Source organism: Chionomys nivalis, chromosome 5, assembly GCF_950005125.1.
Source record: "Chionomys nivalis chromosome 5, mChiNiv1.1, whole genome shotgun sequence".
Taxonomy (NCBI): Eukaryota; Metazoa; Chordata; class Mammalia; order Rodentia; family Cricetidae; genus Chionomys; species Chionomys nivalis.
Window position 1 is genome coordinate 2514388 of NC_080090.1, and position 288358 is coordinate 2802745.

Consider the following 288358-nt stretch of genomic DNA (forward strand, 5'->3'; position numbering starts at 1 on the left):
CTCTCTACCTGTCTCCCCAGGCCAGCTGCCATCTCTGCTCTGGCTCTGCCCCCATTTCTATCTCTGGAGAGCAACCCTCAGGTCTTTTCCTGCCTTTGTGTGGGCCTCTGAGACATACAGTAGGTATGTGTATGTGTGTGTCTGTGTTTGTGTGTGTCTGTGTGTATATGTATGTATGGTATATATCTGCATGTATGTGTGTGCATGTTTACATCTGTATGAGTTTCTATATGTATGTTTGTGTCTGTATGTATATGTGTATGTCTGCGTATGTGTGAATGTATATGTCTGTGTATATGTCTATGTCTCTCTGCATGTCTATATGTATATGTTTATGTATGTATGTATATATCTACATGTATGCCAGTATTTTGTGTTTGTGTATGTCTGTGTATGTGTGTATTTACATGTGTGCTTGTGGTGTGTCTAATACCTGAGATGTCCTTCAGTAGTCACTGCCTTCTCTTTTGAAACTGGTTTCTCACTGGCCTGGAGTTTGCCACGTGATGCTAAGCTGGCTGGTGAGGAAGCTGGGGGAATCACCTGTGCCTGGGAAGATAAGCATCCCTCCAATGCTGGAATTTTAAGGGATTTTTTTTTAGATTTATTTATTTATCGTGTATACAACATTCTGCCTCGATGTATGCCCGCACACCAGAGGAGGGCACCAGATCTCAGTACAGATGGTTGTGAGCCACCATGTGGTTGCTGGGAATTGAACTCAGGACCTCTGGAAGAGCAGCCAGTGCTTTTAACCTCTGAGCCATCTCTCCAGCCCAAGGGTTTTTTGTTTGTTTGTTTGTTTGTTTGTTTTTTGTTTGTTTTTTTTTTCTGCATTTGAATTCAGGTCCTTCCTGAATTCAAGATCTCACTTCTTACAGCAAACCCTCTTCCTCTACACAGTTACCTTCTGTCTTGTAGACACCATTCCTGTAGGATCAGCCATGGGCCAGCCAAGGCCAACAGCAGGACAGCCTAGGCCCAAGTGGAAGTCATCTCTGAGGCGTCCAACCTGGACGGTAGCTCTCCTTTCTCTCCACAGGGTCCTGAGAAGATGGTGGGAAGGGCACAAGATGCACTGACCAGTACTGGATGAGGAGCCCGAGGCCTCTCCTCCCTCAGACAAGCATGGTTTTCCTCACCTGCAGCCCCTCAGTTATGCTCCCCACACTCACAGAGTGGCTCAGGATGAGGCCTACAGCCTATGCTCCTGTCAACAGCAGGAGACAGTTGTACTTGGCTATGAATCAGCTCACTATTGAGAGCCTGAGTGTGCATTTGTGGGTAATCAAATCACTCTCAGAAAGCTGAGAAGCCTGCAATGCAGGCAGAAGCTTGTGGCATGAGAAGTCGGCAGCCCACTCTATGCTGCTGGGGAAACAAGGGCATGGAGATGAAAATGGTTCTCTCAGGAAACCTGAGGGAGTAGAGCAAGGACTGAGGGCCACCACGCCTGGTCAGTTTCTGTTTCCAGTGCCCTGGGTGCTCACGGATCTCACAAACATGTTGGTGATGTGGACCAGACAGTGAGAGCAGGCCATGGGGCAGTCGTGTCGTGGAGAACCTGATTTCCAGGGTTTCTGCAGAAGAGGGGCAAGGGGGAAAACATCACTCATCAGTATCAACCCCATCCTTGTGGGCAAGCCAGATAGAAGCTGCTCAAGGAGTATCCTGAGCAGACCCTGTATGATGTTCAAGGTTGACACCTCCCAGCTAGGGAGGTGAGCAGTGTGGTCCCATCCAGTATGGATGCAGAGAGGAAATAGGACAGGCCTCTGTCCGCTCTGCCGCCGCCTGTGTCTAGAGCTATTTCCCCAGTCAACATCCCAGGATGGATTTCTCTTTGTTTCACCCCTCAGGGATAAGTCCAGCTGTTTCTGGCCCTCACTGCAGCTGGTCCAGTCCAGTTAACAGGACAGTTCATGTCCTGGCCCTTCCTCTGAGGGTCTGGAAAGATTCTTAGCAGGGACCACGCCACGGATCAATGTCAGGATATCCCTTTCTTCCAGTTAAAGAGAAACACGTTGTCTGGGAATTCCCAGGGTGAGCGGCCTCCTGTTTATCTTAGTGCAGCCTTGTTCTGGAAGACAGGAGGGAAAGAGTCACTGCCCAGTCCCCCACATGGCAGTGCACTTCCTGTCACCTTCTAGACTTGCTGCATGGTGGATTTTCCCCTAAGGGCGGAGGTTGGCACCACAGGCCTTCGGCTTCTGAGAAAAGGGAGTCCTAAGGAAGCATGAGAGGGAGGTGGGAGAAGGGACAGACCTGCTTGGGGAGCCATGCAAGAGTTTCCAGAAGATTCCAAGTTGTTCACAAAGAGCCGGCTGCTTCTTCCTGGCTGGGTTGGGTGGAACCCTGACCAACTGACGTTGAGTAGATCTGACTAAGGCAAGGATATGTAAGCCTGAGGACTCTTGTGTGTACCAAGACCTGGGGTCAAACTTGGGTACCAGAAGCAGACCTCACTGCCAGTCTCTTGCCTGTCCCAGGGAAGTGCCATGTCACCAGACAGGCTTTCAGGGTTTAAAGACTCTTAGTATTTCCAGATTTCTCTCTCTTTCTTGCTTGTGGTTCAGCTTCCTGGTCCTGCTCTGCCATGGCTGCTGCTCACTGCCTTTGCCCCACCACTATGGATTCTTATCCTTCTGGAACCAGAATCCAAAATAACCCTTCACTTCCTCTGGTCATGGTGCTTTCCCACAGCACCAGAGACGTGATTGATAGAGCGAGGACGTCACAGACATCAAAAGAGAACACACTGCTGTCCTACTGATGCTTCGGTAATGGACACAGAGCCAAACCGCAATCTAAATATCTGTGCTGATTCCATGTAAACTCCTCTCAGCCTGGGCCACTGATGCTTCTGTTTGCAGTGGAACAGTTAATGCTGTCATTAGTAACCGGCCCTAAAGGAGACATTTCTGTCACCCTTTCCAAGCTCCAGGGGAAGCCATGGAAAACTTGGCAGAAAGACTGAGACCTGGAAGATGGAGAGGAGTGCTGTGCGACGTGTCGTCTGCTGGAAATGGCACGACTCACAGCCATGAGCACACAGCCTGTGTGTACAAGGTCTATCAAAATCAAAGCCAAGCAACAACCAAGAGGCATGGGGGTCAGAGGGAGACTGGCTGGAAAGAAGGAAGCCAGCAAGAGTGGAAGAGGGATACGGGGAAGTAGTGCGCTGGGTGAGTACAGTCAGAGTACAGCTATGCAATGTGGGCAGAAGTTCCCAGAAAGAGATCTCACCTCCCCTTGAACTGTGTGAGCCGACAGATGAAAACATCAGTGACTTTGGAGGAGTTGGGGTGCTGCGTATCCAGAACCTAATGACAGTATTTCTTGTGCTATCTTTAGCTCCCCAAATAGCCATTCCTTGGCCACTTCTGTATCAGACCTAACACCCTGTGCCTAACAGAATTTATTATATTAACTTAACAAGACTCCAGTTTAACCAACCAAACGCCTAAGCGTCATTAGCTAGCATGAGACCTATAGCGGACGCTTCAACTTACCTGCTTAATGTTTCTACCAACATACTTGAAAAGAGCCTTGACTTGTGACTTTCTGTGTTCTCTTATTATTAAAGACTCAACTGTTTATCATGTTGGAATTTGAGGAAACCTACATCTCTGTTCCCTCATAGGAATTGCCAAATGCTAGAGGCTCTGTAAGAGCTGAAGACTCCTGTGCTAATGTTAGATTTAAGGAGATTCAAGGAAACAATATTCTCATATGGCATGCATTCACCTTTTGTGAAGCAAATGTTTAACTTGTAGTCAGTGTGTAACAGAATTATCCCTAAAGACTGGACAGATTTGGTTAAAGCTGTTTCAGAATCTGGTCCACAATTACAATGGAGAACCTGGTTCAGAGAAGAGGTTAAGACTATTAAACAAAGGAGTAAACCTAGAGGTATAGAAATCTCCCAAGATCAAATTCTTGGAGAAGACTATGCTACTGTAAAAAGGCAATCACTATATGATGGTCACATCCTGACTTTATTCTGTGCAGCAGTTTTGAATGCTTGTGATAAAAATGAAGAAGTAGGAAAGAAGATTGAATCATTTACTAAAGTCATACAGGGCCCAAAAGAAACTTTGGGGATTTCTTACAAAGACTGATGTCAGTAGTAAATAGAATGATACCAAATTGAGAAGCTAGACAAATAATACTATAAAACTAACAAATGCTTTTCGTTTGATCAGATATAACTTGCCAAAAGAGAATCTCCCCAAAATTAGTGTTGGAGAAGAGTTTCGTTTTTTGTCTTTTGAGGAGAATAAAGGTATCCAGCTAAGAAATCTGAAGACCACTGGACAAATGAGACATTTGAAGAAAAAGGACAGATCACCCAGAAGAGGTTATGGATATTTGTCATTGTTTAGGGGATTGATTACAAGTTGTTATTGGTAATGGTCAGGAAGAAATCTAAACAAAGGAAATTAGATTCAAGGTTCTTGGTTTGCAAAGAAAAAAAGGGGGATATAGATATAGTAGAATAAAAAGGGTAGATTATTGAATGTACTCTGAAAAGAAAAAAGAAGGATATAGCTATGATAAAATAAAAGGCAGATTACTGAATATACTTTAAAAAACTACTAGTTTTAAATATTTTACATTGGATTGATCTTTTATATATTGTATATAAATTTTGTATATTGATACAAATTTGAGATTAATTTTGTTAGAACATATTGTACATGCATTTATACTCTTTTTCAAGGTATTGTACCTATACAACTCATTTAACAATGTAATGCAAATTTCTAGTCCTTGAAAATTATCATTACCAACTGTTTAGGATAATAAGAAAATGTAGGTTAGTAGTTAATCACCTATTACAATCAACTTGTAGTCACATACATGTTTTCAAAGTCAAAGATATATTTTAGATAGACAGGTCATCTTCAAACATGCCAGAGATCTACAGAGTATGGCATTTAAGATGTTTTAATAACATAGGCTCTTTTTTTTTTTTTTTTACACGAAACAGTTCAGGATTATTAAGTAGGCTTCTATCCTCTGCTGGTATAAGGGGTTAACTACAATACACTCTACAGCAGGATTCTCAACGTCCCTGATGCCGTGGCCCTTTAGGTTCTTTGTGTTGTGGTGACCCCCAACATAAAATTATTTCATTGCTATTTCATAACTGTAACTTTGCTACTTTTATGAACTGTAATGTAAATATCTGATATGTAACCCACAGGTTGAGAACCACTGCCCTAAACGGCAAGATGTTTCCAAGGAACTTCAATCAGCCGTCATATCACCAGGGACTAGCTCATCCCTCAAAGCCTTTCCTCAGACCCCTATGCAAAAGGAAATTCAGCTGGAGAGAAAAGCTTGTTCCTCCAAGACCTCAGTGGCTGGTGTCAGGCGAGAGAACAGAAACCACCTGCAGACTGGGTGTGTCCCCAGTTGCGCTCCGGTGCCACAGGGAGTAGAGACCCCACTTAAGGCTACTTGAACACAGGTGTGCGCTCATTATTTTCACCCCGCACTTAAACCAACTTTGAGAGAAAACTCTAGTCGACCAGTTTTTAATAATGAGATTTTTAACACCCAGATCACATCGCAAAAGCAGGATTACAGGTTTTTCGTTTTTGTTCTTTAATTCTAGCCCAGGCAGGCTTTGTAATCTTGCTCAGATTATTGGTTTACTTAGTAAAATCCTTTTTCCGTTAACTGTCTCATTAGCCCCAGGCCCTAGGTTGAATTCCAAGCACGGCAAAACAAAACAACACACACACACACACAAATGGCTAATTGACACATAAAATGTGGGCAAATTTTACTCTGCTACTTTATCTTGAATTAAAACAAGTTCTTAAGACTCTTATTTGGTTCCAAAGACAAATATTTCTTTCAGAAAATAATCCGCCCTTTGCTCTTTAGGAAGGCAGATTCCATTACGCTGGAATTACAACACTGAGGCTGTTAGGTTAACATCCACGTTTAGCCGTCTCGGTGGATTCTAGAATGTGGAGTCTGGGTCTTATTTCAGGATGAGTCAGACTGAGTAGTCAAGAGATGTACCCCATCTGAGGGGTCTGGGGAGGAATGTGGAGGTGCTGACTGCCAGCTCGAGACTTGGCATGGATCCCCACTGTATTACCAGAGCACAGGCAGGGTAAGCTCTGGTTGGGCTACCAACTTAGAGACTAGAATATCCAAGCTGGAAAGAGCCCTTTCTGGGACAATGACTTCTGGAATGTCAGGGTTTTGTCCCATGCACCCCTCTGTAAGCCAGAACACTACCCCAACTTCTGAATCCCAGCTGGCATCTGTCCTCTTTATGTCCCACAGACAGCATGGCCAGCTGGAAGGCCTTTGGGCCCCCGGTGCTCTGAACTAATCTAGGGTATGCACCCTTTGGTTTAGGAAGCTAACACCAAGAAAAATGCCATCTTTTTCTTCCCTTACAAAATATAAAATGACAGCAGTTAAAATATTATTTGAACAACGGACAAAAGAGTCTATTGGCCCACCATGTTGCTTTCCCTGTATATACAGTGCAAAAATACAGGGCCTCTTAGCATAGAAAGCCAAGCACCCATTAAAATGGCTAACAAAAATGCCATTTAAAACCAACTGGAGACCAAACATGTGAAAAGCTACAATATGTACAAGCATTTAGACACAACAGCTGCCTTTGCATTTTAGAACAAAAAATCTCATGATTTCAGCAAATTCCTTTTCGCTGTGCTCCAACTTTATGAAAAATAAAATCAGTCCTTTCCTTTTAAAAAATACAGACCTGATTTTTTTTTCTAAAATGACTCTCCTCGTTAATATATGAAATGGTACAGCTGTTTTGGGAGTCACCAGGCCTCATTTTTTTCTCCTTTTCATTTAGAAATGATCCTAATTGCTGGTGGAGAGATGGCTTCCAGGTGAGGCAATGGGAACCAGGCACACTTCCTGATCTTAAGGCCACATCTGTGAAAACGCTCTACACACCATCCCTGCAAAAGCTTTTAAATTTACAGTGATTGAGGCTGACACACAGATTATTGAAATCAGAGTTTAATGACAGTTCAGCATCATCTCTGAAGAGCATGGTTTTAGAAGGATGTGTGCCTATAGCAATCACGTACCAGACATGAGCACACACTGATGAAGCTGTGAGATCAGTTCAAACAACAGGTTCTTCCTTGTGAAGAATGCCTTCCACTTGGCCAAGTTCACTTCTTAATCAAGTGGGGATTTAAAATGTGACATCGCAAGGGAAGAAGGAGGGACCCAATTTGGTGACAGGGACTCAGCAATCAAACCCCTCCAGGCTGCAAGTGTTTCAGTGTGCCTGGCTCTTTCCTCTGTGTGGAGGTTCTTCATGCATCACCTTTTGGAGTACAACATGGGAAGCTTCCCTGTGAAACAGAAGCAGAAGTAGAGAAGCCTTTCTGCACAGTAGTGAAGAGTTAAAAAGAAATATTTTTAAAGCTTTGGATCCCAGCAACCAAATTCTTAAAATAATATAAAGTAAAATAAAATGCTAAAAATCCAACTAATTAACCAAGCGAACCAAAGTAAACCTGTATGAAACCCAGGAAGCTCAAAGCTCCTCTGCCCTGAAGAAAATGTGCAAAGGGCCCACAGGTCCAGCAAGGTTCGCAGCTTTAAACAGACCTGAGGAGGGACAAAGGCCACTGGGCCTCCTTACCAGGACAGCTGGCAGAGCACAGTGTGGGAGCTTGGAGAACACAAGGGCTTTGGAACCCCTGGATTTTCATTAGCCAACTTGATGCTTACACATTTCAGAAAAAAAACAAACGCTTTCACCTGCCTTCTAGGTCTCCCATCCCCCCTCCCCTGTCACCTGATCTAAGAACCCAATGCAGTGGGGGTTGGGCAGATACTGCTGGAAAGAGCAGCTCAGCACCAGGCCCTATGCCAGAGGCACAGCTGGTTCCATTCACAGTTGGCTGTTAACGAGCCCAACAGTGTTTCTATCTCTAAGTGAGCTGTCAGGAGCACCACGCTGTCTCCTGGGGACCAAACATCATCAAGGTGTGTCAGCAGTCTGCTACAGGTACCGGGTACCCGTACCGCGCCTGGACCCAAGGACAATCAACTCCGCCATCTGATAAACAGAACAACTGAGTGAGCAGAGCAGGCCAGCGAGGACATGGTGACTATTTCAGCATCTGGAGGGACATCCGGTGGTTGAGATGTCGGAAATGTTTGCATTGCTTCAGAGACATGAAAGAAGCACTAATGAGTAACAGACTGGCTGGAGAGAGACAGACGTGGCAGGCACTTGTTACTCCAATATTCGCGCGAAAGCTGCAGAGACGCTTTGATGGAGGGGTTAGAGTCCATGACTCATAGGTCTCCTTTCAGCTCCTCACAGGTTTGTTTCTTTTCTTTTTTTTTTTTTTCAAATCCTAGGATTATGGAGATCAATTTTGGAAAACCATCCCTAGAAAAATAACCACTAAGACTTTCCAAAAGCGACTTTTCTATTTGGGAATATTCATACCAGGTTCTTTGGAGGAATAAACTGGACCTGAAGCAGCTCCAGGCGGAGCCAGGCTCTCCTTGAGCTGGGATGTCAGGTGACAGGGTGTGCTGGGGCTGTCACCTGATATACTACCCAGAAGCTACACACCATCAGTTCCCACCACAGACATAGTGTCTGCCACCAAAGACGCTGCCTAAAGGCTTCGCATTCCCAGGTGTCTGCAGCATGGTGGAGCTATCCTAAGATGTGTTGGAACACAGCAACAGAAACCTTATGAACACGGCCCCTTAGGATCAGAGATGGAGGCAAGACTCCAGATAACAAGATCCCTTACGCTGAAGGTTTTGGGAGGCCCAGACACATCTGACCTGGGTCTTCTTTGTCATCAATGTGCCCCCTGAAATACAGTGCTTCATGGATGATTACGGCTCTTCACACTTCTCTTTCTATGGCACTAACACAACCCCTGCCTGATGCAAGGTGATGCCCATGACTCCTAGGTTAGGAGATGTCATAGCAACTGTCCATCTAGTTGATGTGGAAAGATACCAACTGGGATATAAATGTGCCACAGGCCTCATGTAGGGCACCCATCAAGATAAATCAAATGTACTCTAAAGGTGCTTGGCATGAACTTTTAATTAACATATATTTTAATGCTGCCTAGTTGTTGGTTTTTAACTGAAGTAGCTCTGTTAATTAGAGTCCTAGTGTTTATGCTGAGCAATGAGAAGACTTAATTACCATCAGTCAAATGCACCACAATGAAGATGCCGGATAATTGACTGTCTGAGAGAACCGAACCTTCTAGGTAACTCACACCTTCAATCTGATTCACTGTTTCAGGAGGGGAGAAGAGATGTCAGTCAAGATGGGTAGGAATATACAAGAACTTATTGAAAAAAAAAAAAAGCAAAAACAAGACCCCAGTAACCTGAAAAATCCAGTAATCTTAATACACTCACTAGTCTGTGAGTGTGCCAACCATTCGGAGGGAACACAAAAATATTCTGGACTGTAAACACAGTGACACGTGAAACACGCCTCTGTTAGCCTCCCTTTGGAGGCTCCTAGATCTTACTCCTGATTCAAAAGAATGACGGAGGCAGTGCTTCTGGATGCAAGGCTAGGTTTATTATAGCGTTTTTATTAACAAACTTTCGCCAGACAGTTCTGAGTGTGTTGGTACCGCAGGCACGTTGGCTTCAAGGTTTGGCATCTGGCAGTCTGTGGAACTGCACTTCAATCTCACATTGCTTCTGCAGCTCTGTGGACTGTTTGGGCAGGACCTGTAGCCAGCCTCCCCTATTAAATGGCTGAATCTACATTTTGGTTCATTATGATTTAACTGCTCTGAGTTCACATTTTCATCCGTCTGCGGCAGGCTTGGCTCCACTGTCTCCTCCACGGTGTCAGTCTGGTTGGGTAAACTAGAGACCCCGGATTCAGTCCCCACACTGTCCTCTGTGTCCCCTGTGTCTCTACTTTTGCAGAGTCCCCTTTGGTTACTCTCAGGATGGCAACAAGCTCTTTGGAAAGACTCAGTGCTCCTGCTGACAGACAGCAATGGCTCTACTGTCCTGGGAAGACGTTCATCCATGCTCCGAAGACTGTGCATGCCAGAGTGATCAAGCTGTTCTTGGGTCTGAACGCACTGCACTGGGTGGAGAAAAAAATTCCTAGGCAGAGAATTCTGCATCCCCTGGGGCAGCATATGCCGGATGGGATGCAAAAGGACCTCAGCGGCCTGGTGTGTGGCCTTCAGAGGCGCCACCCCCTTCTGAATCTGGACGAGGCTGCTGGCGGTGGAAGCACACTGGTGGCATAAGGATTCACCCATCTGCTGGCAGCAGTGAGGACCATATTTTAAGTGCGTGTAGGCATTTGGGCAGTTACATCTCTGTTTGAGAGAGAAGCGACACATGGCATCCTGCTCCAGGCAGGGCTGTAACAAGGCTGAGCCTGGTTCATTCCTGGGGCTTCTGGTGAGGTCGCTGTTGTAGGCTGCGGGCATAGGCATCCCTAGATTCTTTGCTTGGCCATTGAAAAATTCGGGGCAGATGTGTGGCTCTTCGCAAATACTCTTCTCTGGGGCAGTGCAGCTGTGAGATGCCAGGGGCTGTAACTCGTAAAACTCGTGTTCCAGTTCGGGCTTTTGGCCCCTGGCGTCCACGCGGTAAGCACTGGCGCTTTGGGTTTTGCTCGGGTCCCTGTCACCAGGACTTGCAGACAAGGTGTGGGAAAAGGCACTGCACTGGAGCTTTTTCGGTAGAGGGATCTGGCCACAGGTGCCTTGTGGTCCCAGGCACCGACACATGCACTGGAAAAAGAAGGTGGCGAAGGCCCAGCTGATGCACATGACAAGCATCATGAAGGTGCCCAGCTGGGTGTAAGCCAGGACTGTGGAAGGCATCATCATGGCCCCAGCCACAAACGTGGTCAATGCAGCCATGGCAATCGCAGAGCCCATACGACTCAGAGAGAAGATGACCTTGCCTTCGCGATCGGGATCTGGAGCTAAGCGATAAGCCACCCCGTAATGGACGGCAAAGTCTACAGACAAGCCGACTGCAACCGAGATGGTGACAGACTCCAGCACATTCAGCTCCCAGCCCAGCAGGACGAGGGAGCCAACTGTGACGAATATGGTTCCAGCTATGGAAATGATAGCGTAAAGGCTTATGATGACATTCCACGTGGTCAGCAGCATCACACTAAACGCAACGGCCACCGAGAGCCCCATGGCAATGAGTGTGCCATCGGACAGGCTGTCCTGAAGGTCATAGAACTCCAGGTTGCTGATAAACCAGCCGTGGCTGAGGCCCTCGGGTGCCGAGCTCAGCTCGCTGGAAATCCACGAGTCCACCTCCTTGTAGAACTGCTGCATCTTCTCGTAAGCCAGCGTGAAGAGGAAGGTACTCTGGAACTCCAGCACCACGGCCCTGATGGTATCGTTGATATCGAACCTCGGCCCAGGGGTCTTATTATTCAGATGGTACCCTGTGCTCCTGTCCAGCTCCATGATGGCCTTCTTGATGCATAGTTCAAAAACCTCTTGCTTATAGGGGAAGCTGCAGTGGCTGCAGCATGGGTACAGGGTAGGCTCATCACAGTCCTGGTTCTCCATCCACTGTTTGAAGGTCTCAATGAAACAGCTGGTGAAGTCCTGCTGGTCAGTCTGGTAGAAGAATGTTTGGTTCCTCAGTTTTTGACAGAAGTGCAAAATCCAGGCCTGGGAGGCTGGGCTAGCAATGTTGAAAGTGCTATCCAGTGTCAGCTTCCCTTTGCTCTTGGGGTTTAGGGGGTTGCCGCTGTCTTCTGGGGACACGCCCCAGATTACCGTGATGGGCATATGGAGCTCCTCTCCATGGTGAACCCGCTCGAACATGAAAAGCTTCTTGAACTCAGCATCATAGCGCTCAAAAGGATGAGAGGATCTGAACACCTGGAACTCAGATAACTCTAACGAAGGCAGCTTCATCTTTGGGTTTATGCACACGATGTAGGCCCCACCTACAGTCAGGGCAAGGAACCAGATGAGCCAAAGGTAGCGAAACTTGATGACGATGCATGGTAACACTTTTTCAAAAAAAATCCGAGATGCCTCTGAAATGGCAAAAAGTACCTTGCGGCACTTCTGACAGACCACTGCCAAGCAGCTCTTGTCGTAGGCTTGTGGCTGAGGCTTTTTGAAGCAGCTGAATATATTGAGGAGGTACCGCTCATGCAGAACAATGACAGCTGGGAGCCAGGTGACCATCAAGACATAATTCACCAATATAGCGGTTCCTGCATACACCCCAAAGCACCTGATGGCGGTAATGTTGCTAACATAGTTAGCGTAAAAGGCAGCAGCTGTGGTGAAGCTGGTGACAAACATGGAGAGGGCAGCATGCTGCAGGGTGATGCTCACCGCTTCTGACGTCTCTGCACGAGGCTTGTCGAATTTGGTGTAGTTCCAGACATCACACAGGACAAAGGCATCGTCTGCGCCAATTCCGACCAAGATGATGAGTGCGGTGAGGTTCATAAAAGGAAAAAATTCAAAGTTGAACACAACTCGGTAGAGGAAGTAGGAGACGATCAAGGAGCTGATGATGGCGAACATGGTCATCAGAGTGATAAACATGGACCTGGTGTAGACACACATGATGAGGAGGACGATGACGATGGCTATGGCGGGGTACACGGTATCCATGAGGAGGTAATCCTGAAACAAGCTGTGCTTGATGCCGAATTCGATCCCCGTGACGGTGGTGATGCCGTCCGAAGAGTTCCAGTTTTCAAAGTTGTCCAGGTAGATGTTCATCATGCTCTCCCCCTTCTCCGTGGGGGAGAAGAGCATGCTGTATTTTAAAGCTGGCACGGCATAGTCAGCTGTCTTTGGGGTGATGAAGTCCTTGTCTACTAGATAGTGGAGGATCTGGTACACGGCGTTGTATTTGGTACACCTGCGCGGCACATTGGTGCACTTGAGCTGGCCCTTTCTCCTGGCCGCCTTGTCCCAGCAGTCGGGCCCCAGGGTGCCGTTTTGGTAGTGCTTGGCACAGGCTCGAAGCAGCTTCAGCGTGTGGGAGACATCTCGCTCGACAATCTTCTGGCAGGATGATCGGTTATTCAGAATGGCGATGTAATTCCCCAGGGTCCAGCTGGGACAACAGGAAACGGCAGTGGTCCTCTGGCAGAGGTCGCTGAACTGCGGGTGAGATCTGATCTGCAGAGACAGACACGCAGGACTGGAGTTTAAACAGACTTGCCACCCGCAGTTCACTCCTGCCTCTAGGGATGAGGAAGGCACAGAAGCTAAACCATCCTCTTTCACAGAGTGTGCTGGTGTGTACACAAGTGAGCACTCCCACCAGGATCTCACAGTACAGCTATTCTACATGTTGCTCGATTTGAACAGCCAACTCCTGTTTGGGAATGGCATATAAATACAATGCCATGCCAACCAGTACTGAGTTTGGCTTAAGAAGAGAGATATAATTGCTTAGCAAACAGCTTTCCAAAATCACCATGGAAGTAATGAAGTGGACATGTTTTCAAGTTCATGCACTCACAGGAGGAAGGAAACAGCTGTCCAATTGCTGTTTTCCTGAAAATTCTGGGTCTTGGCATAAAAGTTTTGGTGACAAATTCCCAAATTCCCAATAAGCACAGCTGAAGGCAAAGATGCTATCCCTAAATGTACTGCTATGGCTGCCGCACCTCCCCAGACCCACACCTCACCATCTGGTCCCCAGTGTGGCAGTCCTGACAGGCAGGCCTCTGGGAGGTGCGGTGGGTATGCGCCCTTATGGCAGCGGTTCAAGGGTGTTTGTGCTTTTTGGTGCTGTATCATGCCACACAGATGGCACCACTTAGGAGACAGGTTCAATGGACCCGGAATCTGCAGACCCTTTGATCTTAAAGTCTTCCAGTTCTTACAACTGTTAGGAACAAATCACTTGCTGACAAATTATCTAATCTAAGGTACTCTGTTCCTGAGTCTGAACAGACTAGGACAAAAAACTCTATTTGAAAAATCAAAAAGGGACTGGAGTCATGAAAAACTTAGACTAAAATTGTTTTTTTTTTTTCCTTCTTTTTTTTTTTTTTTCAAGACAGGGTTTCTCTGTAGCTTTGGAACCTGTCCTGGAACTTGCTCTGTAGACCAGGCTGACCTCAAACTCAAGGAGATTTGCCTGCCTCTGCCTCTCGAGTGCTGGAACTAAAGGCATGCACTACCACTGCCTGGCTTTAAAATGATTTTCTGAAATAAGGTGAGAAGGGTCAATATTTTAAGATTAAAACATTTTTATATCTGAATTTAAATACGTATAAGTTAACAAATATAAATAAACAAAAAAGTAGAATTTTAGTTCTTTTACATCCTTGTTTATTCAGGTTGGCTAGAACCCTTTCTGGGGAACTTTTCTATGTTGGTAAATGGTGGCTGGGGTCCTTAGGAACTGTGGTGACTCTGGGTTGGTGTGGCCAGTGCGTCATTTAGGATGCTGTCCCTGGGAAGGCTGGTCCTGTCACAGTGAGCGCCAGCCTCTTCTGTGGCCTGACTAGAGACCTCTGATCAGAGGGACCAGAGCCGAGGAGGTTAGCCTTATCACTTTCCCTCCTCTTTATTTACCAAAGGCTGTCCTAGGGAACCACTCCAAAGTTCAGAAAGGGTGTGGAGAGTTTTCCTAATGTGATTTTACACAGCCTGTACCTTGATTAAACAAGGCTTTGTCAACTGTTCATTAAAATCTCTTTCTAAAACAGAGAAGTTGGCTGACACGCACAATCATTTTGGAAGCCAGACTTATCTAAGACCCAAGTTACACATTATATGCATTATTAGCCTGGGTAAAGTGGGACTCGTGTGTGGAGAGGCGTGGGTGGCACAAGGAGGCTGTGGGCTGGAACTGCGTCTGGAGATCCAGTCTGATGTTTGAAGTTTTTCTAATAAAGGTTGCTCATTTTGGCTCAGCATGGTGGTATGCACCTTTAATCCCAGCACTCAGGAGGCAGAGACAGGTGGGATCTCTGTGAGTTCGAGGCCAGCCTGGTCTACATAGGAGATCTAGGACAGTCAGGGTTACACAATGAGATCCTGTCTTAACAAACCAAAACAAGACAGAGAAAAACAAAACAAAAACAAAATGACTTGCTTTGAACAATCCTTTACAGCTGTAAAGAAAAGTGGGTCAAAGAGTTATCATGCGAATGCAACAGAGTAAGCATGACTTTCACAAAACTTCAACTTAAAGCTTATTTCTGAAAACACATAATTAGCATTTATAAGACAGAGAAATTCCAGGTTTAAAAATTCATATATATTCACTTGAGAAAAATGGGCTAGTAAGTCGTGCCACCCTGAAACAGCATCTGCAGTTTCCAGGGCAGACAACAGTTCACCCCACAAAGAGATTACAGGGATCCCAGCTAGAAGGGGCACATGTGTTCTGCTGAAATGCCCAGGCAAAACTAAAGTTTCCAGCCACAAATGCAACAGGGGCATGGTATTGTATCCTTGAATAGCCTTTTTTTTCTAGTTAGAGTGAGGGTTTTATAAGTATATTTGACCAAAGATTAAAAACTTGAGCATCATAAATACTAACTATTATTTGCTGGCTATGATACAAAAACAAATGCTAGTTTGCCCCCAGGGAACTATGGTGCTGGCTGGGTACAACATTTGGAAAAACTGTTTTTAAGACTACACAGGGTAAGGAAAAGGGTCACAGAGAACAGTATCATGATGGGCACCCTCTAACTAGCCCTTTAGGATATCAGCATCCTCAAGGGAAAAACCACAGCACTGCCCATACTTCCAGTGAGCAAGGCCCTACATCCCTACCTCTCCATCCATTCAAAATGCTGTCTCTGGGCACAATGTGAGAGAGGCACTGTAGTCCTTGCCCTCAATTTACTTCAGAGTGGCAGAGAAATCAATAATCAGAATTTAATGCGACAAGTAGTGTATCAGTAGACATATAGGGACCGCAAAGCAAGTGCCCCAGTCTGAAAGTGCTGCATCGCATGGGCAATAACCAGTTCTTTGTGACTGGGATAAATACAGAATCCCGTATTACAGTCTGAGGCAAAGAGACTGGCAGGGAGACATCTCTTTAGATGGGGAACAGATGTATTCTTGTTATACGTTCGGAAAAGGGATCCTTTGGAATAACTCCAAGACCTGGGAGTTTATAAAAAATAAACTAGAGTTTACAGAAGCAAATCCCTCTTGAGGGAACACAGCCCTCTAATTGCAGCTACTAACCAACACGGGTCTTGGGGAATCATTCTGCTTATGTGGTTGTGACGTGTCTTTGCACAATTCCTTAGTTAGATAGTAGCAGGGGTGGAGCTGACTTAAAATAGAGGGTGAAAAGAGAGAAGAGAGAGAAAGGAGACACCAGTTGTGTTTAAATAATACCTTAGCTTTAAAAACTACTGGCTAAGCCGAAGGTATTTTAAGAAGCCAAGAAAGGGAAAAAAGGAAGATTAAGCCCTCCACAGCAGGCTCATCTGACTCCTGGACTGTCTGCCTGGCAACCAAGTCAGAGGACAGCGAGGGCAAAGGCCCCTTGAAAGGAGCGTCAGAAAATACATTCCAGGCCCCCCTAAGCTTCTGTGCGGTGGGTGGGGGGTCCTATAGCCCATGAAAGCTAATCTAGAAGACAGTCCCAGACACCAATTTTCAAATCCCTCTTATGGTCTGAGTCCTCAAAGTTCCAACGTCTCTAACTTGCAGAGACTAATACGGTGAAGTGTTTCCCGTGGGATGATGCTCAGAGACCCTTCCGGTTATGAGTGTGAGTGAGCCAGCAGGCCCTACAGGACAGAAGCAAGGACCAGAGAGGGTCAGGGAAATGGAGGCTAAGGGGCACCTCTGTGGGGAGGTGGACAGAGCTCGTCCACTCTTTCTGGAAGCCCCAGTCACTCTGAATTAGGAGCACAGGTGGCACGGAATTTCAGTGGAATCTGGAGAAAAGGGAACTTCTGGTCTCACTGAGGTATATGACATTCACTGCGAGGGTCAACCCACTGACAGCTAAGCTCTTCCTTTCTGGATCATTAACTTGGTCCCATTAGTTTGAGAGGTGTTTCTAACCGAGTGCTTAAACACAGTAACAAGGACTCAGAGGTAGGGAGGAAAGGTTGCCAAGGACTCAGAACACTGTAACACACACAAATTCCCAAAGCAGCTCCAACTGGGGACTGGAAAAAGCTAAGCAGTAATCTCAGAGCTGAGCTGTTCAACCAAGTTATACCTAACATGTCAATTGGCCATTTTATCATATTTTTCCAGAGTAGAATCTGAGACCAGAATGCAATCACATTTGCGACTGGTTTATAGACGGGGGTTAATTTAACAAGTTAAAATTATAACCATGTTTTCTAAAGAAGATCTTTAGGTTCCTGACTGCCTGTTTATTCATTTAATGTGATTCTGTAACTGCCCACACCAAAGATTCCTTTGGATGTGTGTTTTGGGGAACTGCCCCCAAATCCTCACCTTGAAAGCATTCTGTTAAAAACAGGGCTGGTGAGATGCCAGTAAAGGCCTGTGTGGCCAGGTTTGAAGACTGAGCTCAAGCCCTAGGACCCACATGGTAGAAGGAGAGAACGGACTCTTTGTCCTCTCACCTCCACCTGCGTACTATTACATGTGTGCCCACACACACACAACTATGGACAAGAGTATGATAGAGGGGCTGAGGAGATGGCTCAGTCTGTGAAGTGTGAGCATGAGGACCTGAGTTCGATTCCCAGAACCCACGTTAAAAAACGATCCAGGCATGATGGTAAGTGCTTGTAATTTCAGTGCTGGGGAAATGGCGACAGGTGGATCCCTGGGTGTGCTGGTCAGACAATCTAGTCAGCTCAGCAAGTTCCCGGTCACGTGAGACCTAAGGAAGGATATCTGAGGTTATCCTCTAGCTTCCTTTCACATGCATGCATACATGTGAATTCATACCCTTGCTTCACCTGGCGCCCAATCTCCCTCTCTCTCTTATACTGTCTCATCATCACCTTTATTTTCCTTTTAACTGTTTCCTCCTCATATAATTTTTTCACTTACTTATTTCCTGTTTAGGTGTGCCTTTTTTGTAAGCGACCTCACCAGGATCACTGGATACGTCCATGTTATAGATGAAGGAAGTGCTATGCTCCTTTCACTGTTGAAAGCTGCTGTGGCACAGTGTTCCTTACTGACTTTTTAAAGTCCTAGAGTCTAATGCATATTGAAAGAATAAATTGCTATCAAACTAATACTTATTTCAGGCCGTGTTGACTCTTTCATAGTCATTCAAGTAGGAAACAGCATAATACAGCAAAACAAACATAGGGCAAGGGTATAGTCTTCGTAAAGAAGCACAAAGTGCGGAGGGTAGGGACATGCTCTGGAGGCGAATTTGGCTGGGTTCAAGTCTGCTACTTACTATCTGTGCCAAGTGTCTCCATCTATACAACGGTATTTGGCTCAACTGCTGTTGTGGGGATTATACGACTCATGGAAATGTTTAGAATGCACACACACAGGGAGTAGTCCATGATTACATGGGGTCTCCAGGAAGGTAAGGTCTGAAGACCAGGGGCAGGCAGAACACTGAGGGGTAAGAGGCATCCAAATTCAGAGTTCTCATCCAGGTGTGATGACAAGTAATCAAACCAACTTCACTTCCCAAGCCTGCCTTCTCATCTGGTCTGTGGCGCTGATGCCCAGGCCATGGGCCCAAAGTGACACCTTACAAGCACCTAGCATGAACTACTGCTTGCATCAAGTGCCACTACAGGTTTACTACTTCAGAATTAACATCCTACCTAAGAGGTGTCACATGATGAGAAATACACAGATAGCTGCCAAGTAAGGTAGCATCTAGCAGCGAGTGGAGGAAACATGGCAAATAAAACCTGACCACCGCCGGGCGGTGGTGGCGCACGCCTTTAATCCCAGCACTTGGGAGGCAGAGGCAGGTGAATCTCTGTGAGTTCGAGACCAGCCTGGTCTACAAGAGCTAGTTCCAGGACAGGCTCCAAAGCCACAGAGAAACCCTGTCTCGAAAAACCAAAAAAAATAATAAATAAATAAAACCTGACCACCAACTAGAAACGCTGGTCTTTTTACAGCTCATTTGTGGGTTTGACTGGTTTGGAACCAAAGCCAAGGAAGGCGACATGGATAGAAAACTGGTGCCACAATCCCTGGTGAGGTCACCCCCAGGATGTCAAATAGCTTTTCCTGTTGGAGAATGGTGTAAGCCAGGGCATCTAGGAACCAACACAGGTGGACTGTGAGCTGCTAGTTCTTTGAAGGAATTCATCAACACAATGATATTGCTGGTCTAGGCAACTCTATGGTCCTTTCTACTCCATATTTCACTAAGATGCCCCATTGAGAGCAGAAGATGGGAATAAGGTTGTCGGCAGGTGCTTGGGTTTGGAACTAACCTCTGGTTTTATATTTTAGAATTATGCTAAGAACACATAGAGTTCCTTTCTGCCTGGCTATCATCCTTGGACAGGTCCACTAGTGATGTCAGACAGCAGTTCGGACCTGCTCAAACTGATAGCCCTTCCACACTCAGGGGTGACTGACTTCATGTCCTCTGAACCAGACATCTGTGTGGCTCCGGAGAAGTCCGGCAGGAAAGGCTTTTCCTGAATCCTAGCATCTTCCAAAGCAGCAAGCTGTTAGATCCTGGGGCTGTCTGGATTGGAGTACTGGGGGCCACTGAACTAGACACTGTATTAACGTCTTAGGTACTGCATTAATGTCTTAGGTACTGTATTAATGTCTTAGGTACTGCATTAATGTCTTAGGTACTGCATTAATGTCTTAGGTACTGCATTAATGTCTTAGGTACTGCATTAATGTCTTAGGTACTGCATTAAAGTCTTAGGTACTGTATTAATGTCTTAGGTACTGTATTAATGTCTTAGGTACTGCATTAATGTCTTAGGTACCATATTAATGTCTTAGGTACTGCATTAATGTCTTAGGTACTGTATTAATGTCTTAGGTACTGCATTAATGTCTTAGGTACTGCATTAATGTCTTAGGTACTGCATTAATGTCTTAGGTACTGCATTAAAGTCTTAGGTACTGTATTAATGTCTTAGGTACTGTATTAATGTCTTAGGTACTGCATTAATGTCTTAGGTACCATATTAATGTCTTAGGTACTGCATTAATGTCTTAGGTACTGCATTAATGTCTTAGGTACTGCATTAATGTGTTAGGTACTGCATTAATGTGTTAGGTACTGCATTAATGTGTTAGGTACTGCATTAATGTGTTAGGTACTGCATTAATGTGTTAGGTACTGTATTAATGTCTTAGGTACTGCATTAATGTCTTAGGTACTGCATTAATGTCTTAGGTACTGTATTAATGTCTTAGGTACTGCATTAATGTCTTAGGTACTGCATTAATGTCTTAGGTACTGCATTAATGTCTTAGGTACCGCATTAATGTCTTAGGTACCATATTAATGTCTTAGATACCGTATTAATGTCTTAGGTACTGCATTAATGTCTTAGGTACTGTATTAATGTCTTAGATACTGTATTAATGTCTTAGGTACTGCATTAATGTCTTAGGTACTGTATTAATGTCTTAGGTACTGCATTAATGTCTTAGGTACTGCATTAATGTCTTAGGTACCATATTAATGTCTTAGATACCGTATTAATGTCTTAGGTACTGCATTAATGTCTTAGGTACCGCATTAATGTCTTAGGTACTGTATTAATGTCTTAGGTACTGCATTAATGTCTTAGGTACCGCATTAATGTCTTAGGTACTGTATTAATGTCTTAGGTACTGTATTAATGTCTTAGGTATCGCATTAATGTCTTAGGTACTGTATTAATGTCTTAGGTACTGTATTAATGTCTTAGGTACTGCATTAATGTCTTAGGTACTGCATTAATGTCTTAGGTACTGCATTAATGTCTTTTGATACCCCCACCCCTTGCTTCCAAAGTTTATGTTTGAAATCACCACTGACTGCCAGACAGGCAGGCATATAACTGCACAGTGACAACACTGACAACTGACTCTGGGAGGGGCAGCGTGCAGAAGAGTGAAAGTAGAGAGGAGAGCACAGGGAGAGAAGGAAGAGACAGACTGAACCACTGTCATAAAAAGAACTGTTGTGAATTAACAGAAGACCATCAAGCTGAGAGGATGTGAGTGGCAAAGGAAGAGAGTTCTTTATTAAAGAAGGCAGCATGTTCTAAAGATGGGAAAACAAGGACACTTTGATGCCGGGATCCCGAGAGCAAAGCCTGCCTGCTGGGGCTTGCTTTGGGTGGTAAGCCTTGCAGGCATTTCATCGGTCAGACACCAGGGCAGCAGCAGAAGTTTTCATAACAACTTTATTATGTGGAACAGATTTCAGCTATGTTTTACATACCCTGGAATTATCCACATCACACATTGACTTAATTGCAGGTAAATTCCACAGCGTCTCCCCTCCTGCTGAAGCAAACACTACTCTGGAGTATCCATCACCTGGTAGGATGAGGGAAAGACAAATGTTTATAGGTTATTTATTTGATAAGAGTCAGAATACAGAAGCAATTAGAATGAGAACTGCACAGACAATATGTTATCAGGAGGGAATTCTTTCCTTTGATAAAGTCCCAGAGAAAATGTGTGTGTGTGTGTGTGTGTGTGTGTGTGTGTGTGTGTTGGGGGGCATGGGTGTGCATCAGTGCCACTTTCACTCAAAGCTTGTACACGCTCGCTACACAGGAACCTTGTAGTAAGTATGTAACAAATCTGCTTCTGATTAGATTATAATTAGGAAGAAAAGGCTGTAAACTCTCAGCAGAACAACTGAAGGTCTCTCTTCGTTTCCTTAACGGCATAAGCAATGGTAGATTGCCATACTAGGAATATACAAAAGGATCATGAGGTAGTCTCTCTGGCAGCTGGCTACAGAGAGATGGTGGGTGACTGAGTGCTGAAGCACTGTGCCAGCCAGGAGCACAGGAGCGCTGCATATCCTGGCTGTGCTCGGGGGCTACTCTCCCACCCTAGAGTCTAGAGGAAGAACCTGAAGTTAGACCAACACAAGCTGTCGGAACAAGATCTGGCTGTAACCAGGCCCTGCCACTAATCACCTGTGAGACTGCAGGCAAGCAGCTGCTAACCTCTCTGCGACTACTTCCTCATTTGTAAATGGTGACAAGATTGCTGTCAAATAATAGCATGGCTGAAACAGAAAGCAGGTATTCCATGGGACTGCTTATGTTTGGGTTATTAGAAAGGTTTAGTATGTATCCAAGTGAACAAAGTACATTAAATTTTACATTATCTAAACGTCTAATTGCATTAACAACATCATTGGCAAACCATCGTTACAAGTGCTTTTATTCACGATCATTCAGCTGTCTTCAGCAAACACGTGTGCTCACCACATAGCTGTTGCCTTATGTAGACTGAGTTCGAGTACAAAATCAGCCCCATGAAAACAAGTATTTCATTCCCGTGGAGCCCTTGAGGGTTTTAGACAAGCCAGAACTTACTGCTCAGAAGACAACCATTGGTGTGGACTACTGGGAATAAAAGCTAGACTTACTTCCTGAACTCACTGTTGTTCTTAGTAAGACATTAACAAATGCTGATTAAGTAATTATAATAATACTTTGAAAGGGAAACAAAACAAACAAACAAAACAACAGCCCAAACATTCAGTTTTTCTAATCTGTGTTTTTGTTTGAACTTGTATTGCTTCCTAGAATTAGTATAAAATCTGAATCTCCTCCTCTCCCGTCTATCTGTTATATCAGGATCTAGGTGGGTCCTCTGGTATCTAGTTAGGCAGGGAAATATACAAGGGGGGGTTTCAACAAATTAAAATCAAAACAATTTTACTATTAATATTTTCTTAGTCAGAAACTATGCCCCTCAATCCTCATTCTTAATCACTCTGACCATGGAACACCTAACATGTCATCTGCAGTTCCTTGCTATCTCCTGTACATTCTCCTCTGCAGCTGCCACATAACAAGCCGACTTTACATATAAGTGAATTTCTCTAGTGAGTTGGCTTCTAAAATTTGAATCTGGTTCCACATTGAAATCTGGATTCTTGCAACGCCTGGGGCTCAATTCTGTGAAGCCACATTCTGCGGCAGCTTCTTCAGAGGGAACAGGCGGTCCAGGGTTCTAGACACAGCACCATGCCCTCATGTCCTTTTCAGCCAGTTTGACCCACTTCCAAGCTCTGCACCTCTACACACCACACTTTGTTCACCTCTCTGTTTCCACTGTTAAGTGACGGAGCATGGTTCTTTCTGATCTGGGCCAGTTCACCCCTCTGGGAGGTCACCATATTGATATGAAACTTAGTGCAGACACCCAAGCAGCATAGGGTACTACAGTCAGTAGTACCTGAACACTACAGCTAAGAATTCCTGGACTCAAGTGATTCTCCTGCCTCAGCCTCAGAGTAGCTGGATCTGCAGGCATGTACCACAACACTTGGCATATGGATAGTTCTTAGTATGTTCTTTTACTTAAACAAAGCGACAAAACTTTTTTGACTAATAGATTATTTCAGGACTGAATGAAAATATGTACTTGTTAATTGATCCAGAAATAAATAGGAAAAAGGATTTGACATGGCTTTCAGTTCAGGCAAAGCAAAAAATTTTATTAATCTCTTCCTTTTATTTGAACAGAACCCTTTCCTTAATTTTGAATCATAGATAAATTCCGACTAGCAGATGACCACTCTAGCAGGAAAGTAGGTTATGTAGCTGACATCTCTATGACCACAGAACCTGGGAAGCTGCTGGGTTTTATCTCACTCCATCTTGCCCCCAGGAAGTTGTCAAGGACTTGGTCCTTCCAGACCTCACTCACTTGGAACGTCGCAGAAAAAGCTGTCTTTCTGGAAGTTCCAGTCTACCTCTCTTCTTTCTCTTTCATGATGATCGTCTGACCATCTGTCGTCCCGGTGGCTGAAAGCGAAAAACAATCTGATCTTTGATAAAGTTCTGGCTATTTCAAAGAGATAGGCAGAGTCTAACAGTCCAACTCTAAGACTCCAATCTATTTAGCATCCGGTACCAAGCTGGAAGGATCCATGTGAGCAGTGTCAGTTTTTCCATGTGTAAAGAAAACCTCACTTTTCATCTTAGTAAAGCCAAGACATTTTAATGACAAGCTAAACTTAATGGCAAAGGAATTGAGCCTTGTGTTTTAATCTAGCCTTTTTGCTCAGGCAATAAGAAGGATTCATTAAGTAACACTATATTTAAAAGTCATAAAAAGTACATGATTACCTTTTGGCTTGCTCTTCTGCATACTTATAAGGATAATTTGCTAATGTTGCTTTGTAGCCTGTATTTTTCATCATGTTATTCCACGTGACCAGCCTTTGGCCTATTGCAGTCCCTCTTGGTTCGAAACCCTAAGACAAAACATTACATGTTCCTATTAGTGTATTCTATTTCCCACTCGTTACAATACGTTAACGACTCAGGAAAGCAATATGAAAGCGACGCAGAGTTTTCAACAGAAAACACAGGCATTCCTCATGACTACAGAGGAGACCTGTGTTAACACACTGCCTTTTGGATAACACTCATCTCTTTGCTACGACAAAGCCATAAGGCTCTCTAGTTACATGCCTCCGGAAATGGGAAAAGCATATCAGAGTTACCTGTGCCCAAGTATTTAGCAAGAGCTTAATTCTAACTTGTAAAAATTATGGTCCAATTAAATTACCAATTAAATTATGTTATACATTTTCACAGTGTTTTACTAAGAGTATATCATATCCTTGATCATATTTTTCTCATTATTCCACCTCAGAGGAACATTTACTTAACAGATCCTGTTACATGAAAATGCCTTTACTTCTGGGAGGCGGGGAGAGATGCACAGTATTAAAGTCTTTATGGAAATACTTCCAAGAGTATGAACAGTATTCAATATGTTAATTATTTAATCCTTGATTAACATGGGGACAGAGATGTGGGGACATCTTGAGCTTGAGTGTGAACAAGTTCCTTGACCTTACTTAAGAGTATAAATAACACATCTGTTTGGGTTTTTGTTTTTGCTTCCAAGACAAGGTTTCTCTGTATAACATACCTAATTACCTTGGAAGCCCCTCTGTAGACCAGGATGGCCTCCAATTTACAGAGATCCACCTGCCTCTGCCTCTGGGATTAAAGAGTGTTGGGCATGCAGAGCCACCACACGTGGCTGATAACACCTCTTTACTTGTAGAAAGAGAGCTACATGGTTACTGGGGGCTGACTGCGATAGGCTTTTAAAGAAATGGGGAGCTGGGTGTAGTGGCTCAGACCTGTAATCCCAGTACTCATAAGGCTGAGGCAGGAGGATGACAAGTTCAAGGAGCTACCGTGTAAGATCTATCTCAGAAACAGAGAAAGAAAGAGCTGCTAACAGAATGTACCACACATTTAAGTACTTAATTCGCGGAGATGGTTTGAGGTCTAGGACAGGTCAAGTTCTCCTTACCAGCAGTGGATCAGAGAAGTCGGGAAGCTCCGGGACTAAGACTCCCACCAGGGCACAGACCACGATGAGCAGAGTACACATGCCCAGGACCACCACAGGCCAGTCGGCTAGCAGCGCTGCGTAACTACAAGGCACAAAGCAAGCAGAGAAAACCTCTGAGGAGCAGTGTGGAGGTAAGGCTGCACACAGAGCAGTGTGAGATCCCCATGTCTTAGACCAGCACGGATATCTACTAATATAATTAGAAGTATTTATATACATCGATGCAGACAATGCCAAGATCACTATCCCTTCGTTTCTCTGATAAAGTAGCACTGGTTAGTGGCCACAGGCTACTGGGCTAGTATAGGCAGGCTATATGACAAATAACAGTTTGGATTTGTATGGATGCCGGGGAAGAAGCAAACTAAAGAAAAAAACAAAATAAAAAACGGAGGCTCCATCTTGCAGAACCAGAACTTCTGCTTCTGTTCTTATTTTCTTCCTCCATACTTTTAATCATCTCTTTTAAAGGAAAAAGTCTATGAACAGGTACGTGTAGTGCAATCCAGAACACACCCTAGTTATACTCCCCAGAGCCACTTCCTTCCTAGAAATGACTAATGAAGATTTTCAGTGGATTGTGAGCTCCCAAGAGCAGAGAAATTTTCTCTGGTCAGTGTGGTATTCACTACCTAGAACAGGTGTTTGTAAGAGGGGCCCAATTAATTTTTATTGATTAGTAGAATGCTGCTCCAGGGTCCTACTGCCCCTTGGCACTCCAGCCCCCACAGGCTGGCTCTAGTCTCATCCTCCATGACTACCTCTGTCATGAGCCTGCTTCACACACATACCACCTCTGGCCGTGAGAGCCATTTCTGTGCCCTCCTGCACTGTGCTTGCTAGCCTCATGCTGACAGGGATGAACTATCAGAACCTTGTGAGACCGAAATTTTTCTAAGTGTCAGAGAGTATGTGGGAGGGGGCGTCTAGTTGCTCTAATCTTTATTAGAAGAAAACCCCAAAACACCCAGGGTGTGACTACTTTTCTCTGGGATTCTAAACAGCAGTGGTTCACCTGGCGACTGTGATGCCCAGTTCTGGTTCATGTGAAAGAGACTTCTTTATTAAGTATATGAGGCATTTCTTTGAGGACATGCTAGTGATTACAAATAAAGCTGGGGTTTACATGCCAGGAAGTACTGCTGTATAGACAGCCCTTCAATCTCCACACTCAGTGCTGACTGTGAAGTTCTCAGAACGGACTCTATGGGCATATTTACTTCCAATTACCACTCCGATGAAAGAATTAAGCCACAATAGAGTTATGCCTAAGGAGCTTGCCCTGGCATTTCCCACTGCTTGTTCTTTAAAATGACTTTACATGGTAACGGTCTGCACTCACTGCAGTGTCAGTGGCTTGTGTACCTTACACAGACGTCTACGTCGTTCTTATATCCACCCAGAGAGGCTAAGGAATTAGTTAAATCATAAAGCCTTAGGTAATCTGGGTCTAGAATCTGGCTTTTAACTCCTGTGTTACCATCTTTCTCTTCAAACACATGTGAAACTAAAGACACAAGGAAGCAGTAAACTTGCCAGATTCTTCTTCAAATTCACACTATAAATTGTCTATGGCTGGAGACATGGCTCAGCCGACAACAGCTGCTTACACCCCAAAGACAAGAGCTTTGTTCCCAGTGCCCACAGCTGTCTCTCCAGCTACCTTTGCCAAACCTTAACCTCAGCACTTGGGAGGCAGAGACAGGTGGATCTCTGCGAGCTGAAGACCAGCTTTGTCAGCATATTTGAGTTCCAGGTCAGCCAGAGTTACACAGTGAGATCCCGCTTCAGAAAGAAAGGAAGTCCTAGTCCCACTAACTCTTAGTTTCTCTCTGCAAAATCACACAGACCACGGGACACTGAGTTGATCATTATCCTTCTGATTGCATATTCTGGATTTAAGACTATTGCATGAACATTGTGTTAGGTGAGCTACAGCTGCCTTTAGGGATGACTAAGGATGGGACGGGAACCCACGAACCCCAACGTCCTCCGAGTGGCCCCCTGCCCCCCGCAAACATCCTCCACTACGGTGAGGAGATCACTGTTTTGTCTGAGGAGCACCCCTGAGCCATTCCATCCATCAGTCCATTCTTTAGAAAGGGCACTTTACACGAGACCTGAAAATACCAGCCGTGAAACGCGGATGCTCCAGACTCAAGTGCTTATTCATTGCATCCTAGAGGGATCCGCCCTTTCACATGAACCAGAAGTTGTTCATTCTTACAAACATGGTATCAAGAGAGGACAGTGTCTGCATTGCTTAGTTTTCATCTGTAGCTTAATTTATCCAGAAGGACTTTTTGCTTTGTGTTCTCGAGAAATATGCACACATACACAGAAACTCTAAAACTCTCTTCCAATAATTGTTTTCCTTGCCTTTGAAAACATTTGATTTTGATTCCACAGTCCTGCCACACGCTGCACACGTGCACCGGCGCCATGTGGACGCTTTACGGTTAGTTCTTACACGCATTCCTCTACACACATTTAACCTCACTATATCACAACTCCTTCCGCACACAGCAGATGCTTCCCACGCTGGCCTCTCTAGAGACAACTGTTCAGCACACCATCTGAGCAAGCTCAGCGCTGTGGGGAGATGCACAGCCGTTTAGACAATGCTTCTCCTGAACAGCACCGACTGCGGCAGGACTTCCGTCCCTAGTGCCAACTCGGCCCATGTGCGAAATGAAATCCAGACAACGATTACAATATCATGGTTAAAAAAACCTATAAAAGTGGGAGGAGTAAAGGGTATTTAAGATTGCCTATAAAATATACACAGACACACCTATAACATTTCACTTCTGACCAACACTAAAGCATGTACACATTATTTTGTTAAAGTGAACCATATGTACATTAGAACATTGTTTAAAAGGACTGGTCTTTTACACAAGCCGCCCAACACACCAGGTAACACTTATCCCGTACCCACCTGCTTAACTGGGAGACGTTTGGCTAGAACTCAGCACAACTGTGAATGCTTCCTCCTCTGTAACTTGTGGATTAGGATGGAGTGACCTTTCTGGGAGAGCTTGAGGAGAGGGCCTGAAGCTCTGTCCTAGCCACCACTGTATCAAGTTCATACCACCTCTCTGTTGGCTCTCAGATCCTCTTAGAAACAGGGTTTCTCAAACGTTTCCATGCACCATGACTCTAGTGAGTGGGCAGCCTGGCCCCCTGGTGAGGATGGCACTGTGCACTAGACTGGTATCCATTTGGAAGTCCCCTGAATATACTCACGGAAGCTCAACCTCATTGCCCGGATTACTCTGGAAGTAGACTGGAGGTAGCTGTGAAGGGTCTTACAGAGCCACCCTCTGCTCAGGTCACGGACCTCACAGGAAGCTCCACAGTCAATTATTTGCTTCTCTCCTGGCTTACCCTTTGTGGTCTCTGAGAAACCTGTTAAAGCCTCCCCGAAAGGGTGTAACTTGACTAGATGCTCCTTTCCTCTCCTGACTTTGGCACTGCCCAAATCAACTAAATGGTTATGGTTTCCACCTTTCAGATCTGAGCAAATTTTAAGATCTTGTGTTCTCTCTTCTTTTCTAAAGAAACATTCCTCCCCCACAGCTTATTGTTTTCCCCCCAAATCCTCACAATTTTTCTTGTCCCTTAAGGGCAGGCATTTCTAGTGGCATCAGTTGTTAACCTAATGGGAAGAACAACTCAGATTCGAGAAAATTGACACACACAAACAGGATAAACATCTCTCTCCTTTGTGTGAGGTTACAGAGTCATCTAACAGCACATCAATAGTAAGATGCAAGGCATTGTGGTAATGCAAAGACTGGAAGAAAGATCTGTGCTCGAGGAATTTATAGCTAGGTACAGAAAATCAGACAGACACAGATATCTACAAAAGTAGGCAAAAGTGTAGTCCTAAAAGAACAGAACTTATGCTTGGCCAATGAAAAAGAAGAGGTTATTTCCAGGTGAGGTGTGAACTGGAAAATCAGGGAAGGCTTTTTGGAGTAAGTTGTATTTATATGTACATATGCTAAAAAGAAAAAATTAAGATTCTTAAAAAAATCAATTTGGTAACAGAGGAAAACCCAAATCTTTTCAAAATGTTAAAATTTTAGTCTGCTGAGAAAACCATTATTTCCAGAAAAGTGAGATTATTTTTGTTAATAGGACATGTTTATTTGTATATCTTTCCCCATGTCTCTGTCTCTCTCTTTCAGGAAGAGGCAAAAGTGGAAGAACTAGAAAAAGTATGACATTTATACACAGCAAAACAGAATACGATTAGGCCTTGAAAACAAAGGAACTTATGACACGTGCTAAAATATGAATGGCCTGGAGGACAGCAGGTTAAATGGATGAGTCACTCAAAGTGACAAGAGGTGGATGGCTGTCCTCAATGAGACACCCAGAGCAGCCACATTTACAGAGACAAAAGAGTAGGACTGTGGTCGCCAAAACTATGACAGAAGGAAATGAGGAGAAAGTTATTGTATAGCATTTCAGTTTTATAAGATAAAAGTGTGTGTGTGTGTGTGTGTGTGTGTGTGTGTGTGTGTGTAGTCATAAAATGGAGGTCTTCAAACTGGCTAAAACTTGGCCTGGGGCGCTGGCTCAGTGGATAGTGTGCTTCTGGTGCAAGCACAAAGGCCTGAGCCTGGATCCTCAGCACTGGGGACTGAAACAGGCAGAGCCTGGGAACTGCTTCCTGGTTGGAACAGCAAGGTCCAGGGCCCATAAAACTGAGGTAGAGAGTGACAGAGGACGGGAGCTGACACTGAATTCCAGCCTCCATATCCCGCACACAGAAGAGACACCCCCTCCCCCCCGAAAATAGTTAAAATGCAGATGCTGCTCAGCTCAAGAGAGTGCCTGTTTAACAAATGCTGAGCCCTGGGCCCAGGTCCTCGTATCACCCAAGAAGGCTAAATGTAATTTATATTTTATTTTTTTTATCAAAATCTTAAATTACTTCAAACAGGAAAGTCTGCTATTGAAAATTTTATTTATTATTATTTAGACACTGTCTAATATTTAGACAGTGAGTGCTCCCCCCTTGGGAGACTGAGTTTTGCTTTAGACCAGTGGTTCTCAACCTTCTCAATGCTACAATCCTTTAATTCAGTTCCTCATATTGTGGTGGCCCCCAACAGTAAAATTATTTCATTTCTATTTCATGACTGTAATTTTGCTACTGTTATAAACTATAATGTAAATTTCTGATATGCAGGGTTATCTGATATAGGACCCTGTGAAAGGGTTGTTCAGCCCCCAAGGGGCTCCTGATCCACAGGTTGAGAACCGCTGCTCTAGACAGTGAGTGCTCCCACTGGGAAGGATGGATTCTGTTCTACCTGAGCTTCTGTGGCAGCTGAACCTCACAGGTCACTTCAAGTTTAAGTGTGACGACACTGTACATAGAGCCACACTGTCTAAGAGCACAGGACAGTGTCTTTGCTTTATTTTCAGGAGTTCTATCTAAGGGTTCTGTTGTAGTATCAGCGGCGGGCTATGTTCCTGGCACCCGGCCGCCTGCACAACTAGCTTTATACCCGAAATAATTACACGGAAACTGTATTCTTTTAAACACTGCTTGGCCCATTAGTTTTAACCTCTTATTGGCTAGCTCTTATTCTGTGTAGCACCACGAGCTGGCTTACCAGGAAAGATCTTAACCTGCGTCTGTCTGGAGTGGGAGAATCATGGCAACGACTGATTCAGCTTTCTTTCTCCCAGAATTCTGTTCTGTTTACTCCGCCTACCTAATTATCTGTCCTATCAAAGGCCAAGCAATTTCTTTATTAATTAACCAGTGAAAGCAACAGATTAGAAAGAAGCCACTCCCACATCAGGGTCCGGCAGTTAATAGTGAAATGGCCATATCCCCATTCCCACCACTTGCATCAAAAGTCTCACAACTGCTTGTTGCTATAGTTTCAAATTTGATACCATTGGCCTCCACAGGCACCCACACTCATGTGCACACCCCCCCAGACATATACATATATCTATACATAAACATATACACATATACATATGTATAATTAAAAAATTCCACATAAATGAATACCTTCATCTTTATACAATCATATTTTTTTTTAAAAAAAAGAAAAACATTTAATGCATTTGAAATAAACTACCATTAATTCAAATCACACTAGTTGGCAGAATGGTAGATACTGTCATTCAACAAATAAGATAATGGAGGTGCACGTGACCCTGGACCCTCCTGCCAACAAAAAGGATAGAAAAGCCAACTTGAATAGGAAAGAATGCAAAATAGCTAGACAAATATAAAAGCAGACCCCGAGAGAATTTAAAGGGTAAGAAAATCTGCTCTGTTTGAAAAGTACTTTTCTAGATATTGGGTTCTGAAAGCAGTTGCTGTATGAGAAAAGAAATGTATTTTTCCTTCATAAAATGTGAATGAAGAAGGGGAAAAGAGCAAAATGTAGAGAAAGCAGAGAAATAGAAACTGCAGAGAAATTTATTAGCAAACAAGATGATTTAAGTTACTCTACCTTCTCGGGAACTTGAAAGGTCTGGATGGCCTGAAAAAAAAAAAAAAAGGAAAAATCAAAAGAGAAGGATCAGAAAGAAAGCTGTGTACTGTAAGGGCACCCCCCCCACACACACACATACACACAGAGGCCTGGCTGAGCACTCCTCCGTGAAGACTCCCAGGAGGGTAAGTGAGACGGCCTGATGTCACACAGTGGGACACTAAACCTCCACCTCAGGGCCTTTGTGCTCCAGAAGACATACTCAGTGGCCCAGACGAGTCCTTGGAGGACTGCTGATGGACTCACAGCAGGACCCTCTCTGACAGCAGTCCTTGTCCCCAAGCCTCCAGTCCAAGCAGCCTCCTTTCACCCCCAACACGACACCAATACCTTCTTGTGCTAGAAACACTGTTTTCTTTCTGAGATACCAGCTGACGCTCCAGTTTTCAATTTCTTATGCTTACCTTCCAATGCACTTTAAGAAGGACAGGCTTGTGTTTCAGATCACCACCTTCCCAGTGTCTGTGACTATTACCTCGCATCACTGGTACCCTGCCCACCCAAACATACAACACTAAGCTTGCAAAAGAAATTCCAAACTCAGCCTCAACTTCTGAACTCTTTATCCCTACCAGATCCATTAATTTCTCATTTGCTGGCCCATGGTAACCTTTTAAATAAACATTTGGTGAACAAACAGAGCCCACTATTCATGTTTCACTGCTCTAAAGCACAGTGGTTCACAGTGTGGCCTGAAGACCACAGGGAGTTCCTGAGACCCTTTCATGAGGTCTGTGTGGCTCCAAATATGTATCTATGGAAGGACAAATTTTCTTTGTTTACTTCAAACAGACTGCAACACAATACACTGTCTCCAATCAAAACCCTGTTCTGTTCTGATGAGCACACATCAGAGAGACCCACAAGAAAAGGAGTACACACACCACAAGCTATATTGTTAAAGTATTCTTCGTAAAAATATAACTTTTATTATTATATAAAGGACTTATTATATATAGCTATTTTCCATATTGGAGATTGAACGGACTCACACATATGAAGCAAGTATTCCAACAGATTTATTAAAGACTGTCTATCTAAAACTTTTTTTTTTTTTTTGATTTTTCGAGACAGGGTTTCTCCGTAGCTTTTTTGGTTCCTGTCCTGGAACTAGCTCTTGTAGACCAGGCTGGCCTCGAATTCACAGAGATCCACCTGCCTCTGCCTCCCGAGTGCTGGGATTAAAGGCGTGCACCACCACCACCCGGCTTATCTAAAACTTTTGAGAGAGGATCTCACCAAGTTATTTGAGCTTGCAGTGACCTTGTTCTGCAGCTCAGGCTTGGTTTACTATTATTTATTTATTTGTCTGTCTGTCCGTCCATCCACACCCCCACCTAACCCTCCCTCCCATCCATCCATCCATCCATCCATCCATCCATTGATGGAGGAGTTACTTTCATTTAATAAAGAAACTGCCTTGGCCCATTTATAGGCCAGCCCTTAGGTGGGTGGAGTAAACAGACAGAATGCTGGGAGAAAGAAGCCGAGTAAGGAGTCGCCATGATTCTCCCACTCCAGACAGACGCAGGTTAAGATCTTTCCTGGTAAGCCAGCTCGTGGTACTACACAGAATATTAGAAATGGGTTAGATCAATATGTAAGAGCTAGCCAATAAGAGGCTGGAACTAATGGGCCAGGCAGTGATTAAAAGAATACAGTTTCCGTGTAATTATTTCGGGGCATAAGCTAGCCATGCGGGCGGCTGGGTGCCGGTGACGCAGCCCCGCTGCTCCTATTACAACAATCCATCATTTACTTTGAGACAGGATTTCTTTATGCAGCCCTGGCTGTACCGGAACACACTCTGTAAAACAGGCTGGCCTTGAACTTACAGAGTTCCACCTGTCTTTGCCTCCTGAGTGTTGGGATTAAAGATGTGCAACACCACCTCACCACCACCTGGATATTGTTGTTGTTATTATTACCGAGTTAAATAACTTTTCTAAGGTTCGATATCAATATGGTACATTTCAGCTATTACACATGAAATAAAACCCCTTTCCACTGTGTAAAGGGACCATGAGAAAAAAGTTTGAGAATGACTTCATTAATACAGACACTCCGTGAGACTATCTGCTGACCGAATGACTGTATTTCCTAGCTTCAGATGCTCCCAAAGTGAAATCTACTGCAACCCATCACAGTAGAAGAAAACAACCAGCAATGAATGCTATCTCTAATTCTCCACTCCAAGCACTGACTCCTCCCACTCCAGCACTGACTGCTCTCACCCCAACCTCTGACTCCTTCTACCCCAAGCTTTGACTCCTCCCACAGTTCCCAGCCTACTCTGGGATTCCTTGTGGAGCGAAATGTCTTTCTTATTTCCATCTGCCACTGAATTTCTTTAAGATCGATCTATCTAATTCCCAGCAAAGCCATGAATGACAGCCAGGCTCCCAAACTGCATGGACTTTGCACTGTGTGTGAACCCGTTTCTACAAAAGACTTGTGTTCTGCATTTATGTTTTCTTCACAAATCTATTAAAATGATCACAGTCAAGAGGTAAAAACTGCTCAGCCCAGAGGCCCAGGAATGGATCCTAGCGAGCATGTATGCTGATTCCACTCTAGCCCCAGTTTCGGAGACGACCTCCTCTGTCTTCTGGCCACTTGCGTTCTCAACAGCAGAGCTGTATGGAGAACTGGAGCTTGTTTAAGAAAAAATGTTTTTATTTGAAATGAAATTACATAGTGTTCCCAAATTCCTTCTCCTCCTCCAGTCTTCCCCATGTCTTCCTCCCACTCTCAAATTGAAAGCCCTTTTCTCTGATTAATATTGCTTTGTGCTTGTGTGCACATGCACACAAATATATAAACACACACTGCGGAGTCCATTTTTTCTTTTGTTAGCACTCTGTGCTGAACAAGCAGTAAGAGGGCACATATCTGGGAGAGGCTAATTTTCCTTCCCTCAGCAGTCATTACTTACACGGAATACTGTGTCTTGGGCTGGGACCTGCAGAACACCCCTTCCACATTTACGCTTCCACTGATATTGCCACCATTCTGTCTTGTTTGCGCAGCCCATGCTCTGAAGCTCCTCATCTGCTAATTTGCTGCTTTCTGGGCTGTGCTTGTGTGTGCCTCTGTGTGTGTGTGTGTGTGTGTGTGTGTAGAGACACGAAGAAGGGAACCCAGAGGGACAACTGTAAACTGCAAAGCGTTAATCGCTACATAAGAAGTTTCTTTCTTCTCTCTCTCTCTCTCTCTCTCTCTCTCTCTCTCTCTCTCTCTCTCCCTCCCTCCCTCCCTCCCTCCCTCCCTCCCTGTCTCTTTCTTTCTTTCTTTCTTTCTTTTTTGAGATATGTGGACTCCAAGTCTGTTCCTAGTAAGAACAATATATAAGAGGTTTGTGCTTTGCAATAAGGCAATATTATATATTATATAAGACAAAAGGTTTGTGCCTTATAATAAGACAATACTCATAGCATTCCTAAGAATACTTAATAATTCTTTCTCTGTTAGTAGAGATTATTTTTAAGCTCTAAAAGACTACATGCCTAGGAAGAAACATCTGTACCCTCACTGCTGTAACTCTTGGGAGATAGAAATCAATACTTGTTAGGTTAGTATGTGGGTGCGTGTTCTTACTCCATTCATGCTCAATGATGTAAAGTCAGTACTGCTAGGAATGAAGACAGCAAGAAACTAGGGATTCAAGGCTCAAACAACTCTCTCTCTCTCTGTCTCTGTCTCTGTCTCTGTCTCTCTCTCTCTCTCTCACACACACACACACACGCACACTCAATGTCAGAACCAGGCTACTTTATATTTTCCTGTATTTTCTTCCATTGCTTTGTGTCTCTGCTCCTACAGTAGGGGTTCTATGATTCAGTACCTCAGGAACTCTTACTTAAATGGTTAAAAAAAAAAATCTTTTTTTTTTTTTTTTTTTTTTTTGCATGCTACATGCACTCTGTGACTGTGGAATTGTAACTTACGCATACCAGTGCTCAACTGGCACCCTCTTTATCTACACCACGCAGAAGGTCACTGTCTTTTCTCTGGTTTAGGACCTGGGATATTTGAATATATCCTGGTAATGCTGACTGTGATACTATCTATGATGGTTTTCCCCAAACCCTTTATATTTGTTTCTTCATGTCTAATTCAATAGTAAGATTTTCTTGGTAGCAGTTACCTTTATCTAATTTTCCTAAGCAATATTTTTTTTTAAAAAAAACAGCTTTCTAGCCGGGCAGTGGTGGCGCACGCCTTTAAACCCAGCACTTGGGAGGAAGAGGCAGGCGGATCTCTGTGAGTTCGAGACCAGCCTGGTCTACAAGAGCTAGTTCCAGGACAGGCTCCAAAACCACAGAGAAACCCTGTCTCGAAAAAACCAAAAAAAAAAAACAAAAAAAAACAAACAAACAAAAAAAAAAACAGCTTTCTTTCAATGCCTACACACAAATGGAGTGGGGTAATTTTTTTAATTAAAAGACATAATTACAAAGACAAGACCACCTAGCACCCATATGTTTGGTAAGCACTTTTGTGTCAAGTGCCGCACACAAGGAAGGGTGCACTGGCACAGCTAGCAGGGAGAGAGCTTAGAAGCAAACATTGAGGCAAAGCACCCTTTCTGTAAAAATGTTCACTCCTGGAGAAATTATGAAGCAATTAACTTCTTTTGAATAAATCTATGAGAGAATCCATGAACCCATATTTTCAAATGCAATTACATATTACATATTACATTTTATTATAATAGCATTGAGATATAATTCACATACCGCATATACGTTCACTTAATGTACATGTGCATATATGTATTTTTTAGCACTTCCACTGGGCCAAGTAACTCAAATCACAACTACACACTGACATTTAAAGACTAAGCCACAGGAACTCCACGGATGGAGCTATTAACGAGCTATGAGAAACACTTATTTACATACAGTAAGATGAAGGCCCTGAGCAAGGATGTGAACCGCTGCACATCGTGCCTTCATCCCTTAGTCTTCTAGTCACACATGTCCTCGGGACCTATTGAAATACCACAAGCTAAGAGATGTTGTCATCCCCAGACCAAAAATAATCCATAGAGCTACAATTCTGGACTACATCACAGTAAGAATTTGCAAAGAAATGAGAATTTATGGCAGACATTTGGCTTGTAAAATACGTGAACATTCTTTCCTCCCACTCGACCCCATCACATTTTGTTTTTCAACTGAGAAATTCATTGTGGAATCTATGACCACTTTACTCCCTACAGAGAGGATTCTTTCTGCTTGAGCGCAGACTTCATTTTACTTTAAATTTGAGACAGTTTGTAGAAACTGTCAACATCAGCTGAAAAAGAAAAATTGAGGTTGTCATGAAGATACCCCCTCCTTGGGAAACATTCGATTCTTCTGAAGTTTCTGTACTAACAAGCATGACGAGCAGATGTTAGAGATGTTAGACACATTCCCCCTCCTCACCCCCCCTCCCCCCAGGTAGAACAGCCGAAAGCCCTCTGATTTGTAGGGCTGTTTCTTTAACATTCCCGAATGGTACTCACATGGAAACTAGGCCATGTGAAGGAAGTCTAACTTGGCTAGTGTTTCCTGGGTCCAATACAGCTTTCACGTTTGCCCTTTAATCCCCAGCTAATAAAAGCCCTGCTCAATGATCTTTCACCTGAGTTTTAGTATCCAGTGCTAATCAACAACTCCTTAAAAAAAAAAAAAAAGACAGATAATCTCTTTTTCATGGGGTTAATTCACCTTTTGGTATCATATAGTTAAAACATATGCCTGCTTCCAGACAGCCAAACCATCCAACCCAAGAAACAAGAGCCTTCAGCGTTAACATCTGCCTGTTCCTGGCTAGACTGGTCTTTCTTCCTGCAGAGAAGGCCTGAGGAAAGGTAGCAGTTGCATTCTCACACATGCTCACACTGTGGTGCAGCCAAGAAGGGGGTCTTGACAGTTCCCTAGCTGCAGACTGGCTACAGTACCATCCCCTCCCTCAAGAAAGCATCAAATAGGCTTTTAAAAGCACTCGGAAACTGGAGGACTCATAACTAGTTAACAGCCACTGGCACCCCACGCCAGAGAAGAGCAGCAGTTCTGGTCAGCTCAGTTGCAGTCCTCTCATGGCCGGTGACTGCCCACTGCATGTGCATGTACAAGGCGGCAACCAGTCTGTGGGGAGGACGGGGGGGACTGGAGCTTTCAAAGAGGTGACAGAAATAAAGGAGAGAAGAAGCCAAGTTCACAGGTGACTGGGGACAGGTGGAAAGCCACACAGGCTCTAGGTCTGCTTCCCTCAACTTCTTTCTTTTCATGAGCTTTGGAAAGAAAGAAGGTGAGGCTGTAGGACAAAGGAGTGAAGACACAGGTAAAGCAGCCTGCCCCAGCCAGGGTCTTCCTGGTGACTGCAGGATTACCATCACAGCCACCACAGGGACAGGACCAGCTTCATGCATGCCAAGTAGCTCCTCCTAGCATCTGGGAGAGCAAACCTATAAAAGATAGCCTTGAGTACTTCTGAGCTTTATGGTAGTCTCCAAATGAGAGCCAGAAAATGCCTCAAGCAGCACTTTGGGGCTCTGCAGTAACACTGCACCACACTGTGAAGTATCTGGAAGAGAATTTTCTGCAAGGAAAGACTCTGCTGGTGTTAGAAGAAGAATCTGAAAAGAGGAATCCACACTTTGATGAGCACTCTTTCAAAAATTTCCAACAAAAACACAACTATTCTTCACCATTAAGGATTTCCATGAATCATCACCGGCACACGGCTACACTGAAGATGAAACAGATACCCAGAGACAAGCTAGCCTGGGTTCCAGGGCATTTTTCACTCACTGCAGATGAATGTTTATGGCCTGTGTCAAGTGACTCAAAGGATAACAATAACCACAACTGCCTATGTAGTGCATTTCCTGCATGCTTAAGAGATGCAGGTGCAGACGTGCTCCTATCTGGATATCTAGAAACCAGAACAGAGGCTTGGCTACCACACAACATACACCAAGAAGTGAGAAAAAGGTGGGAGTGGGAGAGATTAGTATTTAAGGAGTACCCGATTAACACCAAGTACTTAATAAATGTTAAAAATAAATTTAGCATATGCTCAATAGCTATTTTAAATATGAGGAATCGATAAGAGAATAGTGAAACCAGAAGGTATGTGGGAAGAGCAGGGTTTATCTAAACTTCATGAACAACTCCCTGCATTACTCAAGGCTTGAGAGCTAGTACAGGGAACAGCTTTCTGAAAATCACTGATCATTATCCAACAGAAAAATATATTACTACTGTTCTTTTAGGAATGTGATCAAGTATGGTCAAGTAATATAGACAACTCATGAATAAACAAAAAGTTCTTCATCTTTAGGTTCTGAGAACCTTTACGGCTTACCTTACAGTTTTAATGACATTGGCCAATAGCTGAACAGAAAAAACTGGTGGGGAGTAACAGCAGGACTCAGCCAGAGCACCTGCTGGTCACGCACAGAACCTGGGTGGATTCGCAGACTGTTACAGAGAGGGCATAGCAAGCCTGGCTGGCACGAGGCCTTGAGATCTGTAAGGAACCTCAAGAGCCACCCATTCAAATGAGAAAAAGATCTCAAGCCACAGAGTAGTTAGTGGGAGAGTCAGGGCTACAATCCACATCCATCCCTGAAGAAAAAGAAGCTGCACATTGATGTAGGTTGGGCATTACTGCTTGTTAACTCAAAATGGACAGGAGGGTGAGTAGAAAAAGCATCTTTTCCATCAGCAATTGCTACAGGGAGACAAAAGGGTGTAAGTATGGATGCTCACTGAGGTGTGGGAGGTATATGCAGAGATGCTCACTGAGGTGTGGGGGGAATCAAGAGCATGCTGAGTGTCGGTCTAACAGCAAGGATGCCTAAACAAATGGTGGTGTGCCCATGCTGAGATACTGAACAGAACGTGTGCGCGCACACACTCCCACACCACACATACACACATAGACACACACACACACACAGAGTCTGATACGGAGAGGGCTGCTGGACAAAGTTAAGTCTCCCTCAAGTCATATGCTGGTTATATGAACTACATATAAACACACATTACATTTGCAAACAGGAGAGGGAAGGAGTCAAGCCTGTGTGCCTGTTTATCACAGTGACATGGGAGGGTTGAGAAGAATATCAGGAGTAGGCATTACCTTGTATGTTTTCAAGACTACCACATAGATGAAAAGAAGCAACATTATACCCCAATAAGACATTTTCAAAGAACTTAAAATAGATTGAATTCAAAAAACCATACTTAATTCTACCTAAGTCAAATATTTACTACACTTTAACTTTCACCAAGTACTCTTCCCATCATTGAAATCATCTGCGTGATTCAGTTTTTTAAATTATCACAAATCCTCCAGTCCCCCTCCTGGGATCTAGTACAGCAGGTCCTGGAGTACAGTCTCTACAGTTAGAGCTTGTGCCGCTCGCTGCCCTAGGCAATCTGCCAGGAAAATATGACCTGCAGGTAAGCACAGAGAGAGACCAACACAAGAAATACTCAAAATTTAATGGCACTCTCTAAATGAAACGAATGAGGCAGGAGAGCACCCAACTGTGTACTCCCAAAGGCATCTCCTGGGACTTGAACTAAGAAGCAGAATTTGAACTCGGTGCTCTGGGAAGGGCTCAGCAGGTAGACAGGAGGCAGGTCAAGGAAGTGAATGCTGGGTCAACACTGTATTGGACACTCTCAAAGCAGCACACACACAGCCACCAAGAACCTGAACAGGGAGGAGCGAGAAAGATTAGAATTTGGGGATCAAGAGATGAAGGTGGGGACAGAAACAGGAGGACACTGACGCTCCCAAAGCAAGAATTGACATGGTGAAAACAGCTGCTTTGGAGGACTGTTCTGATCGCCCTGGGACACTAAAGGCAAGGAGCCAGCTCGGGAGCTACTTCAGTGAGTGAAGGCGATATAAGACGGTGACCAAAAAACATATAAGATTTAATCTCAATGATGGAGGAAGCCTCTGAAAATCACTGTAAACACACGAATCAAGATTACAATACTGGCTTTCTAAGTGTTTATGGTGTTACAGGGAAAAGAATACCTGAGATAAATGAAGATTTGTACTTGGTAGGACTCCTGTAATATTTCCAGTTCACCTGTTGGATGTGTGTGTGTGTGTAATATTTGTGTATATATAAATATGGGAAGCATATTTTTAGTAAAGTGAACATGCCTACAGCTATTTTAACATGCTTGGCCTTCAGGTATGAACTTATTCTTTGCCTCCTTGAGTGAAGTCAGTGATAATCTGGGTACAAAGAGTTGTCTAAAAGATTAGCCTGGAAGTTGAGGGCAGTTTTGTGTTTAACAGGGTAGGTTTCACTAAGCTGAACTCAACAACTATACTTCATTAAGATAAGGCACACTGGAATCGTTACTTCCAAAATACTGGGTCCTATCCATAAGAACCCACTGTTAGGATTTCATCACAGGCTGCGTGTTACTCAGGTACGCCTCTGCACAGCAATTTCACCTCTGTGAAAGCATACACCTGCCTCTAATAAGGAAGTTCAAGTCAATTGTTTAATTCATATTCAATCTAAAATTGATTCCTTTACTAGCAAGCCAAGGCTTTCATTATTAGGGAGCAAAAGTATAAACAGGGCCTGGAGAGATGGCTCAGTGGCAAAGAGCACTTGTTGCTTTTCTGGAGGACCTGGGTTGGATTCCCAGCACCCACCTGATGGCTAACATCCACTTCTAACAGGGAATTTGATACTCTCTTCTGGCTTCTACTGGCACTTCATGTACATGGTGCATAGACATACATATAGGCAAAACAACCATACACACAGAATAATTACTAAATTCTTCAGTTATATAAAATATAAATTCTTCAGTTATAAAAATCTAACATTTGTTTAACTTTTAGTACACCTACATTCAAGGTTAAAAAAATTACAGAATCTCCTCAATATTACTAATCTTTCTTGAATTCAATTGAACCAGGTTGGGGGAAGGAGTTAAACATAATAAAAACCCAGTGCACACACCGAGTTACAACATGTAAGTGCTCCTTTACCTCTTCTCTTTCCAGTGAGGAGGCAGATCTGTGTCCTTAAACATCTACAGACATTCTTTAGGTACAAGTCTAAGAACAGTAAGTGGTGAAACTAATTTTCTCTTATGGTGTACATTTCTAACTAAAAAATTAAATTTATGGGGGTTGGGATATAGCTCAGTCACAGAGCACTTCGCTTGCCATGTATGGGACCCTGGGTTCAATTACCAGCATATTTCATGCCCACCCTCTGTCCCCAAAATTAACTCAATGACTGTCAAGAGCTTTATTTAAATAAAGGTCAAAGCAAAACTCTTAGCAGTTTTAGTAGAAATAATACTGACCCAGAAGGAAACTCTTTTCCATCAAAGTCTGATTAACAAAGAAAGAAAAACCAGTTGAGCCGGGCGGTGGTGGCGCACGCCTTTAATCCCAGCACTCGGGAGGCAGAGGCAGGCGGATCTCTGTGAGTTCGAGACCAGCCTGGTCTACAGAGCTAGTTCCAGGACAGGCTCCAAAGCCACAGAGAAACCCTGTCTCGAAAAACCAAAAAAAAAAAAAAAAAAGAAAAACCAGTTGAGCATGAGAGACTGTGACTAAGGACAATCGGAATGCGCTGTAGATGAGGCAGTCCCCTCTGCGCTAACACAGTGTCCTCAAGCTGCAGATGTCCCTGTTACCTTCGCCAGTGGTGCAGTCAAGCTAAATTGTGCTTCATTTTATATTTTTTGGTGCTGGGTATTGAACTCAGGACCTTTTACATGCTCAGCAGCACTGCACCACGGAATCTAACCCCCAGCCTGTTGAAATTATAAATTCATGTATTTTTCTCCCCGAGACAAGGTCTCTTGTAGGCTGTGCCTGGCCTCAAACTCCCTACGCAGTAAAGGCTGGCCTTGAGCTTCAGATCCTCCTGCCTCTGCCTCACAAGTCCTGAGATCCCAGATAAGCACCACCATGTTTAGCTTCATTTGCCAGCTCTGAAACCAACTGTATATACTAGCAATAGCCAGATAATGATGTCACAGTATTTAGAAGCATATCTCAAGGATGCTGTTTTTAATAAAAAAGACCACAGTGAAAAGTCAAAAGACCTGTTTCCAACTGGGCTTTAGCCTCTCTGGCTCCAATTTCCTCATCTGTAAAATAAAGAGTTGGATTAAATTGTTTCCAAGGTCCTTTCCTGCTGTGAAATTCTATTACATTCTGCTCTGGAATTTTAGACAATTCAGATCACTGTATCTTCTGTCTCCTGGGAAATATTTCAACATTGTTAGGATAAAAGCTGCTGAGCCAAGCACCAAGCAAATTCAAACCCTTGTGTTAAACATTTCATGTACATGTCAACAGAAACCCCCTGGGCTTACAATTTTAAGTATCTAAGTAAAGATTTAATGGAAGGGAAAAAAGATTTAGGGGGGAAATGCTTAAAACTGTGACAGGAGAGCAGGGCAGAGTCTCCAGGTGCGACCTTTGGATGAGCTCGGGAACTGGCGAGCAGAGACTCCTAACTCAGACGGAAACTGCGAGTGAGTGACGCCTAGCACATCTGGGCTGGTACTCGCCAGAGCTAGAGACACTGTGAGACCTAACGCCAGGTTATTAAGAACACCGGTGGGAGCAGCTGTCAGCCACCTCAGGGGTTTACTATAACAGCAAAACTCAGAGTGCTTGAAGCTGAAAGGGTATTTCAAATTCCCCAAGCATTTGTTCTGAGTTTCCCATTTAATGTCAGAAAGACCATATATAACCTTTCCCTTCTTAAAATTCTAAAAATGTACCTTTGATAGGTTTTTCATTAAGTGTTTTGTTCATTTTAAAATATGATACAGTGGTAGGATGCTGGCTCACTCCAGCGAGTGCAAGGCCCAGGCTGGGTTTCAGCCCCACAACTGTGAGAAGAAAATAGGAACTTAAACTTTTAAGGGAGGAGAAAAGTTTTTGCTCAAGGTATTTTTTGAATGTTGACTTTGTTGTCTGTTATAAAACACACAATTTTCATTTTCTTAAGTCTGAAAACAGAACACCCATCCACACTCTCATACAGATACAACCTGTGGTTTCTTCCCCCAAGCCTAGCACAGGCCCTGAACGTGTGTGTAGCCAGTGCCACCACTGAGGCATAGCATGGTAGCTCTCTGGGTTATTGTTTTCCATGTATTTCAATTCTTCTGGGAAGTAGCTGTACTAGATTTTCCATAATTTATTATAAATCACACAATTGCAATCACATTATTTGTCTATTAATTTACACATACTTTCCTTACTTAAAGAAATCTTAAGTTAATGAGTTAATGTTATGACATATTACAACTCTGACAAATATTTTTCCTAGTTAGTGATCTGAGCATTATATTTCTTTTATTTTATTAAAAAAACTTTTTTCATTCTACATACAAATCCCAGTTTCCTCTCCCTCCATCCTCCCATTCTCGCCACCTTCTTCCACAACCCCCATCCATTCCTCAGAGGGTAAGGCACATTGCTTTGGGGAAGGACCAAGGCTCTCCCTACTATATCTACACTGAGCAAGACCTTCCTCCAAAGAGAATGAGTTCCAAAATGCCAGTGCAAGCAGTAGGACAAATCCTGGTGGCCCCGCAGTTCTCCCCAGCCATACAGCTGTCACCCACACTCAGAGGGACTAGTTTGGTCCTACGCTGGTTCCTTCCCTGTCCGGCTGGAGTTGGTGAGCTCCCATTAGCTCAGGTAGACCGTTTCAGTGGGTGTCCCCAACATGGTCTTGACCTCTTTGTTCATATTCTTATTCCTCACAATCTTTGACAGTCTAGTGCTCCGCTGTGGCTCCCTGCCTCTGCTTCTATCAGTTGCTGAATGAAGGTTTTATGGTGACATTTAAGATAGTCAACAACCTGACTATATGGCAAGGCCAGTTCGGGCACCCTCTCCACTATTGCTTAGGGTCTTAGCTGGGCTCATCCTTGTGGAGTCCTGGGAATTTCCCTAATGCCATGTTTTGATGGCTCCTGCAATCAAGATATCTCTTTCCTTGCTCTCTGCCTCTGTCCTTCCCCCATCTTGACTATTCAGTTCCCTCAAGTTCTCCTCTCCATCCCCTTGTCCCCTCCTACTCTGCTTCTGCCCTCCCTTCTCCCCCCACCCCCATGCTCCCACCATTTATATGGTGGATTAAATCAATAGATTTCCATATGTTGAGCCATCCTGCATCTCTGGGATGAAGACGACTTAATCATGGTGGATGATTTTTTTTTATGTGTTCTTGGATTCAGTTTGCCAATATTTCACTGAGTATTTTTTGCACCAATGTTTATGATGGAGATTGGTCTATAATCCTCTTTCTTGGTTGAGTCTTTGTGTGGTTTTGGTATTAAGGTAACTGTAGCCTCATAAAAAGTTTGGCAATGTTCCTTCTGATTCTATTCCGTGGAATATGTTGAGAAGTATAGGTATTAGCGCTTCTTTGAAGTTCTGGTAGAATTCTGCACTGAAACCATCCAGCCCTGGGCTTTTTTTTTTTTTCTTTTTTTTTTGGTTTGGTGGCTTTTAATGACTACTTCTATTTCCTTGCAGGTTACAGGTCTATTTAAATTGTTCATCTAGTCTTAATTTAATTTTGGTATGTGGTACCTAACCAGTAAATTGTCCATTTCTTTTACATTTTTCAATTTTGTGAAGTACAGGCTTTTGTAGTATGACCCAATGATACTCTGGATTTCCTCAGTGTCTGTTGTTATGTCCCCCTTTTCAATTCTGATTTTGTTAATTTGGATGTTCTCTCTCTGCCTTTTGATTAGTTTGGATAAGGGTTTGTCTATCTTGCTGATTTTCTCAATCAGTCCTTTGTTTCCTTGATTCTTTGTATTGTTTTCTTTGTTTCTATTTTCTTAATCTCAGTTCTCAATCTGACTACTTCTCCGGGTGAGTCTGCTTCTCTTTGTTCTAGAGCTGCCAGGTGTGCGGCCACTAGTGTGCGATTTCTCCACTTCCTTTATATAGGCACTTAGTGCTACAGACACAAACCAAGGGAATTCTGGAAATGGAAAATTTGAGTAAATGAATGAGAACTAGAAATGCAGCATAACCAACAGAATACAAGAGATGGAAAAGAGAATCTCAAGTGTTGAAGAGATTATAGAGAAAACAGATTCATCAGTCAAAGAATGGCCCCCAACGTGTGGACAACTGAGTCCACAGAAAGCCTGAGAAAGCTTGGGAAAAAATAGAGTAAAGCATGTTTTCTTGGTAGCAGCAATTTCTTGGGTCTGCTCTGTTTGCTAGAAGCAAGCAAGCACTCTCATCTAAGAGAGGCTTCCTGACTCAGCTTTAGCTGCAAAACCCTGCAGCTCATTAAGAGGTCCTGCCACGAAACACTTAAATGGTATTGATAAAAGCTGACTGCATGCTTGTTTGTTTTCAGCTGTAGCAGGAAAAAAGTTGTGTTGTTTTATTTAAAATGCTGACTTTCTGGTCTGTCCTGCCAAGGCAACTCTGACTCTTTGAGGCAGGAGGTCAGCTACAGAGAGAGCATTTGAGTGTTGTAGCTTGTTTGCTGGCAAGGACCTTGAAATGCCACAGAGTTGTGGTGATAAACATGGCTACAGCTGGTACCTCAGCCATGAGGCTGGAAAGCTAAGGAATGGGCTGGATCTAGCTGGCAAAGCCACAGCTTTATTCCTCCCCATATTGCTCAGTAATTTAAAGGCTCGTGTGGTCAGAAAAAGAGAGATATACAGTAAAGAGAGATTCAAAGACAAAGAAAACCTTTAAATGATTTACAGTGTGTTTAAAAATACATGCAGGCTAAAAATTAAAGTTCTTAAAAGTAAAAAAAAAAAAGGAAGAAAGAAAGTAGTTGGGTGTGGTAGTACACACCTTTAATCCCAACACTTGTGAGGCAGAGGGAGATTGACCTCTGTGAGTTCAAGATGTGGTAGTATACACCTTTAATCCCAATGCCTGGGAGGCAGAGACAGAAGGATCTCTGAGAGTTCAAGGATAGCCTGGTCTACAGAGTTATTCAGGTCAAAGATATACAGAGAACCTGTCTCAAAAAGCAAAAAGTTAAAAGTAAAAATAAACGAAATAAAGGTTAAAATAAAGCCACACAAAGATGGAAAATACACAGAAAATCTTGATACTGTATGCTATTATGCTCTCTTTGAATTGTTTGAATGCTGAGAAAGGAGCAACAGATGCTAAAATATATTTGTTTATAAATGCTGCTGAACTAATCCAACATAGATATTTTCAAAATACCTTGACTTCAGAATTTGGATCTAAGGATATGATACTTTGGAAAAGAGTTTCTTCTTTTGTTTTCACAGAGGATGAAACCCTGTGGATTGCTTTTATCCCAATATGGTATGATAGACCACGCCTCCTGAAAGGTTGCTGTGAACACCCTCAAAAAATTACTTTGCTCAACTGCCGACTGAGAGGAACCTAGCACACAGGTTATACCATGAAAGACCTGATTAACAGCGCCCCCATTCAGCAGGAAGCAGTTTGGAGAGAAATAATTGCGCCCATGTTCCCATATATTGTTTATGAATGTTCTTTTGCATTTAAAGGGGGATATGATATAGATATGGATAATTTACATTAGTATAGATTTTGCTTTATTGATAGAGATTTAAGGTCAATTTTGTTATCTGTATATGTATTTTTGGTCTTGATATGTATTGTGATTGTGTAGCTCATGTAAAAATGTTATGTATATAAGCTGTTAATGAATAGTTTTCTATAATAGTCAAGTTTGTAGTCATGTTAGATTTTCTAGATGTACATAGATATATTTTAGATAGGCATTCTTCATATCTTTCAAAGATTATATAATATGGCATTTTAAATGTTTTAATAACTTAGGACTTTTCATGACAATGAGACACTCTGCTCCTGGCAGCACCAATCTACTTCAAGAAGAAGATGGGCATCGAAGAGGCTCCTTATGGAGTTTGATAGTCATTTGGGCAAGAAACTGCTCTCGCCTGGACTGTTGCATAAACTGGACACAAAGAACCCGCAGAGAGAGGACTGCTGAACTTGCCTAAAGGTGAGATGATCTTTCGGGGTTCCTGATTCATGAAAGAGTCTGCGAGACATTCTGCAGGACACAGCAGATAGTGACTGAACTGCCTTTGAAATTTCCTGCTTCATGGAAATGTCTGCTGGAAATATGGGCCTGTAAGCCGAAGATGGATGCCCCAACAGTACAGAGAAACTTTGGGTGACTGTCCAGGCAGCGAGATGTCTCTGTGATTTCTAGAGTTTTGTAAGTTGCTTACGTCTCATTTACTTAGGTAATATTATATCCTTCTGGAGTCTTTGATAGAGTTGAAGAATAGATAGTTATAGCTGTTTTCCTTAGTTATGATAAAGATAAAATAGATGTAAATATTGTAATTTTTACTTGATAACTGTTTTGTTATATGTAATTTTGCTATGTTAAAGTTAAAGCCTTCCCTTTTTTTTTGTTTAAACAGAAAAAGGGGAAATGATGGAGGAAGGTCATTGGTTAAATAATAAAGAAACTGCTTGGCCCTCATAGGTTAGAACATAGGTTGGTGGAGTAAACAGAACAGAATGCTGGGAGGAAGAGGAAGTGAGCTAAGATGCCATGCTCCCCTCTCCCGGGCAGACTCGACAGCTCTGCTCTCTGGAGCAGAGGCCATGCTCCCCTCTCCCGGGCAGACACCATGAAGCAAGCTGCCAGGTCAGACATGCTGAATCTTTCCCGGTAAGACTGATGCTACACAGATTATTAGAGATGGGTTGATCAGGATATGAGAATTAGCCTGTAAGGGCTAGAGTTAATGGGCCAAGCAGTGTTTAAATGAATACAATTTGTGTGTTGTTATTTTGGGGCATAAGCTAGCTAGGCAACCAGGAGCTGGGGCGGCAGGAACACAGCCCGCAGCTCCCCACTACAGGATATGCCTACGAAGGTGTAAGAAGCTTATAGAACACCAAATAGACTGGACCAAAAAAAAAAGTCCCTCATCAAATAATCAAAACACAAAATAATCAAAACACAAAACATACAGAATAAAGAAAGAATATTAAGATCTGCAAAGGGAAAAGGCCAAGTAACATATAAAGGCAGATCTATCAGAATTACACCCAACTTCTCAATGAAAACCATGAAAACCAGAAGGTCCTGGACAGATTGCTGCAGATACTAAGAGACCATGGATACAAGCCCAGACTACTATATTCAGCAAAACTTTCAATCACCATCAGTGGAGAAAACAAGATATTCCATGAAAAAACCAGATGTAAACAATCCTATCCACAAATCCAGCCCTATAGGAAGTACTAGAAGGAAAACTCCAGCCCAAGGAAGCTAACTGCACCCACAAAATCACAGGCAACAGATAACCTCACACTAGCAAACCTCAAAGAAGGGAAACACACAAACCCTACCACCAAAAAGTAACAGGAGTAACAATCACTGGTCATTAATATCTCTTAATATCAATAGACTCAATCCACCTATAAAAAGACACAGGCTAACAGATGGGCTACAAAAGCAGGATCCATCCTTTTGCTGTATACAAGAAATACACCTCAACCTCAAAGACAGACATTACTTCAGAGAAAAGTGTTGGGAAAAGATTTTCCAATCAAATGGACCTAAGAAACAAGCAGGTGTAGCTATTCCAATATCTAACAAAATAGACTTTAAACTAAAATCAATTAGAAGAAATGGAGAAGGACACTTCATATTCATCACAGGAACAATTCAAAAGATGAAGTCTCAACCCTGAAGATACACAAGAATAACATTTTGTGGCACACCCACGGACCCAGGGGACAGAACTTTCAAGGTATAACTGAACCATCCTGGTCCAGGCTATGATCTAGTGCCATCTGGTAATGGTTTTCAGTTGGGCTATATCACCAGTAGGGACACACACGACCCTGCAGCTAACTTCCAGATCTTAATAGGAGCCACCAAGCCTTGATGTGATTTGGTGATTTGAAGAAATGGACTTGGAATATGATGGGGACCAAGGATCTCTTTCTGTCTCCTGACTTCCTGAAGGGATGACCCATGATTTCTTCATGTATCAGAAGCAAAGAGCTTTAGCTTGGCCCATCACAGGCTAAGACTGGATGGATGTCAGAAGCCAGAGTTAGAAAGAGGTTTTACTTGGGTTAGGTCTTATAAACTCTAGGCCCAGTTTCACTTGTCCCAGTAAAGCCATCAGTCTGCCTACCAATTCCGTTTACAGAAAAACACTTGTTATATTTTGACCTCAAAATTGGGAAGTCCCAGGATAACTAGGTTTAGATTAGGAAACCCTAGTTCCTTTTAAAATTTACAGTGTTATTCTTACATCTATAATTTGAAAATAACTTCAGTTAAATTAATTTAGAAAATAGTATCAGACCAAAAGAGACTATTAAAGTCAGGTACACAACTTTGATCCCAGCACTCGGGAGGCAGAGGCAGGTGGATCTCTGTGAGTTTGAGGCCTGGTTTACAGAGTGAGTTCCAGAATAGACAGGGCAACACAGAGAAAACTTGTCTTAAAAAAAAACAAAGAAAGAAACAAAAACCCAAACAAATGGGGGGGGGGGGCGCTGTTAAACAGGCTAGACAATGGGACATTAGCTCTCCATGACACATGCATGTTAAATCACAATCCAGAACAAAGATTCTGAAGGAACTTTCAAAAGCCTATGGGTTCAATCCCTAACAGGACATGTGGGAACTCCCACATGCTTTCCTCATGAACAGACATTTCCCACAAAGAAGACTCATGCAGGATTCCCAGTCAACTGAGCATACCAAATTTTCCCAGACCCTTGTTATAGGATGAGGTATGAGGGGAAAAGGGGCTTATGAATCTGGACTCTAAAGCTTTCTTTTGTCTTAAATGTTCAAATCACCCTCCCGTGCCTTCTTCCCGACCCTAAATCCAACTTTCCCATCTGGAAAGTTTAAATCTTGCTACAGTCTTGGCGTGCTTCTCCCTACCATCTCAGACAGGGCGATGGGACCCTGAGAGGACGGCCGAGGACAGCCTTTTATCTCTCAGCAGTAGTAAATCGGTCTTCCTGTCGCCTCTTCTCCACCCGAAAATTCCAACTCGCTAAGCACTTGCTGAGCAAGAAAAAAGCAAGAGATATCATTTCTACCCTCAAGGACCAAAATAGGAAGATAAGAGGCTTGTGAAGGGGAGAGACACATTCCTGTGCTCATGCCACAAACTATATTCCCACCCTGTGAAATTCTAAAATCAAAATGCTACATTTTCACCATCTTGAAATCGGGGGGGGGGGTATAAGCAGTAAATTGAAAACTAAAAGTAGACCAGTTTTTCCAGAGAAGCCACTGAGAGTAGTGGGCCAGCTAAAACCAACCTCCCACCATCCTCCATCTTGTCTGACTCCAGCTAGCACAGCATAGTTCTAGCCTTCCCCCTGTTCTAGGGAAAGAGCAAGAGGGTGAAAAGAGATGTCAGGATACAGATGGAGCTCTCTCAAATCCCGCGTGTGTTTCTTCCACCACAGCAATGGAGTCTTCAGACAAAGGGACAGAATTCAAGGACAGTGTGATGGATGCTTATGTACACACATACCTAGGTAGCCACTGATTACAGCATGACATTTTGGCACCCAAAAGCTCCCTGTGCCTCTTCCTAATCAATAAACACGTTCTGCCCCCAGACAGAGTTAGTTTGCAATATTCAATCGTTGTAGATTTGTTTGCTTACTGGATTGTCTTTTATTAAGAGAAAGATAAAATTTTAAATAGAACCCCAGATCATTAAGCTTAGATTTAAGAAAATACATAAAAGTAATCCAGTAATATTTTCAATGTCTGACTATGAAGCAAGACTTCATCCATTTGTTCTCTTGCAGTTTTAAGAAATATCCAGTCAGATGACTTACAAGTTATAGATCTAAGATCTAACGAGCAATAAAATTTCACCTCACACATATAAAGCGCACTTATTATCACCAGCTCTCAAAACCCACTGTGTCCCCCACATCAACCAACATGTGTAAGCCTAACATGCATAAGAGACGCAGGGTGTAGAATCAGGCAGGATGAGGTGGTGCTGTCAGGATACTGTCTCCATGACCCAAATGCTGCCAGAGTGGCCTGAGCAATCAGGGCCATTTCAGCTTTGTGAACTCAAGAAGAACCTGCATGGTGCCCACAACAGAGCTGGATGTGACAACTAGCTCTTAAATACTGCTGGAAGTGAAGAAGGTCCAGCAGACGCTCTCTAGTGTATGTGACAGACGAAGGACTCCGGGTCTCTACCAAAGGCTGAGTCGCTTATCCATTGGATATCTTTTTAAAAGCATCATGTTCATTATGTCAAATTTTTAGGATTCAAGTAAGTATATCTAATTTTGTGTGTGTGTGTGTGGGGGGGGGAATTTCAAATCAAACAGACCAGAACTCTACCACATATTGTTAACTATTGAATTATAGTTAAAATATTATTCAATTTTCAGACCTCAATTTCTTCTATAAAGTGCAGGTGACAATAATAAAACTAAATTTCTTGGTTTGTTTTCAAACTGTAAAATATGATGTGATGCCCGGATGCAGTAATATCCCAATGAAGTCATTAGTAATGTCATTATATATTTTAATGGCAACCTTATGCCGTTAAAGCTCTCAATCATTTAACCAAGGACATAAATACAGTGCATGACCAAATCCTGTGTCTTAATTCTTACAAGTTTTAAATTCAGACTATTATATATAACTGTGGAATCTTTTAGAATATTTTTGGTAACAAATTTTATTATTAAAATTATTAGAAAGGCCATTTTATTATAAAAATCACAAATTAAATAAAGGAGACCATAGGATAATTGAAATGTTATGTAGGCTAAGTCACAATGCTGATGTGCACTCGCAGCAGCTTCTGTGACCAGCACATTTAATGTAGCCTTGATGCATAGCTGGTTCTTTTTATGTGAAACCTGTGTACCTGATGGTGAGTAGCAGACATTACATCATTTCACAATGCTCTCCTCACTCTGAGATCCTCATGACACACTTCCCATATGTCACTCAAGTGCATTCTGCAATAATTTATATCTTAGGGGAATTCATAAAAATGAAATTTGCTTTTCTTTTACATATGATTTTAAACAAAATATCTTAGGCCAATTATTTTTGAGTATGAATAAAATATTTAATCTCTAAACAATATGATCATAAAATCCTACTGATCTCTTTATTATCGATCTGGCCCCAGACTATGAACATGCCTTCAGCAGTCAAGGTCTGCACTTTAACACACAGATTTAGATTCTCTTTATAAAGCCCATGTTCCTGCTGAAGGGTCTGTGGTGACTCAACAGGACAGAACAGCCATCTCCTTGCAGGCTGGTCCTGCTGCCCTGCTTCCCCTTTACATTGCTTACTTTAAAGCTCACCTAAGCACCCAGCTGGGAGAGGGCTGTTCTCACCTCCAATTTAGTTGTTTCTTAGTCTGCAATTTCCAAGTTATTAAGAATATTACTGGGAAGATGTGCTTTAGGTTACAACAAATGAAGCCAAAATATAGTGAACATGTTAAGTATCAGATCCCCATGCCAACACAGCCAAAAATTAACACCTGAAACCAAGATGTCTGTCTGCTGAAGACATGGAGAGAAAACTGTGTTTACAGGGATGCTCCTACAGAAAAGATGTTTGTGTATAAGACACATGATGCTGGCTCATCTACATGGGCCCCTCACCCTACCCCCAAAACGTGTACTAGTCAGATGTATGGAACAGTTTCAGTCCAACTTAAGGTCACAAGAAGCTTTCTCTTGGGCTGGTGAGATGGCTTGGCAGGTTAAAAAAAAATGAGTTTGCTGCCAAGCCTGACAACCCAAATTTGATCCTCAGGACCCATAAGGTAGAAGAAGAGAATGGACTCCCACAAGTAGTCCTCTGACCTCCATGTTCATTGTGACATAAGTGCATGTGCATGCATACACACGCACACACACACGAAAGCAAACAAACATCCTCTTAGTTGAGTTTGGTCTCAAAGAGAAAGCAAGGAATGAAGCTACTTTGGCCAACAACAAAGAAATATTGCATACAAAATAGAGGGGAGGGGAATAACTAGGGGCCTTAAAGTATAACTTACTCTTACACTATTAACAAAATCCTTCTACTTAAAACAATCTTAGGCCTAGCATCTGTCTGAAAAGCCACTAATCTACAGCTAACTGAAGGGTGAGGGAAGCAAGTCATGGAATATTCATTTTCAGACACATTCAACCTCTGCATTCATCACAGAGACGGTGGAAGGCAGTATAATCAAATTACCACAGGGTTCTGTTCCTGGGCAATGCACATCCAAAAAGAATCTAGGAACATCTGCTTACCATCAAAGGGAAAGAACTAGTTCAAAACAATTAGAATTCTAAAAGGGACAACTGATGAATAAAAAAATACTTTTAAAGACAGTAGCTTTGACATTCTTTTTTAGGACATGCAAGTTAAATATAGATAATTTAGTTGGAGGTTAAGAAGCAAACGAGCCCTGCAAAGTTACACTGCATTGTAAAGCACTTTACCCTTAAACCCAAGCCTTTCTCTGTCAGACTGTTGCTGTGAACAGTGTGCAAAAAACCTTAATGAGCATACAATATGGCTTAATATGACATGAATAATACCATTAATAAGCGGCCTGAGAAACAATTGTAAGGAAGCCACGAAAGCCTTGTTAAACTTAAGTAACCGAAGAGTGCAGAATGTAGAATGAAGTCTACAATCCTCAGGTCAGAACACCCGCTAGACACTAATGCTGATCACTGGGAATTTCAGTTGGGTGAAAAGCAGTACAACTGGAGCTCAATGTGGAGTCTAACTACTAGAGAGAAGCCCTATCGCACATCTGAATAACTCTTTCCTGGGTATTCCTTCATAATGAAGCAGTTTTAGCTTCTAGTAACCTGTTAACAAATCACTATTTGCAGCAGAAAAACCAAAGATCCACACTAATGCCTCGAAACCCAGACTACACAGTATTCACTATGACCCCCACTGCATGCACAGGGAACACTGACAGTCAGTTTCTGACTACACTCTTATCCTGTAAGGACGTTCCCCTGCTGGAGGAATCTGCTCTCAGGCTGGCTCTCCCTGAGCCACAGTCCCCGTCTACACCCTCCCCCAGAACAACATTCAGTCGTCCAGAAGTACAGTTCCCCGTCTACACCCTCCCCCAGAACAGCATTCAGTCGTCCAGAAGTACAGTTCCCCGTCTACACCTTCCCCTAGAACAGCATTCAGTCGTCCAGAAGTACAGTTCCCCGTCTACACCCTCCCCCAGAACAGCATTCAGTCGTCCAGAAGTACAGTCCCCGTCTACACCCTCCCCCAGAACAGCATTCAGTCGTCCAGAAGTTGGAAGCAATGCACTGCACGTCTACCCTTGATTCCTTTTCTCCTCACTAATGAGGTTGGCGGGTTGGTTTTATTTTTCACTCATTAAAATGTTATCTTTTATGTGCACAATTGTTTTGCTTACATGTATGTCTGTGCACTGTATGTGGCTTGGTGCCTTTGGAGGCCAGGAGAGCGTGTAGGATCTTCTGGCACTGGAATGACAGGTGGCTGTGAGACACCACATAGGTGCTAAGAATCGAACCAAGGTCCTCTGGACCACTGAGCCATCTTTCCATCCTCTGGTTGGTTGTTTGCAAATGAGGAGCTCTAAAGAACAAGAATATATTCTCAAAGACAGGTAAGGCCTTCACACTTTCTCCCACTGCCGAGGAAGCTCTCATCACATGTGACAGACCAGCAGGGCCTACTTCTCAATATCGAAGTATCATACCCTATCACCAAGCTCTCTGCAGGAAGAACATGATTGGTGCCCTGTTATCTATTTAGTCCTTTCAACGATTGATTTCTGAATGTTTACCAAACGCCAGACACCTTGCTAGGTCCTAAAGAAACAGAAGGGTACAGAAAATTGTTTTAAAAACTTAGGACAATATCAACCACAAGTATTAGAAGTAAATAGTTACGGCATACAAAGTAGTTAGCAATAAATCTATGCTGTAACGATGGTTGCAGAACATCCAGAACCCACTGCATCCAGGGAGTAGTATCCTTGGACAGGTTGTTGTAGATGGCTTTTCAGAGTTGAACATGATGAACACCCTGTGACAGACTGCACAGTGGGCAGATCTCAACACAAGGGAATGGCTGAGTGAAACCTGTCCTGGCTTAGCTCCTACAGGTCTCTTCCACCTGTATTCAGGACCTGCACAACTGTCCATGTTTGAGAAACCCCCCCATTTACTATGATACTTTCAACAAACTCTCCTATGGTCCCAGCTTCTTCTTTAAGGCTCACGCACCCTCTAAGTCTTACTTTGTTCCATGAAGTCACTGAGTGATTTTTGCCTAAATCATTCCTTTTCAGAAGACCATAAGTTGTTTGATCACAGCTGACTATTTTAACCAAAGAGGTGTTGTAAAAATTTAAGTTTGGGGTTGCTTGAAAATTTTTTTCTAAAAAAAGTCTTGAGAAATCTTTTTCTTCTTTAATCTAGCACATATTTATTGAGCTCCAAATATGCCTCTGGTACAAAGCTATACTTCAAACTCCCAAGTGCCAAGCAATCAGTTGAATATCTGGTTTGTATTAAAAGTGTAATTTTGTACAGTTAATTTTACTGACAAGAGTGCCAGTACAGCAATCAAAATTCTTCTATAAATGTTAAATTCTATAAATTATTTTCACCTAGCAACACACTTACATTTGGGAAGAAGGTGTAGTCAAAAGCAGCTATCTCTTTCTTGGAGTCTAAGAAGTAACCAATCCTTAACAATGCCTTTTTATTAAGCATCACTGTTTAACAAGTATCTTACAACCCTTAAAAATCTCTGCGAAAACTTAAGCCAAACTCCCACTCACTTCTCTCTTTCCCTACAAACCAGCAGTAAGTAATGTGGAAAGAAATACAGAGTATATCTGCTTCATTTCCAAGAGCTATGTTAATTTTATGAAATAAAACTGATTTTGATTCTTAACATTTATTATTAAGGTAAAGGCTCACCAAGGCTCATATTCTGAAATGCAGTACATACTGTGCAATGCATTCCATGGGGCAAAACTCCATAAAATATGCTCATTTATAAAATAAAGAACTCTAAAAGAACTCCTAATAAAATAAGCCTTTGCTCAACCTGGTGCCAAACTGACTGACTTTGGCAAGCAAGCTTGGAACATTTTACATATTACAAACATTATCCCTTTTAAACAGTTAACTTGACTATGTTAAGGAATGTAAAAATAAACCCTGATTTTTGTAAAATCAAGACGAAGTCTTACCAGACTTCTAACATAATCTGTAGCTACCATAATAAGATTATGCAATTGGCAGAGAAACTCCGAGTCTGGGCTGGGGAGCCTTTTCAACAACCCCCTTTTTCAAAAATCACACTACTGTCCCTCTTTTTCCTATGTGGATGGAGAAAAGGAGGTAATTTATACTTAAGAAAGAAATGGGGTGCCCCATGTCTTTATTGAAACCAGGCTGCATGCAATATGGCTGTGTTTCTGAAACACCACCAACAGAAGGAAGCACAGACAGCAAAGAATGGCAATGGAACAAGAACGTGGACAGAACAAAACCAGGAAAAAGAAGAGAGATTGAAATCTGGTGCTAGGCCCTAAACAGTGTAACTCAGCTGTTACTCCTCACACAGTGCAGCAAGGAGAGGAGAGGGGCTGGGAAAGGGAACCACCGCCAGGCAGCAGCAACTGTTTCTACAGTCAGCAGTACCTACCTGTCTACTCTCCAGAGCTACACTTACATCAGATTCAACTAAAGAGCCCGGACAACTGTGAACTGTGTGAGCTGATGCTCTTGCTTTCAGAGCAACTGCAATGATGACGTGCAGTGGTTTTGGAGGGATCTGTGACTTCCAGAGTTTGAAGGATATTGTTTATCTGCTATACAGTTTTTTATTAATGTAGGAATTTGATCCTTGAGATTTTGAAGAACATTTTTATCATTTCTTTGATATACACTAAACAAAATTCAATCAATAAAATGCCAACTAAGTTGACAAAAAGGGGTCATCACTCGCAAATATAAATGCTTTTATGCCAGGGATATGATTCAGCTGGTAAATTGCTACGTAAGTATGAGGGCCTGAGTTCAATCCCCATCACACATGTGTGGAGCCAAGTGTGGTGGTGTGTGCTAGCCAGCGAGCTCTGCATTCTGAGAGAAACTGTTGCAAAAAAATAATAATCATGTGGAAAGCAACTGAGGATATATGATATGACTCCTGGCCACCACATGCGCACACACACACTCACTCACACACACACACACACACACACACACACACACACACACAAATGGCTGTTATTCTATACCATATAAGTTCAATTAGTTCCATTTGCTGCCACGATTGAAAAAGGATCTCAGCTCCTTCACAGAGCCAAGAAAGGGAACCTGGTCCAATAAGACTCTCTCTAATGACAGGAATCAACCTTCATCTGTGCTGTCTAGCAAAACCACTTGCCGTAAGGCCATGGAATACTTACAATGTCACTAGTGTTCCTGAAGAATCAAATTTCAGGTTTTATTGGATCTAAGCGAATGACGAAGGTCTAAAGACTAGACTTTACTCCTTCTTCTAAAAGCTACCTGCCCGGGAATCCTAAAGATATCATAGTTTACTTCAAGAAATGAGGACAGAGAACGCTTTCATGGTTAGTAACATTTTTCTGGCACAAAAGGAAACAGGATAGGAATCTGCACAAATTTCCATATAATATTAGCTTCTGTAGTGACACTGTTGCTTCACTTCTGTGCTCCAAGTAACATAACAAACACTCAGGAGGACAACAGCCTATCCATGCCAGCCCATGCTGAGATTATGCGTCTACCCAGTGTGCACCACGCTCCCATCTCTGAAAATGAGAACCAGGTTTACAGCTCTCACCTGTGCCTAGCACCAAACAGCAAGCCCTCAGCGTGTACCTGCTAACAGTGAGCAGCAACCTTTGATGTTCTCCACCTAGCATCTCAGAAAAATGTGTGGGTTGACTCTGAATGGCAGGGCAAAGCCAAGATGCTAGGTCTGTGTCAATGCCCGTGCTGATGAGGAGCGCAGCACACCTTTTATTTGTATTTCTTGGCTAAACTGAACAGCAGTATCACCAGGGCTGAGGACTGAGGAGAGGGTGGGTAATGCAGCCCAGCAGAGCTGTAATGGTACCTTGAGATGCTGTAATATACTTTATTCAAAAAAATGTGCACTAAAGGGGTGGCGCTTATCTCTTTTAATACAACACATGAATTCTCATTTTTTACTTTTTAGAAAAAGAAAAAGCAAGCACAGACAACAACTAATCTCTGATGGCAGAACAGGAAGCGTCTCAGGTGGTCAGAGACTGGCAAACCAGAAACTGAAGGAACAGAAAACACAGGAATCAAAATCATTCTGTTGCAAGGACACAATGGCAGCAACACTTGGTTAGCTTTTAAGGGGCCAGTGCCAGGTTCAAGGGTCCCCCTGTGGCAAGCATTGCTAACTTGACATAGCTCTTAAATCCTCTGGTGCACTACACAGAACACTCAGCAGTAACTGTCTGTCTGTAAAAGCACCTCCAAAGAGACAAAAATGTACTTGGCAGGTACCCCAAAATATAGGTTCATCATGATAATGAGCCTATGGCACGGCCAGGTATGGGGGGCTCTGTGATAGCAGGAACCCTTGCCTGCAATATCAAATTAAAAGACAAGTGATTGACATCAGAACGCTTGGCTGCTATTTTTGGATACAAAACTCCTTATTAATTGTACAGTAATATTATGGCTCTTTCACTTTAATATGACAGTACGACCGCAGAAAACGACTGTGTACTGCGAGGCATCTTCCAACTTCTGGATGATAATGAGCAATCATCACTGCACAGGCTTTACACAGCTGGGCTGCACTTAGGGTATAAAGGTAAGAAAATGCCTCAAGACCATCTCAAATGACTCCCCTCTCCCTAAATTCTGTTTCCTACCCCTCCTTAAATATATTTTTTAAACTAGAAAATAGATTTAAACCTCAAACTTATGGTACCTTTGCCTCAGCCTTCTGAGTTCTAGGATTACAGGCAGGTATATGCCCTACTCTGCCCAGATAATATGATTTTATTTTTAATTTATAACCAGCCTCCATGACCTTTCACCTCATCTCCCTTTATTAATTTCTAACCGTCCTTCAAAGGTCACACAAGTTCCATTCTCAGTCAGACCTAAAGTTCATTCACCTCATTAATTCCCACTATCTCTGAACTCCTAGAATTCTTTATTTTCATTGCAAAATTCTCTTATTTATAATATTCCACTTATTCTACTTTTGAACTCCCAAGTGAGCAGATGAACAAGCAGGTTTAAGACTTGCTGGCACAGGCTTTGTTCTATGACAGGGAGAGGCTATTTCCTGCCTTTCTGAATTCTCTCATGTCCCCTGCTAATCAGGTTAGCTAATGGCTGAAGAGTGGCTATGAGGACAGGAATCTACAAGTGAAACAGTCTGAAGTTTTAAAATGATACATTTTAAGCTATTTTATATTCAGTGATAAATGAAAGTAAAATAGGATATATCAGTTGTAACCTTTGAGCTGGGTGGTGGTGGTGCATGCCTTTAATCCCAGCACTCAGGAGGCAGAGGCAGGTGGATCTCTGGGTTCAAAGCTAGCCTGATCTACAAAGCAAGTTCTAGGGCAGTCAGAGTTTATACAGAGAAACCCTGTCTCAGAAGAACAAAATGAAAACTACATGTAACTTTTTCAATGATCTTGAAGAAAGAAACGACACACAGGTGACTGACACAAGAAGTCAATGAGGACCTGCACTGTGAAAGGAAGACATGGAAAGATGACACCTTAACATAGGCAGCAAACGCTGGGGTCAGCGTTAACATCGTCTGTTTGACCTTTGGAACCACTCTTATGGCTTACGTACTTTATGAATAAATAAGAATGCTAAGAAATAAAATATATAGCAGGCAGGCTGATTTGTAGCACAGATGCAAATAGTGTTATAATGATCAAGAGCATGTAGGAGCCTCTATCTTTGCACTTAACCATAGGCTGTCAATCTTTAAGGCATCCTTTATGGAAACGTTAAGTCACGAACACACCTTACATCAAGTACTGTTAATGTCAACATGCACTGTTGCGCAATGCATCCCAGAGCTTTAGAAATGTCCCGCACCTGGAAGAGATCAGCCTCCAGGAGCATCTCCAGGAGAACAGGATAGCAGAGCTGACAAAAGCCGTGCCATGTAGCATTCTCATTCCGGAATCCCCGTATCCTCTTCTTCCTCAGCTGAACTGCTCAAATCTATCACCCACAGGGGCTTTGCTGACATTTTACCGGTTGGGGAAGAGGAGGCTGCTGCTGGCTCAGTGCCTGGCCATGCCACAGTCAAAGTCTATGAATAAATACTCAGTGGCCTGAGGTCTTTTGAGACACCCCCTAACAACAATACTGTCCTCAATGTCACTGCCATGAACTACCCAGAATCATTATGCTTTCAAGAGAACTCAGGGGACAACAATCTTTTTCTCTTATTTATTAGTGTGTGTGTGTGTGTGTGTGTGTGTGTGTGTGTGTGTGTGTTGTACAGGTACTTATAGAGGGCTGGATTTCCTTGGGTTTCACGTAGCTGTGAGCTCCCCAACATGGGTACTGGAAACTAAACTTGGGTCCTCTGCAAGAGCAGCAAGCATTCTTAACCACTGAGCCCTCTCTCCAGCCCGACACCACTCTTCATGGCTCTTCATGGCTGTTCTAGCACTGTACCCTGCTTTAATAGCATGCAGCACCAAACCCCAGGCCCTCTGGACACTGTAGGCTCTGTTGTTCACTCAGGACCCCTTTTCTATCTTCTCCATCTCTATGACTAGCATTACCCTTCGCCTACCTCCTCGGAAAATAAAAATCAGCTGTTGATTCTTCTAGACTCTGCTCTAGTCACCAAATCCACTAGCATCTACTCCCTCTAGAATTGACTTCTTCCTAATTCTTAGTTCAAGTCACCATCCTTCCTATCTAATGTTGTCTTCCTGTCTACCATAGTCCTGGCCCAGTTCAATCTGTCTTCCACCAGGACAGTGAAATGTGTATCATACTCCTACCTAGGATACCACACTCAATGGATGTCTACTCCCAAAACAAAACAGGTACAGCAGCAGTGTTGGCAAGGATATAAAAAACCGAATTTTGTACACCGCTAGTGGGAATGTAAAGTGGTACAACCACTATGAGAAAACAGTATGTGAGTTATTCACAAAAGTCAAAAACACAACCACCATAGGATTCTGAAATCCCACCTCTGGTGTGGGTATATATACCCCAAACAACCGAAAGAGGGAATTCCAGTAGGTATTTGACACACCCAAGCTCACAGTAGCATCATGCACACAAAAGGCAGTGTCCATATGTCCATGTCCATCACGGATGAATATATTAACAAAATGCATCATTCCCATACTGTCACATGCTATGACTTTGTTGAGTCTTGTCAGCACACAAAGTGAAAAACCAGTCACAAATGAACAAACACTGCAATTTTACAAATATGAGGTACCCACAATACTCAAGTTTGTGAAGGAGAAGACAGAATGGTCAAGGCTGGAGGGGAGGAGAAAGGGACGCTAGTGTTTAATAGGTACAGATTTTCAGATTGGAAAGATGGGTCTTCTGGTTTGGGTGGCCATGACGCTTGTTCAGTAACATGAATGTGTTTAATAATATTTAACTGAACACTTACTCAAACATGGCTGAAAAGGTATTTTATGCAATTCATATCTGACACACACACACACACACACAAACACATGTGCACACATACAAGGAGAAACAGAGGCACACAGAGCAACAACAATGCCTCAGAATGAGTCTACAAAGCCTTGGTTTGCAATATCCTTCAGGACTTGGGCCCAGTTCACCTCTCCGCTTACTCCTCCTCTCTCTTCCACTACAGTCTAGGGATGCTCAGTTATATTGGAGCTGGGCTCATCCTACCTTGCAGCTCTTTGTATAAACATTGTCTATAAGACAACGGCTCTGCTCTCTCTCCACTTGTGTGATTCATCTTCAGCCCTGTGTGCTCCTTCTTGGTAGGATTTATCACAATACTGTAGCTGTTTATTTGATTTACCTTTCTAGTAGTTTAAAGACTTGATGAAGGCAAAAAAGATATTTCTATCTGCTTAGAATGACATTTTTGGTGTGGGCATATACGAGTATCCAATGCATATTGTTGACTATATATGCAAATAAATGCAAGAAGTGTGGGAATCATTCTTGAAGCAGAATAAAGTATACAATACATACAACATTTTCTGCCCAGGAAATCAGCTAACTTTGCATCCCTCTGTCTAGTTAAGATCTAGAGGAGAAGTCTAGGAACTCACTGTCCTACACAATTTGCAGTAAGTTCACTAGGTTGTAGAATCCCCAGTCCTAACCATGGGCAGGAGCGAGCTCAGCAAATTGCTATCAGTTTGAGTTTCAATGTTATTCCACTTAAAGTACACACGGGAGTCTCATTCATTTTGAATTAGGTCATAAACAAATGCTAAGTAAAATCCAGAAAATCTTGGCACAATCTGGCACATTGAAAGCACTGGTTATTTGCCCAGAGTTTTAATGCTTTACGACTTACTATATGAAGGTCAGCTTCAACAGCTTCAGTATGTATAACTAGCTGTCTCACCTCACACTCTACAAATATATATATATACATATATATATACATATATATCTGATGACTTAATCATATAAATACTTATGAGTATGTAATTTTAGAATCCACTAGTTACAGAGCTTAATTCAACATGGGAAGAGTCCAAACTTGATCCTGCAGCCCAGAGCTATTAGGACAAATCATCTAAGGCTAGCTTTGGGGGATTCCGTATACTTCTAGAACACAGAGGCTCTCAAATCATACTATGGAGACTGCTCCATTTCCTCCCCATGGTCTTTGCCCTTTTCTCGTATCTCTGTCACTTCTCCTGAAAGACCAAGAGTAGCCAATCTTGACAACTACAAAAGCTGACAAAAGTGAAGACTCTCTCCCCATACTGGACCTGGCTCTGAACCGACAAGAGCGCCTGCTGCATGTGCACAAGGGATTACCAGTCTGTAGTAAAAACAAACAGCAAACAATTAAGATGTCGCTGAGCAACACTTGTCAGGCACAAAAGAATAAATGCAGTGTGACTGTGTGCCCAGGAGCAGGTCAACAGCGCGGTCCTGGTGTGTGAATGCAGTGTGACTGTGTGCCCAGGAGCAGGTCAACAGCGCGGTCCTGGTGTGTGAATGCAGTGTGACTGTGTGTCCAGGAGCAGGTCAACAGCGCAGTCCTGGTGTGTGAATGCAGTGTGACTGTGTGCCCAGGAGCAGGTCAACAGCGCGGTCCTGGTGTGTGATGGAGTGAGAGGCAAAGACTGACAGGGGTGCAAGGAAGTTGTCTGGAGTGAGAGAAACGTTGTGTGTCATACTGAGATGTGGAAGACAACAAACATCAAAGTGCACCTTAAGCTCTAGTTGAGTGTGTGTGTGTGTGTGTGTGTGTGAATGTGTGAAGCACATTGATTGTAAAGGGAATGTTGTTCTTTTTCTAGTTCATAAAGACTTACTGCCTAAAATCACATAACAATACTTTGCTTATGAAGAACTCAGCACTCTATAAAACATGCCACCACTGCATACTTGCAGTGGCTATGACATCAAAGAAGTACTTCTAAAAACTACATATAAAAGAAAGAGGGATGATGCACAGAGAAGGAAGAACTAATAGTGATAGCAATTCTTATACCACCTTCAATCTACCAGATCTAAAAAAGTCTTAAAATCCCATGCTGCGGTTTATAGGCTCTGTGTGCTATGGAAGGATGTTACTTCCCTCTGATGTCAGTGTACCTACATAAGCACTCAAACCCTAAGAATAGAAACACACAGAATCATAAGGAAGCAAGTACTTTTAACTTATTTTTCATACAGGTTGGTCACTACTAATAACACATTAAGGAGGCCCCTAGTTGGGTAACCTCACCAAAATACATCCCTTATGCGAAGTAACAAAAGAAAAAAAAAAAAGCCATGGACTACACACAAGACCCCGTCACATCTACATATGCTCACCACACACACACACACACACACACACACACACACACACACACGTCAATGGATAACACAAATACATTATTTCAATTATATTTTAGTGGGCTTCGTACAATCCACAAAGTAAGTGTTTATATGGGTTTATTTCCTGACCATTTTTCTTTTCCCTCCTTCTTTGGGAGAAATAAATAGAAGCAGTCACGTTCATATGTGATCAGTTTAACGCTGAAAGCCAACATGACGTCTAGCACACTCACCTGATGATGGCCAGGTGCTGCGGTACAGGCTGATGTTGGAAATGGTCAGGCCACGGGTGATGAAGGCAGAAGGATGGTGAGGGCTGAAGGCAGTGTGCAGCCTGATATACAGGTGAATGGTTTGGACACAGAGATGCAGAGTATTCGGAATGTGGCTGCATGCAACACGAGGCCAGAGAGGAGGATGCTGTAGGACCAGCCTCGGGATGGCACTCTTGGTGACTGTTATGGCTGGTCACAGGGTGATGGTATGCACAAGGGTGGCAGCACTGAGCTGACATCTGAGGTGTTCTTTGGTTGTCTAAAGGCAGAAAGGATGACTTAACTGTGCCATTAAGTTGCAGGCATCCATTTGGGCTCGCTTTTGTTCTCGGGGTTTCTCTGGGTGTGAGCTGCTGGGCTGTGAGGTCTCCATCACTGGTGATAAGGGGACAGGGATTGGTAGTGCCGGTGGAGATGCTGCCATTGCTCAGAAGCACAGAATCACTCCCACTGATCACAGCCATGCTTCAATTTCTTGGCCCTAGAAACAAGAAAGATAGAAAGCCATTCAGTTCTAAGCAGGCAGGAAAATGGATAAATAAGGAAGACACTTAAAACATTTAAATGCTGCTCTTGGGAAATGAGGGTTGCTGCAGGAATCATGAGTCAGTGTCTGTGGAGGAGGGGGGGAAGCCACCACTGAGCCCCCTCCTCTACCTGTGTCTTCTTCTGTCCTCACTGGCTGCTTTCTTTACCCCACCTCTCCTCTCAGCTCTTGCTGTCTTTTCTTCCCACAGCAGAGAAGATACCAACAACACCTGTCAACTTCTAAGTTAGGATGGGCAAAATGAAGGGTGACACCAGAGGCAAGCAAGTGTGTGTTAAAATAATGTGCACAATCTTAGGGCTGGTTTATGGCTTAGAAAAATCTCAACAATTTAAGGTTTTTGTTTTTCTCTAAGTTACTCGGGTCTCAGTGTAACAGCAAGTCTATTGAAATAAAGATTAGTTAGTTGAAAATTCTTACAACACAAATTAAAAACACAACACAAAAAAGAGTTTTTCCTTTAGACACACTGTGAAAGCTGTCATTAATTTGCTAAGTTGTATACAATAGGTAACATTTGCATAAAAAGAATGATACTGTGAGATTTGTTATTTGTTTCACATTAAATTCTCACAGTACCAGGGACACTTCTGTGCAGTAAACATGCAACAGCAAAACTAGGCAACCTGACACCCCACCACACCCTGCAGCAACTGAACCACCCAGTCCATTCTGAGCAATATACACAGAAACAAAATACGGAGACTCATAGTAAGAATAGTCAGCAAACGCCACTCATCTATCCACCCTACACATGGACTCCTCTAGGTCCCTAAGCCTTCGTGTGGCTTCTAGAGTCACTTCTCTCCAGGCCCTCCCCACCTTGGACATATACAAATGTCAAGATGTGACCTCTCTTCTGTCTGCATGTGCACTCTCTCACCTATGCCATCAACTCAGCAGGGGCGGTCCTGAGCAGAACCTGCCAGTGGGCTGCACAGAGCCCCTCCTGGATACTGGTACCAGAGGATACTCAATGCACTCTGATGCAAATTCATTAGTGTAATCTTTATCTTTCAGATAAAAACTCTCACACAGTCAGGCGGTAGTGGCGCACGCTTTTAATCCCAGCACTCAGGTGGCAGAAGCAGACAGATCTTTATGAGTTTGAGGCCAGCCTGGTCTATAAGAGCTAATTCCAGGACAGCTAGGACTGTTACACAGAGAAGCCCTGTCTCGAAAAACCAAAAGTAAATAAATAAATAAACAAACAAACAAATCTCTCACACCTATGCATAAACTCAGCTAAATAAATACCACAAAGAATTAATTGCGCATTAAAATTGTCTTTACAAATTGTTTTAGTAGAAGATAAAATATGTTAAACCTTGTACATATTTTACATAGAAACTCAAAAGGTCTAAAAGGTCTTGCCATCACTTTCAAACTAGCCCCCAACTCCTTTTCCAAAGGCTACTGAGAAAATTTAAACTATGGTATATGAAGTAGCTTTCTGGGATAAAGGCACCCAGTCTAAGCACTCAGATAACATCCCCACCACAAGGCAATGTGAAGTCAGTGTATTATCTCAATCGTAGAAAGCAAGGCAGTTGGAGGCTAAGGTGATTTGCTAGAGTTAAGTGGTCAGCCACCACCAGTGCCTGCCATCCCACTGCTGCTCACTGACATTCCTGCTGAGGAAGAACAGAGTTCACACTGTTAACAGAAAGATGGGGTGTGTGGGAATACTCCCAAACCCACAAACATGAAGAACATTTCAAGAAGCTTAGCCTTTAAAAAAAAAAAAAAGCTAGCTAAGATTTAGCTTGTATAACTAGAGCAGTTGTAAGACAGGTTCTTGCAGGAACACTCACTAGAAGTCCTCACTTTCCCAGCTACCATCTGCACCCAGACTGCAAGCCTGCATCCAGGCCTGCAGAGCCACCCTAACAAAAGTATCTGCTGAACTGAGTGACAGATGTACGGAGGACAGAAGGCACTTCTGATTTGCACGTTGGTTAACCACATCAGCTGCTGAGAGAGCATTTGAAATAGTCTATTTTTTCATATTTAATGCAATCAATCCTACTGACTAATTGATCCTATTATCTACCAGCATAACTATTGGGTGGGTTCTGCTTGGAAGCATCTGAAATAAGTGGCTCTACGGTAGAGTTCTAAAGTGAATAGGACCCAAGACAGCTTGACACCAACTTACGATGCCTTCCAGACTACCCTAAAATTGTCCCTAGATTCTCTGTTTTCCATAGAGTTTTCTTCCTTCTAATTAAATCTCCTTGTCTTTAGGGGAAAATGTTATTTTCTTTATAACCAGAATCACAGCAATCCTTCTCCTTTATTCTTACTGTAACGCATGACCTGTTGTTCTGTAGGAGTTAAAAATGTTTGTATATGCCAAAAAAGACACTTAATTTTACCAAGTATCTTTTCCCCTCTATGATAAAATGCTGCTTTACAAATGCTGTTTAGAAACACAGCCTTGTAACCTGGAGAGTTCCTGGAACAAAGTAGGCCCTAGTAGGTAGCACAGAATGACGTGAACTCAGACTTCTCACTGCTGTTAGAGAAATGACAGGTGCCTTCTCTGATACAGCTCCTTTAATTATTATCATAGAATGGAAACAACCAATTGGATTCATAAGTAAATAAAATACAAAGAGACAAAAACAAACAATTGTTTTAAGAAATATCAATGACTTATTTAGGTTCGATAGCTGTATTGGTTTAGGGGTTCAGATGACCAAAATAGCAAAGCCTCAATCTGAAGTCAGGAGCTGACACTAAAGCCCATGCTGAGAGAAACCAGAGACAACGGAGGAAGAGAACTTGTCAGATCTAGGATGAAGGGGAACTAACAGCAAAGCATACGGAGCAGAGAAGAAATACAGGAAGTAGTAGTGCAGAAGGGGACTCTAGAACAGTGACCAATTTCACGCGTGACATCCCTGTGCTAAGTGTAAGGGTGGCAATATTTATTGTGGCATTTAAGTTTTGAGTCAAACATAAAGAATAACTAACAGAGACAGACGTGTTCAAGTCAGCACGTTCTCGAGAGCACACCCCAGGAAAGCTTTCTCAGCACCCAAGCCAGCGCGTTCTCGAGAGCACACCCAGGAAAGCTTTCTCAGCACCCAAGCCTAATGGGCTCTGGCCACACATTCAGTGTCCTACTTACTCGGCAGGAATCTGAGATGTCAATATCAATCCATTAAAAGCCACTGCTATCACCTCACCTCAGCCTCTCCGACAGTATTTGTCATGCACTGGGTGATCTAAATATGAAATGATGTTCCTAGTTTTAAAGCCTAAATTGTGTTTTAAGATGGAAACTGAGAGATGTGTAATTGAAAACAAATAGCATGGGTAGGTCTGAGTTTTCAAACTGATTCTACCAGTCACTAACTGAGATGATAGATCAAATTACCTACGTATCCCTGCCACAAAGTCTTTCTTCTTAAATTTGTTTGAAATGCAAAGTGATATGCCTCTCTAAGGCAGCGACAGGGCGCTACTTATCCACAGCTGAAATATCATTAGCCTCTGGTCTACTTGGGTAAAACTTCAGATATGTAAGAATGTGTATTCAGCTACATATATGAATGATATGCATATCATAAGGGACTGGGCTACAACACTTTAAGGGTGAAAAAGGCAAATTCTAATCAACAGAGAACTTAAATTCTGCCATATCTTGCTAAGTATTATATCAGCCTGGCATGATGGTTACATTTTTAGAATCCCAGAACTTGGGGGCTGAGTTTGATTCCACTGAAGCTACATAACCATAAGTGGATCCTGTAAGGAGAGAGAGAGACAGTGAGAGAGAGAGAGACAGAGAGAGAGAGACAGAGAGAGAGACAGAGAGAGAGAGACAGAGAGAGAGAGACAGAGAAAGAGAGAGACAGAGAGAGAGACAGAGACAGAGAGAGAGACAGAGACAGAGAGAAAGACAGAGAGAGAGACAGAGACAGAGAGAGAGACAGAGAGAGAGAGAGAAAGACAGAGAGAGAGAGAAAGACAGAGAGAGAGAGAGAGAGAGAGAGAGAGAAAAGAAAAAAAGAAAAACCACACCACACAGAACACAAAACAAAACTAAAATAAAAAAATGATTGAGGACTGGACCTAAAGGATGGGAGGAAGCAGGTGGACACCATTACGTACAAACAGAGCTATTTGTGGGAAACTCTACTGTTATGAATCAATGTGGTTAAGGTCAGGGGCTGTAGCTCAGTGGTAAAGAGCTTGCATGTGTGAAGCTACAGAACTGCCAGAAAGCAGTCTATGTGGTTAAAATAAAGACGTGTGTGTGTGTTCTGTGTGTACATGTGTGTGTGCAGGGTCACCACAGTTTGTATGCTTAGAATTATATCCTATAAAATACAAAGACGCACACTTCAGCGACAAAAAGAACACATAATTGAAAATCTTATCACATAATTATGATACAATCTGTCTGGATTTTGGAAATTTATCACTAACACAATATACACCAAACTATACTAACCACACACTCAAAGGATGCAATGATACTGAACAATGGCTTCAGAAGCACAAAGGTAGCTAAAGTCCATGAAGCCCATGAAGTCCCTGCTTGGAACTGGAAATCACAATTTCTATCTACCCAGAAAACTGCCAAGTTAAAATCTAAGTGTACTGTTGAAGAGGACACACAGACCTGATCCAGTTACCACAGTAACCACTTAGTGAAGACAACACTACCTTAACAAAGACAGGACTCCACCTGGAGGAACAGTGTCTCCCCTGCCATCAGAAGCACAACAGTTCCTCTCTGGGGTTTCCAAAGCACTTTCACATGCATCGTCTCACTCCAGTTGATCCCACTAAGAGCCTTCAGGACAACAGATGTGGAAGGCATTACCCAGTCTAGTTGGCAAAACAAAACTTGATATAGAGTCTAAGTAAGGTGCCCGGAGTCACAGCCCGATGATAAGTGGGGAAACTGGGAAGGCTAACGCCAGGCTAAGAGCTTCCTGCCCTCTAAGCTCAGGCAACAGGAGTTAGAACAGCACTGGCCCCAGACCCGTAGCACTAGAGTAAACGGTTAAGACTGCATTCCATTTTGTAACCAATCACACTTTCAGAAGAGTGATGCTCCCTAGAGCACATTCACAAGATTAAAATGCTGAATGTTTGTCCAGTGCCTCCAAACTTAGGGGTCTTCTGGGGATGTGGCTAAAAGACAGGTTCTGAACCATCTACCCGGAGGAGGCAACAAGCCTCCAGCAACATGTCTATGCTGTTAGTTCTTCACACACACACACACACACACACACACACACACACACACACTCCAGGAAGAGGAAAACCTCAAACAAGGCTACGAGGCCTAGGCAATGGCAAGAGGATGCACAATGCTAGGAGGTTGAACTGGAAGGCTCAAGAAACAAAGAAAGAAAGCATTTTTCTAATTAGGGCAGAGAACGCAGCACATTTTAACATAAGCTCTAATTACTTATTGAGCTTAATTATGGCTTATATCAATTATCCCAAACTAAGCTATGCCCAAATTTGATAAAATTTGACAGAATTTGAATCTCTTTGGTAAAACTTATACATACCTTGTCTCTTTTTCTCCAAATAGAAGATAAGTACATAAAAGGACTTCAAGTTTTTCTTTTCACAAAGGGTTAAAGGTAATTTGGGAGTATTTGTTTCTATTATTTATCAATTTTGTTTTAGTAGGAAATCGCTTCTCTGACACTGAGTGATACTCCCCTAAAATGATGGCCTTGGGTTCTGATCACGCTGGCTTCTCAGTGTTTAGAACTGTGGCAGGAGACCACAGCTTCTCTAAACGCTGTGAGAAGCAATGTATGTGGGCCCCGCATCTTCCGCATAGTGCTGTTCAGCTAGGGGAGGGGTTAGGAGGACATCAGCCAGGCTTTGTTTCTAGTATTTCTCCTCATAAAGCATTAGTAGAATTTTCAAAGTTACTCTGCTGTGTGAAGCACTTTCTCAATACTCCTATGAAGACAGTTTAACCCATTAGAGAGAAAACTAAGTGTCAACAATATGAAAGCCTCATCCAAATCACATGACTGGGATTCAATTCTACACCAAGACTCTAAGGGCAAGGCTTCCCACCACCTCAATATGACTCCAGAGAAATGCCAAGGTCAACCAGTATTTATAGGTTCATCAGAAACTGGCATAAATTCTGTCTGAAGACCCACATGAAATAGCCTCTAAATTCAGTATTTCCCAAGACAGTTTAAAAGGTTACAATTCAACTTTCAAGAGCATCAGAGACATCTCACTAAATTAGAGGTGCTATCCAGCCATTACTACATCACTAACTAGAAACAAACAAAAAACAAGCCAAAATATCCATCCTTATTCTCAGCTACTACACAGATAATATCAAAATAATGTAACTGTGACTTGAGCAAAGCTCATTTCTTTAGTTTAGAGACCTAAGGAGACAGTCTAGGACAGAAGTGTCTTCTTACCTTCTGAGACAAATTAACTTTATTTGAGTTCATAAACTTTCTGCCATCAAATTTTCTTTCAATAAGAATATTTATAAATATCTCCACCTAAGCACTGAAAAAATTTTACAGGTTGCCAAGAACCATACTAAAGTATTGTTGTTATTATTCCCCATAAGCGTGAGCTGCAGCATATTCGAAGCCATGTCTTTGGCCTAACCTCACAACCATCTACCTATTCCATGACCATCCCATCAGAGCTCGTAGGCAGCATGCTTTCCCACACTAGGAGCAGGCGAACTGACTTAGGTGCAGGAGCTCTGAAAGGATTAGATTTTTTTTCATGAGAACTTGCTGTCTGACTACTAAATTTGTGTATCAACTAGGTAGTTCAACTTACACAATAGCCACTATCACCTTTGAAAGTACCAAGCATTTTACCATTATATATCCACTCTGGATATGATTAAATATGTAATATATATTGATAAAGACATCAGAGAGAACAAACCATTAATGCTACATATCTTTATACAAAAGTACTGATAGTCTTTATAAAAACTTAATGACATAGGAGAAAATGGAGAGTCTTGGCCCACACTTATAATGGAACATGATAAAAGCTGAAAACTTTACAAAGATGGGAAATTCACCAGAGCAAATAAGAAAAACGCTGAACTTAGCTAGCTAGTGACGCACCATTGCCAAGACACAAATGCATACATGCAGGGATACATACACAAGGGAATTCGGGCTTACAGAAACATTTGTTTCATGTCCGTGTTCCTTCAGTGTCAGTTCTATCAGGAAAAGACAGGGGTGTAAAAATGAGAGCTCTTTCTTACAATCTGGGACAAAGGATGCTAACTGCTATTTTTATTTAGCAAGGACACCTACCTCCCTAAGTACGCACTTCAAGAGTTCTGTCACACACTGCAGCTATGAAGGTAGTACTTGGAGAAGCCACAGAAAGGATCACACTCACACTGTAAGTGAGCATCATGAGAGAGGTGAGACTCACTGTCTTTGAGTCTGTAGTTCAGAGGTTAAATTCCATTAGGTTGGATTATTTTTTATTATTATTACTTTTTAACTCTAAATCTGGAGTACTGTGTTAATCCATAAAATCAAAACTATACAAATTAAAGCAAAAGACGTTTTCTAACTCAGAAATGTCAAACAATGGTCACTGAAAAAAAAAAGGCAAAGTCCTTCTGAAGGTGGTTCCCTAACTCCCACCCCAGCCAAGGCAACATCTAGATCACAAGTGCTAATAGAAATGCAACATCTGCAAAGCTACACACGTGTTCCAACAGTCTCTACCTCGTCTGCACAGCAGAATCACTGTGGCAATGTATAGATCTTTTAATGACAGAAACAGACCCCTGGCCAGCAGTTCTAATTTCATTCATGATGCAATGGTATGGCCATCAGTGATTTTGTTAAAGCTCCCAAGTGAATCTAATATGCAGCCAAAGCTGCAATTCATAGTTGATGTAATTAATGCTCATCAGTTCTTAAAAGGATCCAACTGTCACTCAAAATATTCGACATTCGGAAGATAGTTCAGGAAATGTAAACAAAGCTCCACTTGTTTCCTTGGAGAGTTCTTGTACTGGAAGGGTGGAGGCAAGGACAGTACAGAAGAAGCCTTATTAAGACATCAGCATAAATGAGAGACAACTATAGAATTCCTGTGTACAATGTACAGAAACCTAAAACAAACAGTCACACAGTCTCGGTGACTTGGGGGTCTACTGAAGGCAGTTTAGAAAGTAACTAATTTGACGAATCAGTTTATTTCATTTACAGGAAAAGTACATCCATAATCATTGTCAGTTTCTAAAGACTCCAGCTCCTCCAACAGAAGAAAGTGTTCCCTGAAGTTCACACCAAGAAAGGGGAAATAATTCAGGTTATACTTGGAGCATCTTAAATTCCTAATGCTACAGCCACACAGCCTACAGATGACAAGGACACTTCCCAACTTCATATATAAGAATAAATAAGAAAAACGAAGTGTTCTGGAAATAAACAGGGTCCATGGAATGTAAGTCTTTGTCTTGAGGTCATCTGAACATCCTCTTTCCTCAAGAAAACTCAACCTGCAACAAGGCAACTGTCTTCTAGAAGTCAGCACTTCCCGACCATGCTGGATCACATCACTGAGCCAGCTAACAGAGAGCAGGCCACAGCCTCATCTGGAGACATCGCAAGGCATGACGCTTAACACTCCACACACTGCAAACCAAATCCTCAGAATTCATCAGCTTGGAGTAAACACCCATCACTGAGGTAAGCCAAGAGGAAAATCTTTCCATTTATTGCCACACTAAATGATGGGAAGATTTTTAAAAGTTATCTCATTCTGTCAAACTCTGGAATTGCTCACCAGAAAGTATTTAAAACTATTTGATTTAATGGTAATGTGTTTACTGAGAACTAAAGTTCCCCTACAAATACTGTGTCAGTCCCAAGCCCCCAACCCCTGCTGATCTATGAAGATTGAGAAGTAGCAAATCAAGTTTCCAGGGCAGTTTCCCAAATGGGTCCTTCCCTGCAAAGTCTGGCCCAGAATGTCCCAAGAGAGTCTTTTAGTTTATTGAGCAACTTGGGAAACATCCCCAAATCTGTATGAAACACTGATAAAGGCATCCTCCAAAAGAACTCTGAAACTCTGAAACTGTTTTAAGCTTAGAAAACACTGAATTTGTAAAGGCCTTTTCTTACTTCAATTTGATCAGTATATTTACTTTTAGTAAAACCAGGGTATAATTTTCATAATGATTTTTCTAGTCCTTACTTAAATTATCACTACAAATACTCTTGAATTCTGATACATGTTTTGTGTATGTATCACATGAACAGTACAGCATTTACTGTTGAGATGAGATTCTTGTTTGCTTGCAGAAGTAATTAACCCATATTTTTCAGTTCAACAGGTAAATATCCCTATTTAGTGACCCATATGAGAAGCACCTACTATGCGCCTTGTGAGTCTTCTTATAACTTAAATATGAACGCTGGCATTAAAGGATCCTATTTACCAGTAACTAAAGTGAGATAATAAAAAGTAAGGTGAAGAGAACAACCCACTCCATTTCTCATAGCTGGCATTTATATCTTTATGTGCTATATAAGAGATATATACATCTATACTTATCTATCTATATACTCAATCAGCTAAAAGTATATGCCCATTCCATATCACAAGCAGTTCGCTGTCTTGGTCTCATCTCCTGTGCTGGGGATGAGCACTCCTAGGACATGTTCAGTTCATGTCCGTGTGCGTCCCGCTCTCCAACATCTGTGTCCTAAGAGTCACATCGTGAGAATGCTCAGATCTGATCCCAAGACTTAGAGCAGGAAAGACAGAAGGAGAAGAATTGGGAATAATAACCATAGAAAAGGAGCTTTCTCAGAGGTACCAAAAAGGGCAACTGATTCAATATAAGCTATGAAGACAAGCGATTACAGCTGAAGCTTAGAGGAATCAGTCATATACAGATCACTTTTCAAGCTGAGACTAGGTTAGCATGTGTTTCTTAAATGTACTGTAGAGCAATCATTTCAAATTACATATTTTTTATAATCGCTACAAGTAATTTATGCTCACAATTCTTAATTTCAGGTGTATAATGTAAGCTACATAAAGCATGAGACAGTCCATATGACGTGTAATTCTGTTAAGTATTCTAATATTCAGTATTTGACAGTAAAAAACATCCCAGTTTCACCAATTAGACTGGCAAAACTAAAGAACAAACAAGATAACTTATTTTAGCACACTAAAGAGCAGAACATGCCATCAGAAGTTAGAGCCATGGAAGCAGAGTCCCTGACTCCTCCTAGTCCAGAGCTTATTTCTGGTCTAGTGATGGCCCAGTCGTCAGAACCAACTGAAGCTCCTGCCTACAAACGTTAGGCTCTAGAATCATCCTCTCTGGATAAAAGGAGTATATTTCATTCTTATGTCCACATGGATGCTTCTTGGTTAAAGATAACCCTTAGCAAATCACAAAGCACACTTTGCAAGCCTTGCACTGTCCCTGCTGAAGACATTTTTGCTCACCAGAGACCACAATGAGAAATGTTAGCTTTCGTTACCACACAAAAACATACTTTGTGAATTAAGATTAGTTTGAACTTTCTTTCTTTTTCCAGTTACATATAAATTATCCATTCTCACCTTAAAAGTCAATACAGAAAAACCTATTTTGCTGCTAAGAGAACATTGAGCAGCCATCACTGGTACAATTAAAGTACATATAAGGCGCAACATTTAATTAGATCAGATGCAGCTCGGAGGAGTACACCGGGCTGAACATCTGAATGATCCGGGGTAAAACTGAACTGGCTGTTGATGCTTAGCTCCCAAGGGGGCTCTGTTCACAGGCTGGAAGACTAATTTACCGCTCTCTAAAAAGACTAATTGGCAGAAGTGAGGAAAGTGATTCCTATGGTTCTTTACCTAGCTTTTTATCAGCTGCTCCTGGTAAGGGCACATTTTCAACCCTCCCCGCCCCCCAGCATTCAGGCAGAGATTAAACAAAACTCTAAAGGTACGAAACAATATACTCGCCTTTAGACCTTAGGTTTCCTTCCAGCCCCACAAAGAAAGCACACGTTAATAAACTTAGGAATAGCAGTCCTCCTTCTACTGCACCGCACTACAAACCCAAATGGATGCTGCAAGATTTTTAAAGTAGTAAAACACTACTTGGAATTTAAATTAGAAAAAAAGTATGCTGGCTTTTAAAATACAGCCTTAAAAAAACAGGTTCAGTTTAAAAAGAAATTCCTTAAAACAACAAACACCACCTAGAGAAGCAGAAATAAAGGTATTACCTTTGTTAGAAGAAGGGCTCCTGGGCTCAGTTTGATCTGCGAGGCGGCAGCAGGACTGACCAGGCTGCAGAGCCCAGCACCGAGAAAGCAGGCGCTCCCAGGAGCAGAGCGTCTGAAGGAGTGAGTGACAGGCACACTTGGGCTTTGAATCGGCATGTAAGGGGCTGGGACTTCTGTGTTTGCTCTGGGATAGGACACAGGAGTTTTTTCTCCTATTTAACCCCTTGGGGCAAAGTCTTAATAATGGTAACAGCTGGCATACAGAGGGACTTGATCTGAGCACGGAGGTCAGCCAGCCAGGATATGAAGGTGACATGTAATTTCTAGCCTTTTCCTGCTTCTACAGGGAAACTGCAACAAGGGCTGTTTTTAGTTATACCGTCCTTTGATCTTCTGGATTTAGAGTTACTTAGTGGAGCAAAGCCATGTTGGCTGATACCGTGCACTTGCTCAGTCTAGTTTAAGTACTAAAGACTCGATTTTCTGGCACATTAGCTACTACATCTAAACTAACACAAATAAACACCAATACACGTTTAGTTCCACGTTTGGGAGCTTGTTTTCTTTCACAAATGACTCTTGAGATCCTGCTTTCAAAGCAGAAAGTTCAGTCTTAAGAAAGGCAGAGTCTTCTTTTTAAAGAAGGAAGTATTAGCCAAAGCAGTGATAAGTGGGTTTTTGTTTTGTTTTGCCTCAGTTTTCCCAAACAAAAATGGCCATTGGCTAGATGGATTTACCATTGCTTTTTATAAATGGATGGCTAAGGATACCAGCATAAAATTCTACACTAAATCTGTATGAAACCCTGTAAACAAATACCATATATTTATAAATGATAGCCTTTTATTGAAACCATAAACTCCACCCTTCATGTCTTTAATAATAAAAATGTGTGAACAGTTTTCTGCCGGGAAATGCTGATTAGTTAAGCACATGAAGAGTGGATATTCAAGTTTCCAAAGCAAGAGCAGAGGAGAAATAGGTGAGACTGGGTTTCATCAAAACAATGTTTTATACATCAAAGGAATTCTCAAGAAAGTAATCAGAAAAATGTGTGCGTGTGTGTGTGTGTGTGTGTGTGTGTGTGTATAAAATGGGGAAATAGTCTCAAGTTGTATACTTAAGTGTCTGCATCCAGATACATGTTTAAAAACAAAAACCAGAAGTCATCCATAAAAAGAAAATCCACTTTAAAAGAGGCCAAGATTTTGAAAAGTTATCTCTCAAGACATTCAAGTCACTAATATGCATCAGTGATTTCAGGAAATAAAATTAAAACCACAAAGAACTGGATATTATTTCATATCCTTAAAGACGGTCATAACAAAGAAAGAATTCCAAACATCATGAAGATCAGAGAAGCCAAAATGCTTCCATGCTGCTGGTGCCGCTGTGACAAGCCTAACAGCCACAGGGACCCACTAAAATCAGAGTCATCACATGACCCGGCAGCTCCAAGTACAGCTGGTGCCTAGCATCACATACACTATTTCTGGGTTCATAGTCGGTGAAGCTGCCTTTTTCATATAACTTACTTGTCACCCTCCCTCCAAATAATCCTCGTGGTATTTTCACAACTACTGAGCCATGCTACTGCAGGGGTGGGAAATCTGACTCGCTGGTACACGTGTCCCGGGCAGACCAAACAGGTCACTGAATGCCACATTTTCACAGTGTTTGTGCTTTCTGTTTGTGACCTCACTGTTTAAAGGGCACTGCTGAAGAGTTACCTGGGATGCGCAAATCAGGGAAAATGTATATGTGAAATAAATGCTTTCAGGCATGATTGACATTGCTGTTAGACTTGAGTGTTAGTATTAGGGAACCAGCAATGTACATCAGGGGAGCTATCTCAAAGCAGAAACACACAAAGCCCGATTTGTACTGATTATCTGATGAGAATGTTGTGAGCATGGGTTCGCAGGAAAACAATCGTGAGTCTGAATGATTCCCTGTTCACTTGCTTCCATGACTTTCTGGACTTAACATTCACAGATGATAACTAACTCTATGTACCTAAGAGAACTGAAAACAAGTTCTTGCAAAATGTGGACATAAATACTCAGAGCACCAAAACAGTAGCAACAACCTGCATGAGTAACGGATAAACATGTTTCCAATGTATCTTTCCACCACAGTACAATTCAGCCATGGAAACAGAAGTGCATCAAACAGTATGAGTCAACCTTGAAACCTTGTTAAGTGAAAGGCAGAAACAAAAGCTCACATATTCCACGACTTTATTCATATAAAGCGTCCAGAATGGGCAAACCACGGAGACAAAAAGTGAACTGGTGGTCACCCTGTGCTAGGGGTTGGAGCTAGCAGTGGGGATTGGCTGTTTATAGGTATGGAGCTTCCTTCTGAGGGGTGAAATGTTTCAGAAGTAAAAAGTTGCACAATCTGGTGAAAATCTACTGGACCAGACACTGAAACAGCGAAGCCCTTGGTATGTTAATTATGTCTCAATAAAAATAAGGAAGGTATAAATTTCTAGCCATTAAGCCAGTGGCTTTCAACTTGAGTGTGCATCAAAATTTCCCAGAGGGCTTTGGATACACAGATTTACTGGGCCATGTCATATGGACTCTGATACAGAAGGTCTTGGGCAGGGATCAGGGCTGGAGGCAGGCTGGAAAATCTGGTTTTCTAGGAAGTCTGGGCCAGTAACCAGACCTGTATTTTAAGAAGCACTGCATTAAAGATAATGCCTAGGATCCTAAAGTTAACTTTTCACCTCTATGTCTCCTAGATTTACCTAAAATACAATCAATGTGAGGGTGGGGTTAGGGGGCATGAAGTCAAGGAGAGGAAGGAAGGAAGCATCTAGTTGAGCAAAAATAATAGTCTCTGCCTTAGTTGGGTGTCTACTGTTGTGGAGACACCATGACCATGGCAACTCTTATAAAGGAGCACATCTAGTTGGGGCTGGCTGCATGGCAGCATGCAGGGAGACCTGGTGATAGAGAAGGAGCTAAGAGTTCCGCACCTTGGACCTGCAGGCAATGGAAGGAGACTGTGTACTACAATGGGCATAGCTTGAGCATGTGAGACCTCAAAGCCTGCCCCTCAGTGGTATATTTCCTCCAAGGCCACACCTACTCCAACAAGGCCACACCTCCTAATAGTGCCACTCCCTATGGTCCAAGCCTTCAAACACGGGAGTTTATGGGGGCCCTACCTATTCAAACCACCACAGTCCCTAACGTCAAAGTCTGATGATCTGATGTTACACATACTCCAAATACTGTAACATCTAAAAATCCTCAAGAAAACTATATTAACTAATTTAAAAAGAAGGTTTTTTTTAACACTCTTTGGTCACCTGACAATATTTTGTTTATTAAAATGACTAATCCCATTTCTTTGTGCTTCTCCTTGCAAGAAATGAAAATGCTTTAGAGCTGGTTCCATATATGGCTTCAGGAAAGTCCATAAAACAGTAACAATGTCACAAAAACCAAAGGCCTATCTCCAGCTCCCAAACCTGTACATCTTCATTTGCTTTGTAGCAGTTACTGATTTCTATCTGACCTTTTTTCAAATTCAGACCATGTACAAACAGGCAAGAGAAAGTACTGTTGATATTATCACATGGTATTATATTTTATAAAAAGTATAAAGTACTATTTTATAAAAACAAACATGATTAATTTCAACCCCTTCAGTAGGTTTCTTAATATTATTCAGAACAAAAAGGGAAATACTTGGTGACCTTATGAAGTTCTAATACTATCTGAAAAGTGTTTTACTTTTTATTGTAGAATTTGGATAACTTTCTTCTCTGTGAAGTCCAGAGGAGCACAGAAGAGGGCTTAAGGGACAGGACGGCAGAAAAGGAACACTTGGTACTTTTTGAAAAGTGAAAGAAAGAGCTGTTCACCAACACACTCCTTCCTGGTTGAAGCTAGAGCAGAATGCGGCTTTGTTACTCGACACTTATCACCACTGACTACTGCCTGTTCTCCTTATTGTTCAGTGTCAGAATGGCAACGCCTGAGTAAGCTGGGAGGCAACAGAGCAATGTGCCAGAAGGTGTTCTTTCCGTTTGGTCAAGTCAATAGCTTAGTAATTTGTGGATATAAATTCAGAAAAGCAACCCAGGAAAGCAACAGACAGGATTGCATGCATGTGTATTTTAGTGTTTCCGGCACACAGATTATTAGATACCCACTAGAGATCCCGACCAGAAGCCACAGTTGCTCAAACTGCACCACAGTTCAGGAGGCAGGCGGTAAATACCCAGAAAACAGGCTCGGCTTTCTGAGCTCACCACCTAGGAGTAGTCACTCAATCCAGATGTTACGTTCTCTGTCTAGAACATTTAAATCTTAGCAAAGATGACACCACAGGATCTGAATTCAGTTTTGATAAATTTGGAGGCTACTCCAAAAAGATAAAATAGGCCCAGTTTTACCATTTAAGATTATATTCCACGTTATGTTGGTAGGCTGGGAACAAAGGCAGAGTAAAGGTAAACTAGCAAAATAGTCCCTGTGTACTTGGAAAATGTGCATCAATCTTCCGTGATCCTCTTATCTGACAACTGTCATCTGTTAATCTCCTTATCCCATTTCCTGCTGGAAATCCTATCTCCAGATCTGTAATTCTCACAAATGAAAACTGTGCGGCTTTATCTCCCACAGCTTGGCAGCTGAAGAATGTGCTCTTCCCCCTTCTCTTCACAGGGCCTCCAGCTCCAATCCACGATGCCCCTGGCCATCTTCACTTGTTTAACACTGATTTACTCAACCATCACACTGCAAAAACCTCCATTAAACCTGCTCTCTGAGGGCCCTCCTGCTTTGTTCGCCCAGATTTGAGGGTGTTAATGAAAACAGCCTCAGAAGCATGGGGACCATGTTTTCCCAGGGTAGGAGGGGAAGGGAGAGGATGGGAGGGAAGTAGGGAATATATATATCTCAAAATCAATTAAAAGAGAAAGAAAAAAAATAGCCTCCAAAAATCGCAGTCAAGGCCGGGCGGTGGTGGCGCACGCCTTTAATCCCAGCACTTGGGAGGCAGAGGCAGGCGGATCTCTGTGAGTTCGAGACCAGCCTGGTCTACAAGAGCTAGTTCCAGGACAGGCTCCAAAACCACAGAGAAACCCTGTCTCGAAAAACCAAAGAAAAACAAAACAAAACAAAAACAAACAAACAAAAAATCACAGTCACCTCTAGAAGGCTCTCTGCATTATTGTGATTCCCAACTGCCAGATTGTCCATGGAAAACCACAAAGATACTGAAGGCCCTCCCAAACCACCTGCTGGAAGCCTTCCGGCAAGTGATGCTGTATATTTTCATACAAGAAAAGGAAACTTAGATCCTGAGTTTCTTCAGCACTTCCACCTCTTCCTCAAATGTCTTCTAGAACTTGTCCATTATGGCTTGTAGCATCTGCTCCTCTTTCCTAACGTAACTATGCTATTTTGGGTACCATTAGAGGGAGCCACATGCCACACGGGCTATTTCATTTTAAATTAATTTAGATGTAGAGGAGCTAGAACTTCGATGCCCAAGTGCATCAGCACCGCCCTTTCGAGTGCTCAGCATCCACGCGGTCCAGACGGCTGCACTGAGAGTGCAGACAACCCCACCAGAGCGCACACCAGGCCAGCAGTGCTCTAGCTCTAGGACACACGGCTTTGCCTCACCCCCTCTCAAGTGCATCTTCATGGTTCCCTCTTGGTCAGCTCCTTCACTCACACAAACTGAAGAGCTTTCTTCCACCTAAGAACTCCCTTCTCTGACCTCCTTGTCCTTGGGCTACTCAGCCAACCTGTTCCTGTCTTTCAACTGCCAGAGGAGTGCAGGTTTCATCCCACACTCCTCTCCCCATACCGATACAACTGCTGCTTCCAAACTGAGATTCAGCAGTCGTTTTTCAATGCTGTTTTGTTTGCGCTTCTCGGCCTGCCCACCCTGCTGGCATTCCCTTTTCTCCTTACTCAGTTTCCAATCATCTTTGCCTTGTTAACCTCTACTGCACGTCCTTGCCTGACCCTCTAAAGTCTTACTCTAAACTTTGAGCTGTGCCGATAGTGTGTCTTTTGTTCTCTCTGCCATTCCTGCCTATATCATCACACTCAACTTCTGCTGCTTTATTTTGCAGCTTCTGTTGTCCAAGGACATTTCTTTTACATGTCCCATTGGCCATTCAAAGTCAACAACCTAAAACATAGATTGTCAGCATCAAAGAACTTCTTGAGTTTTCCTATTCTTTTTATACCAATTTTATTTTAAGAATATAAGTGTTTGTGCAGTGTGCACAGAGACCAGGAAAGAGCATCATGCCCTCTGAAACTGGGGTTATAGTTATGAGCCATCATAGAAATGCTGGGATTTGAACCCTACTCCCCCGGAAAAGCAGCCAGAGCTCTTAACTGCTGAGCCGTTTCTCCAGCCCAGAGTTTTCAGATCTACTCTCTCAACACTTGAGCCCACAATTTCCACTTCAATGGTTATCTATGGGCCACTAGATCTATGCTGCATCCTGAGGTATAGCAAGAGTCACCCGTGATCTTTAAGGAATTACCACTCCTTTGACTCCCTCCCAAGCCACTGTCACTCCTCACTCTCTCAGTCGCCTTAGCTGAATTTTCCCTTGGATAAATACTGGAGCCTAACAAAGACGATTAGTGCACAGTTTATAGTTTTTCCAACCTATGTAACATAGAATTTCTATATTCATCAGCAGAAGATACAGATCTGATCAAGTTACCCTCATTCAGAAAGCACTAATGGTTCCCCTCTCCCAATGCACAGTTCAGTCATTTTAGCTAGAATACAAGATCCATTATTGAGGTCCTTTCTTTCTCCCAGGCAGATGTCCTCCAAAACATGTTTTGCTTTCTTCCTTGTGCTGAGGGTGTGGTTCAGCATTAGTTAGAGGTTGCCTGGCATGCTGCAGGCCCTGGATTCAATCCCTAGCATGAGGGATGCAGAGTCGGGTCACATGGAACTTGCTTTGCCCTGAGCAAGTCTGCACACATTCTCTCCTTACTTACACTACGCCTTCTACAGCCATGCCCTTTAATTACATTTCCAACTTCTTCCCATAATCCCTTTCTTTGTAAAGCACATGCCCAACCATGTCTTCCATGAGACCTTTTCTGAGTGCCTGATGCAGAAATCCTGACACACTACTCTACGTCACATGACCCTAAGAGCTCTATTACACCACTTATCATAAGGCAATTTTATACATTTTTAAATCGGAGCCATTTATATCTCTCTTCTGCCTTCTCAATCTACATTTCAAGGCAAAGGCTCTACTATCTTTAGGACTCTAAGGAAGATATTTTAAAGCACACTGTGCTAAGTTAAATATTTACACTTAACAAATATTGACTAAACAAGTCACATTTCACAATTTGTTACTACTACATATATTGCATTATTATGTAGAGTGTAGTATTAAAATATAGTTTTCAAAATAAAAGTGAATCTACAAAGTTCTACTTTCCTGCTGATTGACATAGGTCCTAGGGACCACTCCCACCACAGCTGTGGGAAAGAAACAACAGTCAGGATTAAACTCGTGCCCAGTGGCTATTCACTTCTTCAAACCAGTAGCAGCCAGTTCCGGAGCTAATAGGCAAGCCCATTCTCAGAGAGTTTTCAACTCTCTTGGTTTTTGTGGAAGGGTTTTTGATGGAGGTGGGTCTTGTATTAATCTGTTGCTTTTATTGGTTAATTAATAAAGAAACTGCCTAGGCCCATTTGATAGGCCAACCCTTAGGTGGGTGGAGTAAACAGAAGAGAATGCTGGGAGAAAGAAGCCGAGTCAGTGAGTCGCCATGATTCTCCCACTCCAGACAAACGCAGGTTAAGATCTTTCCTGGTAAGCCAGCTCATGGTGCTATACAGAATATTAGAAATAGGTTAGATCAATATGTAAGAGCTAGCCAATAAGAGACTAGAACTAATGGGCTAGGCAGTGTTCAAAAGAATACAGTTTCCATGTAATTATTTTGGGGCATAAGCCATGCGGGCGGCCGGGTGCCGGGGACGCAGCCCCACCGCTCATATTACATGGCGCCCCATGTTCCCAAATATTGTTTATAAATGTTCTTTTACATTTAAAGGGGGATATGATATAGATATGAATAATTTGCATTGGTGTGGATTTGAAGGTCAATTTTGTTATATGTATATGCATATTTCTAATCTTGATTAAGGTATTGTGATTGTATAGTTCATTTAAAAATGTAATGTATATAGGTTGTTAATGGATAATCATCGATAATTGTCAAGCTTTTAGTCATGTTAGTTAGATTTTCTAGATATGTATAGATATATTTCAGCTAGATAGGCATTCTTCATATCTTTCAAAGACTGCAAAATATGGCATTTAATGTTTTAATAACTTAGGGCTTTTCATGATAATGAGACACGTCTGTTCCTGGCAGCACCAATCTACTTCAAGAGGAAGATGGGCACCGAAGAGGCTCCTTAAGGAGTTTGATAGCCATTTGGGCAAGAAACTGCTCTTGCCTGGACTGTTGCATAAACTGGACACAAAGAACCTGCAGAAAGAGGACTGCTGAACTTGCCTAAAGGTGAGATGGTCTTTCGGGGTTCCTGACTCATGAAAGAGTCTGCGAGACATTCTGCAGGACACAGCAAAAAGTGACTAAACTGTCTTTGGAATTTCCTGCTTGATAAAAATATCTGCTGGATACTATGGGCCTGTTGGCCAAAGATGGATGCCCCAACGGTACAAAAGAACTTTGGGTGACTGTCCAGACAGCGAGATGTCTCTGTCATTTCTAGAATTTTGGATTTCTTGTTTGCTTAGGTAATATTATATCCTTCTGGAGTCTTTGATGGAGTTGAAGAATGGTTAGTTATTATAGTTATAGTTTTCCTTAGTTATGATAAAAGATAAAATAGATATAAATATTGTAACTGTAATTCTTGCTTGATAACTGTTTTGCTATATGTAATCTTACTATGTTAAAGTAAAAGCCTTTCTTTTTTGTTTAAACAGAAAAAGGGGAAATGATGGAGGTGGGTCTTGTATCAATCTGTTGCTTTCATTGGTTAATTAATAAAGAAACTGCCTAGGCCCATTTGATAGGCCAACCCTTAGGTGGGTGGAGTAAACAGAAGAGAATGCTGGGAGAAAGAAGCCGAGTCAGTGAGTCGCCATGATTCTCCCACTCCAGACAGACGCAGGTTAAGATCTTTCCTGGTAAGCCAGCTCATGGTGCTACACAGAATATTAGAAATGGGTTAGATCAATATGTAAGAGCTAGCCAATAAGAGGCTGGAACTAATGGGCTAGGCAGTGTTCAAAAGAATACAGTTTCCATGTAATTATTTTGGGGCATAAGCCATGCGGGCGGCTGGGTGCCAGGGACGCAGCCCCGCCGCTCATATTACAGGTTTTCCTACACATTAATAAAAGTATTTTTAAACAACAACAAAAGAACTTGTCCTCCACAGTGAGCCACTACAAGCACTAGTCTGTGGACGTACTACTTAAATTCTGGCTAATCTTCCTATGGTGAATCTGATCTCTGTGACAAAGCATCATGGAAACATGTAAGTGTAGGAATTTTGGTTTTTATCTTATATATTCTTTGCCTGATTTGATTAAAATTAGAAAATCATATGCATCTTATCAATAATACAAGAAATATTTTGCTCATCCAGAATGACATTCATATAATATGAACCAATAAGCTACTAAAAACATTTTAAAGAGATCAGAAACTGGAACGTGTATTTTAGAAGAAGACGCACAGGCACCAGTGGGTTTCAGGGAAGAAGGACACAGGCACAGTGGGTCTCAGGGAAGAAAGGACATGGGCACAGTGGGTCTCAGGAGAGAAAGGACACAAGCACCAGTGGGTCTCAGGGAAGAAAAAGTCTTCCATTCTTCTGTAGAGGTTGGGAGACTACACAACATTGACTTTAACCTAGTCAAAAGAAATTATCATTAAAAACCCCAGGCACTTGGGAGGAGATAGTGGGAGGATCGGGAGTACAGGTCATCTTCACCATACAAACACTTCAGTGCCAGCTTTTCTCAAAACACCAATGGGAAAAACAAACCTTGCCTTTCTTAACACGAAAGTTAATTCACAGCCAGTCTATTGCAGGGTCCGTATTTGCCTACAAGATGAGCTTTCCTGTCATGAAAACCTCAGAGTCAAATCTCAGAGGAGAGAAGCCTCAGACTTGAGATATATATATATATATTAAGCCAAAGCATTCCATACAAAATAACAAGAGTGCAGACAGATGACCTAAGAATATAATCTTAAAATGCACAAAGATTTAAAAACAAAGAACAATATTAACAGTTCTGGGCAGCTTCCAAAATATGTCTGGTTTGCGTATAGGATTTCAAAATGTGATACTTTACTTTTACAATAAAAAGCTCTTGGCAGGAAATCTCCTGCTAAAATGAAGAACAATATATCTTAGCTTTAATCTAATTAGAACATTCTCTTAAGGGTTTCAGTTGTATTTTGTTACCAAGCTCTACCCTGAATAGAAACACAAGCAGTGTGATTGAGTATAGGATTATATCTAGGAAACTGAAATCTTCCAAAAGTTAGATTTTGTGTGTTTATGGGGAAAGCTACACTTGCCTGCTTTACAGTATGAAATAAGAATATGTGCAATTTAATTTCCTAAGTGTTAGATATGATAAGAAACTAAGTGCTACCTGAATATGAACTAGTGCCACCACTGCTAAAGATGTACACAGATACATCACACGGACACATCCCATGCTCTGGGGTCAAATGAAGTTCTACAGAAGGGTAAATAAAACTCATAACCCCTTTATTTATTTATACTTTTTATAATATATGATAATATTGGTTTTGGCAAGGAAAGAACCTGAAACCACCCAAACTTCAAGACTGAAGACACTGGAGTTAGGTATTTCATGAATGCGGAGGAAGCTACTTTTGCTGTTGAAAAGACATGCATTAACAATTTGAAAGTTCAAAGAGTTCAAAATTGTGAAAGTCATATTCAGGCTTGCTTCAGAAATTTGTTTATATAAGATAAAATTCTGTGAGATGACTATAAAATAGATAAGAAATAAATGAGAAAGGAGTAAGGATATTTACTTACATCAGAATTAAAGACTAAGAAAATACACAAAATATCCCAGTAAGGCAGTGTTGTTAAGACTCCTGGCTGAAAGCAAATGATTATATAGATGGGCTATATTGGAAAGTAGGTTTGAATCATGGACAGTAAAAAGGCCTTACTATCTTTAAGGGCAGCATCATTGGTCAGCTCAGCAGAACCACCTGTAAAAACACAGAGATGGAGTTGGGTCTGGGGATGGCCTAGCCTCCCAGCTACTGAACACTGATCTGAAGTTGGGTCTGGTGATGGCCTAGCCTCCCAGCAACTGAATACTGAGATGAAGTTGGGTCTGGTGATAGCCTAGCCTCCGAGCTACTGAAGAACACCAAGAAGAAGTTGGGCCTGGTAATTTCCTAGCAACCCAGTCACTGATGAAGATGAGGCAATAGGGTCATTCAAGTCTAGGAATTCAAAACTAGTTTGTGTAAGAAAGTGAGACCCCACTCCATTTTTAAAATAATCTCAAAACAACACCGAAATTAAAACCATCTCAATGTCTCTTCCATACTGCAGGGAGGCAGTGCTAGTCCCAGTCACCTGATGCAGTCCCTTTAGGCCTCGGTGCTGAAGGCCTCAGAAGCCACAGTGGTAGACTTTTCTAGTCTGTCAGTCGGAATGTTTCTCCTTAGGACTCAGTAGTAACTGCTCCAGTGCCAATGTTGTGACTTGTGGCTGTGGCACAGCCTAATCTGCTGGGCTTCCCGAAGACTGGGGCCAGACAAAGCCTAAAGAAGTCATCTGAGCCACTTCAGGAGAGAAAACAGGGTTCCTCGTTAGTCTGGGTTCTACTCACATAACCTAGGTTTGCAGTGCTTTTCTGATACAAGTATAGAAGGAAAATGTTTCACGAGCTTAAACTCTTTAATTATAAAACTTGCAACCTAGTCATATCATGAAAATGGCCTGACATGCAGGGAGCAAAGCACTGGTTTAGGTGCTGTGCAGTGGCATTTCACTTGTATGTTAATAAAGCTTGCCTGGGGATGAGGAAAGTAAAACAGCCCCACTGGTCAGCCTTACAGCCAAGCAGTGATAGCATACACCTTTAATCCCAGCAGCCACACTAGTTGCCATAAAAACTGGGTGTTGCAAGCCTTTAATCTCAGTGAAGCATGCTTTTAATCCCAGCTCTAGAGAAGATTACAAAAACAGGAGGAGACAGCTCTCAGACACAATCTCACCCTGAGATTCTTGGAGGCAGGATTGCCATTTTGGATTTAGGTCAAGGTAAGAGCCAGTGGCTGGCTGCTTTGCTTTTCGGGTCTTCAGATTGAACCCCAATTTCTCTCTGAGTTTTTATTAATCATGCTTCAGCACTGAATTGGTAAAGAAATGCCAAAAAAGACCTTACATAATTATTATTTTTAAACAAAAGTATGCGTGCTTGTGTGTGTGCGTGTGAACACGATCATGACATGTACGCAGTGCAACAATGTGCGAGAGTCAGTTCTCTCCTTCAACTGTGGGGTCCTGGAGACCAGACGCAGGCCACTGGGCTTGCCACCTTTATTAGCAAAACCATTTCATCAGTCCTTATAGAATTACCGAAAGCAAGAAAGGTTTTTATTTCCTAGGTAGGGCATTGCACTGGAGTTCCAAGTTAAGTTAGCAACAGAGTACTGCCAGGATGATCTTTGCCTTAAAACAAAACAGCAATACACTGAAAAGAGAAGTTCATACTACAATGTTAGGAATATTGGTCAATATCCAGACTTTGCAAAGACCTGTCATTGCCAGTACCTTACATGATAAGAGAACAGAAGAAGAGCTCTTAGGAGCCTCAAAAATTAAACTTGCAAATTCTTTGTTTTTTCCCTAAGTCATTAGAACTCTAGTCAATGTTCTGGAGATTCCTTTAGGATCACAGTCAGAGCAGTCCCCAACCTCAGTGAAGGACTATTATGCACTCCCTCTCCCATCCCTGCGGGACATTAGACAATGTCCCTTGCTCTGCCTTAAAGTTCATATCCACACCCTACAGGCTTTGCAAGGAATCAAGCCAGCACCAAGAATCAAGCTCAGAACCTTTATACAGAGAAGGATAATTGCCACAAACTTCTAAAAACAATTCTTATTCTTATACAAAATTAAAACACACCTTCTACTTTCATCAAAGAATTTAACTTTGGAGGTCAGCAAGATCATTTAGCAAGTCTGATGACCCATCTTGGATTTCTGAAACTCAAGAAAGAAGGAGAGAAGCAACTTATGAAGGTTCTCAGACCTATACACACTCTGGCACAAATACAAGGGCAGATGCACGTCGTGTGCGCGCACACACACACTTTGGTACATGTACAAAGGCAGATGCTCATCACGTATGCATGCACACATACACTCTGGAACATGTACAGAGGCAAAGCACATATGCACACACACATACATACACACACTCTCACACATGTACGAGGATAGACATATACACAAATAGATACACACAGGTAAATATACAAATGCATGCACACACACATAGGCAAATGTAAAAACACATGCGCATACATATATGCACTCATTCCCCACAGATTTTTTAAATTTTTTTTTAGAAAGAATTATACGTATTGAAAGCAAATGCTTTTCTCAATGCTAGCTTTTGTCATTTTGACAATACCTGCAATGATTTAATCAACTCTGTCACTGTAACAAATATCTGAGAAGCCAAGCAGAGACTAAAATCACAAAGAGAAAGACTTATTTGGCCATGGTTTGAAGGTTTTAATACAGGGTTGACAGTCCCATTGCTGTTGAGCCTGTGATTAGGCACGAAACTACTCGCCCCATGGCCAAGGAGTGGGAGAAAAGAAAGGGCCCAGCTCCCCTCCTGGGAACTGGGAATGAACTGCAGACCTCCCATTAGGGCCCACACCTTAAGGCTCACTACTTCTTGATGACATCAAACTAAGGACATGGCCTAAACAGATGGGACTTTGTGGAGACCATCAGCAAGCAGTCACTATGGACAACTGAGAAAAAGCACTGAAGGTGGCACTGAGGACAACTGGAGCTGAACTCAGATTTGAGAAAACCAGGAGTGGATGAAAACTCGGTCTTTGTTACTCTGTTCTTAATGACTCTGGGACTCTTGACACTGAAACACTGAGTCTTATCATGCTCCCCATTGCATTTCTAGATCTGAAGTGTCTGTTCTTACAGGGACAGGTGACTGTGCCTTTTCCTCCTTTTAGTTAAACATTTTTGTTTATTTATTATGTGTATATACCAGGGCATGCATGTTAGAGGGATCAGAGCACAACTCACAGAAATCTGTTCTCTCCTTCCACCATGTGGCACTTGGGGACTGAATTCAGGTGATAAGGCTTGGTGACAAGCACCTTTATTCACTGAGCCATCTAGTCTGCCTGCCTATGCCCATTCTGAGAGAGTAAGTGAACGAGAGGCACTAATGAGAAGACTGGAAAATAGGTAAGGGTCCAGGGTCCATTCTGTCTACCTGTTCCTGAGAGCAGAGACCTTTGAACTGTTTTAGAGAAAGGAAAGGATCCACTAATAATAATGTGTACAGCTCACAGGAATGGTTTTTTTCTGATCTCAACTTCAAAGCATAAAATTAACGTCCCTTTGGTACATGTTTTGAAGGCAATTACATCTGCATATAGTAATATATGTTTATTTCTGGATTCTGAGATGTTCGACTGAGCATTGCACGAGTCTGACTAATGAAAGACTTTAGTACTCCAAAATAACTTCTGAGGACTTATATCTTAATAGTTAATAAAGACTAACTCTAAGTAGGGGAGAGTGGTTCAGTGCCTGCCTCTGGCTCACCTGTAGGTGAGAAACGCACAGGTTATGCACAGACCACACCCATTCCATTTGCTCAGTGTGTACAAAGGTTATGCACACAGACCATACCCATCCTACTTGTTGAGTGTGTACTTGGAAACAGCACTCTCATTCTCACGTACAAAGTCGGGAGTAAACAAATAACCCCATGTGGATTTGTGCTGTACCAAGCAAGAAGCGTGAATTACAAGTAGTGAGGACGCCTTCCTCCCTTCCCCCATGTTAGGGGTTGACACAGGGCTTTGTGGGTGTTGGCAAATTCTCTCCTGCTGACTATATCCTCAGTCACCTCTTTTGTTTTTTTATTTACCTTCACTGAATGTTTAACACTAATAACTGGTGACTTTTTTGTAAAACAAAAGTATTACAAAAAAGCAAAAGGAAAGTGGAAGACAACTTCACAGGAAAAACAGCCCAAACACTAGGAATCAACTTCCTTTCCAAGACGCTCTCACAGGATGGTCACATCCCCAGAATGTGGTCAGACAGAACCCTCTCCACCCTCTGACACATTTAAGCTAATACTTGATATTATCTAGCCACCAATGAAAATAGATCTTAACTCATTAACAGCTTCATTACTATCTTAATTTTATATTTCACTTCTAACCATTTCATAGGAAAGCATTTAAAGAGTATAGCTAACTACCCAGTATTAGAAAGTCTGTGAGGTCACTCCTCACGTACTTGCCTAACACTCTTGGTTCCAGTCGCTGCTTTTCAAGACTTTGGAGCACAATCAGAAGCCACCTTAAGAGCAGGTCCTTTCTGTTCCATCCTCCCTGCTGTACCGGGCAGGCAGGCAGGCCGACCGCCATGCACACTGCCTCCAGGCCTCAGACCACAGCACTAGACAGACAGCTGTGCTTCCACATGGCCATGCCAGACCAGAGCCCACGTCCCTATCACTGCAGTGCGCCTACCACGGGTGTCTGCGGGGAACCTCAAATAATCATATAAGTTCAACAAAATTTTACTGAACCGTAAGAATATATTGTGATTTCCTTTTTTCTTCTGTTGTCTAATACGACAGAAGAATAATCACACTTAAAAAGGAAGACTTTGACTTCACAGCTCTTTGCTCTTGACAATCATGTTGACTCTACTACTTGAAGGCTCTCTTAGTTTCTCATTAATTTTTAATTGGCATAGTTATACATATTTATAAAATATGATGTGATACATGCATTAATTTATAAGGATCAAATCAGGGTAAGTGGCATTTCCTGTCTCCTTAAACTGCAAATTTTTATGCATCGTTATAGCATGTATCAACTACACACAATAATGGACTTCAGGAGTGGGAAAGAGTTCAGTCAGTAGAGTGCTTGCCTCACGGCATGAAGATGTGGGCACCACGGCACACCCACACACCCACCCCGCCCTGGGCAGGCAGAGACAAGAGGATCCCTGGGGCCTGCTGGCCAGCCGGCATAACTGGTGAGCTCTGGGCTCTCCTTAAGCTGCATATTTTAGTAAACTTTATAGCAGATACTAATTGTACAAAAGTGCAGCTTTTGTGACTGGGGAGATGGCTCAGTTGGTAACACTGCTGTGCTAAGTACTGTAAAAAGACAAATTAAATCCAAACTAACCTTAGCTGCAAACACATGGTAATTCTTGGAAATTAAACTGTTTAAACAAGAAAAATAAAGAGGCACCCCACCCCAACCAACAACCATACTAAAGAGACTTTTCCCAGGGTAGAAATGGACATGCAGAGAATCTACTTCTCTCTGGGGCCCTTTTCAAATGCAGTACGCATTTCAGAGTGCTCACGAGGTAAGGGTCTAACAAGGACACCACCATTACACTGCACAGATCTGCTCCATCAGATGCTGCAGGTTTTAGGAAGCAATTGCTGGTGATTACTAGTTGCACCTATTGCCTCTAAAAACAAAGGGAAGAAGGCATCTGTGGGCAGGAGGCGACCCTTGTGTCCTGGGGTCTGTGGAGTTGAGAAGAGTGCAACACACACACAAGTGTCTAAGAGTCAAACACGGTGACAGCACCCACAGCCTGCTAACTCAGGTAAGAAGGAGAGAAGGGAGGTGAGGCCCGCGCATGGGCAATGGCAACATTTTATTCACTCTTTCAAGTAAGATACTCTCTAAGTTCTGAAAGTCCTGGAAATAAATTCTAAATCTGTAGTTTTACTAATGCTTAGTTTTAAATATTTATATCCTAGTAGCAGCATGAATGAAGTCATACAATATTTCTAAAACTAATAGCCCCATGGATTAAATGAAATTTATTAATGATAAAGGAAGCTTTCACACAGACCAAATTAATTCAATTCTGTAACTCCAGTAAAGCACACCAAAAGAGCTCATGTAACTGCAATAAAGTTTGATGGATGCTCAGTTTGGTGCTAACACAGCAGGTAATAGATGCAATGAAGGCATAAATCACAAATATGAAGCAGTCTTAGCAAAAAGTCTAAATTTTCTTAGAAACTGGCCAACATACACTTATGAGCAAACTTACACATTCCGGTAGAGGCCGGCTAGTGATGCTGAGGACATGCAGGCAGCCTCTGAAGTTATTCTTTAATTAACTATTTCCAAGGCAGGGCTGATGACTGTTTGGAAATGAGGCTCGTTCCATGACTCTGTCCTGTATAACTGACATCAGCACACAGCTGCGTAAACAGATTTCCTATGACACACTCCTCTACCACAGGTGCAGGTTCCTACTCCCACCATTACTAATATGCTCTTCAGACTACTATGATTTAGAACTCAAAGGAATGAAAAAGCTTTTAAATTATTTAGCTATTTGTAAAATAAAATGTCAACCTGACAGAACATTTACCATCTCAGGATCCATCCTATTTTTATTTGTTTTTATGTTCCAACTTGTTTTAAAATGGAGTATGATAACTTTTTATTTTATATACAGAAGTAATAAAATCTCCATCAAAAGTCAATAGCATCAGTCTAAAATGATCTGATTTGCATTTACCAGTAAGCACAGTTAACAGCATGAAAATCTTGCTTTTCTAGGGACAACATACAGTTGAAATAAGTAAAATATTCCAATACTATAATTAAATAAAGAGAAACCACTTCCTTGGTGAAGACAGGGTCCCTGAGAAAGTGCAGGATAAAGACATATTGTATTTCTAGGTTTTATAGGGTTCTGGATTTTTACTAAGTATCATATTCTAAGGAACCATCTCAGAAAGGAGTTTTGAGATAATTTTAACACTGAATGCTAATGCATTCAAAAGAACTGGCAAAGCCAATAGTACTAATATGCAAGCAGTATCCTTAGTGAACTGTAAAACAAGGACCTTGGGAATGACTTCCCATGCTGGATGGTGACTTAAATCAGAGGCTTGGGAATCTTGTGCAAACCAGTTTTCTATCTACCAAGTCATTCAGACATCTAAACCTGGACTTTACTTTTTAGTTTTGAAAATACAAGGAAGGTTTAAACCTCACATTGACAAGTACTCAAACACCTTCCCTTCCTCAGTGGTCTTACTTCCAGCTGCTGCCCAACACCTGGGAGCTCCATCCTTCCCGATGGAGCCGTGTAAAGCAGACCACTTTTCCTAAAAGGGTTTGAACTCTAGGGGCACAGCTCAGGGGTCTGGTTAGTAGGACCTGAATGCTGCTGCCAAATACACACTGCAGACAGAGAGAACTAAAGTCAGTCTAAGCACCAGTTCTCGGTCTCTTACTGTGGCAGTGCCACATTAGCTCTTTAAACAAACAGGAATAATCTCTTCCCTAGACTGGCAGCCGCTATATCAAAGATGTGTAGTATTAATCTTTGGTATATTTGGAAGCCATTGTCAAAAACATGGAACCTTTAATTTTTCATAGTGTAGACTAAGGTCATATGATATCTGACGTTTCTAACCAGTGGCGACAAATGGGGCTCAAACAAGAGGAACATCTGAAAATCAGCTTGCAGCTTCATTGTCTATCCACTGTAAGGGGAAGAACACTACTAAAGCATTTGTTACAGAAAATATACAACCCAAGTTCACCAATATTTTAGTATATATACTTATGTAATATACTTACATTTTTACTGTGAAATACCTAACTGGACATATGAAAATACCTATTTCTTTGTTAATAAGGATTCTTTTAACTCATGTCCTCCATCTGATTCAACTGCCTTCCAGCTGGAATATATGGGTTTATAACTTTGGGTAAATAACTGAGTGATGTACAGTCTTAGTCTCAGAAGGTCCCTAAGCTCTCTTACTTTCGTAGTACCTTGTTCAGTGCTGTGAAAACATTATCTCACTGCCTGCTGCCATCCATTCCAACTGCTGTCAGCATCAACCTTCAGACCTGGTGTTTCCGTGTATCAGGGGGCAGTCTTCAATGCTTCAAGTTCATCTCAAGGCTACCACCTATGCCTCTGCCTCCTAAGTGCAGGGACCACAGGTGTCTTTTGTGAGGACTTACTCTTTTCCAGTCAGTTAACTATTTCACACCTCTCCCCGGTTCCCTAAACCTCTCATTCTCCTCTCTCCACCCTCACAGCTGACTACTTCTTACAGCCACACTAGTCCCACACTCGGAAGAGATCACCCACCACTTACCACCAGCATCTGGTCAGCTTTCTATAGACCCCGCCCGCCCTCGTTTCTCTCATCTCTATGTCTGTCTCTGTCTCTGTATGTCTGTATGTGTATGTCTGTGTCTTTAGAGCATACACATGCATGAATTTGAGCATGTAGGTATGAGCGCATGTGTACAGGTGTATGAACATACATGAATGTGGAGGGAGGCCCCAAGTTGACGTCTGGTGAGTTCCCTCAACTGCTCCACCCTTTTCTGAGGCAAGACCTCTGGCTAAACCTGATCTCACAGCCAGTCTGCCCAAAGGACTCTGTCTACGCCTCCCTGGTGGTGGGCATATAGGTGACTCCATATCTACCTGGCTTTTATGTGGTTTCTGGGGATCTGGCCGCAGATCCACATACTTTCAGAGCAAGTGCTGTACAGGTACTTTGTCTGCTGAGCCCTTCCCCCACTTGTCCTCGTCTCTCAGGCTAGCTAGCTCTTCCATGTGTGCCCCAGACCTATCTGCTCTCACCTACTTAAGATCACCTTGTCACCGAGTCCCCATCCATCCCCGCTGTATCCCCAAGTCCTCTACCAGACTACACATTAGCTTTCAAATGTGTCCTTGTTTTTCTCTTTTTAAAACAGCAAAAACAAGCAAGACTCTACCCTTGATCCTACAGAGTTCAGATGTCTCGACAAAGCCACAACCTCATCTTCTACTCACTACCCTGCGCATGAGATAGCAGCTAAGCGCAGTTTCTGAAAAAGTCTTCACAATGTATTTTCTAAAAACATATTTATTTTCCCTAGAAACATATTAAACATATCAAAGTTCAAATAGCCCAAGAAACAATTTCTCGCATCCTATCAGATCACACTGGAATAAAACCACCACTTCAGAATGGGACCTTATCTGGGAACAGAAGTTGTGGATGTCATTGATTGAGGTGGATTCACTCTAGAGCAGAATGCCCCCAAGCCAATAGGACCAATGTCCTTCTAAAAGAGGGAACCTGACACAGGAAGTACACAGGGAGAACACACTGGGAACAGACGGTGGAGATCAGGGTGACGTGTCCCTCCGCCAAGTAATACTAAAAACTGCAACAAACGCCCAGCAGACAGAGCGGAACCGACGGCCCCTCAGCCTTCAGAAGGACCAGCTGCACTGGCACTGTGACCTTAGATTTTCAGCCTGCACACCGACAAACCATAAATCCCTGTGGGTCAAGCTTCTCCATTTGCAGCACCTGTTACAGGAGCCAGCAAACACGTAGACACAGCTCCGCTCAGCACAAACTGTCCCTTCTTCCTGCATTCTCGCCTTGTCACTCCCACAACTAACTGTGTAGCCACGGCATCTTTACTGTCTCCTTAGGGCTGCTATGTTTACCTGTGATGAATTATACTCATTTTGATCTCCTCTACTGACCATAAAGTAGACCAAGCTAGGGTCTAACAGCTCTCCCATGTGTTGCTGTCTTTGAAGGTCTAATTCCTAGCTGTGATGTTATTCTTGCTTATCAACTTGACTACATCTAGAATTAATGAAAACCCAAGCAGCTGGGCACACCTGAGAGGGATATTTTCCTTAATTAAATCATTTGAAGTGGGAAGCCCCACTTCTAATCCAGATCTTTGAGGTGAACCAAACCTTCTGCTGGCAGCCTGTATGAAGGGCATGGAAGAAAGAAGCTTTTGCTCTTGCCTGCTTGCCCTCGCTCTCACTGGCAAGTCCATTCCTTCCCTGGCATTTCGGCCGACTTCTTCGGGATTCTGGCATGTACTGAAGACCAGCTGAGACACCCAGCCTCGTGGACGGAACAACTACTGGATTCTTGGACCTTCCATTGGTAGACAGCCATTTTTAGACTTAGCTGGACCACAACCTGTAAGCCATTCTACTAAATCTAAATAACTACCTATGAAGACTGAGGAAGAAGATAGATTCATTCTGTAAGCTCTTTTCCTCTAGAGAACCCTGACTAATACTCTATCTGAAATTACTTTAGTTCTTAAGTACTTATCCAGTGCTTCCTTCTCTACAGAGCATAACCCCAGGACTGCCTTTTGCGCCCAGCTTTCGGGGACAGCCTCTGAAAAGCCTCTTTTCAAACAGTCTTCAGAACTGCCGAAAGCACTTGCTGGGGCAAACAGTTTAGCTTCACCACCAATCAGTTCAAAGACAGCCCATCTACAGGCGCTAGACGCCAAACAGTTGGTGTTCAGAGGATTAAACACTAATTTATTTAACACTAGCTAGCTAAGATATTGGGAGTCTTTTCTTTCATTCTTAAATTTTCTTGACCACAAAAGGATCCCAATACCCTTTCCAAAAACTCCCATAGTGAGAAATAAGAAACTTGCCACTTGAGTGATAAATGGGACTGGAATCTCAAAAAAAAAAGGGGGGGTGGGGGGAAATTTCATAAGTAAATGTCTTTTACTTTTAAAAAACATTTACTTTATTTTCAAGATTAAAATACATATGCAAACACTAATAATTAATTTCTTACAACTCTTTGAAGTAGAAAAAACACACACCCCAAACTGACATGACTACTACTTGAGGTTGTCACTGAGCTATTACTCCAAGTCCCTATCATTTTTACTACCCAATCTTGAGCATTCTTTTGCTCAAGAATAAATTTACTTAAAGTATATACTTTTACTTTTTAAACCCAATACAAATAGTAAAGAAAATTTTACTTTAAGAGTTCCTTTCCTTCTCCTTAGTTTGTTCAACATATGAAAGAACATATAAGTGGAGTTTAATATACAGCACCCCCCCACACACACACAGGGGTTTGTTCTTCCTCGTTCACATCCATGTAATAAGTGCACAGTCCACTGTTAACACATGATGCTACGATTTTATGATTGCCCAGCATATCTAAAATTAAAATTTACTAGCCTCTCTCCATCATGCACCCACCACTTAAAAGTAAACTGAGGAAAACTCAAGTAGAGCCATGTTAGACTATTGCAAGAAATCCTAAAAAGCTAACTGGTCTTCAGTAGAAAAACATAAACCTGGTTTGAAATGCCAGCTTGGTTCTAAGTAGTTTCTATACAACTTATAGGCAGGTTCATTCTGTAGTTCTGCTCCAAACTCTGAACTGCAGAAAGTTCAACAATGTTTCAGGGCCTTGCAGGCACCTGAACCTGGTTTGATGTGAGCTAATCACACGACACTCACTCAGCAGGGTCACATCTCTAACAGGGTTATGACCCAAACCCTGTTCCAACCTGCCAAGTTATGAAAAATGATTGCCATTCTCAATGGCATCCACATTTTAAGCTCAAAAATATTAGAAACAGTAACAATGCAACATTTGGATTACTTAGTTCAGGAAGCCATTAAGCCAAATTGTGTATTTATTAAAACAGAAAGCGCCAACAAGTTGTGTTTTAAATCAAATCAACTGAACAATGTAGATATTCTAGTTATGACTGGAAGATGATAAGCAGGCAGGAAAAGAAGGGCCTGAACTTCAGGTCCTCAAGCAACTATTTCAGAAATGTGCCTGTCTTAACAAGCAGCATTTCAGGGTGTAAGAGGGTAACACATACCAGCTTTCAGTTCCCAACTCCCCATCAATTTGACACCAGAAAAGAAATGCTACCTTGGTATTCCTGAAACCAAACCTTCAGCTTCTGTGAGCATATTTTCCCTTTCTACCTAGCTTAAAAAAAAAAAAAGTTTCAAGACATATTTCAAGTTGTAAAGTTGTGCCATTTATCAGCAAACTGACCATCCCTCAAAACATCTGCAGTTAAATATGCCAGAGTCCAAAAGAATTCTGAGACACATCACACTGAACTGTAAATTCCATAAGGAATCATTTGAAACAAGGAACCCTTTACTTCTAAGCAAAGGAGACCAACTGCAAAGATCTCCCTTGAAGCTGTTTAAGTAAACATGAGGCTTCAATTCACTTGCAGTAACTCCCAACTCCCTCTCAGTAAAGGAATTTTCGTTCAAGGCTTTATAGGTCAGAGACCTAGCCCACTGGAAGGAAAGGTTCTTCAAGGGAAACACAAGAAGATGGCCTCACAACAGCTCTGCCATAAAGTACACTAAGGCTCCCTATGCCTTTGGGATTGGCAGGGCTAGTCTGTGGGAGCTAGCTTCAGTCTGTATTCACTTGCCCTCCATACCGCGTTCATCCCCTTTAAAAAGCAATGGAGGTTTTATTCACCAGGAAGACCTTGCCTCCTCACAGTCCGTGGCACTCTGACAGTGCACTCGAGATTGGTAGGGCTGCCCCCAAAGGGTGCCTGTGCTGAAGTGCCAGTGGGTGGCACTCACTAGTGAAGGTGACTGGATCATGAGAACACACTGATTAGTTCACAGTGGATGGGCTGTTAGGAGGTAAAGCTGACTGGAGGATAGAAGTCATTGGAAATGTGTCCTCACAGGTAAGCCTCGTGTCTCTGCCTGCTGTTTACAGGTGAACACCCTTCCTCCACCTTGGCGTACTGCCATACTCTACCTCATCACAGGTCCAGAAGCAAGAGTCACATGAAACCCCAGCCACGTAAATCTCTCTTCCCTTAAGTTGTTTACATCAAGAAAAGACAGCCTTGGATTTTCTTTTTCAAAGAAAATACAGTATAAGACAGTCTCTAACAACAGTTCAGTCATCCAAGTACATGAAAATTTCCTCCTCCACTGGACTGTGCCCTATCACTATTCTATTGCTGTGACGAGACCATGATCTTGAGCAACTCTTATAAAAGAAAGCATTTAATTGGGAATTTGCTTACAATTTCAGAGGGTTGGCCAATTCTAATCACGGTGGGGAGATGGTAGCACACATGGCCCTGGAGCAGTAGCCATGCCTGGGTCACAGACAAAGACAGAGATTCTGGGCTTGGCATGGGCTTTTGAGACCTCAAAGTCCACCTTCAATGACACACTAACTCCAACAAGGTCACACTTCCTAATCCTTCTAATCCTTTCAAATAGTGCCACTCCCTGTTGACTAAGCATTTGAAGGCATGAGCCTCTGGGGGCCACTCTGATTCAAACTACCACAAATTGGCAGGTTGGAATATTTAATGAAGGAAAAGCTAGTTTTTCCATCATACTCTAAAAGCATCTAGTAGATGTTTAATCAAAACATCTTGAGACATGAATTCCTGCATCTACAGCATATGAATACAAGCTAACAGACACAATAGATGAAGCCCTCATCTAATAAACATGTTACCACTCTATCCTTGCAATTCTCTAGGGACTCACCCTTCCTGCGCCCCAGAATTAAGTTCTCTGTCATTAGCATGAGAAAAACCCAAGGGTTCAGATGTGTCAGAGGCCTGTGTAAGTCAGGGAGGTTACCGAATGGGCCTCTCCCTCGTGTCCTCTCCCTGTGGCAGAGGGGCAAAGAATTGTATGCTGTACAAAGATGTCCTAATAGTTTAATGTCAATTTGACATAAGTTAGAGTAATTTGAAAGGAGGGAACCTCAATTGAGAAAATCCCTCCATAAGATCCAGCTTAAGGCATTTTCTTACTTAATGACTGATGGGGGAGGCCACTGTGGGCGGTGCCATCCCTGAGCTGGTGGTCCTAGGTTCTATAAGAAGGCAGGCTGAGCAAGCCATGAAGAGCAAACTAGTAAACAGTACCCTCCCTGGCCTCTGCATCAGCTCCTGCCTCCAGGTCCCTGCCCTGCTTGAGTTTCTGCCCTTGCTGCTTTGATAATCAACTGTTTTATGGACTGTGAGTGAAACAAACCCTTCCCCTCCCCGAGATGCTTTTGGTCATGGTGTTCCTCACATCAGTGGCGACCCTAAGACAAAAGGCAGCAATTTAAGCCCACATATTTGCACTATTAAGTATTTTCAAACTTGTTCATTTCATGTGACACAGCACCAAAAAATCAATTTGCACACTGTGTTCTCCAAGGGTGGCTGGTTAGCAATCTGTGTTACCATAGGTGATGGAACCTTTAGGTCACCAGGCTGAGCCTTGAAGAATGCATTGTTTGCTTTTGTGCTGCCATGACCAAAATACCTAATAGGAGCAATCTAGGAGAGAAAGGTCTATTTTGGCTCATGGTTCAGGTTCCTGTGCATCATGGTGGCAAAGGCACGACAGCATTTGTGATGTTCATGATGGCAGAATCATTCCCAGTGCAGCAGGAAACAGAGAGAACTTGGAATACCTTCAAAAGCCTTTCCCAATGAATTAGTTTTGCCATCTAGATCCCTCCTCCCCAGATATAGCCAGCTTCTGGGAACAAGTTTTTAAAACAAGAGCCCATGGGTCATTTCAGATACAAATCATAACAACGGGGAGAATGAAACCCTGGGGCCCTCCTCTCTTTTTGCTTTCTGGCTGCAACCAAGTAAATATGCCTCCTACAACACACGATCCCACTGCACTATAATGTGCCAGCATCGAGTACGAGGAAATGCCTGTGCTGAAATCTCCATAAGCCTTTCCTGCATTTAAGTTGTGTGCCTCAGGCATTCTATTGCAGTACCAGAAAGGGTCTTGTAGTATGATCTACTGAACATCAGACTGGTTCTTTGTGAGATACTATACTATAAAACAATATATATATAATTCTATATTACAAATTAGAAATTCCTTTGTTAGAAGAAAACAGTACCGTAGACATTTTGAAACAAAATTCAACCAAAGGTCTGGGTATCACAATAAAAGCATAAGCTTTCAACTTTAAATAATCAGTTCATATCTGTTATTAATACTATCAGCTAATTGTTCATTTATTTTGCTATCATGTTTACTAACAGAAAGGAACAATAGATTTGAACAATTTATAAGAAACAAACACTGAGCAGATTCCATCCCATTAGTTTATCATTTTCCACTAAACTGAAAACAGAAACAAAACAAAAGGCCTTCAGTAGACTTAGCAGGACAAAATGCAGGCGCCTACCTTAGAGGAAACCTGAGTGCTGCATCAGCTGGAGACTCCCACCTAAGGCCTAATCAGGGCAAACAAAGGCGACATGTGCCATGCCCCAAATCAGACCCTGGGCAACTCTCCCTGAGAAGAATACCCTTCTGAGGCTACAGCCAGGCAGAAGCACCTCTTTCTTTCTCAGCATAGGATTAAGGAAAATGCTAGGTGCCCCAGGGGCCTTTCTGCGGGGAGCTGCACTGCAAAAGGGCTCTCATAACATTACAAAGTCATAACAAACCCCTTACCCTCCTTCTTTCCAGAGCATCCAGAGATTTCCCTGGGCTCAGATGCTGCATGGTATTTCAACATGATACTGGAGCAGACAGGAAGCCCCGTGCTGCTCATTAAGTTACACATTAGAATGCCTCACAACAATGGAGAATAATTGGAAACTAGTTATTTCTCCTGAAATGTTACTTACACTGACATGCAATATATTTTATAACAAATCAGTGAATAGGCTCTGCAAAAGTTGTCTTAATTTCTGCTGAGGAACAGCTGGTAGTTTTAATTCAAAAATGGTTTGAGATCCTCAATTTTTAAGAATCTAAGGCACTGGTTCTCAACCCTTTGGGTTGTTATCCCTTTGGGGTCACATATCAGATATTTATATTATAATTCATAACAGCAGCAAAATTACAGTTATGAAGTAGCAGCAAAAAAAAATTATGGCTGGGGTTCCCCATGACAAAATTGTACTAAAGGGTTAAAGCATTAGGAAAGTTGAGAACCACTGCTCTAAGAGGCTCTGCAGACCACAAGGTTTCAAATACGCTGCTTAGGGGGATAAAGGTGGACCAGAAGAGGGAGAGGCAATGCTAAGGAAGCAGCACACAGTAGACTTGGTTGTGAGGCAGAAGCAGTCTGGACCGCCATGCAGGCTGGATGGGGATGATGCACGTAGACTCACAGCCATAACCCTAGAAGATGAGTGTGCCTGCCCCTGGTTCTGGCTGAACTACAGTGGTGATCATAAAAGATCTAAGCATCAGGCACCGTGGGAACATCCTGAGATTTGTATTTAGTCAAAGTGGCAGGACTATAACATCTGCTCTCGATATCTTATTTCAAAAGAAAGTCATGGGTGGATTATAAAAAGGAAGAGAACATGAAGTTGGGGGCAGACTGGGGTAATTGGAGGAGTGAAATGGGAGCAGGTATCATCACATTTCATGGGATACACGTATGAGACTTTAGAGAATCAAGAAAAATATTTTTAAAGGAAAGCCATCTTTTTTTGTGCTGTCCAATTATAGACTACAAATGTTTTCTGTTCCAGGGCATGCATGTATGCACATACACATACAAATTAAAATATTTAAAGAGGTTGACGAAGTACAAGTATTTTAAAGCATTCTAAATTATTAACCAGTAATTCAAAAATGATCACTAAATAATTTTATTAATTACTTCTTTGTTAATACAGTGAGAGCAGCACATGGCCCATGCTTTAACAAGACTTCATGTAGAGAAGCATCGTGATAGCACAGGCTGAGTTCTAGTGTCAGTTAATCTAAGTACTTGGTTTAGGGGCTTTTCCCACACACACAAAGCTCTCCTGACTAATGCATGGAGCCAAGGAGAGAAGGTACATCTTCAGCTGTTTCAAATTATGATATTTCTTGATTAATTCTATCCATTAACTGTTGCGGGTTGTCTTCAAGTACTAAGTATTAATTTAAAATGTTTTAACTGCTTGTCCCGTGTGGCTGTCCTCACTGCCAAGCAACTGCCATTTTGGGGACTTAAGCTGTACCCCCTGCAAAGATCATTCTGGTTGCACAGAGGTGCAACCCCACCAGCACAGAGGTGCAGGAGATTTCTCGCCTGCCTACCCAGCTGCTCCCGTCCTTGGAGCAGGGGCTCGAGAATACAGAGGCTGGAAAAGAGGAGAGGGATCTCCATCTATCTATGCAGCTATAGGTAAGCTCTCTTCCCTGATGGACAAGGCTTCGCAGGTGCAGCCTGTGTGAGGCGTGCCCACGCCCCTGTAAGTAACCCTCACTTAGGCTCTGGAAGGAAGCCCAAGCAACTCATTGATTCCCCAGAGTGAACTTTGATGGAAACTTTCTTGGGATCTTGGGAGGAGGGGCAGACATTATGTCTGCTGCTAGCAGTGACTTCACCAGCTAACATTTCAAGAAACAATATGCACAGTATGTGAGACTGATGGCTGGAACAGCCATGCATCTCCTAAGTGGGAGAACGGGATCCACAGACAGGAAGCAGGGCTAGGACGCTGGTCCCACAAAGGCTCATCACAGTGTGAATGCCATTCTCAGGCCCCGCTTCAGATCTGCTCACCCTGAATCTGCTTCCAGAAATGACCTCAGAGAATTCTCATGCACATTCGGATTCGATGGTGCTGCTGTAGACAGACATGTGAGCATTTCCATCACATGAATGCCCAGGATCTGAGAATCTAAACACCTACCCACCGGCTGTTCAATATCAAATGGGTAGATAATCCTTACTTTGAAAAACCTGAATTTCTAATAATTTTTTTTACACATGTACACCTAGGGAGATGGAGGTTCTAAGTTATTTTCTCAGGGTAAAGTTTTATGCTTACAATGACTGGGAAAGAGATTATGGATACTTTTGATACAGAATATATAATACTCAACTGTAAAATGCTTTAATACTTTCATTATTTTGGCAATTCCATGGAAAATGAGGCAGAAAAATGAGAAGTGGACAAAATACATTGAATAGGCCCCTTCAACAGGATTAGGTCAGAGGGAGCACAGAGCACACCCTTCTCTGCCACGTTCAAGGCAAACCGTCAGTCACTTCAGGGTGATCTACAGATTTGCCATGCCTCTTCTTCCTTTAGGCAGAGATATTCTGAAATCTAATGCAGGCAGGAGAGGCGCCCATGCATGTCTCCTTCTGCCACTCTGCTGCCGCGCTTCTACAGACTTCATTCCTGGGTCCCACCCAGGCAGGGAGAAGGCATGCTCCTCTTGCCGTGCAGCTGACAGTGACCCAGGAGCCCAGCAGCGTTCTCAGCCCAGGCAGTCAAACTATGAGACTGGACCTGAACACTGGCACACAGTGGGAGTAGTTTTTGATGGAGAATTCCTTTATTCTTGGTTAGTTCACAACTTATAATTGCCTGTGGTAAACAGGCACAAAGAGAAAGTGACAAAACCTAAGGGGCGTCCATGCCCACCTCCCACAGGAAGCAGACAGTTCTTTGTATGTTCACGGATACTTCTTAAAGACTTATGAAAACTTCAATCCTACAGGAAAGGAAATACCTGCTATTTTTCCAAATGTTAACTGCTCAAGTCTACATACCCATCTCCACTTCAGGCATCCCCGCTTGTGAGCCCTTTGTAAATGTCTACATGTTAGATGCATAGGCACAGACAGGCTCGTGAACACATATGAAGTATCCACTCACTAATGTGTCTCACTGTGTTGATTTTTAAAGTAAGAATATAATGTATGTCTACTCCAAAGTCTAGAACTAAATATTAAGAAGACAGTTGTTTTCCTTTAAACCACAACCAAGGACATTAATGTTCTGTAGAAACCTTCAAGGAATCAAAACAACTGAAAATACTGTGTTGATGACTTTACAACCACAAGTTATGGTAAAGACCAATAGACTTTTGCCAACAAATATACTATAAAGCCGAGAGCATAGCTACAGAGCAAGGCTGCAAAGGGAACAGAGGAAGCAGAAAGCCAACCCTTATCTGAAAAACCCATTAACGTCAGCAGTTGAAACGCTACTTAATTAGGAATATTGACAAATCCTACTGTAGTGATAAATACTAACCTAAAAGTTTCCTCAAACCAATTAAAACTCGTTTTCTTGTAGACAGAACATTTCCTAACACTCTTTTAGACATTGTATTTTAGGGGACTCTCTGCACAAAGGAAAGCCACATTTTCCACAGAACCATCTTAGTAAGTTCCATTAAACAGGAAAACATTATCCTCCCTTTAAGAAAACCAAAATTGTTCCCTGTGATAAACAGCCTTCCCACAAAACAAAAACAAAACAAACAAAAACCTCTCTCCAAGGCCCGTCCAGTTTTATTCCCCAGCACTGGAAAGATCCCTGCAAAGGCGATTTTAAGTAAATAATGTCCGCTGGTTTTCTGATTACTAAAGTCTTTGCACACTGAAGAAAAACTGAACCACACAGGACAGCAGGGAGAGAAGCAGTGAGCAATGCCCCCCAACCCGAAGCACAGATTCCCATCTATATCCCCAGTCCTTTGCACATGTCCTTTCCAAGACATCACTAAGAGTGTAGTCAGCGCTTGCCCTCCTTCTGCCAACACAACCCTTCAAGTTACGCTTTATCAATGCAAGGCAAAAGGTTCATAACTGTATTGTACAGATTTGCTGTCAAACACCCCTACTATGACTGAACTTTTAGGTGGCTTCTGGGGTTTTTATATTTACAAAAAAAAATTCTCAGCCAAGAATCACCTGAGTGGTGATATCTTTATGTGTGACTTTTTGCTTCTTTATTACAGTTTCTTCAAGAGTCCTACTTGTGGCTTTCTTGAATGGCTACCCAGAATACCCCCAGGGCGTGAATGTTTACCTCAGCAAGTCTTCCCAATACCTACACTATTCTGTTACTGCCAACAATTGCTTCTAAGAGAAGCTTACGTTTCTTTGATTATCAAGTCCTTCTTTGTTCTGTTTTGGAGGGCAGGGTCTCACCATGTAGGTCAGGCTAGCCTTAGACGTGTAGAAAGCCCATATAGGCATATGTTAGCACACTGGGCACATAAATCCTTTTCTCTATGTGCTAGCAACATGCACGTTCTCTCTGGGAATTGATTTTTGAGTTTTTGTTTTATGTGTATGGGTGTTTTGTCTGTGAACCATTTGCATGCCTGGTGTCTCTGAGGAGGCCAGAAGAAGGAATCTGATGCCATGAAACTGGAGTTACAGACAGTTGTGAACTGTCGTGGAGGTGCTGGGACTTGAACCTGGGTCCTCTTAAAGAACAAGCAGTGCTCTTAACTGTTGGGTCACTGCTCCAGTCCCAAGAAAACTGGCTTTTGATCTTTTATTAACCTGTGTTTCCAACAATGTAAGTAACATTGTCCTTTCTGCCAACATTAGAAAATTACCGTCTTGTTTTAATCTTCTTTGGTTTGTAAGTTTTAGGACTTAGAAAATTAATTTGGGCTGGCATAGTCATGCATGGCTACTCTAGAAACTGAAGAAGAATTACTGGAGATTAAGAGTTCAAGGCTGGCCAAACAAGACAGAATAACCTGGTTTCAAAATAAATATATTTTTCGTAAAATTTAAGACATTTTTCATAATCTACAAAAACAGATATATAAATACACTAAAATTTATCAATCCTTCATAATAACAAAGTTACCAAATTTCAAAGAAGGCTCATTTATTTCAGCTTTGCCGTCCTCCTCACATCACAGTGCTTATTACTCACTTGCTAATCAACACTAAACACACTCGAGTATGATAAACAGGTACCCGGAGATTTAAAGCAACTCAGCTTATTTTGTTTGGTAGGGGTGGAGGCGGGTGTGAAAATATGGCACTGCAGCTTTAAACAGCTCAACAGCCACGCTGGGTGTCATAGTGCTGAAGAAGAGGCCTAAGAGACATTTTAAGGAACACTATACACTGATAAGGACTTAGAAGTCCTTCCCTGATAGGGCCCACTTAAGTCTAAGGTAAAATCCCAGAGCCCTGAGTCTATCAGAGGGCAGACTAAACTGCACAAGAGGAGAGGACAAAGCAAACAGGCATGCAAGCTGCCCAGTGAGCATCATCAATTGATGTATTCCCTTCGCTTATGTGCCCACAGCAAGGATGTACACACAAAATCACACCATTAACACTAAAAAGTAGATCCTGATTTCCTATAAATTAAGATTATAGACACTGCCTCAGACATCTGTTTAAGAGGCTAGGAATAGCCAGGTGACGGTGGCACACGCCTTTAATCACAGCACTCAGGAGGTAGAGGCAGGCGGATCTCTGTGAGTTCAAGGGCAGCCTGGTCTACATAAATGAGCTCCACTCCAGCCAGGGATACACAGTGGACCCTGTATTTAAAGAGTTAAAAAAGACATGTGAAAGTTGTTCTTAAAAGTAAGTGAACTTAGCCGGGCGGTGGTGGCGCACGCCTTTAATCCCAGCACTCGGGAGGCAGAGGCAGGCGGATCTCTGTGAGTTCGAGACCAGCCTGGTCTACAGAGCTAGTTCCAGGACAGGCTCCAAAACCACAGAGAAACCCTGTCTCGAAAAACCAAAAAAAAAAAAAAAAAAAAAAAAAAAAGTAAGTGAACTTATACAACATGTAACATGTTTTTTTTTATAATGGTTTATGTTTATAAAAATGTTTTCCTACAATGTGGCAAGTGATCAACTCCTACCTTCCACATGGATGGACACCTTGGCTGGGAGGGTCACATGATTCACCTTAATGCTAACCCCAGAGCACAGCTCCTCTCTGCAGACCCTCAGTCACTGTCTTCTGTAGCCACTGAGTGAGCAGCTGGAGCCAGCCTAAGTATCTCAAAACTGCTGGTTAGAAGCAGGTAACACTGGTAGGTAACTAACGTGCCAGGAGATGAGAATAAACAACTAACAAAGTTAATAACAGGCACGAAATCACCTACGCATAACAAAAACTCTGTTCCAATCAGCAAAGTGAGGAAATGTATTTGTGCCTGAAAGCACAGCTAGGAGGCCTCTCTAAAGGGCGATTATAACTACAATCAGACTTCACGCGCCGTTCAGTCCGTTCACCCAGAAAACCACTGCCAGGGGTGTTTACTCCATGACTAAACCTAAAGTTTCAAAACATATATACAAGGATACATATTCTATCTATCTATCTATCTATCTATCTATCTATCTATCTATCTATCTATCTATCTATCTATCTATCATCTATCTATCTATCTATCATCTATCTATCTATCATCTATCTATCTATCATCTATCTATCTATCTATCTATCATCTATCTATCTATCATCTATCTATCATCTATCTATCTATCATCTATCTATCTATCTATCATCTATCTATCTATCTATCATCTATCTATCTATCTATCTATCATCTATCTATCTATTATCTATCTATCTATCTATCTATCTATCTATCTATCTATCTATCTACCTACCTACCTACCTACCTACCTACCTACCTACCTATCTATCTGAGACAGGGTTTCACTGTATGGCCCTGGCTGTCCTAGAACAGAGATCTGCCTGTCTGCCTCCTGTGCGCTGGTATTAAAGGCGTACGCCACTGCTGCCTAGCTGCAGCATTCTTTATTTAGCCAAAAAGAGAAGGGGAGGGGTGATGGAAGAAGAGAAATGGAGAAAGGGGAAATAAATAGAAAGGGTCTCCATCAACACATAAACCTGGGCATCAGCAGCATACTACAACTAGGGCACTAGTGGCTAGGAAAGCACCGTATGCTCCATCCCACCCCAGACGGGGCTTTGTTATGTAGCTCCACATGGCCTCTTGCCTGCCATATTTCTGCTTCAGCCACAGTATGGGGTATTTCTTCATACTTAGGCTTTGGTTGGGAAGTGAGGCAGGGGAGGGGGAAGCTGCTGCTGTTGTCTGTTTTATTTGAAATGGGTTCTTACTATGTAGTTCAGGCTGCCTGGAACTCTTTAGCTCAGATCAGTGAGGGAGATCTCAGGCTTCCATTTCTAAACCAGTCATTTAGGACAGTGACCCACCCACCCATTCTCATTTTTCATCGCAGTCCACTGGGTCCTTAACACCCTCTAAAAATGACCAATAGAATTTGGATTTTGTTCTTTTTGTAAAACTACTTTTAAAGCCCAGATTAACAGACTCTCTCCTTTTCTCCAACTGCAGGGATACAAAGCCACAGCATGGAAAGTGAGAGGAAGGAGGGATCTTCCAAGAGAGATACCCACACCAACACACTCCCAACTGCCAAGAGATCACCAACCAAGTAACAGCCCAGAGCCTTGGGTATGGCACACTCTATGCAAGTACTGTCTGAACCCGTTAGAGTATGGGGGATAAAAGACTTATGTTATTTAGTAAGTTCGTCTATAGCGGTAGGCTAGGAATGTCATTATCAGCTCAGTAATGAGTAATGGTTAGACAACGGCATCCATTCAGAGCATTGTTAAACTTCCTGTTATTGGCTCACTCTTCGGGCATTAGCTATGTTGGTAAAAACTCATGTATTACAAAATGATCTCATGTTTACAAAAGAAAAACATACATGGTGCTTAACAGGCGAAATGGATCAATGGAGGGGAAACAACAAGAAGAGAGACCCCATCTGAAACAAGGTGAAGTCAGGGCCAATGCCAACGTTGTTCTCTGACCACCAAACATGCCATAGTATGTGTACACATATGCAAATATAAACACACACATACATACCATACACAAAACATTAAATATTTGCTCTGTGTCAGACATCATATCAAAAATTTTAAATAAATTATATCCTTTAATCCTCATGACAACCTAAAGTAGCAAGTATTACCAATATCTTAATTTGCCATCTGAAGATGTACTTCATTTGCTATTTCTGAAATTTTCCTAGCTGTTTTCACAGATTTTTCTCCTAGAAAAACTTTTAAATCATGAACAAATCCTAAAATTTAATAGCAAGAATGAACCTTAGACCAGCAAGGGTCTGTCAAGCATGCTGGCATATATCCGTTTCTCAGCACTTAGGAGACCTGAGGCAAAAGGTCTACCATGAGTTCAAAGCCAATCTGGGGGAGGGGGTTGGAGAGAGCTCAGAGGTTAAGAGCACTGGCTGCTCTTCCAGAGGTCCTCAGTTCAATTCCCAGCAACCACATGGTGGCTCACAACCATCTGTACTGAGATCTGGCGCCCTCCTCTGGCGTGCGGGCATACATCGAGGCAGAATGTTGTATACCTAATAAATAAATCTTTAAAAAAATAAAAAAAATAAACTGCACAGGAATCCCATTAAACCTGGATATCCTTTATTAAAAAATCCAATCTAGGGTACACAGCAAGACCTCCAACAAAGCAACGAAAACAGGTCAAAAGCAAGAGTCATGCATGCTTTGAACAGGCCTCTAATAAATGTCTGTTGGTACTATTTCTAATTAAACTAATATTTGCCCAGAAAGACATCAACCACTTTCACTTGCTCTTTAAGCTTCCATCACAAAAGGAAAAGGAGAAAATAGTAAAAATACTTCATAGCACATTCATGGTATATGCAGAAAACATGCAACTGCACATACAGCCTTAAGTGAGAATATTTTTGAAGTCTCTGTGACTTAAGGCCCGACAAGCTAAGCTATCCCGCAGCCCCGCTGCATTGCAAGCCAGGCATTTCCATCTTCTGTGCTCTTTTCGCCAATGTCACAGCAGGGCTCAACCAGAATAACCTAATATTCGATTAAAATCTAATAGCAGCAATAGGGGAAGAGGTGCTCAGAGTTCTTCATGAAAGCAAACTTTAGTGAACTCATTAAAGCTACAAAAGACTAAGCAATGCATAAGACCTCCTACCCTCTCTCTTGTGTGTTTGTTTGTTGTAGAGTCTTTTTTTTTCTCTTTTTTTCTGAGACAGGGTTTCTCATGTAACAGCTCTGGCTGTCCTGGAACTCGCTCTGTAGACCAGGCTGGCCTCAAACTCACAGAGATCCGCCTGCCTCTGCCTCCAAGTGCTGGGATTAAAGGTGTGCGCCACCACCACCTGGTCCCCTCTCACCTTCTTTATAACTATTCCCTCGTTTGTTCTTTATAGCTTGAACCAACTACTCACCACATTCTGAGCTTTCAGATCTGACACTCCTTGTGTGTTTCTACAAGCTTTGCTAGCTTCTTAAAGTGGAAGACTCCCTTGTTCAGATGCATGGTTCACTATGTAAAAACACCTGGTGCATATGTCTAGTGACCTAGGTTGAACTACGGACCATGTAAAGGTAGAAGGAGAGAAGGGATTCCATCGAAGTTGCCCTCTGACCTCCACCTGTTCAACAGGGCCTATGCATCCCTCTCACATACACATCATATACATATAAAATAATCATCATAAAATTTTAATGTAGTGTTTAATTGCAGCACCTGGTTACAAACTATAAATATTAATTTGATGCTATTACAATGGAAATAGCTTATAAGAGGAGTTAATTTTAAAAACACATGCCTTAACCAGGAAAGAAATAGTATTCTGTTTTCTCACCCCAACACAAATTATCACTTGTGTTTTCCTCAGTTTTTAAAGTGCCTAGTTTTGAATTTTTCTATAAAGAACAGCTTTGTTGATGCTATGTGAAACCTGTGACTAACACACTCTCAGTAAATATTTACACCCCGAAATAGTTTTTCTTTTATTAGTATCTATGATTTAAATTAAACAAGCAACGTCTTAAGGCCAAGAATTTCCAGTGCTGGAAAATTACAGGAGTATTTATTAAGTTACTAAAGGCTCAAGAGACTCCAGACTCAGAAAATACAATAATAATCTATTTCTAGCAGAAGTATAGTTCCAGTATTAAGTTAATCAGAGATTATGAGAATTAATTAGCCTTGATTTTATATGGAAACAATATCCCATAAAAAATTTAGTGACTATACTAACTTTAATACATTTACCACTAAATAGGAGATTTCCCAAGTAATGTGAAACACATTTTAAAAGTAAATGAATCAAAAGTACAGGCATTTGAAACCTCTTGACTCAAGAGAGCGTGTTGTAGTTAGGGTTGCTATGAAGAGACACCTGGCACAGCAACTCTTACAATGAAAACATTGAATTGGGAAGACTCTCTTACATTCAGAGGTTCAGTCCATTATCATCATGACAGGGAGCATGACAGCATGCAGGCAGATGTGGTGCTGGAATATTTGAGAGTCCTACATCTTACAGGCAACAGGAAGTTGACTGACTACCACAGTGGGGGAAGCTTGAGCAAAAGAGACCTCAAAGTCCACCCCCCATAGTAACACACTTACTCCAACAAGGCCACACCTCCTAATAGTGCCACTCCCTTTGGGGACCATTTTCTTTCAAACCGCCCCAGAGCACATCTGAAAATCTGCTTCCAGAAGGACACCAGTGTGAAGTGACAGTGACTCAGAGGACAAACCATTTGACAAGTCACTTTCCATAGGAAATCTGCCATTGCTATTTTAAGCTTTTCAGCTTTTAAGCAAAGAAAGCGAACCTGGGACACAGAGGGAGACCCTACTATAAAAACTACAAATTAAAAAGATCTTAAGTCTAAAATTCTATTATTGGACTTTCATTTATTTTCATTTAAAGTAATATGTAACACATTAAACAATATAATTACCAAAGAAAAAGTAATTATCACCCAAATGCCAATTCATGAAATACCAATATGTAACTGCTTTGACTCCTCTGGGATCATTCAATCATTACAAATATAACCTTTAAACACATATATAGATCCACATATGCCAGGCTTTGCTGTCCTTTTCATGAAGTAATACTCTACAACTGGGCTTTTATTTCTCTCCTGGCTATGCCTTTGATCGGCACCAGCGAGCTAACCAGTGTTTGCAGCCCCTGCAAAATGATCACACGGTGCAGACACAACATCATTATTCTCTCCACAGCCATTCTCCCTGCCCTGAGAGCCGCTCAGCTCCCTCAAGTGTGTGCTCCAGCCCTGGCTGCCTCGGAGTCCTCATCTCTTTAGGTCATCTTCTCGCTAATGCCCACTTCAACAGGCAGGGAGCTAGCACTAGGAGGAGAGAAAAGCAGTGAGACTGATCTGCAAGCCTGCCCCCGACTGCCCTGTATTTTAGCATACATCGCTGCCTTGATCGCTCTGTACCCAAACTCTGACTTTTTTTATTATCTGCCAGCTGGAGGTAAATTATTCACATCAAAGATGTGCTGGACAGAAGACCATAAAAGCCAGGCTCTACTTCCAACTCTGTCACCAAGTACTGATGTGGCTCTGACAAGTAGCTTAACTGCTTGGAGGCGAACAACTTCTTGTAAATAATGAATTGCTTCAGCCAAGCAGCTTCTGACACCCTTCACACTCAAGTCGTGACACTATACTGTTCCGTAAGTGCAATGATGGCAGCCCTCAGTAGGGAAGTCACCGAGAAGTTAAACAACAACAGTAATAACAACACAAAAGGAAATTAGCCCAAGAAAGCAACTATGTAAGTACCTCATGAGAACTCCAACTGCCTGTTTACAGACGAAAAATATGCAGATCACACTATAAATGGCCGAGCTGCTGTAGCAGTACGTATAAAATTTTACATTATTATGTTTGCCTTGGTTTCAACTATCTCACAGCTTGAAAATAAAGCTCCTTTTATAAATAGAGCGAGTGATAAATGAGCATAAAGTACTTTGGGGCTCTGCTTCTGTCTCAGCCATTCCATCTCCAGATGAAGGCTCTTCATCTGTAAAACGAAAAGTATGTAAAATTAAAATAAAAAAGTATTTTTATTTAAAAAATAAAAGAAAGGTCAGGCAGAAGCTCCTGATTTATTCATTCCTTGCACACATCCTTGCTGAGCATCCACCACATGTCGAACAAACACTGTCCTGCCCAGGGGTACACTGTGGAAAAGGAACATGGCCTCTTCTGTTGCCAGGTGACGCCTATGGCTCTGTACCTAGTGATGCTTCCTAACTCAAACTGGCCTTCCATAATTTGATTAAATATAAAGTGTATTATGTATTTTTAAATATTCTTTTTAAATAAATATTCTGCTGCACTTGTTATCAGAAATGGGGAAAACACTGGCTTTCACTTTACCTGACAAAGACAGCTCCACTGTCAGCACTGAACCTCAGTGACCCCTGGCAGGATGGGGTTTCCTTTCCCATTCCTCTTCTGGGTTGTACCCCTGGGGTTGATGTATAATCCTAAAAAGATACTGCACCATCCTAAAACCCAACAGGGGCAATGACTTAAAACTGAAAATGAAAACAAAATCATAACTGGCTAAAAATGCAAAGATGTATTTGGGACTACAGCCAAGAGGTCAGGTTGTGACAGCAATTTGTGTGTGTGTGTGTGTGTGTGTGTGTGTGTGTGTGTGTAAATCAGTAATATGGGGCCAATATTTGAAAAGTTTGTGTTTGTAAAAATAAGCCAAAACAGGGAGCAGGGACACACAGTATGACAATAGTGCCTTGCCTCAGAGAACATAATTAGCTCTAAATGTCTACATTTGAAAGGCTTGAATATATAGAATGTGGATCTCAACTTTACTCTAGAACAAAAGACTACTCATATAAATTGCCATTTCAGTTTTTCTTTAAACAAAAAAAAATGCCTTTAAGATTAGAGTGCTTTGACGGTTTTGATCTTTCTGTTCGGTTTTAAAAGACCCATTCCCTCATAAGTATGAGGAGAAAGCCTAAAATAAATATGTCCCTCTGGTTAGAAAATCCACAGTGAAGAAAAAGTTCTTGTACCAAAAGCAATTCCCAGTTGCCCTGTGGAAAAGCTACGCTGAGCATGAAGCTATGTCTTCCCTATTTGCCTGGAAGTGTGAGAGACTCATGTTAGAAACTGGTACGAGACGCCACAGCTACAACTAACACAGCTGAGGTAAATAAACGAAAGAGTAAAACAAGTAGAGACCCCCTTCTGAAGCATGTTCCTAAGAATAAAGGACGAGGTTATGAGACTAGGGTGTAGTTTTAATTATATCACAGAGAAAAACCGCTAGTGGCTGTCCTAAACTGCCACTGTATTACCATGCAGGCACAGGGGAAAGAAACCCTACTGTTTTTCCCAAGACTACACACAGAGTTAATAATGTAATTTGGGAATGAGTCTTAAGGTTATCAGAACTTTCTGGTCACCAGCTCCTAAGTTAGTCCCAAGCATTCCTGCATTAGCAGCCTAATTACAAGGGGCAGTGATGGGAGCTCTGTCTGTCTGTCCGTCTGGCAACAGGAGGCAAAGGAAGGGATTCAGATGAAGAACATATTTCACATTGCTACAGCTGACAGGTGTGAAAAACAAGCCAGACAAAGTCTGCAAGCTAATTCTGTAATTAGAAATGCTGAAATCTGTTCAGTGCTGCTGCCCACAGCCAAGACGGTTTAAAGCAGACAAAGGAGCTATTTTTCTTACTGAGCAATTTTATTTTAAGTTATGGCTTTTTCTTATTGGAAAAAAACTAGATGTTAATAGTTCACAGTAATTGAATAATCTATTATATTCATATTTTAAACAGTAAAAAGCAAGGATATTTATATAATTGTATATCATATAGTCAAAAGCAGTGGTTCTCAACCTTCCTAATGCTGCAACTCTTTAATACAGTTCCTCATATTGTGGGGGACCCCCAACCATATAATTACATTCATTGCTACTTCATAACTAATTTTGGTACTGTTATGAATTGTAATATAAATATTTTTTGGAGGCAGAGGTTTTCAAAGAGGTCATGACCTACAGATTAAGAACAACTGTCAAAAATTGCTTCTTCTACTTCACACTGAACACTGACCATGCAGTGAGTATACCTAACACTGTAACTGTTTATTAACTCCTTAATTCAAACAAATCACTTAATGACAACGCAGGAGTCCTAACAGGAATAGAAAACAATACTACAGACCTGAGTTTTATTTTTACTGTTAGAAAGTTACAAACAGAATCTGGACTGAGTATGTAGTGCTGATCAATATCAATCAATATCAATCTTAATTTGGACAGAATGTAGACATACACTGATGTGGGTCCCCTCTGTATGCTGTGAATATATTTTATTACCACTGATTAATAAAGAAGCTGCTTTGGCCTATGACAGGGCAGAATAGAGCAAGGCGGGAATTCCAAGCAGAGATAGAGGAGAAAAGAAGGTGGGGTCACAAGGGAACACAATGTAGCTGCCCAAGGAGACAGATGCCAGGACATCAGAACCGTACCCAGTAGGCCACAGGCTCATGGTGACACACAGATTCAGAGAAATGGGTTAATTCAAGATGTAAGAAGTAGCTAGAAATATGCACAAGCCATTGGCCAGTGTTGTAATTAATATAGTTTCTGTGTGATTATTTTGGGTCTGGACAGCCAGGAACAAACGAGCAGTCTCCGCCTACAATACACATATATTTCTTAGCTTGGTTCCTGAAAAACATGAGACCTAATGGTATCTCCAGCCAATGAAATGTTAGCAGCAATGATTACACCAAACACTCAGATCTTAGTTTTAAAATACCATTTTCCATGAAAAGGACACAGGGTCCTTAGAAAAAAGACTGGGTCTAAGACTAAGCTAGACAGTACAAAAAGAACTTTGAAAATCTTAACGTAACAGAAGGATAAGGCAGACTGAATAAATGGTGAAGATCATCAAAAGGATGAGGCTGTTTACAAGTCTCCCACTAGCTAGACCTGAACTAATGTAAGCAGCAAAACATTTAATGCCAGTAATAAATTAATTAATGTAAGTAGTGAAATATAACCTATTGAATAGAATAAGAATCTGTGAGTTCAAACTAATATAAATAAACCTAAAGAAGGGAGCCTTCCTTAATACAACAGCACCAACGAATCTGAAAGGATAGGACCGCGGGCATCTAATGAGGAACAAGCTAGTTTAAATCACACAGGAATTACAGAGGGAGAAACGATAACTTGACACCGGGGAAACATCCTGTGCATCTTAATCAATTTATCAATAGTACTGGTACACACTGGTATCATGTGCCCACCAACATACCTGGGAGCAGAGCTCCCCTTCCACCGGTCTCCACAGAACTTTAAAACCTTACTCTCGTTAAGAGTGTTCATTTCACAAACCCACAGTAAGGAACAGTTTTCAAAACAATTGACCCAAATTCTGCAAAAAATATACAAGCCAAGAGCACTTTAGTGGCCGACTGAAGGGCAGAAAAGGCTTACCCATGTAAAAGCAGGGAGAGCAGGATAGAGATGTGAGGACCACGTCGACTAAGCTCCCACGTCTCAAAGTACAGCCAAACAAAAACACAGGAATAAGCACAGCAGCCACGTGGCTGGTTGGTTTTCTCATTGTCCCTCACTGGACGCACAGTCCTCCGCTTGCCAGTGGAAAGTGAGCTGAGCAGGACCCACTCCCACCTCGGAGGACACCCCGCTTGAAAGCACTAGAAATCCTTCTCATCGCTTTCTCTGGGTGTGATCCACACTCCATGGGGTGGAAACACTTTGTTCTCTTGGTCTACTCGAAGTCACACGACAGATAACATTTAAAGTAATGTATCTCATGAGAGAATTTCTTCTTCTCTAAAACCTGTGTGACCTCTGATGGTATCCCTAGAGAACTGAAGGAGAAATGTATACGTTTTCTTTATGCTTTATTAATGCCAGGCATCACTCTAACAAAAGAAACTAAATAATTTATTGTGATGTTTTCAAACAGCAGAAAGGAAATTATGAGAAACAGCAGATGATGAAAACTGAAAATGTCTCTGAAGTTAGAGGGCCTTAAGTGTTATGAGCAAGGAGTGGAGGGAGGGAGGAGGTGCAGACAGACTAACAGCAGCCATCAACACTTCGGAATCTTTCCAGTAGGGAACATTCCTCTTGACAAGCATATGGAAGCTCTGAGAGTCTGAGCAAACAGTGACAGCACCACTCAGAAACAGGACCAGAGTAATGACGGTGAGCACACACTACCACTGAGTAGTTCATCTTCTTTTTCATTTAATCCATGCCACAACCTCCATCACAGAGGAACCATGACCCTTCTGAGGAAACTGGGATTCCTAAGGGAAGATAAGTAGAATGGTTAGTAAGTAGTAGAGATGGGTTTGAAATCCAGGCTTGTCTAACTCAAAAGCCATGCTCTTTTAAACACTAATACTCTCCTTCTCAATGGCACACGACGATGTCAGTCAGATATCCAGGAATCCACTATCACATCCACTAGACTGCCATTAAACAGTAAACAGAGTCAATCGTCCTTGACCTTGCAGAACGTACAACACACACCAAATAACTCAAAGGAACAACACTGGCACTTCAGTGGCCTTCATTACTATGAAATGTGTTATCATTAATTGGAAGCTTCAACAAGAGAATCATAAATGACTTTATCAGAGAAAACAACTCACTGCAAAAGATTCCCCAGGCCACATGGCTACAATTTCACTACTGTACTGATAAGCCAAAAGACCACATCAATCCAGAGAGGTGTGCTGGCTACTTTTATGTATCCCATAGGCCTACCAGAGCAAGTTAAAAGAGAAAAGATTTATTCTGGTTCCTGGAGCCCATGGATGCTTGGGTCCATGAGCTCAGGCAGAGCATCATGGTGGAGGGAGCTGATGGAGAAGGTGGACAGGACGCACCGACTGAAGGGACTGTTGTAAGCTTCAAAGGCACACCAACAATGACCACGCCAGCCCTCTAGGCCTAAAGTTCCCAGAACCTCTCAAAACAGTGCCACGGGCATTCAACAAAAGGGCCTGTGAGGAACAACACAAAAGATGAATCAGCAGTGGGAGCAGAAAGAAAAGGGTAAGGATCACACAAAGGGTTCCCTGAGGATACTCAGCCACAGACATGGCCTCAACACACAAAGGGATGCAACATGGTAGCATTAAATTTTTGTTTTACCAAAATAAATCTACACTGCTTGTAACTACTTTCACAGACGTGTAATAATAGAGGTCCTCCGCCAGCCATCACCCCAGCGATCTCTAGTTGCCACGCCTACAATGCACTTAACATTAACGGTGGAAGCTCCCACACTGCCATCCTAGCTCGCTCACACCATTCTCCTTCCCTCTTTCTCAGTACATTCAAAACACCACTGCTATTTACATCAACGTTTGGTGTTTTACATTAAGACTGTTGAAATATAACCAGTCTGGTCTACAGAGCGAGTTCCAGGACAGCTAGAGCTACACAGTTTGTCCCTGTCTCAAAACACACAAACAAACAAAAACAAGACTATTCCCAACTGACTAAAAGAAAAAAGATAAATTGTCTTTTTTGAAAAAACAATGTTTCCTTCTCATTAGCTCCTGTTTAATTTATTGTGTATCTTTTCTACAAAAGAAGATGCTAATTTCAGTCAAAATATCTAAGAATCTACTATGCACACAGTGTGTGCTAGGCACAGAATAGTGAGCAAGAGCAGAAAAATATCCACCAGTCCAAATGCTGGAGTCCAGACCACAGACCACAGAGCTGAATGGAAGAACTGCCCTTCATCTCAAACTTCCTAAGGATCTTTCTATTAGTCAGCTGTTAAGCAGCTTTCCAAGTGTTCTCCTGAACCTCCTACCTCTGCTCTGGTCTACACGTCCTTGCTCTTAAGCGTACAAGTAGCATTAAATGACCAGGAGTCTTTATTATCTACGGCCCTGCTGCTCTTGTGGATACTGCCCATCCTCTTACCTCAGGAGTTACAAGTTTTGAAAAGTGTTTTGTTCTGATCCTGATTCTGTTCCTTTCACATTCTTTTTCATCTATTTTGGTTTCATTAATAGAAAAGACTTTGTTTAAACATGTCTGCTCAAGTCAAGAAAGCGAGTGAACAGCAGATAAGCTGAGCTGTGTGCAACGCATTATTGCATGACATCATCATAGACTAACAAGGCAAACAAGCTTTGCCAATGGGGACCCCAAAACCACTGTGTGTAGACCTTCTTCTAACCAGTCTACACAAGAACCACTTCCCTTTCTCCTGTGTGTCCTTCTTTGGGGTGGAGCGTGTGAGAAGCATTACTGAGCCCAGTAGCCTTCTGTGAGCACGCCATTAAAGCAGGCAGAGCGTCACAGGTCAGCACGCAAATCCTTGTTTGACCCTGATAAAACCTTGGGTAGACCATCTTATTCCAACACATGTATCAGGCTTTTTCTTTGAGGCCACCAACCATCTCCCAAGTCATGACACAGAGACTTCTTATTAGTTTTGAATGTTCAGCCTAGGTTAGGCTCTTTTCTGGCTAGGGCTTTTTAACTTAAATTAACCTGTTTCTTTTTATCTACCTTTTGCCTTGGGGCTTTTTACTTTTTCTTTCTTGCTTGTGGTCTGTATGTCTAGCTGGCTGACAGCTGCCTGGCTTCTGGCTCTTGGCAGCTCTCTCTTTCTCCTCTTTTTCTCTCTGCCAGACAGCCCCACCTATCATCCCTTTCCTGCCTAGCTACACTGGCCATTCAACTTTTTTATTAGACCAATCAGGTGCCTTAGGTAGGCAAGGTGAAACAGATGCAACACACCCCTCATTACCTTTGAGCTCTCCATTCCTTATTTTAATCAGAGTACCTGGGGGTGATAATGTGAACATATATCTAGCGCTCACAGAAGCCAAAGATGTCAGATCCGCCCCCATGCCTGGAACTGGGATTACAGGTGGTTGTGAGCCACCTGACATGAGGGCTGGGAACTGAACCTGGGTTCCCTAAACGAGCTCTCTCTCCAGCCATGCCCTGTCTCTTACTTCTTTCCACCATGTTCACAACCTTGGTTCTCACATGTCTCCACATTCTCCAGGCCTTCACTAGTCATCGCAGTGCCTACAACAGCCCGCTCCAAAAATCTTAGCTCAATCCCTACTTTCCAAGTCACTGTGCAAGTAAGTCTACGCAGCCACCTCATTGTAAAACATGACCAGCCTCTCCCCTTCCACCCCTCCCCTCCCCTCCTCTCAGCACCCCTAACCCTCCTCACCCCATTTTCTCCTGCGCTGTCATCTTCTAGCACCATTTAAATCACTTCATTAGTGTGGTGTGTGTTATCTCCTCCCCTAAGGGCAAAGAATGTTCCTACTTCAATGACTCATGCATACCTGGTGCACATGAGTCTGTGACTTTCCAGAGCTTCTCCTTCAATTACAGTCTTTGTTTCCACCCTGAAAACACCTACTTCATCACTATTCACTGATTTCCAAGTGTTGTTCAAGTCTTTACTACTGCTGTGACCCCTCCATTTTGGTATGGTCCTTTTCAGAAGGATTTCAAAGAGGAGCAGAAAAGCAAGCGCGAGGTGGGTCCACATTCGCTGGTCCTGGAGCTTCCCCTTTTCTTCGCTACCGTTTGTGTCCAGCACACCTCTAGAGATGAGTGCTGCACACAGCTATGCCCCAGTGGTTTGCTTCCTTCTCAGGCTGTATCTGAGGACACGGTGTCTACTTTGACAAGTCCAGTCTTCCCAAAGGGATGGTGTCCTGAGGACTCTGAAACACATCAGGCTGAAAGGCAAACGTCTTCAAAGCCTCTTGGGAGAAGCCCAGCAAAGATTTTATTTTTTGATAAATTTACCCATAAATTGAATATTTTTATACTTCTAAGTTCCAATAGAAGAGAACTAAATTAGTTATTTTTTTAAAAAAAAAAAGGAGGACTAAAAATGTAATATAAGATAAATGAGCAGGCAGGCAGGCAATTTACGAAGCCCTATAACTACCACTTTCTGAATACCAGGCACACCTCAGACATCCATATCTGCCGTATCATTACTCCTCCTACCAACTCTGTAATTTACTACCTGGCTCATAAACTAAAAACCTAGACTAAGACATCACCCATCACTGCTCTAAGATCACAGAGCCAACTGAGATATAAACTCAGAACTGTCCATCATGTTGTTTTTAAGTATTAACAAAGATAACCTAAAATATGAAATGATGTGGGATATGGCGGTAAGTGCCTGAAAACCCAGTACTGAGAAGAGACAAGGTCACAAATTCACGGCCAGCCTGGGCTACTATCCAGAAAACCAGAAAAAATATAGAGAGGCTCAATGGGTAAAGCCTGATGATCTGAGACCTTCATGGCAGGTAGACAGATGGAGAGAACCAAATCCTGCAAGCTGTTTTCTGACCTCCACGTGTGTACCTTGATACGCACGCACGCACGCACACACACACGCACACATGGTGGGGACAAATGAATGCAATTTGTATTTAAAAATTGAGGGAAATAAGGAGGGAGAGGAGAAGAAGAGAAAAAGAGAAAATTCACCTTAATTTGTTCAGAATAGAATGGTAACTGGTGAGGATACTTTGAATGTTTCTAAAAGTCTTGTGATTAGTGAAAAGAATATAATAAGCAAAAATATAATGCTCATTTAATTAATTTCACATTCTGCCCCAAAATGTCAAACGTAACCAAAAAGTATTTTAGGCAGGAAATAGCTGCTTTCTATGGCATCAACTTCCAAAGTTCTTATTTTTCCATAATGCCCCAACACGGCTGTCTTCCCCTGTACTACGTCCATCATCAAGCCCATATTCACAACAGCCCTAAAACAAAGCCTAATTGTGTCCATGTGGAAAGGACCAACTATCTGCAGTTCTAGAATCCCAGGCACATTAGCACTGACTTCTCATGGGAAAAGGGCAAACACTGCCTTTAAGTTCAGAAGAGGAAAATGAAAAGCAGCCAGCAGCCATACCTGGATCACAGTGACTGACAGCGACACAGCCTGGGGCTATTATTCTCATCCGGGCCGGAAGGAATCTCAACAGAGGAATTTTTGGCTGCAGACATATTTGCTGAGAATTTTGAGAACTAACACGTATCCACTAAAGAGGAATGTGGCTACGCAAATCTCAGCAGCACACAGGTCCGTGCAGCCAAAGGACTGCGTGTCAAAATTAAGTTTTCAATTTTTCCATTTGAACTTGATTAAAAAAAATAAATGACAGTTATAGTATTCAAAATATCCACACCCCAAAGTGGTCAAACTACATAATTTAATATCTTTGTGAACATGAAACCTTTTCCCCCAGGACAGATTTTTCAAAATATTCAATGTTCTGTTTGGTTCTCATCTTGCAAGCAGCTGGAATCTTTTTTGAAACTGGAGAATGATGGGCTTGCCCTCTGCTGTAACTGGAGAAAAATTCCAGTCACATTAGATAGAGAGCATGCAAATCTCATACCTACAGAACATAAATTATTTTTATATTATGTGAAATTTAAATTTTAAAAAAATAGAAAGGTAGGAAGAATATGCTTGAAAATAAAAAAGAAGTGTTTCACACTCCAGAATTAAGGTAGCTGCTCTTGAAATTTAGTTTCATTAAGTATGGAAAGTACTTGACCAGCAAGTGAGGTAAACTGAGAGTCAGAATGCCTACTCTAATGAAGACCTGGCTTCTGACTTGAGAAGTGTGCTGACAGTCTATCTGCTGGCACATAATGGCTCCCACGTGTTGGCCCCGCAGAGGTTACAGCTCATTACTGGTAAAATGTGCTGCTTTCTAAAGACTGTGTCTTGTTGCTTACCTCCGTGTAGTCTTCCTAAGGAAGATAACATATTTTTTCAGTTAGGTAGATTTAAGAACGTAATTTTGAGGACCTTGAAACATTAATTGCTTAAATCTATCATTTTTGACAGGTCTTAAATGGCTTCTAAAACCTTATAGCTAAACTGTTACATAATCTTTTTCCATCTTCTATCTGCCTAGGGGCAGCAGAGAATGTTGGGAGGGTAGAGGACAGCAGCCCAGGTGAGAGCTCTTGCTGTGGCTTCTTATAGTAGGTGACAAGTTCAAGCACTAGTCTCAGGAACTCGAACTCAGAAATGACTTACTACAAAGAAGCAAAAATAAGGACGCATGGACACGCGCACAGACATACAAGGACACACACATACACAAACAATACACAGATACACGGACACACACACATACACACACACATTAGGGCTCCAGAAAAGCCACTCTCCTGTTCTCCAATGTCCTGCTCATCCCAAGCAGTGAAGTATACTATATGACCCCTCACCACTGAAAGGAGGGACACAGAGGCCTCCAGTTCATCATCTCTACAGAAGGGTTAGACAGATAAGCACTGTCTGAACGGTCTTTCCTAGAGACCCACGCCCAAAGCAGTCTCCAAAACAGACTGGAGTTCTTTATGTCAGCCTGAGTAAGGGATCTGCCACCAGGGAAACAAAAGCCAGAACCCTCCAGGCTCACTTCTCTTTATCAGTTGTGGCCAACATCTCCTGCATGGATCATCATGTATTGAATGAAATTCGTTTCAAAGTCCAAAAGCTTTTGTATCACCACTGCTACGTGGCCAAACATAAAGGCCTGCCACCTATTTCATTATTAAAATACAGAAAACAGATTAACAGTGAGAAAATGAAAGTCTTTCTATCAAATCACTACTTATATATGACATCCTACAATCTAACACTCTCCCAAGGAGCTATTTTAGTGGCTGTAATTTACGCTCTCCACAGACTCTATTCAGCCCTTTGATGTACTTAGACCACTTTCATAGGAATTACAGTACATAGATGTGAACATACTTTCTTTTTTGGAGGACAAGGGCCCTGTGTGCTATATTCACTCTTGGGCACCAAGAGCCTAACACATGCCAGACACTCCTTTCATTTCTGTTAAATAATTTCAGTGCATGTTGTTTGGTCACTAACCCAGAGCTGATCGCTGAGGACACATGGCACTTGTGCTTGTCCATCTGATCTGATTATTACAAGCACAGGAAAGGACCCTGAAAACACGTGCATTTCTGAGGTCAGGGTACCAGTGCAGAGATGAAAGCAGCATGGCTTTCAGAGGCAGGCTCCTTTTCCGCGGGCTTTCACAGACGCTAAGATGCATGAAAATGCCTTACTTGGTTATCTCATTTTTCTGGAGGAATTCTAAATTCTTCCAGCTGACACAATGATTCATGTGCATGATGATTTTGGTTAAGAAAACAACTGAGGTCCTCTGGCCAGCTAGAAATAATACACTGTGAGGCTACATGACTGTTTGGTTGGAGCTGCCTTTAGCCTTTGAAGGAAGGCGAAAGAAATCCAAAATGCTGTCAATGTGTATTTTTTTTTTTTTTGGTGAATTTATAACTAACTTCAGAACATTCTTTTTTCACTAGACAATTATCTTCTAAAATACTGAACATTTTGGTTCCAAGTTGGCACAACATTTCACATATAAGAAAAGGGAAATCAAAACAAAAAGAATTTGCCATGTTTCAAACTGAGCTGGCCATTTAGTAGGAATATTGGTGTATTTGTTACTTTTCTACCACTGTGATGAAACTCCATGACCAAGGCAACTGACCAAGGAAATAGATTATGTGGGTTTATTGTTCCTGAGGGTTAGCATCTATGAAAGCGAAACAAAGGCATTGTGGCCTGAGCAGGGATCTGAGAGCTCAAATCTTTTTTTTTCTTGCTGATTTTTTTTATTAATTAATTAATTTAATTATTAAAGATTTCTGCCTCTTCCCCGCCACCACCTCCCATTCCCTCCCCCTCCCCCAATCAAGTCTTCCTTCCTCCTCAGCCCAAAGAGCAAGCAGGTTTCTCTGCCCTGTGGGAGGTCCAAGGACCACCCACCTCCATCCAGGTCTATTAAGGTGAGCATCCTTGAACTACAAACACAACGCAAAGAGAGTGAAGTGGAAACAGTCTTTAAACTCTCAAAGCCTGCTTCCAGTGGCACCTTCCCCCAAGGCCACACTTCCTAAAATCCCCAAATACTGCTACCAACTAGGAACCAAGTTTCCAAATGCCAGAGCCTATGGGTGACATTCTCATTAAAATTGCCACAATTTGAAACTTAGAAAAATAACTTTTAGGGACTACACACAGCTGTATCTCTGAAAGTGTGAAGAAGCTACAGCAAGGCTGCTGCATGCAGAGTGGAGCACGATAACCAAGTCCCAGGCAAAGCTCCTGCTAACACAGTGTCGGAAACACACACTCTGACTGCAGGCAGCAGCAAAGCTCGCAGTGAAGAGGGTCCTCACACCAACAAGGCAGGTGGGAAGGAGGCTAGCAAGTCACCTGGGAGGAAAGAGCAAGTATATCCCAGGAAGCAACAGTTCCTAACCTTACAGAGTTCATGAAATGTTCTGAACAGCATTAGAAGTGAGAAACCTCTCTCTTGTAAAAACACACATGCATACCATTTCAGAGATCCTAGTGGAGAGCTGCATGCCTGTGAAGTAACGGAGAAAGAGTGGCACTGGGCCTACTCAATAAAGGAATGGGAATTGGAGATTGGAAAATTTAAGACGATAATACACATCAGATAAGGTAGAAAAAAGGGGGAAGCCAGGGGCTGGAGAGATGGCTTAGCAGTTAAGAGCACTGTTGCTTCTTGCAGAGGACCCAAACGCAGTCCCCAGCACCCAGGTCAGGCAGATCATAGTCACCTATTGTCCTCCCCACCCCCATAACTAAAAACAAAACCAAAATAAACAAAAAACCTACAGGTTTAAGAGGCTAAAGAAAAGTCAATGAAGAATAATATGAGAGCTAAAGGAATCTACACATCTAAAGGAGAAGAAAAAATGAGGATGGAAAAGCAAGACGGAGAGCGAGCACAGGAGAAGAGGGGGAAATGTCTGCTTGTGCTGACTGCTTGCTAGCAAGCCAGGCAAGTTTCTCATGCCGCTAACATGGTCAGCATTCTCTCGTATTAACTTTCCTCTCACAGAACCCTTATGGGACCTGTCTTATGCACGTCACAGCTCAAGAGACTGATGTAGACACTGATAAGTGTCCCTTGACAGTTAGGAGTTAACAAAGCCAGTCTCTCAATCTTTATTAGTAATGCCTGCTATACAATCTGCCCTGTGACACCCTAAAAACGGCCTTGGCGGGCAGTTTTCTACTGAAGGTGATACTAGAATACAAATCCTTCTTGCTAGACACTGCCAGACTCTAAATTACATTCACAGATAATGTCATGATTTGCTTTCCAACTGAAATGGTACTTTCAACGTTTTTTTTTTAATTCTATAAATTCAAAATCCTCCGAGTGTATGAGATTGTGGAGAGCTGAGCACAGAAACATGGCCTGTAGCAGTGCCCGCTGCTGGGGAAGGTCTGGCTCTGACTGGGAGCCACAGCTTCCTTTCCCAGCCAGGCTGCCGGCTGCTCCAAAATCATGGATCCATTCTTCAACTGCACTGACCCTGAAAGGTTTATGACACACAGATTTGCTCGAGTGCGTCTCATTACGGTTTTTATTTTAAAGGGCTGGGATCTTTTGTTTTTTGTTTTTGTATGAATACTAGGTTTTCAAGTACCTGTTCTCAAAGTTTCTCTAATTGGTATTTTCCACATGGCTAATGGGTAAAAATGGAGAAGCTGTGTTTCAAAGTTGGAGCATGCCCTGATAATGTGTTTCTCTTTTATAAGTGAATGACTGAAATTATCTTGTCACAGGTGTTAAACAAACACAAAACAGATGAACTCAAATATATTAAGTTAGTCTTATAAAATCTAGAAGAACTTTAGTGGTAGAACACAAGGCCCACTTAGAGAAAAAGATGCTGGAACCAAGTGCTGTCACCGCCACCATCCTGGACGCACACAACCGCTATCTGTGATTATGCGGGATCTCTGCGGTTCAACATCTTTAGATACAGAAGATACATGGGGGAGGAGAAGCAACCAGAGGTACGACAGTTTTTATCTCTGCAGTTGGTACACAGGATTGGGGTGTGTGGAGAGGGAGAGCCAAGCACATTTTGTCTCTGCGGTTGGTATACAAAGTTGGGGTACATAGAGCAGGACAGAGAAGCACACTTTGTCTTTGCAGTTGGTATACAGGATTTGGGGGTGCACAGGACAGGACAGACAAGCACATTTTGTCCCGGCAGTTGGTATACAGGGTTGGGGTGTGTGGAGGGACACAGACAAGCACTTTAAGACAATTCATGGGAATTTAGGATAAAAATATCACTTAAGCATCCTCCTTATCCCTGTATTTAGGAAAATGCCTCAGTGAGTATATGAATCTGTGCCCTCTGACCTCACTATTCCACAGTCGTGGAAAATGAATAGTACACGCACTGAAGGTTATTATTTGTGCTTATCTGTTTCTATGCCTGTTTTCCCACCAGACTGTGAGCTGCCCAGGGCAGATGTATCATAGCCCATGCTTAGTATCTGGTGCACTAGGTATAAAATAAACAAGCATTAAGTTAATAAGACACAGGACTCTGCTCTCAGAGTTTGTAATCCAGAATACCTATAATCTCAAGAGCTAAGTTTTATCTAAACTAACACAGCTGGCGTGTGTGAACATAAAAGATCACTGTTCAATAGCCATTATAAAAGTAGGCTCTAAGCTTCCAATGGGAGGGAAGTCAGAACTTTGTGGAGACAGTTGGGGAGGGTAAGGCCTGGCTAGCTACCTGGACTAGCCTTGAACTAACAAACTCCCGCTTCAGCCTCCAAAATGCTGAGGCCACAAACATGCATCACCAGGACCAGCCTGACATACTTCTCATACTTTCCACATGTGGCCCCTTGCTGGAGTCTACTCTCAGGATCTATAAACCTGATTCATCTACTCTGTGACAGTAGAAATGGCTTATGTGTTGATTCAACTCTTCCAGGCTGGCAGTGCTCACATACAGCTTGAAATTACTCACTGAAGTAAATACCACACTGCCCACTTCCAGGTACAGTGGAAGCAGCAGAATACAGAATCAGGGCAAGGCATAACTAGACAATGGGACCGGTATTTCAACCAGTGTGGGAAAGATGGATTAACCAGTGTTGATGCTGCAATAAAAAAAGAAACAAATGTAGATATATACACTATACACACACCTATATTAATATATACATACATATATATATACTTGCATATATATGGTTAGTGGCATTTAGAATCAAAGATCTGCACACTACATATACTCACTGCTATGATGATATCATTGCTTTTTTAAATTTATTTTTATTAATTTAACCTGATCAGTTCCCCTCCCTCCCTTCTCACCTTCCAGTCCCTCCTCCAACCTCCTCTATTCTCCCCCTACCGCATCCACTTCTCCTTTCTCTTCAGAAAAGGCAGGCCTCCCATGTATACCAGTCAGCTATGGTACATCAAGCTGCAGTGAGACTAGGCACCTCTTCTCCTATTGAGGTTGGAAGAGGCAACCCAGCAGGGCTTACAATTTTCCCTGCCTACAAGTTATGCTGGAGTAAAGGTGGCACAGAAATTATAGGAGTGGCCAACCAATGAATGATCCAGCTTGAGACCCATACCATGAGAAGGAGCTCACCCCGACACTGCTTGGACACAGAAGAAAGTGACTGACAAACTGCCAATATAGGCAGAACTGTCTTTTAAGTTTCCTGCTTCATGAAATAGTCTGCTGGATACTATGGGCCTGTAGGCTGAAGATGGGTGCCTGCAATGTTACAGCAAGATGTCTCTGTCAATTCTAGAGTTTTAGAAGTTGCTTACAATGGACTTCCTGTTTACTTAGGTAATAGTATATCCTTCTGAAGTCTTTGTCGGAGTTGAAGAATACATAGCTATAGTTTTCCTTAGTTATTACAAAAGATAAAGTAAATATAAATACTGTAACTGCAATTCTTGCTTGATACCTGTTTTGTTACATGAAATTTTACTATGTTAAAGTTAAAACCTTCCTTTTTATTTAGAGAGAAAAGGGGAGGTGATGTATGCTGTGAATATGTTTTGCTACCATTGGGTAATAATACAGAAGCTGCTTTCGGCCAATGGCTTAACAGAATATAGCCAGGCTGGAAGATACATATACACATACGTGTATGTGTGTATGTATACACAGAGAGACGGGGGGGGGGGGGTAGTAAGTAGGTGGAGTCAGAGAGAAGCCATGTAGCTGCCACAGGAGACAGATGCCTCTGCCAGAGCCCGCTGAAACTTTGCCAGTAGGCCACGACCTCATGGTGATGCACAGAATAATGGAGATGGGTTAGTTTAGGATGTAAGAGCTAGATAGAAACATGTATAAGCAAATAGGCCAAGCAGTGTTTTAATTAACACAGATTTCTGTGTGATTATTTGGGGAGTCTGGGGGGCTGAGAATGAACAAGTGGCCTCCCCCAACAGGAAGAATTAGGAGGTTGACCCTGCTGGAGATGTGTCACTAGGGACAAGCCTTAAGGTTTCAAAAGCCCACACTATTCCCAGGTAGCTCTCTGTGCCTGGTGCTTGGGGACTGGATGTAAAGACTGTTACCGCTCCTGCTCCAGTGTCATGTGTCTGTCTGCTGCCATGCTACCCGCCACGACATCTATGGACTCAGTTGCCTTGGTCACGGTGTCTCTTCATGGCAACAGAAAAGTAACTAAGACACTCTGTAAGACGTGATCTGGACAGCAGGGCTTACTGTGGTATTATAAGTTAGTTACTACAAGAATGAATACGATATAGAAGCAAGATCAGACATGGCATGATGCTTATTCTCACCACTCCGATGCTTCTCCTGTCCTCAAAGACGTGGCTCCTCAACTGTGGACGTCTAGCCTCCTGAACTATGAACTAAATAAATCCTGGTCCTTAAAAATGATCTAATCTTGAGTGTTCTGTTATAGCAGCAGGAAACAACTTAAGCCCAGTCATGGTACAGCTGTTTCACTTACAGCTGACAATACCTATCTCAGAGCATTGCTGTGCAGACCAATGAAAACAGTCCAGACAATTCTATCTTCCTTCTTCCTAACTGACACCCGCAGTTTATGCTACACACAAACTGCACTAGTAAACATAAACAAGAGGATAAGAATGCAATACTTTTCAAACACAATATGCCAAGGGGTGAAAAAGGACAAAATTGTAAAAACTATCACCAGAATATTTTAATCACCACACAAAATGATTTGGGTTGAATGACTTGCATTGGCATAATTCTACAATGTAGGCCTAGAGATTACAAATAAACCCAAGTAAATAATTAGCCAGTTCTTCTTTTGTATGAAGAAAACCAGACTACAGGATTATTCCAAATATGCGTTTATTAATGAGACTTTTCTTGGCAAAGGGAAGGCTTTGAATGTTCTCTAAAATGACAGACTTTTTTAAGCCCTTCTCTGTCGGGCCAGTTTTCTATCTCTTATTGCGTGGTGGTGGCTGGCTGGTTTGTCACAGGGTCTCATCACATACCCTGGCTGGTTTGTAACTCTCTTTGTAGACGGGGCCCTGAGCTCACAGAAATCTGTTTGACTCTGCCTCCCAAGGGCTGGGATTAGACTGTCTGTTCTCTTCAGTGGGTATTTTATCTTGTAACTCACTAGACTGTGGGATTATCCTGCCTTGACAGATAAATGAGTCATTTTCTTGAAATTTCAAAAAGAGTTGAAGTAGCCCAGTTTTAGGCAAGTAGCAAACCCCTAAAAGGAATTGAAATTTTAATTATTGTCCAAATCCATTTCTATTTTTATATTCAAAGTTTCTCCTTCATGATTGAAAACTAAATTTAGCCAACGGTTGACATGACGAGTTGCTCTAAATCCACTTCACAGTGTCTTAAAGGCCTAACTCAGAACGACAATTATCAGGACAAATCCTACAAGAACTGTTCCATTCTGTTCCCCCACATGGCACCGTGCCATATAATGTGTTTTTTTTTTAATTCAGAAAAACTCAATGTCTTACTTAGAAACAGCTTGAAAAGTTGGCTCCTAGCCTATTTGTAACTGATACTAAAACTTAAATACCTTCTCAGCAAAGCTATACTGACTTCAAAATACTCTGGGATCAGCCATTAAAATGTTTTTGTTTCGGTTACAACACTAATGAACACCAAATGCTGGAATGTGCTTTAATGGTCAAGTGCACCACGGATTTTCTTAGAAGCAAAGCTATTTCAACTGCCCATGACATTCCTCAAGGCAGATTGGCCAGCGCTGATACAGATACACTTGAAAGATTTAATACTTCAGTGTGCCAACCAAACATAAGAAAGTTTAATTTTAAAAGCCTGCCCAATTAGTTGTATTTTTCCTATAAAAATACCAAGCCCCCACTTTCCAAGCTGCACTTAAAGCCCCTGTCTTTCATTCTTTGCACAAGTAACACTACTTTCACCTTGATTTCCTCATCCCTATAAAAATGAAGTGATGTCACGAGGCCTAACTGCTCCTTCTCCCAAAATGAAATAGAAAGTACAGTTAGGGGTAGGAGAATGAATACCAGTTCATCAGGATTATCCAAAATCGGCAAGAACTATGATGGGATTTTAGGAAATAAAGTAATTGTTATCTTAAAATTGCAAAGGAGAACAAGCTATTCAGGGCATCTTTACAGGTCCACACATCTAGGAAGGAGGCTCTTAAAGGGGTGTTCGTGGGCCTTCTCAGTGCATGTCACACCTCGGCCGGAAGCCAGTACATCCATGGGGACCCTTGATGACTCCTTTGTCTAGTCTTGCTGTGCTCTTCCTCTTCACACTAAATGGAGCTGCTTCGGCCCCTGGCCTCCCTCACATCAACGCTAGGTGAGGCAACCTCTGTTTCTGATCTTTCATTCTTCCCTTTACTGTCCTGTGACGGCCATTTTGATTTTGCCCTTAGGGTCCTTCAATATGAACTTTCCCAGAAGCCAAAGTGCAGAGGCTTTCTATTTTGTTTATCAATTACTAATCATTTATTTTTGCTGAGATAATCTTCAGTTCTTGCTTGCTACTTTATTTTTTTATTTTTTTTTAAATTGATTTTTATTGAGCTCTACATTTTTCTCTGCTCCCCTCCCTGCCTCTCCCTTTCCCCCCTTCAATCCTCCCACAAGGTCCCCATGCTCCCAATTTACTCAGGGGATCTTGTCTTTTTCTACTTCCCATGTAGATTAGATCTATGTAAGTCTCTCTTAGTGTCCTCACTGTTGTCTAAACTCTCTGGGATTGAGATTTGTAGGCTTGTTTTCTTTGTTTTATGTTTAAAAACCACTTATGATCCAAAGGAGGAGCAGAAGGAGAGTGAGCACGAGCAAGGAACTCAGGACCGGGGCGAGGGGTGCACCCACACACTGAGGCAAAGGGGATGTTCTATCGGGAACTCACCAAGGCCAGCTGGCCGGGGTCTGAAAAAGCATGGGACAAAACCGGTCTCGCTGAACATAACGGACAATGAGGACTACTGAGATCTGAAGAACAATGGCAATGGGTTCTTGATCCTATTGCACGTAATGGCTTTGTGGGAGCCCAGGTAGTTTGGATGCTCACCTTAATAGACCTGGATGGAGGTGGGTGGTCCTTGGACCTCCCACAGGGCAGAGAAACCTGCTTGCTCTTTGGGCTGAGGAGGGAGGAAGACTTGATTGGGGGAGGGGGAGGGAATGGGAGGTGGTGGCGGGGAAGAGGCAGAAATCTTTAATAATTAAATAAATTAATTAATAAAAAAAATTTAAAAAAAAAGAAACACTTATGAGTGAGTATATGTGAAAATTGTCTTTCTGTGTCTGGGTTACCTCGCTCAAAATAATGTTTTCTAGCTCCATCCATTTTCCTGCGAAATTCAAGATGTCATTATTTTTTTCTGCTGTGTAGTACTCCATTATGTAAATGTACCAAATTTTCCTTATCCATTCTTCAGTCGAGGGGCATTTAGGTTGTTTCCAGATTCTGGCTATGACAAACAAGCTGCTATGAACATAGGTGAGCACGTGTCCTTGTCGCATGATTGAGCATCCTTTGGATATATACCCAAAAGTGGTATTACTGGGTCTTGAGGAAGGTTGTTTCCTGATTTTCTGAAAAATCGCACTGCTCAAAGGGTTTGGCTTTTGTTTGACTTCTGCCCTTCTTCATTTAGAGGCTCTCCCATCAGGCCCTGTTTCCATGTTTCATTTTGGTCTCAGGCACAGATTTTGAAGAATTTAAAAGATGGACCACATTAAAAATTTACAATTGCCAAGCCTGGAGACTCAGGCCTATAATCCTAGCTACACAGAAATCTGAGGCAGGAAGATAAAATTCAAGGGCTTTGTAAGCACATAACAAACTCAAGCCTAACCTGAACAACAAGGCAAGAGCCTATCTCAAATGTCTTCAGAAGTGGAGGTGGGAAGGGGTTAGGCTCAGGGTAGAGCCTGCCCAGTACACAGAAGGCTCCATATTCAGCCCAGAGTTTGGGAATGGGGCTAAAGACTGACTCTGCCACAAAGAAAATGCAAGCTAAACTTTAAAGAGAATTGCTCAAGTGGTCTCCATCACTGCCAAGTGAGGTAGTGACGAGCGCTGCTGCTCTCGCAGAGCCTACCCCAGCTCTTCCACGGGAGTCGCTAAGTTTGTGTGTACAGCAATGAAACCACATTTCTTTAGAAGACTGTTTTGTTTTGACACCTTAGATTTACACAGATTCCCCAATTAGTTAAAATCAATGTGGTTTATCATGCTATTATTAATACAACAGAGACAGTAAAAGTCCTTTAGAGCCAATGTGTTATTCTATGTTAACATGGAATACACCTTGGGAAATATAAATATACACAAGCCCTGCCAGTATCCATTACTGTTTTCAATCATTAGCACAAAGCAGCTGCTCTCAGGCTCTTTATGTGTGGAAGGAGAAGTGAATGTGGGAGGAAGAAAGGAGGAGGACAAAGTGCTTGGGGCTGGAGCTGGCTCAGTGCTTCAGTGTCCTCATGCCTTCTGCAGAGGGCCTGCTGAGTTCCCACACCCAGACGGTGGCTCACAAATACCTGTACCTCAAGATCCAAGGGATCCAACACCCTCTTTTGGCCTCCACAGGCTCTTGAATATGCACAGTGCATATAAACTCACACTGACACACACATAACACATACAAAAAATAACCAAATCTTTTTAAAGTGCCTGTAGCTCCCTGCACACCAGTTACAGTGGAGGGGACACGGTGCCGCCCACACTGCAGCTGCTGGAGCTGACGGCACACAACTGCCACACTGGGTTCTAAACATGGCAGTTGGTTTCACAGATCTCTCTGATCTTAGAATTACTTTCCTCCTTAGGCTTCCTAAAGACTTTGAGCAAACAAAGCATCAAGAAATATCCCAGAGGACACCAAAGGAGAGCTGCAAATAAGAACAAATAAATGTGAGCCTGAGTGGGTATAGTGCCAAGCTCAAACTCCAGTGCAGCTTGACGTTTCAGACTTCTTTCCTGAGCCACAGAAACGGGCAAAAAGTAAAACCACTCCACGTTCTCTAACACAGTGTGCTAAGGTAGAGTAAAGGCATTGCTAGACTCTACATTTTCTTGTCAAAATGAATGTCAAAAGTAGCAGTCAAAAACTAATAATGTGTCTAAAGACGCCAACCCTCTTGGATCCTAACTCCCCTTCTTCTCTGCTACCGAAAGCATATTTAAGACACCAAGAACACTTTATCAACAACTCAAAGTTCAAGCACCCAGGAGCTATGTATCCCACACAAATACACACGTGGAGGCCAGAGAATAATAAGAGTCCTGCTCTATATCTCGATCTTATTCCTTTGAAATCTGATGTTTTTAAATTTATTTTTATTTATGTGTGTGCGCGCGTGTGTGTGTGTCTGTTTGTCTGTGTGTGTGTACATGCTATGGAGACCAGAAGAAGACACTGGATCCCCGAAGCTGGAATACAGGTAGTTGTCCAGAGTGGGTGCTGGGAATTAAACTCAGGTCCTATGGGAAGGACAGCAAGCTCACCTAACCTCTGAGCCATCTTTGCAGCTTCTATCGTATTCCTTTGAAACAGAGTTTCTCACTGAACCTGGTGTGAGGCTGGTGCCCGGCAAGCCCTAGCAATTCTCTTGTCTCTGCCCCAACAGTACTGGAGTTAAGAGCCCACATGTGACCATATCCAGGTTTTTTACATAAGTTTGGGGATCCAAACTCATGTCCTTTGCTTCTGTGACAAGTGCCATTACTAACTGAGTCATCTCTCCAGCTCCACACTATTACATTTTAAAATAATGTCAATTTTAACTATCATCAATTTTATCATTAATATACAAATATCAAGTGGGTTTATACTAGTTAGAATAAAAAAAACACTCCCATAAAATAGTCTGTAAATGTCACTTCTAGAAAGAAGAGGACTGGAGTCTTCTGGTCATGGGAATTTTGTCTAAAGCTGGGTTTGCTGTAAGGGGGTGTCTGCCGTGCACAGCGGCTAAGGACACGAACTTTAGAACACAGCCACCTGTTGACATCTTTATGCTCAGATCCATTACGTACAGAAATGGCAAAAACAGTAACCGCCTCGCAGTTCTTTATAGTAATTATTGTGAGATAAATTATATAAACAGATGCACAGGAAGCACCACAGAAACACTCGTAAGTCCCTCTTCATTTGTTTTGGAACATGGTGTCACTATGTAGCAGTTGACTTCAAACTCATAATCCTTCTGCCTCAGTCTCCTGAGCACTGAGATTACAGGAGTGCATCACCTATGACACAACTAATTATTTACTGTCAGAAAATATTTTAAACTACTTAAGATAATGCTTATAGACTTTTTTAAATGGTCAAATGTGTAGAGAAAACAAAACATGTTCATAAAAGGTTTACAGATAAAGTGCTATTTATCTCACTTGATCAACTGGCACACATTTATTTGGTCATTTAAATAATTATTAATAGTATCTTCCATTACTGTGCAATGTAATGATGTCACATGACAAATGAGATCAAATCTTATTTTATCTATAAATATCTGCTGAAGATCGGTACTCTGCTGGTACTTATATTTATAAATAATGCAATTAAAATATTATGTGTATACGTATGTATTTAACTAAATGGTATAGTCATGTGCATGCTTGCTTAAGATTGTGCCAAAGCCATTTAGTGCGATCCCAAGAAGGTGGCTGATAACTGGGAAGAGCCAGAATTTCATCACATTTCCTTCACTAGTGTCCCAGTCCAGTTCATAATGAATGAATGTGTACATGATACACTAGTGTAAGTAACACTGCCTTCCGTGTACAAACTTCACCTAATGCTGCCTTCTGTACCAAGCTTCACCTAACACTGCCTTCTGTGTACCAAACTTCACCTAATTCTGCCTTCCGTGTACAAACTTCACCTAATGCTGCCTTCCATGTACCAAACTTCACCTAACACTGCCTTCTGTGTACAAACTTCACCTAACACTGCCTTCTATGTACAAACTTCACCTAATACTCCCTTCTGTGTACAAACTTCACCTAACACTGCCTTCTGTGTACAAACTTCACCTAACACTGCCTTCTGTGTACAAACTTTACCTAACACTGCCTTCTGTACCAAACTTCACCTAATGCTGCCTTCTTTTACCAAGTAACTTCTTCACTCCAAGAAACACACAGAAATCCTCTTCAGCAGTTTGCCTCTTTCCTTGTAGGAAAATCTACAGCTGCTCAGGCCTCTTCGCTGTGTGAACATCACCTCCACACATCACACATGTACCTTCCTTTGAATATGGCCAGTTCAATCTGCCTACACTCTCTACCTTAGATAACTTAAGTATAGCACACAAAACTTCAGTCAGTACAAATACATAACAAAACAGGATTTCAAAGGTAAGTCTTATATAGGAATAAAAAGTTTTACATCTATTTTTAAAGTATACAGTAATTACCAAAATGACTGTCTTCCTCTTTAGCGCTAAGCAGCTGGATAGTCTTAAATTTAAATATTTAAGAAATGAGATAATTCATTCCTAAGAAAAGACTCAGTCTTCCAGCCTTCTCCATTCCTCGATGGCACTCAGCTGCATCTGTTTGTCTTTGAATTGACTTTTCTTACTTTTCTTTTGTGGTAAAATACACATAAACTGTATTCTCTTAACCCTTTTTAAGTTTAGCCATGTGGAACACATCCACATTGTTATACGAAAGCTCTAGGATTTTTGTCTTGAGAAACTGAAACTCTATACCATCAAACCTCTCTCCATCGTCCTCCTCCCGGACCCTGTCAACCACCATTCTCCTGTCTGTCTTTCTGAGTTTGAATCAGACAGCAAATGCATACAGTATCTGACTTTAAAGACTGATAGTTCACTTAGTAAACACCCTGCCGACCTTCATTTACACTGCAGTACTGTCTAATTTTCTTCCATTTTAAGGCTAATGATAGTCTGTTGTAAGTATGTATTTGTTTTTCCAGCTACCAATCAAAGGCACCTTCTTTCACATAACAATTATGTTGTAATGCATATAGCTACAAATTGATTTTTAAACAACCTGTCAAAATCTCACAGTACAAAAGAATAATTCTGGTTGGGCATGGGGAGCACACACCCATATCTAGACATGTCACATCTTTTACATTCTTTTCTTTCTGGTTTTGGTTTTTTTGAGATAGGTTTTTCCTGTGTAGCTTTGGAGACTGTCCTGGAACTCACACTGTAGACCAGGCTGGCCTCAAACTCAGAGATCCACCTGCCTCTGCCTCCTGAGTGCTGCTGCCCAGCTTTATATTTTTGTCTTGATTATAAACTGTGTGTCTTATATTTTCTTGTCAATCCATTTTATTCTAGTTCAGTTATATTTCTGGTTACTATTCAGACTAGCACTATAAGTTTTTCTCTTCTCTAACTGGTTACTGCTAATTATTTTAAATTGTTTTTATAATTTTAAGAAACCTTGGTTTTCATTCTTCTTAAATCAACTGGCATCAGACCACCTTTGTGACCTTTGTACCTGGCACTCTATTCGCTCACACTAAGCAGAAAGTGAACAACCATGCAGGAAGACAGCGCCTAGAAGTGCCTCTGAGGGAGTCGGCACTTAGCTATCATCTCTAGTCTTCGTCTGTGATTTCAGCCCACTAAGCCAAAAATCAACTATAACGGGAAGTAAATTCGATGGCTTAAATAAAAGTTTATTGTCCCTCACGTAACAGTTGAAGGGTATTAGATGACCTGAGGTGAACACAGCACTGTGCTCAAACGAGCAGACTACAGTTGGCTCTGCCTTCTTCATCATGTAGTGTCCATCTCCGGAACAAAAGCTGATGCTTCAGTTCTGGTCATTTCTCAACCAAACAGAACAGGGGAAAAAAAGACATCTAGGAAAAAAATGGCTTTCCTTAAAGAAAATGACCCCCAAAATTGTCCCCATCTCCTCCTTTTACATCCTGATGGCCCAAACCTATACAGCCAATCAATCTACCTGCATCCACCTGACAAACAGTGCAAGGTGGTCATGAGCACAAGCCGACAGGGATTCTATTTCTCCAAAGAAGAAAGGCAGCCTCTGTCCCGGGTGACTATTACCAGTCCTGCTTCAGAAGCAGAGAACGGTCATCTGCCTGAGGACACATAGCCAATCAGGACACCACTCCATTTTCTATCTCTGGATCTTATGCTAACGGACAATAGGAAAAGATAGAGAGAGAGTCACATATAATTAATGTCAGATACTATGTTGCCAAATGTGGCATAACTGGACTGGTCCTGAGCCTGCAGATCAACATGTCTCAGTGCTGCTAATTACAGAACTTACTTCCTCTAGGTGGAAGGGACCCTTGGTACTTCTCTCTCTCATTCCATGGGGAAATAAAATCCCAAAGGCTGAGTTACACAAGAAAAGACTTTTTTTTTTTTTTTTTTTTTTTTTTTGAGACAGAGTTTCTCTGTAGCTTTGGAGCCTGTCCTGGAACTAGCTCTTGTAGACCAGTCTGGTCTCGAACTCACAGAGATTCACCTGCCTCTAAGAAAAGACTTTTAAGAGAAGCTGGGCCCCTTGTCCTCCAGTGATCCTTCCAGAATGTCTTCTACTACTAAAGTCCAACTTGCTACAATCACAGTCACTCCCAGAAGTTACATGGGTACAATGGCATTTTTTCTTTTTTACAAATGTGTGGTGGTTTAAATGAAAAATATCCCCCATAGGTTTGGGTATTTGAACACTTAGGCCCCAATTAGTGGTGCTATTTGGAGAGGTCTAGGAGCTGCAGCTGTGCTGGAAGAAGGAAGTGACTGGGGTGGGTTCCGTGATTATCCAGCCTCACCCTATTTCCAGTTCTCTCTCTGCTTCATGCTTGTGATTGGGATGTAAGCTCTCAGGTGTTGTGGAATAGTTGTTTACACACTGTGATTGAGATGAATGTCCAATAGCCATGCAGGTGAGAACAGGTGGGACTTCTGGGCAGAGAGAGGAAGTGAGAGGGAGGATCTAGGCAGAACAGACTCAGAACAACGCAGACATGCCATACTGAGGAAAGGTAAAAGCCACATGACACAATGTAGATTATTAGAAGCAGGTTAATTTGAATTATAGGAGTTAGTCGAGGACAAGGCTAAGCTAAAGGCCAAGTTTTCATCATTAATAAGAGTCTGTGTTTTTATTTGGGGGCTGGTGATCCAAAGATAGTCCGACAAGAAAGCTTGCTACATTGGCCAACTGGGGCAATGGCCACATGGAGAAGTCATGCCAGCCAGAGCCACTGCAGTTGCCACCTGGGACTCTCTGCGAGCATTCACAACAGTTGGCTGCCACTCGTGGAGACTCCAGAAAGTGGGTTCAACAATTTTCCAGGGCTGGGACATAAATGCGGCTCCAGGGCTGGTAGTTGCCAGCATGAGACTATGCTCACACAGAACCAAGGGGTGGGGTACGAAGGCAGCAACCAGTGCCACTATGCAGCAATAGCCTAGCAGCAGAGGATTTGTCTCTGGTGGTCAGAGAGTGCTCCAAGTGCACAAGTGCAGGCACATAAAATGCCAGGTCCAGACTGAGAACACCTCTGAACAGATATAGGATGCTTAAAAACATGCTTAGATGCTGAGGAATAGAAAATGGGTATAGTCAGTCCTGGAAAAATAATAAATAGTTTAAAAATAACAAAGTGAAGTCTTTAAAGAGAGAGCAAACTAATATAAAAGGAATAAGTCATGTAAGGATGGGGAATACCTTAACACAGGACACCTGGATCCTGTATGTTGCTTTGTTGACTTTCAATTTTTAAAAGGCTAATAAAAAAATGACAGCTACTGAGAGATACTGGATTGTGGGGGGGGGGACTACTGAATTAAACCAACCTATATATTTTAGGGATGTCTTAACTTTAGAACAGAAATCAGAAAATATTTTTTCTATGTTGAGGAAGAGATTATGCTTTGGATCTCTTCAAAATTAATGAAAATCAGATCTGATCAGGGGAGACCTTCTGAAAAATCTAAGCTACAGACATGAAGGAAAAAACTACAAAAAAAAAAAAAACCCTACAAGACAGTGACATATATGCTGATCCCTCAACATGGGGGCAGCTCTGAGACTGGATGAGACAGAATAAATCTTGTTGGCTACAGAGTTCTCCTGACTTATTACATGCCATCCTTTCATATGGCATGGATACAGTGTTGCAGAATATTTGTTTATTTATGCAAAGATGTAATACATTTGGTTAACTATGTAAAGATGTATTGCTGTATTACCTTGCCTGGCTAAGGCACCGGTTGGGGGTTAAAACTCAGTCTTGTTCTTCAGATAGCAGTGTCTTAGTGTATTTGCACAAGAGCATTGTGGGATATTTGTACACTGTATGAAGATGTATTGCTTTGATTGGTGTAATAAAGAGCCAGTTTAGTGGAACTTCAAAAAAAAAAAGTTAAATGGCCAATAGTGAGGGAAGAGGACTAGGCAGGACTTCCAAGCACGGAGAGTAAGTAGGAGGAAGAATTTAGGCTTGGGAAAGAAAAAGAGACACCAGGGAGATAACAGAGGCCAGACAGACAGGAGGAGTAAGCAAGAAATAAAAGTAAAAAGCCCTGAGGCAAGAAGCAGATGAATAGAAAAAGGTTAAATTAAGTAAAAGAGCTAGCAGGACAAGTCTAAGCTAAGACCAACCATTCATAATTAATAATAAGTCTTCATGTCTTTATTTGGGAGCTTGTTGGTAACCAAAAGAAAATTCCATTACAATAGAGGTTTGGTTATACAGTCTATCTTCTACAAGCTCAATTATAAACAAAAAATAATCATCTTTGGCTGACTTGTGCACACTGCACATTCCATACATGTATTAATATATATGTTGTGTTTTGTATATATCATATGATATATATGTTAGCCTTAAAGGTTTGTGTGTTTTCAGAAAAAAAAGAACCAGACACCAATGAAAACAAGTAATCCAGGTGATCCAGCCCCTCAGAATGCCTCTGTTGCAGTTTCCTCAAAATTCTGCAATCAGAACAACTTCAAAGCTGCTAGGTAACATGGTCCAGATAGATGCCCCAACCTTGCAGAAGAACCTTGAGTGACAGTTCAGGCAGTCAGTTGTTTCTGTCATTTCTACAGTTTTGGAAGTTGTTTGCTCTGCACTTCCTGTATATTCAGGTAATACATCCTTCTCAGATCTCTGATGGAACTGAAGACTATACAGTTAAGACAGACTGCTCCAGTCAGGAGTAACCCTCAGATAAGTTCTACACTTTCCCATCACACCAAGACTAAACAAAAAATAATACAAGTAGCACTCCCAGAACCTGACCATTATCTCAATCTTCTCGGGGTCCCCTAAAGATGTCATCAACCCCAGACAACAGGAAGCAGTCTAGAAAACAGAACACCCATATTCCCAAGAGGTAGGGTGGATAGTTTTGGTCATTCGGTAGGTTATGGATTTTTATCAGCATTTGGGAGGTTGGTCACAAGTTGTTACCGGTCATGGTCAGGGAGGAAACTAAGCAAAGGAGAATAGATTTGGGGATCTCATCCTAAAGGGGGGTTGTGGAGTAAAGAGTGATAGGACAAAAGGGTAGTTTTTTTTTTTTTTTTTTTTTTTTTTTTTTTTTTTTTTTTTTTTTTGGTTTTTCGAGACAGGGTTTCTCTGTGGTTTTGGAGCCTGTCCTGGAACTAGCTCTTGTAGACCAGGCTGGTCTCGAACTCACAGACATCCGCCTGCCTCTGCCTCCCAAGTGCTGGGATTAAAGGCGTGCGCCACCACCGCCCGGCAAAAGGGTAGATTCTTGAATCTACTTTCAAACTAAAAAACAAAAAGCACCTACTGGTCTCAAATATTGGCATGGATTTTTTTTGTATATTGATACAAACTTACGGTTATTTTGCTGTAACGTAAGTTTCCATTTACGATCTGATACAATCAAACTTGTAGTCCTGTCAGGTAAGTTGTCAAAGTCAAACAGAGAACACTGTAGATAGACAGGTGTCTTTAAACACTTCAAAGACCCACAGAATATGGCATTTAAGATGTTTTAATAACACAAGGCTTCTTATGACAGTGAGATATGTCTGCTCCTGGTAGTGCCAATTTACTTCAAAAAAAGGTATTGAAGAACTTACACATAGAGTTTGCTCCCATTGTGACAAAGTTAGTCACTGAGCAAGAAACTTCCCTTTCCTCAACTGCTGACAATTGCTGTCCTAACTGGATAAACAGGACACAAAAGAAGGCAACTGCCAAATTTTGCTAAGACAAGGTAGGACAGGCCTTCGAAATTCTTACTTCACAAAAAGGTCTGTCAGATATTCTAGGTCTGTCAGATATTCTAGGTCTGTAAACTGAGGATGAATGCCCCAATGTTGCAGAAGAACCTTGTGTGACTGTCCAGGAAGCCAGCTTTTTCTGTCATTTCTACAGTTTTGGAAGTTGCTTGCTATACACTTCCTGCTTACTCAGGTAATATATCCTTCTCAGATCTCTGATGGAGTTGAAGATTAGATGGTTATAATTACAATTTTCCTTATTACCAAATTCAGAAGAGAAATTCACAAAAGAGATGTAACGTATAAAAGTATATGAGAAACATAAAAGCTTAAGTTGCTTATCTAATAAAATGCTTTAAGGAATAAAAAGATTAGGATGGTAATACAAATTATGATTGGGGCTGGAGAGATGGCTCAGAGGTTAAGAGCACTTTTTGCTCTTCCAGAGGTCCTGAGTTCAGTTCCCAGAAACCACATGGTGGCTCAGAATTACCTGTAATGAAATCTGGCACCATCTTCTAGCCTGCAGGGACACATGCAGGCAGAATACTGTATACAAAATAAATAAAATTTTTTTGATTGATTTTCGAGACAGGGTTTCTCCGTAGCTTTTGGTTCCTGTCCTGGAACTAGCTCTTGTAGAGCAGGCTGGCCTCGAACTCACAGAGATCCGCCTGCCTCTGCCTCCCGAGTGCTGGGATTAAAGGCGTGAACCACCATCGCCCGGCAATATTTTTTTAAAAGTTATGATAAAAGTAGTTTAGGTATAACTTTGGACTCATCAAAATAGGATAAATAATAATTTCTCTGAATTTGCCAAATATAAATAGACTGGACATTGTCAATGTAATCATTACTTGATAATTGTTCTTAGTGTATATAGTCTTACTTTGTTAGAATTAAAACCTTTTCCTTTTTATTTAGAAAAGAGGGGGGAAATGTTGTGAAATATTAGTTGACACTGTGTCACTGTGATTGGTCTAATAAAGAGCTGAATGGCCAACCGCTAGACAAAAGAGAATAGGCGGGACTTGTAGATATAGAGAAAGTGAGAGGGAGGAGTCTAGGCGCAGGGATTCCACCAGCAGACTCGGAGCAAGTCAGACATGCTGAACTGAGGAAAGGTAAAAGCCGCAGGACAGAACATAGTAGTTGGGGACAAGCCTAAACTCAAAGCTAAGCTTTCATAATTAATAAGAAGCCGGGCGGTGGTGGCGCACGCCTTTAATCCCAGCACTCGGGAGGCAGAGGCAGGCGGATCTCTGTGAGTTCGAGGCCAGCCTGGTATACAAGAGCTAGTTCCAGGACCGGAACCAAAAGCTATGGAGAAACCCTGTCTCGAAAATTCAAATAAATAAATAAATAAAAAGCATAATTAATAAGAAGTCTTGTTATTTGGGGGCTGGCAATCCAAAGACAGTCCCACAAGAAAGCTTGCTACACTGAGGTTCCCACTCCAGCTGCCATGCCCAGCTGCTACCATGCTTCCCCATCATGATTCTTGTCTCTATAAATTACAGTCTTCTTACATAGGCTGAGTTGCTCATGACATCTTATCACAATGGTAACAGAATACTAGTTGTGAGTAGATCCTATACACTGGACACACACTGCCACTTCTGACGTTTACTGAGACTGCAAGATATGTTATCTTTGAACCAACTTTATGGAGCTAAAGAAAGAAACCTTCACAACCACAACATTGTCTCAACATGCGTATTTCTAAAATTTGGCGCTCTCAACTGCCTCACTTTCCCAGGCGTTGAGCTCATAGGTGTCAAACAACCAGCCTACTGAAAATAATTTAATCCTAATTTTTTTTCTCATTTTTATCTTCAGAATTACCAAATGATCCTAATACCAAATGTGCTCCCAGAAAAACAGAACTCCTCATTCCTTTTACACCAAGAGTCAAATCATTGATAGTCTACTACGAATTATATTTGCTATCAATATACTAAGTACAAAACAAAATTCTAAGCTGGGCGATAGTGGTGCACATCTTTAATACCAGTACTGGGAGGCAGAGGCAGGCAGATCTCTGAGTTTGAGGCCAGCCTGGCCTACAGTTTCCAGGACAGCCAGGGCTGCACAGAGAAATACTGTCTCAAACAAACAAACAAAACAGAGATCTAAAGCCAGATGTAGGAGGCTCACACCTGAAATCCCAGAACTCAGGAAGCTGAGGCAGGAGGATCGGTCAAATTCAATGGTTGTCTATACTTTAAAAAGTGAGACCCTGTCTCAAAAAAAAAAAAAGAGAGAGAGAGAGAAAGAAAAGAAAAAAGAAAATACAACAAAGTCTAAGAAATGTACTAAGGTAAATTAAATGTTTAACAGATGCCAAAGTTGTCTAAATAAAACATAAATTTACCACTGCACATAATTTCTAGCAAGCTCATTTTCTACCCGGTGAGCACTAAAATCCTCACCAAGATGATGCCAAAGAGCTCAGTGTTCTGTTAAAGTGCACAAAATTATGTTTTAGTCAACAACTGGCCACATATTCACATTGGTCCCATGACAACAGAGCTCAAACTTCCTACTGTCTAGTGGCTCAACAGAAGCCGCAGCAGTGCCTTGTGTCCACAAGTCTGCGCTGATGTTGGTATAAACATGTGTGCACTGCCAGTCATCTATGATACAGATAAGTACAGTACAGGATTCCTGAACTATGTTACAAGCTTATACATTTACTACACTATACTTCTCAGTATTTTACTTACATAAAAGGTTCTCTGTAAAACAGGGGCTATGTACTGCCAGCAGCATGCAGCTCTATGCAGGAGTCCTGTTTGTACTCGAATTGCTATCATGTTTATTTATCATGACCTTAGGAGCAAAAGCCTATACCATGTATGTAAACATCATCCAGCCAGTTGTACATGTTATGCCATGTAGGTGTGTGTGCACACATTCTACAGTATCCATGCTCGAAAGGGACCTACTGACACAGTTCACTATCAATAGTACCACATAGCACAGATGTGATCACAGAATAAAATACATTACCAACATTTTTTAATAATAGAAAACAAAAAAAATAGCCTCCAGTAAAGGATTAATATGTAGGGCTAGGGAATATCTGTCGGCAAAATGCTTACCTTGCAAACAGAAGCACTTAAGTTTGCTCCCCAGAACCCACATTTAAAAAGTTAGGTGGGGTGGCATATGCTGGTAACCCCAGGGCAGCAGAGGCAGACGGGGGTCCCTGGGGCTCACTAGCCAGCCAACCCAGTCAGCTTAGAGAGTTCCAGGACAGGAGAGGTCTTGTCTCAAAGGAAAAGTTGGCGGTGCTGAGAAACAACACTGGATGCTGTCCTCTGCACCTGCACACACGGCACACGTACATGTACACACACCCACACATACACATGCACACAATGAATGAACATAATAGCTAAGTTTTATAGTGCGGATATCCAATTTAGTTCAAAAGGACTATTAACATCTATGTTAAGGACATAAATGTAACACAAATAAAATTAAAAGATAAACAGCCACTTTTAAATTTGAAATTACCTCTTTTTCAATGATGCAGTTGTGACAGCTGGCAAACAAATTACTATACATAATTCAACAACCAAAATGGGCCTTCATCCTCAGAAATCTACAAAAGAAAAGTACAACTTAAATTTAGTTTGTAAACAATTACTGAAACCCACAACTAATATCTGGAACACTCAGACCGTACCGGAGAACTTACTGTCTGATGGTATAAAATAGTTACACAATGAACATAAGGCAAAAATAATAATAATGTGCCACATCTACTGCATGCATTATTTTCCATCCTAAAAACAATTCTGCAAAGCAAATAATATAATCTACTTTGCAACTGAAAAAAAAAAATCCAAAGTTGGTCAGCCTGCCCTTTATCTAGTAGAACACGTACAAGGTCAAATCATTCTTCCAGAGAATTTAGGTGGAAGTTGTATTTAACCCCCTAGGAAGAATTATCATTGGAAAGTATCATCAGAAAATATAAAGGCTTACTTATCTCATGTCACTGTAAGAACACTGACTTACACTCATAAACATAAACAGCTACCACTGTAAACGCCTGCAGTCTGGATTCCTTCCATGTAGAGCTTCATGACCACTGCCTAGCCAGGAAAAAATGTCTCAGTAGTAAGCCCTGAGGTACACCACTGTGTATCGAAGATATAATCTTTGACATTGCAACCCACCAATGTCATCTACAATGTTCACACTGGAGAGCAGTGTGATTGAATTAGAAGACAAAATTTCATTATATTTTAATGAGTTTACAGTTTTGCATCAGACCAAATTCATGGCTATTGTGGGTAGAGCCCATTGTTGACCTGTCCCTCCTTTACTTCCAGAGACCAGACTCCAAAGAGCTGATTTCTCCATCTAGCTACAGGGCCAGGTATTGCACTCTGCCCGTCCCATATTTTCAAAAATGGGGGAGGGTTAGTAAAATCCCTACGAAAAGTAAATGGGAATAGAAAAAATAAAGACTACAAAAAGTTTTTAAACTTAGAAAGGAAATAACATAGATGCTGGGTACAATACAGACAAGATCCCATCCCCACAGACTCCCAAACTCTGTGGCAGCTTTGTAGGCACAGGTAAGGTACACAAAAAGACACAGGATTTAGAGTTTTGGATCCAAGACGCTCAGCTGATAAAACCTATGTAAGTATTTCAAAATTAAAAAACTCTGAAATCTGAAACACGCTAGTCCCTAAATGACAACATGTTTAAGGACTTCAATCAGTTTACCAGTGATACGTGGCATTTAAGTAGCCCTTAAAATTTTATGAAACGCTTTCCAAGCATCTCACTTTAAATTTTGTGGCAGCCACCTACAATAAAAATGAGTAGTGGCTATTGACTAATGAATGAGGAAGCAGATTAAGAAACACTGTATCTCACCAGGCAGTGGTGGCCCACTCCTTTAAGGAGGCAGAAGCAGGCAGATCTTTCTGAGTTCGAGGCCAGCCTGGTCTACAGGGCAAGTTCAAGACAGGCTCCAAACCTACACAGAGAAACATTGTCTCAAAAAAAGAAAAAGAAAAAAAAAAGAAACACTTTATCTCTGCCTGAGGAGACACAAATAAAAAAGCCAAAGTTTAAACCCAGCACCAAGCTAACTACTCCCAAAGTTTCTGAAGAAAATGAGTCTGGGTTCCATCCAGTGAATTTACAGCTCAACTCATACTCTCCGAAATGAACACCTCATAATGCATCTATCATACCACAGCTTCACAGTGATGACATAGCTGTAGTTATAGAGAAAAGTGAACAGCACCAAAGGGTTAATCCTAATCGAGGCTAGGCAACAGGACTGAGCTTTTCCTACTCACTTCCCAAACCAAGGCCACTCCTTACATTCTCCACCCTGCCACAGAGTCTGAACTACACTGTTCAACAGTATGAGAAGTGAATGCTTACAGTAATCTTTAAGCAGGATACTAGAGAGTGATTATGAGATATGCAAAGACTAAATGCCATCAGTCCAAACACCAGACACGTACAAGTATCCCTGATTAAAAAGTGAGATCTCAAATATTTATGCCCCCACTTTCCCCACATTAATAACCAGCTTCTGTGAGATCATACTTGTGACTTAGCTCTTCATTAAAAGTCTCCTCTCAGACTGGGACACAGCTCCCACTGCCAGCCTGTGAGAAGCGGTGAAAACTACTTGGCCTATCTAGCATGCTTTCCTAATCCTTTTCTGGTTTGAGATCAACAGGGATAAGCATCTTTGTCTGCAGAGATCACTCCTTTCTCTGCATTGCCTTCATAAGGCTAAAACCCAAGCTGCCAGTGCTTCCACACCATCTGTTAGCCCCAACGATGGGTACAAGTATTCAGATGGTGATCTCGGGGGGGGGGGTACTTTTTGGAATTTAAATTTAACATGGTTCAATTTAAAATTAGAAATATTTAATCTAAATTATATTCTCTTATATTTAACTTAAAGACAAATTAGGCAGTATCCATAAGAAATCAAACTAGCTAAAAAGTATTCTACATCTTTAAAAATCTCAACTGAAAAACTTATTTTATTTTATTTATTTATTTTTGGTGTTGAAATTGAGCCTGGGGTTTCATATTCTACTGTTAAACCAAACCCTAAGGTCCTTAGCTAAACAGCTTATGAAATACAAAATTATTTGTTAGTGATGATAAAAGCTTTCTATATATCTTATGATCAGTTGGCCAAACTGAAGGTTCTTATAATAGTTTCTTAGATCATAAACATTAGAATAGTTGGTAAAATTCAATGACTTGGTAATTTTATCATCATAGACAGGTCCAGACCTACCAGCAGGCTTAAATTTCAAAGTTACAAAGTCATTATGCCATCAAGCAGTAAATTAAGACTTAAATATACCAGTTTAGGCCCCCTGGGAGTTACGCTCCTGCCTGCTGTACTGTTCTGCCTAGTTGGCACCTGGCACACAAACAATTTGCAATTGGCTGTCAAATGAATGAAAGATCACTTCACTATTTCACAATCATTAGCATACTCCATGCCCTACATGTCCTGGTTCCATCTTATAGGAGTCTTCTAATGGGCATCTCATAAACTTCAGCCAAACTGGTAACTAATCCCTCGCTATAGGTGGGAAATGCTCCTTCGGTTTCCCGGCCATCCAGACCCGAATAATCACACAGAAAATATACTAATTACAACACTGTTTGGCCAATAGCTTAGGCATATTTCTGGCTAATTCTTCTATCTTAAATTAACCCATTTCTATTACTCTGTGTATATCGCCAAGAGGCTATGGTACACCGGTATGGTTCCAGCATGTCCTCCTTCAGCAGCTAACAAGGCATCTCTTCAACTCTGCCTACTTTCTCACTGTATCTCTGTCCAGATTTCCTGCCTGGTTTTACTCTGCTAAGCCATTGGTTGAAATAGTTTTATTCATTTGCCAATAAAAGCAACACCTACACAGAAGGACTTCCCACATTACCTCACCTTTGCTCAGGCTCCCTCTTCAGATCACACCACCCTACACCTCGGTGTCCTCACCTCAGCTGCCCACGGACCATTACTTCACAAAACTGTTCCAATATTTCTAGTTTGGGGTACTATCTTTTCCATTAGAGTCAATAAAACACTGACATTCCACAACAGGCTTTTGGTATACACTGTTAAAGGAACTGAAGGTACTGCTACTATCTGAGCTATTCATCTACCAAACCAAGATGCTTCCCTAAATTTGTTCCTGATTAGGAAATCAACAGCAATAGCAAATGAACAGAGACCACTCCTCACTGTATGGAGTATGTGTGTGGTTGTGATCTACAAATCCCTATTCCATCCCACCTCTGAAATAATCTCCCCATATTTTACATTTCATATACATAAGTGACAAACTGTACAATACTTAAGCTGGAGTGGCATTTCGTAAAGCTAAATTCTCAGTGGAGAAGTAGTCACATTAGCACAAAGGAACTCTAAGGGTTCCGTACAACTACTATGTAAACATATTCTGAAAAGAAAGAAAGGACTTGGACAGCACACACGCGGACAACATCCTAAGGCACCCAAGTCCGTGTGCCATTTCAGTTCTTTATCAACTCAAACATCTAATGATCAGTCAACCCAAGCCTGAAGCCAGAAATAAAATTCAGAGGGTACAATCTCACAAATATTATCACTTCTGAAAGACACCAAATGATCTTATAAATAAAATTTAAGAGCCTATTAGCTTCAGCTAAATGGTTAACTGTTGATGCAAGGGACTATGTAGGGAAGACCAGCCAAACTACACCAGAACAATCTCAAAGAGGGTAGAAGAAGAAAGCGGGGAGGTCCTTATACCCATTCACACTCTTCATAATGTTCTTTTTACTGCAGTAACCTAAAGAAATAAAAATTAAGTCCTCTTACAAAGGATTCTTTGAAACCGTGGTGTAGAGGGAGCTGCGGGCTGTGTTCCTGCCACCCAGCTCCCGGCCGCCTGGCTAGCTTATGCTCCGAAGTAACAACACACAAACTGTATTCTTTTAAACACTGCCTGGCCCATTATATCTAGCCTCTTTTAGGCTAATTTTCACGTATTAATTTAGCCCATTTTTAATAATCTGCGTAGCACCACTAGGTGCGCTTACCGGGAAAGATTCAGCATGTCTGACCTGGTGGCTGGCTGCATCGCGTCTGGCTCTGAGAGGAGCTGCCCTGCATCTGAGCTCACTTCCTCTTCCTCCCAGCTTCTGTTCTGTTTACTCCACCCACCTATGTTCTAACCTATGAGGCCAAGCAGTTTCTTTATTAATTAACCAATGACCTTTCCTCCATCACCATGGCTTGATTTCATGAATAAGCTATGTGGCTTGCAATACCTGAAGATCAAGCCAGTGATACAGAAAATCACATGGTCTACTTAAGGAAAAGTCGGAAATGGAATCTGGAATTTACACTGGCTGTGCAAATGAATGTGCTCAGGTCTTAGCATCGCCACTTACAAAGGAAGTCATTGTCCCTTGAAACGCTCATCTTCTCTATCAGAACTAACTGAAAACACAGCCCCAAAACATCAAACTAATACCATCTGCTAGGAACAGTTTTCCAGTGTTAGTAAGCAAAGCATTTCACATAGGTAGCAAATTACAAGAGTACGTTGCAGGAGGGGTGGCAGGTGAAATGCTGTTCTCAATTTATTTTCTATTCCAAGATACCCTCCTAAATTTATTGCTAAATGAGGTTAAAAAGAAAATTAATACAGGCACTATGTTCTTCCTTGCTTTTTAAGGGAGATTAGTATATTGGGTACAACACAAAGGAGCCATGGGTTCAGCGGTCAGCTTGGTGCTGCTTGCATCCTAGGCATTATTTTTGGCAACAATCTTTTTCAATAAAAACCTCTTACAAATTTTTTTTGTTAAAAAGGAAAATGATATCTGAGCCTAAAATGCCTCCAGAAACACACAAAAATCCTATTTATAGAGAATTCATGAAATAAGGTCATCATCTTTTAAAAGCTTCATTAAGAAGCTAAATCCTCAGAGCAAACTGCAAAATTCCAATACAAATAAGTTTTGACATGTTCACAGTAATTCCAGCCTTAATGTCATAAACGTTTGCTCTCAGAGCATCTGCTCCACCCAAGCTCCACAATACACAGGGTCTCAGGCACAAGCCATGGAGCCTGCTCACCTTAGAGTAAGATGGTCAAGAAACAACACTTCCTCCCCATTAAAAGGTCTGTCCACAGACTGCTGCTCTCCTCTCTTGATAAGGAAATCAGCAAAGGTTTCAACAGGGGACATTTTCAAAGGTTGTTTAGGAAATGTCTTGGAGCTGCTTCTTCCACCATGTTTATATTTTATGGCAAGGTTGGCAGTTACTAGGACGCTAGACTAAACCAAAAGTCCTCCCACACCACTACTCCACCACCTCGGTACAACAGAAAGTACTCTAAGGAAGCACGTGAATACATGCCTGGAGATTATCTAAAATATGTTGAGTTACAGTGCTGAGTACAGGATACCCACCTCTCTGTAAACTATTGATGGCAATAACGCAATAGTGGCAGGACTATTATGGGGGTCACCAATCACTTTGTTTCCCTGGATGTGAGACCAGTCCATAGTAGAAAATTCATGCCCCACATTGTAAACTTGATCAAAAACGCATGGCTGCAGAGGTCACAGGCCCCCTAGCGGGGTCACAGGCCCTAGCGGGGTCACAGGCCCCCGAGCGGGGTCACAGGCTCTAGTGGGGTCACAGGCCCCCTAAGCGGGTTCACAGGCTCTAGCGGGTTCACAGGCCCTAGCGGGTTCACAGGCCCTAGCGGGGTCACAGGCTCTAGTGGGGTCACAGGCCCCCGAGCGGGGTCACAGGCCCTAGCGGGGTCACAGGCCCGAGCGGGGTCACAGGCCCCCGAGCGGGGTCACAGGCCCTAGTGGGGTCACAGGCCCCCTAAGCGGGATCACAGGCTCTAGTGGGGTCATAGGCCCTAGTGGGGTCACAGGCCCCCTAGTGGGGTCACAGGCTCTAGTGGGGTCACAGGCCCTAGTGGGGTCACAGGCCCCCTAAGTGGGTTCACAGGCCCTAGCGGGGTCACAGGCCCCCGAGCGGGGTCACAGGCCCTAGTGGGGTCACAGGCCCTAGCGGGGTCACAGGCCCCCTAGTGGGGTCACAGGCCCTAGCGGGGTCACAGGCCTTAGCGTGGTCACAGGCCCCCGAGCGGGGTCACAGGCCTTAGCGGGGTCACAGGCCCCCGAGCGGGGTCACAGGCCCTAGCGGGGTCACAGGCCCTAGCGGGGTCACAGGCCCCAGAGCGGGGTCACAGGCTCTAGCGGGGTCACAGGCTCTAGCGGGGGTCACAGGCTCTAGCGGGGTCACAGGCCCTAGCGGGGTCACAGGCCCTAGCGGGGTCACAGGCCCTTCTGGGGAACCTGCTATTATTTTCACAAATGAGCATGGTATAAAACTACTTTCTAAGTATTTGTGATTATAACCAGATTAATGCTGATCTGGGCCTTAGTGAGAGAAGTTTCATTTGCAGTCGGCAATGGTTAGTGAAGAGACTGACAGCTAGCCAACGTGCTGAGAACAGGTGACTTCTGAGCCCTCAGTAATAAATGGGACATCTCTTGCTCCCTCCAAGGCTCCGGGAGAATCACATAAGAGGGTATGGAGGAAGCAGAAAGCATGTGAGAACCTAAAGATGGAGAGGCGTACTATAAAATAGTCTCCAGACACAACTCGGATGTTGTCCTCCTGAGCTCACAGCACCCGTGGTCAGTTACCTGCCTCTCCCCTCCCGGTCAGCACTCATCATGGGGTAGGAAGGAAGTCAAGGGCCCGATCCTTACCTGAAGAGCTACTGGCAGTTAGCAGCTGCCTGCAGGGAGGAAATCTTTCTCTTTAGTGGGACAGCCACTGGAAAACAGCCCATGCTCCAGCAACTAGCCCCTCGCTCACCCACATGCAAGCAGCCTTAAACTCAGCAGGTCACAAAAGAGCAAAACAAAGACAAGAAAGTGAGAGGAATTTGCTAGGAAGAAGGGGTTCGGCAGAAGTAGTAAAAGGGAACGAGAGATGAAAATACCTTATCAACATATGAAACTGTCTAATAAAAGTATTTTAAAAGAGTGAAATCAATTTTTAATGTATGATAGGGTCAGGCCAGGCACACCTTTAATCCCAGCACTCATGAGGCACAGGCAGGTGGATCTCATAATCTCAACTACTGAAGAGAGAGGAAAAGGAGAGGAGGCTCCCTAGAGCCCACTGAACAATGACACCACGAAAGCTTCCAGAATCCTATCACCACAGGACACCGGAGGGTGGCTCTTCTTGAAGAAGCCACTCATGCTCTCAGGTATGCTTTCTTCTTCCCCAAGAGCCGTTCTGCTTCCAAGGTACCCAGCTCTGCTTTGTCCTGTCTCATCCTAAACGTTTCTTCACGGAAGCCACAAACACATTACCTGAGCTGAGGTCCCTAGAAAACTAAGGGACTCAAATTGCAAAGGTGACAGTGAGAGCTAGGCTCTGCTGACATCAGTTTCCCAGGAAGCAATGTGCCCCGACTGATATCTGGCTGCTCTGCTCTCCTTCTGGCTTCCATGCTAGGTTGGTTTCTTTGTGTCTTATTTAGGGTTTCTATTCTGTGAAGAGACACCATGACCACAGCAACTCTTATAAAGGAAAACATTTCATTGGGACTTGCTTATAGTTTCAGATGTTCAGTCCATTATCATCATGATCGACCATTGTGGCATGCAGGCAGACATGGTGCTGGAGGAGCTTGATCCACAGGCAACAGGAAGTAAACTGTGTACCACACTGAGCACAGCTTGAGCAAAGGAGACCTCAAGGCCTGCCCCCACAGTGTCACACTTTCTCCAACAAGGTCACACCTACTCCAACAAACCACACCTCTAAATAGTGCCACTGCCTTTAGGGGCCATTTTCTTTCAGACCACCACACTTAGACTATTTTCTGACCAAAGATCCATATAATGTTTAATATGAAAATACCACTGGTGCCAAACAGTAAATCCCCTAGAGTCACTCTACCTACACTCACGTGTCACGTGGTACTATATAAGGCTTGTCCAAAAGGACATCCCCCAAAGGACTGACAGATACACCAATGTCCTAAGCCACTCTTCTGCCTCTAAGAGAGCCACCCCAGTCCCTGTAAAGATGAACTAACTCTGTTGCTAACCTCATTATCTGAATCGAGGTCCCTAAAAGATGAACAGAACCTTCAAGTTTCTGAATACAACAGTGTGACTCTGTGCCTCTATCTTCACCATAGCTGATGAAGAGGCAGAGGCCAGGGGTCTTGTTGCCAGCTTGAGACCTCCCTGGGCTACAAAGTAAGTCTCAGGACAGCCTGGGCTATGTAGTAAAACTGCCTGAAAAACAACAGAATGAACAAATACAGAAGTAAAGCAGTTCTGAAGCCGGCATGTCCTGGTGGCATCTGCACAGTCCCGGCAGTGAGAATTTGAGGGGCGTGGACAGTGACTAGAGGAGGCAAAATCTGACGGTCTGCACACGGTGCAAAGCCAGACACATCCACATAAGACTCCACAGCAGAGTAAATTCAAAAGTAATCTGTCATACCGATGGAATGCAGAGAAGAATGGTCAGGACAAGAAACAGGTTGAATGCTAACAGCTAATCTAAACACTGTTATTTCTCAAACTAAAAGATGAAGTCTCAAGACTCAAAACATAAAAATAGATGACATCAGAGGAAGTTGCTATTACTGTTCATTAGAGTAGGAAACAGAAGGCTGCAAGAGCCATTTTGTTTAGCTAGTATGGGCAAATGGCTAACATCAGACACCTGGGGAGCTATGACTCAGCAAAAAAAGGGGGACTAATACCAATGTCTGAAAAACCCAAAAGCAAACAGTAATGTAATCTGTTATTTATTCCTGGCAGAAGGCTGTTTTTTATGTGATTCTGGATAAATATGGCCTGGAGGTCAGAGACAAGTGCTTTGATCTTTGCCAGCATGCCTGTGTGTGTCTGCGGGTAAGGCCTGTCTGTATACCTACCTCTGTGTAGCCTATGTGCCAGTCTGCCTGTATACCTATGTGTGGCCCATGTGCTAGCATGTGCTTGGGTGCCTGCCAGCATCTCCTTGCCTAGCAGTCTGTGTGGCAGCCATCACTCAAAGTGGATACAATATGTCTCACCTCTCAGCCGCCTGTCGACCCTCCTCCCTGGCACTGGAGATTGAACTCAAGATGAGAAAAAGGTAGAATTTATGAATATTGACATCTCTAGGATAAAGAAGAAAGGGGATTAGCAGAGGGAGGGAACAAAAACTTCTAGTAGAGTTGAAGGAGAATAAAACAGAAAGAAAAAGGAGGGGAGGGGAGGATGATATTCAGACACTGGAATCATATAATCCTGTACTAAAATTCCAGTTCTGCATCCATTACTTCTAAACACAGACAGCTATCTACATTTTGCTGGGGTTATTTTTCTTTTGTCTTTTGAGACACCACTTCACATAACCCAAATGTTAACCTTGATTCTCCTGGATTCTACCTCCCAAGTGCCAGGATCATACAACTATGATGCAAGATTAATAAAAACTAAGAGACAGAAATTGGGGTTCAACTTAAAGGTCAGAAAAGCAAAGCAGCCAGCCATTGGCTCTTACCTTGACCTCAGGAATCTCCAAATGAGACTGTGATTAAGAGATGTCCTTCCTATCTTATATTCTTCTCTAGAGATAGGATTAAAGGTGTGCACCACTGGAATTAAAGGAATGCACTGCCTGGTTTCTATGGCAACTGGTGTGGCTACTGGGATTAAAGGTGTATGTTACTACTGCCTGGTCTGTAAGGCTGACCAGTGGGGCTGTTTTACTTTTTGATCTTCAGGCAAGCTTTATTTATTAAAATACAAATGAAATGCCACTACACAACTACATGGACGCTATCTAAAATTTGTTTTTCTGCCTTTATAAAAAAGATAATACTAAAGTTTATATTAACATTTAAGCACACTATACCTAGGACATAGAACAACACAAAAGTGCATAAATGCCTTTTCCTTCACCTTTACTTACAACACTGGAATATGTTGTAAAAAGATTATTTTATGTTTCTGAATCATACTGTTTTAAATATTACTATCACAAGATTACACAAAATTCAGTTACATATATGCCTCCTTTACTCTCTGCAAACTTGTCACTTCAGATCGAAAAGTTCTCAAACAAAAGCTTCTCATGTGTAGTGCCTCGTTTATTACCTGTTCCAAAAAAAAAAAAATGTGCTTTTAGATGTTTAGACTTGGAGCTGAAGAGATGACTTGGCAATTAAAAACACTTGTTGTTCTTGGAAAAGTCCCTGGTTCTGTTCTCAGCACCCACAGGACAGTTTACAACCATACATAGCTCCAGTTTCAGGTGATCAGAAGATCTCTTCTAACCTTTATGGGTACCAGGTACACACACCATACACACACATACATGCAGACAAACATTCATACACATAAAAATAAATCCTAAATTGTTTAGATTTTTTTCAGAAGATTAAGTTCAATGGACCTAAAAGACCTTTTCATGGCAAACTGTAAGATTAAAAATACTGCATGTAATAGTTACTATTCTATGAGCTAGCCAACTAAACCCTCCTCCCTGATTAATCTGCCACCTTAATCATGTACAACTCATCTTAGTTAATTAAAATTTGTAAAACTAAGAGCAAAGATGTAATTCCAAACCAGAAGTCAAGAAAATAGTATCTTGTAAGAAAATTATTTTATTTTAAATTATTCTCTGTGTGTCTATCTCTGTGTCTCTCTCTCTTGTGTGTCTGTCACTCCCCCAACCCAGTGTGTGTGTGTGTGTGTGTGTGTGTGTGTGGTTGGTTCTCTCCTTCCATCTGGATGTGGGCTCTAGGAATTGAACTCAGGTTATGAGGATTTACATCCAGCACCTCTACCCACTGAGCCATCTCACAGGTCTCTGAAGATTATTTTACTTTAAAGAGCTAACACTGCACTCTACAATTTAAAGGAGTATAGTAGAAGCACTGTAGGTCGAGCATTTCCCAGTACTAGTGTCGAAAGCAGACACTAAAGACAAAACAACAAAAAGCTTTAGCTAGCAATCCACACAGAGGCTACCCTTTCCACCTCATAGGCAATTCTACATCAACTTTTTTTTTTCTTTTCTTCACAGGATGTTTCTACAACTCTGCCATCTAGATATACATTTAGAACAAAAATTAATTTCTGTATGTATCTAAAATAAACTGCCCCCCAAAGTATAATACTATCTCCAGGAAAAGCTGTAACTGCTGTTGTTGGTGGAAGAGAAGACCACCCCCTCCAATCTGAAAGCACAGACATCATCCACAAGGCAGGTCCTCTTAGCCCGAGGTGAAAACGCCAAGAAACACACCAGCAAGCACTAACACTGAAGGAGAACCTTTCCTACAGTAGACACGGACAGTCCTGACTGCACACACTGATTCTGGTCAGAAATGGCGGGCGGGGGGGGGGGGGGAGCAGGGCTTTAGGGGAAATCTTAAGTAAGGCTGTATTATGCATAAAATGGAAGCATCCACTTGATGATAGCAGAGCTGTTAAAGCTCAGTCCTAGACTTCAGGTTGCCTGGATTCAGATCCCAGCTCCAAAAATTACTGTGTAACAGGACAAGCTATTAAGCCCCCATGAGCCTCAGTTTCCGTGTCTGTGAGCAATAGCTCTTAATGGGATTGTAGTGAAGACTGACTAAATGAGACAGGATGGATGCAGAACCAGGGATCCGCATGCATAAATAGCAATTGTTAGTAGTCTTCTAACTAAGCACCTAAACAACGGTTAATAAATTGTATCCTAGGTGCCCACGTCCTAAGAGGAGTAGATGATATGAATATCCATCACACAGTCAGCAAATACAAAATCCTGATGCCAGCAAGAACCAGAAATCAAATCATTTTTTAAAGGTAACTATTCATTGAAGGTCAGAGCTCAAATCACTAATAATCACGTTACAGTACTATGGGACATATTTTTATATTATGCTGCTGCTGAAGCTATCTGAAGAGAAAGCGTTTGGGTAAATCAACCATAAGACAATCAAAGAGAAACCCAAGGGCCAACTATTTGGTAGGTACAGTACTTCAATCCACACCTCAAATACCTAAGCTGCATGGGAGGTGAGGGTAGCAGCACCAGGTAATAAGATAGTAAGCCGGGCGGTGGTGGTGCACATCTTTAATCCCAGCACTCAGGGAGGCAGAGGCAGGCGGATCTCTGTGAGCTCGAGACCAGCTTGATTTTCAGAGTGAGTTCCAGGACAGCCAGAGATACACAGAGAAACCCTGTCTCGAAAAAAAGACAACAACAAAAGAAGATATTAGGCATGGGCAATTCAAGTCCCTTGAGGTTTCAAAGACTTAAGTATTCACTGCAAGTAATCAAGTAATCCTAAATGTTACATTTTGCCATTAAAATGTTTTTTAAAGATTTATTTTTTATTTATGAGTCTACGAGTGTGAATGTGTGCAAGAAAACAAGAAAAAAAGGGCATTGGATTCTCTGCAGCTGGAGTTACAGGCAGTGGCAAGCAGCCATGTGGGTGTTGGGAACTGAACCTGGGTCCTCTGGAAGAGCAGGGGTACAAAGTCAACTCTCAGCCATCACTCTGGCCTTTCTAATTACCTGTTAAGTTAGCAAATTAGGGCTCGGGCTATAGCTCAGGGGTAGTACACCTTTCAATACATGTGAAGCTCTGGGCTCAATTCTCACATGGAAAAGAAAAAATTAACACACTATCCTGAGTGAGGTGAGCCAGACCCAAAAGGAGGAACATGGGATGTACTCACTCATAATGGGTTTCTAGCCATAAATAAAGGACATTGAGCCTATAATTCGTGATCCTAGAGAAGCTAAATAAGAAGGTGAACCCAAAGAAAAACATATAGTTATCCTCCTGGATATTAACCTTCATCAGGCGATGAAAGGAGACAGAGACAGAGACCCACATTGGAGCACCGGACTAAAATCCCAAGGCCCAAATGAGGAGCAGAAGGAGAGAGAGCATGAGCAAGGAACTCAGGACCGCGCGGGGTGCACCCACACACTGAGACAATGGGGATGTTCTATCGGGAACTCACCAAGGCCAGCTGGACTGGGTCTAAAAAAAGCATGGGATAAAACCGGACTCACTGAACATAGCAGACAATGAGGGCGGCTGAGAAGTCAAGAACAATGGCACTGGGTTTTGATCCTACTGCACGTACTGGCTTTGTGGGAGCCTAGGCTGTTTGGATGCTCACCTTACTAGACCTGGAAGGAGGTGGGAAATCCTTGGACTTCCCACAAGGCAGGGAACCCTGACTGCTCTTCGGGCTGCTGGGGGGGGGTTGACTGGGGGAGGGGGAGGGAAATGGGAGGCGGTGGCGGGGAGGAGGCAGAAATCTTTAATAAATAAATGAATGAATGAATAAATAAAAAGAAAAAATTAACACGAACTGTATGTTTCTGGTGGTTTTGCAAATGCTCGTTACAGATGAGCAAAGTCAAAGTACTTGCCCCTGAAGCATAAGAAAGCCTAAGTAGCATCCTGGAACAAACCACCTCTGTCTAAAGCCTAAGACTGGTCACTCCACATCCCTCTACCCACACCTGGGGGGACCTAGCTGAGAACAAACTGCTAACTGTCAGGGACAGCCATCAGCATCACCATACAGGCTTCTAGGACAGGAATCTAATAACTACTTGCTTGACAGCCACCAAGTCACTCTTCATTTGAAAGTGACCTTTTTATCTAGGTTTAAAAGAAATAAAACTGTCTAAAATAATTTTTTGCAGCAGATGGAAATGAATTCATTACTACCTGCCATTATCCTTTTCAGCCTGCAATAACTTGTGGTTGTAGAGCAAAGAAAGTAAAAAAAAAAAAAAAAAGCTGGGTGATTTTAATCAGAGTTTGGATTCTAGCCCTGCCCTGCAGCATGCTGTAAGATGAGAAGTGTTCCAGCCCCACATTCCAAGGAAAATGAATCTTTATGTGAGCAGGCCCCGTGTTAACTGCTTCCTCACTTTCTGCACACAGCAAACGTGAACAAGTAGACACTGCTCTCAACCATCCTCCACGCTACAGTAACTGAGGGAGCATCCTTGGGAAAACTGGTTGATTATAAGCTAACTGCACCTAACAAAAACAAGTCAAACACATGGAATAAAACAAGAGGCTAAAACACCCCTCGTTGTGCACAGATGAAATAACCCCCTCTTACAGTTCAAGTTCTCGCAACAAGAACAATAAAGGTGCCTTTGAAAAAAGAGAACAATGCATACTTCCTCAGGAAAGAACTTTAAAGTGTGCTCCAGCATTCACTCTGACACAGGGTTACACAAAGCACCTTAACCTCTCCAGAAGTGAAATATAATATCCATTGCCTTAGTTAGCTTTCTCTTGCTGTGAGAAACACTGATCAAAACCAGCTTGGAGAATGAAAGGATTTTTTACCGGCTCACCTATCTCTATCTCAGCCCATCACTGAGGTAAGCCAGGACAAGAACTTAAACAAGGCAGAAAGCTAGAAACAAGTCTGTCTCTTCACAGTCCTGGACTACAACTGCCTGACAAATGGCATTACTGTTACTACCAAGATTCAGCTCAAATTAATGCCTAAATCTGGCAACCTTCTAGAAGACCCATTTAGATCCTACAATGGCCCCCAGAGTCCCCTAAAAACCCTGTGGGAGAGGGTTTCCAAATGTTGGCCCTACGCTGCATACAGTTTAAAGGTTCCATTAGCACCTGTTTCTTTACTACTAACTTCTTCCAAAAAGAAAACAACTTTCCTGGTCCTTATGATCCCTGTTCTTAAGGCCTCTTGGACCAGCCCCATGGGAATGATGCAATAATTAGCTTATACTTGCAAACATTCTTCAAGCTCCATGGGCAGTACACATCACTATGTGCCCTAAGAGGACAGGCCAACAACAAGAAGACTACAGAACCAACTACTGCATTTTCAGTCTGAACTTGTCACTCCCTAAAATCAGATGAATCAGTGCCTCCTCTACTGCTCTCCATCCACCCATTCCCCTGAGGCAGGGTCTCTCCTTGAACTTAGGCTAGGACTTTCTTGGCTAGGTTGGAAGCCAGCAAGCCCCAGGAATCCTGTCTCTGTCCCGCTAGGAGCTGGGTTTACATAAGTGCTGGGATCAGAACTCATCCTCAGAGTCACACAGCAAGTGCTGATCATCACTGAGCCATTTCTCAGCCCCCTTAAAATAAACCTCTAATTCATAATAGTATGATACACATACACTGTACACGCGCTCGTTCACTTTCTTTTCTGAGGAACCTGATACACTAAAATAGTAAAAATTAAATGGGTACTTTTTAAAGTCGGGGTTGACAAATGTCTCTCTCTTTCTGACCCTTCAAAGGTGACAGCATGCTAAGGAAACACTGATTGCGATTTCTCAGTTAGTACTTTCAGTGCCATACCAACACATTAACAATGCATTATCTCACTATGGTCATTAATCATTGATCACTATCATCGACCCAAACCAGCCCTGACTCAACACAAGTTTTAAGAAGTATTTTAAGTGCAGAAGACCAAGCTAAAAATAATTATAAACAAATGAGTAAGAAAACAGTCACCAAAACATACCACAACAAGCAAAAATAACCTTTCTAGCATAAGGAGATAAAAATTAACAAAATATGCATAAAATTTTTCCGTTTAAAAATCATTAGTAGCAATACAGGTGATCAGACCAATGCAGCGGTCCTACGCGAGTTGAGGGCACTTTGGATTACCAAACAACACAAGAACAGGAGGTGTCCTTTAACTTTTAGTGAAATCTGGGACTTGTAATAACAATGGACACTTGGTAACAGTATGGAATGACGTCCACTTTTCAAGAAGTAACAATCTAGCAAGTTGCTGCCTTTATCGGCCAAGTATAATAATATGTACAATTGCAAAGCAATTTTGTTCAGAGGCAGCAAATTATACACAAATTTCCTATTAAAATGGCAAGCGGTATCTCAATTACAAATATTTCTAGCTTGCCCCTGATTCGTCTTCTCCTTTGGGCCTCAGCATAAAGTACTCTGCCCTTTTTAACTGGACTGCAGTCTTGTGTGGCTGCTCTGAATCTCCTTTGAGTCACTGGGGCCTGAGTCATCTTCCCTATGAAAAGACAAGACCAACGCAGTGAAGGGAAAGGGACAGAGACTGATGCGGAGAGAAGGGTGGACTCTGTCTCAGCCATCCTGGTTGGCTCTGTGGCGTCCCCAATCCACAAAGCTGTGTTCCTCAGCCACATCCAGTTTTCTGGATTGGCTCTCTAACTGGGATAAGCAGGTAGCTGAGAGTGTACTATATAATAATAAAACTGACTGCCAGAAGGCATTGAACCAATGGACTCAGTGGCTTGATACATTACAAATTGGTGACTACCCAAACAAAACACTCGAATGCATGCATACGACGGCTGTTTCAATAACCACTGCTCGGGCAGTTCTTCCTCAACAGACACACGTCAACAAAGTGTGACTCCATACACACAAATAACTAGCAGTTTGTTGCAGCTAATCAAAAATTCTCATTCACATAGCTAACTATGAAACACAGCTAAATCACACAGGATGCAAAGAATATAGCTAAAGAGAAAGCTAAGCAATTTATTCAACAGTTACTGCAAAAAATAACATTCCAAATGTTGTAATCCGCTGGCCTGATCTGTCACCTGGATACCTTGTCCCTTTAAAGGACAAGCCTCACCCACTCCCAGTCCCCCCCCCCGACTTTCACTAAGGCAGGCGGATCTTCTACCTCTTCTCCAGCCTGTTCTCTCTCTTTCCATCTCTCTTTTGAAGAGGTAACTAGTGCCTCTCTCCCTCTTCCCTCCTCCCTCCCTCCCTCCCTTCCTCCCTCCTTCTTTATCTCTCTCTTTCTCTCTATGCCTTTCTCTCTTCTCCCCCCCTTTCCCCTTTCCCTTTCCCCTCCATAACCCACTAAATAAACTCTACCTCTGCATGCTATATCTGTCTGTTTCTCACCCGCCGAGACCCGCCAAGGCCTGCCCCTCGTGGGACTGGTCCCCCACCACCTGTTTATAAATAACATTGGTGTCATGACTAACACCAATGGTTTCCCAAACCCAAGGCAATTAAACTTCAAACACACCTTTCAGATCTACAACTAGAAACCAACCACAGAAGGCAAGCATTCTTGCCTTCTACTCCCCATGAACTATAAAGACTCAAGGGTCCTCAAGTGCTTTCTCTTTTAAAAGTCAGGGAAATTGGAGGATGGGGGATGGTCATCACTACAGGTTTTAAGTCAAGATAACATGCTAAAATAAAATCAAGCCTTATCAGATAAGCAACTTGTCTATCTCATGAAACAAAATTAAGGGGCCTTGGAATGATGCTTCAGCCATTAAGAGCACTGGCTGCCCGGAGGGCCTCTGTTGGATTCCCAGCACCTACAAGGCAGCTCACAATTCTAGTTCCAGGGACCATGATGCCCTTTTCTGGTCTCCATGACCAACAGGCCTGTGTGTGGAGCACAGACATATATGCAGGCAAAATACCTATACACCTAAAATAATGTTTTAAAGAAGAAATGAAGACATACAAGAAAAATCAACATAGCAGTTAGCACAGTAACTTCCTGAGAATTCATTCAGTATCTTCATCAATATGTTAAAGCGCTGTTTAAGGTGCTGCCCTACACTGGTAAACATCAGCTGCCACTCAGCATACCGTTATTATAATAACTACCTCACTGGAGAAGGGCACAGACTCAAGGGCACCAAGAACTTGGAGTAAGTTAGTGAGATACGAGGATATCAATAAATATACAATGTTTACTGGTTTGTTTCAAATAGTTGAGATCAGACTATCCAGTAAGATTTAAGTTACCTATACTGACAAATACAGGGGAGTGGGGATTAACAGTCTAACTCTTGGGATGTGGAACACTTGAAACAATCATTACAAATCAGCCTCCATCAGTGACAGTACTGTGGCTTTCCCTAGCTACGCCCAGGATGTGGCAAAAATGCAATCTATTTAACACCTGAAAATGTGTCACCACCTTGGGAAGCAAACAGTAGGTCGTGAAGTGCAAACATGAAGGTGCTAGCTTTCTCCTGGCATTCCAAGTTCATCCCACGACAAAGGGAGTGAGACGACCTGAACTCGCAAGGTAGAGAAGAATCCAAAATGAAAACTTCGGTAGGCTTGCTTGTCTGATTCAAAGACGTGAGGTCCTGTTAGTCTGACAAAGAAAGGTAGCCTGAGTTGGAGCTAGGTGAATAAAAATTCAAGTTTTCCCTATGAATGTAGAATATTTTTCCAAAGCCCACAGGAAGGGGACGGGGGGAGGGAACTTAAGAGAAAGAAAGAAACAGTATTGCAAAGAAAGCAATGGTTGCTGAGCATGCAAGCCGCGGCTGGTCATCTCGCAGATGGGTTAGGGCGAGACGTCCTTCTCATCTTGGACCCCGATGGAGAAGAGAGCTGGCTCTGCTGCATCGCCCTGCAAGCCCCCTAGGCCACCTCGGGCCACCTTCCCCACCAGCTGCGGGACGCGGACACACCCCCGTGGAGGATGTCACCTCGGCCTCCTCAGCCCCTCGCAGCGGCCCTTGACCGCCAGCGGTCCTCACCCCGGAGTCCCGGCTCTCCCGCGCCGACTCCCGCGTGCCTCCCCGGCCTCCCCCGAGCCGCGGCACGGGGCGACGCAGCGCCAAGAAGCATCCACACGGACTCCAGGCGTCCGGAACACTGAGGCTCCGAACTCAGCTCCAGCCGGAGTTTGCGAAACCTGGCCCGGAGCCGCGCTTCCGCCTGGCGCGGCCCGCTTTCGCCAGCGGGACCGGAAGTCCCGCCTCTGGCTACTGGGCCCAGGCCTCCCGCTACTCAAAGCTGCTGCTGCTGGGCTAGGGTAGAGAGGTGCGTGCTTCTCCTCTTTCTCAGGCATCCACCTGGAATGTCACTTGTCTGGTCTGCAAATGCTGGGCCAAGGGCACCCTAGGTGACTCAGGCACCGACCCCTGAGCCCACACTCTGGTTGAAAGTTGAGGTGAACAAAAGCAGTGGCTAATCACACTTTATTTCATTAATTCAGATATTTATCTTCTCCGTCACTCGCAGAACAAGAAGATGGTGGGCAGAGAACCACGCCTTGACATGCTGTCTAGCTATCTTTATCTCTTGTTTTCTAATAAACCCTACTTTCATGTCAGGACCCTGAAGATCGTTCCACTGAAGACAAGTTTTGTTTGATCTCTTTATCCCTCTTTCTGATGTAGCAGCATCGAACAATTCTCCTTTTTCTGTCTTTCCCTATTAATTTCCAATGTAGCAGCATTGAATAATTCTCCTTTTTCTGCTTCTCCCTATTAATTTAGGTCCTTTCATTGATTTACTGAGGATAGGTGGCTGAACCTGGTTTGCTGGGGTGCAAGTTGTAACCCCACAAGTAGCGAAACAACTTAAGAGCTATTGGCAGTGCTGTAGAGAATGGTGTGGTGTAGAACGTTGAGCAAGAAGAGTGCCCATGAACCCGCAACTTCAGTTGAGACGGAATTAAAGGATGAATAGGGTTAAGGTAAACAAGGACAAGCAGAGCAGGGTACCAGGAAGTGGGGTACCTGTCTTGTACAGGTAGCTGCTTAGAAACGGGGTCAATTCAGCAAGAACAAACCTGGACAACAGATGATGCTGAACTTTACACAAAAGCTTCGAGCTTCAAATTTCATACAATAGAATCAATGCAGTCACTAGTAGAATAGACAAAACAGTGATCGAGGGTTTGCCCTGAGTGACTGCCCTGGTTTTCCAAAAACAAACAAAAAAAATAAAAAACAACCAAAAACCTGGGGATTATAGCTGAATGATTCCACTATTTGTGCGCTAGAAGCCCTGGGTTTGTCATCTAGCCTCATATAAACTGGGCACAGTGACACACACCTGGAAATTTAATACACGGGTAATAGAAGCAAGAGGATCAATAGTTGAAGGTCATTCTCAATGACACAGCTAGTTTGAGACCAGCCTAGGATATAAGAGATTGCGAGGAAAGGGACAGGGACCAGAGAAAGAGAATGAACGAAAATAAGAACCTGTAAGAAGCCATGGGTAGAAATGTAGTCTTTCCTGCAAGTGTTTTCTCAGCCATATCCAGATGGAAAACCAATGAGTAAATACTAAAACCCTCCATAGGCTCAGATCCTTGAGGTTGCCTCAACCAACAGAAATGTCAATCAAAGGGAGGAGCCAGGGAAGAGAGACTTCATGGACAGCAGTGAGGACTGTTGGCTCTGTTACTATTTTTTACTCACTGTTAGTGTTAAATACACTTTTGGCATATCAAGCTTCCTTTTTCCTATTTTCTTTCTTTTAAAACAAGGTTTTGCTATGTCACTCAGGCTAGCCTTGAACTCATGACCCTCCTGCCGCATGCATACTAGACCAAATCTTTAAGACTCCTCAGGAACTTTAAATATGCCATAGGGACATATAGAGAGAAGATAGTCATTAGAACTAAGTCCCACATGTGGTAATGTCCTAAAGAAAAGATCTATGAGCAAACGCCTTTGCTAAGCACCCAGGTTCTTGTTCTGCTTCCTTTGGTTACAAGAAATATCTATATATATTCCCAAAGCATTTTGTTTCAATAGCCAGAGAGATTTTGTTATCTGTAGCCAAATAACCTTAAGGAATGTATTCAGATCTTGTCCTTGTTTAAGATAATCTGCTTCCCAAGCCCTACCAGATGTGTACCAAGTAAAAGAACCCATCCTCATGCTCGTAGAAAACCAGATGTTAACACTTTACCCAAAGAGGGCCAGCGAGATTTCTTCTGCATTAAGGTTGGTCTCAATTTGCATGCTGAAATGAATATATCATGTAAATCTAGAATTAAATTAGACATATGTAAGATGTCCAAAGATGGTGGAGGGGCATAAAGAATGAGGAAGAAGTGGAGATTTGAAGGAGAGAGATGTAGGAAAAAGAAGAATTATCAGAAAAGTAATTGCCCTAGGTCCAATTTTGATTCCTAGTTTTTGATTCTTAGTCCCTTACAAAGTAAAGGTAGGATTCCTGGCCTTAAATTCCATAAAAATTCTGCATCCTGCCAGGAAATACACCCATTTAACTATAGTCAATAGGTTACTATTCCCAGCAATCATACAAATAGTGAACAATTCACAGGATACGGGGGACTTGCTCATTCCATGGCCCCTACCCCAGCTTGGGAGATTGCATCTCTCCCTAGCCAGGGACAGTTCTTGTGCCCTCCTGTGGGTGCCAGATCTTCAGATAACTGTCACAATGACCACAGGGCTTGACAGACTAAGTGCTAAAATCACATAGGTGGACAGAATTATGTAACCAGGGCATAAAGCTGAAGGGAGATTAACCCCCAACACCTAGCTAGGTATGGTGGTTTCCCTGAGACCAAACAACTCAACAGGCCCAGGAACAGGCACAGTTCTGCAGCTTCACTCTCCTGGTCCTAATCATCACAGTGCACTGAGCTTCCCTATGCAAAAAGCTTCGTTGTTTTTCTCATCACTCTGATAAAATCTGAAAGAAGCAACTAAGGGGAGAGGTAGTTTAGATGGGGAAAGGGGACTCCTGCACAGCGGGGCCTCCCTTCTGGACCCCTGATTAGGCACAAACTGCACTCCAACACCTGTTTTCACAGGGAGATCCTTTATTAAGTGAGGAAGAAAAGTTGTGTGGCTGCTTTCTGACTCAGGCAGAAAAACATCAGCAAATGACCTCTCACAGTTGCCATTCTCAAGAGAAAGGGGAGGAGAGGGGAAAGGAGGGGAGCACAGAAGAATGTATAGCTCAATAAAATCAATAAGAAAAGGAAAAATATAAACTGGTTGGCCTATTGCTCACATTTATTACTAACTATCTCTTACAACTTAAATTAACCCATAATTCTTATTTATGTTCAGCCACATGCCTTGGTACCTTTTCTCAGTAAGGCATTTTCATCTTGCTTCCTCTGCATCTGACTTGTGACTGCATCTCTGCCTTTCCTCTTCCCAGAATTCTCCTAGTCTGGTAACTCCACCTATACTTCCAACCTGGCTACTGGCCAATCAGCGTTTTATTAAACCAACACAATAACAAATCCTTGCAGTGTACAAGAGCATTATCCCACAGCACGAAGGCCGTTTTTTCTTCCAGTTGAAAGCAATGCCTCTCAGACATCCTCTTGACATCAGGACATAAACTATCATCTACAAGCTCATGTTTGAGAACAATGAAATCTCCAATAAGTAAATAATTTTTAAGCCCCATTATGTTTTCAGTACGTTTATGGTTTTGCATTGGGCTAAAGCCACAGCTAACTGTGGCTACATGTTTGGGGGTTGGACACCCATGAACGTTTTTTTAGGTGAGGCCCACCTTCCCTGCAGAAGCATGTTGATTTGTGAAGAAGTCACTTTCTTTATTTTCAATCTTTTTTCAGAAAGTTAAAAGGAAATAGACTACAGGTATGTTAGTTTGTAAGAAAATGACCCCCAAAGGGAGTGGCATTAATGGGAGGTGTGGCCTTGTTGGAGTAGGTGTGGTCTTGTTAGAGGAAGTTTTATCACCCCGGAGGTGGGCTTTGAAGTCTCATATATGTTCAAGCCACACCCAGTGAGACAGACCTCTTCCTGTCGCCTTTGAAAGATGTAGAACTACTTTAGCTACCTCTCCATTACCATGTCTGCCTGCACGCCCCCATGCCCCACCATGATGATAATGGACTGAACCTCTGTGTAAGCAAGCCTTCCCAATTAAATGTTTTCCTTTATGGAAGTTGCTGTGATCATGGAGTCTCTTCACAGCAATAGAAACCCTAACTAAGACAACAGGCTAATTGTATTTTCCTTGAGGGGGCATGACAGAACCATACAAGATTCTTTTTTCTTATCTGTTCTGTCATGTAGAATTTTGATAGTGGAGGAATGCAACCTAGAGAATGCTGAAAGAACATATGTGACATTGCTGAAAAACAGAGCATGTGGACCACATTTACAAGTAAATACTGAGAGATTGCTAGCGGCTCTGCCCATATCCCTTTCAACATTCTCTCCAGTGGAGCTAACTGGCTCCATTTCTTGAGTTATCAGTGTTCCCTTGACACTCTCCACCCACGTTAGCCTCCCCTCCTCTCTCTCCTCCTCCTCTCCATTCTTATCCCTATCTCCCTCTCCTTCTCCTTTCTTTTAGATGGAAGGAGGCTGGAGAGGTCAAATTAAATTCTAGATATCCAGGTCTTTAACATACAACATGTTAACTACATACCAGGGCCACGTTAGACCTAGACTCCACTCCCTGCTAAAGATGACCGGTGGTTTTCGACCTTTCTCCACACTGAGCCCTGCAGATGGCTCTTCTTTGCCAGTTGCTGCCTCCCCGATTACTTTACCAGCTACCAACAAGAAGTGCAGAAGGAGATTAGAAGCCCAAGGCAGAGGAAGGCCTAGCTGTTTTCCTATCAGCATTACCCCAGGCCTTTCATCTTAGAAACAGACACAGCAAGTTGACCTTGCTTTTGGAACCTGCCTGTAGGTTTCTCAGTGTGTCGGCTACCACTGGGCCGTCCCTGGTCAGAGTCTCAGGGCCCACTTCTACTTAGCCTACCTTCTCTAGTTCTCATGGCCTAGCACATTTAGCTTCCTGTAAAAGTTTGTTTGGTGAATAGTGAACAAAAAACATGTCAACTCATGTGGGTGGGAAAATGAGACACACTCTTGAATGCTTGTTACCCAACCTCAATTCTTACAGTTTGAGAAAATTGCTATGACTTGCTTTGTTGGGGTGTCCAAATGCCAGGAATTAAAGTGAACAGCCACTCTACCCTACGTTCTCATCTGGAACACAGAGGGGGTCTGTGCTGGATGAAGAGGACACACACAGGAACTCCATCAGAACAGCCAAGTCCTTGCTGGCTACCATTATTTCCTGGGCATTTTGAAACAAGAATATAGAGTGTGGGTTAAAATGACTTACTAAAATCGCTCGAGTTCAGCCCACCACCTACCCAAAGGATGCAAGACATGGGCCACTCTCTGACAGAGATTAGAGCCAGACACTGAGCAGCTAAGTTCCTCTGGTGAGAAAACAGGAACGAGTATCATCTGGAAACACGAGTGCACTCAGGGAATGCATTTAACTGCTAGACCATATTCCTGCAAGGAAATTTACTTGTAATTGAAAGGAAGATGACTCTATCTGTAAAATGTTCTCCCAATAAGCACGAGGGCCTGCTTTTGATCCCCAGAACTCACATAAAACTACCCAGCATGGTAGTGTTATTATACATATGTTTATGTGTGTGTATGATACACTGAAAGACAGTTCTTAGGCTAATGGATGGTATAAAAAGAAATATTTCAACTGTATACATCTATTATCTAGAGTGGGTCAAAATCCAAGCAAGGTGACCTGAAAAATGGAGATGCAGCCAATTCCTGTGATTAAATAAAAGAAAACTGATAAATATTAAATAGAAGAAAACTGATTCAGCAATGAGTCAGGAGATGGAGGTACTACACAGAGAGACAAGGAATTGCCAGTGGCATTTAAAAATGCTATGGACAACCCAGAGTCAAAAAGACGAGGACTGGTTAGGAGCTGTGGAACACACCTTTTATCCCAGCACTTGGGAGGCAGAGGCAGGCAGATCTCTATGAATTCAAGGTCAGCCTTGTCCAAACCAGGTCAGCAAAGTGAGACCCTGTCTGAAAACAAACAAAATATAGGGAACAGGTCTTGGGCAACTCAGAAAACTAACTGCCCAGCGCTTGCTAGTCCAGCATTGCTGTTCACTGTGGGAAAACACCCAGTATTGAAATCAATGGCAAAATCAGTCACAACTCCCCTCAACAAACAGGCAGCTTCCACAGCTTGAAAGAAAAACCACTCCCTTCATGTAAGTAGCTGTTCTCACTCACTTGAATATTTTATGTGCTAAAATAACAAGAGTCATTCTGGAGTAAAGTTAAAAAATATGAGTGAAAATAAAATTACTCTTAGTTACAAAATTACAAAAACATAAAAATGTTTCAAATGCTAAAGTCATTCAGTCTTGATGTGAAATGTAGATGTTTTTGAAAAGAAAAAGAGTTGTTTAGCCAAATCAACTTGACACATTTAGTATATTGGGTTACCCAACCAACTCAGTCATTTTGCATTCTTCTTGATTATTCATAGACTAAAGAAAAAGAACATGCCTGCCTTGAGAAATGTATTTTTAAATATTTATTTATTATGTATACAATAATCTGTCTGCATGTATGTTTGCAGGCCAGAAGAGGGAGGGCACCAGACCTCATTACAGATGGTTGTGAGCCACCATGTGGTTGCTGGGAATTGAACTCAGGACCTTTGGAAGAGCAGGCAATGCTCTTAATCACTGAGCCATCTCTCCAGCCCCAGAAATATATTTTTTTAAGATTTTATTTATTTTATGTGTTAGGGTTTGCCTGAACATCTCTGTGTACCATATGTGTGCAATGCCCACAAAGGCCAGAAGGGGGCATTGGATACCCTGAGATTGGAGTCGGACAGTTGTGAGCCACCACGTGGGTGCTGGAAATTGAACCTGGTCCCTCTGGAAGAGAAACTGGTGGTCTTAACCACTTAACCATCTCTCCAGCTCCCTGCTCTCTTTTCTTAAAGTTCCAAAGGCAGATAATTTTTTTTTGAGAGAGGGTCTCATTGTGTAGCCTCGTCGGCTTTGAAATCACAACAATCCTCTATCAACCTTCTGAGTTCTGAGATGATAAACAAGAACTACCACAACTAGCTGATAGAAATTTTGTATAACATTTAAATGTGAATGTTTTATTTGTCTGGTATGTGTGTGTGTGTTATATGTGGGAAGGTGTGCGTGTGTGTGTGTGTGTGTGTGTGTGTGATGCATGCTATGGCATGTATGTATATATTTGTGATCTCTGTTGATGTGGATGTGTGAATATGCATGTGTGAATGCAGGTTTACACATGCCACAGGACACGTAGAGCTCAGAGGACAACTCTAGACGCTAAATGAGGATCAGTACCTTTACTTGGAGGTTATTATAATCTCGAAGCCCCCATCCCATGATCCGAATAAGTAATAATACTTCTGCTTGTCCAGTTACTTGAAGACAATTTTATTGTAAAAATGCGATCACTGTGCCTTTGACACATGGGCCAATAGTTGCTATTAATGCTGTGCGCACAGGAATTCTGCAAGAGGCTGGGTCCTTGGGCAAACTTAAGAAAAGTAATTGTCAGGCCTCTCACAGCCCTCCCTTTCCCCGACCCTGGTGACAGTAACGAATAACCATGGTGCTAGCTGAAAAATCTCTTTAGCACGGATCTCTAAGGACTATTTTTATTCCTGTGGAAAATGTTCTATGAAAAAAATGGGATGCTTTAGAGAAATAATGAAAGGACGACCGGAGAGATGGCTCAGCACTTAAGAGGATGTACCTCCCAGAGGACCCGACTTCTATCCTCAACACCCACATCAGACAGCCTCTATGTAACTCCAGCCTCTATGGGCACTGCACTTGTAAGCAAACATACACACATGCATGCACACGCACACACACACACACACACACACATGCACACACATGCACACACAAGAAAGCTTTAGGAAATAGTGAAAGGGAGCAGTGAGTTGAGGCCCTGGAACATTTGAGACCTTGATTTGTCAGCCAACTGCAGGCGAAGCTTTGCACCACCCTACCTCCACGGAGCTGCAGTACCCTGTCTTTATCCTCTTCTCCCTTCCCATCCTCTCTGTATTCTTGAAGTATCTCCAATGTAACAAATGTCCCAGGATCCTTTAGGCATTGAGTGAATGTCTTTAGAAAAAGACATTCTTAAATTTAAAACAAAGACAAAAAAAGCCTTACTTTGGAACACAATGTTATTTGGCCAAATGGTAAATCAACCTGAAAAGACCTGAAAATGATCTACTGGAGGGAGGAAATGTGTATTGTTTTGACATGAGCACGGCCATGTCAAGGATGATGTCAAAGTCTTCCCTGGTGAGGCTCAGAGAGACGAGCGTGCCTTTCTTGGGTTTCAGTGTAAATTTCGACAGCGTGTGCTGAAAACGCCCACTTAGCTTTCTCCCTCTGGGTGTTTACTCTTCAGACTCTCCTACAGAGCTGCCCCTAAGAGGTTCAACCTGCCTCCTTATTCAGCTCTATATAGTATCCCCGCCTCCCTGTTCCGCTGTATGCAATAACTCACTACCTTGTTCATCAACTGTGATGATATATAGGTTGCATTTTCAGGGTGCTGAGGTTTCTCCATCCAAGAGTCCAGATCAGTCAGTCCCAGTTGGTCTGTACTGTGTCTGTGTGTCTGTCCTTTCTTCAATCCCTCAGAGCCCCAGTAAGGTCAATCTACTTTAGTGGTGAACCCTCACCCTACCTTTAGCTACGGACTCAGCACTTGGGTTTAGTCCATTCCCTCCTCCCCCTCCCTTCTCTTCCTCCTTTCCTTCCCCTCCTCTCAACCTTCTGTATGTCTGTTGAAGTAACAGCCCGCCTTCAGTCCATACCAAGAAGCTTCACCTTCAAAGGCCTTGGGTGGAGGTTCTGAACCTGGATGAATTGTGTGACCCTGCCTTTAAAAAAAAAAAATCAATCTGGTAAATTGAGCTCAGAGTATTTACAATCAATACACCCTATCTTCCCGAGATGGATGGCTGGCTCTGTCCCTGGACAGCCATTTCCTAGTTTAATGCTGCAGAATCATTGCCTCTGCCCCGCCCTCCACCCACCTTCCAGCTATGTGGGAATCACCTTGGGTTTTGCTCTTGGGCTGTTGTTTGTTTTTTGTTTTCTGAGTCCTGCTCACCGATCAGGATTCTTAACCCCTTTTCTGGCAAAGAGTTCTTGTATGCCACATCCAAGCACATACCCGTACACGTCACCAGTGTAGAAGTGCGGGTTCTGTTCACAGCTGTAGGCTGGTGCAAGGTTTCCTTATTTTAGGAAACTTTAACCAGATAGCAAATTCAACCAGTTAATGACAAAGCATGCTCTATACGTATGAAGCCTTTCAAAGTTATGTTTCTACTCAGCTCAGTTCATTACAGAGCAAGATTTATGGGACTATTCTCCAGAATTCCACATTATCCGAGACTATTATCTAGTTGTCTTTTTGTTGTTAGGAGAAAACACTCATCGAAACCAAGTTGAGGAGGAAAGGGTTTATTTGGTTTGCAGGTTCCAGTGCCTCATCAGCAGAAGCCGAGGCAGGAACTGAAGCAGGGACCATGGAGGAGCCCTGCTTATTGGCTTGTCCCCAGGTTCATGCTCAGCTGTCTTTCTTACATAGGCCAGCCCCACCTCCCAAAGCATGGTACCATCTACAGTCGGCTGGGTCGTCCTGCATCAACTAGCCATCAAGAAAACGTCCCCATAAACATGGCCACATGCCAGTCCAATGAAGGCAATTCCTTAGTTGGCGTTCCTCTCCCCAGGTGTGTCAAGTTAACAACCTAAAGTATCTGTTCTCCTCCAACTACTTGTAACCTCTGGAACCATATAGATTTATGAACTTTGCTCATTATAAACCAAAGGAATGAACACCGATCTGTAATTATTTTTTTGCCTTCAGCTTCATTTTTTTTACCATTACTTAAACTATAATGTCTCTTCTTGGACCCTGCATGTCTACATCATTTGGGGTTTTGTTGTTGCCTTTGAGTCTTACTATGTAGCCCTGGCTGGCCTGAACTTACTAAGAAGACCTAGCTGATGTCAAACTCACAGAGATCTGCTAGCCTCTGTGTCCCCAGTACAGGGATTAAAGGTGTGTGCCACTACCTTCCCCCTGTACCATTTTTTAACATGATCGTGATAAAAATCAAACGGTGTTTGTTTAAACACCTATGGTGTTACCATTCATGAGTATTGTTATACAGTAACTCAGGTAGTTGAAGTATAATTGACTTACAATTATCCTCATGTAGAACAAATCTTGAGACATGAAGATTTGTCATTATAATTACTGAGAATTATAATTATGTTTAGATTATGATTATTCATTAATTTGGCAATGACAGTTTAAATACAATTTTGTTTTTTATGGAGACATTTTAACATTTATACATGAAAATATAAGGAATATAGTGTCATAAAAGCATTTTCAAAGCCTCCTAACAGCCATAATAAATGCCCCCTCATTGATCATTATTAAAGTTACTTTGAAACTAAAAATTCCTGAGTGGGTGGGAAAAGGAGAAATCAAAATACTTCAGCGTTTCACAGAAAGGAATCTAAGTTATTCAGTGTTTCTGAGCATGCATACATTCTTCCCACAAGGAATCAAGAAACCCAGACATCAACAGCATACTTGTGTGCTCAGCAAATAGCCAGGCTAAGCACAATGGACACAACTCCAGAAGCAAATGAAAAGATACATCCTATCCCTTGCATCTGCTGCGTCAGAGGAACTCAGGCACCATGGATGACCAGGCTGTGTCTTAAGGGACTAGGGACTGACAGGATGAGGACCTGAGGATTGACTGCTCCAGATGTGAGATCAGGTTGCCAGACTTGACAGTGTGAGCCTTCAGCCTCCGTGATTCCAAATCTGGAGCCGCCCCTGGGTCTCCAGAGAGCACCTACTATATAAGCCTTCCTGTTACTCCCACTCTTCCCATCCCATACTCAGAGAGAACCTGCTAGTCCCTCCATGGGGAATGTCTTGTTCAAATAGGGAATGGCTTTCACTATTCCTCATTGCCCAGGTTGTGCTACCCGGCTTCCTGGAGATGACCACAGTGTGGGGTAGAGGAAAATCAGTATTCCAATTTTAGTCTGTATTAGAGAGTCTGTGTTCTAGTTTTATTTCTGCTCCTCTGATAAAATATCCTGACAAAAGCAACGTAGCTGAGAAAAAGTTTATTTGACTTATACATCCCAGGTGGAGTCCATCCTTATGGGATAGTCAAGGCAGGAACTTCAAGCAGCCAGTCACAGCCACAGTCAAAAGCAGAAAGAAAATACATACATGCATGCCTCTTGTGGTCACCCCTCTCTCTCTCCACTTCCAAACCCCAGGATCTGCTACTAAGGAATGGGACCATCTACAGTGGGCCAGGTTGTCCCAAATAAGTTAACACTTAAACCAATCCTCCATAGACAAGCCCACAGGCCAACCTGATCTAGACAGTCTTCCTCCAAGACTCTTCCCAGGCGACTCTAGGCTGGGTTGAGTTGGCAATTAAAATGACAATTAAAATATCTCACTATGCTTAGATATTTTCACCACCGAGGAGTGTCTTGTCCAAGATGGCCGTCAGAGGAAGATGCGTCATCGGCCAAACTTCGTCTGTTTTATTCACTCCTGTATTTACTCCTGTACAGCGCTCCTTGATCACATCCAGTTCAATATCAGGCACATAAACAGTGTTCAAAAAATATTTGTGAAGAAACAAAATGCGGATTGAGATGGGCTCTGCATTGCAGGCACTGCTGCCAAAAGTGGCTGTTGAAATCAAAGGAGGAAGAAAGGAAACAAGAGGAAGAACAACTGGTTTTCTGTACTTGACCTTGAGCCCATTTGAAACACTGGGTAATTCTCAAAATCCATTAGAAATCTCAGTACTTGTGGGGAAAAAATAAATAAAACGGGCTGTGTGTGATGCCTGAAAAGTGTGGAAGATGTGCTGTCAAATAGCAACACCTAGTGACCAGTCCCCAAACAGCAGGACTTTTGAATGACGTTCATGCAAGCAAGGAAGGCTGCAAAGTGGCCAGTTCTGCTGTCCTAGCAACAACAGCAATGGACATGTTATGATGCTCAATGGTTGACAAAACACAGTCACCTTTATTCATCTGGAAGCTGGCATAGATATTGTGAAGAATAAAATCAAGCAGGTATAGCAAAGAAGGTGGGAGTCTAGGCTGTTTGACAGGGCAGTGGGGCAGCTAGACAGGCTTTTGTTTCCTGAATAAGGTCAGTTCCAACAGCTGGCCACACAACATACAGGCCCTCTGTGCCTACCTGCCTCAGAAATGGTGGGTCACAAGAAGTGCCAGGAGATGGGCGTGGTGGCACGTGCCTATGATTCTAGCATTTCGGAGTCAGAGGCAGGAGGCTCATGAGTTTGAGGCCTACCTGAGCTAAGAGAAACACCTTGCCTTGAAACATAAGAAAATAGAAGTGGCAGGCCTGAGAAAGGGGAGAACTCAACTAAAGCTCTCATTACTGCAACAATAGCTTGAGGGTAGTCAAGCAAACACACAGACACGCACACGCACACACGCAGACACACACACAGTCATTTCACCAAATGTGATGGATGTGTTAATTATCAACTTGAATAAATCTAGAATCACTTAGAGATGGGCCCTCAGGACATGCCTGTGGAGGATTATCTTGATTACATTAACTAATATGGGAAGACGAATCTTAATTGTGGGAGAGACTGTTCTCTGAAAGGAGAGTCCTGGATGGTTTTATGCCCAGCTGGACATTCTCTCTCTCTCTCTCTCTCTCTCTCTCTCTCTCTCTCTCTCTCTCTCTCTCTCTCTGTGTGTGTGTGTGTGTGTAGGACTAAGGTGTGCAGCACCACAGCTGGCTATACTTCTATTATTTTATCTGCGGGAACCGCCACGTTGCTCTAAACTTCCAAACTTTAATAGCTCTCTACTTTTTTTGTCTTTGTCCCCTGAATCCCTGGGAACGGAGATGCCTTTTCTCTAGCAACCTAGCTCACTTTTAGCACTTCAGTCTCTTGAATTAACTTGTTGCTCTGGGAATAACAGTTGTGGCTGGTTTTTGTGGGAGGCAAACTTTCTGTTGCTTCCTGGGCACTGGGGGCTGTTAACTCTGCCCTTGTTGTGGTGTAGACTGTTTTGCTCACCATCTTCCTTAGCTGGAGTCCAGGGAGCTAGGTGGGGCACTCATATAGAGAACAGATACAGCATGGGTACAGCAGCTGCAAACCGTTTCTCTTCCCCTGAAATCAGCAACAAGGCTGGGAAAGGTGTGTGTGTGTGTGTGTGTGTGTGTGTGTGAAAGTCCAGGGATTTCTTAATCTGTAATTCATTGATATTGTATAAAATAAATGGTTTTATTATGACACATTCATACCGCTATAATATACTTTACCATACACACACATACTCACTCCTAGCTTGTGCCCCTGCTCTTTCCTACTGCTTCCCCTGCCCAATAATCCTCCATGGAATTCTTGATGTAAGTGACTCAGGAAATACTAGAACATGTGAACTTTTGGGACTATTGATGACTAAGGACAAAAACCATATTAATGAGTATATATATATATATGTATATATCTCTGTGTGTGTATATGTGGATGTATATGTATAAATATGCACACATATATACATATACACACATATGCCTACTATATGAAAGATCCTTTGTTTGATTTCCAACACCATAAAAAAGAGACAAAGAATGCAGAAACAGCAGGCTAGACAGTTGGGTGTGCCTGCTGAGCCCTGAGCTCTGGGGTGGGTGTTCTCATGCTTGCCACTTCAAGTCTTCATACAACTTCATGTCTTAATCCTTTCAGGTACTGTCTTTGTTGGGGTTTCTTTGCTGTGAAGAGATACCATGACTGTGGCAAGTCCTATAAAGACTTACAGTTTCAGAGGTTTAGTCCATTATCATCATGGTACAACATGATGACATGCAGGCAGACATGACGCTGGAGAAGGAGCTGGGTCCTACATCTTAACTCAAAGGCAAGAGGAAGTGATCTGAGTCAATGGGCATGGCTTGAGCATATATGAGACCTCAAAGCCTGTCTCCACAGAGACACAGTTCCAACAAGGTCACATCTCCTAAAAATGCCACTCCCTGTGAGCTTATGAGTGTTAATTATATTTAAATTACCACAGGTACTATAACAAAACATCACAGTATCAGTAGCTTATAACAACAGAAGTTTTTTCTCATAATTCTAGACGCTAGAAGTCTAGCATCAAAGTGTGAGCAGATCCTGTATCTGTGGGGGCCCACATAGCACTTCACAGAATATTGTCGTCTTGCTGTATTATCCCAGGATAGAAGGGCAGGGTGGGGAATCTTTCTTGGACCTCTTTGATCTCTCTCTCCCTCCCCAACTTGACCTATTGAGGGAGACACTAATCCCATTATGATGCCGCTTACAACCTAATCACCTCCTAATGCCTTCAGCTTTGGGGTTAGGGTTTTCCATCAAAGTTTAAGGAGAGACAGGGACATAATACTTCACATTTTCCCTGTCTGAATTTTGTTCCCAAGGCAGTTAAAACTCAGAGAGGTTAAATAGAGCAAGATAAAAACTCAGAGAGAGAAATTGGGGTTTAACCTGAAGACCAGAAAAGCAAAGCAGCCATCTTACCTGTACCTCAGTCTGAAATGGCAGTCCTGCCTCCAGCAATCTCAGAATGAGACTGTGAGTGAGAGCTGTCTCCTCCCATCTTATCAGCCTCTCTAAGGTTGGGATTAAAGACATGCACCACTGGGATTAAAGGCATGCACCACCCTGTTTCTATGGCAACTAGTGTGGCTACCGGGATTAAAGGTGTGTATCACCACTGCCTGGCTGTAAGGCTGACCAGTGGGGCTGTTTTACTCTCTGATCTTCAGACAAGCTTTATTTATTAAAATACAAATGAAATGCCACTACAATTTAAAAAAATGCCTGAGGTTACAGAGTCAATGTAGTAGCCTGAATATTACTTCTAGTAACATCTGCCTGCAAAGTCCACCCCCATTCTGTTATGCTTGGGTCGGTCTTCCTATGTACGCTCACATCATGAATCTATTTTTTTTTTTTTTGAGTTCCAAAGGTACGCTGCCTAGAAAGTTCACCGAAGGCCCCCATGACTGGGATCATTTCTCTCTGCTGGGTGGCCACAGCCCAGGTTTTGGTACCCAGAAGAGATGCAGAGGAGATAATGACTTGTTTGCTGTGGGTTCTCTGTTGGGATTCGCCCGACAACCCCAAGTGGAAAGTGTTCGTACACGTCTGCGATGCCAAGATAGACTAATGACCCCTGTTTACCTCCTCCTGCGCAGCCACTTTGAAGAGAGAGGGGGTAAAGGGCTTAGATGCTGTTTCAGGGGCCATGCAGAGCACGGCGGAGACTAACATCAAAGCATCGCACTGCGGTCTGTGTTCCCTTTGTGTGAGTCCCTCACCTGCACCAATGGGAGCAAGGCACAAGACTGCCTCACTCAAAACCCGCGAAGGCTCCTATCCCCGTGTCCAGAGTCACCAGGTACTGCCCTGCTTGTTATCTCTATGCCAAGGTGCCCCCAAAGTCTCAATTTATAACCATTGTCATAATTGTTAATAACAAACTTCTTACATTTAAAGAACTATTTTAATATTTTATGTGTACAGGTGTTTTACCTGAATATATATGTCTGTGTAGCATGTACATGCAGTGTCTGAGAAGGCCAGAAGAGGCTGTGGGATCCTCTGAATCTGGAGGTAGCTGTTACGTTGGTGCTGGGAACCAGTCTTTCAACTACTGAGCCAACTCTCCAACCCCAAATTTTTATTCTTTAACAGTTTCATACTGGAATTACAGACAATTTTGAGCCACTGTGTGAGTTCTAGAACTCGAACCTTAATGACTGAGCCATCTCTGCAGCCCCAATAATAACCATCTTAAAAGTCAAAAGTGGTTAAAGCACTCCCCATGCTAGCATGAGGACTGGAATCTGAATCGTCAGAGCCCACATAAATGCAAGGTGTGGATTGTGGTCTGACTGTTATTCCAGCCTGGGAGGGTAGAGACTGGATCCCCATAGCAAGCTGATTAGCAAGAGTAGCTATACGATGGGCTCTGGGTTTGATTAAGAAACCCTGCCTCGGGCTGGGCGGTGGTGGCGCACGCCTTTAATCCCAGCACTCGGGAGGCAGAGGCAGGCGGATCTCTGTGAGTTCGAGGCAAGCCTGGTCTGTAAGAGCTAGTTCCAGGACAGGAACCAAAAGCTACAGAGAAACCCTGTCTCAAGAAAAAAAAAAAAAAAATGAAATGTTAGCCGGGCGGTGGTGGCGCACGCCTTTAATCCCAGCACTTGGGAGGCAGAGGCAGGCGGATCTCTGTGAGTTCGAGACCAGCCTGGTCTACAAGAGCTAGTTCCAGGACAGGCTCCAAAACCACAGAGAAACCCTGTCTCGAAAAACCAAAAAAAAAAAAAAAAGAAACCCTGCCTCAATGAAAGATGGAAGACTGATCGAAGATGATTCCTGACACCAACCTCAGGCCTCTACATGCATGTGCACACATGCACACCCACAAACACACATGCAACCACATACTTGTAAAACATGCACACCTACAAATACACATACAGACACATACATGTAAAGCGCACACATAAATGCATATAAAACATGTACACACAAATGTACACCACACACACATGCTTGTGCACACACACACACACAAAGGAAAAAAGAAAATAGAAATAAAATCCAAAGAGCCCTGGCTCAGAGCTTATAGGCCGATAGCTTCACACTCCATAGCTCCAGCCATTCCTGTGTTATTCCATGCCCTGTTTTTCATAACTCCAAGGCCTTTGTGACACTGTCCCTTCTCCCTGAAATGATCTCTCCTGTTCACTTCTCTAGACAATGGTCACAATGTCACCATTTGCTTATACCATTCCATCACCAGGACCAATCCCTTCCCAAGCCTTTCAAAGACCCTCCATATCTATGAACACGGCACAGCTCCTGAGACTGCTGCTCTGTCAGATCCATGAGCTCCCTGCTCTTAATTCATCCTAAGCTGCCAGCCACTGGCTCTTACCTCAGCCTCAGACTGAAATGGTCATTCTGCCTCCAGGAATCTCAGAATGAGATTGAGCTGAGAGCTGTCTCCTCCCATTTTATATTCCTCGCACATTCTGGGATTAAGGGTGTGCACCACTACTGCCCCGTTTCTATGGCTGCTGGGATTAAAGGTGTGTGTCACGGCTGCCTGGTCTGTAAGGTTGGCCAGTGTGGCTGTTTTACTCTCTGGTCTTCAGGCAATCTTTATTAAAACACAAATGTAATGCCACTACACTGTGATGGTCGCTTCCAACCTCACACTGTATTTTGAGCAGAGCTTCAAGTGGTCTGGATTCTGCTACATGGTAGGGTACCGTGTCCATTCATTGCATGAGAGGGGATTGAACAATGCATAATGACAAGGCACCTAGGTCCTCAGCAAAAGACAGCGCGTCACCATGGGGACAACCTCCTAAGCACTGTGTGAACACACACCACAGCCTGAACTGTGCCAGGGACTGAGGGGACCTACCTCTCTGTGTGCAACCCTTTGGGTCTGGAAATTACAGTGGAATGTGATGGCCCAGACAGGTGCTGTTGGAGCTGGAGGAGACGTGGCTCACTCAGACGAGAGAGAGGTATTGTTCAGAGGAGACACTGTGGGAGACCTGGCAGACTGTCAACTTGACAGAAAAAAAAAATACTTGCAGTGTCTTGGGGTTAAAGGGGACTTCATTTGTTAGAGAATTCTGAATAATAGATTTTAGTAAGGAAGGGAGTGAGATGAAGTTGGAGAAAAACATGGAGGCTACATCAAGAAGGACCTTGATTGCTGTGGTAGGGAAGGCAGACTTGCCTTTAGCTTAGGGTGTAAGCACCCATCCAGCGCAGAAGGCATGTAACGCAGAGGCTAGTTTGCAGGGAAACCCCCACACTGCAAAGCTTCAAGGCTCAGCGACTCAGAGCTGTAAGAACTGCTTGCCCCAAAAGGACTTCCAGACTGGCCACGATCCCTCTGCATCATGTGATTTGTGGTCCTCAAATTCTAGGGGGAGGACTGGAAGTAGAATATTACCGTACAGTTCCAGGTGGAACTTGGTCCCTTGCATGGGGTAAGGAAGACTTCTTGCCAATTTAAGTGAACTGTTCAGTTTGGGAATTGGCAATACTGAAGAATTCCATCTTGGCATAGCACAAGAATATCAGATTCTAGAACCATCGGGCAAATTGAGATTAGACTCTGTATCAGGAGATCTCATTGAATCAATGTTAAACATTACAGTTATGGAGGAGGGCGGTCCCGTCTTAGGAGAGAGTTGCTTGAGTATTTCAGACCAAGGTCTGTGACTTATTTTAGATCGATGTTATAAATGTCTGGAAGCAAATGTTGGAAAATATGAATAACCAGTGAACCGAGAGAGATGGGAGATCTGTAGATAGACATTGTTGCCATCCTTTCAACTTCTTTGTAGGTTTGATTGTTTTAAAAATAAGTGAGAGAGAGAAGAAAATCAAACTCCAAGCAGGTACTGTTGAGTGCTCAGACTTCAAGTTGTGGCTGTCTGTAGGTGAGAGCGGGTTCCTGGAGCCACTCACGCAGAACGGACATCTTGTAGTTCCCCAGGAAAGCTCTTGAAAATCTGTCCGAAATTGCAAAGGCGCCACCACTCCTTCCCTTCGACAAAATGAAAACACACACGCAGAAAGGGCTAGGGAACTCCTTTGTGCACTCTGCAATATTATGTCACTTGGCTGTGCCAGAGAAAGATTTACAACAACTGCCAGGTCAATGTTATATTTGAAAATGTCACTCACAGGAATCTCTCTCTCTCTCTCTCTCTTTCTCTCTCTCTCTCCATCCCTCCCTCCCTCCCTCCCTCTTCTCTCTCTCTTTCTCCCCCCCTCCCCCGTGTATGTGTGTGTGCCTTTCTTTGGAGCCTAGCTTTAAACTACCAATAGAATTCTCATCTCAGGCCCCCAGGATGCACGGCACCTTTAATAATTCACAGCACAATTCTATCATCCGTCCCCATTGCATTCCTCGCTCCAGAGCTTTATAAAATGTATTTTCAGATGATTGCATCTGGACTGAAGAAATACAGCGAGGGTGTCTCTTGAGAGAAGGGAGAGAAAATGATTTATAACTACAGAATATAATAAATAACACAAGAATAGCTGTAATTAGTGAAGGCGAGTCACACGATTGAGCAAATAATGTGCTACATGCTTCAATATTAGCAGGCAACACATGCCCTTCAGGGTAGTGATTATTCAGCAGCAAGACAGACAGGTCGGAAATCTTCCCGTCTAGTCACCCTTTCTGCTTACTCTGTGCCTGTGTTTGGCAACACACCCAAAGAAATACTGCAAGACTCCGTCATCTAACGAGAATTTATCACACATAATTCACTCCTAAAAGAACCATTGACTGGAAAACATTATACATTTCAGAGGGTGAGAAAGAACAGAGTTCTGCAACCCTCTTTATACTGAAGCATTAGATTTTCTTTGAATTAAGGGTATATGTATGTGTCAGTGAGAGTGAGCGGGTATGTGCCAGTGTGAGTGCAAGTGCCCGCATGGTCCAGAAGAGGGCATCATATCCCCTGGAACAGGAGTTACAGAGACTGTACACCATCTGACACTGGGAACTGAGCTTGGGTCCTCTGGAAGAACACTCCAGACTCTTACCTGCTGAGCCAGTGGTTCTCACCCTTCCTAATGCTGCAACCGTTTAATAATCCTCATGTTGTGGTGACCTCAACCATAACATTATTTTGTTGCTACTTCATAACTGTAATTTTGCTATTGTTATGAATTATAATGTAAATAGCTGAGGTGCTAGATAGTTGATATGCAGCCCTTGTGTAGGTCACGACCCACAGATTGAGAGCTACTGTAGCTTAGTTGTCTCTGAACCCCATTGCAAACCATTTAATCTTGAGCCAGACAAAGAAACTTTCCAGGGAGAACCAGCAAATGTTTGTACCTATAAAACTGAAAAGCCAAATTTCAAGTGATTGTCTGTTTCACCACCTAACGTCTCACATTTTCTGTTTAATTCACTTCCTTCTTTTGAAATTGATAACTTGAACACCGATTTTACAACTTACTGGAGACTTGCCCTAGGTAGAAGTACATGAAGTGAGGACTCTCACTTCCACTCCCATCAGAAACATCTTTCTGGTAGAGAAACTAACCCGCAGAATGGAAAGGAATAGGACCCTTGTGGGGGAATCTTGGCTCTGAGTGGAGAAATGACAGCTGTTGTCTTGTACTTCAACAGGAAAAGTTCACAGTGCCCTGCATCCTACCAGACACAAAGCGGGCATAGCCAAAGTCCGCAGGGATAGCATTTGCCGCCAGATGGACATGCAGAGCGCACGTCCTGAGGATGCGCTGTGGTGGTTGGAATTTGACACATTTGGGAGGAGGGAATCTCAGCGAAGGCATTGCTCATATCAGATTGGCCTGTAGGTACGTCTGTGAGTCACTTTCTTGCTAATCGAGGCAGAGGGTTAACTGGGAATGGCATGAGTCTTGAAATCTCCAAGTTCACCGCCAGTGGTACCTCCTCCAACAGGGATACACCACCTAAGCCTTTCCAAATAGTTCTACCAACTGGGGACCAGAAATTCAAACATGTGAGCCTAGAACGGCCATTCTCATTCAAAACACCACTGCCAGCATCCTGCTCTTTGCACCAGGTCTAGACTTGTATGTGTGCTGCCTCACCTTCCTGTTATTCTCTCTCTCTCTCTCTCTCTCTCTCTCTCTCTCTCTCTCTCTCTCTCTCTCTCTTAGTTAAAACAAACCTTTCCCCCACTAAGTTGCTTTTTGTCGTTGTAGTGGCTTGAATGAGAAATGGTTCCCATAGGGTCAGACATTTGAACCCTTTGTTGGTGATGCAGTTTGGAGATGTAGCTTTGCTGGAAGAAGTATGTCACTGGGAGCCGTGTTTCACAGCCAATATCCTCCTACCACACCCAGTTCACTCTTTCTGCTTGGTTGCTTATGGTTCAAGACATGAACTCTCAGCTTCTTGTCCCTACTGTCATGCCTACCATCTGTTGTCATAGCTTCTGGACATGATGCTCCCTTACCCTCTGGAGCTGTACGCCAAGATGAACTCGTTCTTTTATAAATTTCCTTGATCATGGTGTTTCATCACATCAAAGCAACAGAAAAATGCCTAATGGAGAATCCAAGAGTGCATTGCAAATAGATATCAATTTGAATTAAATAAGCTGTTGCAAAGCACTCAGTGTAGTGCCTGATACACAACAAATGATCAGTGTATATTGGCTACCAAGTAATAAGTGATAGGTAGTCTCAAAATGCTATACCTGTGATAGTTATCAATATACTGCCTTCCCCCGCCCCATATCCGTAATCACCCATTTTTGCCTGCTCTGTAAAAGTGGATGCGGATTCTTTAGGGTTTTCCTTTGCTTAGCTGGCAGTGACCTTTGTCAACAGAAGGAAGTAGAGAGACATTGCAGAAAAGGCTTCCCCTCCTGGCTCTGAAACGCTCTCTCCTGTGGCTCTGGAGCACAAATGTGGCATCTGCAGAACTCAGCTGTTACAGTCCAAGCAGCTTCTCCAGTACCAGCCCTTGGCACAGACCTAACACCACCCAGTAGACAACAGCTACTCCCTACCCTTGCCCACATGAGGTTTTGCAACCATGTGCCTCCACTGAGACACTTTTATGCACCTCTTTTCCCAGCACCTGGAAAAGAGTTTCCTAATGGGTTTCAGAGAGCAGGTTTCTAGAAAGTTCCATTGCTATGCCACCATGGTGATTTCTCTGCCTTTCTACAAGCCAGAGTTCTACCTTCACCCCAAAGTCTGAGCGCTGAGGTGAGGGAGCCCCTCTTTGTGCATTCTGTCAGCCTGGACAGCTAGTAAGTAATGCACACATCCACTCTCCTTACATTCTTCAATGTTCTCCTTTATTCCTTTAACCTCATGCTATAGCGATGATTTTTCATATAAAGCATCACTCTGGGGCCAGCAAGATGGGAAAGGGCACTTGCTCCTAAGTTTGACAACCTGAATTCAATCTGTGGAACATGTATGGTGGAATGAAAGGATCATCTCCTGTAAGTTGCCCTCTAATCTGTATGCATCTCACCACACGCACATACATACACATGCACACACATGTGCACACACTCATACACACATGCACATGCAAAATAATTATAAGCACCCCCATTCAAATTACCATTTTATTTCTTTTCCTTAATTGGATACAGACTGATACAGGTGTCTGGAGATCAAAGAATCTGAGAACCTTGGCCTTAGAACACTAGTTTCTGTAATAGCAGCTATCTGTGCCAAATAAGTTTAGGGTACTTTGAGTTATAATGAACTAGAATTTTGTAGTACAGGCATATAAAAGATAAAAAGACACTAAAACGGTTCAAGAGAGGATAGTTGTATGTAATATTTTCCAGCCTTATGTGACCGCAGTGTGGTAGTGGTAGTAAGTGGTGTGTGTGTGTGTGTGCATGCACTCATGTGCTTAGACATACAAATGTATTTTAATGAAACATTTTCAGGGACTGATATTCCTAAAGCTCACACTGTAAACAGTGCTGAGTTAGTAGCTGGAATCATTAATTTTGGATGTTTTTGTTCTTCTGTTTCCTAAAAGTAGTTCATCTTCCTTCAAATCCGTTTCTTTGTCCCTTTGTCTGCTACCTTATATCCACTCTGATTGGCTCTCCAAGTCAAGTTCTCCATTCTTGCTTCTGCTATGACCCCTGAGCAATTACTATTTTTCCTCTTCCTTCTTCTCTCCTCCTAGTCCCGTGGTCGCATTTCCAGATATTCAACACAAGCAATCGGTCTTCAGCTGCTTACAGTGAAGTGGGGAACATTTTTGGGGGGTAGACCATTTTTTTAGGTCAAGTCCTAGGTGAAAGCAATCATTGCAGCCAGTGTTTAGGTGCACTGGAGAGGACGATGGCACCGGTGCTACCACGGGAGATGGTGTGTACCATTAGGCTTCACATACAGACTGACATCCCTGCCCCGCCCTGCCCACTCCCTCAGCCCCCCCCCCCACCTTCTTGGAGTAATATGGACTCTTTAAAGTTAGTCCTTGCAGAACATCAACTCAGAACAAGATATTTTTTGCAAGTGTTAGTTTAAATCTAGGTACGAAAGAGTGGCTAATTCACACCACAGTGAGATCACCTTACTAAATGCCACCATTTCCAAGTGGTTTCATCTTCAAAAATATAGGAAAAAAGTAGGTACTGCTGTTGAAAACTTGACTCATAGGACATTCAAGACCAAGAAAAGCCGTCTAAAGTTCTGCCACTCTTTAGATGAGGTAGAAAGTGGGCCTCATTCACTTTTCACCTCCAACACCAATTTTGATCTTCATTTAATTCCATTTATCTGTGCATATCTGTGTGCATAGGGTTTGCATTAAATGCTACGGTGCGACAGATGTGAGCCAGTCAGAATGACTCCCAGAGATTCGGGTGGGGGAAGAGGGTAGAAATGAGATACAGACTTAGCCCTCTATGTAACGTCATTCTGTATTTTCAGGTGATGGAGGAGAGGGCAGGAGAGCTGAGAAGAGGGCACGGGAAAGAGGAAATGGAAGGTATGAAGAGGAAGTTGGATGAGTGAGAAACTGACTCTCCCCGGGAGTCAGGCTAGCCACCCATCAGCACTGTAAATCCCATGGAGTTACAGATCCTGAGCCGGAACCCAGTCATGCTCAACCTCCTGTGATACACCCAGGTTAGATGATGGTACAACAGGAAGATGTCATGCCTTTACCCCACTATTCTGCCAACCATTCTCCATGTCATGAGTTGGTAACTGCCAATCAAGGACCAAGCTGCCAATCACACCAAAGGATGTTGAAGAAAACTGTTGTTATGGGTTTCCTTCATGTTGAAGCCATTTGCTGGGCAGAGCATTTCATTTCCTTGTGGCAGGAATGCATAGCAGGAGCTGGTGTAAGCTGTACCTGGGGAGATTCCTCCAGACACACACCTCGAGGTTTCCTCTCTTCGTGTACCCATCACATGTGGATTTTCAAAAACTCACAAGGGGTCTTTCTATGTTTCTGTATCTAGGGACCATTGTCTTACAGGCTCCCAGGTGATGGGCATTATCTTAGAGCCTCAGAAAAATGCCCCATTCCCAGAGAGAGCAGCAAGCAGGTGCTATACCCCGTAATTTAGAGACATCAAGTTGCATACCCATGCCCAGATTTTATTCAGCAGGGTCACCAAGATGAAAGAGCATTTCAGGGAATACCCTTATGCCCCCAGCTGTACCATCATTAATAGTTTACTGTACTGCTACATCGTATCTTTAGCCAACGATCATCCCTCCATCCATTAATCGTGCTGTTCTTATGCATTTATAATAAATTCCAGACATCACTGCCTCTCCTCTTAAGTATTTTAATGTATGGATCATTAATTAGGGCTTAATATTTCTATTCTATTGCAGTAACCTTTGTATTAAAAATTCACAATTTGTGTGCTTATTATATGTGTGTATTCATGGTGCAGGTGGAGGTCAGAGGACAGACTTGAATGTCATTCCTCTGGTGACATTCAATTGTTTTTTTTTTTTCTTCTTCTTCTTCTTTTTGAGACAGAGTCTCTCATTGGGACATGAAACTTACATCTGTCTGTCTCTGCCTCCCCAGAGCACACCACAATTCCCAGATTTTTTTAATTAACACGGGCTCTGATACAGGCTGTACTTTACAGGCTGGGTGCTCTCCCTAGCCCCCGGGTGCAGGCATTCTAGTTGTGTATTGTCTAATGCAGTAGATAGAACCATGTGATCCAAACTGCTATCGAGATATAAAATGTTGTCCCAACCCTTGAAAGTTCCCTTGTGCCCCTTCCCAACCAATCCCTTCTCCTGCTCTCCTAATCTCCTACTTCCCAGGGCCAAGCACTGTTCTGATTTCCACAGGATGACATTTGGACTGTTCTGGAAGAGCATATTAATAGAGCCCCACAGTAAAGTATAGCATGTTGTCTTTCATTTAAAACTCCTTTCACCCATCAGTCTGTGAGGTTTATGCTTTTTCTTGTAAGTAGTTGGGTTTGTGGAGGGGCAGGGGCTGCTCTATTCTATCATTAGCTTATAGTCTATTGGGCAGGCAGATACGCCGGCTTGTTTTCCCACTTCTTTATTGCAACAATGTAATTTTGAACCCGTTATCAGTATCAGACTGTATTCATGAAAGGTATTTATACTACTGAGATGTATCTTGTGCAAAACAAACACCGCACATAGCACAGGAACACACGCACAAGCACACATGAATTATCTTCCTTTTGGATTTGGAGCTTTAGAATACTGATGGAGAATGTTGTATGGAACACAAACTCTAGAGACAGTTGAAAGAGCAGAAGAGATAGATACCTTCAAATTTCAAAACATGCATTTATAATTATCAGTGTGTGCACATGTGCATGGGCACTCATGCTTGCCACAGTGTACTTGTGGAGGTCAGAGGACAACTTGCATAAGTTGGTTCTTTCCTTCTATTACATGGGCTCAGGGAATTGAACTCAGGTTGTCAATCTTGGCAACAAGTGCATTTAGCTACTGAGCCACCTCCCAAGCCCCAGAATACTCTCAATACTTAAAACTTGAGTTTGTTTATTTTAAAGGTTATTTCCCTACCTTGTTTGTCCTAGTTCAATGATTCCATAATTGGTCTAACTGCATTTTATTACAATTGATGCTTTGTTTTTGTTTTTGTTTTTTTGTATTTCTTCTCCAATTAACTGGGAGCTCCTTCATAGCAGACCTTCTCTTGTTGGTACCCTCAGCATAGAACCTGGCACGTGGAAAGTATTTAGTAAATGTTCAATGAACAAATGGAGCTGGCAAAATGGTTCAGCAAAGTAAAGGTGCTTGCCACCAAAACTGAGGACCCGAGTTTGATACCTGGAACCCACATAGGGAAAGAAAACTGAGTCTTGTAAATTGTCTTCTGACCCCAACGTAAGCATGACAAGAAGTGTTCCCCCAATAAAATAAAGGTCAATTTTTTAAAAAGTGAATAGATTGAAAACCCTATAGGAATGATTTACTTATCCAAGCTCAATCTCTGTTCTCTGCATGATTGAGGCACCATTCTGTGTCTGTAGACTACTGCAAAATCTTGTCTTAGTTCTATATCCTTTGATTTCTAATCACACTCTCTGGAACTGATGCCTGGGGCAGGAGTGTGCATTTGGCTCCCGCAACAGAGAGGTGGGGCTGTGGACCGAAAACAGTTGACAGCGCATCAATCAAAGTTCACACTTGGGATGCCCCAGCCCTGAATCCCAGAAGGTGCTTGAGATCTTGGAGTCCCACCTCCTGATTCTTCAAAAAGACTAAAGGATGGGGGATGCCTCTGGACCCTCCAGGGTTCCAGGAACCAATCTGTTACCTGCCAGTAGGTAGCTCTCAAGAGCAAGCAGAAGGAAATAAGGAAGGATCTGGAGGGGAGCAAAGAGGTGGAGCTTCAAGCAGTAAAATGGTTTCGCTAAAGCTGACATCAGAACTCAGTCCTCTTCCCCAGTCCAGCTCTGGTGCCACCAGCTTTTTGCATTTTTAGCATCACTGATGTTATAAAGGATGGCATCTATTTCCCCCTTCCTGACGGCAACTTAATTATGAAAGCAGTCGTCTTGGCTCGCTGCAGCTGTTGCTTCCAGGTACCTGAAATGCTGGTGCCCCAGCTGTCTTGATTGAGAAGCCCAGTTTGCAAGAAAACAAGACAAAATACTTTGCTGCCTTGATTCTAGTGGGAATTTAATTTAATTAGCATCTGATTTACACAATGCACTTCTGACAGCTGTGTTTGTAGAGTCTCCGTGGAAGCGAGAAATTACCATCCATTGAAATCATCATCTAGGCTTATTTATCATCCTGCCGCATCTTCCCAGCCTCGAGCGCTGGGGACTTCTGTGTATTTCTGGCACGCTTCACGGAGGTTACGGTAAATAATACTCAAGCGAGTGCACCGGCTTTGTGCGCTGCCTAGTGCAGGCTTGTTCTGCAGCCTTAATAGGTTGGGGCTGGAAGCAAGGATTCGGAGGTTTCATCAAAGCACAGGTGCCTTTTAATGTTGGGTTTTAAGGAAGATGAAAGATTGCAAACAAGAGAATGCCTAACACCTGGGCGGGAGTAGCTGGCCGCTCTGAGGAGTGTGGCTTGGGATGGATGTGGGAGACAGAGTAGATTCTCGTCTTTGCATGACGGAGTGGTGACACTATTAGAAAGAGAAACATCCACCAGACACGCTGGTAAAAATAGAAATAAAATGTTTCCCAGTTCAACATGTCACTTGTATACCTGGAAAATGCCCATTTCCTGGTAATCCTCCAGTTGTATACAATGAGAACATTAAAATTAAAGGGTGGTTTATAAACTGTGTATCTTAGGGCTTCTCAAAGCAGACTTGTTACTTCTTGGGATACTCCATGCACAGCTCATCTCATCATAGATCTTTCTGGAAAGAATTATATAGTTTATCTGCATTTTGCAGCTTGCCAGTATACACTAATGTGTGAAGGATAAGCATTTTTCATTTTGTTTAACCAAACTTGTCCAAAAGATTAAATTTGGAGAGTCCCTTTTTATAGAAAATGTATTAATACCCAGAAGAAGATACAGAATATCAAATAATAAACACTAGATAAGATAACTGATATCAGAGGAATTAAATGACTTTCCCAAAATTATATACATCCTTAGTAGCAGGGTAAGGACTGGAATTAATGTTAGCAACTCCTTAGCCATTGCTTGTCTATCTCCTGGTCTCTGGTGTCTATAAAGGTGGCCTACGGGTCTTCAGCCAAAGGGCTAAATTCCATTTGTTCTGTCTTTCCCTGTTGCCTCCCTCCCACAGTACACAAGAAATTCCTTCAAGTCCCTGCACTTAGTAAGGAACTTAACCTCCCCTTCTCCCTGCCCTCCCTGTCTTCTAAAAGATCAAAAGCAGTTGCTGACAATATGGGGACAAGTTGACAGGAAACCTTTCCCTATCACCCTGACCTAAGTTCCTAATCCACCTACTTCCTCTCAAAGTCTATCTTCTGATAGATAGCACTCTGTAAAAATTCTCACTCTGTGCTGCCTTCCTCCTTCTTGTCGAATCTGATCCTGCAGCCAAGGATTCACCTTGATGAGTTTCTCTGACCCCACATATTAAGGTCATATCCTCAGGATAGAGGAAGTGGCTCTCCACAGATGCAACTTTCCTTAGTCACCTGTCCTAAGAGCCATCTATAGTTGTGAATAAACGGGAAGAGCTGTTCTGTTCTGTTTCTGTGATAAAATATCCTGACAAAAAGCAACATAGGGGATAAAGGGGCTTATTTCAATGTATGATGTTGGTTACATCCATCATTGCAGGGCAGCCAAGGGAGGAACTTCAAATAACTAGGCACATCACAGTCACAGTCAAGAAGTCAAGAACAGAAAGAAATGTGTGCATATGTACACACACACACACTACCTTGCTTGCACTGTTTGATTTTTTTCATTGTTATACAGTTCATGACCTCCTGCCTAAGGAGTGGTGCTGCCCACAGTGAGCTGGCTCTTCCCGTATCAATTAACTGAGTTAAGATAACCCAAGTAGGCAATCTCTCACTGAAACTCTTCTGGTGATTCTAGTTTGTTTCCATTTAAAAATTAAGGGTAACATTATAGGAGGTGTTGAATTGAACCTGTTCTGCTTCTCATAAAAGTCGTGTTGTGGCTGGAAAGTAGAGATGTGGAAAGAGAGACATGGAGATGAACACATGAAATAAACAAGTTGATACAAGACTAGAAATCCACTGGGTGGTGGTGGCACATGCCTTTAATCCCTGCCCTCGGGAGGCAGAGGCAGGTGGATCTCTGTGAGTTCGAGACTAGCCTGGTCTACAGAGCTAGTTCCAGGACTGGCTCCATAGCTACAGAGAAACTATGTTACGATAAACAAAACAAAAAACAAAACAAAAACCCCAAAACAAAAAACTAGAAACCCTTCTCCACCTAAACTGCATGTAACAAACAGACATGTTGAAGAATAGCCCATGGCATGCAAACTCAAGAGAAGCAGGCAGTGTATAAAGACCTATATATTCATGAGATTGCTGGTGTAGGGCTTTTGAACTCATGTATTTCCCTAGTATCATCAGCTCAATCTGATTCTTAGAGTATCTTTCCCTTTCTTAATAAATTGTCTCTATATCTATTACTAAAAATATGTCCCTGGTGCAATATTTCTCTGGGGTCACAAAACCTGGAGACTTCAGCTAGGGCCCCCTGGAGTCTGACATACTCAAAAACCCCTATAAGAATGACACAGAGAAGCATATTGGAGAAAATTTTAATATACGATCTTGCTGGTCAGTGTTCTGTTTTAGGTATTGTGATGAACACCAACAGGGACAAGGTAACACTGGTATCACTGATGCTGCCCTTGGCAGCCATAGTGCTTTGTCCCTGAAACTAAATTTGCCCCAAGACAATCTAAGGCCATCGTATTTACCTTAAGATACATTTTCTGCCCCAAATTCACTCAATCCTACATAGAATTTTGTCTGTGCCTATTGCACTTACATAGCTGGTCAGGCTGAGGGCAACCCTGAAGAAAGCGTGAAGTAAATATAGCAGAGAAACAAGACCCACTTCCATCCAAGTCCTTCATTTGGAACACTTCGTATTTCTTTTCCCAGAAAAAGTATTGCCTACCCAAAGTAACTAAGATCATCAGAACCAGGCCATTCCCTTGGGATCGTGCTGTGCATTGCACAGCATTGCAGCTAACGTCGCTATGCTCCAGAAGGCCCACTCTTCTTAGCCCTTCGCAGGACCAGCCATACAAGCCAAGAAACTGGAATTAAAATCTAAGTGTCTTGACTATTCACCAGGCATTTACCTTACACTCCAAGACATTCTCCCTCCCGCATTCCAAGCATTCACTTGTAGTCTCTAGAGAGGACCCCTGGGCCTGGCTTTTCTCTGTTCATTGTCCTGGAGCAGGCTGGCCAGGGAATTTGAAATTTTTACTGAGTTATATACACTTGCAGTTGATCTCTGAGTGGAGTAAACATAGAACCAGGCATTTCTTCATCCATATCTTTGACATCATTTGGTGAGCCTGGGGGAGCCACCAAAACAAGGGGTTCTGTGTAGCATTAGAAGAGCGTGGGCGTATTGAAATCTAAGATGGATGAAACAGCACAGAGCTGCTCTGCAGAGCATCTCGTGGGAACATGGGCCAGCTGGCTGGTGTAGTAGCTCACTAAATATGGTGGTGGAAGCTTCCTAATGCTAGCCGAATGCCGGCGGTATCCGCCAGCGTTCTCCCGGGAAACAGACCCAAAGGGGTTTATTTGGAGGTACTGGCTCATGGTCTCATGAGCCTGGTAGGTCTAAAATCTAGACAGCAGAGTGGGTTGGGAATGCAGGTAAACTTTCATCGTACAGTTTTTGTTGTTTTTTTCCCATACATGTATGTAATATATTTTGATCATCTTCAATCACTTTACCCTTTCTTATCCCTCTCCCACACCTCCCTCTGGACCCTTTCTTCCAAAAAACCCCCCTCCTATTTCCATTATGACCTACTAAGTTTAATTGGGGTCTGCCACTCAAGGAAAGCAACTCTGTCTCACCATAGCAGCCATTGATTTCTAAGCCCCTTGGACAGTGGTGGAGTCTTCTCTGTCCCTGCCCTTCCCATGCTGGAATGTAGCAGGCTCTATCTTGAGCAGGTCTTGTGCTGGTGACCATGGTTGCTGTTCACTTGTGAGTGTAACACCCACGCCCTGTCTTGAAGACAGCATTTCCCAGTGCTCCTCCTCATTCTCCAGCTTTTATGTCTTCTACACCAACTTCCATGATGTCCTTCCTCTGAGCACTGTAAATAAGGGAGGCTGTGGCTATCCTGTTTAGGACTGAGCCCTCAACAGTAACTTCTTCTCAGCTGTGTGACTAGTTATTAGTCTCTTCATTAACTGAGGCCTTCTGCAAGATGAAGCTCCTCTGACCAAGGCTCAGAATAGTGTTAATCTGTAAGCATCAACATAAATATTTAGAAAACAATTTGACAACATGTTCACTTACTTGTTATGATTTTGAGAGAGGCTTATTACCTCCCCAGAAACCTTAGTTTTGTTTCTCAAAGGCCTCAAATGACTAACCAAGGTCCACTCAGATTATTGAACATAGCTGCTTTTACTTAAAGTCAACTGACTGTCATTAACCATTAACTATAGAATGTCTCTAAACCATAAACCAGCACCCCAAAGATCTGGGTCCTGAAGCTTTGTCAAGATGATACATGGAATTAGGCCATGGTGGCCCAGTCCTTGGGAAGCCTCTGCTTACCAAGAGGCAGGAAGATCTTGAGTTGAAGGCAAGCCTAGGCTACTTAGTGTGGTCATCTCAAGAAGAAAGATGCCCCAATGAAACACCCATCACATCAGCCAATGAGGAAAGTAGATATTTCAGTCAGTCGCCCCAAGTTTGCAGTAGTAGCTCCATATACAATTTCAGGGATCAATTTGTTTACAATTTGAAGATGAATGTTTAACCAATATTGATATATTCTTAGAAGCCATCTTGCTTGTGGGGACATGTCATCTTACCCAGACACTAAAACAACGTTTCCCTCACTATAATCAAACTATCATGAATATTTAATGTAAAGACATAGTTTCTATGGAAATTCACTCAATTCTAAATAAAATTTTGTCTATATTATACCTTGATTTCTACAGCAGGTTAGCCTATGGGCAGGCTTGAATAAAACAGGCAAAAAGAAATGATACTTCTTTTCAAGTAATTTATTCTAATAAAAATACTTCTCACCTGAATAATCATAATCCTTTGCCCCTGATGTCCTCAAGATTTTTTTCCCTTAGAGAAAGTTCCATGGCTGCTTGAGAAGCTGTCTACTGTGTTTGCTAGCTTATAACAAAGCTCTATAAGATACTTGAGGAATAAAAATGGTTAAAGTTTGCCTGGCTTCACTCTGCTGCTGGTAGATGAAGTAATTATTTATTAAAGTTGGAAGTGGTGCAATTTGGCAGGGGATAGAAAATTTAATGGGGATAATTGAAGGACATCATCACCAAGCAGCTTGCAGAGATGGCAAGGCTCAGCATTCCTTGGAGGGACGGCTGATTCGGAGAAAGGCGCTTGAGTGATTTATGCTGATGATAAAGGATGGACGCCTGTGTGAGTCCGTCAAAGAGCTTCTCTCATCAGCCTACACTTTCTGAATCGTTACTTTGAAGGTTAGGGTTCGGATGTCTCAATCTTTAGCAAATTAACCTTCATTTGCCTACGTTACACACAATAAAATACGTTGATAAATAATCTAAACTACCAACAATCAAAAAGTCATTTAAATTTAGATTCATTCAGAAGACTTCGTGACATGATTCCCTTAACTGTGGATCTGTTTGGATTGACAAGAATTTGGGTTTGGGGTTCACATGTTGCTGAAAGAGAAAGCTAACTACTCCCCCTTTCTGTGTGTGTCATGGAGCCTTGGAGATTGACAGATAGAATTAGGCAATATAGTTTCTCCATATATTATCTAGCACCCATAGATTTATAAGGGGGCAAAGATACCTTTTGAGAAGAAAAAGACTAGAAGTGTGACTTCCTCAAGGTTCAAAGATGTAGAGAACTAGGGATGGGTTTCAGGTGGCAGAGTGTTTACCAACATGCACAAAACTGTACATTTAATCCCAATATCACATCAACTGTAATGTTGTGCAGGCCAGTGATCACAATGCTTGGGAGGTAGAGGCAGGGGATCAGAAACTCAAGGTCATCTTTGGACACATAGAGAGTTCAAGACCATCCTGAGGTACAGATATTCTGTCTCAACACACACACACACACACACACACACACACACCACTTAAAGATGTAAACAAATTAGGATAGACTTAATGACAGTAACCAAGGTGAGAGTGTGATAACGACCTAGGAGGTGACCAGCTTTAAAGAGAGAGAGGCCCATGAAAGGGCTCAGTGGCTCAGGGTACAAGCCTTACTATACTTACAGTACAAGCCTAGTGACCTGAGTCCAAGCCCCTGAACCCGTAGAAAGGTGGACAGAGAGAACCAGCACCATGAAGTTGTCCTTTGACCTCCACATGTGCAAGAAAATCGCATCCACGAACATCCCTCCCAAACACATCAATATTAATAAAATTGTTTGAATTTACAAAAGAGGGGGGTCTAGACCAGTGGCAAAGATGCCGTGTCTTGGTTGTTGGTGAGAAGTATCAATTCTGCCTATGGCATCTCATCATGAGAGAACCTCTTCCTACTGAGCCATCTTGACAATATGACTGCCTTTGGGGGAAATGGCTGCTGATGTCTGAGAGTTTTGTCACTATAGAAGTGTCGTTTCCAGGAGCCTAAACTCTCTCTTTTGAAGTGATCATGACTACTAGTCTTACAGAGAACCATTTGTTTTGGTTTGGTTTTTGGAACATTGCAGACAGCTCTCGGCAAATGGCAGGTGGCAAAGGAAATAGGAGACTTTAGTTGTAGAAGGCAGAGGAGACAGTTATGTGTCTAGGCTTCCCCACCTCACAATAAGGGAAGGGGCACATCTGATATCGCTTGGTGAATTCAGTCTAGTCTTGAGGTACGTGAGATGAAATACCTACCTTCTAGGAACACTATGGTTCTTAGCTGAACTTAAGGATCCTTAGCCATCCCTAGGAATGTGTAGGAATAAAAAACATATTGGAATTATTGCTGTGTGAGGGCAAAATTTATGATAAAATATGGTAGCTTAGAACAGCAAATAGTTCTGATCTCATATTCTGTAAGTCAGGAACTCAGGAGAGGTGTAGCTTGAAGGTCTTGTCTCAGGAGCTCTAATGAGGCTGTCAGCAAGCTGCTGGGTGGATCTACAACCATCTGTAGGCTAGGAGGTCATCTTCCAAGCTTAGTCATGTGGTTGGGAGCAGCCTTAGTTGCCACTGGATGCTTGTCTCAAACTCTTGTTCCATACCACATGGGTCTCTTCACAGCCTTGTTTAGGGCAGGCTGCTACAGCAAACACCATAGGCTGGGTGGTTTATAAAGACCAGAAATCTACTTCTCACAGTTCTGGGAGTCAGAAATCTCTGGGTGGCAGCATAGCCAGAGTTTGAAACAACCATCTTCACGGTTCTAAAAGCTGTCTTCTCACCTGGCAGACATATAACTGGCTACCTCTGGCCTCTTACACAAGCCTAAATCTCCTTCAAGAGGAATCTGATGTAATGACCTAACACCTCCCGCATCTAAATCAGTCACACTGAGTTGAGATTTTGACATATGAATTTGGGAGTCTGGGAAAAATGCATTGAGTTCATTGCATTGCCTGAGTACCCTCACAACATGGCAGTTGGATTGTTGGGGGGAGGGGAAGTGCAATCACATTGGAAATGTAGTCGGCATTTTAAACTTCAAAACTTGCCTCCATTGACACACCTCCACCAATAAGGCCACACCTCCTAATGCTCCCCAAACAGTTCCACCAACTGAGGACCAAGCACTCAAACATATGATCCTATAGGGGCTATTCTCATTCAAACCACCACAGCCTAGTTCCCTAGAATCATCGCCAAGTTTAGCAAGTGGGTAGTTTTATTAGAAAAGTAAAATAAAAAATCACTAGAGCTTATTCTGAAAGAAAAGAGCAAGTAAATTAAATATAGATTTTTGCTTTGATCTGACACCTGAGGTTTATGTAACTAATGCTTAGCCTCGAGGTGTGGCCCCTTCTGCTGTGTCATAAAACCCTTGGATCTGCTTCACCTTGAAACTGAACAAACAGCATGTTAGGTGATGAACTAAGCTTGCTTAATGAGGACAGACCATGCAAACCCGTGAAATGAGGATTCTCATTCAATACCTATTAATCAGCTTCTCCAGTGGAATAGAGGCAGTAGGATGGGTAGATGATAGGTAGGCAGGTAGATCTTATATGTGGAATTGGATAGATGTTATTAGAAAAGGCTCTCTTGCTTTCAGAAGCCAAGAAATCCCACCGTCTGCCACATGTAACTTGGGAATTCAGGAAAGTTGGTAATAGAAAAAAATCAATCGCAGTCCAAAAGCCTGAGAATGGGGTGGGGTGGGCAAGCCATGTCCTAAGCCCTGGTCCAAGGGCTGAGAACGGGTAGAGTGGCATAAGCCGTGACCTAAGCCCCAGACGAAGGACACAGAAGAGAAGGAACAAGGCATTTAGCTCAAGCAGGAAGGCAGCAAAAAGGGGGAAATCCTCCATCCTGGACTTTCTATTCCACTCAGGCCTTGAATGGAATTATATGATGCCCTTGACACCGCAATGCATTCGAGTGGCGGTCTCACTGAAACGGTCCCACAGACGGCCTTTAATCTGGGCCCAGTTGCCCCGTGTCTGCGCTCTGGGCGCTGGCACCCAGTTCGCGAGCTTCCGGCAAGGGGGCTGGAGGTTAAAATACACAAACACACAGACAGAGAGACAGCGACACGGGTCATCCTTGAATTCCCCAAGAATGCCCCCTTTATTGTATTCAGGGGCAGATTACATAGAGATAGCCACGCCCCAGACAAACCCAACAGAAACCACTCTCCTGCCATCAGGAACTCCTGAAGGTCTCGTGCTCAGAGCAGCTGTAGGCACTCAGATCAGGGGATTACAAGAACTTCAGGATCTGGGGTCTCACTGCTCCCAACACCCAGTCAACTCAGCACATCACTGATGTTAAAAAGTTTAATTGACACACAGTGACTTTAGTGTCCAATTATGGCTAATTGGTTTTCTTCAATTTTCACATAAAATGTGCCCTGGATTATCTGCTGAGATCATTTTTAGCTCCCTTTCCTGAGAATCATCTTCATTGAGAAAACGACCCAATAACCGTGTTGCTACAATGTGTCTCCGCCCTATGGGCCACTGGAACTGAATAAGGGACTGACACAGGACAGAGGAGGCCTAATCAGAGCCTGCTTCCTGTCTGTCTGGAGTTGGGACTGAGGTCCAGAACACCAGTCACCGAGTGGCAGAGTAGGAAGGTTACTGCATCTTCTTCTGCCTCTGGAGCAAGACAGAGGAGAAAGGGAAGGAACCAACTTTGGTAGTTTCTCATCAGACTGTTTGAGATACTATTGAGATTTATCTGACCTTGGAGGAACCTTAATATCCTTCCAAAAATAATCCTATCTTGTTATATAAACTAGTTTAAATTAGATTTGCTTCCCATAGCAAACCTATTTTAGACACAAGATCATCGAGGTTAAGTGACTTACACAGGAGCGATGGGCCATAGAATCAGCAAAGCCGAAATAAACCAGGATCATATTAACTCACTGACCTTTCACCCATCTTCCATGACACTAAAAAAGAAAAAAAAGTGCTTCCCTTTCCAGGGTCTTCGGGGTTCACACCCCATAGCCCTGTGATGCTGTACTGTAGAGGAAGAAACATAACCAGAGGGGACAGAATTCTTTACATCTGTTGCCAGTACTTAATTTCCCCAGCATGATAGTGTTTCAACAGCCATGAAAGCATCATGGCATGGAGGAACCAAAAGGTCAGGAGAAGTTGGAAGATCCTGAGATCAGGAAAGTTGGGACCACGATCATCTCTGTTCCACCAGCTGCTTCCCAATGTCCTCTCTGCCCCGAAAATCCTGCCTACCCATCAGCCAATCAGCCTTTTATTAACAATGGGAGCAACGCATCTTCATAATGTACAAACGGATTATCCCACAGCACAGGAAGCACGCGGCACTGGAGACTCTCTGGCTGAGCACCTACACTGATAATGGAGTCCCCATGAAAAAGAAATAAACACCTACTTCCATCACTAAGACTCTGAAATCATCTCTTTGTGAGTTATCTTATCCTGATGTAGTCAACTAACGATCTGGTCCACGCCCACTCTGTCCTTGACTTCTTATCAACTCAGCTCCACCTCCTGCTTCTCACAGTTCTGTCTGTGTGTCTCAGGATTCTGTGGGTTACCACTGTAGGAGCCTGTTCCTACAAAGTCAGCTAGGGTTTCCTGAATTGCGGGTTGTTAAGGCCAAAGTAAATTCAGATGAAAGAAGCTAAGACAGAAGATACGGGATAGAATCTGGAGGTCTGTCTGGCAGCCAGTTGATCAAACCAAGCAGCCAAACTGCCCAGAGTTTATTTCAGAACTTGCTTCTATAGAAAAGCAGAACAAAGCACAGCACAGATGGTCAGTCAGTTTCCAATCACAAGACCATTCCTGTCCTTGAGTGAGCAGCCTCCTCTCCAACATGCACATGCTCCTCAGAAGCAGCCTTACTTTCTATCTTGATATTTACTCCTGAGGTTTGGCGTCAGCAGTATACTTCCTACAGATAGAGTGTACTTTTCTCATGGGCTACATCAGAAGTCTCTCATAGTCCTCCAGGTTATTGGAAAAAAGCAGAGCAGGCAAACTTGAACTCAAATGACTTATAAGACAGAATGGACTCCAGATGGAAACTGAGTCACACATGGGCTCCCACAGACCATGATGGGGATACCCTTTGATAAGACTTACGTGAGCTAATGGGAGCTCACTGACTCTGGACTGACAGCAGGGGAATCAGCACAGGACCAAACGAGACCCTCTGAGTGTGGGTGACAATTGTGAGGCCGGGGCAGTCTGTGGGCCACTGGCAGTGGGACCAGGATCTATCCCTAGTGCTTGAACTGGGTTTTTGGAGCCCATTCTCTTTGGAGGGATACCTTGCTCAGCCTTGATATAGTGGGGAGGGCCTTGGTCCTTCCTCAAAGCAATGTGCTAGACTTTGTTGACTCCCCATGGAAGGAAGGCTTACTCCCTCTGAGGAGTCAAGGGGGGGGGAAGAGAACATAGAGGGAGGGGGAGGAAGAGAGGAAGTGAGAACTGGGACTGGTATGTAAAATGATAAAAGATTCTTTTTTAAAAAATTAATTAATTAATTAATTAATTAAAGGTAATGTAATGATTAAATTCCCAATGGTAAAATAAGCCCCGACTAATTCAGACAGCTGTATGGAAGGAAATGAAATACATATGTTATAAGGGGAATGTATAGGTTAAGTTTAGATTTCTGGCTTTGTTTTGTTTTTGTTTTGTTTTTTTACTGGACCCTAGAACCACCATAAAAAATGGCAGTCCAAACCTGCAGGCCCAAAGTCCCACCAGGCATTGCTGTTGTGCAAAGTCAGTGCTGACAGGATTGTATTACTGGAATGACAGCAGGGTAGGTGTTTACAATTTAAAAATGTATGTTGTGAAAGTATCTAACATCTCTTTTCTTGTTACATATAGCTCTTGAATTCTTGAGACTTCATTCATGAGCTTAGAACCAGAGCAAGCTCAGAAGTACTGCCACTGTGCTGCTACCATGGTAACCAACAGCCAAGGCATTGGAATGCAGGGGTAGCTTCTGTTGTCCATCATGAGCTGGAATCTGCCACCAGGCCTCCTCTGGAAGAGATGGCCCCATACTCTTGGCCACCAGCTCCCAGGTGACACTTTTCATTAGGAATCTTGGCATCCTGGGCCTCTGGTCCATTCCCTTCAGTGTCCTTATCAACTTCCTGGTTGGAGAGAAAGGAGGGAAAGCTTCACAGAATAGCCACAGAGCCTGAACTCCCTCTTGTAGAGACACTCATGTAAGGAGCTTTGTTTGTCTTTTAAGCAACATCAAACCTCACAACCCAAACATTTTGCTATTCAACTTTTGAAATCGTGACTTCATGAGAATGAGGCAAACACGAGTGTTACGGCACAGGAAGCGTTGGCAATGTGAGCCAGTCTGGCCATGGGAGCTCAGTGCAGTGTGTGACTTCATCACCATGTAGAAATACATTCTTCCATATGCTTGCCATCTAGATATTCCCTGTAGGCTCATGTATCTGAATCCTTGGCCTCCAGCTGGCAGTGCTGTTTCAGGAGATTGTGGAAATTTGGGGATGAAAGGCATACCTAGAGGAAGTGAGTTGCTGGAGGATCAGCCAGCTTCCTGTTCCTTCTCTATCTCCTGATCCACCTAGATGTAAATAAACAGCCTCACAATGCCACTGCTATAGAGTCATTGGCCTCCAAGTCTTCCCTGCTACTGTGATTCTGTCAACCTGTGAATCATCCTTGCTTAAGTTGCTTCTGCCTGTGTTCAGTCAGAGCCAGCAGAAATCTAACTAGTCAAATGCCCCTCCCATCTCAGAAGCCCTGGCACCCCCAGCAGAACTTTACCTACCTTATTTTGTGTTCTGCGGTACTCATTCAGCACATACTGATATTTGGGTTCAGTAAGACCAAAGAAGACGGCAAATCTTTCACCAAGGAATTCACAAGCTGGAAGGAAGAACAGTGCTCGGAGAAACTGAATCTGTGATTGAAGCTTCGGGTCAGCCCAGGTGCTAAGAACCTAAACTTGTTTGCAATGGCCTGTCCTACCACACTGGGCCTCTGGAATAGCCAGGACCACAGGCATGGATTACCATGCGCAGGAAATTTGTATCATTGTGAGCCAAAGCCCAGCATGAAAACCACTGTAGGCTCTTCCTCCGTTCTCTCATCCTGTAAGGTTCTGTATCTTTTACAAGTGCTAGGAGAGGCCAGGAAACCTAAAGCTGTGCTGGCTCCTTCCTTCCAGATCAGAGCAACCTTTTCTAATGGGGACCAGACTTTCATGGTTCTCTTAGAGTCTTCTCTTTATGTGCACTTTCCTGCATCTCCCTGTCCCTAGTCCCCGAGTGTCCCTATCCTGACAACTATGAGCACGAATTGCAATTCTGGGAACATTTATTAGTCTACACTATTCATTGAAAATTAAAGCCCACGTAGACATCATCATTTGTCTTTGTGTCTCAGAGTCCAACTAGGTGCAGGGCATGCAGTAGGCAGTGAGTAATGCTTTTCTAATGGATGAATAAAGATGAGTTTGCAAGAGCCACAGTTTAGGCTTTCTCAGAATTCTAAAGTAAAAAGTAATTTTTCTTGCTATCGCATTCATGAGCAGACAAATTAGAAGAAAATGAGTCATTATACATTCGCCAATTGTGTTCAAAATGAAACAAATGCAAGTAAAACAAAGTAAGATTCTATGCGCTATAAATAAGCACATAGGACATCCTGTATGTCCCCAGGAGGGGCCGAGAGAGCTCATGTTTATAGCAGAATAACTGTGCTGGAGGAACTTAGCACTGTGTCGTTCAATGTTCTTTTTTAACAAAAACAGGCAAGTGTGTCCAGATGAAGAATAAACTCAGGAAGGATTGACTAATGGCTTTAATTATTTGCATCTTTGATCCATGAAAGAAGAACGTGGGCTGGTTTTGCACAACTCTGAGAGTGATGACTAGACTGATGGCAGGAACTTTCAAAGAAGAAAATTTGGGTCAAGATAAGAAAAAGATGTGATAGTCATTTGTTCTCATGCGGTTCAGTCTTCAGTGGACAACACCAGTCAGTACACAGTCTTCAGTGGGCAACACAGATCAGCACACAGTCCTTAGTGGACAACACCGGTCAGTACACAGTCTTCAGTGGACAACACCGGTCAGTACACAGTCTTTAGTGGACAACACAGATCAGTACACAGTCTTTAGTGGACAACACCAGTCAGTACACAGTCTTTAGTGGACAACACAGATCAGTACACAGTCTTCAGTGGGCAACACCGGTCAGTACACAGTCTTCAGTGGGCAACACCGGTCAGTACACAGTCTTCAGTGGACAACACAGATCAGTACACAGTCTTCAGTGGGCAACACAGATCAGTACACTTGCCTAGAGCTGTCATTCGTGTTCAGAGTTGCCAGGATGGGAACAGCTCAGGGACTAAGCACAGGGTGACTCAGGAAACCCATATACAGAGAAGACCTGAAGAGAGTGGGAAAGCCTGGTTGGCATGGATGCCATGGCAACAACCAGTAAGTAAGTCTTCAAGTCACAGTAAAACTAATACTAATGGAGTGATATGGTCAGATGGAATGACCCTCCAAAGAATCCATGTTTTCCACAATGTTGGAAGGCAGTAACACTGAAATTACATTGGAAAGTCAATCCCATCCCAATCATAATCCATGGGTAGAAAGAAAAGCAGAAGGCAGATAGAAGGATCTCCACATCTTTAGGACAGTTAACACATGAATTTAGAAGTTACCAGAGGGGCTGGAGAGATGGCTCAGTGGTTAAGAGCATTGCCTGCTCTTCCAAAGGTCCTGAGTTCAATTCCCAGCAACCACATGGTAGCTCACAACCATCTGTAAAGAGGTCTGGCGCCCTCTTCTGGCCTTCAGGCATACACACAGACAGAATATTGTATAATAAATAAATATAAAATAAAAAAAAAGAATATTTAAAAAAAAAAAAGAAGTTACCAGATTATCATTTCTGAATCCTGGGGAGTGGATGGAACAGCTGGAAGTCTCATATGTCTTGGAGAATCAGTAAATACACAGGAAAGAAAGAATGAAAAAAAGGAAGGAAGGAAAGGGAAGACAAAACCCAAATGTTGGCGGAGGATATTAGTTCATTTCCTGGCCACCCGGACCCAAAAAAACACACAGAAACTATATTAATTACAACACTATTTGGCCTTCTAGCTCAGGATTCTTATTAACTAAGTCTTACACCTTAAATTAACCCATTTCTATTAATCTATGTTTTGTCATGAGGCTGTGGCTTACCAGAAAGGTTCTGGGTCCTTCTCTTATGCCAGTTTCATGATGTTTCCTTGACTCTGCCTACTCTCTTTCTATATCACTTCAGATTTCCCACCTGGCTTTAGTCTGCTAAGCCATTGACTGTAACAGTTTTATTCATTAACCAATGGTAATAAAACATATTTGCAGCATACAGAAGAAAATCCCACAACACACAAACCTTAGCAGTACTTACTAGAAATTGAATTGCTTGCTACTTGACCTGCCCAAAACCAGAAGTATGATCTCCATGAAAGTTTAGACTGAAAAATAGAAAGAAATCAAATTAGAATAATTAATAACAAGTGGGAAAGGCCTATGCTGCCAAGTCTGGCAACCCGAGTTCAGTCCCCAGGCCCTGTGTTGTGGAAGGAAAGAACTGACTCCTACATGGTGTCCATTGGCCCCCACACGCATACCATGAAATGTGTGCTCTCAACCTCAACAAATAAATGACTATGATAAAAAATTAAAGATATCAGGAACAGCAATTGGCAATTCTTTCATAGAGATTTCAAAATGTACTATAAATCTAATTTTCTCTCTTACCAATGAGAAAACTAACAAACCAATGGCTGTCTATTGCCTATATGTAATCTAAAAAGCTATCAAGAAGACCAAAAACTTAATGTAAAGTCATATTTTCCATATAATTTATCTGGATCAACCACTCATTTATTCCCCTCCTTCCATCAATACTAACACGATGAGCTTACAGGGTCATGTGCTGAGTTTTGGTCCTCTTTTTCTTCCTCTTCTTCTGTGCTGTATTCTTCCATGGTGTCTCCATCAGCAAAGTGGATAAGCCTTTTGGGAGTAGCGCTTTTACGAGGTCCACTCATTTCTGATTCTGACTGTTGGAGGTGGTTTTCCTCCACAAGGGGTTCTCCTGGTTACTTGAAAACAGAATGCCCCAGGACAAGCTGCCCGGGGCAGGGTTTATATGTAGCTGGGAGGTTTCTAGTTGTTTTTAATCAAGGTAAGGACAGAGGTCAGAGGCAATCCTATCAGGCAATCTTGACTCCTCACATCCGAGAGGAATGTTCAGTCTGTATCAGAATTAAAGAGATTGATTTAGTAAAGATGTGGTTATTGGATGTTTGGACAAAAGGTTTCAGCGTGGCTGCCTGATCTTTTAAACACTGTGAAAGCCACAACTGCTGGGAGGAGTAAACCATCAACCATCAAAGTTTCTCAGTCATTCCAGTTTGCACTGAGAGGTGACACAGGGAGCATTTAAGAGCACAGATTGCACAGACAGGAGAAAATATTTGCAAAGCCTATTGCCGTAAAGAAGCACGTTCAGAATATGTAAAACATTACTATAATTCAATAGGTAAGAGATAATTCTCACATGAGCAAAAGATTTTAGCAGTCTACCAAAGAAGAATTACAGACAGCAAAGACACACATGAAAGGGTGGTCATGTCATTGATCATTAGAGACGTGCCTATTGAAGCCTAATGACATGTCAACATGTGCCCCTAGAGTAACTAAGATTTAATGTGACTAGCAATACCACAGATCAGGCATGCGTGTGAGGCAACCAGAGCACTCATACACTGCTAATGAGGAACTGCTATTGTTTAGATCTGGAATATTCGCCAAAGGCCCAGGCGTTTCAGGCATGGTCCCCGGCCCATGATGCTACTAGAAAATGGTAGGACATTTAGGAGGTGGGGTCTGGCAGAGGAACTGAGGTCATGTTGGAACATGGTTCAGGAATGGATTGTGCCAGGAGAATTCTGAGTGCTTGTGATAAAACTCCAAGAAAAAAAGAGAAGAGACGTGTGACCTCCAGTTTCTTTAAACATGGAATTGTTCTGGGAATGTATTTTCATGCTCCTCCCAGGTGTAGTGGGTAGGAGTCGGTTTACTCCAGATTATTCATTACAACTGGCTACTCTTATTTGTTGATATGCCTCTATGGAAAAAAAAAACACGCTTTTGCCATGTGCGGCTTGCCCGCCATGTGTGCCTTGCCATCCACCTGTGTCTTGTCCTTGTGGAGATACCCTTTACTCATGTGTCCCTTCTTAACCCTCAGAGTATAAACTGTCTGATGCTCTGAATAAAGTTGGCTACTGCATGAGACTTTAGTCCACCACGTTTATAGGTTCTATTCTCCCAGATCCCACTGCCTCTAGTGTGGTGATAAGGTCATTCGGGGTGCACCCTTGAAGGGACTGGAGCCCTTTCCTCTTTCTTTGCTTCCTCCTGACTACCATATGACCAGGCTTCTTCTGCCATGTTCTCACCATGTTGTGCTGTGCCACCAAAAGCCCAAGTGACCACAAACCGAAACCTCTCAATCAGTGAACCAAACTAAGTCTCTCAAGTCACTTTAGAGAACCATTTGGCAATTTCTTAAACATTAAACATACATTTACCATTTACTCTTTTAATCCCTTCTTTTGATAACTACCCCCCCAAAAGAAAAAAATCTTTTTAACATACATATGTGAATATTCATATCACCTTGATTTGTGAGAGTCCCAAACTAAAAGCAAATCATAAGATGGACAAGCCAAAGGTGGTTTATCTAGTCAATAAGGTGCTACTCAATAATCCAGAGTGATAAACAACTAACACTTACAATACAGTGAAGGACTCTCAAGAGCATTATGTCAAGTGAGAGAAGCCAGTCATTCCATGGCATGATTCCATTTATGTTTAGGGAAGGCATCATACAGATGTGAAAACAGCTCAGTGTTTGCTAGGAATGAGGGTTAGGGAAGAGAAAGAGAAACAACAAGGGGACCAAAGGGAACTTCCTAAATGAAAACGTCCCAATAGATGTCATGTTATAATAGGGGTCACCTGACTCCATACATTTATAGCAATCAAATTGACATGGAAGTTAATTAACTTTATTTACTCCATTTCTTAAACGTTTATTTATTTGTGTGTGTATGGGGGGTGGTTTATATCATAGCATTGAGCGTGGAGGTCAGAGGTTTAAGGAGTTGGTACTCCTTCCACATTGAAGCTCCCAGTGCTTGAGCTCAGTCAGTCAGGTTTGGCCGTAAACACTTGCTAAACCATCTTGCTGCCTCTAATTTTGTTATTTTTAAGTACATCTCAATAAAACAGAAAAGCTTTGCTGTCAGGATACCTATATTTAATTTTTTATTACTTAATAAACCCCTGTCATAATATGCTCATCTATTAAATAATAATACAGAATGATATAGTACATTATAAAGACATAAAAAGGTAGAACAATTCTTAAAAAATAGTGTCTAATAAAAACTAACTATGATTAAGTATCTATCTTTAGCTTAGTAGTGTATATAGCAGGCACCAATACTGTAAGCACACTTATTTTTTAAAAAATAACATTTAATATATTTTTAAAATTATATCAGCAAGTAGGGAAGACTTAGTTACTTTGGAATAATTCTCCTTTTTATTCCAAACACACAGACAGAAATCCTGGATAAAATTAACAAACAAAAACATTAGCTCATAGCTGCTCTAAGAAGGGTATGAAGAGGAGATGGAGAGGGAAGTGGAAGAAAATAGAAAGGCAGGGAGGCAGGGAGGGAGGGAGGGAGGGAGGGAGGGAGGGAGGGAGGGAGGGAGGAAGGAAGGAAGGAAGGAAGGAAGGAAGGAAGGAAGGAAGGAAGGAAGGAAGGAGAATAGGAAGGAAGGAGAATAGGAAGGAAGGAGAATAGGAAGGAAGAAAGAGAGGGAAGGAGGGAGGGAGGGGCAGGCTGAGGTATCAGAATCAGAGGAAATGATGAGTTGGAGCCCAGGCAGCAGCTCCTGGGAGTTTCCAAGTCAAATGCAGGCCTTGAGGCTGGAATGCTACTAGCAATACTGAGGGGAGCCCAAGTCATGGACTCTGTGAGAACGAGGAGCTAAAGTGAGCTACACACAAAAGACCAAGATAATAAAATACTATCATATCTCTAACTTATGGACTAAAGAAACTCTCCCAAGGCCTGCAGAAATAGCAGAGGAATTTACCGTATTGTGGCAATACTCTCCTGGAAACCGACTGGAATGCAGCCAGTAGCACATGCTGCTAGGCAGCCGGTTCAGGGTCATTATGTGGATGATGCACCATGACAAAGCCAAGGAATCGAAAACCAGTCTAAGCCTCAGAACTCTGCCGAGTGGAAAGGCAAACCTGCCTTGGAGTTATGTGTCAACAGGATAGGGCATCCTGAATCTCCGCTAAAACGACCTCTGATGAAGATGTGCTCGCCAAAACTTAGAGACCACATGAAGAAACAAAGAGTCACGGTGAAAGGGCACCCACATCTCTGCTCCTGTCACAAACGATTTGGGATAATCAGCTTACAAAGAGAAAAGGCTTAGCTCGATTCCGTGTTCCAAAAGGAGAAGCTGCTTGTTTCGTGGTGTTCAGCAAGCAAAACGAGAGGTAATAAAAAGGGTTAACGCGTCCTCCCAGTGGCCAAGCGTCCTTCCACTGGGCCCTACTTCTGAAAGGTACTACACACCACTCACGTTTTTAGCAAATAGACTTTTGGGTGGCATTCAAGATCTATGACAGATCTGATCCAAGAATTAAGAATAATAAAATAAGTGATGTGATGGGTATTCTTGGTTGTCAATTTGACTACACCTGGAACTAAAAACCCAAAATGGAAGGCACTTGTGAGAGCTTTTTGCTTAATCTGAAGTAGAAAGATCCATCCTAATCTGGATTTTTGAGGTAGGAAGACACACCAGATCTAATCTGGGCCACGCCTTCTCCTGGAAGCCTATATAAGGACAGGGAAGAAGGAAGCTTTTGCTTTTTGCCTACTTGCTCTTGCCCTGCTAGCAAGCCCATTCCTTCACTGGCACTAGAGCCTACTTTTTTGGGATTCTGGCTTACGCTGAAGACCAGCTGAGATACCCAGCCTCATGGACTAAACAGCTGCTGGATTCTTGTCTTCATTCACAGCCAGCCGTGTGGGATTAGCTGGACGGAAACCCATAAATCATTCCAATAAATCCTCCTCTCTATATATAGAATCATTCTGTAACCTCTGCTACTCTAGAGAACCCTGACTAATGCAGGTGCAAACTCTAAACTGAGTCTTTCTGTGTCTGCTGTGTTCAGAAAGCCAAAGGGAAACGCAACACCCACAGAACAGGTCAACTTGAAAAGTGACGAGACAGAAATTCCAGAAATGAGGTATACAATCAACACAGGGAAGCTTGAGTATAAATTTAAAGTAGTGGAGAAATCCAAGAGTATGGAATAAATATGTACATTTAACACAAAACTGGGGTTGCAAGCTATAAAATGTAGGTAAGAGAGCAAGAGTCGTCTAATAAAAGTTTTGAAAGCACTGAACAGGACGAGTGGGGAGGAAATGGCTTGTCAGTTGTCCATGGTGGGAGAAAGGCATAAGCCTTTGAAACTGGAAACAGAATACCTGGGGGTATGAATAGGCATGATGTCACATACAGATAATGAGAATTACAGAAAAATGTTTCCTCGTTAGCAGTCCTAAGAAAGAACATGTATGCTAGCTAGTCACTGCTGCTGAAATATATCTACAGACCAACAGAAAATAATTAATTTGACCAAAAAAGAGAAGATTACTTGTAAAGGTGTAGCGATTATAGTACTGGCCAACTTCATGTAAACAATGGCCTATCAGACATTGCATTGTTGTCAAAAGGAATTCAGTAACTAGCAAAACAATAATTTGGAGTGAAGTGAAAACATGGCTAATAATTTTCTCTGTCTTCTTGGGAAGACTGTATGTCAAAAAGGAGCAAGAGTAATATGCAAGAAGCAGAAATTACTAAAAACAGGAAAATTCAAATCACAGTAAGTATTGACCCTTAACACAATTTCAGTGGAGACAATATGAAGATAAAACAGTGCTAAGTGTTAGACCATTAGAAAATATGAGCTGATAGCTTCTAAGCATTGTTTAGGGATAGGTTAGATAGGATAGGTTGTTTGACTCACAATGAGCAATTTAAAGTGAGAGTTCCAGGTCAGCCAGAACTACACATTGAGTCTGTCTCTGTCTCTGTCTCTCTCTCCTCTCTCTCTCTCTAAAAAAAAAATGGCAAAACAAATGAAGACAAGGAAGAGGAGACCAAGTGGGAAACTTGTGAGCAGAATATGAAGGAAAGGAAAGTATTAGGAATACATCAGGGGTAGAAATAAATGTCAGCCACTGTTAGCATCCTTTTTAAAGGCTGAGAACTCAAATTTTAAAACTATTTTGTGAGCAGCACAGGCATGACTGGATACGTGTGCACACATGTGCACTCATGTATGAAGCTACCTGTGATTTTATTATTTTTGGTGACACCAGTAACCAAGTCTCATTGGCACAATGCTCAGTTTATGAACTGGAATGATCAGAATTCTAGAACTCCCGGGAGACAGACGTGTTAAATTCATCTTCTGAGGCACAGGATACTGTGCCTTCGGGGATCACTGAGGAGACCTGGAGGGTCCACCTGTTGTCCCTGACTTAGTTCCAGTGTATTCCACAAGAGCCACAGTGACAGGAAGTGAAGGTACTATTTGGTTTCAAATGACAGTGAGTATTAAATAAATAAGTCTTCATTAAAATTTGCTAAGACCAATATAAGAAGCACGATAGTATTGAACAAGTAAACATAACACGCCATGAGAAATAAACCCCATTCTGTGGCAATCCAGGGAAAATAAAAAGATTTCAGAAACCCACTCACATGACCTGTCTTTCATTCCTCGCTGTAATGAGTTGCCTTTGGTGTTCTCTGCAGAACATTTGGTGCTAGCAGCTCCTCCACAGATGGTAAATTAATCACACCCAACTGAGGCCGAGTCCCTGTGTGTGCTGACGTGGAAATGATCTTGTGTTTGTCTTATAAGGAGGGGCATGTTTGAGTTGTGGGAAGGTTTCCTGTACTTACATGGTCAGCATTGACCAAACCTGGTGCCTCCCAAACTCCACTTTACGTCAGAACCACCTGGGTCTTGATAAAAGTTCCAAACAAAGGCCCTGCTGGCCACTTAAACCACCGTCCCTGGGATACACGGGACCCTGATTTCTGTGAAGTTGCCTAGGTGACCCCAACTTGTAGGCAAATTTGAGGATCAGCGTGCCATATAAAGAGTGGAGAAAGATGACTTACAAATTCAAACAAAGATTGTGGGAATCAGTGAGGTGGTGAATGACAGAAAGCTTAAACTTCAGGCCAATTCTAGAATGTTCTGTGCATTATTTTCTAGGAAGGTTCCTTACGTTTTACTTATGAGCCCTGTCCACTTCAGTCTCATCAAAAACTAAAAAACTTGAATATGAAAGGTTTAAATAAGGCTTAACAGTCTGGTTGTAGTCAATTTACTCGCAAGACCACCCAAACACATCTTTCCAAGCAAAAACAGCCCCACATAGAGCCTACTCTGCTTATTACAGGCTGATAGCTGCTGACTATCATTTTATCAAAGTGTCTTCTGGAGAAAATGCTAGTCTCTGTTCTTCGTAACAACAGAGTTCAGCATTCAGTAGACACACGCACCTTTGATTCAGAGGACTCCTAGCAAGACTGAGGGTGGGGAGGACTAGCTCACAGCTGGCTTGGAGAAGGGTTGTCTGCCACCTAATGGGCATTTGAAAACATGCCGTACAGAATTCACCTTGCGGATCACAGTGCCTGTCCTACAACTCAATACTGAGCAATTTGGAATGCTTGGCTTTATTTTTGAACATCTTCACAGCCTCTCTTTACATCAATTCCTAGGTCAAATGCTCCATGTGTCAAACTTTTTAACCTGCTTGATTCTTCGAAAGAACGTTACTTGTTTCTTAAAAACCTGACTTGAGGTGACCAAAAATGCTTTCAGGTACACACTGTAATCAGCAGTGTGTCCTGTGCCCAGCCTTTCAATATTAGATGCCTCTTGATGATCTTCTTTGACTCTGTGACTTAACTATTGTCTACACACAGATGACTCCGGAGTTTATATATTCCACATCAGGCTTTTGCTCTGGTATATTTATTTCACAGATCCACCTCCTTGCCTTGGATATCTAATAGACTTCCTGATTAGACTGAATCACTAGATAAATGCACACACACACACACACACACACACACACACACACACAAAACCATCTGTCTGTCTTGTCTCTCTCTCACACACACAGTCTCTTTCACACACACCATTCTCTCTCTCTCTCTCTCTCTCTCTCTCTCTCTCTCTCTCTCTCTCTCTCTCTCTCTCTCTCACACACACACACACACACACACATATCTTGGTAGTCTTGTTATCTCAATACATGGCAATTTTATCCTGGCTTCTCAGGCTAAAAGCATTAGCCATTATTGATTCTTCAATCAAACCTCATATTAAATGTCAGTAATATACAATTATCTTGTGTATTTTCGGAACCCTAAGATATTCTGCCATCAATTGTACCACCCTAGTCTGTATTATTGTAAAGGTCTCTTTAGGCTTCCTATACAGTCTAGACTTAAAAAAACAAAGTAGCCAAAATTGTTCGTTTGATCCTGCCACTCCTATTTAAACCAGTCCAGTGGGTCATCCAAGTCAAGACCCAGTGGCTTCTGAGGTTGTGGTGTGACCTCTTATGCTATTTTTGTGAAATTCTTGTTGGTATGGTTTCAAGACAGCAATACCCCGGTCATTCCCCAAGTGTGATCACCTGCACGTGACCCTCATATGATTGGGCTTGTGGAAGGGGACGAGGAGGGCCATCAAACACATCATGGAAGATGCTAGGCTACACAGGTGGTGAAAGGTGACTGACAGGACTATAGCAATGTAGCTCCTTGAGGTGTCACTCATGCCGAGCTGAGGCTTTGCAGGTGACCCGTCACCTCCACTCGTGTAAGCAACACCATTACTGACCAGTTCAGAAGCTGGACTTGCAGGAAAATGTCTTCTTGGCCTACCTTTACCTCCTCCAGTTGTGGTGAACAGCAATGGCATTCTTAGGAAGCCACATAGCGTCTATTCTCCCTCAGAACCTGACCCTAGCCTTGATAGACACTCTCCCACAGCCACCTTCAGCTGGTTGCTCTCCTCACTTCTTTGGGATTTTGTACCTTTTTGTTTCAGGTCTATCACTCAAAACACCTTATCCAAGCCCCCGCCCCCATCCTTCAAGGCCACTTTCCATCCTCTGATTCTTTGTCTTTTTCTCACCCACACCATGCTCATTTGCTCACTTTCTGTATCCCACGGCAGGTGTACTGGTTACCTTTCTATTGTGAGCAAATGCTACAACCAAGGCAACTTAGAGTTAATTGGACTTATGGTTCCAGAGGTTAGAGTCTTGATGGTGGAGCAAATGCAAGGTAGCAGACAGTTGGGGCAGCAGCTGAGAGCTCACATCTTGATTCACAAGCAGGAGGCAGCGAGCATACTGGGACAGCAGGAATCCTCGAAGCTGACCCAGTGACACACCTGCCCGACAAGGTCACATCTCCTAATCTTTCTGGAGGTGAGTAGCCTGGAAGATCCTGACAAGGTGCTCATGTCCAGCTAGCCATAACACACAAAATATTGCACTGTACTGGTAATATGAAATATCATGTAATATGTATTTGTGATAACTGGTGGTTAAAATAGCAACATAAATACAAGCATAAACTAAATATGCCACGAAAATTAACTCAGGAAGCAGAACTGACACAAATGTCATTTAAATTATTAATGTAAGAAAAAGTTTGTACTGTACTAAATCTGCTATTAGCTAAGTATATAACGCACACACTCCCACAAAAAAATCCAATGAAAATGTAAGCAAAATTGCTTTTATTTTCATAAATAAAAAGACAAATCATTATATAAACACCGAGCAGTGTAGCACTGTCCTTGCCTGGTGTGACATACATGCAACGCGACTGTATAGTTCCATCTCCCTACAGTTTTCATGCCAGTGCTCCACATCTGCTAGCTCCCCAAATTCCCAATACCACTTCAAAACCTTATATGATGGGGTTCATTAGGTGTCACCTCGTCAGTCAACAGAAGACTTCTTGTCCGACCATGTGAACACCGCCAACCATGGATTTCATCACCTGTACTTACTGTAGAAGCACTGAACATATATGTGTTTCCATTTCACCAATGGTGGTTTAGTCCAGTCCACAAAAATCTCCCTACCTAGTTAATTAGTACTAGTACCTAAAACAAGTCCCACGGGCAGAGAGCAAGCAGACTTGAGCAAGTACTAGTTAAAGTGTTGTCAGTAAATGGCATCTAGGACAAGCAACTCTGTACTTAGGGGGAAACTTAGTATTTTTTCTACAGGCAGCAAAACAAACCTAATGCCCGTTCATTCAGTAGTTTCTCCAAGTGTTCTGAAAGCTGCAGCTTCGAATGTTAAATAGACACTGTAAGCTGTAACTACCATTTCTAAAAAAAACTTCATTGATTCTGCGGAGCGTTTCCAAGGAGTGTAAACTATGATATATGATTTATTGAATACAATCTTGATTGAAGGATAATACGTTCATTCTTTATCATGAGATGTATATTCCTGTTTCAATACTTTATGTGACTGATGTGTTTCCTACTAGGTTGCTAAGTAGTTGCAGTAGTTTGTCTAAGCGCCTGCCCACTGCTGCGTGCACAGTAAGCTCTCATGTGCACTACTGCTCCTATCAAATGAGCCAATCTGCCACTTATGAACAGGAGTTAACACTGCAGGAGAGTAACCAAGCAGGACACACTACAGATATGTGACTTTGAAAGTGTCACACACCCTCTATTTCCCAGTCTGTGGATATAACCAATCTGTTTAAGTGGTACCCACTTTGGAGATCATAGTTTATATCTATATCCCGACCTTCTGCTGCTATGGCCTTTGGCCTACAGCCAAAGAAGTCCTGATAGGCTAGATATCGAAGAAAACCATGTTAAAGACACAATGTACACCAAAATCAGTTAACAAAGGATATTTTCTTAAAATGCTTTTAACAAAGGAGTCATCAGTGTGATCCAGGACAACCTATCTCGACTGAGCCTAAGAAAGGCTTTCTTTACAACATGCAATGCTGTGCTTCTTTAAAACACACTTTCCATTCTCTATCTCTCTCTACAGAAACACCAAATGCTAGTACAAAGCTTTGTCCCTCCCATAAAAAAATTCATTAGAAAAAGTACTTGTAAACAAACCACTGTCTGGACACTGAGGTGACCACGGGAGCATGGGGCTCTGCAGGGAAGGGAAGCGTATGCCATCGCCGGTTCCTAAATCCCACATTCCTCTAAACACTGATTTTCCTAGTAAATTACTGGCTGCTAAGTGTAAGGAAAGAATTTGGTCTGAAGGTTTTCTGATTTTTAACTGCAAATTTCTTTTCCCACCAGAAGACTGAGTTAGACTCAAATCTAACAAGTCGGTGACAAGAGGGGAACTCATTTCTTTTCAAACATTCTTTTGGTATCAAACAAGAAGCAAAACACTTTTTTATGAAGGTAGAAAAACATTAACATGAAACTTACTCTCTAGCGTTCAAATAAGTCCAACTCCCCCCACATTCATTAAAGGCATAAAAACAACCCTTCCAAGTGTTGTCCTGATTAAAAAAGCAGAGCCCAGAAACAAAAGCATAAGACATCTCTATGTTAAAAATCAAGAATAAATAAACAAAAGGCCAAGTCCCTCTGAAGTCAGTAATTATCCTACGGGCTTCAGAGAAATCAGAAAAGGTGAAGTGAAGCCCCACAGTTCATCGTAGGGACTGGCAGCGAGGTCTCTAAACAAGTATCACTTAAGAGACAGAACACCCAGTGTCCTTTTGGGGTTTGATATCCGGTTCTTTTACAGGTTTCACATCGTCTTCCGGTTTGGGTTTGACCTAGGGAGAAAGGAAACACGGTGAATATGCAAATGGGATTGAGAAAATCCTATAGAGGTTTCCTCTACTTCCTACCTCCCAGAGTGATGTTAAAGGACTGCACTGAGGTGACCCACACCAGGCGGGGGGTGGGGGGTGAGGGGGTGGGGGAGGGGGGACTCCTCCTCTACCATCTTTCAGTAAAGGAAAAACTTGGTAACAGAGATGATTTATGACAATATAAGCTATCTTTTAAAGGACTGCTTCAGAGGCTCAATAGGAAGAAAAAAATGATTGTATTAAGGAGTACTTGTATGGGGAGGAAACTATAAAAATACACAATTTCAAGGGAGGATTACAGTTATAAAACAACCCCCGCTCCCTAGTCTTTTGGTAATGAAACATAGACCTTTCCTGTGAGCTACCGTCTGATTCAGAGCGCCATGGGAGCTTAGGGATGAACGAATGCGCACACATTCTATTTCACTCCTGGATGACTAACAGAATGCTGTCATTAACCCGAATCTCCAAATTCCTGGGATCAGAAGGGACATTGCTATAGCAACATCAACACGGATGACCCCCCCCCCCCCAAAATCGTCTCCTTAAGAAAGCACTGACAAGCTGTGAAAATGAGGTGATGTGTTGGAAACAATGTCAGTAAATTACACAGAAATCTAGAAGTCACTGAAGGGGTAGGGGCTACTTCTGAGAACAATCTACACCAGATTACACTGTAATGAGCTAACTGAGCATTCAGACAAATACATAGACCTGCTGAAGTAGACAAAGACATCGCAAAACTAGCTTTACAGTCTCCTTAAACATCTGTGACTGGAAAGAAAGCCCCAATCTCATACACTGTCATCCTTGGGTCTCTTGGTGAGATCAAACGCAGCCAACGCTTCCGGTGTCCAGTGAGCACTCATAGGAGGAAATTCAAAAGGCACAGGCTCTACCAGTCCATAATTTGCTTTGAGTTCCAGTTGTGGGGCTTCTGTTGGAATTTTTTGAAAGTAACTGCAAAAAGCAATTTAAATAGTGGTTTATTCATTTCTTCAGCAACACTTGAGCACCTAACATGTTCAAAGCTATGATGAGTATGACAATTCTCAGCTGTGGGGGCACAGTCCCAAACGGACCGCCGAGAAGTCGGGAGGCCCTAGTGGGTTACAGCACAATACAACAGCGTCCAAGGACAGAAAGAATACAAAGAGGGGCAGTGGGCCTGGATTTGGGGGCTCAGTCTATTTTCAAAGGAAGGGAAAAAAAACTAAAGCAGACAAGTGAAAACATCAGTGTGACCAAATGCAGAGCACCACAGGAAGAATACAAAGCGGCAGGCAGGGACAAGAAGGATTCTCCCAGCCTGCGAAGGCACCGAACTACAGTTTGCACTGACAATTATTGATTTCCTAATAGTTTCAGTCTTACTGCTTGAAGGGACCAGGAAAATTTACAAGAAAATTAAAATTTCCTACTTTATAGCTAGCTCAAACCAGAGTGAGACAAATATGTAAAGAAGTTGATTATAGACATACACACACACCACACCCTGCACAGAGGTAGCAGATAGAAGCAAAGTTTAGAGAAAATGAAGTCTTTATAGGAGTATCCTGATGAAATAAACTTTGTTACCAAACCCCACTTAGATTTTAAACCTACTTTTTATGACATCATATATAGAATAAAAGGCCCTACAAACAACTTTATCACCAATTTAAGAAGAAAATTAATACTAAATTTAAATGCAATCTAAGACACATCCTTTGGGACTGGAGATAAAACTGTTACTACAGTCACTATAGTAGCAATCCCGATCAAGGAGTGAGGCGTACGCACATGAACCCGTTTTCTCTCTGACATTTGTCCAGGGTGTTCTTCACAAGGCTGCCAAGCTTCCGGAAGAACAGGTGACCTGACGGCTTGGCTGTAGGTCCTGGTCCTTTGGTTTCCCCGTACTCTTTGCACAGGGCTTCAGCCTCTGCGTACACTGCGGAGAGGACAACAGTCTCAGAATGGCTGGGCCCTGCCCGCGAGAGCTCAAAGGCCTGAAGTCAGGGACGGCGGCTTCTGCTGTTTCCACCTGCTGTGAAAGCAGCATGAAGACAGTGCTGGCGGGAGGTGGTGTTTTCTGCAGGTTCGAGGACAAGATTTTTTTTTTCTCTCCAAATATCTTGCCTATTTCTTTCATAAACTTAGAGTCTATGCATTTCCTTTAGGATGAAAGAATTTTTTTTTTAAGGGAGTTAAAATCCTGGAAGGAAAACTTACATTTTTCTGCTTCTTGAAGAGACCTGATTGCTTCTCCACATTTATCGCTAGCCAACAGGGTCTGGCCATGGTAACAATATGCCTGGCAAGAGAAACACATTTGCATAGATTTTGTGCTCAGATTCCATGTCGCACTGTCAGTCACTGTTTGGACTATCCATGCAAGCCTTTACTTGAGGTAGGCTTCCCCTATCTCTATCCAAATTAAATGAAGAGTTAGGCCCAGCCCTGACAAGAATCAGACATGTCTCTACTCTAAGAGCAAAACCTGCTAGCTGAAACTTGTTTGAAAAATGAGGACAGAGCTATGAAAAGGCGTCAGTTCTTTGTTATGCACACATAAAGAGATCGGGCAGTGTTTTGAGACGAACAAGTAGAGTCTGCAGACTGTCCCACTCCAACCCATGTCCCACCCCCATCTGTCCATATATTTCCCTCCTCCTGGGTTCAGGATCCTCCTCCCGTCTCAGCTTCAAACGCTTAGGGTTACAGGTATGTCTCACCACACCCAGTAAGGACCACAGGTTTTAAGAAAAGCACATCAGCCTGAAGTCTACTCATTAAAATCTGCTGAAACAGACAACTGGTGCTGAGCAGTAGCATGCTGTAAAACATTATATCATGGAAGGGGTAGAAATATTTACTTAACTCTGAAAAAGGTTCTGACTGCCTCTCACATGATAACAACCTTAAGTTTGGTCGTTTAATCAACAAGTAAAGAGCTTCTAAAATGGTGCAGACTGGTGGTTTTTCACCTAGGTCATACACACTGTGTGGTATACCTAAAGTTAAAATAAATCAACAACAAAATCAACGTGTGTATAGAGGTGTGAGTGAGCAGGGGCTCAGAGGCCAACCTTAGGTTCAGTCCCTGCCGTCCGCTCTGTTTGAGGCAAGCTGTCCTGTTGTTTGCTGCGAGGCATGAAAGGCTAGCAGCTGGCATTTCTGCCTTCTATCTCACTGTAGGGTGCTGGTCTTACAGATGTGCATGATTGCATTCAACGTAACATGGCTTCTGGGGAATCTGAACTCAGATCTTCACACTTGCTCACAACCTACTGAGCCATCTTCCCAAGCCACTGAGGTTAGAATTTGTTGATACTCCTCTCATGGACAGGATAAAACAACTGAGAGAATTCATTATGTGCCTAGCCTGAAAATACGATTTGGGACCACGCAGCACCTCTAGGTCTACAACTGTCTATCATCTTGCACTCGCTCTTGTACTCGCTGCCTGTCACTGGCAATCACTTCACCATCTGCAGGGCTGTCGGGACTTACATAGGCTGTGTAGAAGCACATCTTCAGGTGAAGGTACTTCCTCCATTTAGCAGAGTATGCAGGCTCCAAACTGGATAAAGTATGATCTAAAGTTACATTTTAAAAAGCAAAATATCATTTCACCCAGTTTCACTGGAACATTTCTTAGTTCCTGTGCTCTGGTGCTAAAAGCAGAATGTCATCTAGTCTAAATTCAAGCTTTCATACATTAAGAAAAAAAAAAAACCTCTAAATATTTAATATGATTTATTTCTTCATAATTATATATTTGAACAACATAATAAATACCTCTTCAATTTGATGGTTAATATAGCTTTAAATTAATGGCAAAATCCAAACAATTTCCTAAATCAATTTTGACTTCCTTATTTTCAACTTCATTATCATTGTCAAACTTTTCTTTATTTCCTCCAAAGCCTATAACAATTTCTTAGCTCTTATAGACCAGGCTGGTCTCGAACTCACAGAGATTCACCTGCCTCTGCCTCCCAAGTGCTGGGATGTGGGAGCTGGGAATTTTCTTTCAAAATTACAATCCAATCAAATCAGACTCACTTTGTTTTGAAATGAAACTAAAAAGCCACTTTCCTCCTGCAAGCATTCTCTGGCACACCTACACTGTTCAGTTTCTTACATCACTGATGCTGGATCTTACACCATGATCTGACTCCACGTTCACCTCCTTCCCTAGACTGGGAATTTATTCTTATCTACTCCACAACCAAAATAGAAACAGGCCTCCGAACTGAAACCTAAGTGTGCTTCCTAGATCACAGGACCTAAGTTCTGGTTTTCACCTTCCACATGCTAGCAGTCACGTTATTGGTGGCCATGTAACACTAAATAAGGACAACAGCTATAAAATGGTTATAAAGATCTGGGCATGGTAATGCAAGACTTCAGTCTCAGCACTTGGAAGGCAGAGGCAGGTGGATTTCTTGGGTTTGTGCCCAATCTGGTCTGTCAGGGCTACACAGAAAGACCCAGTCTTAAAAATGAACTAACTAACTAAATACGTATGTAAGACTGTTATAAAGAGCAAAATGAGCAATGGCTACATATAACCAGATATAACTGGTGAAAGTACACTATCTTTCTACAAGCCATTGTTAATACATTGGCTGTGAGACGCTGGGGCCTGACTCAAGAGATCTACTACTAGGTATATTCCCAGCTCCTTACATATTAATTTATAACATATTAACTAACATGTATACGTGCATATTTGTGTCTGAGAGGAGCATATGTGTATGTAGGCTATTCACCCTATCTGTTGAGACAAGGTCTCTTGGCTTTTACCTGGATCTTACTGACTGAGCAAGGCACAGGGATCCCGCTTGACTCCTCCTCCTTGGCAGTAAGATCACAAGCACATGTCATCATGCTTGGCTCTTTTACATCCTACAGATCGAACTTAGTTCTTAATGCTCGTATGGCAAACACTTGACCCACAGCGCTGTGTCCCTGCTTGTGAGACAAATTGTCCAGGCCAGCCTTGATTTTACTCTGCAGTCAGGCAGGCCTTGGAACAATCCTCCTGTGACAGCCTCTGGAGCACCTGTGCCACCACACCTGGAGTACCTGTGCCACCACACCTGGCCTCTTATTTTAAAAAAGGCCCAAAACCAAAGATTTTATTCTAATAATGTAATGGGAAATACGATAATCTCGCACGAAAGCCTAAGGACTGCTAGTGTAACAACACGGCGAGTTTACCTGCTTTCTGGTAGAAGCTGGCTGTTTCGTATGCAAGCGCAGCAATCAGTCCTGGAGCATGCTTCAGCTCAATTGCTCGGGCAATTGTTACTGTAATCGACACATGATAAATACAATTTCTGAGTTCACACCCAGTTATGGGAAGTTCAGTCATAACAGCAGAAGACAGCCTGACAGTCTTCTTTCAGATTTTCAGTTTTTAAAAAATATGTTTTAGTATAAAATTTATAGAAAACAAACACAAAAAGAAAACACTGATTTTATGTTTCTGACACGGTATCTTAAATCACTAGCCAACTCTTAGCACAGAGAATTACTAAAATAGCATGGCAAGAAGAAGAAAAGTGCTTTGAAAGCACTCAGTTCTGACACACAGATAAAAAGCTTTCAGTAGCTACTTTAGTTTTCGGAAACTGACAGATGAAGACTTCAGGTAATTTAAAGAGTGGGAGAAGGAAAGGAATAAGCACAACACAGGAGGAGAGATGAGGAGCGTTAATGTTTGCAGCAGGAACGAGGGCTCGCAGTTAAGATCACAAAGTACTCTTTCAGAAGAGCCACGTTTGGTTCTCAACGTGCATTTTGGGAGGGTCACAACCACCTGTAACTACAGCTTCAAGGGATTTGGCACTCTCTTCTGACCTCCAAGGGCACCCACACACATAACCCCACCATATACACACTCTCTCTCTCTCTCTTTCTCTCTCTCTCTCTCTCTCTCTCTCTCTCACACACACACACACACACACCTAAAAATTAATCTTAAAGAAAAAAAAACTAAAGATGAATTAATGCTATCAAAAAGGCATGAAATCAAAACCCTCTTTAAAGAAACATCAGCGGGAAGGAGCTCTCTAGACAGCAAAGGAAATGTTAAAGGTAAAATGGCCCTCATAATCAGTTCTTAAAATTTAAAACTTAATACAGCTAATTGTGGTATTTTCCAAAGACTCAAAAGCCAATATAAACATTCTTAAAAGCAAAACACCTTCGAGTATTTCCATACCTTCTTGAGCCTCAGCCTGGCACTGGATGATGTAAGTATCTATAAGCCGAGCCTCTAAGTCCTGGCCCTTTTCTGCTGGTGTAAGAAGTTTGGGTATATGACTTTCCTGGAGAGAAAGAACAGAAAACAAACATGTCAAATCTCATCTTAATGCTGCTGTCAGAGGCGAAGATGTGATTATGGGATATTTAATTTAGAGACTCACTTGGAACCTAAGAGAACAGACCAAGCAGTGGCTATAAGCTCACAAGCGTGGTGAGGACTTATCTATCCAAAGTGAACTTTTATAAGAAATCCAGAAGCAAGAATTAGGTTATGGATAGACTTCTTTGCCAATACAATATAATGCAAAACATATCTTTATCTTAGAAAGTATTTAGCTGCAATAGTAACGAAAATTCTCTTTTGTACTGTGACTTGTTCATTCACAGTAAGAGCTAACGTTGAAAAGAAAATACTGCAAATTCTGCATCATCTAATTCAGGATGAAGAAACACCATAAGGCTACCTTCAGAGGCCCTCAGAAATCAGTAGTTTTGATCATAAGAAGCAGAAAGGCAGTGTCAGAGGAAGACAAGCATTTTTTCCCTCAGAGTTCCTGTCCTATCTTCAGGCTATCTGATATCATTAGATTGCAGGGATTGGCTGGCCAGTGAGACTCAGAGTCAGTACTGAGGGACTGCAACTGCTCCCAGTGGCAGCAGAAAGTAGTGCACAGTAGCACAGACTTCAACTTCTCTGTTTTGTTTTCACTCAGGGTAAGAGACAGAAAAGTAAGCAGGATATTACAGCTAAAGCTTCTAGCTATGATCCACCAACTTCAAAGTAAAAATGGAGTTACTAGCACAGTAATTGGCTGTGGCTCCCAGGAAGGCAGCTAACGTACAGCACGCACAGTCAGCTCAGACGCAAGCCCTGGACATTTGCACTCAGCCACCGTAGCTGCACACAATCCCCTTGTCACCACTGCCTAGACAACACAGTAGCACGAGAACTCACAGAGCAGTCACTCTGTGCTAGCTGACGAGGGAGGTATACAGTACACACAGGCCGTGTATGGCTTACATGCAGAGCCCACGTCACTTTAGAAAAGGCACCACGGAATCTAGACTTGGGTATGCAGATGTGGAAGGGCAGTCTGTTCTTGAACCAACTCTCTGCAGTTACTGGAGGGACTGGACTACCTCTTTGACACAATGGAGTTACTAATCCCGACACACAGTTCAAGAATTAGCAATGCGCCACCCCCTGATCCATCCTACCTGGCCCTGCTCCCCAACCCCATTTACCTTTAAATGTTTAAAAATCCCAGCTGCAATTTTTAGGCTCCGATGGACATCTTTTGCTTCATCTTCTGTTATGCTTTAAGACAGTGGTTATGCAAGTTAGAGGATGCGCCTTATTTCTGGTACTAACAGCTACCACATTATCAGAAGACCAAGGCTGGGACATGGCTCAGTGCCTAAGAGCACTTGCTGCTCTAGCAGAGGACTCAGTCCAGCTCCCAGCACCCATGTCAGGCGGCTCACATGCCTGTGACTCCAGCTCCAGGGAGACCCAACACCTCTGGCCTCCTCATGCGTGTGCACATACCCACATACAGACACTTAACCAAATGAGTTACTTGTGTTTCTTATTATTAGTTTTCTTCCACACGCCTTTAATCCCAGCACTCGGGAGGCAGAGGCAGGCGGATATCTGTGAGTTCGAGACCAGCCTGGTCTACAAGAGCTAGTTCCAGCACAGGCTCCAAAACCACAGAGAAACCCTGTCTCGAAAAACCAAAATAAATAAATAAATAAATAAAATAAAAAAAGAAAAGAAATCTAATTTCCCTAAAAAAAAAAAAAAACAACTAAAAATGCACATGAAACATACCCAAGACTCAGCAGATGAACAGGAAGCTTGCCTCGAAGGAAATGCTAAACAGTCTTATGTCTTTCCTGACTGCTCTGCCATAAACACATACAAAATACTACGAACTTAATACATCATGGCAGCTACACACACTGCTCTGTTCATCTGAGTCACTCCACACCAGCAAACATGACTCATGTTTGCATGTCTGCATATTACTATGTGTGGATGAGCCAGAATGGATGTGCCAGCTTCTCAATGCTGTATGTGTTACTACGAAAGTTCCCTCATCTAATTTTACAATTCTTAAAAAAAGCTGTTATTTCTCTGTGTGCATTGGTGTATGAGTAGAGGTCATAGGACAAGTGTGTGGGCTCAGCTCTCTCCTCCCCTCGTTCTGTGAGTTCTGTGTCATTGACAAGCTTGTGTCATTGGGTGGCAAGCACCTTTACCCATGGAGTTACCTCATTGGCATCGTGCAATTCTTTAGTCCTCTAAACAATTTTTTATGTACCTTTAAGTTTTTTATCTCTTTTTCTACAAATTGCCTATTCATATCCTTTACTTTCAACTGACTTGATAGATGCTGACTTTTAGATTACGTATTTAAAAACGGACAACTTACAACAAGTTGCAGTTTTGGTCACCAATTCTGTCACTGTTTGAAATCTCTGTTTATAGTACTTTAAATGTAGTCAAGGAGCCACACTTTTAATGGCTCCTTGGCTTGGGGCCTTACTTAGATCTACCACCACATAGCAAGATTATGGAAACCTTTCCCCTTGTAAAACTAGAGTACAGGATGGTGGCTGCACAGGCTGGCAACCCAGAATCAATCTCTGGAACCCATGCAGAAGTGAAAGGAGAGAACTATTCCACACAGCTAACCCTGGCCTATGTGTCCCCTACCCACCCCAAGAGCAATAAATAAAAATTACAAAACAAAGATTAAACTGCCTAACTGCAGTTCTTAAGTATGAACAATGACTCTTGTACTCACTTCAAGTGGAATGTTTTAGAAAATAGCTTAGACTTAAATTCAATATATTTAAAACAACAACAACAACAACACACATACACACAAATAACAACAACAATGCACACACACACAAATACACACAAATAAAACCTTTGCTTTTTAACTTACTTTTCTTTTCCGGCCAATCGTGAAGCATATTTGGTATACCATAATGCTACGTTAAATCCCATGGATATCAATTCAAAAACAGCATCCTGCTGGGCACTGGAATTAGAAATGAAATCATTAAGTTCTGTAAATTATGAAGATACAGCTAAACAAAGCTTATTTGGCTTAGCAGGGTAAGGCTCTTGCTGCCAAGTTTGATGGCCCGAGTTCAATCCCTGGGACCCACATGGTTGAAGAGAAACAATTCCTGCATGTTGTTATCCAATCTTCACGTATGTACTATGACATGCAGGCTCACAAACATGTACACATGACAACACATATAAATAATAAGTGCATTAATTAAAAAATTATGAAGATACAAGTTGGGCACAGTGGTGCATGCTTTAATCCTAACATTTGGGAGGCAGAGGCTGGTGGATCACAGTGAGTTTGAAGCCAGCCTGGTCTACAAAGTCATTTCCAGGACAGCAAGGGCTACATAGTGATAGCCTGTCTCAAACAACAACAACAACAACAAAAACAAACAAAAAACCAAAGAAACCAAAAGAGAGAACTAAAACACATAAATACAGGTAATTAACAATCTAAATACAGTGGTACAGAATTTTCTTAGTTTGCTTTCTATGTGCTAAGACAGAAAGCATGCACACACACACATATGTACACACACACACATACACACACAAACATGCACACATAACTACTTGGGGAAGGAAAGGTTTAGTTCAGCTTACAGCTTACAGTCTAATATGACATCAGAACAGACACTCAGGACAGGAAACTGGAAGCAGAAGTGAAGCAGAGGCCATGGTGGAACACTGCTTACTGGTTTGCTCCTCATGGCTTTCTCGGTTTCTTTTTTATACAATTCAAGATGACCTGCCCTGTGGTGGCAACACCCAGGTGGGCTGGCCCCTCCTTGCATGACTCATTCATCAAGAAAATGACCCACAGGTTAATCCAATGGAAGAATTTTCTCAATTGAGTTCCCTCTCCCAAATGACCCTAGTTTACACCAAGCTGACAAAAAAAAAAAAAAAAAATTAACCAGCACAAGTATGAACTATGTACTTTACAGTAATAATCACAAAAAAGTAGTTCCCAAAGCTGTTATAGAATAGCTTTAAAACTATGTATTTCTGAGACTCCTTAAAAAGTCAGAAAGCCCTGGGTGGTGGTGGCACATGCCTTTAATACTAGCACTCGGGAGACAGAGCTTGTTCTGTAGTCCAGGCTGACTTCAAACTCATGATCCTCCTGCCTCAGCTTCCCTCGCATGTGGTTATCAGCATGTGCACCATTGCTTAGCTTAATCCATGGAACCAATACTGGGGATGATGTGGGGAAAGCACTGAATTTACATAATTCAAGCCCTTCACAGCCTGTCAAGTTTTTCATTGTAAAGAGGATGAAGACTTGATCCTTAAAAAATAGACTTCACTGGGCTGGAAAGATGGCTCAGTGGCTAAGAGTACTGGCTGGTCTTCCAGAGGACTCAGGTTCAACTCCTAGAACCCATGGCAGCTCCCAACGTCTGCAACTCCTGTCACAGCGGATCCAGCACTGCCACAGAGACATATGTGCAGGCAAAACACAAATGTATATAAAATACAAATAAATTTAAAAATAGTCTTTCACAACAACTCCTTAACTTTGGATGAAAAGCAGTGATTACACACACCCAGGAAGTCTTGGAAAACTCTATATTCAAGACTACTAGAATCCACACAACATGTCCAAGGAAGAAAGGAAAGCAACAAACAGTGAATGTCTTAATTCTATAGAGGCCTGGCATTACATCATTCATCACGCCTACAGTTTCTCATTTTGTTCCTCACCATATCCCATTGTCATCATCACATCAAAATCTAATTAAAGTGGATGTTCATGGGAAACCTGCATTGTGTCTTGGCATGTATGAACCCAACATTCATCCTTTCTGTTGTAACACCACTCTGGGATGTGATCTCCAATCCCTTCCTTTCTATTTCTCCTTGTTTGTGTTTATGGATACACACGTGTCATAAAGCATACATGGAAGTCAAAAGGTAAATTCTGGGAATTGGCTCTGTCCTTCGACTCTATGTAGAGTCTGGGAATTGAATTCGGGTTGTCAGGCTTGGCAGCACACACCTTCACACACTGAGCCACCTTACTGGCTCCTTTTCTATTTTTTATTAAACAAACATCTATGGCCATTTTAACAAGCCAATTGTGTTTTTAAAAAATAAAGGTTAACGTCGCAATGACCTATTCATAGTTGAGGAGTGAGAAAGTTTTAAGAGTAGAAACACGGCTAGAAAGAAGGGGGAAAATAAAGCCAGTTTTGGACTGCAAACTGGGTGTTATTAAACAGTCCAATGTGTTTAAAGTTAATATTTATTATTGCTGCAAAAAATGGATTTTGTCTGGTAGAAACACATTATTTTAAACTCATACCACACACTAGTTTAAGTCAATATTTTAATTAATTTCTTAACAAGCGACAATGCTTATCTGTCCTTCACATACACGGGCCAAACAGTTAAAGCAAACTTGGAGTTAGGCCTCATCAGCACCGCTCACCTCGGAACATGTCCTTGCAATGTATCAGTCCACTTGAAACTCTGCACATATCGTAACTTGCTTTCTTGGGTAGAGTCTCCCAGTGAATTTATGAAACCTATGAAAGGATGCAACATATTTTAATTTTAGAACAAATATTTTTTCTAGTTAAAATTTTATTTGTACATAGCTGGGAATGATGGTGCATGCCTTTAATCCCAGCACTGGGAAGACAGGCAGGCGGGATCTCTGTGAGTGCAAGGCCAGCCTGATCTACAAATTGCGTTCCAGGACAGCCAGGGCTACACAGAGAAATGCTGTCTTGAACCCCCTCTCCCCACCAAAACAATTGTTTTATTCATATAATTACTTTTGTCAGGTGCCTGAATGTGTTGTGATATGGGCGGAATGAGGTGAAGCGGTGGGCCGCTTCCCTGCTGCCCCAGCTCCTGACCGCCTGGCTAGCTTATGCCCCGAAATAATTACACGGAAACTGTATTCTTTTGAACACTGTCTGGCCCATTAGTTCCAGCCTCTTATTGGCTAGCTCTTACATTTTGATCTAACCCATTTCTAATATCTGTGTAGCACCACGAGCTGGTGGCTTACCAGGGAGGATCTTAACCTGCATCTGTGTCCGGTGGGAGAATTATGGCGACTGCCTGACTCAGCTTCTTTCTCCCAGCATTCTGTTCTGTCTACTCCACCTACCTAATTTTCTGACCTATCAGGTCAAGCAGTTTTCTTTATTAGTTAACCAATGAAAGCAACAGATAAGATACAAGACCCACCTCCATCATGAATGAACCTTCTGGTACTGAATTTCTCCTTCCCATATGTTGCATATTCTTCTAATAATAAAATATGACCTATATCTATAAATAGTTATCTATATCTACCTTTCTATATTATAGATATAGATATCCACTTTTTAGACTATTAGTAAGACCATGTACCACCACTTACAATGTCACATGTTGAGACCCAAGCATTCCAAACAAAGCCTGGGAGATAAAACTATCTGTATCTGAACAGTCAAATGCACATACCACATAGCTGGTAAAAGTGACCAACCTTGTAAAAGTGAGAAATACGAGTCTGCTGCATTCTTCATAGTTTCTGGGTTACAGCTCAAATCAGTGAACAACTCGAGGAGCCGAGTCCTGGATGATCTCAAATCACTAACATCAACAGACAATAAAGCTAGGTAAGCTGTGTTACAACTTAAAAGCATTAAAACAACACCACAGATCCCCTGCTTCCTTCTTTATGAAGTACCAATCCCAAGGAATAAATTTAATTCGGGTCAATGTTGGAAATAAATGAAGTTTCTATTAATAATTGCTTCAAAAGTTATACGAAAATAAACTCAGTCTAATTAAAGGGGCAATGCAAGCACCCATTATACAATAAAAATATATAGCAAGTTTTAAAAGCAAAAATATCAACCAGGCATGGCAACACAAACCTGTAATGTAGTGCTCAGGAGGTGGAAGAGGAGAGGAATCATTAGCTACGGAGCCAAGGCAAGGCTGAGGCAGCTCAGGCTAGCTGAGACCCTGTCTCCATTAACACAAATAACAACTGAATGGATTTAAAATTCGTTCTTCCTTGTGTGTGTGTGTGTGTGTGTGTGTTTACTGACAAGGTTTCTTTATGTAGCCTTGGCTGTCTCTAACTAGTTGTGTAGACCAGCTGGCGCTGAACTCACCTGCTTTTGCCTCCTGAGTGCTGGGATTAAAGGCATGCGCCATCACCTGGCTCATTTTTCATTCTTTAGCCAATAGTTTTGGGGGAAACAGAAATTTAATGTACTTGTGTATCATTTTAATAACTATTTTGAATTTCTAAATTTGGCATTCTACACAAAACATCTAACATATACTATATTAATATATATATACATCCAGAAGATGTGAAACTATATGGCCAAGGTGCCCCCACATGCCATTCTTCTCCAACTTTCCATCTTGTGCTTCCTTTACCCCATGGTGACCAGGTGTATTACAGTTTCAGGATGCTCCTCCCCATTCAACATTTCTTCTCTATGTCCCCAGTTCTCTCCCACACATAAAAAGGCGAATCTTTGGACTTCTGCTTGTGTCTTCTGAGAACTCACATCTTCAATGACTTCTTCTCCTAGATCTGCAGCATCTCTAATCTGCATCCACATGTAATCCGAGAAGCCATGAGAGTTCCAGAATCACATTTAATGGACATTGACTTAAGACCTTTAAAATAGGTTTAAGTTGCTGAAGAGTAAATTTAAACTGTAGACACATAGAATGCATGATATATAATACATACTCTGAATACTTTCAAAGTCACTTGTAAATTTTCTCAATCTAAATACATGTTAGTGTGTGCATGTGCACACACATGCAAATATTCATGCCTGGGCATGTATGGAAGTCAGGGGTTGGATGTCTGGGTCTCTCATCAAACCCAGAACTTTCCATTTCATCTACACTTGCTGGCCGAGACCTCTAAGATCTGCCTGTCTCCACATCTTGTGCCCAGTGCTAGGGTTCAGAGATGTGCCATCCTGATCATTTTTTTATGTGGATGTTAGGGATCTGAACTCAGGTCTATGCTCATGCCTAAATTACCTATTTCTAAGGCATGCTTTTCTCAAGTTGTATAACTTTAAGATGAATTTAACTTTGGGCATGTTGAACTTTCGGTGACCGCATGAGTGCTTGCACGCATGTGTGAGACACACACACGGAGCAGAAACAAAAGAAAAAGTGGACCTAACATAGTGGGTAGAGTTTGCCAACTCCTCATACAAGTTAAACAATTTATGCAACCCTCAGCTTAAGTCCTTTCTCCTACATCACTACTTTGAAGGCCACTTCAAACCATAGCAATCTCTCCCTGCTTGGAACATTAAATAATTTACTGTCTGGCTCATTAACAATACTTTTTTTTTCCTTGTTTGTTTGTTTTTTGGAGACAGGGCTTCTCTGTGTAGCTTTGGAGCCTGTCCTGGAACTCACTCTGTGACCAGGCTGGTCTCAAACTCATAGAGATCTGCTTGCCTCGGCCTCCTGAGCGCTGGGATTAAAGGCATGCACTAGCACACCCTGCTAACAATACTCATATCCTATATTATGGCTCTGTTGAAATACATAGTTTAACTTTGTTACTGCTTTAGCTCTTCTGGAACTCATTTACCGATCTAAGATTAAGTATGTGGCGCCGATGTCTACCAAAGCTTAAATACCCCATGATTTAATCTTCATCTGCTGATGATAAAATAGAAATTTATCATGAGTTTAATATTAGGAATGTGTCACACATTTCTATATTGACCACAGAACTTATAAAGTCCCTTGAATCCTGCCCAACCAACACTGCTTAAGTTGCACTAACGCTTACTTGCAAATCTTCGAAGCAGGAGGACCAGTGATCATGCCATAGTAGTTAAAAGACACGGGAGCTGTAGCTTTTAAAGGGTTCCTATGAAACCAATGAGTCATTTTCTCAAGATGTGTTCTACAGGCCGAAGAGACATAAAAATTGAAGAAACATTAAGTCAGAAAAAGACACAGTAAAAACTGGCTATTTTACAAGGTATATACTCTTTATGCATAAGCTATTATACAGAAAATATACATATATAAGCATAATACACCACAAATAGATTTTGTCTTAAATTGAGTCTATAATTAGATTATGTATAAGAAAATTAAGAACTCTGTGAGTCTGGTTAAATGTGTTCTCACCAGTCTGGGAGAGAAGCTGAGACACTGGTAGGGCTCCAGACTACACTTCTGAGAAGCAAAGCCGAGACTTGGCTGGATAGCTTCAAACAAGAAGGTATAGGACCTAATGAGTCTCATTTCCTTAACACAGTCAAACGGGTCCCCCCATAAACACTAAGTCTTCTAAAAATAAATAAGCTTCATAATCATTTTATTTTCCACATATTACTGGTGCTAAAGGACCTTGGTGGATACCTTGTGTTCTGCAATCAATTGATTGGGTGTTAAACTGCTAGGACTATTTTTATAATAAAATGTAAATTGTACAAAAACATTTGAAAAGCTCCCTCAATAAAATGTCAACCTGAAAAAATGTAGCATAAAGGAAAAAAAGCAGCACTGGTTTTTTTTTTTTTTTAATTTTGTTTTGCCTAAAAGTTCCTGGGTAGGTAATGCATTTAGTAACACAAGAAGGCTTCAAGCTGAATTCTCAAACATCTCATTAGATTCCAGAAGAAACACAGAAGCAATTCTGATAAGACAAATGTAATTTAAAGGCATTGTGCAGGTTTTCAATCCACCTTTATTGGGGGAAAAAGTGTGTGGAAGGATGCAGTGTTCTGAAATATCAACATTATGCATCACTCGGGTTAGACCCACTCATGACAAAACCGGTTTTGGGAAGCACCAGATAGTTAGTGAACAGAGAGAATGCATTTTATACTCAGAGGATGCCTGGGCAGATCCACTTAGGACTCAAAACACTGAATATGCCCCTTCAGAACATATTACCAAAACAGCGTCTATACATAACACCTTCAAAACCTACGCAAACGCAGCACTAAGTGTGCCTACCACACTCTAGGGAAATTTGTGAAAATAAAATTTCCGCGACTGTTTCCCGCTCCATCCTTCAAACACTCGGGTGCCCTGGCACTTTTTGGGTCTCCAGACCTCGGAGGGTGGGGTCGAAGAACGACACACCCATCCCTCAGAAGCCTGCAGAGCCCCAAGAACAATCCCCGAAAACAGAAGGTCACCTGCCAGACCTCCACGGGACGACCCAGCGTGCTGACACACCCCTCCGGGCTCCGGAGCTCCCCGGAGCCTACCTGCGGTCTAGACACTGCTCGCGCCCACTTCCTGTTTACCGCCCGGCCTCTTCCTCCGGGTGTTACCGAGTCAGGGGCCGCGACCCCACACACCCGCCTCCTGACTCGCGATAGGCTCTTAGGGTAGCACAGCGATCCTGTCAACCTCGGAAGGCCAAGCAGATGATAGCCAAGCCACGGTTCTGTGTCTAGCAACCCCTCTAACATCCAAAGGGGACGCCGAGCGAGGAGAGTCGGCCGATCTAGCTGTTAATACCGTCGATTCCTCCACTGTCTACCACCCAAAGGTCCATGGAAGCTCCCGTGAAGGGGGTGACCCTCCCACTGGAGTGCAGGGCCTCGAGGGGAGAGAGAGCACGGGCTCACACGCCTCATGACAAGCTTACCGGGGACTTCAGAGTCTGTCCGCCACTCTTCCTGCTGGAGGAAAGGGAAGGTGGGACCCGAGTCGGCCAGCGAGACAAGGAAGGAGCCGGTAGCACCGAGACGACAAGGCTAGAGAAGCCGGAAGCGGGGCCAGCCGCTAGGAAGCGTCACGTGACTGGAGACTGTGACAGCCGCAGAGGCGGCCGTGCGTGTCTCAGAGGGGCGGTTCCGCCGCGTTGTGGCAGCCCCTGGGCTCGCTGCGTCTGCCCGCCCTTTCTAAACTTCGTTTGCTCTTACCTCTCCAGATCCTGTCTGGGCCCTAGAGAGGGGGGCTGTGGCGGAGATGGGGTGGGGTGTCCCCCGAGCAAGCCGCCTTAGCGATGGCCTTGGCGGGTCGGGGCGGCCTCAACCTAACTGGGGCGTGGCTTAGGGGCGTGGCCTCGGCGGGGCGGCCGTCTTGGAGCCGCAAAGTTTGGCTGTGGCGGCAAATGGGTTTGGGCGGCTCCTCGGCGGGTGGCGGTGGTGGCCTTAGCGGTTCCTCCCGGCCCTGTTAATGCCAGGGCCAAGCCCGGGGAGGATGGCGCCCTAGAGCCCGGCCTTGCTGGGGTAGGGGCGGGAGGGGGCCGGGGCGGGGACCGGCCATGTCGGAGGTGACCCGGAGTCTGCTGCAGCGCTGGGGCGCCAGTCTTAGGAGAGGCGCCGACTTCGACTCTTGGGGCCAGCTGGTGGAGGCGATAGACGAGTATCAGATGTGAGTGACTAACCGGGGGAACGGGCCAGGCAGGTCGCCACCCCTTGTTTCTGCTCAGGTCTCGCATCACTGTGTCCTGCAGCGCAGGCTTCTTGGGGTGTCCCCCCCACTCCGCAAGCATTAGGGCTGAGATCCCATGGGCCCTGATCCGGCTGCTCGGGGACCCCCCGTCCGCCCTCCGGGGAAGCTCTCTCCTCGTCCCTCTTCTGCACAGGGCCGGGTCCATTCAACAGGTAGCTGGGGCCCTCACTGGCTCTCTCCTTCGTTCCCTTAGAGCTTCCCTAGGGCCCTGGGCTCTGCAGGCAGTCTCCTTTCCTTCCCGCCGCCTCTCCCAGGTTGCCACCCCTCCAGGGGAAACAAAAATCTTCGAAAATGCCCAGGGAATACTTGTGTGCTCTCCGCCCACGTTCAGGGCATGAGTGGCCATGTTCTGCATGTGTGTGTGTCTTGCACTCTCCACGTGTAGGAGAGGAGGGATGTGCTAGGGCGGGAGTGGAGGTTGTCCCCGGGAAGGGGAAGGGATGCCTCTCCTGCCACGAGAAGGGTCCCTGCTTGCTCCTCGCCCTCCTCCACCCCTCTGTCTGGTGAGCGGTGTTTTCTCAATTCCTGCTCGATTTCGTTTTCGATTTCTGGGACTGTTATTTGCTAGGCTGTGAGTCCCACCCACCCTCTCGCTTGGCTGCTTTGGGTGGAGTCCGCGCAGGATGTGAATAGAGGGGAGCAAAATAGTGAATTAGTAGACCAGGACCAGGAGCCGCCACTCCCTCCGTGGGTTCCTCCCCCTTTTCCTGTGTACAATGTATAGCCTCAGGGTACAAGTGAAGACTGGTTTCCTTCCTCCACCCAAGTCTCATGATCTCTTTCTGGTTCTTCCACTTAAGCTTTAGACACTTATAAAAGCTGTATAAACATCTTGGTTAGTTTCTTGGACTTATTACTAAAAGAAACTGCTCATTAAATGTTATTGTTTGCGAACTGTTACCATTAATTCTCGGTTTTAAAATAAATTCTTTGATGTTTCTCGAATTGTGAGACCATCCCCTTCGCTTTTTCTGGAAAGAATACAAGACTGATACTTAGGAGAATCAAAACTCCTATCCTTTCCCAACAATAGCTACTTGTTTTTGGCTAGTCCATGAGATAGTTTGGATATATAGGTGTTCTCTGCCGGTCATAACTGACAGGTCGTCTATAAATTCAAAACTGTAGTGCTCTGGGTGTTGTGCTATGGACAACCACTAACATGTATTTTGAACTCCCAGGTGATTTCATTTGTTTTTATAACTGCCCACTAGGCATAGAATTCTTTTTCTTTTTAACAAAATTTAAAAAACTGGGGTCACAATATGATACCTTTGAAATCTGGGGGGTTTTCTAACTTCAGTCCCTTTCCGCTGATATTTGAATTAACAATAAATTGCTTTGTTTGATTAAAACATTGACAGACGAATTCTGTAAACAAATTTCAAGAGTCCTTCCATTGTTGCAGAATGCAGTCTTCTGTACCTTGATTGGGTAGCCCGCGAGCGTTTGTGTGTGTCACCATCTATAGTAATTAAAGTGGCCTGAAATGCAAAGCTGCCTCTTGCTTGTGATGCAGTGAACCTAGCAGCTGCTGGGACTGGGCAGCAAACCTCCCAATGGAGAGTGAAGAATGCCATGTCTAATTGGAATTACAAAGGAAAATTGAATATGCAGGCTGCTTAGTGGGAATGAGAGTAACAGGCACATGCAGATCCTTTGTTGAGTCTCCACACTGGCCACTGTGCTGGAGAGCAGCAGAGTACTACACTCTCCAGTTATTATAAAGCGGCACTGTCAGAATCCAATAGAAATGTAGTGATTGTAAACTTTGTAACCTTCAGGCTACGCATAAATGAGGCCAAGAATTTACATCTTCCTAATCTACCAGAAATAGAAACAAGTTGCCTTTTCTTATTTTTGAACACACTTTTTGGGAGGAAAGACTGAAGCAAAGGAGGCCAACCGAGGACCATGATAATAATGTGAACAATTACTTAGTCACTGGCTAGATATCAAGAATTAAGGGAGAAGTCAGGGATAATTGGGGTTTTTAACTGGGCAGCCATGCTGTCTTCATAGTCATACAATGTTGGAGGCATAGTATATGTACTTTCACTTTAAGAATACTATATTTTATTTTTAAGTTTTATTATGTGTATGAGTGTTCTGCCTGGATGTATTTTTGCACACAACACGTGTGCCTGGTGCCTTTGTATGGAGGTCAAAGAAAACTAGCAGGATCCAGTTCTCGCCTTCCCGGGAACTGACTCAGGTCATCAGGCAGTTTACCTCCTGAGCCATCTCACCTGCCTGTTAGCAGTAGTTTTGTTTTGTTTTTGTTTTGTTTTTTTCTTATTTCTGCAGAGTATCAGCCGGGAACCGGTGGAGAGAAAACCTGGTTCTTTGCTACAGATGGATGAGACACACTAATTTCTGTCTGTAGCGATAAGGTTCCTGTCAGTCAGTCATGTGCTCCAGGTATATTTAAGACACCTCCTAAGAGTAGTCCTGTTTTACTTGTAGGCACCATTGTAGGATGAGATGAGACCCTAGAGAACTTTTAAAGGTTCCTTTGTGTTTATGTGAGTTATGTGCACTTGTGTGTACAGTGAACGTTCTCCATCACTCCACTTTCCTTCTGAGATCCCTCCATGGATGTTCTCTGCTAGACTGAAAGCTATCCAGCCTCGGTGATCCTCCTGTCTCTGCTTTCTTGGTGCTGGCATGCCTGGCTAGTGGTGTGGGTGCTGGGGTTACAGGTGTGCTGGGGATGCTTGGATAGTGATGTGGGCGCTGGGGTTCAAGTCAGGATTGTGCAGCAAGTGTTCTTAACTGTGGAACCATCTCTCCAGCCCCTAGAGAAGACTACTGAACTATTTTCTTCCCATTGCTCATAACCAGTTTTTTTTGTTCGTTCATCTGATTCTCCAGAAAATGTAGCTTTTCCTTCAGTGCACAGAATCAGGTCTCACCTTTAGGATTCCATTCACGTGAAATTTGAGTTTATGTATTTAAAAGATTAAAGTATTTTTGCCTGACTTTTAAAACATTAAAAAAAGAGAGAGTTTTTGTTGCCATTCTTTTTTTTAACTCCCAGTACTTGAGAGTCAGGCAGGCAAGTTAGAGTCTAGAATTTTCTACATAACCAGTTCCAGGCCACCCATGGAGGACTGCAAGGTGAGACCCCGATTCCAAACACAAACAACACCACCGTCACCAACAAAAACTATTGAGTATAACTTGTACACCACAAACTGACACATTTTGCATGTCCCATCTGTGCAGTTGTCCCCACACCGCATTCAGGCCGTCCCCATCCCCTCCAAAGGTCCCTTGTGCTCACTTGCATTCATGCCACATTCTTGACCCTCAGACAACCACTTACCTATGTTTTGTCTTCATAATGTCTTTCCTGGACATTTTGTGTAATAATTACTTAGCGATGATTTTTAGCATAATATTTAAGATTCATTTAGCTTGTCTCACTTTTTGCTAGTGAGCAAAAATGTTACATTGTATAGGTGCATCACATTTCATGACCCTACTCAACTAATTAACGGACATTCAAGTTTTGATTATTATCAGCAATGCTGCCTTAACATTTTCAGCAATTCTTTTTCAAAATTAAATTTTACTTTTAATTATGTGTGTTGGGGGGAGGTGTACACACATGTGTGCAGGTGTCTGAAATTGGGAGACCAGAAGTTTGGGTCTCTTGGAGTTACAGGCACTTGTGATCTGCCTGACATGGGTGTTGGAAACAGCTCAGGTTCTCTGCAAGAGCAGTGTGCACCCTTAATCACTGAGCCATCTTACCAGCCCAGGTAATTCCTTATGTGGACATGCATTTCCATTCCTTTTGAGGAGATAGATGCCAATGAGAGGAATTGCTGGGTCTGGTGTTAGATGTGTGACTTTTAAAGGAAACCTGTTGCGTCACTGCCCAGAATATGGATACCATTTCATGTTTCTGCCAGCAGTGGAAGGAAGGGCTTTTCTCATGCAGCTAGCATGTGTTACTGTCTAATTGCATCCCTTCCGGAGGGCATATAGCACACTCTACTGTGGTTTTAATTTACATTTCACAAATGACTCGTGGTGTGGAGTGGTTTTTTTCATACTTATTTTCCTTCTGTAAGTTTCTGTGTACCTTCCAGATCTTTTCTGCATCTTTTAAAAAATTGAATTACCTTGCACAAATAAAGTTCTAAGGGTTCTTTATATATTCTGGATGTAAGTTCTTTATTTTTGTAATATATCTTCCTGGTCTGTTGTCTACCTTTTGTACATGAGATTCTCTTTAAATTTAGTGTCTTTACTATTGTTTGTTAGTATCTGAACAAGAATTTCAAGCTGTGTTTTTTCTTCTGGTGATCACCCTGCTTGACCTAATAACCGCAATTAGCAAATTATGTATAGACTTACTCAGATTGAGCAACTGTGTCACAGTGTGATGTCCCTAAATTCAAGAGGCGTCACGTATAAATTTATATCATATAAATTCAGCATATAGTTGATTTATAATCCTATAAGCTGCATTTCTAAGAACTACTTCATACCAATCAGCATGAGTCCTGAACAAGGAAAATGGCCATATTAGTCCGTGAAAGTCTACAAGTTCCATTTAGGGAGAAAATATATTCCCAGCTTTGGGAGAAAATAAATCAATAGGTAGAAGCAACTACTCATCATTTTTTGTCTCAATGGGTTTATTATTATGGACTTTTCACTTGCGTGGAATCATTGCCTTTTAATGTAGGTTCTTTCATTTAGCATATTTTTAAAATTCATATTATATATAACATGTTATCATAATTTCAGTCCTCTTTATGACTGAATAATATTTCTTTTTAAAAATTTTATGTGTATAGGTGTTTTGTCTATATGTATGTGTGCCACATGTGTGCCTGGTATCCACAGAGCTCCAAAGAGTATTTTGGACCCCCTGGGACTGGAGTTACAGATGCTTGGGAATTATTATGTGTTGGGAGTTGAACCTGGTTGCTCTGCAAGAGCAACCTGTGCTCTTAACTGCTGAGGTATTTTTTCAGTCCCAGTGAAAAATATTTCATGCTGGGTGTTGGTGCACGCCTTTAATCCCAGCACTCAGAAAGAGTCAAGTGACTCTCTGAGTTTGAGGTCATGCTGGTCCACAGAGCGAGTCCCAGGACAGCCAGAGCTACACAGAGAAACCTTGTCTCAAGAAACAAAAAACAAACAAAGAGAAAGAAAGAAAGGAAGGAAGGAAGGAAGGAAGGAAGGAAGGAAGGAAGGAAGGAAGAAAGGAAGGAAGAAAGGAAGGAAGAAAGGAAGGAAGAAAGAAAGAAAGAAAATGGTTTCATGAATGGGAATAGCACGTTTTATTTATTCACTCATTAGTCAGTGAGCATTTCAGTTGTTCCCACATTTTGGTGATTATGAATAATGCATGTGTGTACAAGGATTTCATGTGAACATATATTTTGAGGTTTTTGGATGTATACCTTGTATGAAATTGCTGGGTCTCTAAGTCTGTAGTTAATTACTTGACAAACTACCAAACTTCTCCCTATGATTGGTACTATTTCTGTGTTTTTGCCTGCAGGGTATGAGATCCTGCTTTTGTCCGTCCTCTTCAACACCTGTTATTTTCTCCCTTTGTTTTATGTTTTAAATCATAGCCATCTTTGGCAGTGAAGGGGTAGCTTGTCATTTGGTAAGCGTTTTCTTATGACTAATGATATGAATCTTTTTGTCTTCTTAATGGCCATTTTTATATTTCTCAAGAACCCTCTCCCTACCCCCATGAGTGCGTATGTGTGTGAAAGAGAGAGTTTTAAGTGTTGGTGCTTTTTGCTTTACTCTTTAAAATATAGGTTTGATCCTTACTGTTGAACGTGGAGTAGAAACATTGATTCACCCTTGAAAACTCTCAGTCAGCCTGCTGTTTGCATACATATGTGTACCCTGTGTTTGGAGGTCAGAGGACAACTTGAGGAAGTTGGTTCCCTCTTTGTATCATGTGGGCCTGGGGATCAAATCTGGGTCATCAGGCTTTGAGGCAGACACTGAGTCTTCTCACCAGCCCATAGCTGCCATTTTAAAAATAGGATTATTGGGTAATCAGTGATTTCTATTTATGAATGGTGGAATTCTCTTTTCTCCGAAAACAATTACCTTCAAAAGCGGATTTTGATAGAGTATTCCCACTTTGTCATGGATGTAATTTGATTTTGGACTAACCAGCAAATCAATAATAAATAGATTGATAAAAATATCTGTAGCTAGTAGAGCAGTTAGAGCTCAGCAGTAGAGTCTAAGTTGAATCTGGGTAGTTACAGAGGAGTCTGTTCAGGTCAGGGAAGGCTGGATTCCACATCCCCCCCCCCAGGCCTGTCTTTCTGCTCTTGCTGTCTTAGCTGAGGTTCTACCCAGTGACATGGTGTGAAAAGTATTGTAGCACAGTCAGAGTGCTTCTAAGGCTGAAGAAGACTGACATGATCACAACAAAGCATGGTGCTCCATTGTTTTTAAAAGATTAACCTGTATCATCCTGCTGCTGTTAAAAATAGCTTGCTCACTTTCAGTTCTGAATAATGTTTTCTTCTTACAGATTAGCAAGACACCTACAGAAGGAGGCCCAAGCTCAACACAATAATTCTGAATTCACTGAAGAGCAAAAGGTACCGTAAAACAGTCTCTGGTGCATCTGATTACAAATAAAAAGGAAAGGGTTTCTATCTTTTCAGTCCAGTAAGCAAGATACACCACACACACACACGCATGCATGCATGCATGCTCTTCTGTCTCTGTCTCTCTCTGTCTCTCTCAAGCTTAAGTTAAAAGCAAAACAAACAAAAAAACAATTGATTGTGTTTTGCCTGATAGTAAGTGGTCATTTGGAGATGACCTGCCATTTATTTAGTCAGCCATTCTCACTTTAAATAAGGTGGGGAAACCTAGACTGTTCTACAGTCACCTGGGGAAGCAAGGTTGTGAATAATTTCATCCTACTTCACACTTAATTCTTTCTCTCAAAATAAGCCAGTGAGCACCTCACAACCCCCAAATTAAACCAAAACCAAATAACAAAAAGTGTAAGACTAAAAAGAAAACAGGACAGATTAAGAATTCTCTGGCCTGTTAGCCAGGTAATGACGGTGCTCACCATAAATCCCAGCAGTTGGGAGGGCAGATGTAGCATGAGTAATAAAAACCCAGAGACAGATATTGAGTTCAAGCTGAAGATCAGAAAAGCAAAACAGCCAGTCACTAGAGAGATCTGACCTCTACCAAGGCTCAGACAAAGGGACGATCCTGCAATGCTCTCCACCAACCTCAGACTCCACACTCCACTGAGTTCCTGTCTTTTCCCCTTTATATTCCTCTCTCTGCCCAGCCAAATATTGCTCCTGTCTCCACTTCCCTAGTGCTGGGATTAAAGGCGTGTGATCCCAAATGATGGGATCACCTTTGTGTGAGTTCTGTTTCTCTTTTAGACGGACGGAATCAGAACTCACTGGGCCCAGAAGTCTTTATGAGATGAGGGATTAGAGTCCTGCAGGACCTTGAAAGACACTCTGTCCTAAAGCTCTGATAGCTTTACCTAGGAGGTTTCACTTCATCCCTGGACGCTGGGTTTCTGAAACAATTGTTACTTAGAATGCTTGCCAGCAAGCCTGCTGTGAGCAGACAGAACCTGGGCCTGCCTGTGTCTTGGCATCAGACCTCATATCTACATTATGTGCTACATTATGGATGTAAGTCTAGCTGTACACTTCTAAATGTTCAATTTTCTTTAAAAATTCAAGTGAAACACACACAAATAAAGCCATAATAGGCTTTTTTTGATTGTCACATAGGGAAGTAGTTGTCAATTAAATGTTGTGTGTTGCCCATAAGCCACAGAAAAAAAAACAGTTATATTTTCTTCAAGAAAAAAGAAAAATGGTGGATTTTTTACTTTATTTGTGGCAAAATTAATTTATGTTTTCTATTTTAAATTGCTTTTTGTTGTTAATGCTTTTTACTATTTTCAGTGTTTTGGTAATAGTGGCAAAGTTTAGAATTATATTTACTATTCAAAAGTTTGTGAAACTTTGAAAGAACCAGAAAGGGTTTCCCTGTCTAGCTCTGGATGTCCTGGAACTCACTCTGTAGAGCAGACTAGCCTGAAACTTAGGAATCCAACTGCCTATGCCTCCTAGGTACTGGGATTAAAGGCATGTGCCATCACCCATCAAAAGAATTTTTTAAAAATCAGTATTTCTACAGTTCTTTATTCTTTCTATCCTGTCCCCTCTTCCTCTTATTTTTATTTTGTGTATGTGTCTGTGTGTGTGTCTGTGTGTACACGCACATGTGTCTGTGTGTGTGTGTGGCTTTTTGAAGCAGGGACTTATCTTTTGTAACCCAAGGTAGCCTGTATTCACTTTGTATCTCTGACTGGCCTTGAACTTGTGGCAGTGCTCCTGCCTCAGCTTCCCTAATGCTGGAATTATAGTGTGAGCCACCACATGAAGCAGAATTTTTTTTTCTAGCTCATAGTAACCTCTTGAAAGTATTTTATAAGTAAAGCTCTGTTGGCTCTAAGTTTATTGGCATTTATTCAGAGGATTGTTATAAGATACATCATGTGTTTCAAGGTAATAATTTGCATTTTTACAATATTACAATACAAAATTATAATAATTCTGCATTTTAAGACATTAAATATAAAAAAACATAAAGGAAATGCAATAATGAAACCCATTATTTTGTAGACTCTTAAGAATTGATAGGAATATGTAGGAAATTGATGTTAGCAGTGAGAATAAGAACAACAGTCCATGTACTGTGCAGGTGCTACAAATGTAATGAGACTCAGTGGGAAACTTGACCCAGAAAAAAAGAAAAGTCTTTACAAAACCTAATTTAGCTCGAGGCCAGCCTGGACTACAAGAGCTAGTTCCAGGACAGGATCCAAAAAGCTACGGAGAAACCCTGTCTCGAAAAATCAAAAAAAAAACAAAAAACAAAAAACAAAAAAAACCTAATTTAGCCAAAGAAAACCGCATATTTTTGATAATCTGGAGAGTCTTAAATCATGGAAGTTCTAATGAAGCTTTTTCATGCATTAAAAAAAAAAATCCTAAAACAGAAATAGTAATCTCTCTGAAACATTACTTAGTAATGTGTTCTTGTTCTTGGTATTCTCACTGATTTCTAATTTAAAGTAAGCTAATAGTTTTTTGTTTGTTTGTTTTTTTTTTTTTTTTGTTTTTTAAATATGAGACTCTTAATCTCAGGGTTGTGTGCCAAATGGAGCTCTACTAGTAAAAACCTAGAGACAGATATTGGAGTTCAACCTAAAGATCAGAAAAGCAAAGCAGCCAAGTCACTAGAAAGCTCTTCCTTTTTTGAAATCTTCAGACTGAAAGAGAGTGAGTTCCACCTATATTCCTCTCTAGTGCTGGGATTAAAGGCATGTACCACCACCTCCCAGCCTCTATGGCCAACTAGTGTGGCTACTGGGATTAAAGGTGTGTCCCACCACTGCTGGCCTGTATGGCTGACGATTGTTTTGCATTCTGTTCTTCAGACAAGCTTTATTTAATACAACACAAATAAAATATCACTACAAAAATATTTCTTTTATTTCTGAGATTATGATATACTGTCATCATTGCCACTTTCCTTTCCTCCCTCCAAACCCTCCTGTATAACCCTCCTTACTCTCTTTCAAATCCATAGCCTCTTTTTTATTGTTATTGCTTGCATATGTGTATATTTATATGCATACGTATTCCTAAATATAATGTGTTCACCGTCCATAATGTCACTTACATGTGTGTTTTCAGGGCTGACCATTTGGTATTGGGTGACCAGTTGATGTGCTCTTCTCTGAGGAAGACCACCTTGCTTTCAGTGTTCCTTAGTTGCCTTAGTTCTTTGTGTAGCATAGGGGCCTCGTGGTCTTTTCTCTGTCTACTTTTGCATGTTTGTTGTTGTCTTTGTTAGCTTATATATTTTTGTTGTTTTTTTTTTTTAATCAAGGTGTAGCCCTGACTATCTTGAAACTAACTATGTAGACTAAAATGGCCTTGAACTCACAGAGATCTTCTTGCCTCCACCTCCTGAGTGCTGGAATTAAAGGCGTGCATCACCATGCCGAGAAAGCTTATTCTTATTCATACCCTTTCATGGTTATTTACTTAGCTTTCATTTTAGTTCTCAATAGTTTTGTTATTATGACAACTGAGTATAATAACTAATAGAAAGCTGCCAAATGCTTCATTCCATTGAATTCCTTCTTGGTGTCATAGGTTTTCTCATGTAAGTTTCTGCATAGAAATGATCATCTTGTCCCATGATGCTTAGAAAGCTTTTCCCTGTTTTGAGTCAATTTAGTGGTAAATTTAGTGGTAACAGTACTATATACACGTTATATATTTTTAGGGTCTCCCTTCCTATCTCTAACCGTCTTGCTACCCCCATCTCTTTACACATAGTCTTTATCTCTCTCTCTCTCTCTCTCTCTCTCTCTCTCTCTCTCTCTCTCTCTCACTAGACAGAAGATGACTAGTTATTTAAAGTCTGGGTTAGCTGAGACTATATTTTTTACATATATTTCAACTGATTTTTCTCTTATATAGATTGAATACATTATAGCACAATTAATATATTTCTTTAATTGACTTTTTAAAAATCTTTTCTCCTAATTGTTCCTTTTCGCTGTCAATTTTCTGAGGAAATGGCAAAGTAAAATAGCATTTATCTAGACTTTCTGTACTGTACTAAGTATGAACAATTAGTTTGCATGAATGCTAATAATTTAAATCTAAAATTTGACTTATCTTACCTTTTGTGCTTAGTTTTTTGGGGGGATAAGGTTAGGAGCAGTTGAGACAGAGCTTCTCTGTATAGCTCTGGATGTCCTGGAACTCTGTAAACCAGGCTAGTCTTGAACTCAAGAGATCTGCCTGTCTCTGCCTCCCGAGTGTTGGAATTAAAGCTGTGCGCCACTATTGCTATTTGCTTAGCCTTTTTTATTATTGTTATTTTAAAATTTAATTACTAGGGAGAACAACATTCAGGAGCTGGTTTTTCCAGCCTCACCTCTCAGGTTGGCAGGCTTGCATAGCAGGCACAGTTACCCCTTTTATTCCCTGAGCCATCTGGCTCCCCAGTGCTTAGTCTTATTGAACTTGAACTCTGACCTGCCTAGACTTGAGTTCTCTAATCATTTATCAGTGATATTTCAGTGCAGCACAACATTTTGACATCAAGGGCATCTACATGTTTTTAACTTACTACCACAGCTGAAAGGATAATGTCCCACTTCTTTCTTTCTTTCTTTCTTTATTTATTTATTTATTTATTTAATTTATTTATTTTTGTTTTTTCGAGACAGGGTTTCTCTGTGACTTTTGGAGCCTGTCCTGGAACTAGCTCTTGAAGACCAGGCTGGCTCGAACTCATGGAGATCCGCCTGCCTCTGCCTCCCAAGTGCTGGGATTAAAGGCGTGCGCCACCACAGCCCAGCCAACTTCTTTTTTAGTACTGAGATTGGGTGTCATTCATTAAAATAGTTATGAATAATGCCTACTGATATTTTTGCTATAGTGCAGTGCATTTCTGTATAAGAGGCTCTTGGTTCTATAAAAAGAAAAGTTTATATTTAAGATTTTATTAGTGAACAAGTTGCTAAACTATATTTTAATCTTAGGTGTTACGTGTATGAAATTAAATAGATTTTGTAATAAAGAAGAAAAGAAAGTAGATACTATCATTTTTAAACAATAGTATATTAATATATCTCAGTGCAGATAGAATTCTTTCAAAAATTTAAAAGACATTTTATTTTATGTTTGACATTTTGTCTGTATGTATGTCTATACACCACTTGCATGCCTGGTGCCTTCAGAAGCCAAAAAGGGTTTTTTTGGATTTCTGCATTTGGAGTTCCTGCTGCCAAGTCATTTATGGGCCTTAAATCTGGGTTCTCTGTAAGAGCAACCAGTACTCTTTAACTACTGAGCCATCTCTCCAGTCCTTAGAATTATATATGTATTTATATGTGCGTGCATGTGTGTAAAAAGCTGTATCTAAATATAGAACTTTATTTTTTCAAAACTTTCTCTTTGAACTGTGCATCACCCTCCTAAACTGAGTTTGGTTCTGAGGCATGTCTCACTGTACTTCGGTAAGGTGTGTAAGCTCCCGTTGTTGGAGTTTGTGGACTCTCGTGTCCGCGCTTTATACTTTGTCACGTAGGACATGATCTTATTGGCCGAGTCATTAGTGTCCATTTTGTATCTTGTTATAGAAAGTATCTGATTATCAAATTCCTTGCTATTTATTGGATACTGATTTTTTTGTATTATGTATATATTTAAATAAGTTAGGTTTGCTTTAGTCAGATTTCATTATGATAATGTGCTAATGACTTAAGACATTTTAAATCTTTTGGTGAATTATAGGCTGAATGGAGAAGAAATAGGAAAGCTTGGTAGGAACTACGCCACTGAGCATTTTTCATTGGCATTCTTGTTGGAATATTTGAATTTATTATTTAATTAATGTGTGTATTTATTTTTGTGACAGAACTCAATGGAGACCAGGGTGACCTTGAAATCACAGAGCTCTACCTGCTTCTAATTATCTGGAAGCTGGGTTAAAGGCGTGTGCAACCATGCCCAGCTATTAACAGGCAATATGATTTATTTGTTTGTTTATTTGTTTATATCTTGTTGAGACAGTTTCTCACTATGTAGCCCTGGCTGTCCTTAAACTTACTATGTGCAGCAGGCTGATCATGAACTCACAGAAATCACCTGCCTCTGCCTCCAAAGTGCTGGGATTGAAGAAAGTCATGGGTGGACCAGCATGCTCTGTTGATAATTTTGGTACATTTATCTATTGTGTGACACTTAAATCAAATTAAACTTACGTGCTCAAACATTTATTATTATGTAGTATAAAAACATTCAAATTCCCTTTTATTTTTTTAAGTCAAGCTTGTGTAGCCTATGCCAACTTAGAATTTGCTGTGTAGCAAAGGATGACTTTGAATGAGTGCTGGGATTTAAGGGCTGTGCCCCGTGTCTGGTTTTAGCCCGTTGTGCTAGGGATTGAGCCCAGGACTTTGTGCATGTCAGGCGAGCACTCTACCAACCACACCACATCCTGGCCTTTCAGGTTCTTTCTTTGGATTCTGTGAAGTATGCCATATCCCACTGTGTGGTGATAGCACAGCGCACCTTCTCGCTCCTGTCTTACTGTAACTTAGCACTCCTTCGCCACCTTCTCCCTTCCTCTGTCTCTCCGCAGCCTCTAGCTACCATTCTGTCTGCTCAGCTTGTTAATGTTCCAGATGAACGAGAGTGTGTGGTCCCTGCCTTTCTGTTCCTGACTTACTTGGCTTAGCTTGATCCCTAATTCCAAATGATGGTCTTTTCTTGTCCTATTGTATGGATGAGCACATTTTCCTTATTCGTGTGTCAGTCAGTGGATACTTAGGGGTCTTTCTGGTTTGTGGCAACTGAATAGGACTGCAGGAAGCAAGAGAGTCTAAATATCTCTTGAACATACTGATGTCATGTCCTTTGTTCACCGAGGAGTAGGCCTTCTGGGCCATATGGTAGTTCTACTTTTAATGTTTTAATGATTTTTTTTTGCATTTTATATATGTGTATGTGAGTGTTTATGTATGTATGTGCATGTGTGTGGATTTATGGGCCATAGCATCCATATAGACATTAAAGGATAACTTGTAGGTCTTTCTTTGATCATGCAGGTTCTGGGGATTGAACTCAGGTCATTAGTCTTGGCAGCAAACACTTGCTAGACCATCTTGCCAGCCCTAATTTTAATTTTGGAGGGAAATTTCATATTGGTTTCCATTATTAACTGTATTCATTACCCTTTAAATCATGTTCAAAGCTGTTACCAAAGTGACCTTTATTGAGAACTGTTTGTGGGCTGTTACTGTGGAGAGTACACACATACCTCACTCATCTCAGGCCTTTGCGTCCTGCTTTTCTTCTCTTGAGTCTACCAGACGCTACAGAAAAATAAGATTTAACTTGTTTAAAAAAAAAAAAAAAAGAAGAAGCCTCTTGCTGATAAAAAATGCCCGATATTATTTGATAGTATAGTATTCTTGTTTTTTATCTCCCTACAGAGAACCATAGGCAAAATCGCCACATGCTTAGAATTGCGAAGTGCAGCGTTACAGGTAAGTAGAGGTGTTCTTAGCTTTCTGACGTGATTGTTGTGCTGAAATAGTAGACATTCGTGCTGTGTCATCTCAGGAGAGTTTACAGTCAAGGGAATTCCTCAGTAACATGCACACTCACAGGGTTTGGTTCATATGTTGTAAACTATAGCAATCAAAGATGTAGCTTTATTTTTTTTTTCTATTGCATTTAGCCTTAATATTCTGGGAATGTAAAACAAACAAAACCCAGTTTGGAACTTTTCATTTCCTACCTTGAAAGCAAGAAATAGATTTTGAGTCACTTTGAATTTTTGGTTTTACCACTTAAGAGACATAGGGTACAGTGAAATCTTTGTAGTAAAAAGATGTAATGTGCATATTTTAAATTTAGTCCACACAGTCCCAAGAAGAATTTAAACTGGAGGACCTGAAGAAGCTAGAACCAAGTAAGTGTTTTCTTCTGGTGCTCTTGTCGTCTCCTTAGGGAAATAATTCATGGTAGATGTCAACACTGTTTAGCATAGATGGTGGTTTTCTCCTAATACCCAGCTATGTAACATCTTTTTAGTCCTTCTTAAATTCCTGCAATATTTGTGGTAGTTATAATTTGGTGTAAATATCTATTAACCTTTCTTTTATTTTGGTGGCTTTAATAAGATTAGTTTCTTTGACAGACATTTACAGCAGAGTCTAAGGAAGAAGATAAACTATAGTCAGGAATGCCATTCAGTTTACATGGCACAAGAACTGTAGCCCATGCTACGGAATTCTTGCTTGTGGTGTTTATTTTTTTCCTTTTCCTCTAAAACTTTCTGAAGTAAATAATTTCTTTAAATATTTTGGTGGTTAAGATGCTGCCTGAAGGCCACTACCACTCTTTTTTTTTCCTTTTTTGCTGATTCAGATGAATGTTCTCTTTCTTGAAATGTCTGCAGTATGGGCAGAGGTGAATATGACTAAGCAAACCTTAGCCAATACCAGCAAGGCAGGATTGCATGGTTTAACATGCTTTTGTAAACAGGGAAGAACAGCTTTCAGACCCATCTGTTAAGGCAGATTCTAAGTAGGGAATCATAAAATCGTGCATCTTAGAATAGAAAGAATCTCACTTTGTAGTTGAAGAGGAGATAAATCGGCTGTGTTCCACTGCAGCCCCCGATAGCTGGCAGAGCCTGAATCACTGCAGTCCTTCTGGTGTGTCCACACCTTGTGTGAGAGGTGAAAGAACTAAAGAGATGTTCATATCAGCTCCACAAGCTGCCGATTCCCTGCTCATGGCAAGGCTGAGGGAGGTAGACGTAAGTGACCGAGGAAGTGGGAACGTGCTTGTAATGGAAGGACCAGGCTCTGAGGTTTGCAGCGTCTGTGCTCAGCAGGGTCAGATTTCTGTTGTTTTGCTTGGGTTGGTAGAGAGAAGCAACAAAAACACAGAAACCCAGATCTGTGACTTTGGCTTTTCCACAATTGTTAGATGATCATATTTCATCTCTTCAGAGCAAGGTTCTTCTGCATATGGCAAGAATTAGGATGAACTGTCATTTTAATAGTTTTGGTGTTTTATGTAATGCAGACATAATTTTTTTGTTACAAGAACTGTAATTTTATATTTCTAAGTAGTTCTTACCTGTTCTCAGTGAATATAGAAATGCCAATTAAATAATGTAAACATTTTTAATTTTTTCTGATCACATTTTCCTATTCATAGAACTTTTATGGTTTCTTTTAAAAACGTTAACAAATACTTTATATAGTTTTTTATTGGTAGCTTCAGTGAATGTTATTTAGAAACCATAAAATTCACTAATTTAGAGTTATAATTACTCATTTTTTATTGTCTTGACAGTGTATCATTTCCACAGTCGATTTCAGGGTATTTTCACCACCATGAAAAGAAGCCCTGTATCCACTAGCATCACTGGTTCTCTCATTCAGATTCTGACCCTCTCCAGTCACCAGGTCTAGGCAACCACTAGTTTGTCTATAAATTTGCCTAGTCTGAACATTTTACACAAATGGAATAATATATGGTCTTCCATGACTGGCTATGTCTAAGATATTTTGGAGAAAAGCACATTAGATGGCTTTAATTAAAGATTATAACTCTGAGACTGGTGTTCTCAATGGTAGAGCACATAGCCAGCGTGTGTGAGGCATCCCCAGAACCACAAGGAAACAAACAAATGCAGCAAGGTCACAGCTGCCTTCTTTCTCCCTGCATTCAGTTTAGTTTTCCTGCCTTGCTCTATTCTGCCCTGTCATACACAAAAGTAGCTTCTTTATTAACCAATGGTAAAAAAAACAAAAAACAAAAAACAACAAAAAAAAAACCCCCATATTTATAACATAAAGGAATCCCACATCACTATAAACTCAGTAAATTTGTGCTGTATTTAGTAGATTTGAATGAACTGCAAGGGGATGACAAGTCCATTTTTTTGTGAGTTTGAGAGGCTGGGGGACTGATTCTCAGTAAGAGAGGACACTAAACGTGTCAGAGTGGTAAAAGTTCATAAAACTGAATGGTCCTCAGCTGCTGGTGCAAGACTGTAAAACACTTAAAAAGTGAAGCCTGGAACTAGCAAGGTGGCTCAGAATATGAAGACACTTGCCACCAAGCCTGACTACTTGAGGTCAATCCCCAGGACCCACATAATGGAAGGAAAGAACCTATTCCCAAAAGCTGTCCTCTACAGTGCATGCACACAAAATACATAAAATGTAACAAGAAAAAAAACAGTGAGTCCTGGCTGATGGAAGCAGGCCACAGGGACATTCCTGTGGTTGGAGTGTACATAGGAGTGCATGTGCTTTCAGAGGTCACGACAGGGTCTCATCCATAGGAACTGAAGTTAGAGATGGTTGTGAACCACCCTGAGTGGGTGCTTGGAACTGAACTGTGTGATTCTCTCAAAGAATAACACATGCTCTTAAACACGGAGGCATCTCTCTAATCCAAGTATTTCTATTCCAAAGCACTAATACCTGAAAAAAGAAGTGTACAAAAAGCAAAATATTTGCAACTGTGGTGTCTTAGGGTTTTACTGCTGTGGAGACCCCGTGACCATGGCAACTCTTCTAAAGAAACATTTCATTGAGGGTCTCCCTTACAGTTCAGAGGGTCAGTCCATTACCATCATGGCAGAGAACATGACGGTGTGCAGGCTGGAGGAGTAGTGAGAGTCCTACATCTTGCAGGCAACAGAAAATCTACTGAGACCCTGGGTGGTATCCTGAGCATAGGAAACCTCAAAACCTACCCCCACAGTGACACACTTCTCCAACAAGGCCAAAACTACCCTAACAAAGTCACACCTCTTAATACTGCCACTTCCTTTGGGACCATTTTTTTTCAAGCTACCACATGCATGCCTGTAATCATTCCACTTTGAAGGTGGAGGCGGGAGGATTAGGAATTCAAGTTTAACCTCAACTATGTAGTGAGCATGAGGCCAGCCTGGGCTACATTAGACCCTATGTCCTCTCATTTTCCTAAGAGAAAACATTCTTTGTAACCGATGTAACTTTCAATGTCTTTCACATATTTTAAAGGTTGGTTTTTTTTTCCCCTTTTATTATTAGAAAATATGACTTCTGTGTCAACTAATATTAATGACAGTGTCATTCTCTCTACCATAATACTATATGATTAACTGCTATTTACTGAGTTAACTGTAATCATAAAGTGTTGACAGAGGTTTCTGTCCCACCCAGTTCTGCAGCCATTCAGTCCCAAAGAAACACACAGAGGCCTACACTAATTATAAACTGGTTGGCCTATTAACTCAGGCTTTCTTATTAATTAACTCTTACATCTTACCTTAACCCATAATTCTTGGCTGTGTTAGCCATGTGGCTTGGTACCTTTTTCAGTGAGGCATTCTGATCTTCCTCTGCATCTGGGTGATGACTGCAGACTGAGCCTTTCCTCTTCCCAGAATTCTCCTGTTCTGGTTGCCCCACCTATACTTCCTACCTGGCTACTGGCCAATCAGCATTTTATTAAACCAGTACAAGTGATAAATCTTTACAGAGTACATTACCGTTGTCCCACAGCACTTCTCCCTCTTTTTTTTCCAAAACAAGAACTCTGAATCTAATTTCCTTTGTTTAGCTTTTTTCCTGACCATTATCCATAGTAACTTGTAACTAGCACTCTAAACAAAGACAAACATCCACAATCCATTTTTGGGGAATATGAGTGTAGTTTTCTAGGCTACTTCCTGCTGATTGGGGTCGCTTATAATCTTTTGGGGACCTAAAGAAAATTTAAGATATGGTCAAGTCCTGACTGGAATATTCTTTGAGCTTGATCATCTCAGCAGCAGTCTTGAGGCTGTTCTTGATTTCAAAGGAAACTCCAACAGAGGTCCTCTGACATGTTGGATCATCTGGGAAATCTGCTCTCATCAGAGATTTCTCAGAGGGTCTTCCTTATTCAAACCTGATTTTTCTTAACCCAGAATGAATCCACAACCTCCCATTTCCTGTGGAAACAAAAACAAAACCTCTTCTCCAAAGTAACGTATCTTTTGACTTAAATTTTGAAGTCAAAGCACTTTCAAAATATATGTTGGATTAATCTAGTAACATTTATAATCAAATGTCTTTTAGCATCTGTTGGTCCTTCCTCAGTCATCACAATTCAAAGACAACAACATACAGTATCCAAACTCTGTATATTTTCCATCTTCACATTACTTTATTTTAAACTCTATTTCTTTTATTTTTAATTTTTAATTTTTTTTTTTTTTTTTGGTTTTTCGAGACAGGGTTTCTCTGTAGCTTTGGTGCCTGTCCTGGAACTAGCTCTTGTAGACCAGGCTGGCCTCTAACTCCCAGAGATCCTCCTGCCTCTGCCTCCCGAGTGCTGGGATTAAAGGCGTGCGCCACCACCGCCCAGCTTGATTTTTGTTTTTAAGATAGGGTTTCTCTTTGTGTCTTTGGCTGTCCTGGAACTCACTCTGTCCTTGAACACACAGAGATACACCTGTCTCTGCCACCCAAATGCTGGGATTAAAGGTGTGTGCCACTACGCCCAAGGACTTTATTTTTCTTTTTTCTCCCAAGTGTACATATATTTTTAAGCACACTGTAATCTGTTCAGAGGTTTTTTTGTCTGGTTCTATCTTACTGTATATCTTTCTTTTTCTCACCACATGAGTCTTTAATTTGCTAAACAGTATGGCTAAAATTAAAGCCATGGCTTTGACAGCTGGATCCACCCCATTCCTTAGCTTTCTGAGTGTCTAGCTTCATGTCAGAGGTACTGACGGGAGCCATGTTTATTGCCACAACTCTATGAAGTTTTAAAGTCCCTGCCACCACCAAGAAGCATGCTGTTAGCTATTCATAAACACCATTTAAGTGTTTGGTGGTGGGGCCTCGAGCTGCAAGGTTTTTGCAGCTAAAGCTGAGTCAGGAAGCCTCTCTTAAATTAGATGCTTGCCCCTAGCAAACAGAGTCCACCTGAGAAAATGCTGCTACCAAGAAGCCATGCTTAACTCTGTTCTTTTGTGTCTAGAATTGCTTCCCAAGCTCTCTCAGATTTTATGTTGATGTAGTTGGCCATGTTGGCTCCATTTGTTATCCATCTTCAGAAGGGATGTTACTATGCTTTGAAAAGGCGGAACTCTTTGTGAGGCAGGAAACACTAGAATTCTAGTCAGTCACAATGGAAAGCCATGGCAAATAGTAATTCATGCATAACAGTGCAGGTTTCTGCTTACTCTCTTTTTAAGCACTGAGACCTAAAAACAAAGAAAAATGAAAAAGACATTTATACAGATACAGCTGAGTATGGTTGTGTTCAACACTTCAAAATTTCCCCTGTATCTCATATATATTCTTTAATTTTAGTTTACTCTGTAATCTGTAAAGGAAGTGGCATTTCCATTTTAGGACTGGGAAAACTAAATAGTTTACATGACTTTAGAATAGCTACACACTTTCATTATTGGTGAAATTGCAGGGCAGACGTTTTATTTAAACCACTTTGGTCTCATATAGTCCTTTCTTGCTTGTAAACTTTCTATTATTTGAAGAAGTCAAATCTCACTGGATGTGGTGGGGCATGCTTGTTCAAGAGGCTGAGGTGGGTAGATTGCCATAAGTTACATAGTGAGTTCTAGGCTAGGTTGGGATATAGAGTGAAACTCTGTCTCAAAAATAGCAAGCCCCCCAAAGCTCTACTTCCTTCTCTGTGCCTTTATTGCTCTTGTTTCTCCAGTACTGGAAAGTTCCAACCCTGCTGTGACTGTGGGTGATGCCTCTATCCTGGGTCACAGCTCCAGTGTCTTCTGACAACAGTTTTGGACGTTGACCATGTGGGTTCCAGCTGCTCCACTGTTTCTGTGTGTCTGTCCTAACAGTAGCCACATTTACACATTAGCTTATCTACTTGTCAGCATCCTTGATCTGCTTTTCTTGGGTTTGGTCTAAGGTCCAAATGGGAGCTTTGGCTGAGTGTGTATCTCAACCTCCAACCTACCACAGCCAGTGTACAAGTCTAAAGACTTCACTTCAGGATAAGCTCTAGTCTGTCTAGATCTGTAGAATGTTACTGTAGGTAATAAGATTTTATTATAAGAGAGTCATCAGAAGAACAACCTTTCTGTTGTACATCTTTCCAGTTTTATGCTGTTGAGGGGACATTTACTCAGGACAGAATAAAGCAGGATGTGTTGCTCCTCCCCTGTCCTCTGTGACACTGCCATTTAGCTTCCCACATTTGTATATTATCTGGTCTTTTGGGTGACATGTTTGTTGTTTGTTTCTCATGAGTTTGGTTTAAGATCCTTTTAAGGGTTCTTGATCACGGTGTATCTAAGAGTCCTAACATTGTGGTCACTAAGTACACAGTTACTGAGAAAAAGTAAGATAGTGGGAGAGTGAAGGCAAGCTAAAGAGAAAGAGTATAAACCAAAGAGAACTGTGACTTCTGACATTTTTTTCCACACTGGATTCTATGAGTGCACATATAAGAAGTTGGGTAAAAACTGACAATCATTGGAGCATGTCATGCGATTGCAACCTGTGCCCTCTGGATACCCTCTTTAGAGGCTATTTGCTAAGTACCAATATGCCCTACCTCTTTCAGCTCTGAACTATGTGACTGCAAAATTAAAGGCTGAGTGTACTGAGCACTAAGTTCCAGGGGCCTTTTGTGTTGTCCATTTCATGCTGTGGATTCACCTTCTTATAATTTGCAGCTTGTTACTGGGACCCTTACATAAGGCTGGAAATGAAACACTGAATTATAGACTTAGAGTAATTCTGTAGACCCAGCCGCATTGCAGAGCATCTCCCTCCCTCTAAGCTCACATGCCCAAAGGGAGCTGTGAATGTAACCACAGGCAGGACACAGGTACTACGTGGAGTACAGAAGTCTCCATGTTGTCTGGAGACTTCTCCTTAGGATTTATTCTGCTGTGTCTATGTCTGTAAATATATAGACATAAGCAGTAAATTTCATCATAAAAGGAGATGTATAACTGCCAACATAAACCATATCAGTCTGGTAACATCCTGGAGAAAACTCAAAACAGATGAAGATATGCTCCTGTATCTCTTTAATTGTCATCTTTGATGTCAGGAGGACCCTGCATCTCACCCAGGATCTTGTACACATTAGGATATGTTTTGGTGACCTAATTTTCTCAGACTGCAAACAAGTACAGTGGCTCTGGAATGATAATTTGGGAATTTGAAAATATGTTTAAATGCTCATGGTAAAATTTATTAAAAACTAGCTCTGTGAGCTAAAATTTAGTTTTTTATAGAAAAATTCATGTTTCCACTGGGTGACTGTGGCACATGCCTTTAATTCCACTCAGGAGGCAGAGGCAGACAGATCTCTGTGAGTTCGAGGCCAGCCTGGTCTACAGAACAAGTTCCTGGACAGGCTCCAAAGCTACACAGAGAAACCCTGCCTTGAAAAACCAAAAAAGAAAAAAGGAAGAAGAATTCATGTTTCTTTGTCTTTTTATTGCAGTCTTGAAGAATATCCTTACATATAATAAAGAATTCCCATTTGATGTTCAGCCTATCCCATTAAGGTAAATAAGTATTTATATTCATCTTCTGCTCTTGCTGTCCTCTTTATACCCAGTTTTCGGTTATGTTTGTTGTTGTTTTATCCACTTTGGTATCTTTGATATGATTGACACCAACACTGGTAACAATATGTTAACTCTTATAATACTCAGCATCCTGTGGAACAGCTGCGAGGCCTTGTTGGTGTATTAAGTATTCTAGTTCATTGTTTAGTTTTTTTTTTCTCTCTCTCTTCCATGTAGACGAATTTTAGCACCTGGTGAAGAAGAGAATTTGGAATTTGAAGAAGATGAAGAAGGTGGTGCTGGAGCAGGCCCTCCTGATTCTTTTTCTGCTAGAGTTCCTGGTGGGCATCCTTACACAGAACATACACTGTTTTATCCAGTGGGACACTTGGTCTGCTAGTGCAGCGTAAAACCTTTCCAAAGCCCTTGCCATAAACTAAGTTCCATGGCCAGGCCACTGTCCTGGTTATCTCAGCACACAGTGATTGATAGGGCCATCTGTGTTAGTGGTCCTCAGAACACATGTTAAGTGATTCACCAGGACTCACAGCTAGAAGCTATGCACGAGAACACAGGAGCAAAATTAGCCAAAGGAAAAGGCATATGGACCAAATCAGAGGAAAATGGGTGCAAAGTCCAAAGCCCCTTTCCCTGTGCTGCCAGCCACATAGGCAGTATTTAATTCGTACTCTACCAAGTTGTGACAGCATTGTGAAGGGTGAAATGTCTACTTAGAGATTTAGCACACAGAACTGCTGTTGTTAATTGATCACAGAATCATTTTCTACCTACTATAGACCAAAATTATAGGTTTCAGAAGGAAAGAGTGTTCAGCACAATCTATACTGCTCACATAGTTCAGGTATTGTAAGATGAGCAGGACAGATAGAAATCCTCATCAGATCTAAGATCCCAAGTGCCAACCTGTAACCAGAGGCTTTTCTCTGTTCTACCTGGTCCCGCTGGACTGGGTTCTCTCCAACCCATTGGTCCCCTACAGCTGCTTATAAAATAATCATTCAGAGGCTTAATATTAATTATAATTGTTTGACCAATGGCTCAGACTTATTATTAACTAGCTCTTACAACTTAAATTAACCCATTTCTATTAGTCTATATTTTACCACGAGGCTTGTGGCTTCTTAACTCCGTCTTACTTCCCCAGTGACTGCTAGTGTCTCCCTGACTCTGTTCTCCCTATATCTCTGCTTGGATTTCCCGCCCTGCTCTGTTCTGTCTAGCTATTGACCAAATCAACTTTTTTGTTAACCAATGGTAATAAAATATATTCACAGCATACAGAGGGGTTATCCCATAGCACCAGCCACAGGCCAAACTTTGTCTTGATCCTGCGGTATCAGCCTGTCCTGTGTTATATAATCAGTCTTTAACCAAATTGTGGTTGGTATAAGTAGGCCCAGGTGGGCAGATACTGGAGCACTACCTTCATCTAAGAGGAGTGAAGGGTATAGTGAGTTGTTTTTATTTGTAGAAGAGCTTGGATGAGGATCTTTTCTCCCTGTGATTATAAATAACTTCAGGGAAATTACACATAGTAGCTGTTGCTGCTGACAGGCCTTCTCGCGTACAAGGCATTATTTCTGGTCTGTTTTGCTTTTGAAGACATATGATTATTTCTATAATTTTTTAAAAATATTTATTTATTTGTTATGTATACAACATTCTGCCTCTGTGTATGTCTGCAGGCCAGAAGAGGGCACCAGACCTCATTACAGATGGTTGTGAGCCACCATGTGGTTGCCGGGAATTGAACTCAGGACCTTTGGAAGAGCAGACAATGCTCTTAACCACTGAGCCATCTCTCCAGCCCTATTTCTATAATTTTTAATTTTATTTTATTTATTCATTTTTCAAAAACTTTTATGTGTGAGTGCTTTGCCTACATGTATGTATATGTACCATATGCATGCCTAGTACCTACAGAGTGCTTGCCACTACCAATGTTGAGTTAAGCACAATTTTCATTTTATTTTTATTATATATTGGATGTTTAGCCTACAGGTTTGACTGTACACATACTATATGCATGCAGTGCATTTGGAGTCCAGAAGAGGGCATCGGGTCTTCTGGGCCTGGAGTTTCAGACAGTTGTTGAGCCATCATATGGTCGCTGGGAATCAAAGCTTGGACCTCTGGAAGATCAATCAATGCTCTTAGTTACCAAGCCATCTCTATCCCTGCTAGTTAAGCGCATTTTTCTGTAGGCTTTTTTAAAAGCACAAACGGTGAAGAAAGGGATTGAGAAATCTAACTGTGGGAGATGCCATTACAGAGCAGTCATTCCGGCAGCCTGAGCTGTGCTCTGTGGCTGGACAGCAGCCATGCTGACTGTCTTCTGGAAGAACTAGTAGAGGTCTGATAGGTGTGGGAGCATCGAGGTGCCCCTGGCATAGGTGTGTCCATATGGTGAAATTCAGCAAGCTGCACTTAAAATTTAGGCATTTAAATGTATATTTTATGTTTCAGTGCAATTCTTTTTAAAAGAAAAGCCACTAGCTGGGCGGTGGTGGCGCACGCCTTTAATCCCAGCACTTGGAAGGCAGAGGCAGGTGGATCTCTGTGAGTTCGAGGCCAGCCTGGTCTAGAAGAGCTAGTTCCAGGACAGGAACCGAAAAGCTACGGAGAAACCCTGTCTCGAAAAATCAAAAAAAGAAAAAGAAAAGAAAAGCCACTAGTAAGCTGTTTATAAGACATGAAACCAGAACTTTTTCTAATGTATTAGAGATCTCTTACAACTTAATAAGGAAAGGACATCTCAAGAGAAATGTGGGAAAAACTAATTGAACACCCTCTTCAGGAAGGAGAAAATCCAAATCCGTGATCTGATAGAAAGCTGTGAGGCACTGTTAGCCATCAGAGACCATACAAGTTCCAGTGAGGTCAGTGCCTGCCACACCTAAGCTGATTCAAATGAAGCATCTGAGAAACAAAGTGCCTGCGGAGCACAGCAGGACCACTGTACTGCACTGCACAGCAGGACACTGTACTGCACTGCACAGCAGGACACTGTACTGCACTGCACAGCAGGACACTGTACTGCACTGCACAGCAGGACACTGTACTGCACTGCACAGCAGGACACTGTACTGCACTGCACAGCAGGACACTGTACTGCACTGCACAGCAGGACTGTACTGCACTGTTGGTGGGGACAGAAAGGGAACTCCACGGTAGGAGCTGATGACTTAGGAATTCCTGTTTGAGAGAAGTTTGTATGAGAATATGTTCACCACTGTGTGCATAGTGTTAAAAAAATCAAAAGTTGATAACTAGATGTCCATTAACAGAAGAATTAGGGCATAAATTTCATTATTTATCTAATAAATTTTATATAATCACATGAACCTTTTTTGTAGAAGAACTCAACTAAATATAAGTACTCCCATTTCTTTCATAAAATTTCAAAGGTATCTCTTACCTTTCTGAAGTTTGTGTCTGAGTCCAGTGAAAAGCACTCGTTCTGTAGGTGCCTGTATTTGTAATCGGACTGTCAAAGACAGTGTAGACAGTCATGGGTTTTTGTGTATATGTCTAGAATTTCTCCTGTCCCGTTAAGTTTTGTTAATGAAACACTGCAGTGAAGGCCATCCCCACTCTTACTTTTGTGTTGTCTTGGTATTTAAATGAGGGAGTAAGATTAGGAGCTCCCACAATCTAGCACATGGGGACTGAGGCTGGAGAGTTGCCTTGAGTGTGAGTCAGCCTGCGCTACATGAGACCCTGTCCTTCACAACAAGCACCAAACCCACCAAAAAATTAACACATCTTAAAACTATTATTTTTAATAGCATTATTGTAGTATTCATATAAAATTTGCCTACTATTTGTTGATTCTTGATTTATAAAAAAATCTATTTAGAATTTATAAATTCTAGATTTATAAAGTGGCATCCGTGACCACCTTCCATTTTACGTTTTCCTTGGCCCCCCCCACCAGTTTCCTCACACCTGTTCACTGTCAATCAGGTGTTCATTTTAGAAGGTACTGAATCTTGTTCTCGGATTCTTCATTGTTAAAAGTAGGGTAGCACATTGAATAGAAAGGAAAGATACAAGCCAAATCCTATGTAAGTGTTGTATCTGAAAGTCGTTTAACTTCTGCACACACGCTGGGTTAAAATTGACCTTTTTTTTTTTTTTTTTTTTTTTTGAGGGTTGGGGTGCTCTTCTCTTTGAGTGGGTTTTTAGGTTTTTTTGGTGGGGGCATGGTCTGTGTGTAGTATATGTGTGCCTGGTGCGTGCGCCTAAGTTTTGGGAACACATGCCATGCACACAGACTTGGAGACCAGAGCAGAATGTGGAGTGTATTCAGCAGCAGCCTCTACCTTATTCCTTGAGGCAGAGTCTGAACTGGAATCTCAGCATTTGAGGCTGGGACTCCTCTGCTTTTCTCCCCCAGGCTCTTAATGTTCAGGTCACAGGCAAGCGCAAGCATGTCCAGCTTTTTACCCAGATGTTCTGTATTCAGAGTCAGGTAGCAGAGAAAGCACACTTACCCACTGAGCCATGTCTCCAGCCCAGTCTTTCAGTTCTAAAACTTTAATTGGTGAATTGCTCTTTCAGGTTTATGTTGCCATTTCCTCTAGTACGAACTTCTAAGAATACGTCATGCATAATAGGATTAGGAATAGATAGGAAATTAGGCTTTAATAATCTACCTAATAATTGATTCTCTGAATATTAAACTATAAATTAGTAGTAACTGAAGGATTTTCTGTGTACTCTCAAACTTCTCATGCTTCAGAATAACAGAAAATACTTCAAAACTGTTCTGTTTTTTCTACAAGTTCATATTGAGATATAAGGTGTATCTTTACAAGTATACTGAATATATGTATTATGTGGATTGCTGTATTATCAATTTTGTAGCAGCTTAACATGAATTTTTAATATGCTTGCCTAAATAATTCTATTTATGGTGTTTGTGAAGTATGGAGTACAGATTTATCTTATGTATAACTAAGTTTGTGTTCACAGAGAATACCACCAAGTTAGGTGTGATGACACCTGTCTATAATCTCCATACTCGGGAACCTAAGAACATCATCAAAAACAAAAAAGGAATGATACAGTGTTTGAGAGTGGTAGAAAGCAAGATGGGCAATGCCTGCCTGGTTGCTAAGTTACAAGGAAGCCTGTGTCTCTTCTGCATGCTAAAATGTTCTCTCTGGAATTATGGGTAACCTGATTTTTACTGTGGTTTCTCTGCTGCCAGGTACTTTATTGCCCCGATTGCCCTCAGAACCAGGGATGACGTTACTCACCATCAGAATTGAGAGAATCGGTCTGAAAGATGCTGGGCAGTGCATCGATCCCTACATTACAGTCAGCGTGAAGGGTGAGGAGCTCTGGGTGTGGTGTTCCCTCTGCAGATGTCATGCTGCTTTCCACGTGGAATAGTTGTCCTCAGAGCGGTGGCTCCTGTGTCTGTCGCAACTCATTGTAATTCATTTTATAATGGTAGGAAATCCCTGAACTTGATCCTTACTCCTTCAGTGAACGCTCTGATAGATTTAATAAACATATTTTTAAATGTGTAGCTTAGACTCACTTTTGCTTTTGAGCCTGTCTTTGTTTTTATGTTCCATACTCCAGACCCGTCTAGGGAACCGTGTAGCCATGCACAGTCCCCTAGCAGAGACAGCTTCCAGAGTACAGAATTAGAGACAGTCTTCCTCTCCCACAGGAATGTAGTTTGAATGGCCCTCTGGCCCTCTGATTCTTACAGCAGGTTTCTGTAAGGTGGGTGCTGGGTGAAGGTAGAAACCAAGAGAGGGTCTGTCCATATGTCCAAACTCTGAGAGCCTTTGCAGAGCAGTAAAGAAAGTTATCAGAGTTAGAAAGTGTGGTTGTTCCTGTTCCTAACAGAAAATCCACATGGTTGATTTCTTTATCGTTGCCATACCGGTCACACAGTACCTTATCCCTGTCACAGTACCTTATCCCTGTCAACAGTACCTTATCCCTGTCACAGTACCTTATCCCCGTACACAGTACCTTATTCCTGTCACAGTATCTTATCCCTGTCACAGTACCTTATCCCTGTCAACAGTACCTTATCCCCGTACACAGTACCTTATCCCTGTCACAGTACCTTATCCCTGTCACAGTACCTTATCCCTGTCACAGTACCTTATCCCTGTCATAGTACCTTATCCCCGTACACAGTACCTTATTCCTGTCACAGTATCTTATCCCTGTCACAGTACCTTATCCCCGTACACAGTACCTTATTCCTGTCACAGTATCTTATCCCTGTCACAGTACCTTATCCCTGTCAACAGTACCTTATCCCCGTACACAGTACCTTATCCCTGTCACAGTACCTTATCCCTGTCACAGTACCTTATCCCTGTCACAGTACCTTATCCCCGTACACAGTACCTTATTCCTGTCACAGTATCTTATCCCTGTCACAGTACCTTATCCCTGTCACAGTATCTTATCCCCGTACACAGTACCTTATCCCCGTACACAGTACCTTATCCCCGTACACAGTACCTTATCCCCGTACACAGTACCTTATCCCTGTCACAGTACCTTATCCCTGTCAACAGTACCTTATCCCCGTACACAGTACCTTATCCCTGTCACAGTACCTTATCCCTGTCACAGTACCTTATCCCTGTCACAGTACCTTATCCCCGTACACAGTACCTTATTCCTGTCACAGTATCTTATCCCTGTACACAGTATCTTATCCCCGTACACAGTACCTTATCCCTGTTACAGTACCTTATCCCCGTACACAGTACCTTATCCCTGTCACAGTACCTTATCCCTGTCACAGTATCTTATCCCCGTACACAGTACCTTATCCCCGTACACAGTACCTTATCCCCGTACACAGTACCTTATCCCCGTACACAGTACCTTATCCCTGTCACAGTACCTTATCCCTGTCACAGTACCTTATCCCTGTCACAGTACCTTATCCCTGTCACAGTACCTTATCCCTGTCACAGTACCTTATCCCTGTCACAGTACCTTATCCCTGTCACAGTACCTTATCCCTGTCACAGTACCTTATCCCTGTCACAGTACCTTATCCCCGTACACAGTACCTTATCCCCAATAGGGGTCAAGGGCCACATTGTAGCAAAGTACATTCAGTCCAGGTTCTTACTGCACTAATAGAATGGCCTGTGCTCTCAGCAAACAGGAAGTTCTTTCACCTCTTAAAGATCCAATTTGATCTCCTGAAAACTTAGTTTTCCCTTTTGTGGGTTCCCATCCTCTCAGTTCAGCTCCCCCACACAGCCGTGGAGAGCAGCAGTTCCCAAGACCCTGTTCATACAGGGAGGCTCCTTGTGAGCCCCAGAATCCCTCCCCATCTCACCTCCACAGGAAATGGTACCCGTAATGTGATTGCCCCTAAGTGGAAACTTGTTTCTCTCTAGATTTGAATGGGATAGATTTAACTCCTGTGCAAGATACTCCTGTGGCTTCAAGAAAAGAAGATACATATGTTCATTTTAATGTGGACATTGAGCTCCAGAAACATGTTGAAAAATTAACCAAAGGTTTGTGACCATAATCTTTCTTTTCCTATGAACAGCATTCACTCGGGAGGGTATGCACAGTGGTTCCATCATAGCCCACATCTGGCAGAAATCAGTGTCACCTGGTTAGTTGATTTGAAGAAATCCAAATAGTAATGTTATTTTTGTTTTGTTGTTGTTGTTGTTTTGGGTTTTTTGTTTGTTTGTTTTTGTTTTTGTTTTTTCGAGACAGGGTTTCTCTGTAGCTTTGATGCCTGTCCTGGAACTAGCTCTTATAGACCAGGCTGGCCTCGAACTCCCAGAGATCCGCCTGCCTCTGCCTCTCGAGTGCTGGGATTAAAGGCGTGCGCCACCACCGCCCGGCAATAGTAATGTTTTTTAAATGTTGAAATTAGGTGGTGTGCTATCTGGTTGTATAATGACACTAGAATGTAACGTTCTTCAATAGTAAAATTTTAGGCCTGGGAGATGACTCAGTGGGAGGACCTGAACTAGATCCACTGCACCTGTGTGAAAACCAGGCATGGCAGCTTGCCAGTGCTAGAAGATTAAGACAGCAGAGGCTTGCTACTCAACCAAGCTAGTTCCACCTTCAGTAAGAAATCCTGTCTCTAGCCAGGCGGTGGTGGCGCACGCCTTTAATCCTATCCCTCGGGAGGCAGAGGCAGGCAGATCGCTGTGAGTTTGAGGCCAGCCTGGTCTACAAGAGCAAGTTCCAGGACAGGCTCTAAAACTACAGAGAAACCCTGTCTTGAAAAACCAAAAAAGAAAAAAAAGAAGAAATCCTGTCTCTAGTGATGTGGGAAACCAGTTGAGGAGTATACTGACGTTAACCTTGTGCTTGCTGCACACACACAGACACATGCTGTACGCACGCACTCACGCATGCACATGCATGTATGGAAGTTTTTCTTTTTCTGATGAGTGGGGGAAGCTAGAACTCCTGGTGATGCTCTGTTCCCTTCCTTCCACTTGGATACACTGAGTAGAAAAGTACCAGAACTTGGCAGCTCATTGGTGGGAAGGTAGGACAAGAAAGAGCCACCTTTTAGCACAGTGAAGTGCATTGCCAGCCTAGCACAGGTCTTAGCAATAAACACTTGCAGTTCCATTTGCCCCCCCGACCTGTTGGTGTTCTCTACAGAGAAGCCTTCAAGTCCCTTATCTCACTTGAGGCTCAGCTGCAGTTTGAGATGCCAAGCTCTGTAGGAAGTGTGTGTTCAGTGAGTGCCTTTAAAAACAGTTCCTGCAGACTCTGTACTGTTGATGCTTTTCAAATAAGGAAGAGATTGCAACTCCGAATGTGCCTTCCCGTTTTGTGATGTGAAGGAAGACAGTGGTGGTCATTGGGCTAACTTCTTTGCTGATGGCTGATGAATCCATGTTTATAAGTCTTTCAGTCATCTTAGGATACCCTAATTTTACATTTATTTATTTATTTATTTATTTATTTATTTATTTATTTATTTATTTATTTATTTTTTGGTTTTTCGAGACAGGGTTTCTCTGTGGTTTTGGAGCCTGTCCTGGAACTAGCTCTTGTAGACCAGGCTGGTCTCGAACTCACAGAGATCCGCCTGCCTCTGCCTCCCGAGTGCTGGAATTAAAGGTGTGCGCCACCACCACACGGCCTAATTTTACATTTTTAACAAATGTATGGGATACAGAACTCTTCATACAAGACTGCAGTAAACATTTTTGCTGTGGAAGCACATTTCACTCCTTCAGCCAATAGCCTTTAAGGTACCAGCCCGCTTGGATGTGGTCTCTGATATTCTAAAAGCAGTTGTAAAGTGTGTGCCTGCTCCTGCTTCTGGCTGCTGGACTTTGTTCCTGTTTGTGCAAAGGACTGTTATCTAGGATAGTGATCTGTAAGTTTTTCCCTGAAATAACCCTTTTATTATTCATAATTCTGAACTGGTGTGGGATCATTTTGTGACTTTCGTCATTACATCTTGTTTTCTGATAATGCAGGTAAGTAAGAATGATAGTGAGATGTTTGGACTTAGGTTTCCAAGCATAGCTTTGCTAATGCTTTGGCTTCCTACAGTCATGATGAGAAAATGTGTTCCCTGACTGAAGGGAATGAGAAGAGTGATCTGATAATTAGATGTTTCTCCTATTGCTGTAGAAGTAAGAAGAGATACCACACCAGTGTGGATCTGGTAGGGTCCTATACTTAGGGAAATTGGTCCCCAGTAGCCCAACTGTTGTGATGCTCTTGTGTGAGGAAGTACAGGGTAAGTGTGCCCGTTTTCCCCTCTCTGGATGTGTCTTGAGTGACTGGGCATTTTCTCTTGTTTTGTGAGATGCTCTGTTTGCACCCAAGTGCCAGGGCTTTTGACACATTTCAGAACATTGTTACACTTCATCAGTTAGAAACTATATTGTCACTAAAGTAGATGTCTGTTTCAGTCTTTAAAGACAGGATCCAGCGCCCTCCCCACCCCACCCCCACTGGTAATTTATATCCCTAATCCTAGCTGGTTTTCCTTTCAGGGTAAAGAGCTTATCCGTTGGTCTTTGGAGATGTGTAACTGTGTACCATCCTCACAAATGCTTGTTGCCTTTACACCTTCCTTCCATAGCACATAGCACATGTTGATGTCTACGTCAGCAGTTTTGGACTCTTAACTCAGGGTTAGGTAACATTTAATAGCACATGATTTGTGTTGTTTGGCTTTAGGGATTTGTTCAGAAGGAAGCAAAACTGGTTGAGCTTAAATGTTGAAAAAGGACCCTTTGCTGACAGTCTGCCTAGCACTCTACTCTGTGGACTGTGTTCCTGTTCCTGAATTTGTTTTGTTTTGAAATTTCTCTGTGTGTGGTTGGGCTGGTTAGGGTTCCTATTGCTGCGATGAAGCACCATGGCCAAAAGCAAGTAGGGAAGAAAGGCTTTATCTGGCTTTCACTTCCACATCACTGTTCATGATCAGAGGACAGTAGGACAGGAACTCAAAGAGGGCGGGAACCTGGAGGCAGAGACTGATGCAGAGGCTGTGAAGGGGTGCTGCTTACTGGCTTGCTCCTCATGGCTTACTCAACTTTCTTTTGTTTTGTTTTTTCGAGACTGGTTTTCTCTGTAGCTTTGGAGCCTGTCCTGGAACTAGCTCTTGTAGACCAAGCTAGACTCAAACTCACAGAGATCTACCTACCTCTGCCTCCTGAGTGCTGGGAATTAAGGCGTGCGCTACCACCGCCCAGCTTCACCTTGCTTTCTTGTAGAACCCAGGACTACCAGCCCAGAGATGATACCAACCACAATGGGCTGGGCCCTCCCCCATCACAGCCTCCCCCATCAGTCACTTAACTAAGAAAATGCCTTACAGGCCTGCCTACAACCTGACTTTTTAGAGTCGTTTTCTTAATTGAGATTCTCTCTTCCAAGATGACTTTAGCTTATGTCAAGTTGACATAAAACTATCCAGCACAATGGTGTGCATGAGTTTGTGGTGGGGGGGGTCACTTGTATGCAGGTATACCAACGTGCATGTACATATGAATGTTGAGGTCCATGGCTGTACTCTTTCTTAGTCTTTGAGACATGTTTCTCAATTGAACCCAGAGCTCACTGATAGAGTATAGCTAACCAATTTGCTTCAGGAATTTTGACTCCTCCCTCCAAGTTCTGGAATTGTAGGCAGGCCACCACAGCCTCCTGTCGTTTACATGGGTTCTGAGGAATCTGGATTCCAGTCCTCACACTTGCATGACAAGTACTTTAACCACAGAGCCATCTTAGCCGTATCCCATGTTCGTTAGTGATCTGTTCTTGAGGCAGTCTTGCTCAGGATGTTGTAGGGTCAGTCGACATGGAGAAATGTTAGAGAAGAATTTGGGATACCTCGGCACACTGTAAGGTTACTTTGTGGCTTACGTAGACCTTTCCTTGTTCATATATTTCTGGTGAGGAAAGAAAGCTAATTAACATAGCAGGTGCTGCCTATGGATTATGTGTCTTTCAATTTCACAGGTGCGGCCATCTTCTTTGAGTTCAAACATTACAAGCCTAAAAAGAGGTTTACCAGCACCAAGTGTTTTGCCTTCATGGAGATGGATGAAATTAAACCTGGGCCAATTGTAATAGAATTGTAAGTTTTGGGCATGGAAAATGGAATTTGGGGGTCAATCAGAGTATTTTAAACAATAATTTTTTCTGTTGTGGTTCCAGATACAAGAAACCCACTGACTTTAAAAGAAAAAAATTACAGTTATTGACCAAGAAACCACTTTATCTTCATCTACATCAAACTTTGCACAAGGAATGATCCTGATACAAATAACCTGGAACTTGTGTGAATTTTACCACTCCGAAACCATCATAGCTCCGTGTAGCAATTCACTCTTCACAGGCAGGAATTGAGCCCTACCCATGCCAGCTGGCCCACAAGTCCGTTGCAAAGCCGGACCCCCGAACTCAAAAGTTCAGCACATCACTGACCTATCCTTTGGATACAAGTTTATTGTAGATTTTGAAACATTTTTACCTTTCTATTAATTGTGCAATTGATTGTCTATTTTCTCATCACCACTGCTTGCCCCTGCTTCCCAGACAGTACTGTTGTGGTTGATGTGCTGAACTTCAGACAATGCAGCAATAAGAATGTGCTAGAGTTTACATTTCTGCTCACTTTTCCTCCAGTACGCTCTTCTGGCTTGAATGTCACACTCTGGGTTGAGGTGGGTAGAATTGCTCTGAGAGGAATTGGGCTAGCTACATTGCCCAGGAAAGTCTGTCTGGAAGCTTATAGGTACTCTTTAGAAGTGGCCTAGCTGAATGCCATAGATCTCCTGCATGGAAAGTGTGCCCTGGCCAGGTGAAAATCCCACGTGGGGTGTTCCCTGGATGACCAGATTGTTTTCCTGAAGTGAACACATGTACTGTCAGGTGGATTATCTGCTCTACTGCTCTTCTTCCTGGTAGATTCTAGGGTTAACGTTGGAACCATCTCAGAACAACTCCAGGTCTTTAAATGTGTTTACAATATCTTTTAAACTGCATCATTTAGGAAGAGTTGGGTCAGATGTTAAGATACTGCGGATAACTGCTGCTTTCCTGACACCCCATTGTGAGACCTTAAGACCGCATACCTCTCCTTAGTATGCAAAATCTGGAAAGATAGTTTATTTTTTTTAATATAGGTAGATATAATTGCCATTTATTTCCTACTTAGATATACAGTCATTCATTCCTTTTGAAAATATGCAGGCCATTAGTTTCTTTTAAATTGACTATTTACTTTTGATGTAACAAGGCATAAATAAGATTTTTCAGAGCACATGATGTTGTTACACAGAACATTAAGATTTGTGAGGGGCTTTCTGTGGGTGAGACATAGAACCCACATATTTTAATACTCACTTTTCAGTGCACAGTGCATAAGGAGACTGCACTGTCAACACTGGACCTGTTTTTAAATAGTATAATTCCACCATACCATTCAATATATTTGCTTCTTCAAGTAAGGAATCTCAGTGATATTTTAGCCTTGCCCTTCAAGAAATCTAGTCTTCGCTTTCAGCACCTACAAGGCCACAGTTTACTAGATGGATGAAAAGAATCCACAACGAAATTAATCTTGTTTGGATTAATTCCAAATGCTGAAACAATTCCATCTACAGAAGCTCTAAGGGATGTAGAATTTGCCTTAAATTAATTCATTATCTGACTCTTAAGCTTTGAGTTGTGGATCCAAGACTGTAAGCTCCTCACGGGGCAAGAGCCACATCTCTGGGACATGTGAAGGGTCTAAGGTGCTTGGCGGTACTCTGTACCTGTGGAGTACTCAGTATCCTGGGCAGTACTCTGTACCAGGGGAGTACTCAGTATCCTGGGCAGTACTCTGTACCAGGGGAGTACTCAGTATCCTGGGCAGTACTCTGTACCTGTGGAGTACTCAGTATCCTGGGCAGTACTCTGTACCAGGGGAGTACTCAGTACCCTGGGCAGTACTCTATACCTGGGGAGTAATCAGTACCCTGGGTAGTACTCTGTACCTGGGGAGTACTAGTATCCTGGGCAGTTCTCTGTACCAGGGGAGTACTCAGTACCCTGGGCAGTACTCTATACCTGGGGAGTAATCAGTACCCTGGGTAGTACTCTGTACCTGGGGAGTACTCAGCATCCTGGGCAGTACCCTGTACCAGGGGAGTACTCAGTACCCTGGGCAGTACTCTGTACCTGGGGAGTAATCAGTACCCAGGGTAGTACTCTGTACCCTGTGTCAGTACTGTGTACCGTGGATAGTACTCAGTACCTTCTGTCTGATGTTGCTGACTAGACCTAAAAATTAACCCCATAAAACCTACTATTATTAAAATGTAGCAAAGACTATACATTGTCCTTTCTCTTTTCTTACAGACCATAAGACAAATAGCAAAGTGGTCATTTTCTGTGCTGTAGCCCCGATCCTTCACATAAGCATGTGTGAACTACAGAGGTGCCTGCCATCAGGGTTAAAGAGCTTTAGTGGAGGGCAGTGGTGGCGCACGCCTTTAATCCCAGCACTTGGGAGGCAGAGGCAGGTGAATCTGTGTGAGTTCGAAACCAGCCTGGTCTACAAGAGCTAGTTCCAGGACAGGAACCAAAACCACAGAGAAACCCTGTCTCGAAAAAAAAAAGAAAAAAAAAAGAGCTTTAGTGGAACATCATGTGATAAGCTCAGTTTAATTCAGACATGAAGGGCACAACTGTCATAAGCAGTTAGCACAGAGCATTCCACATTTCCCAAGTCAAGTTTCCATTGCAGTGGGAGAAACTGTCGCACAATCGCCTTTGCCCCAGCAGGCATGCTTTCAGGCTGTTACTGCTCCTACTCCGAGTATTAGCTGCTCAGCCCAGAAACACAGTTAGCTGGAGGCGACTTCTGAAACAGGAACTTTTGAAATGAAAAAATGGTTCAACTGAGGTGTGACGTCCTCTGTACCCTCTGTAGGCTGACAGCTTGTCATGGGCTTTTGTAGCACAGGGTGCACAGTTGGACGGGGCTGAGGGAAAGCAATGGTAGACAGGCTCGCAACTGCCCAGATGTGCTACATGGAGATTTCCCTACATCTTGCTGATGATGTTTATGTTATACAGGATAATCAAAGGGCTTTAGAGGGAAATATCCTAGTTTTGAATTAAAAGGGGGGGGGGAGTTACTTAGCTTTACTATTTGTCTTCTTAGGTGGTATAATCTTAACTTTAAATGCCATCCAAACTTAGGTGGTTAGATAGCAGAGGCAGGAGGATATGAAGTTAGAGAAAGCCTGAACTACATAGATGAGATCCTATCTTAAAAAAAAAAAAAAAAAGCAAAAATTTGAAATTATATTAACCTCACTATTTTCTATCTTGAGGAAGTTGACATACATTCAGATTGTGTTTGCAATTTAGTCTTATTTTTATATTTGGTTTAAAAATGGCGTATGCTTGGGGCTTAAGAGATGATTTAGAGCCGGTATTGATGGTACATGCCTTTAATCCCAGCTCTTGGGCAGGCAGAGGCAAGCAGATCTCTGAGTTCAAGGCCAGCCTGGTCTACAGAGTGAGTTCCAGGACACACAAAGAAACCCTGTCTGAGAGAGAGAGAGAGAGAGAGAGAGAGAGAGAGAGAGAGAGAGAGAGAGAGAGAGAGAGAGAGAGAGAGAGAGAGAGATCAGAGGTTAGAGCACTTGCTAGAAATGCTCAGTGGTTAAGAACACTGGCTGCTCTTCCAGAGGACCTGGGTTCAATTCTCAGCACCCACATTGCACTTCACAACTGTTTGTAACTCAAAGATCCACAGATCTGACACCCTCACAGATAAACATGCAGGCAAAATACAATGCACATAAAATAAAATATAAATAATTTTTTAAGAGCTGTTCTTTCAGAGAACTAGGGTTCAATTCCCAACACCCACATGGTGGACCACAACTGCCTGTCACTCCAGTTATAGGGGATCTAGTGCCCTCTTCTGGACTCATGGGCACCGGACATACATGTGGTACACATACATACATACATGCTGGCAAAACATATATGCATAGAATAAAAATTAATTTTTTAATGACATATACTATCCTGTGGCGTTTTCTTATAGATATAAAACCTTCTGTGATTCCAGATTGGGACAAGACACATTGAGCTCTTAGTGGAAAACATGCAGGCCCCTTAGAACTTCCTGCATTCGGAGAGCCTGTCTTTGTATATTATGTCTTCAGTTGTTGGTGATTTTATTTCACATTGAAGCTTTTGCTCATTTTTCAAAATCCCCCATGGATGTAACATCTCAACAGTGACATGCATGATATGGCCTAGGTTTCAATATCGTGACTTCACAGGACTTCAGAGACTACAGTGTCACAGTAAGCAGTTTTCCCCTTGTATGGCTTTACATAGGAAGGCTCTGCTAGTTACTGTGAGTAAGTTGTCTGAACCAGTTGTCTTGAAGACAGTGTAAAAGGGTGTAGGAGTACATGTGATGCAGTGTCAGATTCCTAGACTTACCTGATTTATAAATAAAAGCACCAATATTTGATTAATTTCAGAATAGAATCTGTTAAAGAATTGAGCTAGGCAAGGTGACTAAGCCTGAAATTCCAGCCTCTAAAAAGCTGAGACAGGATTACTGAGAGTCTAAAGCCAGGCTGGGCTACAAAATGAGACCCTGTCTCAAAACAACCATGTAATCGAATACAGTCCATAGCTGTGTACTGAAAACATAGGTAAGTTCCCAGTTGCCGTCATTCGCCCTCTTGGCGCCTTCCTGATTGTCTCTTGTCATATTCTTGAGAGTCAGCTGCAAGGTGACGTGAGAGAGTATAGAATATACATTTCTAAAAAGAAATGGTTTTACAGTCATGGCACATAATTTTTATCTTGTTATCCACCCTTAGGACAAGAATAGTTTTAAGCCAGGCAGTAGTGGTACATGCCTTTAGTCCCATCACTTGAGAAGCAGAGGTAGGCAGATTTCTGTGAGTTTGAAGCCAGCCTGGTTTACAGAGTAAGTTCCAAGACAGCCAGAGCTGTCTGTCTTGAAAACTTAAAAAAAAAAAAAAAGAAAAAAGAATAGTTTTAAAAGCAACAAAGTATCATGTCAAATAAATTTATAATTTACATTTTTTCCCATGTTTCAAGGTGTGTGTGTGTACAACTTGTGGAATTTGGTTGTTTTCACTGGGTGGATCCAGAGGATCAAACTCCAGCTGTCAGGCATGGCAGTTAGGTGCCTGCTGAGCCATCTTGCTGGCCTACATAATCTTTTTTTTCTCCCTCAGTTTTTGAGACCGGCTCTATGTAGTGCTGGCTGTCCTGTAACTCACAGAGATCCACCTGCCTCTGCCTCCCAGATGCTGGGATTAAAGGTGTGCGCCATGACATCCAGCCCCAAATAATTCTTGATACTAATGCAAACGCATACTCAGAAAATCGTTCCCAAACAGGCAGTCAGCAGAATCAGGACGAGCGGAAGAGCCGACTTACTTAAATAAGAGAAGATTCCCATAGTGCTCAGTGGTGACTTAGAGAACTTAACAATGTCGCATGGAGTGTGTATATTCAGCACTGTAGTTCCGGAAGCCCAGCTGTCAGGTTTCCCAAATGATACATGTCTCAAAACAACCCAAAGAATCAGCAGACACTTGGAAAATATTAATAAACAAAGTTTATGAACTATTACTACAAAGAACTTTAGCAACGGGAGAGAGTTTATGATCCTCGAGTAAACGTTTTTTAGCGTAACAGTCTTTGAGACACAGATAGAGCTGTTGATGCCTTACTCCGTGTTTGCTGACACGCACTAGACCAAGGCCATGGAAATACATGTTCTTAAAGCATTTCCACAGGAAATGTTCATACTTCAGGATATTCTAAATCATTTAGCAATTACATATGCTACATGAACTAAACACAGGTATTCTTTATTGCACATTTCAAAGTTGGAAGGACTCTAGCTTAAGAGGTGATTTTTACTTAGAAGGGAAAATAATATTTTTTGTTTGGCTCAAAAATGCAGACTGCCAAGGCAGCTTAGTACTAAAAAAAAAAAAAACAAAAAAACTTTTAGGTTTTGAAGCCAATGAAATCCTTTGCTGTAATGAATTATGCACTGTCCACTTTCTCTCTTGAGTCATGATGGAGGTCAAAGTTAGGGGCTGGGTTTTGAAGCCTGTGAATGGTCCTGGACACTGCTTGAAGAAGCAAGTGGGGCTTCCTCTCTTGGGCCAGAAGGCAGTGAGTCTCTTGCAGCAGGTGGTGGCAGTGGGTAGTCCTGAGGACCATGAGTTGGAGGTGGTAATCGAGTACCAGGAGGAATAAAGAAGTCTCTTGGACCAAGTGAACCTGGAGGTCTAAATGGTGTATGCCCTGGTAAAAACTCCCGAGGGTCAACAGGCAGGTCCCGTTTCCCAGGCAGAACACCTGGTGCGTATTCTCTTATGCCTACTGGTGGGCGCATGCCTGCAGCTAGAACACAAGAGCCACGTAAGTGAGCAATCATCCCAAGTGCAGTAACATACTTACTAATTTTTTAGCCATAGAAAGTCAAGTGACTTTCTCACTGACTTTAAGGCAAGTAAGACTTAGCAAGTTTAGTCTGTGGCCACTAAGCAAAGGACCGGTTTACACACTGCTCTGCTTAATTCCAAGTTTTCTTTTCATTCTGCAATTTCAGAACAGCTCCACTCAGAATAACAGCCATGCCAGGAGGATAGTGAAAACACACATTCACTGCAATGACGTTGGTAAAGGAGATGTTACTGCCTACCACAGTGTCAACTGAAAGTTCATGTGGCCAAAATACATTAAGGAGCTGGACTCAAATTGATCTACATTGACTAGGTTGCTATGGTATTCTCTGTAACACCTCTCTTCTATCTAGCCCCAGTGAGAAGGGATTGTTTAGCTTTCCTGTCTCTATTCTATGACCAGTAGCTTATGCTTCTGTTTGTATCTGTGACTTACAAGGTGTTATGGCATGTGTCACCCATCTTTTCCAAACATAATATATCTCACCTGCAGAGGGAACATTACTGGCTTCCCTAAGTGATCCCTTACCTTGTCTAACCACGCCCAACTCAGTTTAGGGAGATTAAATAGTACCTAGATGTGCTCAGAAGCTTGAGGATAGAGTACAATGTACTCGCAGTTTTATCCTCACCTGGAAAGCTCTATGGTAGCAACTACTTTAGCAAGGAACAGAAAGGATGAGTATGTTTTACAAGTCAATCAGTACTGTTCATATTATCATACCAAATGATGGTGGAACTGGCCGAGGCCCAAAAGGCCCACATAACTGAGGAGGTGGTCCATATCGAATGGGTGGTGGTATAGGGCCTCCCAAAGGGCCACCCAAGAGAGGCACCCCTGGAAACGGAGGGGGCCCTTTGGGAGCCATGTTAACCTGTAGAAAAGAAGCAATTAGAGTTTGGAAATGCTTTTGTATGATAAAGTACCAAGACTAGTAAACTGGCACCTGTCCAAAGAACTGTCAGCGTAACACCACCCCTCACCCCACGTTGCCCATGACAACTGGAGAGGCAAGAAGGATGCTGTAAGCAGTGACTCGAGTCACCGCTTAATACCTGCACAGGAATGGGAAAAGCCAGAGGACTACCAGCCTTATAGGAAGTGATTGTGACATGCCATACCCATGCCATACCCACTGCAATCCATATCAAAAGAAGTACTCATCACTGTGATTCCATATGTGCATATTAGGAATAGAGGACAGAATGAAAATCCATTTTCTACACAAGCAGTAATAGCAACCATTCATGGTAGCATCAGTAGGCCTTTGCCATAGTATCCAAATTCTCAGATCTCAGTCTGTAAGTGCTGACTATCTTGCTTTAAACATGAAAGGCAAGAGGAGTGGAGCTGATTTGCTGTAGGTCATACTGCATGTAGGAGGGCAAGCTGGAACTCAAATGCCAGGCTCCACTCCAAGGCTGTGCCGCTCCAAAGCTTCCATAATTTAAGTCTCCAGTCTCTGAAGTCTCACCCAGACTGGCCTTGGATAAAGACTTCTCAAAACGTGCAGATCCCTGGGACCCTGTACTCCATTTCACAATATTTCCCGTTTTATGTTTGTGATTAGAAAGATGGTGCTCCAGTAATGACCCTCACTGGCTGGCAACACTACAGGACAGGAATTTCCATATTATGTTAATGTAGCACAGAAAGCTGAGTAACTGCAATAGACACACATGTCACAAAAGCAAGCACTTCTGTGAACACCGAACTTGTACAGCCATGGCTCAGGACCAGATCAACAGATGCTACACGTTTCTTTTCGTAAGCAATCTGATTTCCTATCATTCAAAACAGTTTGCCAGGTACACAGATGTAGGGGTTTCTCAATGGCACAGTTTTGAGCGGATAAGACGAGTAATGTGATTTACAGTGAGTTTATTTCACTCACAAGAGTTTTCAGCACAAAGCGCACAGCATAAGTTGTACTGATGGTTTTTCACTCTGTAGTAATGGCTGCAGCAAATGCTCTACTGATTAGTAACTTAGGACACCAACAACCAACCACTTTGGCTCAATGACACTCCAAAGTCAAGGAGAACTGAAGTGATACTGCCACTAGATAAATGGTGAGCAAGATGAGTATCATGCTTTCATAAACTTTCTAAGGACAAACCAAGCAAAACAAAAGCCCACTCTGACCCTCCATCTCTAAACACTTACTGCTACTGGATGCTCAGCTAAAGGGGCTATGCTGGAACCTGAGGGGCCGTCAGGCTCTTGGGGAACAGTTTGCTTTTAAAGAAACAAATAGACATATGAACAAGAGAGGTGGTGGAGACCAGCAGGAAATACTCATCTGCCTGAAGAGCGTACCTTGCCTTCATCCGTGGCCTTCGCTGGGGAGGAGCTCCTGGAGCTGCTGTTCATCACAGGAGCTGGACCTGGGTCTGCAAGAGGCCGGAGAACAACTTAGACTCACCTGCCGTGGACTCTGAGAAGTATTACTTCAAAGTCCCTCATGCATGAGGCTTGGAAAGTCCTTAGGCCCCTTACCAGAAGCAGAGTGTTTTCCAGATGCCTCTGATGGCCATCGAGGGCGAGGTAAATGTCTGTCCAATGACCCTTGAGAAAGAAACAACACAGGTAGTTTTCAGGGGGAATAAACCTGTTGTGGATAGGGCTCAATCTCTTAACTAGAAAGAAGCATTACAAATAGACCTGCTAGGCAAGAGAGCACATACCTGCAATTCCAAAGGGATCTCAATATATGAGTCACAATTTATACAGAGACTTCAAGTATTAAAACAAGAGTTGCCTCAGTTTTTGTAAATTTATTTTAAAATTATTTTCCTTTATTTTTGTTTTATGTGTATGGGTATTTTGTTTGCGTGTATGTATTTATACCACATGTGTGCAGTACCCATGGAGGACAGGAAAGGGTGTCAGATCCCTTGGGACTGGAGTTAAAGATGGTTGAGAGCTGCCATGTTGGTTGTATGAAGTATATCTAGGACCTCTGGAAGAGCAGCAAGTGCTGCTATCCACTGAGCCACCTCTCCAGCCCCAAGAATTGCTTTAGTTTTAAAGATGAGCAACAGACTTTATAGTAAGAATATTGGTCTGGTGCTTGAGGCTAGAGATGCAATCGCACTGTACTGGTGGCATTTTCCCAGTCTGACTGACAGTCTTCCTAAGCGCCAGACAGAATCAGGAGAAGGTGGCATTTCATAGTCACAGTTTAATCTTACGGCAGCGCTTACAGTGGCCCACTTTTCTATGGGGACAGATCTGAGTTCTAACCCACGAAGAGCCCGCATCATGTACTGCAGTGCAGAGGGATACGCCAGTGCTCACCACATTCACTTCTAGGCATGTCTCCTTGACTGAGTGTGGCAGAGAGAGGTCTCACAGGTGGCTCTGCTGGTAGGGGAGGGGAGCATTCTCCGCCACTCACAGGGGATGGACCAAAAGAACCATTCTGGCTCAGACCTGAAGACAGCAATGCCTTGTTACCACTATGACAGCCCCTTCCCTCCAGGAAGCTCAGGAGTCTTTCTAGGGCAGCATACCTATTACAGAAGTAAAGTTTAATTTAAACACATTCCACACCAAAATCCTGCTGCCTTGTACAAAGTGCTTCCTACCTCTCCGGGGAGGGTTCTGAGTATTTGGTCTTCCTGGCATTGGCTTTACGATCACAGGTTCATCTTGCCTCATTGCCATCTTTTGGGTCATTTCCAGTAATCTTGAATATTAAGAAAGAATGGACTCAAATTGAAATAGCAATCAGTTCCTTATTAGATACCACCTAGCATTAAAACACCGTAAAAACCCCTGAAAAACAGGTGTCAAGACTCCGTACTTGTGCCTTAAGTTAGCAGCTTCTCTCTTCTCCTCTGCCATGGCTCTCTCTGCAGCACGAGCTTTGAGCTGTTGGAAGAGAAAAGCACTGTGGTTCAGATGGAGTAGGGCTGTGCACAAAATCCAAAAAGAAAAACCCCTTACCCAGTTATCATGAGCTTTCTTCTCGTGAGCAGCGATCTGAAAGACACACATTAAATACACATTCAGGCTCTTTATACTGCCTACTTTAATATAGATTAGTTATCAAAACAATCTGCAACTAAGGCAGGTCAATATAGTTTTTACCTGGCTTTTAAATGATCGTTCTGTTTTCTGTAATTCTTCTTCCATTTCTTCAATTCTCCGCCTAAGAATTACACTTGGCATTATCAATTAAAATACCACTCGATAAAATTAGCAGCAGCCCGAAAAGGTTCCCTTAACTCTGGGCAGTTACAGTTTTAAAGTTTTTACCAGACATACAAAAACATGTTTTATATAAATTTACTGAAAGTACAGTATAATCAAAACACATTAATTTTCCTGTCATTTCATGGCTAGAGATTCTTAGATTATTATTTCCTTAATGATCTTCAATATAGTCTCAAAAAAAATCTTGCAATGAATATCTGCTTCTACACAATTACACAACTTGTTTTTCTTTCTACAAAAAACAAAAACAAAACTAATCAGGCTAATGACTACTGATCGAGCAGTGGTATAATCACTGTAGGGATTTTTTTTTTGAAGTTACATAGCAAACTGCATTGTTTAAAGAATGACTCTAAAACAACCTGTGGGATGAGACCCCTTTGACAAAACTCTATCTTCAAAAACACATTACGACTCATAACAGTAGAAAAATTACAATTATGAAGTAGCAAGGAAAATAATTTTATGGTTGGGGTTCAGCACCACAACATGAGGAACTGCATTAAAGGGTCACATCATTAGGAAGGTTGAGAACCACTCTAATATGTAAAACTCCTCCCCACCCTGCCACCCACAGCCACCTGCAAGAAACAAGGACCTTTTTACATTCCTAAGTAAGTTGATGTTAGCCTCTTTCATTTAACTTTTCCCTAGGTGAATGAATGGTCTTATAGCCCCTCCTCACTTAGTTTCTATGTTGTTTTCTTCTATGAAACGGTTGTAGAAAGGAAAGTGCAGCCCCGTGCAAGGCCCCCGTCCCCACGCAGAGCCTGAACTTACTTGTAAGTTTTCACTTCCTCCGCAGCCAGAACCACCTTTTCATCTGCAGCCGACAGTCGCTGCTCTCTGTCTTGCCGCTCATACTCTTCTTGACTCAGTTTCCTAGGATTAACCAATTCTTAGGTGAATGTCATTTCTTACAGCAGGCTCTCTCTATTCAATTGTCATCTCCTACCCTGTGTTTGTTAGTTTGTTTTCCGAGACAGTGTTTTTCTGTGTAGTCCTGGAACTCATTCTGTAGATTGGCTGGCCTTGAAATTGGAGATCCACCTGCCTCTGCCTCACTGGGAATAAATGCATGTGCCAACACCATGCAGCTTCCTATTCTTCTCTTAATGCCCCAATACATGAAGACATGCAAAGAAATGAAAACCTTCCCTGACATCCAAGAAATCAAACTGACCTCTTGGCAAGCAGGGTGCAACATTCTAAGTGTACCCCATAATTTCCTATGACAAGGAAAACACTGTAAAAAGCACTATGTCTGTGGGTAGCCTGTATGAAGGAAGGTGTGAAAGTGCCTTCCCGTCCTATGGAAAACAGCACTCTAACTCAACTAAGCAGGGGCATCTGCCCTGAAAGGGTACTAATCACTTTTTTTTTTTTTTTTTTTTTTTTTTTTTTTTGGTTTTTTGAGAAAGGTTTCTTAGTAGCTATGGAGTCAGCTCTGGAACTCACTCAGTAGACCAGGCTGGCCTCTGGCTCCTAAGTACTAGGAGTAAAGATAAAGGTATGCGCCACCACCGACTAGCACGAATCACTTTTTTATGTTGTCCTAGAAGAACCATTGTATAAAAAGCTAGGTGTGGAGGAGTACACCTATAGCTCCAGCAGGGGGAGGCAGAGGCAGGCAGAGCTACAAAACTCACTGGCCGGCCAGCTTGCTCTTCTGGTCAATAAAGGATGTCTCAAGAAACAATGGTGGACATCAAAGGAGGAAAAGACAACTAACTATAACATCTAACCTCCACACCCCACCTCTGCACACATGTGCACACCCAAATCAAGTACATATAGCGCACATGCGCACACACAGCAAGTCATAGAAAATAAAGCACAAAGGAAACGTCAAGTCTCTGTGGGGAAAGTGTAAATGAACTTTAGACAAAGCGGTGAGTGCTCAGCCAGTAGAACGGTAGGACCCTACTTCTGCAGAGCTATCTCCTTCTGCTGGTACAGCTCATTCAGGATCTCCACTTTCTGCCGCAGAGTTTGGCATTCTTCTTCCAGCCCAGCTTTAGCGGTCTGCAGCGAGTTGCGGTCATCTTCTAATTTCTTGATTTGGTCTGTAAGGAAGACAAAGATTTCCTCTGTATGTGTACAGAGGCCTCAGAGACAGGACTGAGGGGGCAGTTCTGATAAGTGAGAAGCATGAACACTCGAATCTATTTATCTTTTTAGTCAAATTTTAAATTGTTCTAATACATGGCAATTTTATCTCCAGAACCTACCTTCCAGGTTGCATTTGGTGGACATTGATGTTGTTAGCTTAAGCTGTAAAAGTTTTAGATCCTCTTCAACTACCGAGATTGCAGTTTGTGTCTGAAAATTACAGAAAAAAGATCTAGTCTTAAAAGTAAGCCATAGGAAGGCCTCCCGGATGCTTCTGGGACTTCAAACAGGATGATACCCGAGAGACGTCCATCATCTGCTTAATCCTATTCTTGATCTTCTCATTTCGGTCACCTACAAGAGAAAAGGCTTCAGTTGCTTTTTCTTTGTTGCTTTTTAATGACATTTCCATGACTTCCCTCAAACCATGATCATATTCAAACAGTGGAATAAAAACAAAAAACTAAGAAAACTGATTAACTAATTTAGAACTGAAAATTTATATGTTCAGAGTTTACCAGTTTGTGCAATAAAAAAACATCATCCTTGCTCCAAGACAGAGTGCTTTCCTCTGTCAGATCACCTCCACCTGGATAAATGTCTACTTAAAGATACCCAGGCCTTTGTTCTCCCTCAAATCCACTGCCAGGTGTGACTTAAAGCACCCACAGTGGGAAGGAGCAGTTAGTATTCAACTTGGGAGACATCACCCTCTAGCATCCTAAATGCCGTATCTGTGAGTCCAGCCACCTCAGGCCTAGAGACCACGCCCCACAAGGATGAGGCACCTTTTTAATACTTAAGAGGCATGAGAAGACTCACACAGCTCCACGATACATGTCAGTGTCTTTGCATGCCTACACTGTACTATACCTGAGGAACCCACCTGGCCCAACACAGACATTCATATCTACAAGTCCAGCGGTGTCAGCGCACTGCCATAAAGCTTACCTCAGCTGAAAAGTAGCCTCAGTGAACTGAAATTGAAGCCAAGAGGACAAAATAGGTCCGCCCTCCCCGAGACAACTCTTACCTCCTACCTCTCCATTAGCCAGCTCATCTGACTCATTTCCTCCTTCATTCTGATCCTCAGATTCAAGTTCACACTCCAACGAATTCAACTGTGTGATGCAGTTAGTCAAAGCCTAGCAAAGAAGTGAATGGTATAAGAGCCTCTTGGATTAAATCAGAAGAATTCACAGGATTAAGTGTATACTCATAAGGATAAACTTACATTAATATTGTCGTCTTTGTGAGTAAGAGCTACTTCTAAGTCTTTCTGGGATCTCTCAAATGACGTGATTTGCTCAGTGAGCTCAGCATGTGATTTACTCCACTCTTCAATCTGCTGCTGCAACTGCAAAGTCAAAACATCTAAATTCCTGTGTATGGGAGACATGTGATCTATGTGGGATGGGATATGAAGCCACAGCTCTGCTTGGCATGTCACTAGATGCTAAAATATCAATAAAGAAAAAGGGTGAATGGTTCCACCCCTCAGAACTACAGGAAGAACATGAGCCTGATCAAGGACGTTGATCCAATTATTTCAGCCTTCAGAATATTATTGCTAACTCAACTTAGTTTTCTTCCACAATGAACGGGTGGGTACATCTCAGACTCCTAAGTTCAGATTCTGATCATATAACCTCCTCTTGGTCAGTGAAGAAATAACTATTCAAAGAATGATTATAAAATACTTATCTGATATAAAAACCCTGACTATTTTTGAGGTTACTCATGTCAACGAGTGACTGGCATTTGACAGGATAAAGAATAAACCCCGAGTGCTGGGTTAAGTTGTGAAGAAAACTCATGACACAGACATTTGCTCAACCTGGGAAGCATGGTTTCCAGTCCTCAACACCCAGCCTGAGTACTTACTTCCTTTCCTTGGCAGGGCCAAGAAAAGACTGCTGAGAGGACACGCCATCACCTAGTAGGAGAACTGGCCTCACCTGCTCTTTCTTCTTCTTAAGCCTGGCATT

The 288358-nt window shown here is 42.4% G+C and overlaps 5 protein-coding genes across 11 annotated transcripts in view; 1 reads left to right on the forward strand and 4 right to left on the reverse strand.

Moving 5' to 3' along the window:
* Positions 1-9586: 9586 nt before the first annotated feature.
* Positions 9587-168531, reverse strand: Disp1 (dispatched RND transporter family member 1). Of its 3 annotated transcripts, none has more exons than XM_057770644.1 (9): positions 168379-168531; positions 149268-149355; positions 65760-65956; positions 32000-32029; positions 25461-25584; positions 24254-24381; positions 23832-23929; positions 21373-21470; positions 9587-13181 (listed from the first exon to the last, which is right to left on the reverse strand). In XM_057770644.1, exons 3-9 carry the CDS (start codon positions 65897-65899, stop codon positions 9603-9605), a joined length of 4197 nt encoding a protein of 1398 aa, XP_057626627.1. In that variant the 5' UTR covers positions 65900-65956; positions 149268-149355; positions 168379-168531; the 3' UTR covers positions 9587-9602. The 3 variants fall into 3 exon arrangements, with proteins under 3 accessions (XP_057626627.1, XP_057626625.1, XP_057626626.1); XM_057770642.1 differs by having other exon boundaries at positions 65434-65956; XM_057770643.1 differs by lacking the exons at positions 149268-149355; positions 168379-168531 and adding an exon at positions 77281-77338 and having other exon boundaries at positions 65434-65956.
* A 38422-nt stretch (positions 168532-206953) lies between these two features.
* Fam177b (family with sequence similarity 177 member B) lies at positions 206954-211050 on the reverse strand. Its single transcript, XM_057769869.1, has 4 exons — positions 210925-211050; positions 210405-210471; positions 207757-207854; positions 206954-207097 (listed from the first exon to the last, which is right to left on the reverse strand). Exons 1-4 carry the CDS (start codon positions 211048-211050, stop codon positions 206954-206956), a joined length of 435 nt encoding a protein of 144 aa, XP_057625852.1.
* Positions 211051-219948: 8898 nt separating this feature from the next.
* Brox (BRO1 domain and CAAX motif containing) lies at positions 219949-239369 on the reverse strand. Its single transcript, XM_057769244.1, has 13 exons — positions 239029-239369; positions 237205-237321; positions 234898-235004; positions 233845-233941; positions 231277-231372; positions 229562-229634; positions 228273-228378; positions 227267-227356; positions 225551-225636; positions 224270-224351; positions 223838-223988; positions 222856-223015; positions 219949-222016 (listed from the first exon to the last, which is right to left on the reverse strand). The coding sequence occupies exons 2-13, from the start codon at positions 237303-237305 to the stop codon at positions 221930-221932; spliced, it is 1236 nt and encodes a 411-aa protein (XP_057625227.1). The 5' UTR covers positions 237306-237321; positions 239029-239369; the 3' UTR covers positions 219949-221929.
* A 33-nt stretch (positions 239370-239402) lies between these two features.
* Positions 239403-277580, forward strand: Aida (axin interactor, dorsalization associated). The gene is made up of 10 exons (XM_057769246.1): positions 239403-239759; positions 246376-246445; positions 253927-253980; positions 254354-254408; positions 261953-262016; positions 262257-262360; positions 267256-267378; positions 269441-269563; positions 273516-273633; positions 273714-277580. Exons 1-10 carry the CDS (start codon positions 239650-239652, stop codon positions 273808-273810), a joined length of 918 nt encoding a protein of 305 aa, XP_057625229.1. The 5' UTR covers positions 239403-239649; the 3' UTR covers positions 273811-277580.
* A 1576-nt stretch (positions 277581-279156) lies between these two features.
* The window catches only part of Mia3 (MIA SH3 domain ER export factor 3), a 44281-nt gene continuing 35079 nt past the window's right edge, over positions 279157-288358 (reverse strand). For 2 of the 5 annotated variants that reach the window (XM_057769242.1, XM_057769243.1), the window contains 17 exons: positions 288329-288358; positions 287605-287727; positions 287404-287515; positions 286669-286724; positions 286490-286580; positions 286186-286324; positions 285039-285140; positions 284133-284193; positions 283989-284024; positions 283846-283913; positions 283628-283728; positions 283338-283472; positions 282537-282605; positions 282357-282430; positions 282204-282275; positions 280761-280911; positions 279157-279974 (listed from right to left, as the gene is read on the reverse strand). The exon at positions 288329-288358 is cut by the window's right edge and continues 75 nt beyond it. In XM_057769242.1, coding sequence (XP_057625225.1) covers positions 279658-279974; positions 280761-280911; positions 282204-282275; positions 282357-282430; positions 282537-282605; positions 283338-283472; positions 283628-283728; positions 283846-283913; positions 283989-284024; positions 284133-284193; positions 285039-285140; positions 286186-286324; positions 286490-286580; positions 286669-286724; positions 287404-287515; positions 287605-287727; positions 288329-288358 — 1737 coding nt within the window. In that variant the 3' untranslated portion in view covers positions 279157-279657. The remainder of the gene's footprint in view (positions 279975-280760; positions 280912-282203; positions 282276-282356; positions 282431-282536; positions 282606-283337; positions 283473-283627; positions 283729-283845; positions 283914-283988; positions 284025-284132; positions 284194-285038; positions 285141-286185; positions 286325-286489; positions 286581-286668; positions 286725-287403; positions 287516-287604; positions 287728-288328) is intronic. The other 3 variants (XM_057769239.1, XM_057769241.1, XM_057769240.1) reach the window with 2 other exon arrangements.

Bases quoted from the DNA above. Each gene is read 5' to 3' on its own strand.
- Aida (XM_057769246.1), top strand. From the start codon at position 239,650: ATGTCGGAGGTGACCCGGAGTCTGCTGCAGCGCTGGGGCGCCAGTCTT. The intron at 239,760-246,375 runs GTGAGTGACTAA...TTCTTCTTACAG, and splicing joins GCGATAGACGAGTATCAGAT to ATTAGCAAGACACCTACAGA. The intron at 273,634-273,713 runs GTAAGTTTTGGG...TTGTGGTTCCAG, and splicing joins GGGCCAATTGTAATAGAATT to ATACAAGAAACCCACTGACT.
- Brox (XM_057769244.1), bottom strand. From the start codon at position 237,305: ATGACTCATTGGTTTCATAGGAACCCTTTAAAAGCTACAGCTCCCGTG. The intron at 223,989-224,269 runs GTAAGTTTTCCT...TCCTCTCCGCAG, and splicing joins TCTTCAAGAAGCAGAAAAAT to TGTACGCAGAGGCTGAAGCC. The intron at 222,017-222,855 runs GTATGAGATTGG...CTTTCTCCCTAG, and splicing joins AGAGACCCAAGGATGACAGT to GTCAAACCCAAACCGGAAGA.
- Fam177b (XM_057769869.1), bottom strand. From the start codon at position 211,050: ATGAGTGGACCTCGTAAAAGCGCTACTCCCAAAAGGCTTATCCACTTT. The intron at 207,855-210,404 runs GTAAGTACTGCT...TCTTCCTTCCAG, and splicing joins AGCAAGCAATTCAATTTCTA to CTTGTGAATTCCTTGGTGAA. The intron at 207,098-207,756 runs GTAGGTAAAGTT...CTCTCCAACCAG, and splicing joins ACCGCAGAACACAAAATAAG to GAAGTTGATAAGGACACTGA.
- Disp1 (XM_057770642.1), bottom strand. From the start codon at position 65,939: ATGGCTGTGATCAGTGGGAGTGATTCTGTGCTTCTGAGCAATGGCAGC. The intron at 25,585-31,999 runs GTAGAGTAACTT...TGTGCCTTGTAG, and splicing joins CCTTTCAAGTTCCCGAGAAG to TTACGCAGCGCTGCTAGCCG. The intron at 24,382-25,460 runs GTAAGGAGAACT...GTTTTGTCTTAG, and splicing joins ACTTCTCTGATCCACTGCTG to GGTTTCGAACCAAGAGGGAC.